Source organism: Lactuca serriola, chromosome 2, assembly GCF_051521515.1.
Source record: "Lactuca serriola cultivar US96UC23 chromosome 2, Lser_US96UC23_V15, whole genome shotgun sequence".
Lineage (NCBI taxonomy): Eukaryota > Viridiplantae > Streptophyta > Magnoliopsida > Asterales > Asteraceae > Lactuca > Lactuca serriola.
This window is the reverse complement of record NC_136409.1, coordinates 64,288,586-64,576,943: the sequence shown is the minus strand read 5'-3', so window position 1 is coordinate 64,576,943 and position 288,358 is coordinate 64,288,586. Positions and strand designations below refer to the sequence as shown.

General features: G+C 39.6%; 2 protein-coding genes and 1 non-coding gene across 3 annotated transcripts; 2 read left to right on the top strand and 1 right to left on the bottom strand.

Annotated features, from left to right (window-relative positions):
- Positions 1 to 195,517: 195,517 nt before the first annotated feature.
- Positions 195,518 to 195,624, bottom strand: LOC145091094 (small nucleolar RNA R71). Its single transcript, XR_013701982.1, has one exon. It is a non-coding gene; the product is annotated as a small nucleolar RNA R71 (small nucleolar RNA).
- Positions 195,625 to 227,697: 32,073 nt separating this feature from the next.
- On the top strand, positions 227,698 to 229,424 carry LOC145086317 (tRNA-splicing endonuclease subunit Sen2-2-like). Its single transcript, XM_079024072.1, has 2 exons — positions 227,698 to 227,956; positions 228,534 to 229,424. The coding sequence occupies exon 2, from the start codon at positions 228,546 to 228,548 to the stop codon at positions 229,326 to 229,328; it is 783 nt and encodes a 260-aa protein (XP_078880198.1). The 5' UTR covers positions 227,698 to 227,956; positions 228,534 to 228,545; the 3' UTR covers positions 229,329 to 229,424.
- Positions 229,425 to 232,238: 2,814 nt separating this feature from the next.
- LOC145089283 (uncharacterized) lies at positions 232,239 to 233,304 on the top strand. The gene is made up of 3 exons (XM_079027738.1): positions 232,239 to 232,563; positions 232,611 to 232,688; positions 232,811 to 233,304. Exons 1-3 carry the CDS (start codon positions 232,239 to 232,241, stop codon positions 233,302 to 233,304), a joined length of 897 nt encoding a protein of 298 aa, XP_078883864.1.
- Positions 233,305 to 288,358: the final 55,054 nt, after the last annotated feature.

Here is a 288,358-nt window from a genome sequence, read left to right as displayed (position 1 = left end):
CCAAGCACCACCGCCGACCACCATGGTGTGGTTGGGTGTGTGTGTGTGTATTAGTTAGTGTGTGTGTGTTAGTGTGTGTGTGGTTATGTTTTGATCAAGCATTGTAATTGTAATTATTTTGGGTTAATAATAAAAATAGTAGTAACCACCACCGTAAAGTGGTGGCCGCCGCCGTGAGCCGCCATGGACCACCACTACCCGAGGTGGTAGTGGGTGGTGTCCCACAAGCAAAACCCTAATGGGCTTAGAGAGTTATTTTGGGCCTATTGGGCCACGTTTGGATGAGGAACCCTAATTAGGGTTTAGAAAGCCCTAATTATGGGTATTGGGCCTTAGACCTATTGGATCCACTGTTGGGCCATTGGGATTGGATTGTGAATTAAGCCCAAACTATTCCATCTCATTTATATAGTAGAGTAAAGGACTTAATGGACTAAGTCCTTAATGGGCTAATTGAGATATACTAATATTTGAGAGATTATCAGCACGCACACGAGAATTATTTAATAAGTGAATATTAAATAATAATCATTGGCAGAAATTAATCTAAGCAATAATGGACTTAATGGATTAAGTCCTTAATGGATTAAGTCCCTAGTGTGTTAAGTCCTTAGCGGGTTAAGTAAGCAACACTTAACCCTAGTTACCATTTGATGTGAAACCCTAATTTCACTTGGGCTTTGTGTTGGGCCATCCGAAAATAATCAAATGGACTAGAGTAATTAGTTGGGCTTTAAGGTAAGGCCCATATGAGGGATTGGGCCCAATTTGGAAAATTGGGCCATAGATGGGCCATAGTTGGGGCCGAGAGGATTGTATGATATTGGGCCCTTAGAATGGGACATGTTGGACTAGACTGGACATTTGGGCCTTAAGGGAAGTCCATGTAGAGGTTTGGGCCCAATTTGGAAAATTGGGCCATATGTTGGGCTTTGATCCCTAGTTGACTTTGGGCCTATGGATTGGGCCTTGGGCTTGGGTAAGCCAAGCTAGGGGTAATGTAGTAATTATCCAAAGCATGTATTTATAGTTATGCGTTAGAACCCAATTATTAATTGGGTGTTATTTGGTGTTGACAGTTCGGGAACCTGTGTAGCTGGGGTGGAGTCTGCGGGACTTCAGCAGTGTGGGATTGTGTCTACAGGACTTCAGCAGTGTGAGGTGAGTTTCCTTCCAGTAGGAACAGGTCTACGGCCACAATGCCGGCCCGTTTAGTTAGCAGTAGTAGTTCCGGACTTCAGTCCGATGCAGTAGTTAGAGTGCTTGATGTCTTTGTGATTCAAGCATGTTTTGTGTTATGTGTTCCGGACTCTGTTCTGATGCAGTATGCAGTATATGTATTCATGCTAGTGATATGTTTATGCTATGTTATGTTCAGTCAGTTCCGGACTTCGGTCCGATGCAGGGGACAAGGTCCCAATTAGTTCCGGACTTCGGTCCGATGCAGTTAGTTCCGGACTTCGGTCCGATGCAGAGGGCAAGGCCCTGGTTAGTTCCGGACTCCGGTCCGATGCAGTTTCCGGACTTCGGTCCGATGCAGAGGGCAAGGCCCTGGTTAGTTCCGGACTCCGGTCCGATGCAGTTTCCGGACTTCGGTTCGATGCAGAGGGCAAGGCCCTGGTTAGTTTCCGGACTTCGGTCCGATGCAGTGGGCAAGGCCCAGTAGATGTTATATATGTTATTGTATGGTATGTGGTAGTTTGGGGGAGCTCACTAAGCTTCGTGCTTACGGTTTTCAATTTTGGTTTCAGGTACTCAGTTTTAAAAGAGGAGCTCGGGAAGATTGCAGTGCACACACCATTTGTTCAGCCTGGGATGTTTATACTCTGATATATTTGACAATTGTTAAGATATTTTGAGATACATTCTTTATGATTCTTATATGACGATTGATGAACATGGTTTTATTACTACTTTAAAACGAAATTTTCAGACTGTATTTTTGGGATGTTACAAGTTGGTATCAGAGCCTTGGTTTGAGGGATTCAGACATACTTAAGAGTGTGTCTGGACTCAAACTAAGGAAGTGGTATAGAGTTTTCAAAAGAAAAACCATGGTTACAAAAGGATTTTGAGAAAAGAAAACAATTTTAGAAATGTATAAAGAAAAGAGTTTTAGAAAAAGAAAAAAAAAAGGTTTTGAAAAGAGAAAAGGGTGTGGTGCATGCAATCAACCGAGCTCAAGTAAATACTCCCAAATCACCCATACAAGTTATGTTATGATTATCAGTTCCAGTTTCAGCTTCAGTTTCAGTAGAACAGCATGCTAGAATAGGACTAAGGATCTAGGATGATGCCTTATGTGCCTGCTTTATGTGTTTCAGCTTGATAAGAATTTCATGCTTGTAATGAGTAGACAGTAGTAGGATAGCCTGTGTAGGTTATGCCTGATAGTATGAGCTTAGCATTGTATGCTAGTACAGTTTCTCGTTATGAGAATAGTTTTGCCTGAGTATGTTTCCTTTATCCAAATGCTGCTTGCTTTGTGCTTTGTGGGACTCTGAGTGATGGGAGTTAGCCATTAGGTGAATACGTCACACCACATGTGATCAGGGTTGAATAATCTCAGAGTGCTGGATTTGGCCCTATTGCGCAGCTCTTGTTTGAGTCCAACCGTTGTAGGGACGAGAATTTTACTCGAAGGATTATCTGAGCCTCATTGCATGTGATGGTATTCAGGTGGTGGCTAATTGGCATTACAAGGAGGCCTTCAGCAGCTGAGGACTGGTTTGGGTGGAGCCAGAAGTTCCCTAGGGAAAGCCTAGGAAGGTAGTAGTAGAGATCAGTAGCAGTAGAGTGACTTGGTGGAGTCGAGGCAGTTCTTAAGGAAAGTACGGATAGATGTGGAAGGTAGTATGGGCCCGTACTACTGAAAGCAGAGGATCCGTACTCGAATCAAGGAAGGCTGAGATGAATCCAGGGAACTTGTAGTGTGTGAGATCCCTCGAGATTGGGTGAGTATTGTGATGTTAGTGATGGCATGTTGCCGAGTATAGTGACGCTACGTGGTAGACCAGATGGTAGTTCTGGTGTCGACAGGGGATCAGGCTCGGACTCTGGAGTCGGGTAGATTGATGATCAGATGAGAAAGTTCATTTCATTTGAGAATTTTGCGCAGTATCACTGACCAGACTCCTGTGATCCTCAGTGTGATCAAGGAGGGCATTATGGAGATTTGTGATGAGAGGCCGAGTGCATTCTGCACTGAGATAGCAGTCATGACAGAGACCCATACGTTGATGTTCGGGAATTCACAGTTTGTGAGGCTTCAGACTGTCAGGGGGTTAGGGACCCCATTGTTAGCGGCAGATGGTTAGCAGATGTTGCCAACACATTTCGTACCAGATGTTGTCTCGAAAGGAGACAAGATCTGACTTACTTCCTATCTCCTGAGGGATAGAGCACGAGATTGATAGGAAGAGGTTGGTAGTGAGTTGAGTGGTGATGTGGTTGATGTTATGTCATGAGATGACTTTCGGACCAGATTATGGGCAGAGTGTGCCCAGGCGATTGAGGCGCAACAGTTGTTAGATCTCCACCAGAAGACTAAGACTGTGACAGAGATCACTGCCAAGTCTCGGGAAAGAGCTTATATGGTACCATAGTATGCAGCAGATGAGGAAATGAAGAAGGTAAGTTATCAGAACATAATGTAGAATTATAGCAGGGAGATTGTGAGTATCTCGGGGTGCAAGACCCTAAATGATATGACTTCCATAGCTCAAGAGCGGGATATGGACTTGGAGCACATTGGTAAGAGGGAACCAGATTAGTTACTCATATTGAAGGGTCTCGAGAGGAGACCCAAGATTTCGGATTAGCTTCCAAGAGACCAGTAGAACCAGATTCGGTGTAGCACTTGCGGGAGTAGGGAGTGCAACATCATCTTGGTTTATTCCAAGACTGAGGAGTAGCACGCGAAGCACCTGAGGGAGGTGCTAGAGAATTTGAGGAGGGAAAGAATTTTCGCAAGGTTCTCTAATTGTGAGTTCTGGTTGCGCGGGGTGCAATTTCTTGGGCACCTTGTCAATCAGAAGGATATTCTAGTTGATCCGGCTAAGTTAGAGGCCTTGATGCAGTGGGAGATTCCGAGGTCTCCAATTGAGATTCGGAGCTTCCTGGGTTTAGCGGGTTATTACCGGAGATTTATTCGAATTTTTAGAGTTGTGTGATCTTTTGGATTAGCTAGTGTTGAAACACTAGCAATGGTAAGTGTGGTTTCTAGAAGATTGATCATGGGTGGTGAGAAGGATTGGAAATTCTTCCAGTTTTGTGTGCTGTAGGGCATTAGCTGAATCAAAGTGGGGGAGAATCACCCAAGGATTCAGAAGCGAGGCAATTTTGAGACTAGGATAAGTTTCGCATCCTTATTGGGAAGGAAGATAGCCCAAGCGGTTGTATGGTTTGAGGATAGTGTGAGATAGAATTTCGGAAAAGCTTGCCAATAAGGAGATCGCGTTCCCGCGATGTTACTAGCAAGCCTTCGGGAATCAGGTTTGGGATTCCAGTCAGGACATGAGTTCAGCTGAGTGCGGTGCAAGCACGTGTTCGATCCAGTATTAGAGTGTTGTAAGTCTGCAGGTGTAGCCATAGCATTCACAAGATTAGCAGATAGTACTAGAGTGATGTGAGTCTGTGGGTGTAGCCGCAGCCTTCACTAGGTTGGTAGATAGCGTGAGTGCGTTGTTAGGACGCGGAAAGATCAGTAGTACCCACCAGTTCGGGTATAGTAGTGAGGAAATGGAAATCCACAGATTGGATTTTGGAATTTCTCAGACGGATTAGACCTGGTTAAGCCAGTGATAAGATTATAGAAGCGCCACTACATAGATGAGAGCAAGGAAGCAGTGGACTGCTTAAGGTCATTTATGACATGAAGCTACCAATGGTCTTGTAGATAATCACTTTTAGCTTTGGGTTCGGTGACGTCAGGATTTGACGTATGGACTCGATCAGTTAGATCAGAAAGTTATTAGAGCCTCAGTGGCATGATAACTAGTGGCAGCAAGTTCTAGAGAAGGAACTTGTTCAGAAGTCGTGTGAGGTGACCAAGTGGGAGTCTTTTGGCTTCGCAGCCAGGCCGGAACCCGGTATTTCAGATGATTGGCGGAAAATTGAGACCAGGTAGGTCTCGGTAGATGTCAGGAAGCAGCCATGTGATAGCATACAGTGTTCAGACAATTCAGTGTTTCGGGCAGTTCAGTGTTCAGGTAGTTCAGTGTTCAGACAGCTCGGTGTTTCAGGCAGTTACAGCTCTTGGGCAATGTTAGTAATTGTGCCCTGATTTGCAAGTACAGACAGGATAATTGGTTTATTAGGAAGTGACGAGTTACTCACAGCGGAAATAGCTGAACATTGGCCAAGTATAAGTGATCTACAGGGATAATTGGATTTGTGAACCTGTTTTGTAGTGGAAAATTTCAATCTAGCAGAAGTTGAGTAGTCAATTGAGAGATAAGCAGGCTGGTTTCATCAATAATAATTTGGTATGAGCGGTCTGTCAGGGAATCAGACCATCTCAAGGCAACAGATATCAGTCGGAATAGATGTGATCTTGTCGCGAGGGTTGGTCACAGTTACCCTAGAAAGGCTAGGGTATGCCCAGGATGGTGACCAGGTTACTAGAGTGGTTTGAAGTGAAAGGAATGATTTCGAGGACGAAATCTAATTTAAGTGGGGGAGAGTTGTAACGCCCCGTTTATTTAAATAACTTAATAAATATAAGTCCCAGAATGATTTGCGAAGAATTTTAGATGTTGAGGGTTAAAAGTGTAAATTACAGATTAGTTTTGTAAGTGTTTATGAAGGCAGGGACTAAATAGAAATTATTGGGACTTCATTGAAGAGATTTTAGAGGCCTAGGGGCTATTTGGTAAATTCCATACCTAAGTTGTAATGGATTCTAATATTCAGGGTTTAAAGTGTAAGTTTTGGATTTCATTTGAAAGGATTTCATGGGGAGGGACCAGAAATGTAATTATGGGAAATGCTTATTTTGGACGAGTATATATATGCGCTACTAAACCCTAACACTATCTGGTAGCACTAGCCGTCATCCCCACCTTATCACCCCTCCTCCAGCCGCCATCACCGACCCTTCCCCTTTGTTTCTCCGATCAATTGCCGACGAGTTGGACCAACGAAGCCAGGAGCCTTGCCCCGCCTTTCTGACCGAGAGTTTTGTTGGAGACCAAGTCAGAGAAAAGGTCCCCAGCCGCCGCACCCATGGGAATGACTTCAATCGCTGCTTCGCCGTGGGTTACCGCCGTCGCAGCCCCGCTGCCGGTAACGACGTGTTCGTCGTGATAGCCGCCAAGACCGACGACCGAGTGGGGTTTTGCTGCTGCAAGAGGCGTGAGTAATCAGAAGATCGATGGTGAACCCATCCGCCGCCATAGGGCCGCTATCCGTTGTTGTTGCTGATCTTTGTTCCAGTCGATCTGCAGCGCCCCTCTCCGCCTCCTTCCACCGCTTTCTGATGTCGATGTGCCATTATTGTTGCTGTTGGAGGTTACTGCTGCTGCCGGACCGCCGTATGCCACCAAGGGGATGTGGCTGAGTTCGTTTTGCAAGCAGAAATTGTATGTGTGTGTGTGTTCATTGCAGTTTAGTGGTGTTTGGGTGTTAGTCTAGCCGGATATAGCAAGGAAGCCGCTACCACCACCATGAGGTGGTGGCTGCCGCCAAGCACCACCGCCGACCACCATGGTGTGGTTGGGTGTGTGTGTGTATTAGTTAGTGTGTGTGTGTTAGTGTGTGTGTGGTTATGTTTTGATCAAGCATTGTAATTGTAATTATTTTGGGTTAATAATAAAAATAGTAGTAACCACCACCGTAAAGTGGTGGCCGCCGCCGTGAGCCGCCATGGACCACCACTACCCGAGGTGGTAGTGGGTGGTGTCCCACAAGCAAAACCCTAATGGGCTTAGAGAGTTATTTTGGGCCTATTGGGCCACGTTTGGATGAGGAACCCTAATTAGGGTTTAGAAAGCCCTAATTATGGGTATTGGGCCTTAGACCTATTGGATCCACTGTTGGGCCATTGGGATTGGATTGTGAATTAAGCCCAAACTATTCCATCTCATTTATATAGTAGAGTAAAGGACTTAATGGACTAAGTCCTTAATGGGCTAATTGAGATATACTAATATTTGAGAGATTATCAGCACGCACACGAGAATTATTTAATAAGTGAATATTAAATAATAATCATTGGCAGAAATTAATCTAAGCAATAATGGACTTAATGGATTAAGTCCTTAATGGATTAAGTCCCTAGTGTGTTAAGTCCTTAGCGGGTTAAGTAAGCAACACTTAACCCTAGTTACCATTTGATGTGAAACCCTAATTTCACTTGGGCTTTGTGTTGGGCCATCCGAAAATAATCAAATGGACTAGAGTAATTAGTTGGGCTTTAAGGTAAGGCCCATATGAGGGATTGGGCCCAATTTGGAAAATTGGGCCATAGATGGGCCATAGTTGGGGCCGAGAGGATTGTATGATATTGGGCCCTTAGAATGGGACATGTTGGACTAGACTGGACATTTGGGCCTTAAGGGAAGTCCATGTAGAGGTTTGGGCCCAATTTGGAAAATTGGGCCATATGTTGGGCTTTGATCCCTAGTTGACTTTGGGCCTATGGATTGGGCCTTGGGCTTGGGTAAGCCAAGCTAGGGGTAATGTAGTAATTATCCAAAGCATGTATTTATAGTTATGCGTTAGAACCCAATTATTAATTGGGTGTTATTTGGTGTTGACAGTTCGGGAACCTGTCAACCAGTAGCTGGGGTGGAGTCTGCGGGACTTCAGCAGTGTGGGATTGTGTCTACAGGACTTCAGCAGTGTGAGGTGAGTTTCCTTCCAGTAGGAACAGGTCTACGGCCACAATGCCGGCCCGTTTAGTTAGCAGTAGTAGTTCCGGACTTCAGTCCGATGCAGTAGTTAGAGTGCTTGATGTCTTTGTGATTCAAGCATGTTTTGTGTTATGTGTTCCGGACTCTGTTCCGATGCAGTATGCAGTATATGTATTCATGCTAGTGATATGTTTATGCTATGTTATGTTCAGTCAGTTCCGGACTTCGGTCCGATGCAGGGGACAAGGTCCCAATTAGTTCCGGACTTCGGTCCGATGCAGTTAGTTCCGGACTTCGGTCCGATGCAGAGGGCAAGGCCCTGGTTAGTTCCGGACTCCGGTCCGATGCAGTTTCCGGACTTCGGTCCGATGCAGAGGGCAAGGCCCTGGTTAGTTCCGGACTCCGGTCCGATGCAGTTTCCGGACTTCGGTTCGATGCAGAGGGAAAGGCCCTGGTTAGTTTCCGGACTTCGGTCCGATGCAGTGGGCAAGGCCCAGTAGATGTTATATATGTTATTGTATGGTATGTGGTAGTTTGGGGGAGCTCACTAAGCTTCGTGCTTACGGTTTTCAATTTTGGTTTCAGGTACTCAGTTTTAAAAGAGGAGCCCGGGAAGATTGCAGTGCACACACCATTTGTTCAGCCTGGGATGTTTATACTCTGATATATTTGACAATTGTTAAGATATTTTGAGATACATTCTTTATGATTCTTATATGACGATTGATGAACAGGGTTTTATTACTACTTTAAAACGAAATTTTCAGACTGTATTTTTGGGATGTTACACAATCTGAATTGGGGTCAAACTTGGAAGATTTATGTTGCTGATTGAGGGTTTACATAGTATTGGTGTTAGTCGGTTCCAGGGATCGATCAACGCAAAGATTTAGAGTGGTGTTGTGCTTCTCCATTTCTACGGTTCAGGTGAGTTTCTCACTATGCCACATATCCCATTGTATACCCTTTGCATCATAGGATATAGGTGTTGTTAAAGTACAAGTATGTTAGTAGCTAGGATAACTCCTTTGTATGTATGTGAAGTTTAGGACACTTGGTGTCTTGGTATGTTAGATTGATAGGGCATTACATGTCGATCATATGGTACTGGTAGGAGTTATGATTGGTTATGGTAACTGGGAGTGACAACCCAAACCTTTTTCTGTTTCCGTTATCCAAATTCCGTTAATAAAATTTAATTTTATTAAGTTTCCGTGAAAACTTCATGGTAGAGAAATTATCTAATTCTATATAATTAAATTTATATAAGTGAGTCGGAACCAAATCACGCAAAAAACCGAAGTCATTGAAAACAAACCCGTTTTTGGCCTAAGCGAGTGTACGGCCGCACACCCGTGTACGACCGCACACCCGTTTACAGTTGGTGTCAGGTGGACCCCACCACCGACCATACCACCAGCCTATAAATACAGGACCCCACCCTCATTTGAACACTTTTTTTCCGAAAACTCTCTCACTGTCTCTCTAGAACTGCTAACCATACACACTAAAACACCTCTTTTCTTTCGAAAAACATCGAAAATCGTCATTTGGAATCGATTGGGAGCATCCGGAACACATTTTCTTCGAAATCAAACGCCTTTGTTCTTGAGTATACGACCGTACACCCTTTAAATCTGCAAAGGACCGTACACCCCTCAAAAAAGAGTTCACGGCCGTACACTGCCTGTTCGGCCGTATACCGCTGTTCATGGTCGTACACGCCTCTTAAGCAATGATAAACTCGTTTTCTCGATTCAATCAAGTGTCGGTAACAATCCTTAACCGAAAACAAGTGTTTTTCTAACACTTTACCTAACAAAATCGCTAATTTAGATGCATATATATGTATTAACTGATATTAGGATTTCGTTAAGTGCCATGTACAACAACCCGAGGATCTTCATTTTCAGTCGACCTTTTCACACAACAACAGTGAGTTCATACCCCTACGCTTTTACGATTTTTAATGTTTTTAGGGGAGGGGGGATACAAGCTAAAACACAAATGATTTTAATAAGTTTTGAACTTATGCAATTGATACAGTCCAACGATTTCCACGTTTTATAAAAGATTTAGATATTTTATCCCTTTTTTATTATGTTGAGCACTGTCACACCCCCGAACCAGACGGCGGAAACGTCCGAGGGCTATTGTGACTCAATTGAATACCATCACAATGAATATACATGAATCATAACATCATTCGTCACCATGCATTGAAATATTTCAACCATCAGTGTTTACATTCAGTACATTGTTTTTACACATTACAATTCCAAAACATAAACCGTTCGATATTAATTAAACAAAAGGTCACACCCAAAAACCAAGAACGGTGGAAACGTTCTGGGGCGGAGGACGTCATGTACAGTATCATAACAATGTAAAGTAGTAAACAAGCAACAACATCTTCCATTGCATTAATAATAGAATTATTGTACAAGTATGTTCTATCAAATTTTGATAAACACTAAAGCATAAATCAAAATGAAAGATGAGTCTTGAACAAGCTCCATCTTTCTTTCTCCTTGCATCGGTACCTGTCTATGATGACCTGAGGATACAAGTAATTTTGAAAGCGAGTATCAGCTTTGACGCTGGTGAGATCATAAGTATTTTAGTGTCTTACTTTGTATGTAAGTATTTGTATGTAAGAATTTGTATATGAACTGTAAGTATGAAAATGTTTGTAAAACAACTGTAAACGTTTGAAAAACTCTAGAAATCCCTATGATTCCTACCATTATATAAGGGTGTCTTCTACCAAGACCTAACTGTTCTTAATGTAGTCTTCTACCAAGACTTAATTGTTCTATATGTTCGTGTCTTGTAAAAGTGTGTAATTTTCCCAAGTGTAACTATCATTATCAAAATATAGTTTTTAAAGTTATAGTTTAAGTGAAAAGATCACTAAATATGAGTACAGGGAAAATTAATGTAGTACTAAATCGTAGCGCTATAAGAACTACTGTTGTACTAATTACCTTAAACCGGATTTATATTAAGGCATCATACGATAAATTGCACCATACTATAGACTGGTAACAACGACAATGTATATTCGAAAATAAGGTATGACGTTTGGCACCCGTAGACCTGCTGGTCCTGCTGTAACTAGCAGCAAGGTGTAGGATAGTCAATCCAGTATAAATCTATATGCAAACTCACACTCTCCCTTCAAGAGACTTTGGCTACAACTCGGGTCATGACAATTAAGGCATGATCCCATACATTGGATCACAATTTTATTAACGTATTCGTGTATATGTACTTATGTAAGCGTAATCATGTAAAAGTATATGAACGTATGCCTTTGCTACCCAAAGGCACTGAACTGACTGAAAGGAACTATTATGTCCATATATGTATACATGATATATAACTAATGTTTAAACGACCTTCGGACGGTACCCGATATCCCACCAGACCACATCCAAATCGAGAAAAAGGAAATAGGGTGGATAGCCTTCCTAAGTCTTTTAAAAATTACTTATATAACTATACAAATATAGGCATGCTTATAACAAAAGCTTTATGTAAACGCAATTATGTAATTGTATAGTAACGTACTATGTGTACTAGTTGTAATGTAAGTTCTCTATATCTAGCAAGTATTGACTCATGAATGAACTGACTCCTTGTGTGATATCGTGTTCTAGTAATAGTTCTAGTATCTTCCTAAACTACCCATATGGTAGCTTACTAGTAATATAACTGGTACGTATGAACATGGGTGTATACCCTTGCTATCCAAGGGCATTGGATGAACTGGAAAGACCTTCTATGACTATATATGTACACATGATATATAACTAATATTTAAACGACCTTCGGACGGTACCCGATATCCCACCAGACCACATCCAAATCGAGAAAAAGGAAATATGGTGGATAGCCTTCCTAAGTCTTTTAAACATTTCTTATATAACCATACATATAGAGGCATGAAATTTATAATATAAAAGCATAAATAAGTTTTGTAAAACATTTGAAACATAATTATTATTTTAAGAAAAGATCGACTTGATGTCAATCTATAAAACAATTTGAAGGCATGGGTTTGATAAAACAGTTTAGTATAAAGAAACATTTGTTTGAAACATAGTTGTAAATAAGTTTGAAATGTAATATACAGAGTAAAATGTACAGTGTAATAAGGAGTTTAAAACATATAAAATGTTTATAAAAATCATTTGAAGGAACTGTTTGGTAAAACGGCTAATGAGTAGCCAAATCATTTGAATGCTGTATATTAATCACATGTGATTGATGTAATAACTAGCATAATTCTACTTATTAATCACATGTGATTGATATAATAAGTAGCATGATTCTACTTGTATCCCCCCATAAAACATTTAAAAATAGTTTAAAACATTAGTTAAGGGGTATGAACTCACCTGCAGTAAGTGACTGGAATTGAACAGACTGTTATCGTAAGGAAGGATCGGACAAGTGCTTGGTGTCAAGTGAAGACTTTAGACACACACAATGATCCTAATTACATATAAAGACATATGTATATAAATAATTAGTGATTAAAACACTAATTATACAAGTATAAACATTTAAACGCGAGGAAAACACTTTTGGTCAAGTGCTAGGAGGCTAATGGGTTGCAACAAAGGAGTGCAATGCCTCTAAGGGAAGTTTCTGGTCAAATGACCATATGTCTTGGAGTTTACGGCCCAGGGGAGTAAACTCCTGGCCGTAAACTCTCAAAAAAGTCTCTAAATGGTGTCTACCAATTATACAACTCATGTGGTGAATTGTTTCAAGGCTATAACAAGTGTTTGGGTGCCATATTATCTCCTTTGGGGAGTTTACGGCCCAGAGACCATATTCCCTTGGAGTTTACGGCCGTAAACTCCCGTGGGAGGGTTTTTATGGTGTTTTCAAGTCTCAAACATTTCTAGGTAATGATCTATGTTGGGTTCTAGGCATAAGGAAGGAGTTAGGGTGTCATTTGACCCCTTTATAGGTGTTTAAGGCCCAAGAACTACTCTTGGCCGTAAACTCCTCAATACTTGTGATTCCTTATGTTTTCTAGGCTTTAAACACTTTAGGGTACATCTCTAAAATCAAGTCTAAGCCTTAGGTAGTGTTTGTGGCATCAAAACACCCCTATTTAGAGTTTTCGGCCCATGAACCAATTGGCCATGTGTTTACGGCCGTGAACACCCCTAGGTGTTCGTATTTTGAGTGTTTTGGGTATCATACACATCAAGGTAATGTGCTAGGCTAGTCTCTTGGCTAAATGAAGGCATTTTGGTCACTTAACATGGAGTTCACGGCCCAAGAAGCTCCTTGGCCGTGAACTCACTTTCATCAATGATTTTAATTGTTTTTGGTGTCCTAAACATACAATGGTGGGTTCTAGTTCGAGTTCTAAAGCTTTGGGGGTCATTGGAACCCTTTAGGACCTTAAAATGGAGTTTACTCCCCAAGTGTTCTTGGGCGGGAAATTCCCAAATCTTGGGTTATTAATCCGATTTTGATGTTTTCTAGTCATATACACACTAGCATACAAGTCTAAGGTAGTTACAATTCACAGGGAAAGGACTAGGTAGCATTTAAGCCACTTATTGGAGTTTACTCCCCAAGAATGTTCTTGGGCGGTAAACTCCCGAGTCTAGTCATTTTGTTATGAAATTGATGTTTCTAAACACAATCTAAGCTATATAACATAACTAGATCGAAGTACTCACAATTTGGGATAAAAACCCGAAGATCCGTGAGAGAGAATTTTGGCTTTTCTCTAATTGGAATTCAACTAATGAACCAATTTGGTTCAGAATTCTATTTATAGTCCTGAGATATTTTTGGCAGAAAATATTTTTATTCCTGGAACGAACTCTAATGTCCTAGAGTATTGGAATAACAGTGTTGCACAAAACCCTAGTGCATCCACTCTCCTAATATCTCCTTAAGTGTAAAATCCTGAAAACTGCCAAACTTATACTCGAAATCTGAGTTTTCACTGTAACTGTTCTACTTCTATTGGCTTCAAATGGTTTGTTCAGAATGCAAATTTCGGGTTGTCACACAAAACATCATGATATCACTGGGTACTTTTTTCCTTCAATTTACCTGTTACCTGAGAATACAAGTATTTTGGAAAAACGTCAACATATGAAATGTTGGTGAGTTCATAAGTAATGTTTGAAAAGTAATGATTTGTATTATTTTGAAAACCACCAGAAAATCCGATATTTTCTGAAAAGATTATTGTAAGTATGAAAAAGTGTGAAGATCCGTAAATATGGTTGTTGACTTCTATAAGCGTGAATAATTGTTAGACTTTGTATGCATCACATAGGTGTAAGTGTTGAAATCCCTAGGAAAACCCGATGTTCTCCTAATACTTTAAATTACGTGTTTTATTTATTGTTATGCCGTTGCGACGTTTGTATTCGATAGTTCCAGGTGACATTGGATTAATTATGGGTTGTGAGTTGTTATAATCACGCATTAATGAAAATGACTAGCTTACAACTATATAAACGATCCCTTAGGCATCGTCCGTACTACTCATTTAATCCAACCACCTTGACTTCTCATAGCCCCACAACCTAGGAGAAAAGAGGGTGCGAAGCCCCCGTTATTTCCATAAGTTGTTCAATGCTATTGTGAATGCGAAAGGCCCTTGGCCCGACTCGCATTTGACTTCTCGACTTTACTAGCAGTACCAAAGGACCCTTGGGGCCCAACAGCACAAAAGCTATTGAAAGTCCTTTTACACGGAATTAGGTGGTATAAGACCCAACAACATGTAAGCGCGTTTCCTTCGGGCCTAAACATCATGTCATTGGGCTAGCTAGGCCCAACAAGCACGATTTGAAACTTTCGGGCCCAAAGATGGTGTATTGACTTCTTGTGAATTTCCGCGTGTGTATTGACTTCCCGTAAATTTCCGCGTGTGTATTGAAGTATCATTGTTTATTGATTTTTGATTCGTTATTGATTCGAGACCGAATCAATTCGTTTGGTAACGATTTTGGTGTTGAGGGTGTATTACGGTTCGCCGGTAGTCGTGGTACTCGTATTTTATCTTAAAGGATTTATTGTTTTAAACATTAGGATTTTTCTTTTTGATGCCCCGTCTTGGATAAAATTTATACTTTTAACCCTTTATATAAAAGAATTTCCATTTTAGTCCTTAAACCATTTTTATTGACACTTTAATATCAAAACTTGTTGAAAAGACATTTTTCAGCCCAAATTTACTTGATAAACAGTTTTATTCCCTCAAAATGAAATTTTCTCGGTTGAAACCTCCATTTTCGCATTTTTTACAATTTTGACCCAAAATGGAAAATTTGTGCATCTTTGGTCCCTTTTAAATTTGAAAAGCATTTTTAACCCTTGAATTGGACTTGGTACACTAGTAGTCCCCTGTTTTACAGAAATGTGCAGTTTCAGCCCCTCCAAATTAAAAATATCGCAATTTGGGGCTTTATTGGGCCGAAAAGTCCATTTTTGGCCCATTATGTTTAAAAATTCACATTTTAACCCTTCAAAAGTGTAAATTTTCAGAAAATACATATTAGAAACTGTTTTGACTCATCTCAACCTTCGGAATTTATATTTTGTCGTTTTGGGCCCTTTAGTTTTGTATTTTTAGCATTTTGAGCCCAAAAATGGGTTTTAAGCCCAAAGATGTTCATATTAACCAACTTGGTTATTTTTCTAGACTAGTTTTGTGTGAAATAATATAAGTTATACTTATTTCATTCAACATATTGTAGATCTCGGTTTCTAAGTTCTTTTTGACTAGTACCAACACCACAATCACATATGATCATATATATAAGCATAGAAATCACACAAGGCATACATATACTCATAGATCTACGCATTTGCTTGTATTATCCCCCACAAAACTGATAAAAACCAAAAAATAGGGGGTATTAAGCTCACCTTGAGTTGGGTTTTGGTTTTGGAAAAGATTGGAAGAAGTTTGATGTTGTTTTCGGCTCTAACAAGTCTTCCCTTGTTGATTTCGAACTTAGGGGGTTTCTAAGAGAGTGATCATGATTTTTGCATGGATTAGAAAGAGATTTTTGATAAAAAAAGAATCTAGATCATAGACCCAAGCATAATCTTACCTTAGATGAAGAATTTGTGGAAATATCCTCTTGAAAAACCTTCTAAAATTCGAGATCTTGATGAAGAGTGGAGGGAGATTCCTTGAGAGATTTGTGAGAGAATTGTGTGTGTGTGTGTGTGTTTGGAATCGGCCGAGAATGAGAGAGAGGGAGAAGAAGTTAGTGCTTGCATGGAAAGATTAGATTGCATGGATGTTTGAAGTGTAAAACATGGATACCCCCATACAAAAGTGAGGTGTCATGCAATAAGTCAACTTCTTCCTTTCCTTTGGGCTTGGGCCGAGAATGGGGAGGGTGAGAGGAGGTTTTTGGGCTTTTTGCCCTTAAGCCCATGTTATAGTTAGGTTGAGTGATTTTTGGACCCAAAAAAATATAAATGTGATTTTTATGCATTATTAGGCTAGATTAGGTTCATTATGGTCCAAAATGGTTCATATAATTAATCTATTTCATTCTAGGCCCAATATGGCCCAAAATATTGAATTAATTGGAAATGGGTCCAATTAGAGCCCATTTAAGAGTTCTAAGCCGAAGATAGTCAAATTGGAAGCTTATTGGTCTATAGGGCCCAATAAGAAAGTCCTAGTCCAAACTGGACCTAAACAAGAACTTCTAGGGTTTCCAATTGCTTATTGACTATTTGTAGTGCTTGTATGGTGTATTTGATTGAAATTTTGTTGTCATAGAGTAAGCATCATACATGCCTTTATGTTTTTGGATTCATAATTTGACTTAAGTGTTGTAGTTACAAGGCACAAAAATTCCTGATTGTGACATCATCCCCCCGTTAGAGGGAATTTCGTCCCGAAATTCTTTTGAAAGCTAGATTTGAGAATGCTAGAATAGGTGAGGGTACTTTTGTTTCGTTTGATCTTCGCGTTCCCACGTGAATTCTGGCCCACGCTTCGCGTTCCACCGTACTTTCACAATCGGGATGCGGCTTTGCTTAGTACGCTTCACCACCTTGTCCATAATTTCGACCAGTTCTTCAATGAACAGGAGATTCTCGTTGATTTCAATCTCGTCAACGGGAATGACGAGTGTTTCATCCGATAGACACTTCTTTAGATTAGAGACATAGAACACGGGGTGTACACTGTTTAGCTCTGCGGGTAGCTGCAGTTTGTACGCCACTGGACCTATTCGGGCAACGATCTCAAAAGGTCCAATGTATCGTGGGTTTAGTTTTCCCCGTTTTCCGAAACGAATGACTCCTTTCCAAGGTGAAACTTTTCACAACACTCGATCCCCGACCAGAAACTCTAAGGGCTTTCGCCGTTTATCGGCGTAGCTCTTTTGTCGGTCGCGTGATGCTTGTAATTGAGCTCTGATTTGAACTATCTTTTCCGTGGTTTAATAAATGATCTCCGGTCCCGTTAGCCCCTTGTCCGATGCTAGTGTCTTTGCTAGCTGGGTGTTGCGCACCTCAGCCCAACACAACGCTGATCTACACTTACGTCCATATAGTGCTTCGAAAGGAGCGACTTTGATGCTCGAATGGTAACTGTTGTTATAAGAGAATTCAACTAAGGGTAAGTGGATGTCCCAAGACTTCCCAAAGTCTATCACACATGCACGAAGCATGTCTTCGAGCGTCTGAATGGTTCGTTTACTTTGACCGTCTGTTTGTGGGTGATAAGCGGTGCTCATGTCGAGATGGGTTCCAAGGGCTTTCTGAAGTGATTGCCAAAAACGTGAAGTGAACCTACTGTCTCTATCCGAGATAATAGACACTGGTACTCCATGGAGTCTCACGATTTCTCGAATGTATAAACGCGTCAGTCTCTCCATCTTGTAGGATTCTTTTATTGGCAGGAATTGGGCGGATTTTGTCAGTCGGTCGACTATTACCCATATGGTGTCTAGTCCATCCGGCGTCTTGGGTAGCTTGGTCACAAAATCCATAGAAATCCCGTCCCATTTCCACTCAGGGATCACCGGTTGCTGTAATAATCCTGAGGGCTTCTGGTACTCCACCTTTACCTTGGAACAAGTAAGGCACTTACCAACATAGGTGGCAATTTCTACCTTCATGTTAGGCCACCAATAGAGTTGTTTAATATCCAAATACATCTTGTCCGATCCGGGATGGATGGAGTATCGCGTTTTGTGAGCTTCCTTCATGACTACCTCCCTAAATCCTCCGAGTTTAGGGACCCAAATACGGTTCATGAAATGGTAAACTCTGTCCTCTCTCACTTCCTTCCTTCGCTTGCCCTATTTTCTGTCTTCATGGCATCTGACTGGGCTACCCCGATCTGAGTGGTTAGGTGAGATTGGATGGTTATTGAGAGAGTTAGTACTCCTTCCGACTCAATGCATCAGCTACCACATTGGCCTTGCCCGGGTGGTACTTGATTTCACACTCGTAATCGTTTAATAATTCAACCCATCTTTGTTGCCTCATATTCAGCTCTTTCTGATTCAAGATATGCTGGAGACTTTTGTGGTCCATGAAGATGATGGTGCACTTTGTACCATAAAGGTAATGCCTCCAAATCTTCAGAGCAAAGACCACCGCTCCTAATTCCAGATCATGGGTTGTATAATTCACTTCGTGTGTCTTTAGTTGGCGGGATGCGTAAGCTATCACCCTTCCACGCTGCATGAGAACGCAACCTAAGCCCTGATTCGACGCGTCACAGTAGACCACGAAATCTTCCGTTCCCTCCGGTAGAGATAGTACCAGGACACTACAGAGGGCTTGCTTCAGGGTTCGGAATGCGACTTCTTGTTTGTCCTTCCATTTGAATGGTACGCCCTTTTGTGTAAGTGAGGTAAGTGGCTTGGCAATCTTAGAGAAGTTTTGAATGAACCTCCTATAGTAGCCTGCTAGGCCTAAGAATTGACAAATTTATGTTGGTGTTGTCGGGACTGCCCATCCTTCTATGGCTTTGACCTTGGAAGGATCCACATGAATTCCTTCTTGACTAACAACATGACCTAGGAAGTTCACACTATGGAGCCAGAACTCACACTTGGAGAGTTTTGCGTATAGCTTTTCTGATCGCATAGTTTCTAGGATTTGTCGGAGATGTTGGCCATGCACTTCCTCGCTTCAGGAATAGACGAGAATGTCGTCAATGAAGACGATGACAAAGTTGTCGAGGAATGGTCAACAGATTCGGTTCATCAGATCCATAAATGCGGCAGGGGCATTTGTTAGACCGAAGGGCATTACGACAAATTCATAATGTCCGTAACGAGTTCGGAAAGCGGTTTTAGGAATATCCTATTCCCGGACTTTGAGTTGATGGTATCTGGACCGTAGATCTATCTTAGAAAAGTAACTAGCTCCTTCGAGCTAGTCAAATAGATCGTCGATTCGTGGGAGTGGATAACGATATTTGACGGTGAGTTTGTTTAATTTTCTGTAATCGATGCACATCCTAAAAGATCCGTCCTTCTTTTTGACAAATAGGACCGGAGCTCCTCATGGCGAGTAGCTGGGTCGGATGAATCCCTTGCCCAGGAGTTTGGGGAGTTGACTGGACAATTCTTGCATTTCAGCAGGAGCTAGCCGGTAGGGCGATTTAGTGAGAGGGGTTGCTCCTGGTATGAGGTCAATTCGGAACTCAACTTGTCTCTCTGGGGGTACTCCAGGAAGATCTTCAGGAAATATGTCTGGGAATTCACGTGCTACGGGGATGTCTTCAATGTTAACCTCTTCCTTGGTTTTATCCACTATGTGAGCCAGAAACGTCAAATCGTTCTTTCGTAGATGCTTTTGTGCCTGGATGCACGAGATAAGACGAAGGTTCGTGCTAGGTTTGTCTCCGTAAATAACTAGGGTTTCGTGATTGGGAAGGTGAAGGCGAACGACCTTCTCGTGACACATAATTTCAGCATGGTGGGGGCTTAACCAGCCCATGCCAATAATCACATCGAAACTCCTAATGGAATCACGCATTAAGTCTATTCGAAAGACATTTTGGTTCAGGGTTAGGGTACATCCGATGTAGATTTCCCCCGTGGATTCGGTTTTCCTATTGGCCATTTCCAGCGTAAAGGTTTCATTGAGCTTCTGGGGTCGTTGTTCTAGATAGTGTTTAAACTTATTGCTCACAAAGCTTCGCTCCGCTCCGGTGTCAAATAAGATGCATGCATAAGTGTGGTTTAGGGGAAACGTACCGGTAACAACAGCGGGATCCTGAATCGCCTCCCCCTGACCCATAGTCAGCACCCTTCCTGTTCCTCCATTTCCGGGATTGTTGTTGTTAGGGCAATCGTGATGAAAATGCCCAGTCCTTCCGCACCCATAGCAGGTGTGGCTAGGTCCGGTATTGTTGCCGCCAGCGTTGATGTTGTGGTTGTTGCGGTTGTTGTTGTTGTTACTTCCCTGTTGTTGATTCTCAGGAGGGTAAGTCCTGCAATACCTTGCCGTGTGCCCCTTCCAATTGCAACTTGTGCACTGCAGCTCCTTGCACTCTCCATTATGATGGAAACCACACTTGTTGCACTTGGGAAGATTACCAGAATAAGGTCTAGGAGCATTCGAAGCAGCTGAGGCTGGAGCATGTGGTGTGGCCGGAACTTGTGCGGTGGCAGCATTTACTGCCACTGTCTGCTGCTTCTTAGAAGTCTCGGGGCCTTAACGCCCCTTCCTCTTGTTGTTCTTCCCCTTCTTGCCATCACCTTCCTTCTTGCCTTCAGCCTCTGCTGGCTTCTCACCCTTCTTGTTGTTGTGGTCATACAGCTTCTTCGCCAGCCTTTTAGCACTGTCGAAAGTTTCGAAATTTGCAGCTATCACGTTTCCTTGGATCGGAGAGCTTAGTCCCCAGATGAATCGCTCAATCTTCTTTCCTTCCGAGGTGATCATGCCCGGACATAACAAAGATAGTTCACTGAATCTTGATATGTAGGCATCGATATCAGCATTCTGTACAATGAGGTTCCACAGTTCTTGCTCCAATTTCTGAATCTCACCACGAGGAAAATATTCAGCCATCAGCATTTCTTTCATTTCTGCCCACGGCATGGAGTTGGCTACAGGGAGTGTCATGGCTTACACGTGTCCGTTCCACTAAGTGAGCCCTTGGTCAACAAAAGTGCATGCTGCAAACTTCACCTTCATCACCTCAGGACAATCGCATATCTCGAATACCGATTCCACCTTCTCGATCCATCGCTTCAGAGTGATCACCCCTCCAGTGCCGTTAAAGGTTCGTGGTTTGGCGTTTGTGAAGTCCTTGTAGGTACATGTTTTGGTAGGTCCTTGATTCATTCCGTTGTTCGAACTCCTAGCCCCTTGCCCGTTGCCTCCTCCGTTGTTCCCTTGGTGAATTTGTGCCATAGCTGCGGTGACCGCAGCAGATACGGCTGCCTGGAATGCAGTGGAGTCAACTTCGGGTGGGGTTGGTCCAGGGTTTCCGCGACTAGGTCGGCGAGGCATCTTTCTGTCATGAAACGGAAAGATGTTGAGTGTTTGTGGGTTCTATGAGGTTGTGATCCTACTGACTGGGTGCATGGTACGAACTTAAGTACTCCTACAAGTTAGCATACAGTCATGGATTCGCAACACATAGCAATTTGTAACGTCATAATAAAACACGTAAAAGTTCACTAATATTATCCGCATTTGTTACATGAAAATTTTGCTCGGGGAGCATACATAAGTGATATTAGTTTGGCAGCATAACGGCTCTATGAGTAGTGTAGTCACTTAAACATAGAGTTGGGGTACATAGCATAGATCCTAATGACCTAGTAAGATAAGTCTATCCCTAACCGCGATGAGTTGTGCCCGGGGGTGGTGCTGAGGATGTGGATGCTCCCTGAAGACGAGCCACCTGTCGTTCTACGTCCTGGAGTCGAGACTCCCACCTCACCTGCCTCATATGGAACTCTCGAAGGACATCACGTGTCTCCTGTTCTGCACGCTCGACCCTAGTCCACAACTGGCGTACCTGGTCGGCAGTGCTCTGAGCAAGGTTGCCAGTGTTCCGTAACCGTATCACCATGATTGGAAGGGCTCGGTCAGCCGGTCCTCCGTCCCCCAGGTCAAAGAAATCGCACGACATGCCGTACGCGGGTCGCTGTCCCAGCTGTCTGCTCCATCTCCAAAGATCAATACCCCAGGGAGGTGTAGGATCAGTGGGGCCCACCTGGTAAGCAGGCACCCTGATCGGGTAAGGGGGGTTGATGACCTCGGACTCTGCATCCGAATCACCCCCTTCACTGTCATTGGATTCCTCCTCGAAGTTTCCTTCATCTTCTTCCTCCTCCTGTTCCTCTTCTGGTTCGGCAGACTCGCCCTCGACTCCTGCCTCCGGTTCCCCGTCAGATTCCTCTTCAGGGTCTTCCTCAGGCTCTTCCTCAGGCTCCTCGTCTAACCATCCGTTATTTCCCTGGTTAGGGAAGTAAGGATCTCCGGGGTGATGGAAACCAGCCATGCTGTCTGCGAGAGTGTGTAAATATGCTAACATTATTCCTAGGATGCTACAACTATTGTACAGACTAAACAGGCGTTCTCTTTTTGGTGCTGAAGGGGTATATTTTTAGGTTCCCTAGCTATCACGATCTCATCAGAACATGTGTTAGTTACACCTTGGAGAGAATGTAGTTGATCAGGCTGCATTCGTTCCTTGATATAACTAAGAACAGTTCTGGATTAACCGAGATACTAGCGTTATCTTGTTTGGTTCGGCGTTATGTTCTTATTCCTAATGCAAGCAAAGGTGTTTTATTGTTGTGTTTTACTAGTTTTGTTCAGAGTTGGGTTAGTCCCTCTTTTGGTTTATAGTTGCATATCAATGTGTGGTTAGATATGCTAGTTCACTATAAACAAAGCTCTGATACCAACCTGTCACACCCCCGAACCAGACGGCGGAAACGTCCGAGGGCTATTGTGACCTAATTGAATACCATCACAATGAATATACATGAATCATAACATCATTCGTCACCATGCATTGAAATATTACAACCATCAGTGTTTACATTCAGTACATTGTTTTTACACATTACAATTCCAAAACATAAACCGTTCGATATTAATTAAACAAAACATCATGATATCACTGGGTACATTTTTCCTTCGATTTACTTGTTACCTGAGAATACAAGTATTTTGGAAAAACGTCAACATATGAAATGTTGGCGAGTTCATAAGTAATGTTTGAAAAGTAATGATTTGTATTATTTTGAAAACCACCAGAAAATCTGATATTTTCTGAAAAGATTATTGTAAGTAAGAAAAAGTGTGAAGATCCATAAATATGCTTGTTGATTTCTATAAGCGTGAATAATTGTTAGACTTTGTATGCATCACATAGGTGTATGTGTTGAAATCCCTATGAAAATCCGATGTTCTCCTAATACTTTAAATTACGTGTTTTATATATTGTTATGCCGTTGCGACGTTTGTATTCGATAATTCCAGGTGACATTGGATTAATTATGGGTTGTGAGTTGTTATAATCACGCATTAATGAAAATGACTAGCTTACAACTATACAAACGATCCCTTAGGCGTCGTCCGTACTACTCACTTAATCCAACCACCCTCACTTCTCATAGGCCCACAACCTAGGAGAAAAGAGGGTGCGAAGCCCCCGTTATTTCCATAAGTCTTTCAAGGCTATCGTAAATGCGAAAGGCCCTTGGCCCGACGCGCATTTGACTTCTCGACTTTACATGCAGTACCAAAGGACCCTTGGGGCCCAATATCACAAAAGCTATTGAAAGTCCTTTTACACGGAATTAGGTCGTATAAGACCCACCAACATGTAAGCGTGTTTCCTTCGGGCCTAAAGATCATGTCATTGGGCTAGCTAGGCCCAAAAAGCACGATTTGAAACTTTCGGGCCCAAAGATGGTGTATTGACTTCTTGTGAATTTCCGCGTGTGTATTGACTTCCCGTAAATTTCCACGTATGTATTGAAGTATCATTGTTTATTGATTTTTGATTCGTTATTGATTCGAGACCGAATCAATTCGTTTGGTAACGATTTTGGTGTTGAGGGTGTATTACGTTTCGTCGGTAGTCGTGGTACTCGTATTTTATATTAAAGGATTTATTGTTTTAAACATTAGGATTTTTCTTTTTGATGCCCCGTCTTGGATAAAATTTATACTTTTAACCCTTTATATAAAAGAATTTCCATTTTAGTCCTTAAACCATTTTTATTGACACTCTAATATCAAAACCTGTTGAAAAGACATTTTTCAGCCCAAATTTACTTGATAAACAGTTTTAGTCCCTCAAAATGAAATTTTCTCGATTGAAACCTCCATTTTCGCAATTTTTACAATTTTGACCCAAAATGGAAAATTTGTGCATCTTTGGCCCTTTTAAATTTGAAAAGCATTTTTAACCCTTGAATTGGACTTGGTACACTAGTAGTCCCCTGTTATATAGAAATGTGCAGTTTCAGCCCCTCCAAATTAAAAATCTCGCAATTTGGGGCTTTATTGGGCCGAAAAGTCCATTTTTGGCCCATTATGTTTAAAAATTCACATTTTAACCCTTCAAAAGTGTAAATTTTCAGAAAATACATATAAGAAACTGTTTTGACTCATCTCAACCTTCAGAATTTATATTTTGTCGTTTTGGGCCCTTTAGTTTTGTATTTTTAGCATTTTGAGCCCAAAAATGGGTTTTAAGCCCAAAGATGTTCATATTAACCAACTTGGTTATTTTTCTAGACTAGTTTTGTGTGAAATAATATATGTTATACTTATTTCATTCAACATATTGTAGATCTCGGTTTCTAAGTTCTTTTTAACTAGTACCAACACCAGAATCACATATGATCATATATATAAGCATAGAAATCACTCAAGGCATACATGTACTCATAGATCTACACATTTGCTTGTATTCTCCCCCACAAAACTTATAAAAATCGAAAAATAGGGGGTATGAAGCTCACCTTGAGTTGGGTTTCGGTTTTGGAGAAGATTGGAAGAAGTTTGATGTTGTTTTCGGCTCTAACAAGTCTTCCCTTGTTGATTTCGAACTTTGGGAGTTTCTAAGAGAGTGATCATGATTTTTGCATGGATTAGAAAGAGATTTTTGATAAAACAAAGAATCTAGATCATAGACCCAAGCATAATCTTACCTTAGATGAAGAATTTGTGGAAATATCTTCTTGAAAAACCTTCTAAAATTCGAGATCTTGATGAAGAGTGGAGGGAGTTTCCTTGAGAGATTTGTGAGAGAATTGTGTGTGTGTATGTGTGTGTGTTTGGAATCGGCCGAGAATGAGAGAGAGGGAGAAGAAGTGAGTGCTTGCGTGGAAAGATGAGATTGCATGGATGTTTGAAGTGTAAAACATGGATATCCCCCATATAAAAGTGAGGTGTCATGCAATAAGTCAACTTCTTCCTTTCCTTTGGGCTTGGGCCGAGAATGGGGAGGGTGAGAGGAGGTTTTTGGGCTTTTTGCCCTTAAGCCCATGTTATAGTTAGGTTGGGTGATTTTTGGACCCAAAAAAATATAAATGTGATTTTTATGCTTTATTAGGCTAGATTAGGTTAATTATGGTCCAAAATGGTTCATATAATTAATCTATTTCATTCTAGGCCCAATATGGCCCAAAATATTGAATTAATTGGAAATGGGTCCAATTAGAGCCCATTTAAGAGTTCTAAGCTGAAGATAGTCAAATTGGAAGCTTATTGGTCCATTGGGCCCAATAAGAAAGTCCTAGTCCAAACTGGACCTAAACAAGAACTTCTAGGGTTTCCAATTGCTTGTTGACTATTTGTAGTGCTTGAATGGTGTATTTGATTGAAATTTTGTTGTCATAGAGTAAGCATTATACATTCCCTTATGTTTTTGGATTCATAATTTGACTTAAGTGTTGTAGTTACAAGGCACAAAAATTCTTGATTGTGACAAGCACAAGGTACGTTGAGCACAAGGGACACTTTTATTTTGGAAACACAATTTAATAGTTTTTCAGAATAATTTACAAACCAAGTACATAACATTTCAAGTAAACCATAATGGGTATAGTTTGGGGAATTCAATACATAGTTTTTACTAGTTCAAATTACATACATGGATAAATATATAAACTATGACATATTTAGTTTACGATATACATTACTACAAGAGTACAACATTTGATAATTATTTAAGTATAATTATTACTTTATACAGTATACAACGGATCCGAACACAAGAGAACACTACAGAATTACATGTAAACTAGATTATATTGGATTGTGAGACTCTACTTCAAAACTGTACCCTTAGGTGAACTTAATTAAATCCTATCATAGTATAACCAGAGTCTCGTGGAGGGAGTGCGTGAGATTTGTGAATAGATCTATTCGGGACTGACAATCCCACACCTGAACTTCTAGCTACAGTTAGGCAGGTATGCATGAGGTGACAAATGTCATGTAACTGACACTTGAAGAACGTTGTAAAGGTCGCTAGCTCATATCAAACATGGTTATATGACTCACAATAGTATAAACTAATCCTTTGTTTACAGGACTTCATTCTTCATTGGTTTTATTTGAAGTAATGAAATTACTTTTACATACTGATATTAGCTAGGGTTTTCGTACAGAACATACTATACAAAGGTTTTGGGTACAAGAATACACACACACTATGGTTGATAGTAACTAGAATACACACTAACATTTTTCTATACTACAACAGAGTATAGTAACAAAAATTCATAGTTAATCCTATAACTGCTTGGTTTAGGCATCAGGGTTACGTGTGGAGCATATTCGATAGACTGTTGAATGTGTGGTTTCCGCCTCATTTCCTGTTCCTTGTTTGGTTGTGGACTTTGGGCAAATCCATATAGCGAACTGTCTATTCAATATTGGTTTATACGTGAGTAGCATGAACTAAGTGGTTATAGATGGAACTGATATTACCTCACTCTCACTAAAGAAAATATTGGATTTTCTTGGAAACATGCGAACATTTTTATAGAGTCATCAACAGGTTTTTATTACAAAAAACATCGCTTATGACCTCACCAGCTTTATGCTAATACTCTTTCAAAACTGGTTGTATTATCAGGGAATCAGTAAACAGGTGCCTCCTGGAGTTTTGAGAAGATGGAGCGTATAGAGTCACGTCTTTCTATTTTGATTATACTTTTGATGTATAAAAACAAGAATTAAACAAATGTAAACTTTTTTCATATATGTATTAAATGTAATGGTTGTGTTTACTATGATTGCTATGATACAATTGTTGTCATACTACACATGACAACATCCACCCCGAAACGTTTCCACCGTTCCAGTTTCAGGGTGTGACAGATTGGTATCAGAGCTATTGTTTATGGTGAACTAAATTTACCGAACCTTACATGGTATACAACTATAAACAGTAAGGGGCTAAGCGCTCTGAACTAAAAGTATAGTTTTAAAATATAAGAATTTTATAAGAAGTATACAAGTATACATACATACCAGAAACAATATCATAAGTAGAATAAAAAAAATGAATTTGGATGGTGCACACTGCGGTTAAACATGGGCAGTTATGTAATCATGTCTAGGGTCAATATAGCCTGATCAACTATATTTATTCGAGACATGATAAACATGTGCTTAGGAGTGACTGTGGTGTTGCAGCAGGCCTAGAACTTACCAAGTATATATACATCAGGTATCAATAGAACAAAACATACAACTTAAAATACTATAGGAGTATTTTAGCCAGAGCCGAATACAGTGTGGAGATTCATTTCAAGTGTTTCTACTAGTTCCTTCTTAGCGATAGTTTACTTTCATTAGTAACTTTTCTCTGTTTATCGCTTAGTAGAGCACTTTATCTATCAGGCTGAGATATATGTTGTTTCATATCTCTTGATTCAAAATCTAGGGGACTTACCATTCTCTTCTTCCTAATTATATTTACAACAAGATGCCTCCGAGGAAAAGAGCCAACAAGAAGAATAACGACCCTATGCTGCCACCACCTCCTCAGTTCGATCCTGCCATGTTCCATGCGGCAGTTTCAGCCGCTGTGAATGCAGTAATGGCACAAGTTAACGCAGGTGGCTCGGGTGGATCAGGAGGTAGACCAGAAGCCCAAAATCGTGGCGGAGGCCAGGGGCACCAGAAGGAGTGTTCATATAAGGACTTCATGAACGCGAAACCCAAATCCTTCGACGGCAATGTAGGTGTAATTTCCTTCACTCGATGGATCGAGAAGATCAAATCGGTCTTCGAGATTTGTGCATGCTCTAAAGAAAACAAAGTAAAGTTTACTGCTTGCACCTTCACAGACAGAGCATTGGCCTGGTGGAATGGTTGAGTCAAAATCATAACCCTGCCGATAGCAAATGCAATGGGTTGGGAAAGTTTAAAGGAACTCATGCTTGCAGAGTACTGCTCGAGGGGCGAAATGCAGAAGTTAGAGTACGAGCTCTAGAACCTGAAGATGAAGGGTTCCGACATTGCTGCATACACAGCTAGATTATGCGATCTGGATCCACTATGTCCGAGAATGGTTACCATGAAGAGCAAGAAGATTGAAAGGTACATTTGGGGATTGACGGCCTTAACTCAAGGGAATGTCTTGGCTGCTAAACCTTCTACATTTGATAGCGCCAAGTGCCTGGTGCAGACTTTGATAGATCACATAGTTGGTCTAGATGAAGTGGCAGCCGCTCCCGAACCACCAAAGGAAAGTGGTGGGAGGAAGAAGAAGTTCTGGAATAAACGCAAGGGGCAATCTTCGCAGGATCCCTCCAAGAAACAACAAACAGTAGCAGTCCACACTACTACTACCCCTGCTGCAGTTCCCACTACTCCAACAGCCCCCAACCGCTATGCTGGAACCCTACCCCTTTACAACAAGTGAAACTTTCATCATCATGGGCAGTGCCGGGAATTGTTGTGCAACAGTTGTGGTAAGAAGGGACACACAGCTCGATTCTGCAAGGCACCAGTCCAACCAACCAATCAGGCTCCTGGAGCGGGCTCCGGTCAAGCCTTTTATGGCTATGGGGAAGTTGGAAATATCAAGAGAAATTGCCCCAAGGCAACAACAGCTAGCAACACTGGGAAGGTGTTGGCGATGGGCCAGGAGGAGGCAGTTGTTGATCCCACAGTTGTTACAGGTATGTTCCTCCTTGAAAACTCTTATGCATGCATTCTTTTTGATTCTGGTGCGGAGAGGAGTTTTGTTAGTCATGCATTCAAACATCTACTCAAATGTAAATCCCAACCTTTAACCGAAACATTTACCGTCGAGATGGCTAACGGAAAGAAAGAGAGCACTAGTGCCATATTCATAGGTTGTACCTTTACCGAAAATGATCATTCCTTCCCCATCGATCTTATGCCAGTTTCTATAAAAAGCTTTGATGTTATCATTGGTATGGATTTGTTGAGCCCCAATCGTGCCGATATCCTTGGTTACGAAAAAGCCATCCGTCTCAATCTACCCTCGGGCGAAGCTCTCATAGTTTATGGTGATAAACTCAGCTCAAACCTTCATATCATTTCCTGCATTCAAGCCCAAAAATATCTTAGAAAGGAATGCTATACATTCCTAGCCCATGTCGTTAACAAAAAATAGGTAGTTAAGGACCTCGAGAGTATCCCCGAGGTCTGCAACTTTCCTGATGTCTTCCTCGAAGATCTGCTAGGAATCCCTCCTGAGCGCCAAGTCGAGTTCCATATCGACTTAATCCACAGAGCTACTCCCGTAGCTAAATCCCCATACCATCTAGTGCCGGCAGAAATGCAAGAGTTGTTCAACCAGCTCAATGAGCTGCTCAACAAGGGATTCATCGGACCAAGTTCCTCACCCTGGGGAGCCCTAATCTTATTTCTGTAAAAGAAAGATGGATCCTTTTGGGTGTGCATTGATTATCGTGAACTGAACAAGATTACCATCAAAAACCGTTATCCCTTACCCTCAATCGACGACCTCTTTGATCAACTTTGGGGAGCCAGTTACTTCTGAAACATAGACCTAAAATCAGGGTACCATCAGTTGCGTATTCATGAGAATGATGTTCCCAAGACTGCATTCCGAACTTGTTATGGACACTACGAGTTTATAGTAATGCCCTTTGGTCTAACCAATGCACCGACGATATTCATGGATCTAATGAATCGGGTGTTCCGTCCATTCATAGACAAGTTTTTAATCGTGTTCATTGATCATATACTTGTCTAGTCTTGGAGCGAGGAAGATTATAGATAGCACTTGATACTAGTGTTAGAAACACTAAGGGCGAAGAAAATCTATGCAAAGTTTTCACAGTGTGAATTCTAGATTAGAAAAGTAATGTAACATCCAAAATTTCAAACAAATATAAACTTTTAAAAACATGTCAAGTTCATCAAAACATTACAACTTTGTTTTCAAAACAATGATTATCAGAGTCTTTCCCAGAAAAATAATATAATAGGAGGAGCTATACGATCACGCCTTGGCCTTGCCGCGATCTCCTGATGTACCTTGAAACAAGAAACTGAAACTGTAAGCCCGAAAGCTTAGTGAGTTACCCCCAAAATACCAATATGCGTATAGTCCACATAGCAATATTAACATTAGCATATCATATCAATCAAAAACACAACAGCCTGCACTGGGTCCATAGCTTTACAAGCTGGACTACCCCTGGGCCCTCAGTATGAGTTTGGAATGCCTACCAAGCCCTCAGCTCGTATCTGGAATGCCATCGAGCCCTTAGTACGAGTCTGGAATGCCTATCGGGCCCTCAACTTGTATCTGGAATGCTCCCGAGTCCTCAGTATGAGTCTGGAATGCCTACTGGGCCCTCAGCTCATATCTGGAATATTCTCGGGTTTGTTGGCTACCGCACGGAGTAGTACAACCTCAACCCACCCCACATAACATGTCGACATGCAACAAATAAATGCACATACAGGTAATCAATCAGTATCACAGGCAGTCCTACAGACCTACCCGACTAGCATATCAATAGGCATACATTACTAACTCAACTCAACATATCAATAACTACTAGGATATCAAATCCGATGGGCCCGCCTTGGTGCCTTAGACCCCTTAGTATAGTGAGGATAACTCACCTGGTAGACGTCAGTTCGGTAAATAATCAAAGTTCTTCGATCACTTTTCAAAGACTCCACCACCTAATACCAGAATACAAACATGCTCATAAGTTTCTGTCCTCACAGAATACTCCATAACCCAACTAGTTAACCCTGATCAAGGTCAAATTCCTCAGTCAAGGTCATCAATCCATGTTGACCTCAACTCGCCGAGTCTACTCGACTACTCGCCGAGTCCCTTGAAGCACATTCCAACTCACCGAGTCATCGGGTGACTCGTCGAGTTCCTTTGAATCTCGATCAAACCTTAAGGCCACCCGTCGAGTTCCCTCCTTGCAACTCGACGGATGTACATGCAAACATATCTTGGCTAAAACCCATCCGACTCGCCGAGTTGTTCTTGTGATCCTTGTAAATGGTACAACGGACCCCATAAAGGTAATGTCTCCATATCTTGAGGGTAAACACCACCCCCTAGCTCCAAATCCTTTGTAGGGTATCGTGCCTCATGCGATTTCAGCTGTCGCGATGCGTAGGCGATCACTCGTCCTCTCTGCATGAGTACCACCCTTAACCCTGTGATGGATGCATCACAGAACACTACAAAATCCTCAACTCCCTCTGGGAGTGTCAGGACTGGCGCCTCATACAGAAGCTGACGGAGGGTCTCGAACGCTCCCTGCTGTTCGGCACCTCACCCAAAATCCACCCCTTTCCTCGTGAGATGAGTGAGGGGTACTACAATCTTGGAGAAATCCCGTATGAATCTCTGGTAGTATCCCGCCAAACCCAAAAAGCTCCTACTATCCGAGGGGGATTTCGGAACCTCCCAGTGCATAACCGCCTCGATCTTGGCCGGATCGACCAAAATCCCTTCTTGGTTAACGAGATGTCCAAGGAACTGGACCTCTCGCAACAAAAACTCACACTTCGAGAATTTGGCGTACAGTCGGTCCTGCCTCAGGACCCCCAATAGCTCTCGCAGATGCTCCTTATGTTGTTCTCGAGTCTTGGAATACACCAAGATATCATCTATAAATACTATAACTGAGCGGTCAAGCATCGGTCTCCAGACCCAATTCATCAGGTCCATAAACACTGCTGGCGTGTTGGTGAGCCTAAACGGCATCACCATGAACTCGTAATGTCCATAGCGAGTTCGGAATGCGGTCTTCTCCACGTTCTCCTCCCTGACCCTGACCTGGTGGTACCCGGACCTCAAATATATCTTGGAAAACCAAGATGCACCCTGCAGCTTATCAAAGAGGTCGTCTATCCTCGAGAGTGGATAAGGGTTCTTCACCGTTAGGTTGTTCAACTCCCGGTAATCAATGCACATCCGGTGTGAACCGTCCTTCTTCTGGACAAAAAGAATCGGCGCTCCCCATGGAGAACTGCTAGGTCGAATGAATTGCTTGCCCAACAGTTCCTACAGCTGCGACGAGAGCTGCTGCATCTCAGGCGGCGCCAATCGGTACGACGCCTTACCTATAGGGGCCACACCAGGCACCAGGTTGATCCTGAACTCGACCTGCCTCTCTGGAGGTATCCCTAGAAACTCCTCCGGAAACACATCTGCAAACTCCCTGACCACTGGTACATCGGAGACCGAATTCTGGTTCCTGACTCGCGTATCTACCACGTACGCTAGATAACTCATACCCCCAGGCTAAATGTACTGCTGAGCCCTGGCAGCTGAACAAAAACCTGAGCCTACTCTGGTGCCCTCACCATATATAACCAGTTCTACCCCACTTGGGGTTCGAACTACCACTCGCTGGCCCTCGCTATCAATCATAGCACCGAACTTACTGATCCAATCCATGCCCACAAGCACGCACGCCTCCACATACGAATCAGAATCAAGTCTATCGGAAAAGACACCCCGAAAATCTACAATTTGCATCCTCGATAAACTGAAGAAGCAGACACCCCTTGTTCGTTGGCGATAGATAATCGCAACAGACACTCCAATTCGCCCACAGGCATACTGAACTCCCTACTAAAAGACTAAGACACGAAGCATCGACTCGCCCACGATTCAAATAAGACCAAAGAAGGCAAGGAGTTTACCAAAAACGTACCTAATCACAGGTACAACAGATAAGCATATAACAGATAAATAAAAATAGATTAGGATAGAAACATACCAGCAACCACATCTGGTGCTGCTCTGGCCTCCTCCGGCGTAAGCTGGAAAGCACGAACTTGAGCCTTCAGAGGCTTTGTCCTGACTGGTCTCCCATCTGTGATCCTCAAAGTAGCTGGTGCTGCAGCCTGCACCGGCTTAGCTGTAAGTAGTGGACTGTTGGCGCTCATGTGGCCGACCTGGTTGTAGTGATAACATAACCTCATACCCTTGACTAGGGCAGTCTGGCGACAATCCTTCGGGTAATGCCCCTCCTTGCTACACTTGTGGCACCCACTACTAGCCCGACATACACCAGAATGTCCCTTGCCACACTTCCCACAAGTGCGGCCCTGTTGACCCCCGGTCCTAGCATCGACGGTCTTAGGCCACTTCGGCGCCGACTGTGACAGTACCGGGGCTGACCGTTGTTCCCTTAGCTTCAGCTCAATCTCTAACTCCCGCCGTCTGGCGGCCTCCTGCAACTCCAGAAGAGTATCACATCGCTGGGTAGATCCAAACTGTCGGATATCAGTCTTGAGCATACTTAGATAATGGGTCATCTGAGACTGATCAGAAGCAAACTCTAGGCAGAACATTGCCCGCTCAGTAAACATACGGGTGATCTCCGTCACCGACTCTCCATCCTGCCTCAAGCTCAAAAACTCATGTGCCAAACATTCCCGCTCAACCCTCGGAATGTAACGAGCGCGTAACATATCCCTGAACTGCTCCCAAGTAACAGCAACTCTCTGATCATCAGTGTAAGTCCCCATCGCAAGTCTCCACCAGTCCTTGGCTCCGGACCTAAGCAGGTTCAGAGCATACCTGACCTTTTGGTCAGTAGGACACGAGCAGGTGAAGAAATACCCCTCCACATCTGAAATCCATCTCATAGCCTTGATGGGATCCTGTGTCCCATCAAAAGTAGGGGCTTTGTGTTGTCGAAGTCCCGGTACTGAAAACCCCTACCTACTCCTCCCCCTACTGTAGATACAACCTATGCAGCTACTGTGGCGGCTGTCTTTGTGAGGGCTACGTAACGCTCATCGAAATTCTCCACCATGGCGGTCTTAATCGACCCAAACATTTCCGGCAATTCGGCCCAGAAAAACACATCAACCTCGTCATGCATGATTGCTCGAATACTATCATCGATCTCATCTAGCCTCATTTGGCCGATCGTTTTGGGTGCTGTCAGCTCCCCCTGCCCGCCCTCTCCTGATCCAGACCTGGATCCAGTCACGGATCCAATCACAAAGCGCCTGGTCATCACCATTCTGAAACACAACAAAAAGTATTAGATAGCTCGCACAACAACTGGGGACCAACCCCCAACAAAACCCAGGAAGTTGTGACTTCCTTGCCACACGTATGGGTCATGTGCTTTCAGTAGTACGGGCCCATACTACCTTCCACACCTACCCATATTTGTTCCAAGTATCACCACAACGCCCTAACAATACATATAATCATATCGAGCACTCAAGCCTCATTCCTAAAGGAAATGCTAAACGCCTCGAAGTCGGCGGACTCATCCCAACAACCTACCCACTCACGAACCTTCCACCAATCCTGCAACACTATTATATGCTAGCCATACATAATGCTAGACCCAATAGACTTTCGAATATTCAATTCTACCCTAAGCTCCTAATCAAACAAGAACAGGACATAAGGATAAATCAAACATTCTCAGGCTATAAGATCTTAATTATGTATAACCGTGATGCATACACTAAATCAGTACAGTAATGATGTCAATTTCATATAAGGGAAACCCTAGGCTAGCAGGCACCACGTAATCAGGCAATTTATCATGTAATTCCTGAAGATACCTAGCCTAGTACTAGCATGGTGTTTTAACATATCACATAATCAAATAACTGTATGGTATTTTGGGGTTTGATTACTGGCTCCGGCTGATCATACACCCTGCATCCTCCTTTATTTATTTTGAAAACCAATTTCCTAAAACATTTTTGAAAACCATTCCTTGATTTGAGACTGGATTCACACGAATGTTCCTCCAATTCAATCAAATCAAGGCTCTGATACCAACTTGTAACATCCAAAATTTCAAACAAATTTAAACTTTTGAAAACATGTCAAGTTCATCAAAACATTATAACTTTCTTTTCAAAACAATGATTATCAAAGTCTTTCCTAGAAACATAACATAATAGGAGGAGCTGTATGATCACGCCTTAGCCTTTCCGCGATCCCCTGACGTAGCTGAAACAAGAAACTGACGCTATAAGCCCGAAAGCTTAGTGAGTTACCCTAAAAATACTGATACACGTACAGTCCACATAGCATTATTAACATTAGCATATCATATCAATCAAAAACAGAACAGCGTGCACTGGGTCCATAGCTTTACAAGCTGGACTACCCCTGGGCCCTTGGTATGACTTTGGAATGCCTACCAGGCCCTCAGTTCGTATCTGGAATGCCATCGAGCCCTTAGTACGAGTCTGGAATGCCTATCGGGACCTCAACTTGTATCTGGAATGCTCCCGAGTCCTCAGTATGAGTCTGGAATGCCTACTGGGCCCTCAACTCATATCTGGAATACTCTCAGGTTTGTTGGCTACCGCACGGAGCAGTACAACCTCAACCCACCTCACATAACATGTCAACATGCAACAAATAAATGCACATACAGGTAATCAATCAGTATCTCAGGCAGTCCTACAGACCTACCTGAGTAGCATATCAACATGCATACATTACTAACTCAACTCAACATATCAATAACTACTAGGATATCAAATCCGATGGGCCGGCCTTGGTGCCTTAGACCCCTTAGTATAGTGAGGATAACTCACCTCATAGACGTCAGTTCGGTAAATAATCAAAGTTCTCCGATCACTTGTCAAAGACTCCACCACCTAATACCACAATACAAACATGCTCATAAGTTTCTGTCCTCACAGAATACTCCATAACCCAACTCGTTAACCCTGATCAAGGTCAATGTCCTCAGTCAAGGTCAATAGTCCTTGTTGACCTTAACTCGCTGAGTCTACTCGGCTACTTGCCGAGTCCCTTGAAGCACATTCCAACTCACCGAGTCATCGGGTGACTCGTCGAGTTCCTTCGAATCTCGATCAAACCTTAAGGCCACCCTTCGAGTTCCCTCCTTGCAACTCGACGGATGTACATGCAAACATATCCTGGTTAAAACTCATCCGACTCGCCGAGTTGTTCTACAACTCGTCGAGTCTTATGGAAATCTTCATCGCACTCGCAGAGTTGTTCTTCCAACTCGTCGAGTTCACGACTATGTTCATACGACTCGCCGAGTATCACCTTGCGACTCGCCGAGTTCCTTCAGTCCCCAAGCCATACAGAACCGTTTTAAGCCATGCAATGACTCAAAACCACAGATCTAAGCTCCTAGGGCATTCCTTTCACGTAAAGTTGCAAACTTTACGTGATTGCATGTAAAAAAAGGTTCTTAATGCCCAAAACTAGGCTCTTAATGGGTTTCATGCACAAGGGAGGCCTCATTTACGTCCAAGACAGGGACTTTATGGATCTAGAACTTGGGAATGGTCCAGATCTGAAGTTACAACTTTAGATCTAGCTTATGTCTTGCAAGATCACCTTATTTATAGTTTAAAAACACTAGATTTCCACTATATGAGATCTAGAAGGGAAAAAGGGTAAAGGTATCGACTTGGTACCTTCTATGAGTGCCAACTGAGGTAGATTTCGGGTTCCACTCCTCCGTTGCTTCTAGCCATTTGCTTCTCCAAGCTCTTCCTTCCACAAATTTCCGCTTCCAAGCTTTCAAGGCACCAATGACACAAAATACACGGTTAGGGTTTTCTTTTGAGTTCTAAACGACTGTATGGAGGCCAACAGGGGCTTTACCTCCTTAAATAGAATGCATGACCCAGGACTTAGGGTTTCTTCAGCCAGGTCCTACTCGTCGAGTCCCATTATGGACGCGGCGAGTAGCTCACTAATTTTGCGATTCCGCGTCGACACTACTCGACGAGTAGGGCATCTTTACTCGTCGAGTAGGGCTTAAACTTTAAGAAATTCTTAATCTAATACCTGGGGAATTGGGGCGTTATAATTAACTTTCCTTGGTCACGTGGTTAGCGAGGAAGGGATACACGTGGACCCCTCCAAGGTCAAAGTGATTGAGAATTAGTCAACATCGAAGACGCCCACAGAAATCCGTCAATTCTTGGGTCTTGCTGGCTATTATTGTAGATTTATCCAGAATTTTTCCAAAATTGCTAATCCTTTAACCACCGTGACACAGAAAGGTGTAACCTTTAGTTGGGGAGAAAAGCAAGACACTGCATTTCAAACATTGAAGCAGGCCCTATGCAGTGCACCTATCCTATCTCTGCCCGAAGGGACGGAGGACTTCGTCGTCTACTGTGATGCATCCAATCAAGGCCTTGGCTGTATGCTTATGCAGCGAGGAAAGGTGATTGCATATGCCTCACGACAGCTGAAAGCACACGAAGTTAATTATACAACTCATGATCTAAAGTTGGGAGCAATGGTCTTTGCGTTAAAGATTTGGAGACATTATCTCTACAGAACCAAGTGCACTGTCTTCACCGACCATAAGAGCCTACAACACATCTTTGATCAGAAAGAGTTAGACATGAGGCAGCGGCGATGGGTAGAGCTACTCAGTGATTATGAGTGTAAAACAGGTTATCATTCCGGCAAGGCCAGTGTAATAGCCGATGCCCTCAGCCGAAAAGAGTATTCAGGTCATAGAGTGAAGGCGCTGACAATGACCATCCATTCCCATTTATCCACTCAAATCAAAGAGGCTCAGCAGGAAGCCTTAAAACTAGAGAACATGATGGACGAAGCCTTGAGATGAATGGAAAAGAACTTAGAGGTCAAAGGTAATGGAGTCTACTATTTCATGAACCGGATCTGGACCTCGAAGTACGGCGGTTACAGGGATATTGTCATGAACGAATCTCACAAGACTAGATACTCCGTTCACCCAGGTTCAGAGAAGATGTATCTGGATCTCAAACAACTTTACTGGTGTCCGAACATGAAAGCAGAGATAGCTACCTTCGTGGGCAAGTGCATGACTTGCGCCAAGGTGAAGGTAGAGTATCAAAAGCCCTCAGGACCACTCTAGCAACTAGAAATACCTAATTGAAAGTGGGAAAGGATTACAATGGATTTCATCACAAGGTTGCCCAAGTCTCCAAGTGGGCACGACGCCATCTGGGTAATTGTCGACCGACTGACTAAATCCGCGCACTTCCTGCCAATCAAGGAAAACTTCAAAATGGAGAGACCTACACGAATCTACAATTGAGAGATAGTCCACCTTCATGGCGTGCTTGTATCCATTATCTCCGATCGAGATAGCTGGTTTACCTTGAGATTTTGGCAGTCACTGCAGAAGGCTCTTGGAACTAAGCTAGATATGAGCATATCTTACCATCCATAGACAGACAGGCAGAGTGAGAGGACCATACAAACATTGGAAGATATGTTGAGAGCCTGCATCATCGACTTTGGCATGTTGTGGGACATCCATCTACCCTTGGTCAAATTTTCCTACAACAACAGCTACCATACCAGCATCAAGGCTGCGCCGTTCGAAGCCCTCTATGGCCGTAAGTGAAGATCCCCTCTGTGCTGGATTGAGGTAGGCAACATGAAGCTATTCAAGGGTCAAGTCCCCAACAGCACTCTCACAGGCCCAGAAATCATCCGAGAGAGTACCAAAAAGATCATACAAATTCAGGAACGACTAAAGGCTTCAAGAGATAAACAAAAAATCTATGCCGATAAGACATGAAAACCCTTGGAGTTCCAGGTTGGTGACCGTGTTCTTTTGAAGGTCTCACCCTAGAAAGGCACGATATGCTTCGGAAAGTGTGGAAAGCTGAATCCAAGATACATTGGACCATTCGAGATCCTCGCTAGGATCGGTCCCGTAGCATACAAACTTTGTTTACCCCATGAACTTAGCAACGTACATCCTGTCTTAATAGTATCGAAACTAAAGAAGTGTCTGTCTGATGAGACACTTGTGATACCCCTCGATGAGATCGAACTAGACGAGAGTTTAAACTTCGTGGAAGAGCCCGTAGAAATCATGGACTTGGAAGTCAAACGAGCGAAACAAAGTCGTATCCCGATAGTGAAGGTTAACTAGAATGCCAAGCGAGGACCTGAATTCACTTGGGAACGCGAGGATTCAACGAAACAGAAGTATCCCCATCTCTTCATGAGCCCATGATTTGTATTCTATGTTTGAATTTCGGGACAAAATTCCCTCTATTGGGGGGATGATGTGACAACCCGAACCTTTTTCTATTTTCGTTATCCAAATTCCATTAATAAAATTTAATTTTATTAAGTTTCCGTCAAAACTTCATGGTTTAGGAAATCATCTAATTCTATATATATAATTAAATTTATATAAGCGATTCGGAATGAAATCACGCGAAAACCCGAAGTCCTTGAAAAACAAACCCGTTTTCGGCCTAAGTGAGTGTATGGCCGCACACTTGTTTATGGTTGGTGTAAGGTGGACCCCACCACCGACCATACCCCCAGCCTATAAATACAGGACCCCCACCCCCATTTGAACACTTTTGGCCGAAAACTCTCTCATTCTCTCTCTAGAACTTCTGACCGTACACACTAAAAACACTTCTTTTCTTCCGAAAAACATCGAAAATCATCATTTGGAATCGATTGGGAGCATCTGGCACACATTTTCTTCGAAATCAAACACCCTTGTTCTAGAGTGTACGACCGTACACCCTTCAAATATGTAAAGGGCCGTACACCCCTCAAAGAAGAGTTCACGGCCGTACACCTTGTTTACGGCCGTACACTGCCTATTCAGCCGTACACCCCTGTTCACGGCCGTACACACCTCTTAAGCAGTGAAAAACTCGTTTTATCGATTCAATCAAGTGCCACTAACATTCCTTAACTGAAAACAAATGTTTTTCTAACACTTTACCTAACGAAATCGCTAATTTAGATGCATATATGTATTAAATGATATTAGGATTCCGTTAAGTGCCACATACAACAACCCAAGGATCTTCATTTTCAGCCGACCATTTCACACAACAATAGTGAGTTCATACCCCTATGCTTTTACGATTTTTAATGTTTTAAGGGGGGGGGGGATGCAAGCTAAAGCACAAATGATTTTAATAAGTTTTGAACTTATGCAATTGATACAGTCATACGATTTCCATGTTTTATAAAAGATTTAGATATTTTATCCCTTTTGTATTATGCTGAGCACAAGGGACACTTTTATTTTGGAAACACAATTTCATAGTTTTAAGAATAATTTACAAACCAAGTACATAACATTTCAAGTAAACTATAATGGGTATAGTTTGGCAAATTCAATACGTAGTTTTTACCAGTTCAGATTACATACACGGGAAAATATATAAACTATGACATATTTAGTTTATGATATATGTTAGTACAAGAGTACATCATTTGATAATTATTTAAGTATAGTTATTACTTTACACAGTATACAACAGATCCAAATACAATTGAACACCATAGAATTACATGTAAACTAGATTATACAGGATTGTGAGACTCTACTTCAAAACTGTACCCTTAGGTGTACTTCTTTAAATCCCATCATAGTATAACCAGACCCTCCTGGAGGAAGAGTGTGAGATTTGTGAATAGATCTATTCGGGACTGACAATCCCACACCTGAACTGCTAGCTACAGCTAGGCAGGCATGCATGAGGTGATAAATGTCATGTAACTGACACTTGAAGAAGGTCGTAAAGGTCGCTAGCTCATATCAAACATGGTTATATGACTCACAATAGTATAAACTAATCATTTGTTTACAGGACTTCATTCTTCATTGGTTTTATTTTAAGTAATGAAACTACTTTTACATACTAATATTAGCCAGGGTTTTCATACAGAACATACTATACAAAGGTTTTGGGTACAAGAATACACACACACTACGGTTGATAGCAACTAGAATACAAACTAACGTTTTTCTATACTACAACAGAGTATAGTAACAAAAATTCCTAGTTAATCCTATAACTCCTTAGTTTAGGCATCAGGGTTACGTGTGGAGCATATTCGATACATTGTTGAATGTGTGGTCGCCTCATTTCCTGTTCCTTGTTTGGTTGTTGACTTTGGGCAAATCCATATAGTAAACTGTCTATTCAATATTGGTTTATACGTGACTAGCATGAACTAAGTGGTTATAGATGGAACTGATATTACCTCACTCTCACTAAAGAAAATATTGGATTTTCTTCGAAACATGCGAACATTTTTATAGACTCATAAACAGGTTTTTATTACAAAAACATCACTTATGACCTCACCAGCTTTATACTAATACTCTTTCAAAACTGTTTGTATTATCAGGGAATCAGTAGACAGGTGTCTCCTTGAGTTTTAAGAAGACGGAGCATATAGAGTCACGTCTATCTATTTTCATTATACTTTTGATGTATAAAAACAAGAATTAAACAGATGTAAACCCTTTTCATATATGTATTAAAAGTAATGGTTGTGTTTACTATGATTGCTATGATACAATTGTTGTGATACTACACATGACAACATCCACCCCCGAACGTTTCCACCGTTCCGGTTTCAGGGTGTGACAGATTGGTATCAGAGAAATTGTTTATAGTGAACTAAGTATACCGAACCTTACATGGTATACAACTATAAACAATAAGGGGCTAAGCGCTCTGAACTAAAAGTATACTTTTAAAATATAAGAATTTTATAAGAAGTATACGAGTATACATACATACCAGAAACAATATCATAAGAAGAATAAAAAAACGAATTTGGATGGTGCACATTGCGGTTAAACCTGGACAGTTATGTAATCATGTCTAGGGTCAATATAGCCTGATCAACTATATTTATTCGAGACAAGACCAACATGTGCTTTGGAGTGACTGTGGTGTTGCAGCAGGCCTAAAACTTACCAAGTATATATACATCAGGTATCGATAGAACAAAACATACAACTTAAAATACTATAGGAGTATTTTAGCTAGAGCCGAATACAGTGTGGAGATTCATTTCAAGTGTTGCTACTAGTTCCTTCTTAGCGATAGTTACTTTCATTAGTAACCGGTCACCATACCGGTTCAACTAAAAAACGGTTTTTAAAACATTGGTCACGATTCTGTTGCTAGTTTGTAAACCTATATAAGGCATATCTTTGATTTAATTAAAGTGACCCCAAGAAAAGCACCTTCAGTGCACATCTTGGGTTTTGAATAGTGTGTTGCTTTTCTGTTGCTAGTTTGTAAGCATATATAAAACATATCATTGATTTAATTAAAATAACCCCAAGAAAAGCACCTTCAGTACAGATCTTGAGTTTTGAGTAATGTGTGTTGTGTGTGTTTTGAGTAGTGTGTGTTGAGTGTGTTTTCAAGGACCCGTACCAATATAAAGACTCCGGTAAAAAAAAAAAATTCAGGCCAAGTGGTGACACTTAAAAAGGCTCCTCGACGACATATATATATATAAATTAATTAACTAAATCTCCTGAAATTATAATTATTTACAAATTACAAAAAGAAAAAAATTATTACCTATTTTCGGTGCACATCTTGAGTTTTGAGTAGTGTGTGATGTGTGTGTTTTCAAGGACTTGTACCAACATAAAGACTCCGGTAAAAAAAAATCAAGCCAAGTGCTGACACTTAAAAAGACTCCTCGATGACGTATTTATATAGATTAATTAACTAAATCTTCTGATTTAATTTTGAAAGAGTTTAATGTTTTATACGAAAAGTAGCAACGTAGTACTATAGTAGTATGAAACAAATAGATAATTATATGATAATATATTAAACTCTAAAAATTGAAATGCATTTTGATGCCCAAAGTAAAGCCAAATAAGTGTTTTCTTTAGTATAATTGGTTTCAAAGAGCCTCATAATTAGGTAAATCAAGATCAAACATTCAGCGAGGGATTAGCTACTGATTGGCTTGTAACAATTTGTTAAAGGGGCTGGTAGCTTCCCTTGTTAATCCATCGTTAATGCTACTTATTACACTAAAAAATTTCGTTGCTAATCGTGATGATATTTTTATCATTGCTTTACGTGATTTAAATCCATAGCCAAAATTCATAGAAAAATCTAATATTAAACTAAAACTAAATTCAAAGTACTAAATTAAATATTAATATTCGACTAGAAAAATAAATATTAATCTTCGATTTCAGTGTATCAAAACCAAATCACAAAAATCAAGTGTCAAAGACCAAATCGATTTCAAAATATCAAAACCACACAAAAATCAAGCGTCAAAATCTAACTAGGTCGACGAGTTACTTCCTTGGATGAGTTTTATAATTAATGTCGTTATACATCATGGCAATTTCTTGTTTTTTTTACCACAACTTCTTCACATTCTCCCTTATTCTATTCATTTATCTCCTTGTGAATATGATCAACAATAGCCTACAAAGTAACAAAAATTAAGTTTACAACTATGTAAACATCAAGCCACGTCATGCAATTAAGAGCGGCATCCTTTCATCTCGAAAAAAAAAGCTATAAATAAATAACATTAGCAATATATTTTTAACATGAAAAAACTAAAAAATATAAAAAGCAACAATCAACATAGAATGATGTATTTAAGATTATAGATTGCATATACCATTAATAGCAATGCAGTCATTCAGTCATGCAATCATTGGTGGATTGTAATTAGTAAAACATTTCATCAACTAAAAATAAGCAATAATGTAAACATATACTTATAGCCCCACCAACCCTCTCCGGCGCTGCATCAAGATAACGAAAGCTATCATCAACAACTGTTGCACTACAAAAAAAGCATATTATATAATAATAAATAATCATTTTTTAAACAAGTTTATTAATTATTAACTAATTAATAACTACTATATTTCAGCTCCAACACTGTAACACCCGTTTCCCAGAATGGATCAGTGAATGACATATACAAGTAAAATACATGTTTTTTTTTAGGAAAACCATATACCACAACGTGACATGAAAGGTGTAATGACATGGCATACAAAAAGAAGAACGCGTATCCGAGATGGTTGTGACGATGTAACGAAAGGAAGGTCACGACGTGACAACAACTACAGCCCAAGCCTATGATTTTTAGGGTTTTCTCCATATTTAAGCACCTTAACGTTATGTTAGGGCATCCTTTTTAGCTTCCAACCTCTCCATTTCGAAAACCCTAGCCCGTTTGAGTGTCCTTGGTATTTTTGGCCATTTAGAGACTCATCTCATATTTTGGTGTGGAGATAGAAGAGCAAGTTTCTTGCAAAGTGTTTTAGTGAAGAGCTCAAGTATAGATCTAGCAAGGGGACTTCATTTCTAGACCATTATGAGTGAAATTCTTCCATATTGACCTTTAGGTTGCTAGGTCTTGTAGTTTGGTCATATATATGTCCCTTTGGATCTTATGAGCATGTGCTTTGGAGTTGAGTGAACTCCAGCACCTCTTGAGCTTATTTATCACCTCATAATCTTGGACTGGGAAAGTTTGCATCTTGATCTTGTTCTTGAATCCATGCATGTTTTGGAAATGTTTTATGCTCTTAAGGACTTAGGGTTATAGATCTAGCTTTGGGATGGAGTCCTAATCGATAAAGATGGAAACTTTATCCATTAAGTTAGTAAAAGAAACTACATCTGAAGTTTTGGGCCCTGATATGAAGGAAATAAGCACTTAATGGTAATTTTAGCATTTTTCCATAAGTCACGATGTGACATAAGGTTTGTCACGATGTGGCAGTGCTCGGAACAACGTCTGTTTTGTCCTTTCTCTCTCACGACGTGACTCATGGTGTGTGACAAAGTGAGGTTGACTTCAGCTAAGTTGAAAATTGACTTTATGGACCTTTAGTTGTTGAGTTTTAACCAATTTGAATTGGGGTCAAACTTGGAAGATTTATGTTGCTGATTGAGGGTTTAAATAGTATTGGTGTTAGTCGGTTCTAGGGATCGATCAAAGCAAAGATTTAGAGTGGTGTTGTGCTTCTCCATTTCTACGGTTCAGGTGAGTTTCTCACTATGCCACATATCCCATTGTATACCCTTTACATCATAGGATATAGGTGTTGTTAAAGCACAAGTATGTTAGTAGCTAGGATAACTCCTTTGTATGTATGTGAAGTTTAGGACAATTGGTGTCTTGGTATGTTAGACTGATAGGGCATTACCTGTCGATCGTATGGTACTGGTAGGAGTTATGATTGGTTATGGTAACTGGGTGTGACAACCCGAACCTTTTTCTGTTCCCGTTATCCAAATTCCATTAATAAAATTTAATTTTATTAAGTTTCCGTCAAAACTTCATGGTAGAGAAATTATCTAATTCTATATAATTAAATTTATATAAGCGAGTCGGAACAAAATCACGCAAAAAACCGAAGTCCTTGAAAGCAAACCCGTTTTTGGCCTAAGCGAGTGTACGGCCGCACACCTATGTACGACCGCACACCCGTGTACGACCGCACACCCGTTTACGGTTGGTGTCAGGTGGACCCCACCACCGACCATACCCCCAGCCTATAAATACAGGACCCCACCCTTATTTGACCACTTTTTTCCGAAAACTCTCTCCCTCTCTCTCTAGAACTGCTAACCGTACACACTAAAACACCTCTTTTCTTGCGAAAAACATCAAAAATCGTCATTTAGAATCGATTGGGAGCATCTGGAACACATTTTCTTCGAAATCAAACACCCTTGTTCTTGAGTATACGACCGTACACCCTTTAAATCTGCAAAGGACCGTACACCCCTCAAAGAAGAGTTCACGGCCGTACACTGTCTGTTCGGCCGTACACCCCTGTTCACGGCCGTACACGCCTCTTAAGCAGTGATAAACTCGTTTTCTCGATTCAATCAAGTGTCGGTAACAATCCTTAACCGAAAACAAGTGTTTTTCTAACACTTTACCTAACAAAATCGCTAATTTAGATGCATATATGTATTAATTGATATTAGGATTTCGTTAAGTGCCATGTACAACAACCTGGGGATCTTCATTTTCAGTTGACCTTTTCACACAACAATAGTAAGTTCATACCCCTCGCATTTAAGATTTTTAATGTTTTTAGGGGGGGGGGATAAAAGCTAAAACACAAATGATTTTAATAAGTTTTGAAGTTATGCAATTGATACAGTCAAACGATTTCCACGTTTTATAAAAGATTTAGATATTTTATCCCTTTTGTATTATGTTGAGCACAAGGTACGTTGAGCACAAGGGACACTTTTATTTTGGAAACACAATTTCATAGTTTTCAAAATAATTTACAAACCAAGTACATAACATTTCAAGTAAACTATAATGGGTATAGTTTGGGGAATTCAATACATAGTTTTTACCCGTTCAGATTACATACATGGATAAATATATAAACTATGACATATTTAGTTTATGATATACATTAATACAAGAGTACACCATTTGATAATTATTTAAGTATAATTACTACTTTATACAGTATACAACGGATCAAAACACAAGAGAACACTACAGAATTACATGTAAACTAGATTATACAGGATTGTGAGACGCTACTTCAAAACTGTACCCTTAGGTGAACTTAATTAAATCCTATCATAGTATAACCAGAGTCTCCTGGAGGGAGTGCGTGAGATTTCTGAATAGATCTATTCGGAACTGACAGTCCCACACCTGAACTGCTAGCTACAGTTAGGCAGACATGCCTGAGGTGACAAATGTCATGTAACCGACACTTGAAGAACGTCGTAAAGGTCCCTAGCTCATATCAAGCATGGTTATATGACTCATAATAGTATAAACTAATCATTTGTTTACAGGACTTCATTCTTCATTGGTTTTATTTTAAGTAATGAAACTACTTTTATATACTGATATTAGCTAGGGTTTTCATACAGAACATACTATACAAAGGTTTTGGGTACAAAAATACACACACACACTCCGGTTGATAGTAACTAGAATAAAAACTAATGTTTTTCTATACTACAATAGAATACAGTAACAAACATTCATAGTTAATACTATAATTCCTTAGTTTACACATCAGGGTTACGTATGGAGCATAGTCGATAGAATGTTGAATGTGTGGTTTCCACCTTATTTCCTGTTCCTAGTTTGGTTGTGGACTTTAGGAAGATCCACATAGTAAACTGTCATTTCAATATTAGTTTATACGTGACTAGCATGAACTAAGTGGTTATAGATGGAACTAATATTACCTCACTCTCACTAAAGAAAATTTTGGATTTTCTTCGAAACATGCGAACATTTTTATAGAGTCATCAACAGGTTTTTATTACAAAAACATCACTTATGACCTCAACAACTTTATGCTAATACTCTTTCAAAACTGCTTGTATTATCAGGGAAACAGTAGACAGGTGCCTCCTGGAGTTTTGAGAAGACGGAGCGTATAGAGTCATGTCTTTCTATTTTGATTATACTTTTTATGTATAAAACCAAGAATTAAACAGATGTAAACCCTTTTCATATATGTATTAAATGTAATGGTTGTCTTTACTATGATTGCCATGATACAATTATTGTGATACTACACATGATGTCATCCACCCCCGAACGTTTCCGTCGTTCCGGTTTGGGGGTGTGACATTGAGGTAGGCCAGTTATCATGATTATGCAAGACTGACCAACGAAGAACTTAATTGATAAGTGGTGAATCGTAGGTAACTAAGGAATGCTAGTTTCTAACGGTATGGGTATGCTAGTATTTGAAGCGTTTTGAGCAAAAGAACATCTTATGTGCACATGCAAAACCCTAAAGATTTGGATCAAGGTTTCTCTATTGTACATGCAAATTATCCAAAGATTCTAAACCCTATTCTAGCATACTATAAAATCAAAATATACATGTAATATAAGGTTATATGATTACCTTTTGATAGTAGGAACAGTCTTCAACAATCTTCAACTTCAAGAGCTTAGTATCATAAATGTAATTCCTCTAATGGCTTATAAACACCAAGGCAAGAAGATGACTGAGAAGAGAAGGAATGGAGGCTTAATTTTGGCTATCGGAACTTTAGGGTTTCTTCTGGTAGCCGAAAACTAAATCCCCAGGGGTCCTTATCTACTTAAGCTGCTAGGGTTTTAGCCTAAACCCTAATTGGATAGCTTAGGCCTTAAGCAGTCGAAGGAACCTTCTGTAATAAGGCTTGGACGATTTCAAGGTGGGATTCCACCCTAATTTCGTCCACCGCTTGATCCATAGGGATTCACAGCCCAAAATCAATTATCTTATAATTGGCAATTCCAGCCAATTTCATTAAGTTAATCTCTTTAGCCACACAATTAATTTCTTAATTAATTCTTGACCAATATTAATTAAATAATATGATTTCTTTTTTAATATACTATTCTTATAATATATTAATAAACCATAATATATTCTCTCTCCATAAATCATCCTGTCCAGTTGCTTTGGTGAAGGCAACCCAAAAGGACCATGCACAACCGGGTCAAGTACATACCAAATATAGTTATGAACTTAGACACTATTCCAACAGTCTCTCATTTGGATAAGTATAATAACTATAAATGCAAGTACGACTTCAGGATCCAATTAGCAATCATAGATCTCAAAAGCCGAACTCTGATCTTATCAGTAACATGTACTTTAGATAAAGGATCATACAATCCTCTGTTCTAGACATCGTATGGACACATACGTGGAACACAGTCGTACTTATTGTCCATTAGTTTGTTTCATGATCTTCGATTTGTCTGACATAGAAATTTATTGAACACATTAATTCTGTCTTGACCGGGCCCGATACATAAGTCAAACCAAATCATTGAGGGGCCTAAATATCGCTTTTACCCTCTTAGAATAAAATGAACAGATAAACTTCGACTTACATGCATTTACTATTCACTCATCGAATCATGCACAACAATGCGTTTTATAACATCAAGTTACTGATGTGTTTACGCATTATCAATGCATAACCAACTTGCAAAAAATAATCCATATATCTAGGTTTAAAGACTATATGATATTATCGTCTTGCGATCACTCGTGATAAATTCCAGGAAGTGATGCCATCAAGTGTTGGTTCAATCCAATGCTCATATGTTATTCATAAGCATTCATGAACGTTGCAGCAAACCTTTGTTATGTCTAATACACTCTCGACAGTCTACAAACCAATTTATGAAAGTCTTCTTTCATACCTACTTCTAAAGTATAAGCAACTGTGGACTGTTCGAATAATCTTACTATTCATGAAGTCAAAACATGCAAAGTGAAACAATAGGTAAATAATTAACACAACACAGTAACTTTACTCATAAATAATAATCCTTTATTTAATCATCAAATGTTAATTACAATTTATCTATTACATATTTTGAAGCTATCTTATCTAAACTAATATCGTCCTTCGGCCTAATGCTCCTAGCGTGCTGCAAGTGCTTAACCCTCTTCACTACGAGGAGTCCCTCTTCCACCCGATGTCTAATAAAGTGATATTTCATGTCGATATGTCGGGATCTGCCATGATCCCTCAGTTCCTTGGTCAATGCAACCGCACCTTCGTTATCATAGAAAATTTCCATAGGCTCCTTTATGGCTGGAACAACTCCAAGGTCTCCGATGAAGTTGTTTAACCATATTGCCTCCTTTGAAGCTTCACTCGCTGCTATTTACTCTGATTCGCATGTTGAATCGGCTACAGTCTCCTGCTTGGAACATTTCCAAGGTACTGCTCCTCCATTTAAGGTAAAAACCCAGCTTGACTGAGATCGGTAATTATCTCGGTCTGTCTAAAAACTAGCATCACTTTACCCTCGCACCCTTAAGTCATCACTCCCACCAAGGACTAGAAACCATTCCTTGGTCCTCCGAAGGCACTTAAGAATATTCTTAATTGCGGTCCAATGTGCTCTACCAGGGTTCCCTTGATATATGCTGACCATGCTCAAAGCAAAGGCCACATTAGGGTAAGTACAATTCATAGCATACATAATCGAGCTAACTACGTAAGTGTAAGGTAGTCGACTCATTTCTGCTATCTCAGCCTCGGTACTCGGACTTTGAGTCTTACTCAACTTGGTATTGCTTTGGATCGGTAACTCCCCCTTCTTGGAATTTTTCATACTAAAGTGCTTTAGTACCTTGTCCAAGTAAGTATTCTTAGTAAGTCCTATTAGTCTTTTACTCCTATTTCTCACTATCCTTATTCCCAGAATATAGGCAGCCTCTCCGAGGTCCTTCATAGCGAAACTCTTCCCAAGCCAGGACTTAACCTCCCGCCGGGTCGGGATGTCGTTTCCTATGAGTAGTATGTCGTCGACATACAATACGAGGAAGCTAACTATACTCCCACTGGCTTTGACATATACACATAGCTCATCCTCGCTTCGCAGGAAGCCAAACTCGTTAACTTTCTCGCCGAAACAAAGATTCCATCTGCGAGATGCTTGTTTCAATCCATAAATGGATTGAAACAAGCTTACACACTCTATTAGGATGCTTTGCATCGAAAAAAACCTCTGGCTAACTCATGTAAACATCCTCAGCCGACTTCCCATTAAGGAAAGCGGTTTTAACATCCATCTTCCGTATCTGATAGTCATGAAATGCAGCAATGGCCAGCATCACCCTAATAGACTTTATCTTCGTAACCGGTGAGAAGGTCTCATCGTATTCAACTCCGAGAGTTTGGTAAAGACCTTCGCAACCAATCTCTCCTTATAAGTATACTATGCCATCCATGTCGGTCTTCTTCTTGAAGATCCAGTTGCACCCGATCGTCTTACGACCTGACATGTTGTCAACCAAATTCTAAACATGGTTGTCATACATGGACTGAATCTCGTTGTCCATAGCCTCTTTCTAGTTTGCAGACTCCGCACCTACCATGGCATCCTTATAGCTATTAGGTTCATCCAAATTTACTAGTGTACTATCACTAATAAACGTATCACCCTCACTTGTTATACGAATACCATATAACACAGGTGGAACACTAACCCTTTCGGAATGTCTAAGAGGTAATGACTCGTCAATCGGTTCAACAAGATTTTCCTCCTCAAGTTTAGCGCCAGTGTCAGAGGTTCCTTCATCGTTCGATTCTTGAAGCTCTTCAAGATTTATTTGCCTCCCATTGTTTCCTTGGCTTGTGAGTTCTCGCTCTTGGAAAACCCCTCTCCTCGCAACGAAGACAACATTGTCACTCAGTCTATAGAAGAGATAACCAAAGGACTTCTGCGGGTAGCCGACGAAAGTACACCACGCACTACGAGGTTAGAGTTTGTCGTGAGTCTCTCGTCTTACGAAAGCCTCGCAACCCCAAACCTTGATATGTGCCAACGAGGGAGCTTTCCATGTCCACATCTCATGAGGTGTTTTGGCAACCTTTTTTGTAGGGACTAAGTTAAGGATATGGATGGCAGTCTCTAAGGCATACCCCCAGAATGAGATAGGTAGCAAAGTACGAATCATCATGGAACGAACCATGTCGAGCAAGGATCAATTACGCCTCTTAGCTACACCATTCAACTACGGTGTCCTAGGTGGCGTCAATTGTGAAACTATTCTGCATTCCTTGAGGTAGTCATGGAATTCAAGACTAAGATACTCTCCACCTCGATCGGATCGAAGCATCTTGATTTTCCTGCCCAACTGATTCTCCACGTCTTTATTAAACTCTTTGAACTTTTTAAAAGTTTCTAACTTGTGCTTGATTAAGTAGATATACACATATCTGCTATAATCATCGGTGAAAGTCACATAGAAGTGGATCGCATCCCTTGTGGTAGATCTATAGGGCCCACACACATCAGTGTGTATGAGATCCAATAAACCCTCACCTCTTTCACAAGTACTAGTGAAGGGTGACTTGGTCATCTTTCCAAGTAAACAAGAATCACACACATCATCGTTCCCAAGGTCGAATGGCTCCAACACTCCATCCTTTTGGAGTTGGGCTATGTGTTTCTTGTTCACATGTACAAGAAGACAATGCCACAAGCATGACTTATCCAAACTATTGGAAGAATAGATACACAACACATCATTTCCTAAATTGTCTACAACCATCACAATTTCATATATTCCATTACAAAGCAATGCTTCAAAATAGAAAACACCATTAAGAAAAGCATTAATAGAACCTTTTTTTATTATCAAACGAAAATCTAAATCCTTGTTTATATAAACCATGAAAAGAAATGATGTTTCTTGCCATTTCTGGAGAATAGCAACAATTATTCAACTCTTGTCCTAACCCACTACTAAGCACAAAAGAGTAAACTCCAATCTTGGTGACAGGCGACGATCTTTTGTTCCCCATGATCAAGTTTATCTTCCCTTGCTCCACATCCATATTTCTTCTTAGGCCCTGCAAATCAGTACAAATGTGAAAACCACATCCTGTATCAAGTACCCAAGAAACACCATGCGATGAGTTGCTAGATTGAATAGTACCTAAGAAATAGCATGCAATGAGTTTGTAGATTGAATAGTGTAAATACCTGCGAAGGACGACTTGATCTTCCCATCCTTGATATCTTGCAAGTACTACGGGCAGCTTCGTTTCCAATTCCCCTTCTCATGGCAGTAGTAGCACTCTGCATCCTTCGGGTTGGAGGTGGGTGCAGCGGGACCAACCTTGGTTCCACTAGAAGAGGATCCATCATGGGACTTTCCCTTATGGTGGCTCTTGGAAGGAGCCTTCCTCTTCTTCCCTTCCCCTGCCCAATAGCCAAGACGGAGGAAGCAGTAGTAGTTGATGCAACAGGTTTATCCTTGAGGTTGCTCTCAGCGGTCCTAAACAAACCTTGAAGCTTGGTCAACGTGACCTCTTCTTTGTTCATGTGGTAGGTTATGCGGAACTGGTTGTAGAACGGGGGTAAGGAGTGAAGAATTATGTCAATTGCCAGCTCCTCATTAAGGCCCACATTTAACTTCTACAGGCGGTCAAAATATCTATTGCATCTTTTGGAGATGAGTAGTGACAGACTCCCCTTCTCTCATCTTGGTCGTGATCATCGAAGTGATGATCTCGTACCTCTCCTGCCTCACGCTTTGATGGTAGCTATCCATCAAATCTTGATGCATCTCATAGGGGTAGAAGTCCACGTAGGACTTTTGGAGTTCTGCTGTCATGGTAGCGAGCATGATGCAATGGAATTTCGTAGCATCTCTCTCGTGGGACTAAAAAGCAGCAATCTCCTCGGGAGTAGCAGTCTTGATGTGCACTTCCTTGAACTCCTTGCCGAGGACATACTCCTTGTGCTCGTAGCGGGTAACCATTCGTATTTTGCGGATCCAATCATTAAAATTGTTTCCATCGAAGATTACCCTCCCACACAAATTCATGAGTGAGAATGAGCCGGAAGAGTTCGAGCCTTGAGTGTTGTTTGAGTTCGGCATCTGAAAAGGAAAAGAGACAAAGCTTGATTAGATAAGAATCCCCAATTAAACACCCAAATGAGAAATTAGGGCTAGGATCCTACAACATTATTTACAACTTAAAATAGGGATGCCGTAATTTAGATTGCAAATATTTTGAAGGTAAGTGAATGATGATTCACTAATTTCCACCATGAAAAAAAAAGTGATTAAGTTTTAAATTTATTGAAACTCCTAGATCCTTTGAGATTCATTGAAATTTTCAATGGCATGTTTAAATCTCGATTTGCCCTTCAAGTTTGTGACTGGGATACCGAGGATCACAAACAAGGTGTGAATAACCATGCGAATGTACTTAGTGCCCTCGATGTTACAATCACCTACTCAATGTTCCGGTTAGCCACACATGCTCCATTGATCTATGACAAACAACGAGTCATCCTTTGCCACATTTTCTTAGAGCCAAATTAGTATGTCGGTTAACCACACACGCTCCACTAACGTCTTAGCAAGGGTACAAAGTGTAATTGCATGGAATAGCATCAAGTTCACATTTTTCCTAAAGTAACTAAGATTGAGAATTCTATAAAAACATTCAGTTACTTTATTAATCATTATACTTTTAATGAGGAATTTAGTTGCCCTATCCTACACATTCGGCTAACGACCTTCCACCAATCAAGGAAGCGGTGGGTGAGAGTGGACACCCATTAAACGACCATTTTATAGGCCATAACCTTATACCCCCTTATAGACCAGCTTCGTGAACGAGGCCTACTAACGGTAAGACTAGACTTTGTGTTATAGATATATAATAATTATTCTCTAAATATTATAATAGTTTAATTTCAAAATTAAACTTTTAATCAATAATTTAAATTCCTAAACTTGAGGGCAAGTTTTGAAACATTTCAAAACTATCTAGATAAAAATTCAAATAAAGAATTAAACAATTAATTTGGTGATTATCTAATTTTGACCTAATTCAATTGCATGCAAGATAACTGATCGAATAATTAAAATAATTAATATCTATCAAATAAGGTAATAATTATCTAATTAAATGATAAAAATCTTTTATTTTGACAAAGATAATCATATAGAATCAATAAAATTCAGATTTTATCAACTAGAAACACTTATGGTAATTATCCCAAGTCAAAATAAGGAAAAAACCCAAAATTCCCTCTGTCTGCCAGCCCGACTCGCCGAGCCTCCTTATGGAACCGTCGAGTTCAACTGACTCGGTGAGTCCTCTTTGGGACTCGTCGAATCTGTCAGACAGAAGGCCAGAAAAACGATTTCAAGCCAAGAACAAACACACACAATGCATCAAATACAATAGTTACCAATCAAGTCTCTGATACCACTAATGGGTTTTGAGCAAAAGAACATCCTATGTGCACATGCAAAATCCTAAAGCTTTGGATCTAGGTTTCTCTATTGTACATGAAAATTATCCAAAGCTTGTAAACCCTATTCTAGAAGGTTCCTTGGACTGCTTAATGCCTATGCTATCAAATTAGGGTTTAGGCTAAAACCGTAGCAGCTCAAGTATATAAGGGCCCCTAGGGCTTCAGTTTTTGCCTACCTGAAAAAACCCTAGAGTTCCTATAGCCGAAATTAAGCCTCCATTCCCTCTCTTGTCAATCATCTTCTTGCCTTGGTGTTTGTAAGCCATTAGAGGTATTACATTTGTGATACTAAGCTCTTGAAGTTGAAGATTGTTGAAGATTCTTGCTACTATCAAAAGGTAATCATCTAACCTTGTATTAGATGTAGATTTCGATTCTATAGTATGCTAGAATAGGGTTTACAAGCTTTGGATAATTTTCATATACAATAGAGTAACCTAGATCCAAAGCTTTAGGGTATTGCATGTGCACGTAGGATGTTCTTTTGCTCAAAACCCATTAGTGGTATCAGAGACTTGATTGGTTTCTATTGTATTTGATGCATTATGTGTTTGTTCATGGCTTTAAATCATTTTTCTGGCCTTCTGTCTGACAGATTTGACGAGTCCCAAAGAGGACTCACCGAGTCAAATGAACTCGACGAGTCCATAAGGAGGCTCGGCGAGCCGGGTAGGTAGACAGAGGGAATTTCGGGATTTTTGCTTATTTTGACTTGGGATAATTACCATAGTGTTTCTAATTGATAAAATCCGAATTTTATTGATTCTATATGATTATCGTTGTCAAAATAATTATTTTTATCATTTAATTAGATAATTAGTACCTTATTTGATAAATATTAATTATATTAATTATTTTATCAATTATCTTGCATGCAATTGAATTAGGTCAAAATTAGATAATCACCAAATTAACTGTTTAATTGTTTATTCTTATAATTAAAATAATTATTTAATTTTGACCTAATTCAATTGCATGGAAGATAATTGATCAAATAATTAAAATAATTAATATTTATCAAATAAGGTAATAATTATCTAATTAAATGATAAAAATCTTCTATTTTGACAAAGATAATCATATAGAATCAATAAAATTCGGATTTTATCAATTAGAAACACTTATGGTAATTATCCCAAGTCAAAATAAGCAAAAATCCTGAAAGTCCCTCTGTTTACTAGCCCGACTCGCCGAGCCTCCTTATGGACTCGTCGAGTTCATCTGACTCGGTGAGTTCTCTTTGGGACTCGTCGAATCTCTCAGAAAGAAGGCCAGAAAAATGATTTCAAGCCATGAACAAACACACAATGCATCAAATACAATAGAAACCAATCAAGTCTCTGATACCACTGATGCGTTTTCAGCAAAAGAATATCATATGTGCACATGCAAAACCCTAAAGCTTTGGATCTAGGTTTCTCTATTGTACATGAAAATTATCCAAAGCTTGTAAACCCTATTCTAGCATACTATAGAATCGAAATCTACATCTAATACAAGGTTAGATGATTACCTTTTGATAGTAGCAAGAATCTTCAACTTCAAGAGCTTAGTATCACAAATGTAATACCTCTAATGGCTTATAAACACCAAGGCAAGAAGATTATTGACAAGAAAGGGAATAGAGGCTTAATTTCGGATATAGGAACTCTTGGGTTTTTTCTTGTAGCCGAAAACTAAAGCCCTAAGGGTCCTTATATACTTGAGCTGCTACAGTTTCAGCCTAAACCCTAATTTGATATCTTAGGCCTTAAGCAGTCCAAGGAACCTTCTGGAATAAGGCTGGGACGATTTCAAGGTGGGCTTCCACCCTAATTTCGTCCAGCCCTTGATCCATAGGGATTCACAGCCCAAAATCAATTATCTTATAACTGGCAATTCCAACCACTTTCATTTAATTAATCTCTTTTAGCCCCAAAATTAATTTCTTAATTAATGCTTGACCATTATTCATTAAATAATATGATTTACTTTTAATATATTATTCTTATAATATATTAATAAACCGTATTATCCCCCCCCCTCTCTCTCTCTCCAGAAATCATCCTATCAAGTTGCTTTGGTGTAGGCAACCCAAAAGGACCATGCATAACAGTGTCAAGTACATACCAAATATAGTTATGGACTTAGAAACTAATCCAATAGTATTTGCTATGTGTTTATGTTACATGATTATGCGATAGTGATAGTGTGGGTACTATATAGTTTATGTTGGAAACCTTGAGAGCTCTTGGTCTAATACCTGATGGTGATTTTCTTGTCTGATTGTTCACTCTCGAGTTGGTCATGTGTTCAAGTGTCTATCTGATCCCTAACTACATATGATTTTATGAATTGTATGAAATATGAGGATCTGGCCCCTGGCAATTTATATGAAAGATTATGGTTAGATCATAACACCGATATTAAAGATTGTGGTGGGATCATAACACCGACATGAAACACGATGATTAGGTCACAACACTGATCAGAAAAATTATGGTCGTATCACACCAATTGTATGTAAGACATTCTTTTTTCCCATAACAATGGATTCGAGATTGGGCCCGTATACTCCCTAGGGCTAGGACCGTCATGTATGTATTGGGCTAGGAGCCATGATTTTTCAAATATAGAGGTGAGGCTTTACTTGGATGTATTGTATGTATGGTGGAATAAGTGGCATATTAGGGAACTCACTAAGCATTATGCTTACAGTTGTGGATAAATTGTTTTTGCAGATTGAACGTGAAAAGAGTTCGTGCATCCTGTTTTGAGAAGATATTATTTCGGGATTATGGAAAACAAATGGATCAAGTGAAGGACGTGGGCATTAAGGAATAGGGTTTAAAATCCATTGGATGTGGATAATATTGGTTGTGTGATCCAAGCTCTTGGATAATATTTTGGAGTTGAAGGGTTAAATGGGAAAATAGATGCTTCAGACTTCTTTCATGAATTAAGAATTTTACTTTGGCATGTTTCAATTCAAAAATAGCTAGATAGGATTGTGGGACTCTTGAATACCTTTCTGTTCATATAAAGAACGCTGGAAATAGAGTTGAAACGAAGAAGTTATCTTTTTTTGAAGTTAAAGTGGAAGTTGTGGATTCATTGATTATGTTGGGCATAATTAGAAGTTACACAGGGTGTAATGGACTTTTAATGATTTACATAGGGCATACTCGACCAGTGTGCAAACCCTAAATTTGGGGTTTTGAGCCCTATTTAAACACCTTAACTTACATTCTCAACCTCCATCCTCCCAAACGAACCTTTGATAACCCTAATCTCACTTTGAGATTTTTTGAGCTATTTGATTGTTTTGCATTCATCCTTGAAGGAAGAAGATCATTGGAGTGCTCTTGGAAAGGTTTAAGCATTGTAGATATGGAATCTACACCTCTCAAGCAACCTCCAAATGGTATAAAGTTCTGAACTTGATGAGTACTTCATTAGATCTTGCTAGTTCCTGAGTTTTGTGCCTTTTTTGTCCCATAATCTTCGTATACATGATTTTGGCTTACTCTAGATGAAATGTGATGTCCTTTCAGTGGATTTGGGTGCTTTGAGTCATAAAAATTCCATCTTGATTCTTTCCTTTTACCCATGGATCAGAGATATGAAGCTTGGAGTTATGTAATAAGTTAGGATTGTGGTTTTGGCCACTTTGTAGCAATCAAAAGTTATAAATTTGGAAACTTTATAATTTAGAATGTCATTTGGATTTATATCTGAGGTTTGGAAGAAAGATATTAAGAGAATAAGTGCTTAATGGTAAATTGGATCTGGCTTAAGTATGTTGGGCATACCTAAATGGTACGCAGCACGTACAAGGTCAAAGTCATGTACGCCATGCATATAGATGGAGTACGCAGGGCGTACTCAGCATAATGAGGACCTTGACTTTCTTTTGAATTTTTGACTTTGACCTTTGACCAAGGTTTTGACCAAGTTTAACCTAAGATCATTTTGGGTAGTTTGACCTATAGAGGCATCATTTGGAGAAGTAATCTATTCAACTATCTTTTAGAATGAGGTGAGTTTTCCTCACTATACTTGTGGTTTGAAGGCACCAATGTCAGCCTACTAGATCAGATATCCTAGTGTATTGGATGATGTTATGCTAGTTATATGTTAAACTAGTAGATTTGTATGATTGCCTACGTGTCACTAGTTATGTGTTAGACAAGTAGATATGTATGATTACTTTTATTTGTAGGTTATTGATTGTTATCATTTATGTCGACATCTTATCGCTTGTTGGGTTGAAGCGGTCCTGCTTTGTGCTGAAGGACAAGATACCTGGGGTGATCTGTATAGAATGTTAGCTTGCTAGGCGGTTTAGTCTAGCTGGAGGCCCATACAGAGGTCCATATATGTTATAGGCATGTGAGTCAGTCCAGTCAGGTTAAAAGCTCATATATGCATGTTGTTATCTATTTGGTTGTGTGTGGTATTTTGGTGGAATTCAATAAGCTTTGGCTTATAGTTTGACTGTTATGGTTTAAGGTACTTTAGAGGTCAGGGACAAGGAAAAGGCTTGATTGGGCACATCATCCTATATTTTATTTGTTTTATGATTTTGTGATACTTTAAATCATGATAGTGACTTTTAGGAACTTGTTTTGTAAAACTTATGGATTTTTGGAATGGTTTTAAAATAAAAAAATTCTTTGATTTTTGGGATGTTACAAGTTGGTATCAAACCCTTAGTTTGAGAGAATTGGATAAGAATCCGTGTGAATCCAAACTCAAACTAAGGATCTGCAAAAGTTTTTAAATTATTTTCAAAAATTGTTTTCAAAAGTAACCAAGGAGGGATGAGATGTGTACGATTAGTCGGAACAAAAAAAAATATTCCCCAAGATACTCGCACTTTTATTTTCTTTTGATGATTATGGTAGCACTACATGCTAGTTTGTAGGCTAGGGATCTTCAGGAATTGCATGATAGAATTGCATGCTTTATGATGTCTGATAGCCTAGGAAAATTTCTTGTTATGCTATATAGAACTGATATTATGTCTATGGTTGCTTAGTGTATACATCATAGTTTTACATAACTAAGATTTTATAGCTTGAGAATGTTTGCTTTAGCCTTGTTTCATGTTCCTCGTCTGGCTGTGGACTTAGGGTAGAATCTAGTATTCGACTATCTATCGAATCCAACGTTATGTATGATTAGCATACACGAGTGGCTACATGGTTAGTGGAAGTTTCATGAGTGAGTTTGGGTATAAGAAAGCCAACAATTAAGGAATCACTAGTTACCCTCAAGAGAGTAGATATAGGGCATATATGTATCATGGGTGCTTGGGCATATTGGCTAGGAATTATGTATGAGGGTATGCATGGTTTTTATGATGTCCTATTGTTAATCGGTTTCATTGCTTGAATGCAGCTTGCCTTGTGGTTTTAGGACTCGTTTTGAAGTGAGTTAACTACTAAATAAATATGTTAAGTTACATGTTATAAAGTTTAAATAATCTTAGAGTGAAAGAATTGGTCCTATTATGTAGCTCTCTTCTGAGTCTAACCGTCGTAGGGTTGAGTCTCTTAGTCAAAGATTATTTAAGTTTTGTTGCATCTGTATTCATAAAGTAGTTAGCTGACATTAATAGGAGTCTTATTTCAGCCGATGGCAGAGTGAGGTGGGGATACTAGGAGAGCCTAGGGAGTACTTTAGAGCATGTAGTATGTTGTTTAGCGGGTATTGGGAGTATTATTGCGAGTTGGTGACATAGAGGACTTGGGATGATTCTTGAGGAAGGTATAGATAGGTGTGGAAGGTAGTATTGGGCTCATACTACTAGAAGCATAGGATCTATACTTAAGTTAAGGAAAATCACGGGGAATATAAGGGTTTAATGAATAGATTACATTAATCGGATAAAGTGTGATGGATTAATGATGACATTTTGGTCTTGCTTTATAGGATATGGGTACCTAGACAGGAAGTAGATTCCTCTAAGATTGATGTGGATAACACCGGGTTACACGATTGGAATACCACTAAGGTTTCTTAGATTTTATTGGAAGAATTGTTTTTTTTATCTTCGGTAGCATCATTGACTGACTGATTGTCAAGTTCGATGAACGAACTACAACCTATCAAACAAGGAAAGAGACTGCTGAGGTGACTGCGGGGAAAGATCTTGACGTGGGAACGCGTCAAGGGAAAACAAATCGGGCACATGGTTCAACATTTACAGTGAGGGGCGAAGGGTTCAATGTTGCTATCCTTGGTAGCAGAGGCCAGAGGCACCAAATCATGCACGTTGAGGATGGAGGAACCCATGAGGCTGTACACCTTATGTTCAAATATGGAAGGTCCATGTTCGCAAAGATTTCACCCTGGAGGTGGAATGATGTCATCGTTGTCATCATTCTTGTGACACTAGGGAAAATTGCCCACATTTGACGATCGGGGTGGCTCAGACTCCATTATTCATGGGTTTCTAGGAAGCGGAGTCATGATCTCAAGACCTTGCATGTATGTATCATATTCAAGTCCTTCTTGCTCTTATTATTTATACTTATGATCAAGAGATTGTGTATGTGAAAGGTTATGTTCGGTTTACCTATGTCTCTACCTGAGAATTGGAGTTCGTTATGATTGTCTGGTTATTTGTATTCAAGGATTATTATATTTCATTTTGCATACCGAGACCCTTTTTAGAGGAGTTTTAGATGGACTAGTTTTGGGCTTCGGCGTGGGGGACATCGGCCAATGAGGAAGTCATCCCCGACCAGTTGAGGATGAAGGGTGTTGCTCGAAGGATCAGCAGCTATATTGACATTGATGTTTCCAGCACAAAGGGTTGGAGGAAGTTGTAGTGTAAGTTCATTAGACACCTAGTATTTGAGATTGTTGAGATCTTTTATAGTGAAGAGTATTGAGGGATTGAACAAAAGTGTGTGCAGGGTGAGTTGTTGTCAGGTTCTCGCTCTCAAGGTTGTACATGTGGTCCTTGTATCGGAATCTTCTAGACAATATCTCGTTTTAGCTGGTTGTCCCTTCTAGGAAAATGAAATAGAGTTAAGAAGAGCGTGTGATGCACAGGTTGGATATCAATTGAAGTATTGTTTGGCTTGTTGAGCCAATCGCTATCATTAGTAAGGGTAGAGCTAGTTTTGATTTATCAAGCTACAACAGGGTGTAATGGAGGCACTTTTGCATGGTTTTGGTTCAGTGGATGAGATTGTTCAAAAATTATCAAGTAGTATCAATTGACAGTACTACGTGTGTATCAATCCTTTATCAAGTGAGGAGCAAGATCTATTTTTGGACCCATGATTAAAGTGTCACAGTAACATTGACCAACTTTCTAGAAGGACTACGAATCTACGGGGAATCCCATTTCGACCGGTGACGTCGGTAAGGTTGGAAAACAGTCAGTCTCATCTTGATTCTGATAGAATTCAGGAAGTGTGGTTTAATTAGTTAAACAATTGTGGGAATTGTTCAATTATTTAAACTGGAAAACTTCTTTGAGAAGGTTTTATGGTTGGAATGTTTATTGATATGGAGGGTGATCAAGATGGAAAAGCTTAGCGCTTGGACACTATGGATTGTGGACGTGTAGTAAAATTATTAAATTCGTTAGGGAGAGGTTGATTCCAAGTGAAGGAGAACCACTTGGGAAGACCATGGGTTGGGCCCATGGTAGCTATGTATATGTTGTAAGACCGTGGGGTAACCGTAGCGTTCACTAGGTTGGTAGACAGGTGTGTAAGTGTGGTAAGTCTTCGATTTGGTCTGTAGCCTTTTATGAGATGATTTAGGTTGTACCATAAATGGTCATGAGACTATGGAAAGACAAAAAACTGATTTATGGTATGGATTCTATGGTTTTTTTAAATTTAAGCGAGACATTGATTAGATTCCCACAGGTCGATGTGATGATGGTTATATGTCTATGTGCACTTTGAACTCTGGTATGCAATCTTCACGGATGAGATTGGGATTTGGAAAGAACGGTGAGGAACCGTGATTTTTCCATCCCAATGGTTGGATGGTGTCATGATGTATCATGAACTAGTAGCGGAATGATTTATATAGGTGACACCCGATCCGAGATGTCTGCTGGACGATGGCGGTGATTTCACCTTTATTGGATATGATCAAGGAGGCACAAGTGAAGGGTTTGAAAAAGGAGAACTGGAAGATTGAGCGAATTTCGGTCAAATCCCGTTGTTTGTTCGTGATAGTTGGGGTTTATTAACTCAGTACGAAAGGGTTTGGGTTCCAACATTTGGGGAGGTGAGACAGAAGATCTTGGAGGAGGCGGTCAAGTCAAATTTTTCTATCTATCCAGGGGCCACAAATATGTATCGATACCTAAGATTGAGTTATTGCTGGCCTTGCATGAAGAGAGAGGTTTCGTGGTATGTCGAACATCAGAGGCCTTATGGCAAGGTGCATCCACTACCTATTCCCATGTGGAATGTGAAGAGATCACCATGAATTTTATCACGAAGCTACCTAAGACGACGCGGGGTGTGGATTCCATTTAGGTTATTGTGGATAGGTTAACCAAAAGTACGCATTTTATTCCGATTTCCAAGAGTATCTCCACCGAGAAATTAGCATAGATCTATGTGCAGGAGTTGGTAGTCAAGCATGGGGTGCCAGTATTTATGGTCTCAGACCGCGATGACCGTTTCACCTCCAGATTCTGGAGGAAGTTTCATGAGGAGTTGGGTACTCAATTGCATTCCAGCACTGCTTACCACCCCCAAACTGATGGTCAGAGTGAGTGGACGATCCAGGCGCTCAAGGATATGCTTCGGCCATGTGTATTGGATTTTAGAGGAAGTTTGGACACTTACCTACCCCTAAGCAGAGTTCTCATATAACAATAGTTATCTTGCAAGTATTAACCGACCCCCGTTTGAGATGATGTATGGTCGGAGGTTTAGGACTCGTATTTTTGGGGCGAGGTTGGACATTGAGTTATGGGAAGCACCAAAGTGGTGCTTAAGACCACTGAGTTGATTCAACAGGTGCGTGATAGACTGCGAGTCGTGCAAAGCCGTCAGAAAAGTTATGTTGACCGGCATCATTCGGATCTTGAGTTTCAGGTGGGAGATTTTGTTTTGCTAAAGGTGTCACCTTCGAATGGTGTCATTCGGATTCGAAAGAGGGGCAAGTTAGGGCCCCGATTCATTGGACTATTTTGGATTTCTGCCCGAGTTGACAGTTGCTTATCAATTGGATCTTGTGGATGAGTAGAGTCAAATCCATTACACCTTCCATGTGTCTCGGCTCCGAAAGTGTGTATCAGATGAGTTTGCAGTTATTTCATTAGATGACATTCAGGTGGATGAGAGTCTGAATTATGTTGAGAAGCCCATTGCAGTTCAGGATAGAAATACTAAGGCTATTTGTAACAAAGAGGTGAAGCTGCAATAGCAGCACCGAAAAGGCCCCGAATGGACCTGGGAGCCAGAGGACGAGATGAGATAGAATTATCCTAATCTTTTCGCATCAGTAGACTTCGAGGACGAAGTCTAGTTCAAGTAGGGGAGAATTGTAATGCTTGAATCTGGTACGAGCTAATTCTTCAAATTGTTTATATTTCCTTTGGGACTCGACGAGTTAGAAGCTTCAACATGGCGTGTCAAGATGACTTTCGCTGCAGAAATTAATGAACCAACACGGTGATTCGAGATGTCTCCAAGTCAACGTGTTGGCGGCTGGGAAGGAAACCCTAATTTTTAGGGTGTTGCACCTTATTTAAAGGCCTTAAGTCCCTTAGATGGCCTCCTTACCAACCTCCTATGCCCATAAACACTAATATTGTGTATCATCTTCCTTTATGAGTGTGTGAGCTGGTGGAGGGCCTTGAGTGTTGATCTTTTTTACTCTTTTGAAGAAGTTTTGAAGTTGAAGGTGTATAACTTGGAGGGAAGACACAAATCCAGAATCTCTCCACTTGTTTGGGTTTGACTCTAATGAGTCTAGGGTTTGGGTTTGACTCATTTTGGTAGTTCCTAAGGATAAAGTTGGAAACTTTACCCTTTTAGAGATCCTTTTGGAGGAGATTTGAGATTTAGAGCTCCTAAATTCGATGGACACAACTTCATCCATTAAGCTGTTGAAATTATGGCTAACTCGGCATGTTACTTATTGAACACGATGGGTTGATAAGGTTTCTCCTGATTTTGCAGCAGATAAAGAAACACGGAATGTTGAAGAACAACACGTCGTGTTTGGTCAACTCGGACCGTTCACCTGGACTTGTGACTTTGACTTTGACCGAGTTTGACCTATACCGGGTTTTGGGGCATGTTGAGTTGTATTTAAGGAACCATTTATGTTTTAGGGGTTGTGTAGAGCTGACATTTGGAGCTAAGACCTAGCCATCTATCGTTCAGTAATCGAGGTGAGTCTTCTCACTACACTCATGGGTAGAAGGCACCAAGGCTGACCCATTAATTGATATGATATGATTAGTAATGGAGTATGTAATGGGTTGCTATTTGATATATGTGTGAACTTATGTGAAGATCATATGAGGAGCTCATGGAACTTGGCATGACCATGGGAGGAGCTCAAGTCTTGGGGATACAAGACCATGGGGGTAGCCTATGGCATTCCAAATGAAGACCATGGAGGGAGTCAATGACAAACATATATGTCTGTGTGCACGACATTATGTGATTATATGTTTTGCGTGTTATGGGAAACTCACAAACCATGTGCTTGTGGTTTTGGTTGATGTTTTAGGTACTTCTAGTTCTAAGGGAAAGGGCCCGGCTTGATGGCATAGTGTGCATTCTCCAGTCTTTTCTTATTTACTTTTAATACATTGATTTTTTAAAACACTATGGTTATGTAATGGGATTTTCTGGAAACAATTGTGGTTGGTATTTAGGATTATAAAAGTTAAAACTTTCTATAAAATTTTGGGCTATTACAATTTTTGGAATTTGGAATTTGGTGAAATTCACGATCAGGATGTTTTGAGTATTCTTTCTGCATGATTGGGTGGTGTTCCTAGTCAGGTAACTGGGGGTAGGTATGACGATTGGATGATCATCAGCCCTAGAGTATGGTTTCTGAAGTTTAGACTGATAGGTTGCTAGTTTTGGGGAATATATTATGAGATTTGGTTTGTCGTTGTTGTTTTGAGGGTTCCAGGTTTGAGTGTTTTTCTCTAGAATTAGGGTCATGTAGTTAGGGAAAGAAAGAAAATTTTGCGGTTGAGAATTTTCAAGTTATTAGGTAGTTGGTTTCCAGTTGTGGGTTCCCGAGTGATCTTTCAAGTTTCTTTATAAGACGCCTCGGTGTCGAGATGGTTAGAGAGAGCTTATGGAATTTGTTAATGTTTCTGCAGAGATCTTAACCAAGACGGATTTTGAGGAAAAATCCAGTTTAAGTGGGGGAGAATTGTAACATCCTATTTGGAGAAGTTATTACATCGTGATAATGGACAATAAATGAATCAAGTGAAGGCGTTGGGCTTCAAGGAATAGGGTTTCGACCCCATTGGATGTAGATAATATTAGTTGTCTGATGCAAACTCTTGTATTTTATGTTGGAGTCGAATGATTAAATGGGAAAATAGATGCTTTGGACTTCTTTCATGAATTAAGAACTTTAGTTAGGTATGTTTCAAGCAAAAACTAATTTTATAGTATATTATGGCTCTTCAATACTTTTCCATGCATATAAAGAAATCCAAAAACAAAGTTGAAACGAAGAAGTTATGGCCATTTGAAGTTGAAGTGGAAGTTGTGGATTATTGGATTACGTTGGGCATAACTTTTCCATGACTTGAAGTTATGTAGGACATAACACGCTTGTAATGGTTTACATTGGGCATAAATAAGAGTACGTTGGGTGTACTCAACCAGTGTGCAAACCCTAAATTCAGGGTTTTGAGCCATATTTAAGCATCTTACCTTCCGTAAACCCTTTCCATTCTCATCTCCCGTCCTCCTAAATGATCCTTTGCTAACCCGAATCTCCATTTGATAGTTTTTGAGCTATTTGATTGTTTTTCTTACTCCCTGAAGGAAAAAAGATCATTTGAGTGCTCTTGGAAAGCTTCAAGCATTGTACATCTAGGATTTTAACCTCTCAAGCAACCTCCAGAAGGTATAAAGTTGTAAACTTTATGAACGCTTCATTATATGTTGCTAGTTCCTGAGTTTTGTGCTTTTTGGTCCCGTAATCTTCGTATAAATGAGTTTGTCTTACTCTAGAACAAATGAGTTGTCCTTTCAGATGTTTTGGGTTCTTTGAGTCCTAAAAATTCTAGCTTGATTCTTTCCTTTTACCCATGCAAGAGATATGAAGCTTGGAATGTGTAATAAGTTAGGATTTTAGTTTTGGGCACTTTCAAGACATTCAAAGTCATAAATTTAGAAACCTTATGATTTAGAATACCATTTGGATTTAGATCTAGGATTTGGAAAAAAGATCTTAAGAGAATAAGTGCTTCATGCGACATTCATTCTAACTTGAGTACGTTGGGCGTACCTAAGTGGTACGCATCATGTACTAGGCTAAAGTCACCTATGCCTTGCATATGGATGGAGTACGCAAGGCATACTCAACATAATGTGGAACTTGACTTTGTTTGACTCTTTGACTTTGACCTTTGACCAAGGTTTTGACCAAGTTTGACCTAAGGTAATTTTCGGTGATTTGAATACTAGTTTGCGATTTAGGTCCCTGTTAATTGTATACTGACCTGTAGAGGCAACATTTGGAGGAGTAATCTGCTCACCTATCTTTTAGACAGTGAGGTGAGCTCTCCTGACTGTACTTGTGGGTCAAAGGCACCAATCTCGGCGTGTTATCCGAGTATATTGGATGATGTTATGTTGGTTATGTGTTAGACTGTTATATATGTATGATTACGTGTGTATCACTGTTTATTTGTTAGACTAGTAGACCAATATGATTACTTGTACTCGTTGGTTATTGTTTCTTATCATTTATGTCGACATGTTATCATTTGTTGGGTTGATGTGGTCCTACTATGTGCTAAATACAAAGATACCCAGGGTGGTCCGGATAGACTGTTGGCCTGCAAGGCGGTCCTGTCAAGCTGAAGGCATAGATAGCGGTCCAGGTAGGCTGTAGACCTACGAGACGGTTTAGTCAGGCTGAAGGCTCATATATACATGCTGTTATCTGTTTGGTTGTGTTTGGTATTTTGGGGGAACTCACTAACCTTTAGTGTATAGTTTTATTGTTATGGTTTTAGGTACATCAGAGGTCATGGCGTAGGCAAAGGTTTTTTCGCGTACCTCATCCTAGATTTTATGTGTTTTACGATTTTGGGATAATCTGATTCATGATAGTGACATTTGAGAACTTGTTTTCTAAAACTTATGGATTTTTGGAATGGTTTTAAAATGACAATTTTCCTTGATTTTTAGGATGTTACAACTCGGAAGGACTCTACACACGTATTGAATATTGGTTTACGTTGTTTTTTAATTCAACTCTATTAACTAGTGGTTTTCAAAAAAAAAATAGAATATCGTTTAATGATTTTAAAATGTAAGTATTTAATTACAACATTGGTTTTAGGGAATTGGGTACACTTGCGGTATGTTTTGACTCAAACTGAGGATTTAGAGATTTTCGAAACAAGCTTTTGAACGAAAATGTTGTTATCCATGGAGAATGATTTTCTAAAAAGGTTTTTGCAATGAATTGAAGTTGCGATTAATGCAGCTGGCCGAAGCTTAGGAAGCAAGTAATTCCCAATATACCCTTATGACCTTGCATTTGTGTTATAAATTGTTATGAAAGCTAGAATATGAGTTGTAGATATGTTCAAGAAATTGCATGATAGAATTGTTTAACTTATGTGATCCCCTGTAGCCTAAATAATTGTTTGCTAAGTGTATTCTCTAGAGTTGTACATGATTAGGATTCAATAGACCTAGAATGATTGATTTAGCCTTATTTCTTGTTTCTTATCTATTTGTAGGCTTAGGGTAGAACCACTTTTTCAATGATCTATATGATCATATATTGTGTATAGCTTGCATGCATGAGGAAACCGACAGTGTTGGTAGAGATTTAAAGAAATTTGCGTTTGCGGAAAGGTAACTGTAACACCAGTGTTGTAGATATTTTCATTTGGGGATCATTTTGTTAAAAAATTGCAAATTTAGACCATACGTTGTACGTACGAGATAGGTACGCCGGACGTAGGCGTTTAAATGATGATCGCAGATCCCTTGCTTACGTTGGTCATATGTATAGGCACGCTGAGCATATTGCTGCAGAGGGCAATCCCTAATTTTTAGGGTTTGGACCCTATTTAAAGAACATTATGGCCATAATCCATTTCTAAACTCCAGCCTCCAACTCTCTTAGCCTCCATTTCGAAACCCTAATTGTGTGTCTAGTTTTTGAAGCATTAGATTTTCACTTTTGTGTTGGTGGTGGTGCAGGAAGACCCTTGGATTTATTGTGTTGCTCTCAATCCTTTGGATCCAACATTTACTTATCCTTGTGCATCTTTTGGAGGTATAAAGCTCCAACCTTAATGTATATTCCTTTACATCTATTTATATAGTAAGATTTGTTCATTATTGGTCCCCCAACCTTAGATCTTATGAGTTTGAGCCACTCCATATCGAATGAGGAGTGTTTCCTATTCTTTAAGAGCATCGTGGTTCATAAAAATGGGATCTTGTTCTTTACCAATCGTGCATGATGGATCTATTAAGCATTTTGGTAATGAATAAGCCTTAGAGTTGGATTTTGGACTCCTTGTAGCCATGGGAAGGCATAAACTTTGAAAATTTATGATTCCAGACATTCATTATATTTGGATATGAAGTTTGGACGTCAAGTCTAAAGGTATTAAGACCTTAATAGAGTTTTGGATGCCTGTTGAGTACCTTGAGCGTAACCCATAGTACATTGGGCGTACATGGATACAATCTTGTAAGTCTTCCGATATTGAGTTGTGCGCTGAGCATAGCAAGGCATACACCGGGTGTATGCTTTGGAAACCTTTTTGGGCCATTTTGGGCCTTGGGTAGTTAAGGATTTTTAGGTTTTGGTTGTGGAGCCATATGTGGAAGGTAAAAATGGTGTTTTTCCCTTGGTAGGTTAAATTACATTTTGGACCATTATTCGTGGGTTAAACCCTTATTATGAATTAGGGTTCTTTTGGGGTTACGTTTAGTGTGAGGAGTCATTTTGGCAACAGCTCGATTGTGGGATTCAGTTATCTTCTGTCAGAGGCGAGTCTTCTCACTGTACTTGTGCGTTAAAGGCACCAATGTCGTCCCACCAAATTGTTATGTGGATTAATAGATGTTATGTGATCCTTATATTCTTGTATAATTGGTTTGAAATAGACCCTCGGGCTGGGCCCATGTGTATATGATGGGTTGGAAAAAAACCCCAGGGCTAGGCCCATATTTGTGTATTGGGTTGGAATTTACCTCAGGGCTAAGCCCAGTTGTATTGTTGGTATGTGGTACTTTGAATAACTGATTAAGCCTTGGCCTTACAGATTTGTTTATGGTTTCAAGTACTTCCGATATAAAAGGGAAGGGCCCGATGTGATGACACAACATCCTCCCCACATGATTTCCACACTTTTTGGATGCTTTTACTCTGTTGCTTTGGATATTATACATAATGATTAACTTGGAATTATTTGACGATTGAAGCTATCGAGTTTTAGAATGAAAAATTTTATTACTTTTATTGGGTTGTCACAAGTTGGTATCAGAGGCTTGGTTTAAGGGATTCGGGCACACTTTCAGGTGTTTGGGAACACAAGCTCTGGAAATGATAATCTTTACAAAAAAAAAAATTTACTAAGTAAAAGGGGTGCGATGCGTTCAATAAGTTGAGCTCAAGTAAGTGGTATTAAAATTACCCATTCCTATGTGTTATGATTAGTGTGCTTCATATGTGAAGTGCATTCAAGATTACGACTAAGGATACCTTCAGGAATCATATGATAGAATTACTTGATTTGTGTGATGTCTTATACCTAAGAGGATTTGGTGCTATGTGTTACATAGGATTGATATCGACTTAGCTATTTGCTAAGTGTATGCTCAAAAAGTTGTATGCGGGTAGGCTAGACTCGATTGCACCTGGTTCGAGACTCTTAACAAACTCACACCACCAATCCTTAGCTCCATCACGTAGAAGACATGTTGAAAATCTTACCTTCTCCTCTTCCATACAATAGGTATGAATGTTACTATCCACATCGGTAATTCATCTCATACTAACAATAGGCTCCCTCATCCCCATGTAATGTGGAGCCCCGCAAGCATCGAAATCCTTGAAGGTAACTCTATGGTGCCACGTTCTGGCCTCTAAGTCATCTCGTAGCATCCGAAGGCTCTTGTCCATCACTGAAACCAATTCATCCCTGACAGGGCTTATCAAACCAGGAAAATCCTCCTTCATGAACCTCGAAATCTCTATAGTTATGATTTCACGAACATCCCTCTTACTCAGACTTTAATCTCGAACACCAAAGGTCACCATTCTAAATTTGAAAGATAACAAGAACACATCAAAAAAATCAATGCACATTGCTAACCCACATTATGCATACCCACCTACAAGTTTCATGGTATTCTTGAAACACTTCTTTGTCCCACATATAGATCTTGTGCTTTTAGTACTACGGGCCCAATACTACCTTCCATACCTATCCATACCCATTCTAATGACTATTCCAAGACTCCCAAGTCACTTCGCATCACTCCACTAAACTCCTCACACGCATGCGTACGTCTAGCAATATGTCTAATACTACTTTTCCTAGACTCTCTTCTAGGATCCTCCCTTCTAATACACCTACAAACCGAACAAGCCTCAACTAAAACAAGAAATTCCTCATGAATGTGTAGTTGTACATATCCAAAATGAAATAGACATTCAAATAGGTGTCTTTACCCGAAAACTAAAACTAGACAAGGAACAAGCATTAAGGCCAAAATAAAAAATTTCAGGCTATTAGATTCCATTTATGTACAACCCTTATAGCGTTCATTTAATAGTTCAAGAAAATCAGAAATAGATTCTGAAACACATACTGCAATTAGCACATACAAGGCATACGAGATGTCTATACAAATCAAGCAGTTCTAGCATACAATTTCTAAACAGACCCTTAATCTACAATCTAACATGAATAGCAATTCATAGAACACATACATAACCATATGAGTATATTGGGAATCACTTACTTCCTGAGCTCCGAATAAATGTACGTATTGCATCCTCCTTTTAGAAATCAATGTTAGATCAAGATACCATGTTCACGATCTCAAGCCAACAATCAGACTAGAACATGGAAAAGACCGAGCTCACATTTTTGGCCCAACTATTTAATTAGGTTTCTTGAATAAGAGCATTCTCTTTCAAAAACTTTCTTTAGAAAACCTCTCAGTCCTCAGTTTGATTTCATGCACACCGCAAGGTGTGCCCGAGTCACTCAAACCAAGGCTCTGATAGCAACTTGTAACATCCCAAAAATTATAGAGAGATTGTTTTCTTTTATAAAATAGATGAACCAATTAAAAACCTAATTTCAAAAACCATTGAGTGATATTTATTTGATTGAAACCATATATTATCAAAGTTAGATTTACAAAAACACAGAAACTGATATCCTCAATGTGTGTGTATATCTCATTGAGCTCTTCTCACGAACGACCTGCAAATCATTTTATCCACAATTATAAAGTGAGTTCCCCAATATACCACATATTCCACCATACATACAGTGCATCCACATAAAATCCTCAACTTTATGCAGAACAACCAAATCTCCTATCCAAATACATACGTCATACATAACAAGCCCAACCCTAACTCTCATTACGGGTCCTATCCAACTCGACTGTCAGGGGCCATATCCTGGTCTGTCATATAGTTGGCATGGTTCCTACCATGGTCTTTCCTTACAATTCCAAGGGCCAAATCCTGGTCTTACATGCATGGGATAACGCTCAAATCCTAGTCTTCCATACAATGCATAAACCATACATTGTCAGGTATTAAATAGACAGTCGGACAGATGATCCAACCAAAATCAATAAATCAAACAAGAACCATGTAGTCATGCGTTAGACCTAGAGTTCTCAGGAAATCCAACTTGACTACATACAACCCTTAGTGTAGTCATTCAACAAACAAACAATACTATCATAACCAATTATAACACCTAGCAATATCATATAATCCTCAGACAATATTCTATCAATCTAGCAAACCATGGTACCAAGTGTCCTACAATCCACAAGCATAACAACGAGTTTTACTAGTCAACTAGCATATCATACTCTAACAACACCACTATCCTAACATACAAAGGAATGTCACATGTGGTACAGTAAGAAGACTCACCTGAATCGAAATATTGAAGAAGGACAACAACACTATCGCTCCTTGCACCAACCGTGAACCGACTAACACCGACTCAGAAAAAATCCTCATACAACAATCCAAATTCTTCAATTTTGACCTAATATCAAACTTGTAACTTCCCATTTTCACAACCAAAATTTTCCATTTTTATGAACGTAAAACTTTCCAATTTATTAATCCATTATTTAAGAAACCATTTATTCCAAATTCGAATTATTAAAAATTAGAGTATCGTAGAAAATGTGGAATCTTCAATGTTGTTTATGAGTATGTACAATCCTGCCTTCGCCTTCCTGAAACCACTGATAATACCTAAAACCATAAGCAACTGTGAATGAATGAAGCTTAGTGAGATTACACAAAAATACCCCATACGATAAACATTCAAGCATGTATAACTACCATTCTTCGACCTTCGGCCTAATTGACCTTCAGTCTATCCATGCAAAAATACAAAGGTTTGTTGGCCTACCACCTCAACCCAAATACTCCTCTGGAGCCTCCGTGCCTATGGCTTACAGCCGGCCTGCATAGGGTATCTTGTCCTACAACACTAAGTAGGACCGCCTCAACCCACCACCACCATATGTCATCATATAAAAAACAAGGATCAAACAGGCACATAATATAAGAAAACAACAATCATACAGCTTACTCCCTCATACTAGTCCTCTCACAGCACACAATCCCACTACTAGCTAACCTCCATGAAATACGTAACCTTAAATAGCCAAAGGTGAGATAGCCACCCGAATAGATGATCCTACTTTAGAGCCACAACAAAACAAGGAACAAGCAAGAAAGCCTAGACCAAGTGTTCTGATGCTATTCTACATAACCAAAGATATTCCCTAGGGCACTCCACAAGATTATAACCAGTAAGTACAGAGAACATACAGATCCATCGGTGCACTAGAGCATAGCAACATCCTACATACCAGGATACCGATCTAACGGATCACTACAACTTAAAAATATAATCGATACAAGAATATAGATCTAGAAGACCACTACAGCATAACAGTATACTCGATATCATAACATAGATCTAACCAATCACCACAACCTATCAACATACTCGATACCAGAATAAAGATATAACCAATTACTACAGCATAACGATATACTTGATAACAGAATACAGATCTAACCGATCACTACAGTATAACAATATACTTGATACCAGTATCCATATCTAGCAGATCACTATAACATAGCAGCATACTAAGTAGCAACAATCTAAGAAATTCCTGACCATATATAATTAGTGGTGCGATAGCCACCCGGACAAATGATCCTACCCTAGAACCACAACCAAACAAGGAACAGGTAAGAGGGCCTAGAACAAGAGTCCTCAGTCTATCCCACATGACTATATATAGTCCCTAAGATATCCCTCTACTAACAAATAACTGAAACTATTAGGCCGGCATTGGTTCCTTCGACCAACAGTACATTAAGGCGAAACTCACCTGAAATGAAGAAACACGAGAATATCGTAATCCGTATAAACTCTTAATCAGCAATCCAAACCCTCAAGTTTGACCTAAAGTCAAACCTGGTCAAAATTCAATAGAGTCAACAAAAGTCATGGTCCAAGGTCAAACTGGTCAAAAATCCATAAGTCAACTTAGTCAACCTAGTCTGGCCAAACCAACCGCGTAAAATAAGCCAAGTTGACACAGTACACGTACGCCGGGTGTACTCCATCATTGACTGCCATCAGGGGCCTTGAGCATGTATGCACTGCATACTCAGATTACGTAAGAAGTACACCCAGATCTTCCAAACTTCATTAAGTGCTTAATGTCATAAGTTCTTTCGTCCAACTTTTAGATCCAAGGCTAAAACACCCTCTAGAATCATAAAGTTTCCAACTTTATGACTTTAAATGTCTATAAAGAGCTTAACTCAACATCTTAATCCATTAAGACCCTCAAGAGTTATGTATAAAGCGGTATTCCAATCTAGGGTATTCCATCGTGAGGATGACCGGACCCTACGATTGAGTGGAACTGACGTGTTTGGTATTCCAACCCGAGGTTTGATTGGACCAAACATGTGCGTGATACGAGGGTATTCCGTCCTAGGGATGACTGGTATTCCAGCCCAAGGCTGCTTGGGCCAGGTATGAGTATTTGTGCTTATGAGCCGATTATTATATGTATAGCAGTGATTTCTCCGCTTGTGAGTCTGATTAGAGACGCCCATGTTGAGGGCATGCATCCGGAGAATTGGAAGCTGGAGAGGATCAAGGTTGAGAACACCCAGTTTCTGCAAGATTGTCGGGGATTATTAACCCGATGCGGTCGGGTTTTAGGGTCCGATGTCTAGTGGGGTCAGATAGATAGTCATGGAGGAGGCTCACAAGTCTCATTTTTCTATTCACCCGGGGGCCACCAAGATGTATAGAGACCTGAGTTTGAGTTACTGGTGGCCATGTATGAAGCGAGAAATCGCTTGGTGCGTCGAGAGGTGCTTGACATGTAGGATGGTCAAGGTCGAGCATCAGAGGCCGCATGGCAGGCTGCAGCCCCTGGAGATTCCCATGTGGAAATGGGAACAGATCATGATGGATTTTGTTATCAGGTTGTCGAGGACAGTGAAGGATTTTGATGCGAAATGGGTCATCGTGGATTGATTGACCAAGAGTGCCTATTTTGTTGGCCATATGGGAGAGTTCATCGGCTGAGAAGTTGGCCGACGTGTATGTCCGCGAGATTGTTGCTCGCCACGGAGTCCCAGTCTCCATTGTCTCCTATTGAGATGCTAGACATACCTGCTACTTCTGGCAGAAGTTCCATGAAGAACTGGGCACGCGGTTGCATTTTAGCACAACATTTCACCTGTAAACCGACGGTCAAAGTGAGCGGACCATTCAGACTTTTGAGGACATGTTGAGGGCGTGTGTTATTGACTTTGGAGGGAGCTGGGATTCCCACCTACCTCTTGAAGAATTCGCTTATAACAATAGCTATCACTCCAGCATTGGCATTCCACTTTTCGAGCTATTCTATGGGCGGAGATGTCGCACCCTGGTTTGTTGGGGTGAGGTCAGACACAGGATGATGGCGCGGACGGAGGTAGTCTTGCAGACTACCAAGAAAATTCAGCAAATTAGGCAGCGGCCGCAGACCGCTCAGAGTCGACAGAAGAATTACGCCAACCGGTGCCGATCCGAGTTAGAGTTTTAGGTAGGTGATATGCTACTCCTGAAGGTCCCTCCTTGGAAGGGTGTGATCCGCTTCAGGAATAGGGGAAAATTGGATCCCCGATATATTGTGCCATTCATGATTGTTTCCAGGATTGGCAAGGTGGCATTCATGCTAGAGCTTCCGGAGGATCTTAGTCAGATTCACATCACTTTCCATGTTTCACAATTGCGAAAGTGTGTTATGGACCAGGTTGCGGGGTATCCTTGGATGACATTTAGTTCGATGAGCGCCTGAAGTGTGTTGAGAGGCCCGTGGCCATACTAGAGAGGAAGGTGAAGATTCTATGGAACTAGGAGACACCTTTGGTGAAGGTACATTGGGCGCATCGGAGGGGATCCGAATGGACGTGGGAGCCGGATGCTGCGATGCGGGAGCACTATCCGGAGTTGTTCATCGCATCAGACTTCGATGGCGAAGTCTAGTTCAAGTGAGGGAGATTTGTAATGCCCCGATTCTCAGGTATTGATAATATAACTTTAAATTTCAATTTTCAAGGTCTACTCGACGAGTGGATGTCCTGAATCGTCGAGTAGGAGCGGGATTGGGCCACGTCTTTAAGTGACCAAGTGGTCGAGTCGGAAGAGCGACTCGACGAGTTGGAGCTGGAGGGTGAACCCTAGTCCCTGGGGTTTTGCACCTTCTTTAAAGGATCCTTTGCCCCCTTAGCCTTCCCTTACAGCCCCTGTGAATCCAAAAACCCTAAATCTCCATTTTCCTTTCCAACTCAATGGTTGACTGGACCCATAGTATGTTGTTTATGATTATATGTATATTGTTGTGGTATGGGTATTTTAGGGGAACTCACTAAGCTTCTGGGCTTACAGTTTCAGTTTATTGTTTCAGGTCCATCAGGGAATCATGGTAAGGTGAAGGCATGATCGTACAGCTCCTCACTTTTTATGACTTTGTTCCTAGGATACTCTGATATGATATATTTTGAACACAAGTTTTGTAATATTTAATGGTTTTGGAAATGTTTTAAAAGTTTTAAGTTGGCTTGAATTTTATGGTTGTTACATTTAGAACTTTACACCTTAAAATGATGCCCAAAGGTTATGAGATTCTAGATTTAAAGAGATTCACTCCTCCAAGATGGTCTCCGCTCCTTTCCTTCTTCTTCAAAGGCACAAAACACCCACACTGATGCTTATAAATGCTTCACAAGATGGATTAGGTTTGCAAGAACGTTCCAAGAGGATGGAGGCTGATGAGGTGAGGGGAAATAAGGCTATAATGGGGTTTAAATATTATTCTAACCCTAAAAATTAGAGATTGCATCACTCGCACGTACGACCTATGTACAGATGTATGCCCAACATACTAGGGCGTGCCCTAGTACACTCAGCATACACACATACGCATGGCGTACTCCCCCAACCCAAAATTATGGAAATGTCACTAGGGCTCTTATTGCTCTCTTTCTTATACTTATGATCTATATTTCAATATAAATAAATAATAGGGTCAAAATTAAATGTATCACATCATAGGGATGTTATAATTCTCCCTCACTTGAGTTAGACTTAGTCCTCAAAGTCTGTTGTAGCAAATAATCTAGATGATGCTCGCTCATCTATTTATTGGCATTCTAAATAGAAAAACCGATGGCTACATTGCGCTCCCTGACCAACTAGCTCTTGCTACGAGACAACTCGCACATTTTCCGAACACAAACACCTAATAGCCACTGACGGTTGGCACTCCTGACCAATCATTGATGGAAAACCCTTCATCCGAGAACAAGGAAGCTCCCTAATACGATCCTTGAAAGGAAAACATTGAAACAATTACATATCATGCTAGCATATTCCATAACTTCCTAATTAACGAATTGAACTGCTAGTGAGAACCGCAAAGCTATAGATTTTCAAAATCACAAAGACCTGGTCAATTTCCATCAATATGTTCCCTAGGGCCGGAAACCCATCAGATCTCGACTTCATAATATAATTTCTAGGATTGATACCCCAATAAACCATTAACCGTCCGACCATGCACTAACTCTGTATGAACCCCTGGCAGAAGGAATAATCAATCGTGTCATCTCAGAAATACCAATCAACCACCATGTAGTTGATTTAAACTCAAATATTTGACAAAATTACAAAAACTAACAATGACCTTGATACGAAACCGAAAAATTCAGCAGTTATGTGGATGCCTTGAACTCATAGAAATCTGACTAGGAATCGAACCTTTCCATAGGTCTTCCTACTACTAAGTTCCACTCTCCCCCACTTGAAATATACTATAACCTGGCAACTTGATCCTAACCACTAGTATCCAAATACATAGAGAATCTGAACCTGCACAACATTCATAAACCCAATACACACATAATCTGATGACAAAGATAATTAATTCATTCACACAAACAATTTAATTAACTAATACCAACTAAGATACTTCCATTTAACTAATCATCCGAGATTACAACTGAACTTAAAACACAACGGAAATTACATATGAATAACAATACCACCCTAATGCAAATCAAGAATGAACTGCTAACTCTGCTTCTAGTCCCTGGTATTTCGGCCGTCCCATGACGACCGTCGCGAACCTGCCAAGCTATTGGTGTAGAATCTGACGCCTTACCTAACACAACAAAAGGATAACTAGCTCTGAAGTGGCCCTCCTGGCTGCAATGGAAACAAACTTGCGCACCCTGCTTGCAATCCCTACCAAAATGGCCCTCCCCGCCACACCTGCGACACACGATAGATCTGTGCCACCTTTCAATCGATCCCGAACTCTGGTTAGTGGGCTTGAACTGCTTCTCCTCTGACTGTGACTGAAACCGGGCCTACCTCTATTCCCTCGCCTAGAGTTCCACCCCAATCCCCCACCACCTAGTAGCCTCCTACAAATTCACTAGTGAACCATAGCATTGAGTAGAGACAAACACTCGAATATCCGAATTGAGCATGCCTAAATATTGGGTCATCTAAGGTTGCTCAGAAGCAGTAAACTCAGGGCAAAACATAGCTCTCTCTGTGAAGATCTTTGTGATCTCTGTCACCAACCCAGTTCCCTCTCATATCCAAATACTCATGAACCAGCCTCTTCCGTTCCACCATGGAATATATCTAAAGTGGAACATCCTAGAGAATTGTTCTCATGATACGGCATCTCGCTGCTCTATGGTGTATCAACTAGTAACCAACCTCCACTAATCCTTCGCTGCAGACCGAAGAAGGTTCAGTGTGCACTTAATTTTCTAGTCAGATGGGCAAGAGTAGGTAAAGAAACATACCTCCACATCTGACAGCCACTTCATGGCAATGATAAGATCCTGACGTCTGTCAAACACCGGGGGCTTTGTATCGTCGAAGTCCCAGTACTGGAAAGCTCTTTATCCTTGATATGTGTAATATATACTTGTTTTAATCCAACTAATCTTGACAAAAATCAACATACGATAGGCAGTGTACCTAGTTGAATAGTAGTTTAGTTTAGCTAAGTAGGGTATCGAACACATGGAACAGTAATGATAATTAAAATTACTACTAATGTTAACGAATTTAAACAAAGATTAAAAAGGGGTTTTTCTCTAGTTTTACAATACTAGAAACTTAAATATTCACTCAAACACTTAGCAAGGAATCAATTAACAACTAATCAAGGAACAAAAGTACGATCTGAAACAAGAATATTAAAGATACTTCTGTTTAGATATGATTCACTTACTCCTATGGTTGATTTCGTGGAAAGAGCAATGGATTAATGTGTCATCAATTACTGATTTCTAATGTGCTTAGATTAATGTTCACTAAGCTAATTCTTTAGCAAACAAGTTAATTCAAATAGCGATCAATTGATTAAACTAACAAGTTTACTAGTATTAATTTCGAATCATGCAAGACTTCTAATGGTGATTAATTCAATTGGTTGATTAAATTAATTTCATATGTGGTTGGTCATCATATATAACTTACACATCAATTTACTTACTTTCTAATTAATCCTAGGTTTTGTTTAAAACACTATTCTTACTATCTTGATGGTCACAAAACTATAAGATTCAAGCAAATCAAAAAAGATAGCCATACAATCTCAGTTAACTCAATAATTAATAGAAAAATAGTTATCATTAACATATAAAGGCTCTTTTAACATGCTAGCATGATAAATAATCAAATCAACACAATCCAAAACAAAAAAATCAACACATAGTTGTAAGATCCTCTAATCTAAATGAAAGTAGGGTTTTTAGCCCATAATTTCATAAAATAAAAGAATAGAAACAAAATTCACTCTTGCAAAGCTAATGAAAACAATGGAATTAAGTAAAATAGAGATAATTTGCCTTAGATCTCTTCAAAATCAAGCTTAGATTCGAATTCTGCACTCCACAGCTCCCAAGGGATGTCTCAGGCTTCCAAAAGTCGATAAACACTTCCAACATAAACTAGGGTTGAGAAGGAAAACGATCTATAAATAGATCATGAAAAACAGCACACCACGGTGTGGTTAATAGCCAACGCGTCGTGGTCTTCATTAAAAACGTGTATCCGACAACGCAAGGATCCATCACGAATCTTCAATCCACCATGTCATGTTTCATATAAACATGTTGTGGCCTTGTGAAATTTCTTCTTCTTTTAAAAATCCAAGATCCTAGCTTCCTTTCACCAATTCTGCTTCTTTTTCTTTCCGAGCATGTCTTGGCTGCTGCAAAATAAATTTTCAATCAATTAAGTACCTTTTGTTCAATAAATGGATCAAATGCAACATAAAATATTAAGATCATGCATGAATTATATGACTAAATATGCATATATCACTCCTCGAACCCCAACGACAACAACAATCGCGGTAGTTGCAGCAACAACAACCTCAGAAAGGGTAGCATATTGGTTATCAAAGTACTCCATCATAACAGCCTTGACAGGCCCAACCAGCTCTGGTATCTGCTCTCGGACAAAAGAAACAACCTCCTCATGAATGATCTTCCTAACCCTATCCTCAGTCAATCCTGACCCATCCTGGCCACGTGCTTCACTCCTGATCTTGAACCTCCAATAGATGCCATACTAAAATATACCAAGAAAAGATCCAACATCACAATACAAATCTCATCACTGTAGAACAATAAATAAGATTGATAGATTCTATATTAAATAACATGAATTGAATGACAACAATAAGATCAAAATAGTGTAGAATGCTTTGATTATAAAAGCATTAGAAGAGTTCTAAGAAAAACTTCTCTGTGAGAGCTAGGTAGGGCGACCAAATTGTTAAACCTACTTGATACATGTATGCATTATAAATAGTCTAACCTTAGCAAAGCACAACCGTGAATAGACAGGCCCAAACTGGTAAATACGACTATACTAGTATGTATACTTGGCACAACACATTTAAAACCCAATAATCTCCCCTTTTGTCAAATAAGAAAGGAGTTCTTCTATAGATATTGTCTTTTCTACACCTTGAATAATTTCGGCATCAAATTCAGAAGGGTGTTTCTGAAAACTATGTACCACTTGATCATATATGAGAAGCATTTTTGATCAGCAACATTGTTTGCTTTACAAGATTTGGTTAATCATATGATGTAGTTCAGAGCAGCAGTTGAGTGTAAGTTTTTGTCTAGTAAGAAAAACATACTCCTTTGAACTTTTTGATTATTTTTCTATTTGTATACCACGCTCCAATTGTCTTTTTGGAGTTTTCCCAGCTTCATCTTATGGATATCCTTCAATTCCTCCTTCGGTTTCAGTATCGGCTTTTGATGTTATTTCTACATCCATCTTTGCGATCTCATGAATGTAACAAATAGGCATCCTCTTCAGATGAGCTACGATCGACTCATACTTTTGTTCATTTTGGACAAAATTAAGAACAAAGAAATCCAATTGTATTGATTCATGCATGGTAAATCAGCAAGTGTAAATTCATCTTCAACGCGACTTGCTCCTGGGAATCCTTTGAACTTAATGTTTATGTAGTTTTCAGTCGGAACAGGTGCATAAACCTTCACAACAACAATCTTATGTAAACTCCATGTTATAAATTTAAGCTTTCCATACTTAAGATAGAAAGATAAGAGCATATGATTAACATCATACTCAGAAATTGGAGCTTTCTCAATCTTCTCGAAGCATCTGAACAGAATATCCCTGGGAGAGATTAGAAAGTCAAGTTGAGAGTCAGCAATATTATCGAGCTCGAACGATACCAAAGACTCCAACCAGTGAGTGCTCAGTTCATCAATAGCTTCCTTCTGAATTATTTCCAATGTCCATTGAGGAAAGAGTGACTTCTGAGTTTTGAGGGTGACTTTTGCAACTTTCGATTCCATTTCTTGATCTTCAAACTTTTTTCGAATTCGTACATAGAGTTTTGTATCACGCTTCTTTTTGACAAGCTTTTCACCTTCAGATAACTCTTCTTTTTCATCTTTATCATCAAGCACTTTCTCTTTTCCTTTAGAACCAGAAGCTTCATTACCCTTCTAATAATTAGGATTCGGTTTTGTTTTTTGCTCAGTTTGACAAGTAGGTTCACCAGTCTTTTGCTTGGGTTTTTCTTTATGTCCCCCCTATTTTGGAATAGCATCACGTTTCAAAACACCTTCAATTCGGTTCAGCATCAAAAAAACTGGTTTGAGTTGGTCTGCAAGATGTTGTCGAACCGAGACTGTAAGAAGGGAATCACGACTCTCTACCAGGCTTCATAGATAATGATTAATCTCCGAAACACAACTCTTAATAACGGTTTTCTCCGATTCCAAGCCATCTAGATGCTTGTTCATGTATTGCAGCTTTAACGAAAGAATCTTAGCATTCTCAGTCTTTTGAGCCAGTTTATCTGTGAGGTTGTTTTCTACAGCAAGGTCTTTCTGAAGTTGTTCGATTTTGGAGACAACAGAGGTGTTGAGCTTGGTATTGTCAAGCTTGATTTCTGATGGAACATGGGAAAGCACCTCTTGCTCAGTTCGCAGAGTGGAACCAAGACCTACAATGACTTTATTAATTGTGTCAGTATTTTCATCAGAAGATTGTCGAAATTCAGCCATGAACTTTGTCACTTCATCATGTAGTTTTTCGACTTTTATGTCGTTGCAGTAATATTTTTCTCAAAAGCTTGAATAGCCTTTGTAGATTCTTCAAGAACTTTCGCATTAGCCTTCGTGAGCATCTCAACCGTTGCTTGGTGGGACTTTAGTATGTACTCATAGTTGGATGAAGATTTAGAAGACTCTAGAATTGAATCCAACTTTTCATTGAGTTGTTTAAATTGTCGTCGAGTCATCGGAGCATCGTCATCATCTCTAGTTTGATGGATGGTGAATGGGATTAAAGAAAAATATTGAAAAGTATCCTGATAATCCCGAAAAATGATGTCTGGATCGTCATCCTGAAATGATGAAGTTGTAGATGTGCCTTGACCCATTGTAACACCAAAATCGACACATGCCCCCGTATCAGATACGTTGATAGTGACTGTAGGTGTACTAACATTGGTTGTTGTAGTAGTGGTTGAATTTGTATAAAATGAATTGGAGAGAGGGATTGTAGTGGTACTCAAAGAGGATGGAGGAGAGTTCATCTGAACGAAATCAGAAAAAGTAGTAAAAGATGTAGGTGGAGCGGATACCTTTTGGAATTGGTTTGGCTTGAGTAGGTTTCGAAGTTGCTGCAGTAACTTCAACTTCTTTCTGAACTAGATCATACTCACGAATATCTAAGTGAGTTTTGGATTCCAAAGCCTACTGAGCAACTGGAGATGGTGACCTTCGTTTTTGAGTTGTATTCTTGACCTTCTTCGGAGTTTTCAAGACTTCAGAAGGGGCAGCCTTGACTTTTCTTTTTCCTCCACTTTTCAGTTTACTTGCCTCATCGAGAGCCTTTCGTAATTCATCTGACATAGGGCGAACACCAGAAGTGGGCAGCTTGTGATACTCGTTCACAATGGTATTTTTAGAAGGAACTTTTTCCAACGTTGCTGCAGGAATAAAACCAACGAAGCTGAACTTACTTGGGTTAAAGATCATGAAATTTGACATTTGTAGAAACGGAATAGCAACTATAACAGAATCATCTGGAAACTGAACCTTGAAGTGGGTTAGGGCTCGTTTAACAATAACATACCATAAACGACCATAGGAGATCTCTGAATGGAGAGAAGTGGAGATTGGGCTATGAATAAGTTGTGCCCTGAGAATAGAACTGTAAAACTGTAATCCAAGTTAACGTCGGTGTAGAGGCTATGGATTAATGTACAAAAAACTTACTTGAGTTGTAAAATTCGGCAAACCTTTCAGAAAGGCTCTTGAACAAGAGTGTGAATAGCCCATTCTATATTGGAGGAAGATTAGTCTTCCTGAACTTTGACAAAAGTGGAATATCCCTAGTATAACCCATCTGATAAAACTTCTCTATGAGAGCAGTAGAGAAAATTGAGATATTGTCTACGAGTCCTTCAGTTGAAACAAACCCTAAAAGTCCAAAAACGGGCTTTAGAGATTGAAGATTTGTGAGAAGCGACCTCAAAGTGTATAACTCCATCCTGCTGACAGTAGATGGCAAAAGAATATGCCTTAGAAAGATGAACCAAAGGAATAGATTCTACCATGGTAAAAGTTTGAGCTGGTGGCGAGAACCTTAAACATTCAATCATCGGTCGTAGGTCTTCATTATAGCGAGATAAGTTGAGATCTAGAGTGAGACTCTGGCTTGGCTTTACAATCAACATCATGAAGGAAGACGATTGATCAGCAAAAGAAGTAGTTTCAGATAAGCCAACCATTAAAACAGCAACGAAGCAGATGAACAGTATGAGAGAAAGGGGTTTTTGCCTTGAGAGTTTTGAAAACCTTGTGAGCGGTGAATGAATATAAACAGTTGAAAACCCTTTTAAACTTCAATGATGTGCGATGAGAGAAACCTACCGCTTGATGTTCCCATATCCCGTAAAAGTAGCCCGGGATTGCATGAAATGTCAGGTGTCGTATAACATACATCCATGATGTCAGGGATTTGAAAAGATATGCCTAATTTGAACTTACACCCTAAGAAAGCGTTGTTTTAGTTTTTATCCATTCAAAATAATCAGCCAACAAACCATAACTTATTTTCTGAATAACAATAACCAACATGGATTGGAACCATACTTTGAAAAATCATAAAGATTTTTGTGCAAGAGTGTGCCAAAGAAAATGAAATAAAGTAAATTAAATTTTTGGGATTTTGTGATGTCAAATAAAATTGAAATGAAAATCAGATGGATCCCAGGCAACGATTTCTTCCTTCTGAGTCAAGAGAGACTCGGAAGTGCTTGTGTGGTTTCCCATTGAATTACGGTCATCTATTTATTAAGAAATAGTGAAAGGCTTCTCTTTAAGTAGGATGCAAGGGTGGCTTAAGCTTCAACCAAATTCCAAAACTCAACATAAGTCCGAAGATCTGGAAGAAGTACTTGGTTAACCAGTGTAGCCATAATAACAAGGTTTGGATATAATATAAGTAACTAGATATGATGAAAATCTCAGGAAAAATAAAAATTGGATCTTCTTGAGAAGAAAAAGTCTTAGGTCTAGAACATTTCATTAAGATCACTCTGAAAGAAAAATGAGATTTCATACTTGTAGTAGTACAAACCAAAAAGTTTGTACACGTCAATACATTTGTGAAAATTCTTGAACATTTAATTGTAAACCGTCAATTCAGAAAAGGGTGTTGGATTTTGGGTTTCACTCAAAATCATGGTGACAATGTTTTTTAATATCAAGAAAACAGATTGGTGTAACCAAAAACTTCAGTGGTAATTTCTGAGAGTCTTAAAGGTTACGATTATGAAAACGATAGTTGATGGAGAAGATGTAGATTGGTTCCAAAGAAAAAGTGTACCTCTATTATGAATACATGACAAAACAGTCAACTCTAAACTCAATGTGAGAAGAGTAAGGTAGCTCGATGACTTATGTGAATAGATAGCCTAATTGGGAAGAAACGATCGGAATGAAAGTTTCATTAAGGCTTCCAACATAGAGTCTAAGAGGCTTGAGTCAATATGCAACATCATGCATCTAGGGACACTTAGCTAGGACATAGACTCGGAATCACACCTGCCCCTTCGTTCTGAATAGAGGTAACAAGAACTTGTACCTGAGAAAATAACCCATTCTGAAGATAACACACGAAAAATAAAAATAAAGAAAAATATTTTTCTTGTTTTTGGTTTTCTGAAAAAGATAAAAAAGAAGTGAACATTAAGAATAGGAAATATATGAGTTTTATCAACCCAAAATATTTTTGTTTGAAAGCATGATTCTTCCGTTTTTTTTTATTCTGAAAACTTCCACTTCGGCATCACAAACATTCATTTCAACAGAAGTGGATTTTCGTTGAACATTTTCTTTGATTTTCGGAATAGTTCGTTTTGAAAATGCCTTTTGCTCTTTTTTCACATTTGCTTCATGTTTCTCGAGAGAAATTTCTGGTTCCGAAACAACCTTACTTTTGCCTTTAACATCCTTTGGTAGGATGTTAGCTTTTGAAAACTGTGTTTTAAAAGAAAACTTAGAGTTTTTCTTTTCACTCTGTTTTGAAGCATGTGATTTTGAAACTTGTGGAGTTGAAAGCATTGGTTTTGAAAAGGAATTTTGTTTCGGAATTGGAGAAGAATTCTTATTTTGATTTGAAATTTTTTCTGAATTAACAGAACTTTGAGTTGAATTCTTATTTTTCCAAAAATGTTTTCTTTCTTGCAAATTTATCCTATATATAGCATTCATCGGTCTTTTCTTTTCAATCAATTCAGCAACAGATTTGTAAATGTTAGACTTTGGTTTCTCCTTTCAGATTGTCGTATAGGTCTGTTTGGAAGATGTTTCATTGGAAATGTCTTTTGTGCCACTTGGTCCAGCCTGATCGTAACGAAGGTCAACACGGTTTCGTGGTTCTGAAACGTATTTTCCTTTCATTTTCCATGACGTCATTTCGGAAAAACCTCTTGTTTCATATGTGTTGTCAATTGGTCCAGACCAGCAGAATTCATCACATCCCTTAATATTATAATTTTTAACTAGGGAATTTAGTTTTGTAGTATCATTTTTATCCAGTCCATTTTCTACAAAAACTTGATTCGGAACAGTTTGTACTTTTGGAAAAACTATGGCTTTTTCATTTAAAACATTTGAACCTTTATTTTCTACAACACAAACGAATTCAATGTAATTTTCAGAAATCAACTTTTTCTTTGGTTCAGGATTCTTTTGTACAAACTCTGAGCAATCAACTTCATCCTCTACAGAAACCTCACTCATTTCGCTTTTGTCAAATTCAGAAAAATTCTCATGATCATGAGCATTTTCCGAACTCAATTTTTTGCACAATGAGTCATACTTTTGCATAGAATCTTGTTTGATTTCTTCTTTGTCCTTATCGTTTAAAACTTGTTTCAACATATTTTTGTGTTCTTTGGACTTAGTGTATTCTTCTATTTTCTCGAGTCCAATTCTATATGAATCTGAAACATCATTAGAAGAAATGATAGATTCGCACTTATAACAATTTGCATTGATTTCATCCTCTTTCAATTCAAGGAAGGGCAAAATTATTTTGTGCAATCCTTTTCCTATTTCACAATCAAGATGCAATTGAGTAATGTTGAAATATAAATGCTTGTCAATTAAACAAAATATGTTCCTTTGTTTTAAAAAAGCAAAACTAAATCTTTTAAGATAAATAATGTCATCTCTTGATTTAGTGAGCTCTATTTCCAGCTTCTCTATCCTTAACCTTCTCTCCTCTCTTTTAAATGATACCCTGATTAGTTGATCATTTGGATTAGCATTACTTAGACGAGTTCTTTTAAAACTATCACTAAAATTAGAAACAATTTATTTTAAATCATCTAGTTCTAAATCATAATGAGACTCAAGTACGTTAAGAGATTTAAGTATAGAGTGTACCTTATCGATGACCCCTTCACATTCTGACACCTGCTCTGAAACAACATTTGCACCAAAATAGCTTTTGGATGCTTGATTTCCGTCAGTAGCATACTATGTTGATTCTGACACGTTGTTCTGAACCATTAAGCTTCTCCCATTAACACTCTGCATTTCTGAATTCACAACAAAACACCCCCCACGAGTTGGCTTTCTGAATTCATCATCTTCCGATTCCGTTGACCATACCTCGACTCCCCCATCTTCATCACTTCCCTCCTGCACGATCAATACCAGCTTCACATTTGAAACAATTCTCTTCTAAATATCCTTAATCTTTTGAAGATTATAAATTTCATCCTTCTCGGATTGCTTCTTCTAATTCATCCTCCTAAGCATGCATTCCTTGGCAAAGTGGTTCTTGTCGTGACAATAATTGCATTCATATCCTAAATCACCCAGAAGCTTTTTCTCCTTTTTCTCCTCATCATTTTGAGAGTTCTTGAAACTCTCATCTCTAGTCTTTTCGAAACTAGAGTCACCACCCTACCGGTATTTATTCCGAAAACGAGAGAAATATCTTGTGTAGAACTTCTTAGGGTTTGAAACCAACAAAGCCTTGTCTTCATTGGTGATTTCACTATCCAAAAGATCTGATTCCGAATCATCTAACCTTATTTCCCTTTGCCACCAATGCCATGGATCCCATACCAGAAACAAGCTTTACCTCCTTGTTTACTTCATCTTCGTGATACCTAAGAATGCCCACGATCTTAGCCAAGGAATAACTCTTGAATTGTTCATGTGCCTTCACAGTGGACACAATCACTTTCCATTTTAATCTAGCGCCATTCATAAATGCCACTTTCTGTTCAATGACCCATCACTCAAGATTATATTTGAGCATTCTACTCAGCAAGTGGTTGAAGTGATTGAATGTTTGATCAAGCTTCTCATTAGGTTTCTGAACAAATGAACCAAACTCAGACAGAATAGTTTGTTAGGGTACAAAGTCATTGTTGGGTGTTAGAAATGGTATCGACCAAGTCCTCGCACGATGGCCTGGAGTGCCGCAATAGAATGTCTGGTCCTGGAGGGTTGAATACGCTATATGGTTAAGGTTGCACCCTTTCGAGCACCAATTCGTTTTATATCAACCGGTAGCGCTGATGCTCAACAAGTGGTACTAGAGCCACTAGCAAGGGTTCTATTCTCTCAGGGAGCAATTTCTGAGGAGGGGGGGGGGTTGTTGGGGGTCAGAAATGGCATCGACCAAGTCCTCGCACGATGGCCTGGAGTGCTCAATAGAATGCCTGGTCCTGGACTGCTGAACGCGCTATATAGGTAAGGTTGCGCCCTTGTATGTGTAAATGGGTTGAGTCTTTCCTATAATTAGGAAGTGAGTGTGACAACCCGAAATATTTTTTCTTTAAAAGCTCAGTCAGTCAACTCAACTGAGTGTCACACTCATTAGTAAAGAGTTCTAGCCTTGTTAAAGGTTATTCTAAGGAGTTTTAGCCTAGTACACTTAAGGAATAAATGTTGGGAAGTACCTGCTAATGTCATTGAGCATCATCAAAGCCTAAGCACCACCAAAGAGGAGTTCACGGCCAAGGCACAAGAGTTTACGGCCGTAAACTCAAGGCTGGCCGTAAACTCCTCCATAAAGACTTATATCCTTCAACTTTCTTCATTCTTTCACTTTCAAACTCAAGAAATTCCATTTCTCTCTCAAGGATCATTGAGTTCATCATCATAGATCATCAAAAACGTAAGTGTTATTCCTTTGATTTGTTCATACATCTCTTTATCTAGTAACACACTCATGATTCATTCATAAAAACATCCATTTTAACTAGATCTTCAAATCTTCAACTTTCACCAAGAACACACACTAGTGTTCTTGGAGCTTATTCACCATTTCAAGCCTATATATCGTAAGTACTCTCTCCTCAGCTTATTATCTAGTTGAAACAACTGATTAGAGCCTTGAAACCATCAAGAATGCAAGAACGAAAGGAGTTTACGGCCAAGCAATCTCCCTTGGCCGTCAACCCCTATAAGTGTGCCATTTTGGCCGCAAACCCTTCCTATGTCCAAGCCTTTGACCTTGAACCTTAAATGGATGTTGTAAGACCTTAAACCACACTCTTTGGCATGTTTGACAATGAGTTTATGGCTGTAAACTCCATGTTGTTGCATCTTTGGACCTTTAACTCTTCTAATAACCAAGCCTTAGACCTTGAACCCTTAATGGATGTTGTAGGATCTTAAAACACACACATATGCATGTTTAACCATGAGTTTATGGTCGTAAACTCCCTTGGTCGTAAACCCATGGCCGTAAACTCATGGTAATGCCATTCCAATTTCCTTTGATGAATCACATGTGATTCCAACTCTTGGTCAAGTGTTTCCTAGTCCGTAAAGGTGTTTCCTAGCATGTTAGTTTTTCTAAACACTATATTTATGTCAATATATGCCATTATATGTCATTTAGGACTCGTTAAGTATCGGGACTTCATTTGTGGAACTTCTGATCCACACACACACATTCGTTTGAATCGCCCACATCAGGTGAGTTTATATCCCGTAATGAATCTTTTAACTGTTTTAAATGCTTTTAAGGGGGCGGGGGATACAAGTTCAACACAATGATAATTGTGTAAATGTTTGTTATAAACTTCTTTCAAAAGATTTCTTATGTCTTTAATAACTGATCAAAACATTTCAAAAACTCTTTCAACGTTATGTTACTTCATAGCTTAACAAAACTCCATTTTTAAAGTACAAGCATAACTTAGTAGTAAAATGAGTCTTTTCAATAAACAAATCAATTGAAATACTAGTAAACTATAAGGGATATATTTTAGGGGTTCGGTTCATGCAAAGATACTATAACAGAAAGAACATATTAAGATACTAATACAGAACGAACTTACTAAGATGCTATAGCATGGAAAAATTACTGGATCTAATTATACTAATGAATCACTAACTTATTATTCTAAATAAAAGGTGATAGTTAAATTGGGTATACATGATCACATAACTTTAATGTGGGTTACACGGCCTAGCAACTGGTATGCGGAAGTCGCGTTTGGTTCCCATAATCTCTTGACAGGGAGAGCGTATATTATGGGTACTAGCCTTCACATTATGACCTCAATTAAACAAACATGTTTTAAGGTAATCATTACATCAAGATGTCAATTTAAAAGACAACTGAGTACTTTCATTTTCCCATTTCTTTCTTAAAAGTGACAGTTCCACTTGAAAGTTAATGCAAATTATTTTCGAGTCAACATAGCTATAAACTAGGGAAAACTTACATTTTACAAATGATAATCAAAACAGTCGAGTCTAGTACATTCAGTAGAAAGGGACCATAATGCTATCCTTATGATTTCTTAATGTATACATAAAGGGATATGTACTAATAGGATCCTACAGGTAATAGGATGTGTGCTTTCCGCTTCATTTCCTGTTCCTTATGTGGTATTGGGCTTAGAGCAGATTCACCCAACCTACTATCTATCCGATCTTAGTTTCATACGTATTCCGTATAAACCAAGTAATCATAAGGGGTACCAGGTATGGGTCGGGTCATAGAACACTAATTCAATGCACGGTTTTCTGGTACAAAACATGCTATACGAATCAGAACTTTTGGTTAACAAAACTAGAAACTTACCAATAAACGGTTTAATCCATTTTATTAAGCCAAGTATAAACTTAAAAGACCTTAGGTGATTAACTCTATAATACCTTAGTTTATACATCAGGGTTATATATAATTAATACCTGATAGGTAGTTGGATGTGTACTTTCCGCCTCATTCCCTGTTCCTTGTTTGGTTGTGGGCTTAAGGCAGGTCCACACAATTAACTATCTGTTTGATATTAGATTATATATAGCTAGTATAAACTAAGTGATTATAGAAGGAGCCACTGTGGTTACTATTTTATTATAAGAATTAAGGGCTTTCTTAAAGAATCTTTTCATCAAATATAAATGAACAATTATAGTTAACTCCATGAGTACCAAGGGAATACACCAGGGTTATATACAACAAGGATCTAACAACCAATGGGATGTGTGCCATCCGCCTCATTTAATGTTCGTTCTTTGGTTGTGGTTTTAGGGAAGATACACATAAGAGATTGTTTGTTTACTCTGAGTTTTATATAACTTGTATCCATTTAGTACTCATAGAAAGGATTGTAGAGTCCTTTTTACTTATCTTTCATCAAGGTAGGAAATATAGAATTTTCTAGAGGAACAGGCAAACTTTTCTAAACGAAACTTACAACATACTACAACTTACTAAACTTTCTTACAACTTGCTTACATCAATAAAATCTTATGAACTCACCAGCTTAATTGCTGATAAACTCTTTCAAAATAACTTGTATTCTCAGGAAACAGACAGGTACTCGCGTTGGGAATTCAGAAGATGGACTAGTATAGCTTCATGCCTTGTTTTGCTATTTGCATATGTATTCTATGTTTTGTGAACAGTTACTTTGTAAACACTTTCTTTCTAATGAAATGGTTGCTTACTACTTTGATTACTATGATGCATGTCTTGTGATACTAATCATGACGTCCTCCACCCCCGAACGTTTTCGTCGCTCTGGTTTTCGGGTGTGACAGATTGGTATCAGAGCATTTTTTATAGTGAACTAAGTATATCAACCGAAAAAAGATATACAATTATAAATACAATGGGGCGTAAGTGCTCTGGATAATAATATATTTTAAGAAAATAATGAGAAGTTATAAAAATATACCTACTTGCTTAAACATGTATACATACTAGAAAAAGTATCACAAGAAGAATAGAAAAGAATTATTTAAAGGTTGAATACTGCGGTCAAACCTAGGCAGTTATGTAATCGTATATGGGATCAATATAGCCTGATCAACTATATTCATTTGAGATGCGACCGACATGTGTTTGAGAGTGATGTGGTGTTGCAACGGTGCTAAAACTTACCCAACTCTGTACAAGAGATTTCTAGATCAGAACATGAAAGTTAGAATACTATAGGAGTATTCTATGATACTATTACACAATAAACATTTTGAAACATACTAAGTACATTGCATTAAAATACTATAGGAGTATTCTAGGCACTATATAAATAACTTATGTGATAACTTAAAAGACCCTTACAGATAGGTCTATAATCTTGCAATGTATACTTCCAAAGTTATATATAATTGAGATTTTATAGAGTTAGAATTTGTGATCTACGCTTTACTACATGTTCCTTGTTTGGTTGTGGTATAACATACATGTGTGATGTCAGGGATTTGAAAAGTTATGCCTAATTTGAACTTAAACCCTAAGAAAGCGTCGTTTTAGTTTTTATCCATTCAAAATAATCAGCCAATAAACCATAACTTATTTTCTGAATAACAATAACCAACATGGATTGGAACCATACTTTGAAAAATCATAAAGAGTTTTGGGAAAGAGTGTTCCAAAGAAAAAGAAATAAAGAAAATTAAATTTTTGGGATTTTCTGATGTCAAATAAAATTGACATGAAAATCAGATGGATCCCAGGCAACGATTTCATCCTTCTGAGTGAAGAGAGACTCGGAAGTGCTTGTGTGGTTTCCCATTAAATTACGATCATGTATTTATTAAGAAATAGTAAAAGGCTTCTTTTTAAGTTGGATGCAAGGGTGGCTTAAGCTTCAACCAAATTCCAAAACTCAACATAAGTTCGAAGATCTGGAAGAAGTACTTGTTTAACCAGTGTAGCCATAATAACAAGTAAGGTTTGGATATAATATAAGTAACTAGATATGATGAAAATCTCAGGAAAAATAAAAATTGGATCTTGTTGAGAAGAAAAAGTCTTAGGTCTAGAACATTTCATTAAGATCACTCTGAAAGAAAAATGAGATTTCATGCTTGTAGTAGTACAAACCAAAAAGTTTCTAAACGTCAATACATTGGTGAAAATTCTTGAACATTTAATTGTAAACCATCAATTTACAAAAGGGTGTAGGATTTTGGGTTTCACTCAAAATCATTGTGACAATGTATTTTAAAATCAAGAAAACAGATGTGGTGTAACTATAAACTTCAGTGGTGATTTCTAAGAGTCTTAAAGGTTACGATTATGAAACCGAAAGTTGATGGAGAAGATGTAGATTGGTTCCAAAGAAAAAGTGTACCTCTGTTATGAATACATGACAAAACAGTCAACTCTAAACTCAATGTGAGAAGAGTAAGGTATCTCGATGAATTATGTGAATAGATAGCCTAATTGGGAAGAAACGATCGGAATGAAAGTTTCACTAAGGCTTCTAACATAGAGTCCAAGAGGCTTGAGTCAACGTGCAACATCATACTTCTAGGGACACTTAGCTAGGACTTAGACTCGGAATTATACCTGCCCCTTCATTCTGAATTGAGTTAACAAGAACTTATACCTGGGAAAATAACCCATTCTGAAGATAAAACACAAAAAATAAAAATAAAGAAAAATATTTTTCTTGTTTTTGCTTTTCTGAAAAAGATAAAAAAAGAAATGAACATTGAGAATAGGAAATATATGTTTCAAAGCATAATTCTTCCCCTTTTTGATTCTGAAAACTTCCACGTCGGCATCACAAACATTCATTTCAACAGAAGTGGATTTTCGTTGAACATTTTCTTTGATTTTCGGAATAGTTCATTTTGAAAATGCCTTTTGCTCTTTTTTCACATTTGCTTCATGTTTTTCAAGAGAAATTTCTGGTTCCGAAACAACCTTACTTTTGCCTTGAACAACCTTTGGTGGGATGTTAGCTTTTGAAAACTATGTTTTCCAAGAAAACTTAGAGTTTTTCTTTTCACTCGGTTTTGAAGCATGTGATTTTGAAACTTGTGGAGTTGAAGGCTGTGGTTTTGAAAAGGAATTTTGTTTCGGAATTGGAGAAGAATTCTTATTTTTGATTTGAAATTCTTTCTAAATTAACAGAACTTTGAGTTGAATTCTTATTTTTCCAAAAATGTTTTCTTTCTTGCAAATTTATCCTATATATAGCATTCATCGGTCTTTTCTTTTCAATCAATTCAGCAACAGATTTGTAAATGTTAGACTTTGGTTTCTCCTTTCAGATTGTCGTATAGGTCTGTTTGGAAGATGTTTCATTGGAAACGTCTTTTGTGCCACTTGGTCCAGCCTGATCGTAACGAAGGTCAACACGGTTTCGTGGTTCTGAAACGTATTTTCCTTTCGTTTTCCATGACGTCATTTCGGAAAAACCTCTTGTTTCATATGTGTTGTCAATTGGTCCAGACCAGCAGAATTCATCACATCCCTTAATATTATAATTTTTAACTAGGGAATTTAGTTTTGTAGTATCATTTTTGTCCAGTCCATTTTCTACAAAAACTTGATTCGGAACAGTTTGTACTTTTGGAAAAACTATGGCTTTTTCATTTAAAACATTTGAACCTTTATTTTCTACAACACAAACGAATTCAATGTAATTTTCAGAAATCAACTTTTTCTTTGGTTCAGGATTCTTTTGTACAAACTCTGAACAATCAACTCCATCCTCTACAAAAATCTCACTCATTTCGCTTTCGTCAAATTTAGAAAAATTCTCATGATCATCAGCATTTTCCGAACTCAATTTATTGCACAATGAGTCATACTTCTGCATAGAATCTTGTTTGATTTCTTCTTTGTCCTTATCATTTAAAACTTGTTTCAACATATTTTTGTGTTCTTTGGACTTAATGTATTCTTCTATTTTCTCGAGTCCAATTCTATATGTAACATCCCAAAAATACGGGCCAAAAATTTCGTTTTTAATTAAACGATTTGAAAAACATTTGTAACAAAACGTCATACGGTCATAATATTTAATAGAACATGTCTCGTGGCCATAGACCAAAACATAAAACATAATATTTAATAGAACATGTGTCGCTACCGTGCCAGCTCCTTCCCCTTGACAGAAGAGGTACCTGAAATAACAGCTGAAAACCGTAAGCACGAAGCTTAATGAGTTCGCCCACTATACCACATACCATATAATCACATAGTATACATACTGCCAGGCAATTTTGGGGTGCCCGACCTACCCGGTACAGCCATTATGGGGTGCCGACCTACCCATGCGGCCATTCTGGGGTGTCGTCCTGCCCGTGTTAAGCCATTCTGGGGTGTTGACTACCCTTCGGTCCTGACGACCGAATCTCGGGGACTGCTCCCCTCCTACTACCTCTAACACATATAACATATCATACTGGCATATAAACATATCATCACATACTGTCAGACATAGATGGGGTGTCTGACATACCCTTCGGTCCTAACGACCGAACTTTATTACTATCACATAACATGCCATCATATAACGTAACAGGTAGTAGCAAACCTAGATGATATCACAAAGACAATCATCTAACATACATCTACTACTGGTGGGCCGGCATTGTGGTCGTAGACCCACCACTACTGGAAGGTAACTCACCTCGAAGTAGCTGCTGATTTAAGCGGGAACTGGCTGTCTACTGCAGCTGCTGTTCCGGAAGTCCTCCGGCTATAATTCCCACAAAACGTTCAGTCAAACACTGCTAGATGTACATAGGGTAAAATGACCCTTTTACCCTTGACCAAGTCAAAGTCCAACTCAAAGTCAACTTCCAGTTAACCCGACTCGCGGAGTTGGCTCGCCAACTCGTCGAGTCCCTATCCATTCGATTAACCATAACCCCGTCTCTACTCGTCGAGTTAGGCATTGACCCGATGAGTTTTCCTTCTAAACCGATGTCCAATAGTCCTTCATCCTACTCGCCATGTTGTATGAACAACTCGTCGAGTTCATCTTCATCCGAAGAACATTCTATGCTGAGACTCCCTGAGTTGTATGAACAACTCGCCGAGTCTGTTCTTGAGGCAAGAAGATTGCCTTGAACTCGCCGAGTCAGGGCATTGACTCGCCGAGTTCCTTCATGAGTGAGTCTGACTTCTGACCCACTGAGTCACACCCCGTGACTCACTACTCCACCCAACAAACACGAAAAGGGGGAAAACTCAGGGACTCGTGACTCGACTCGCTGAGCGACTCGCCGAGTCTTTCACATGCAAATACTATATACTCGATTTTGCTTGAATCCAGCTCATGCCATACATAGATCTGGGTGCTTAGGGCTTGATTAACACGTAAAGTTTCCAACTTTACGTGTAAATAAACACCAATGAAGGTTTTAGGGCTCAAAATGCACTAAAAGAGTAGATCTAGGGCTTTCATGCAATATGGCTCCATAAAGGCAGTAGATCCGAGCTCCTGGAGCTCAATCATGCCTAGATCTAAAGGTTAATCAACTTATTACAAACCCTAGTTCATAATCAAGCTTTTAAATGGCTCAAGAAGGACTTTAATGGAGCTATAAGGGACTATAAGCATGAAAACAGAGGGAAACTGAGTTATACCTCAAGGAAATCACTGAAATAACACCAAGATGTCTGGCCTCCTTCTTCTCTTCTTGATCTACTCTCCTTTTCTCTCAAAATCTTCAAGAAAACACACCAAAGCACTTCAATCTCACAAGGAACAAGGTTTGGACGATATAGGGAGCTTTGAGGGTGAAGGGGGCAAGCTTGGGGGCGCATAAGATGATTTAAATAGGGTGCAAACCCTTGAAGTTAGGGTTTCATCAGACAGCGGGGACTCGCCGAGTCTAGAATATGGACTCGCCGAGTCGCCAACTTAAACGCGTTCCATGTCCCGTCTCTACTCGGCGAGTCGGGCCTACAACTCGCCAAGTCCAAGGCTAAAAATGCAAAACACTTAGATAAATTTTACATACCAGGAACCAGGTGCTATAAATCTCCCCCACTTATTTTAGACTTCGTCCTCGAAGTCTGCTGCTCGGTCCTAATGCTCCATCATTTCTTCCACCAGCTCCCAAGTCCACTCTGAACCCTTTCGGTGCTGCCATTGCACCTTCACTAATTCCACCCTCTTGTTCCTCAGATCCTTTGACTTCCGGTCGAGGATTGCGACTGGGCGCTCAATGTAATTCAGGTTGTCATCAACCTGAATATCTTCTAACGGCACCACCGCTGAGTCATCCACCAGGCGCTTCCGTAACTGGAAGACATGGAAGGTGTTGTGGATCTAACAGAGTTCGGTTGGCAGATCCAGCCTATACACCACCTTGCCCACCCGGGCTACAACCTTGAACGGTCCAATGCATCTCGGGCCCAACTTGCCCCGCTTCCTGAATCGGATGACGCCCTTCCAAGGACACTTTTAAGAGAACCATATCCCCGACTTGGATTTTCAAGTCAGAACGACGCTTGTCGGCATAACTTTTCTGCCGACTTTGTGCAGTCTGAAGCCTGCTTTGAACCTGTTAGATCCTCTCAGTAGTCTTGAGCACCACTTCGGTGTTCCCCATGACCCTCTGGCCCACTTCACCCCAACATATCGGGGTCCTGCACCTCCGTCCGTACAACATCTTGAATGGAGGGCGGTCAATACTTGTGTGGTAGCTGTTGTTGTACGAGAACTCAGCCAAGGGAAGATAGGTATCCCAACTACCACCGAAGTCTAGCACGCACGCTCGCAACATATCCTCCAGAGTCTGGATGGTGCGCTCGCTGTGACCGTCCATCTGCGGATGAAAGACTGTGCTAAAATGCAGACGAGTGCCCAACTTATCATGAAACTTCTTCCAAAACCTGGAAGCGAACCACACATCTCTGTCAGATATCACGGATACCAACACCCTGTGCCGCTCCACAATCTCCCTGATATAGATATCGGCCAACTTTTCGGCTGAGATACTCTCCTGGATCGGAATAAAATGGGCGCTCTTGGTCAATCGATCCACGATGCCCCAAATCAAATCTACTCCCCATACGGTCCTGGGAAGCTTTGTGAGAAAATCCATCGTAATAATCAACGGTTGCATCTTCCCGTGAGGTCTCTGATGTTCGGCCTTGACCTTCCTGCAGGTCAAGCACCGCTCAATGTACCAAGCCACATCTCGCTTCATGCAAGGCCACCAATAGTCTAGACGAGGATCCCTATACGTCTTCGTTGCCCCTGGATGAATAGAAAATCGGGATTTGTGCGCCTCCTCCATCAAGATCTGACGCACGCCTTCGTGATATGGCACCTACACCCTACGGTGTAGTGTCAATAATCATCGGCTATCATAATCGAAGGAGGTGACTGAACCCACTATCCGATCGATTTTCTGATGCTCCTCCTTCATAGCCTCCTGCTGAGCTTCCCGAATATGCTCTAACAGTGGAGTCACCACCGTCACCCTCGTACACACATCCCCGATCGGTGCCGCCTTACGGCTAAGCGCATCGGCCACCACATTGGCCTTCCCCGAGTGATAAAGGATCTCGCAATCACAATCCTTCACCACGTCCAACCACCGACGCTGGATCATGTTCAGATTCGGCTGATCCATGAGGTACCTCAAACTCTTGTGGTCCGTGTAAATGGTAAATCGAACCCCGTAGATGTAATGCCGCCAAATCTTTCGGGCGAAGACCACCGCCCCCGGCTCTAAATCATGCGTCGGGTAGTTCGCCTTGTCAGGCTTCAGCTGCCTCGAGGCATAAGCAATGACATGCCCCCTCTACATCAGTACCGCGCCCAACCCCGAAATGGACGCGTCACAGTATACCACAAAATATTCTACGCCCTCGGGCAGGGCTAAGATTGGTGCCTCGCACAATCTCTGTCTGAGAGTCTCGAACGCTGCCTGCTGCTCAGGCCCCCACCGAAAGACCACGACTTTCTTAGTCAATCGCATCAGGGGTACAACTATCTTGGATGAATCTTTGATAGTAGCCCGCTAATCCTAGGAAACTTCGAATCTCGGATGGAGACTTCGGAACCTCCCATCTCATCACGGCCTCGATCTTGGCCGGGTCGACCAATATACCCTTCTGGTTGACAAGGTGCCCAAGGAATTGCACCTCGCGTAACCAGAACTCGCACTTGGAGAACTTAGCGTACAAGCTCTCCTTCCTCAGGATCTCCAAAACCCACCTCAAATGCTCCTCGTGCTCCTCCTGTGTTTTGGAATAAACCAAGATGTCCTCAATGAAAACTATCACAGACCGATCTAGCATCGGTCTGCACACGCGGTTCATGAGGTCCTTGAACGCCACAGGAGCATTGGTTAGCCCAAACGGCGTCACCACGAACTCATAATGGCCATAACACGTCCGGAACGCGGTCTTATGCACATCCTCCTCTCTGACCCTCATCTGATGGTATCCTGAACGCAAATCGATCTTGGAGAACCAAGATGCTCCCTGTAACTGATCAAAGAGGTCATCAATCCTCGGGAGTGGGTAACGGTTTCTTCACCGTTACCTTGTTCAGCTCCCGGTAATCTATACACATCCGATGCGACCTGTCCTTCTTCTTCACAAACAGGATCGGGGCTCCCCAGGGTGAACTACTCGGTCTAATGAATCCCTTGTCTAACAGCTCCTGTAGTTGTGTAGACAACTCCTGCATCTCAGGAGGAGCCAACCGATACGGTGCCTTGGCTATCGGAGCCACACCAGGAACTAGGTCGTTCATGAGCTCTACCTGTCGCTCCGGAGGTATTCTAGGAAGCTCCTCCGGGAACACATCAGTGTAGTCTCGCACCACCGGAACTTCGTTCACCGCTGCCTTACCCGCCTTCCGGGTATCCATAACATACGTGACATATCCCGCGCAACCCTGCTAAAGGTAGCGCCTAGCCCTCGCTGCTGAACATACTGCGGGTCCACGTTGTGGCCTCTCGCCGTGGATCACCAACTCTCCCCCACTTGGGGTCCTGATCTGCACTAGCTACTGTGCGCAATCTATCACCTCCCTATTAAGGCTCAACGAATCCATGCCTATAATCACCATGTTCCCACGCAACGGAATGGGAACCAAATCCACCAAGTAGCACTCCTCGAATAACCTTAGAACACAATCTCTGAATACCGATGATGCATGAACCGATTGATCATCGGCGATCTCTACCTCTAAAGGGCAATCCATCATGCCCGAAGACTCAGTGAACTTCTTGCTAAGCGCAAGAGAAACAAATGATCGGGTGGCACCCGAGTCAAACAACACCTGAACAGGGATACCGTTCACATGGAACGATCCTAACGCACATATATACCAAGAACATATCAATATCATAACATCATATAAATAAAATAGAGCGAAAGAATCATACCCGTCACCACATCGGGTGCGGCGCGTGCCTCCTGGGTAGTCAGCTGAAATGCCCGACTCCTCACCACTGGAGCCTCTGCCTTGCCCTGCCGGCCATTAGTGATCTGCAGGGTCGCTGGAGTTGGCGCCTTCACTGGCGCGGTTGTTGTCAACTGGGGGCAATTGGCCTTCTTGTGGACCCTCTGGTTGCAGTGGAAACACAGCAACTCAGACGTTTGTATCACAGGTGTAGGGGCGTTATAATCCCTGCTAAAATGTCCCATCTTGCCGCACTTATAGCAACCCGACGATCCCAGTCTACATGCCCCCTCATGAGGCCTGCCGCATTTCCTGCAGCGGCTCGGTCCTGACTGGCCTTTCGGCCTACCATCTGATCCCTTGGGCTTCTTCCCCGAAGCTCCTCCTGTCTGTCCCTCCTCTGACTTTCTCTTTCGTATGTGATTCAAATCTATCTCCCTCTCCCTCGCCCTGGCAACCATAGAATCCAGGGTAGGGCAAGCCAAAAAACTAACATGCTCCCGAATATCAGCTCGTAGCGTGTCATGGTAGCGGGTCCTCCTCATGTCTTTATCACCCGCATACTGGGGAAACAACAATGCCCTCTCCCGGAACTTGGCGGTGATCTCCGCCACAGTCTCCGTCATCTGCCTCATATCCAAGAACTCCCTGGCCAGCTACTGAAGCTCGACAGTCAGCGCAAACTCTGCCCTGAACCTGGTCGCGAAGTCCGACTAGGTCATAGCCTCGACAGCCGAGGCTCCCAACGAGTCACCCAGGGACTCCCACCAATCCCTAGCTCGATCTCGTAAACACCCTGCTGCAAAGCTCACCCGAAGATAATGGGGGTCGACTCCAGGATGCCTCTGGTGATCTCTGACGCGATGAACTCGCGTAGTCCCTCATCTACTGGCTTGGAACCTGATCTCGAACCTGACCCCTCTCCTGAACTGCCAACTATCGGCCTCGATCGTAGTACCACCATTCTGCATAAATAACATTCATTAGTGATACTGATACTTCTCAAGGGATCACATCTACTACAAGTTCCTTGGTCTTATCTTGGCCTTCCTTGGTTCAGGTACGGATACTCTGCTTTCAGTAGTACGGCCCATACTACCTTCCACATTTATCTGTGCCTTCTTCAAGGACTGCCTCGACTCCACCAGATCCCTTTCACTACTGTTGACCACTGTTATACTCATCCTAGGCTTGCCCTAGGGAAATCGCTGACTCCACCCTTCCAGGTCCTCAGCTGCTGAAGGCCTCCTAGTAATGCCAATTAGCCATTACCTGAATACCATCACATGTGATGAGGCTCAGATAATCCTTCGAGTAACAGACTCGTCCCTACAATGGTTAGACTCAAACAAGAGTTGCGCAATAGGGCCAAATCCAACACTCTAAGATTATTCAACCCTGGTCACATGTGACGTGACGTATTCACCTAATGGCTAACTCCTATCGCTCAGAGTCCCACGGAGCACAAAGCACGCAACATTCAGAGAAAGGAAACAATCTCAAGCAACTCTGCTCTCATAGAGAGAAATTGAACTAGCATACAGTGCTAAACTCATACTATCAGGCATAACCTAAACAGGCTACCCTACTACTGTCTACTCAATTCTAGCATGCAGTTTTCATACATTGAAGCACATAAAGTAGGCACATAAGGCATCACTCCTAGATCCTTAGTCCTATTCTAGCATGTTGTTCCATTGAAACTGATAAACATAACATAAGCTTGTATGGGTACTTTGGAGAATACTTACTTGAGCTCGGCCGGTCTCACACATCACACACTTTGTTCCTTGTTAAAACTCTTTACTTAACCTTTTAGAAAACATTTTCTCTTTCAAAATCTTTAATCCCTTGATTTGAGTTCAGACACCCCCGAAGGCGTGTCCGAATCCCTCAAACCAGGGCTATGATACCAACTTGTAACATCCCAAAAATACGGGCCAAAAATTTCGTATTTAATTAAACAATTTGAAAAGCATTTGTAACAAAACGTCATACGCTCATAATATTTAATTAAACATGTCTCGTGCCCATAGATCGAAACATAAAACATTAAATATTCAGAGTACAAAATCCCAAAATGTCTCTTGGTGCGGAAATTAAAAGAGTGTGTGTGATGCGCCGCTATCGTGCCAGCTCCTTCGCCTTGACAGAAGAGGTTCATGAAATAACAACTGAAAACCGTAAGCACGAAGCTTAGTGAGTTCCCCCACTGTACCATATACCATATAATCACATAGCATACATACTTCCAGGCAATTCTGGGGTGCCCGACCTACTCGGTACGGCCATTCTGGGGTGCCGTCCTGCCCGTGTCAAGCCATTCTGGGGTGCTGACTACCCTTCGGTCCTGACGACCGAATCTCGGGGACTGCTCCCCTCCTACTACCTCTAACACATATAACATTGTTGGATTAATGTCTAAGTCCATAACTATATTTGGTAAGACTTGACCCGACCCGGCATGGTCCATTTGGGTTGCATACCATCATGCACTTGGATGAGAGAAATAAGACACTTATGGTTATTAATATATTATAAGTTCTAGTATATTAATAATAAGAATGATAAGATTATTTAATTAGTATTGATCAAGAATTAATCTAGGATTAATTAAGTGATCAAAAGAAGACTAATTAAATATATGGGTTGATTGTGTAAATCATCCATACTTGTATAGTGGGCTAATGCTCCATGGATACTCAAGTTGGGCTAAAACCCATAGGATGGTCCATGGATACTCCATGGTGTATTTGTAACCATGGATCCAAGGAAATGGAAAGTCATGACAATTAGGGTTTACCCTAATTGTAACACTATATAAAGATCTTATTCTTGACAAAATTGGTGACTAGTAGGATTCTAGAGAGGGCTAGCCGATTTTGATAAGTGTAGAATTCTCTCAAGTCATTCCAAGTGTTTTGATGATTGTGATTCCATTTGAGGTGTCACACTTGGGGCACTAGGCACTCAAGCTTCATGAAGACTTTCTACATCAAAGAGGTATGTATTCTATCTTGCTATAGTTATTGTTTTGTATGCTAGATTAGGACAATACCTTGGAAGTTCTTATTTGCATGTATAATAGAGAAAACATAGATCCAAGGTATTTAGGGTTGCATGTACACTTAGGAGTGTTAGAATGCTCAAAACGCAACAGTGGTATCAGAGCCTAGGCTTGCTTTCTCTTATACATGTAATTAAAAGTTGGAAAAAGTCGAAAACTTGCTGTCTGGCGAATGGACTCGGCGAGTTCATGTGTATCTTCAACCTACTCGGCGAGTAGGTTCATGCAACTCGGCGAGTAGGGTCGACAGAGTGCAGATTTTCGACTTTAGTTGCTGGAAATGGATTGGAAACATTACCCTAAACTGTTTTGGTACTTGAAAACTTGTTTTAGCTGGTGTAATGTTTTTGCTAATTCATTTACAACAACTAGTTATCAAAATTACAAAGTTTAATGTGATTTTGATTCTTGAAAGTGTTCATGTTCATGTTCTTGTTCATATGAAGTTTAGATGATCATAGGAATTATTTGTAACCTATATGGTAGTTTAATTCTTGATCATAATGTGTTTTAATGGAGTCCATAACTTGTCCTCAAGTTATGGAAAAACCAAAAGTCTCTTGGATTAAAAATAAAAAAAAACCATTAAAAGAACACAAGAGTTAGAAAAATGAAAAGTCCTCATTTTATTACTCTATTAAACTCATAAGTTACAAGAAATGAAAAGTTTTGAATAGTTTCAAAACTTGCCCTCAAGTTTTGGAATTTGAAAAGTTTTCACTTATGAATACTTTAATTCCAAGTTAGCCCTTAGAATTTTAAAAGTTAAAATTCAACCCTTATACTTTATAATATTATAAGTTAATAATATATATATGTATAAGAGTAAAGTCAGTCTTACCGCTAGTACGCCTCATTCACGAAGCCGGTCTATAAGGTGGGTATAAGGTTGTTGCCTATAAAATGGCAACTTAATGGGTGTCCACTCTCACCCACCGCTTGCTTGACTGGTGGAGGGTCGTTAGCCGAACGGGTTTGACAGGACTAGAATTCTCCCTTCATTAAAAGTATTAATGATAATACTAAGTAACTAAACTCTTAATAATACCCAATCTTAGTTACTTAGGAAAAATGTGAATAAGGTGCTAATCCATGAAATTACACTTTACACTTTGTCAAAGTCGTTAGTGGAGCGTGTGTGGTTAACCGGCACACTAACTTGGACTTAACAAGGTAGGTAAAGGGTGACTTAATATTTATCATAGTATCGATGGAGCGTGTGTGGTTAACCGGCACATCGATTGAGGGGTAATTTATTAAGGGTACCAAGTGATTTGCATGGTTACTTCACACCTTGTTTTGTGATCCTCGGCATCCCAGTCACAAAACCTGAAGGGCACACTCGAGATTGAAACATGCCATTGAACAGTTCAATGAATCTCAAAGATCTAGGAGTTTCAAAACCAATTAAAACCTAATAATACATTTCGTTTATCTTGGTGGAAATTGGTGAATCGTCATTCACCTACCTTCAAATATTTTATAGCTTGGATTAAGGCATACCTCTTCTAAGTTATAAAATAGTTTGTTGGGTCCTAGCCTTAATATTTCATATTGGGTGTCATATTAAGGACTTAAGATCAACTATCTTGAATATCTCCCAAAAGATGTCTGGTTTAGACATTTATGATCTTCCCAAATCTCTTGAAACAAGCTTTCCTAATGAAGATGATGTCCCATGGATATCATACTTCTTCACCTCTTCCAATTATTCTCCCTAACCCACAAGTTCTTGGAAAAGTTTAAGGTCACTCAAGCCCTATTGGCAAGGCAAGGTCTAGGTGTGGTCACGTCTTGGAGATGTAGTCACATATTGACAAGCCGGGAGAGTTGGGTGTCAAAGTCTTGAGAAAGTTGGTGGTTCAATCACTTTCTAAGTCACATAGTGAGTTCCTTTGGGACACCTATGTAACAGACTATGACAAGACCCTTAATGATCTTATCTGTTTGCTAAGATCAACTTCCTAAAAACTTTATGGACATTGACAATAGTGACACAGGAAATCCAGAAAAGCATTCTCTTCCCGATGGAAAGGGATCGGCCATAGTCAACTCGGTTGACCAAATGGTAAAGAGAAAAGCTAAGTCTGTGATATTCTCGTGTACCATTATCAAAGGGTCCATATGTTTATATTGCCAAAGAAAGGGGCATTGGTTGCGAAGCTGCCAAATTTACCTAAGGAGGTTAAAGTCAATAAGTTTGACTCTACTTCAGGTAAAGTCCACTATCTAACTCTGCTAAGTTTCTATTCTGAGATTCCTGATACATGATGTGACTGGGTCACATGGTGATGTTTTAAGAATCAAAGAAAAGTGAAGAAACTTAAAGAAAGAATATGCTGAATCTGATGGCGTAGATGGATTTCTATCGCATAGTTTGAAGATCGGATTCTTGAGCTACTTCTTAAGAGTTATGAGATATTGCTTAGGAATAGATAACAACAAGTTTTCATATGGATTGTAAGGATAAGTTTTTTTCGCAAAGTTTTAAAATAAAAGAAAAAATTTTGATTTTATTTATTTTAAAAATATCCTTACAATGGCATTTGAGGAAAAATTGTTGCTTATATGATTCCATTAAAAGCAAGAGTGGAAATATGAAATTGATTCTTTCATTTGTGGTAATGTCTAAATTTACCAAATAAGGAAAGATTCTCATCACCCAAGTTTCAAGTGGACCGGAACTTGGAATCATGCAAGTTGTATAGCATGATGAATGAGAACTTTCAAGCATTGGAAAATTAAGACTAATTACTTATTCACATGGATGTGTGAGTCAAGTAATGGACTAAGGGATCGAGTACATAGTCTTGTGCACTGATTTAGTCCACCACAAAAGTTTGATAAGACTATTCGTCATGATTTACTTAATTTCAGTAAATATGATTATACTTACAAGCTTAAGTGTAACTCTGAGACATTGGAAAAAGTTTCAATGTATGGCAGAGCGAATAAGAAGAATCAAATTAGGCAGAAGGATAAAAGTTTCTCAAATCTGAAAAGATGGGAGAGTACTTTAGTATCAACTTTTGTGATCATCTTAATGATTAAGAAACCATAGCACAATTAGTTCTCTAAGGAAATCTTAGTGCATTCTTATGACTAAGAAGAGGGATCTTGAATTGTTGAAATGGTTAAATCAAGAAGATGAGTCATACTTCGTTCCAATACAAGTCTTAGAGTCATACTCCAAGATTGTAACTTGAGTGACATGTCTCAAAAGAAGGTTTAAAACACTTGTCAAATGTAAGAGTAAAAGTTTTCTACTCTTGTACATTTGAAATTGGTAAGTTGTGATGTTTTGGATAAAACAAAGACCAACTTAGGCCAATTGTGTGAAGTGTTTGTCTTGATTAGAATCTACACTATCTCTTGGATATTTGACAAGGGAGTCTTATAGGTCAAGAGGACAGTGGGAGTCTTAAAGGTCTTGAAAGCCTCAAGAACTAATCAAGAATAAAACCTGAAGTTCTTCACTAGCACACGACTTGAGGTTTATAACCTATCGTGTTGACATATTCTGTGCCCATTCCAGTTAAAGTTGACTCTGCATATGGGTTCTTAGAGTTCTCAATGTGTTGCATAACAACTTGGAAGCAATGGCAGGCCCTTGAGCTGCCAAGTGGCAAAAAGTTAAGATTGAGTTCAATCCATATGAGTTTGGATTTGTCATTATCCTTGTCTTGTGACTATGATTTTGACAATTCACATGGATAAGAACACATACACCAGTAAATCTAAGTGTCATAAGGTTTCTCTCCGATTCATGAAAAATGATGGTGAGGAAACACTTTCACTAAGTAGATTTTATCTAGATAGCAATTGTGATATTTGCATTCTCAAAGTCGTTAGTGGAGCGTGTGTGGTTAACCGGCACACTAACCTGGACTTGTGAGAAGTGGCAAAAAGGTCTAACTATTATGATTACGGCATCCCTCTTCGTAATTATTTAGACACACAAGTGTGCTATCTAAGGGAAGGTGTATGATTTTGATAAAGTTTTATCAAAACAATCTAGCATCAGAAATCTGAACTTTGGTAAGAAAGTCAATGAAGTATTGATTTCTAGAAGTCCAGCTGATTTCTGAGTACATGTCAAAGCTAGTGGGAGCATAAGTGATATGCTAATAATCATCATGTTAGTGGGAGCATGATAATTATGATAAGTATTGCAAGTTAGCAATGTTAATTATAGAAAACAAAAGGTCTCAATTGGGAAAAGTTGTTTTGCTATAATTAAGGGAGAGGAAATTATACTTCATCTCAAATCTATAAGCTTATATCGTGAGGTTTTAATCATTTAGTCAAGGAAATATATATGAATTTCATGTTGGAATGGCTCAACATAAGGAAATTCTGTATATGGGTCCATTATTTGCGTTCTAAAATTCGATTATGATTACGGCATCCCTTTTCATAATCTGAATTATGAGAACCTGGCAAATTGAAATGGAAATGTTATAGCAAAAGACTGGTTTAGTCTTTATGTGAGACATCATGAATCGTGTCCCATATGCTTCGGATATAGGATCGATTACATGTGCTATAATCATCCGTTCTAAAATTTTCCAAATGCCTGGGGCATTAAGAAGGGAAAAGGTTTAGAACTGGATATGACTAAAATAATTAAACAATTGTCGAGGACAATCTAAGGTTTACCAAAGATTGCTTGCTCAAGGACAGTTGGAAGTATAGTGATAATTCTGGAAGGACCATATTGACATAATCTGTAAGGAGGCAACTCTTGTTCAGAAGTGATAGTCAAAATGGAATCTGGAAATGTTTCAAAGTTAGAATTTTCAATCTGTGTAAGATTAAGGAAACTTAATGCAAGAAGGATGTTTCCAAGGAGTTGATCTCCTTTGGAATACTCTGTAATGATTGTTGCCAAGTCTTTATGACTTTGTGCATAATCATTACAAGAGGATCAATGCATATAAGTTTAGAATCTGACAGATTTCAGTAAATGGCATGAATTTGGAATTCTTGCATTTGCAGTAAGGATTTGGGAGTGTGAAAAGAGAATCATTGAAGTTATGTTCAATTGATCTAGTTCACAAAGTAAAGATCATAGACAAACATAGTATGCATACTTGGTGTATGGCATGACTAGTGTTTGAGAAAAACATAGTGTACATGCTTGGAGCATGGGACAACTATTGTTTTAAATTCAAGATTAAAGTTGATAGCTGAAACAGTATACAATGAATAATGTGTAATCATATGGTGATAAATAAAAGTTGTTTTATTTATATTCATAAGTTCTGAGACCATATTGGATTCAATTATTATTGTGTTTCACTTTGCATGTTTTGACTTCCCGAATAAACTGGGTTATTCTTCTGGAATGACTAAGTTATTCAAACTATCCACAGTCGGTCATATGTTGGAAGTAGATATGAATTAAGACTGTCATGATGGGTTGTAGAGGTCTAAGGTGTTGGACAAGGCTACAACAATCATGAGTGCTCATAAGTTCTGAGTATTGGATTCAACCCGCGCTCATTGGAATCACTTCATGGGTTTTATCACGAGTGATCATGAGACGATAATATCTTATATTCTTCAAACCTAGAGATATGAGTTGTTACTATGAGTTGATAGTACATTGATTGCACGAAACCGCATTTGGTAACTCGGTGCTATAAAACGTGTTTTTGTGTATGATTCAACAAGTAGTAGAACAAGCCATATGAGTCGAAGTTTATCCGTTCCTTTTACCTTCGGGATAAAAGCGATATCTGTGGGCCCCTCGATGATTTGATGATGACAAATGGAAGTGCTCGGCCGGGCCAGGACTGATTTGATTTGTTCAATTAGTCAGTCGTCATAAATCGGAAATCGGGAAACAACAAATGGACAGAGAGAATGATTATAATCCATGTCTCAGTCCATATGATATCTAGAATGGAGGAATATATGATCCCTTATCTAATGGACAAGTCCATAACTATATTTGGTAAGACTTGACCCGACCCGACATGGTCCATTTGGGTTACATACCATCATGCACTTGGATGAGAGAAATAAGACACTTATGGTTATTAATATATTATAAGTTCTAGTATATTAATAATAAGAATGATAAGATTATTTAATTAGTATTGATCAAGAATTAATCTAAGATTAATTAAGTGATCAAAAGAAGACTAATTAAATATATGGGTTGATTGTGTAAATCATCCATACTTGTATAGTGGGCTAATGCTCCATGGATAATCAAGTTGGGCTAAAACCCATAGGATGGTCCATGGATACTCCATGGTGTATTTGTAACCATGGATCCAAGGAAATGGAAAGTCATGACAATTAGGGTTTACCCTAATTGTAACACTATATAAAGATCTTATTCTTGACAAAATTGGTGACTAGTAGGATTCTAGAGAGGGCTAGCCGATTTTGATAAGTGTAGAATTCTCTCAAGTCATTCCAAGTGTTTTGATGATTGTGATTCCATTTGAGGTGTCACACTTGGGGCACTAGGCACTCAAGCTTCATGAAGACTTTCTACATCAAAGAGGTATGTATTCTATCTTGCTATAGTTATTGTTTTGTATGCTAGATTAGGACAATACCTTGGAAGTTCTTATTTGCATGTATAATAGAGAAAACATAGATCCAAGGTATTTAGGGTTGCATGTACACTTAGGAGTGTTAGAATGCTCAAAACCCAACAAACATATCATACTGGCATATAAATATATTATCACATACTGTCAGACATAGCTGGGGTGTCTGACATACTCATCGGTCCTAACGACCGAACTCTATTACTATCACATAACATGCCATCATATAACGTAACAGGTAGTAGCAAACCTAGATGATATCACAAAGGAAATCATCTAAGATACATCTGCTACTGGTGGCCGACATTGTGGTCGTAGACCCACTACTACTGGAAGGTAACTCACCTCGAAGTAGCTGCTGATTTGAGCGGGAACTGGCTGTCTACTGCTGCTGCTGTTCCGGAAGTCCTCCGGCTATAATTCCCACAAAACGTTCAGTCAAACACTGCTAGATGTACATAGGGTAAAATGACCCTTTTACCCTTGACCAGGTCAAAGTCCAAGTCAAAGTCAACTTCCAGTTGACCCGACTCGCGGAGTTGGCTCGCCAACTCGTCGAGTCCCTATCCATTCGATTGACCATAACCCCGTCTCTACTCGTCGAGTTAGGCATTGACCCGTTGAGTTTTCCTTCTAAAACGATGTCCAATAGTCCTTCATCCTACTCGCCATGTTGTATGAACAACTCGTCAAGTCTGTTCTTGAGGCATGACGATTGTCTTGAACTCGCCGAGTCAGGGCATTGACTCACCGAGTTCCTTCATGAGTGAGTCTGGCTTCTGACCCACTGAGTCACACCCCGTGACTCACAACTCCACCCAACAAACACGAAAAGGGGGAAAACTTGGGGACTCGCGACTCGACTCACCGAGTCCGATGAACGACTCGCCGAGTCTTTCAGATGCAAATACTATATACTCGATTTTTCTTGAATCCAGCTCATGCCATACATAGATCTGGGTGCTTAGGGCTTGATTAACACGTAAAGTTTCCAACTTTACGTGTAAATAAACACCAATGAAGGTTTTAGGGCTCAAAATGCACTAAAAGAGTAGATCTAGGGCTTTCATGCAATATGGCTCCATAAATGCAGTAGATACGAGCTCCTGGAACTCAATCATGCCTAGATCTAAAGGTTAATCAACTAATTACAAACCCTAGTTCATAATCAAGCTTGGAAATGGCTCAAGAAGGACTTTAATGGAGCTATAAGGGACTATAAGCATGAAAACAGAGGGAAACTGAGTTATACCTCAAGGAAATCACTGAAATAACACCAAGATGTCTGGCCTCCTTCTTCTCTTCATGATCTACTCTCCTTTTCTCTCAAAATCTTCAATAAAACACACCAAAGCACTTCAATCTCACAAGGAACAAGGTTTAGACGATATAAGGAGCTCTGAGGGTGAAGGGGGCGAGCTTGGGGGCGCATAAGATGATTTAAATAGGGTGCAAACCCTTGAAGTTAGGGTTTCATCAGACAGCGGGGACTCGTCGAGTCTAGAATATGGACTCGCCGAGTCGCCAACTTAAACGTGTTCCATGTCCCATCTCTACTCGGCGAGTCGGGCCTACAACTCACCGAGTCCAAGACTAAAAATGCAAAACACGTAGATAAATTTTACATACCAGGAACCATGTGCTACACTATATGAATCTGAAACATCATTAGAAGAAATGAAAGATTCGCACTTATAACAATCTGCATTGATTTTATCCTCTACCAATTCAAGGAAGGGCAAAATCATTTTGTGCAATCCTTTTTCTGTTTCACAATCAAGATGCAATTGAGTAATGTTGAAATATAAACGCTTCTCAATTAAACAAAAAATGTTCCTTTGTTTTCAAAAAGCAAAACTGACTCTTTTAAGATAAATAGTGTCATCTCTCGATTTAGTGAGCTTTATTTCCAGCTTCTCTATCCTTAACCTTCTCTCCTCTCTTTTGAATGTTACCCTGATTAGTTGATCATTTGGATTAGCATTACTTAGACGAGTTCTTTGAAAACTATCACTAAAATTAGAAACAATTTATTTTAAATCGTCTAGTTCTAAATCATAACGAGACTAAAGTACGTTAAGAGATTTAAGTATAGAGTGTACCTTATCGATGAACCCTTCACATTCTTACACCTGCTCTGAAACAATCGTTTTCGGATGCTTGATTTCCGTCAGTAGCATACTATGTTGATTCTGACACGTTGTTCTGAACCATTAAGCATCTCCCTTTCACACTCTGTATACTCTGTGTTGGGTTGAAGATTCGTTCAAGGATTGCGTCATTGGGCTCGGCTGATAGACCATTTATTTTGTACTCCGGTTTGGGCCTATCCAACCGAGAGCCTGTTAGGTTAATTATATAAGTATATGCTTGCATGCATATTAGGTTAACGATCGAGATAACGCTTTAGAGAATAACGATAGCTTTGCAGATTTCTTTATCGTTCTTGTAAACCTTTTAACCCTCTACAGTTGATGTTCTTGATCGAGCTCTTCTGAGGGTTTAAGTTTAATCATTCGACTCGTTTGATTCATTCTTGACTTGTTCTTTATTTTCGTGTTCTTGCTGTTTAATCATTATTTTACCTGTTTAAGATCTAATCGATCTTCAAGATTAAGTATTAATCTCATCAATTGGTATCAGAGCAGGAGGCTGTGTAATCGATACACATCTTTTCTGTGAAAAGGTTTCAATTAGGGTTTTTCCGCAATTACTGATATTTATTGAGCCGTCATCTCATTATTGACGTATCTTGATATTTATTGTTTTGCCCTAATCTGATTTATTACAAGCCTGATCTTTGAACAGGTTTTTCGATCATAATGGACGAGTCACAATCAAATCCCATCAATATTTCCAACAGCATCGGTTCAACCACGAAGATTCCAATCCTATATACCCATGATTATGAATTCTGGGCGCATCACTTCGAAGACTACGTTATAGGATCTGAGGATAATGGATACCTCATATGGGAAGCAATCATTAATGGACCTTTTTCTTATTCTGCGACGTCAAGGATTATTAAAACTCAAAAGGAGTGTAATGATCTGCTGAAGGATGTCAAAGATATTGCGCAAGATGAAAAGGATAAATTCCAGTGTAATATCAAGGAGTTAAGATTGATAAGATTCGCCCTTCAGTCTGACACCTTCAGGTTGGTCAGCTCATGCACGACGGCAAAGGAAGTTTGGGATAGACTTCGCGAACTGTACTCTACAGACGAGGATCTTGAACATTCTATCCAAACCTTGCTCTTATTTGAGTTTGGAGAATTCAGGCAAGGAACCGAAGAAACTGTGACCCAGACGTTCGATCGCTTCAATCATCTTCTCAGCAGGATGATTAAACATGACATCGAAAGGAAGCTTATTGAGCAGAAGGTTACGTTCTTAAATGGTCTAAGGTAAGAATGGAGAGCAGTGGTGTCAACAGTTAAAGCCCATGAGCAGTTTAAATCATACTCTTTGGCAAAACTGGTGGGTATTCTAAAGTCCCAGGAAAAGATTGTGCTGTAGGAAAAGAACGTTGTTTCAAGCCTAGGTTCACTGGCCCTCCTGTCAAAAAGTAAAGCTGTGATGGAGGATGAAGACCTCAACTTGGAGGAGTATGACCTCACGTCTGAGGATTATGCTATGATGGTTTCTAACCCCAAGAGGTTCATTAAGAAGAGATTCCCCAGCAACAAAAACCGAAACTGGCAGGGGAGTTATAGTTCAGAAAAGGTTAACAATGAACCGAAGGTTGAAGAGCCCAAGAAGGAACCGACGGCAGATGGTGATTCTGGAGTAAGCTGTTACTACTGTGGTGGGAAAAACCACTATGCTAAAGATTGTGTCCTCAAAAAGATGGCTGAAAAAGATGAGGAAAAGGATGAGGAAGCTGTGCTGCAGAAAAGGCTTGATGAGATGAGAAAGAAGAAATCTACCGCTAACCCTTCCATGAATGCTCTAATTGTGCAGGGTTCGGTTGCTGATGACGAGTTCGGTAGCGTGAAAGTTTGGTCAACCGACTCCGAAGACGATGAAGTGAGGAAGGCTTCGCATGGAAAGGCTTGTGTGGCTAAAGAGGAGAGCAGTGGAGGCAGGTGCTTCATGGTGTCCGATGTATCTCAGATGAGGGGATACAACACTGATGGTGGAAGAAATGAACCGAAGGAGCAACAGGATATGTGCTTTACGGCCAAACCACTCAGTGTGCAGTTCAATGAACTCGATGAACTGATCAAAAAGGTACAATCGGTTTTCGTTTCATTTAAAGTACCACAATCCTCATATGAGAAAGAACTAAAAAATGTTAATACAAGAATTTCTCATCTAGATAGTAGTTTAACTCAAACTCGAGTCACCAATTCTAACCTAACTGATCAATTAAGCAGGGTGTCTTCGAAGAGTGAGGAGCGGCGCATGTGGATCGAGTTGAAGGAGTCTGAATTAGTTAAAATAAAAGACGAAAATATTTATTTACAAAGAGACAATTTAAAGTTGTTAAAACAGCGGAATGTTTTTTGTTTAATTGCAAAACGTCTTTATTCTAATATTACTCAGCTTCACTTGGACTGTGAAATAGGCCAAAAGATCCATCGCATGATTTTGCCCTTCCTTGAGTTTAAGGAGGATGAAATCGATGCTGAAGCTTATAATTGTGAGAGTGTGATATCATCTGATGACGTCAATCCGACCTATATGTATGGACTGGACAAAATTGAATCTTTCATTAAATCCAAGGACCACAAGGACATGCTCAAAAACCTTTTGAATGAAAATGATAGAGTTAAACTGAGAACCGAAACCATACAAAAATTTGACTCTTTAAACGCCAACTTGAGCTCAGAAAACAAAATTGATGTTGAGAATGCATCTGAGCATAATGAGGACGACAACATGAGTGAAATTTCTGTAGAGGACACGGTTGACTGCTCAGAATTTGTAAAAAACGAGCCTGAAAACCACAAGAATCTAATTTCTGAAAATTCAGTGGAGTTCGCTCGATTGTCCCAACAAAAGTCCCCGATCTTAGCAGAGAAAGCGGTTGTATATCAAAAGGTCAGGACCACTCCAAATCAAGTGTACAAGGTCACTGGAGTAACTGAACATCAGACCGCTGAACTCACAGCTATTGTAAACGAAGACAATGTTGATGCCTGCGATGAGTACTTCTGGTCAGCTCCAATAGATAATGCAAACGAAACAGTAGGCTTATCAGAAAGAACCTCATGGATGAGTAAAGGTAGATACATACCAGAACCCTTGAATAAGCCAGATATTTTCGATGAGCCAAGTACTAGTGGTACGAAAGACATTCCTCAAGAGAATGGAAGTTCGGCAAAAGAAGACATTCCCTCTAGTTCCTCAGTTCAATGTGAAACTCCTACAGTTCAAAGTGAACCAGCCAAGGAGAAACCGAAAATAAAAGCCAATATTCATCATCAACCGAAGCAGATGAGGAATAAGAAACATGAAAGGAACCAGAGATACAGGAAAAATCTCTCTGAAAGGAAGCAATTCTGGCAATCCCAAAATGCATATTTCTCTCATCAAGACAAGAATCTGAAGTTTCAGAACAATCCTATCAAAAAGTATGAAAGCCACAACAACCGAAAGCCAAGGTTCGGTTCAGAAGAGAATACCAACCGAAAGCAAAGGCTCGGTTCTGAGAATGACTCCAACCGAAAGCATAGGTTCGGTTCAGAGAACTGTTCCAACCGAAAGCAAAGGTTCGTTTCAGAAGTCAAAAGAGATCAAAACTCCAAGGTCAGTCCCTCCAATGATCAAAAGCAAAAGGGTCACCTAGAGTCTCCAGCCAAGAAGTCATCTCAATCTAAGCCCACTCCTTCTCATTCATCTAATTCTTCTAATTCTTCCAATTCATCTCCATCTTGCTCTAAAGCTCATTCTGTTCGTTCTCAAAAATCTCATTCGTCAGCTGAACAAAAAGGCAAACAGAAGGTTAATGCATCCAAACCAGAGTCTAAACCGAACGCACCTGATCCTAATAAAATCAAAGTCTTTACCATTAAAAAGAAAGATGAAACAACACTTATAAAACGAACATATCTTGTTGACATCTCTCTTACTATTCCTGTTCCTATGAAAAGCTCACGTGGACCCAAGAAACTTTGGGTTCCTAAATCTGCTTAATTTTTGCAGGTTATAAGTGACGAGCAGTTTGACGAAGAACGGTACATCGATAGTGGCTGCTCGCGTCACATGACAGGGAGGAAAGAAGAGCTCAAGGAATACAGATCTCTTTCAAATGGTGGCAACGTCAAGTTTGGAAACAACTCTTTCGGCATCATAAAGGGATACGGAATGATAACTAATGGTGATTTTACTATAAGGAAGGTGGCTTATGTGGAAGGACTCCAACACAACCTCATCAGTGTATCTCAGCTTGTTGGAGGTACAGGTCTCAAAGTCTCATTTGACGATGAAGGTTCTGAAATTATTGAGAAGAAGACGAAGAAAGTAATTCTCAAATCGGAGCATAAGGGTGAAATGTTTCCTCTAAACCTTAAACCTATCAAAGGAAACCCAGCTATATGCTTGTTATCAAAAGCTCAATCTGACGAAAGCTGGTTGTGGCACCGAAGACTCTCTCATCTCAACTTTAAAGATATCAACAAACTTGTCACTGGAGGTCATGTTCGAGGCCTTCCATTGCTCAAGTTCGACAGAGATCATTTGTGTGCTGCATGCGAAATGGGGAAGCAGAGTCGTCAAAGTCATCCATCTATAATTAACAAAAAAGTTGTTGAACCACTCGAATTACTTCATATTGATTTGTGTGGTCCATCATCTATCGAAAGCATCGGTGGTGGCAAGTATATTCTTGTTATTGTTGATGACTTTTCACGATTTACATGGGTGTTCTTTCTAAAACTCAAATCTGAAGCGACTCATAAACTGAAAGTGTTCATCAAGCAGATTGAAGTACAGCTCAAGAAGGTCGTTCGCAACATCAGAAGCGACAATGGTCTGGAATTCAAGAACAGGGAATTTGAAGAATTTCTAGCAGAAAAGGGAATAAGTCACAACTTCTCAGCTCCCTACACACCTCAACAGAATGGAATTGTCGAAAGACGAAACCGATCTTTGTGTGAAGCTGCCCGAACCATGCTAAGTTTCGCTTCCTTACCTCTTTACTTTTGGGCTGATGCAATCTTTGCTGCTTGTTTTACACAGAACAGGTCTTATCTCAACAAACGATTCACGCTCACACCATACGAGATTCTCAACAACAGAAAGCCCAACGTGAAATTTTTCCATGTGTTCGGCTCACGGTGTTTCATCTTTAACTCTAAAGAACACCGCAAGAAGTTCGATGTCAAAGCCGACGAGGGAATCTTTCTGGGTTACTCTCTCACTTCCAAAGCATACAGAGTCCTAAACAAGCGTTCGAGAAAAATCAAAGAGACCTATTACGTGACTTTTGACGATAGCTATGTCAAAAAGCTACAGGCCAAAGAAGACACAGCTGGGGAAATCTTTTCTCAAACTGGCCAAGTCACAGTCTCGATCGCTAATCTATACGAGAAGTTTCTGGAGCTATTTGACGAACCAGAGAAAGCTATTCTCTCAGAAGCAGGCGCAACAGACAACAAGGTAGACCACATGAAGCAAATTGTCGAAGAAGCTGCCAGGAGAATGAACGAAAGAGGATCCAATTCTGATGAACCTCCATCTAACGATGCTTCAGTCGAGGGGGAGCCAAGCTCACATGTTGAGGGGAAGCCAAGCTCTACACCTGCTACCGAAAGTCCAACTCCAACCGAAAGTGCTTCTCCAACCGAAGGTGCATCAACGCCTGAAAGTGCAGCACCACAAGAAACCTCTGAACCTCAAGTTTCTCATAGCTCATCAATCGAGGGGGAGCATGGTGATATGTCACTCGACTACGAAATCCAATCCGAGCCAGAAGAAATGATCAATGCTGAACTAGACCCAACCTTTGATCCAAACTATCCTCCTCTCACCAAATGGACCAGAGATCATCCTATCTCTCAAGTGGTTGGTGATGTCTCTGAAAAGGTTCTGACCCGATCACAACTGAAGGCAAAACAGACATCCTTATTTTCAAAGGTTGAGTTTTGTATGTTTAACTCATTCGTATCAAAAGTTGAACCGAAGACAGTTAATACTTCTCTCGATCACTCCGATTGGGTTCAAGCAATGCAAGGCGAACTGAACGAATTTGAAAGGAACAAAGTCTGGCGCCTCATTCCAACTCCTCCAGATGTCTCAGTTGTTGGTCTCAAATGGGTCTTTAGGAATAAAATGGACAAGGAAGGGAATGTTATAAGGAACAAAGCTCGTCTGGTAGTAAAGGGATATTGTCAGGAGGAAGGGATTGATTATGAAAAGACTTTCGCTCCTGTAGCTAGGCTGGAATCTGTAAGAATATTTCTTGTTTATGCTGCCCACAAAAACTTTGAAGTTTTCCAAATGGACGTCAAGTGTGCATTTCTTAATGGAGAACTCGAAGAAACCGTGTATGTGGAGCAACCTCCCGGGTTTGTAAACGAAAAATATCCAAATCATTGCTACATTCTGGATAAAGTTGTGTATGGCCTCAAACAAGCTCCGAGGGCCTGGTATGAAACGCTATCTAAATTCTTAAAGATGTCTGAATTCAAACAAGGTTCGGTTGACCCAACCTTCTTTCGCAAAAAGGAAGGTAACCACCTTATGATTGTTCAAATTTATGTCGATGACATCATCTTTGGCTCTACGAATCCCAGCCTAACAGCTGAATTCAGAAAGCTGATGGAGACTAAATTTGAAATGATGGGACCCGAAGGCATCTTTATCAATCAGGAAGCTTACACGAAGACTCTCCTAGCAAAGTTTGGTATGATGGGAGACTCCAAAGTCAAAGTCCCAATGGCATTCGGCACCAAGCTAACTCCATCTGTAGACAAACCGGCTGTTGATATCACGCTCTATCGTCAAATGATAGGCTCACTAATGTATCTTACTGCTAGCAGGCCTGACATCATGTTTTCTGTGTGTTATTGTGCTCGATTTCAGGCAAACCCACGCAAACCTCACATGCTTGCAGTGAAGAACATTTTACGCTATCTCAAGCGAACCACCTCCTTAGGTCTATGGTATCCTTCCAACTCAGGCTTCTTCGTTCAAGCCTATTCAGATGCTGACCTTGGAGGATGTGGACTCGACAGAAAAAGCACCACTGGTGGCTGTCAATTCCTTGACGGGAAGTTGGTTAGCTGGCAATCCAAGAAACAAACGTGTGTGTCGTTGTCTACTGCCGAAGCGGAATACATAGCCGCTGCGTCCTGCACCTCTCAAGTGATTTGGATCCAGAGTCAACTTCGAGACTATGGACTCAATATGAAGAAGATCCCATTATATTGTGACTCTGAAAGTGCAATTAGGATCTGTCATAACCCAGTGCAACACTCTAAAACCAAACACATAGCACTGAGGTATCACTTCATCAAAGATCACGTGGAAGATGGAAACGTCGAAGTACACTTTGTTCGAACCACTGATCAACTGGCTGACGTCTTTACCAAAGCTCTTCCTGAAGCATCATTCAACAGAATTTTGCAAGGGCTAGGTATGATGGAATCAGAGTCAGTACCTCAAACTACCTCTCAACCTCAAACGTAAGAAGCGAAATTGACTGAACGTTCAGGTTCGGTTAAATAATCTGACTCGCTCATCACCACAAAGGTAGTTTTCTTGGTTGTATATTTCTTGTATAAAGTTGTTTATCTTCTTGTCAAAAGTATTTTCTGATTGCATGTCTCAATTCATTGGTTTTCTAAAATTGTCCAAAACCGAAACCTACCGAAGGTTCGGGTTCGGTTTCTCAAAATTTTTCAAAACCGAAACCTACCGAAGTTTCGGATTCGGTTTCTCAAAATTTTCCAAAACCGAAACCTACCGAAGGTTCGGATTCGGTTTCTCAAAATTTTCCAAAACCGAAGCCTACCGAGGGTTCGGGTTCGGTTTTTCAAAATTTTCATGAACCGAAACCAACCGAACGCTCGGGTTCGGTTTTTCAAAATTTTCATGAACCGAAACCAACCGAACGCTCGGGTTCGGTTTTTCAAAATTTTCTTGAACCGAAACCAACCGAACGCTCGGGTTCGGTTTTTCAAAATTTTCTTGAACCGAAACCAACCGAACGCTCGGGTTCGGTTTTTCAAATTTTTCCCAACCGAAGCCAACCGAACGTTCGGGTTCGGTTTTTCAAAAATTTTTTTCCAAAGTTTTTTTTTTACTTACTCTTTCTAATTTTTTTTTTCTTCTTGCTTATTTTTTTATTATTTTATTATAATTTTTTATTTTCTTTTATTTTTTTACTATTTCTTTAATATATCTCAAAAACTCCAAAAATATTTTTCTCTTTTAATTTTGTTTGTGTGTTCGTTCGTTTATGGGGGAATAATTGTTGGATTACTTAAGTGTCCCTAGAAGCATGCTGCTGTATGTGCCCCAAGCCTCATAAGATTTTGAATAAAAGCCTTCATGACCTGGTATAAACAAACCTTGTCTTCCCAATAAGGCTGCCACATTTATTCTAATCGTGAGCTACCTCACTCTCTTCTCACATGAGTTAAGAGTTTTCTGCTTGGTCCTTATTTTCACAGCAGAGGTACTTTATTTTCTTACACCATCTCCATTACATTTCTCCATTACATTCGTTTCATCAACGTAACCCTTGAGACTCTCAGAAATTACCACTGAGGTTTATGGTTACACAACAGCTGTGTTTATGATCTTAGTTTCGTGCCACTACGAGCTGAGTGAAACCCTAAATTCAACACCAAATCTGAATTGACGGTGAACAATTAATTTGCTCAAGTTTTCACCAAAGAATTGACGGATGTACCTTCATGAAATCTCAAATTCTATTTTGTATGATTCCTATGAAATTGTTAAACACCATAACATTTCTTCCCTTGGGATCCAGTTTTTATTTTTTTTGAGATTTTATATTTTCCAAGCCAATTTAATATTAATTACTACCTACTTGTTCAGCAGACTACACCGGTCTCACAAGTACTTTATTCACTTTCTTTCTTATTTCAAGATTAGAATTGTTGAATCAAAGCGAAAGCCACCCTTAAGTAACCTAATTAAAAGAAGCCTTTCAACATTTATTAATAAGTGTATGATCGTAATTCAACGTGAATCCACATTAACACTTTAAGGTCTCTCTTGACCTTAAAGGAAGAGATGCGTGCCCGGGATCATTTGCTTCGTGTCAATATTGACATCACAGTCATTCCTAAAAAGAGTTGCTTTATTTCTTTTCTTTTTACACTCTTCGCACGAAAATCTTTGATTTTCCAAAATTCCGTTACTAATACTTACAGGTTGTCTTATTACTTTGGTGGTTAATTATCAGTTGTGGTCAAAAATCATCCACGTGGGCAATTTATTCAAAAGATGCGATTCAAAAGATAAGACGAAGGGTTGCTGACTCAGGCGGGAGTTAAAAGGATTGAATTTCAAACGACGGTAAAAAGGGGCGCGTGTGAATTTGAAACGCCCACTCTTTTACTGACATATTGGACGCGTGTGCGAATTTCAAGCGATTCCTCTCTGGCACTTAAAGGCGCGTGAGGATTTGAAACGGTTTGTTCTGAAACGGCGCTTGTTGGGCGGCGTGTTCCTAGGAATCTGACACTCTCTCTCCTACGTGATCATCACATGCCTTAACTGTCACGCATCTGTCATTCCGGGAAAACCTTTTCGTATTTCCACAGAAGATTTGAACAGATTTTTCTCTCTCCTTACAATCACTATAAAAGGCAGTCTCCACTCTCATTTACCTCTTTACTACATCCGGAATTTCCAAGAAAGCAAACACTCCCAAAAGCTTCACTGTTCATCTTCTTCTTCTACCTTCAACAATGGCAGAATCATCTTCCGTCCATGCTACCTCACATATACTACTCATTCGCCCTCACCAATGCTTAGTGATCGATCTGAACCCTCTGGCGTACGACTCTTACATGTCGCCGATCATCGAGTGGCTGAAGTACTCCCAAATCGCTCCTGCTCTCTCCAGGATTGAGTCTGTGCCCATGGAGATTCTCTCGCAGGTGTATGCGACTGCCTATTACGACAAAGCAGTTGAGCGCTTCTTCTTCGAGGTTGCTGATCACAAGACCTCCATTTCTCGACAACGATTTGGTACTTTGCTAGGTTTGGCTGCTGACCCATCGAGAATTAATCCGGAGACGATTCCGGTTGGGCATCTTTACAACATGTTCTATAACATGGGGTACACGGAGGCGCTCATCTCCGTCGCAAAATTTAAGAAATCCTGCTTGCCGCCGCAGTGGAACGGCATGTTCACAGTCCTCTTTAAAGGCTTATCTGAACGGAGCTCAGGATCCGATGGTTCAAGTCGACTGTTCCTGTCGATTATGTATGCAATTTACAACGGAGTCAACCTAGACTTTGGGTTGGTCCTATGGCAACAGCTCATCCAGAGCCTTTCTTCTTCTTCACGACATTCTGAGGTGTCGTTTGCCCGGTTCTGGATTCTTATCACCAAATGGGCGATGGATAAGTTGGATATTCCCACTGCTGATGGTGCATCGATGTCTTCGGTTGGTACTTTTCATACCACGAAGATCATCATTTCTGATGCATCAAAATTCTCTTTCATTGGCTCTATTCCGGAGACAATGTATGGCGATGTCCCATCTAACAGTAGGATCATCCGAACGATTAAAGAGTTCAAGGCGTCTGGTCCTAGGGAACTTACACCGGAAATGCTAAAGTCCATCCATGATGCTGACAAACCGGTTAACAGGGGCAAAAAGGCGGAAAAAGGGAAGCAAGTGACCAAAGCTGCTAAAGGTCCTTCTCCCAGGAAGAGGAAACAAACAAAATTTGCACAGTCCCCACAGCCGAAGAGGAGGAAGACTCAACCGAAGCGCAAGCTTGTCATCCCTTCCTCTTCGAGTGACTCAGAAGGCGAGAGTTCGGATTCGGACGGCTCTCAACGAGGCGAAACCCCTCCAAGAGGCAACACCCCACCCCGATCTCCTACCCCAGACATGGAAATCCATAACTCACCCATTCCTTCACCCACTCAAACAATCCCTACTTCCATTCCCACCATAAACCCCATTACCACTATTCCTCCAACCTCTTTCCCTATACCACCACCCATTTTCACAACTGCAACCGAAACACCACCTGTAACCGACACCCCACCCGTAACCGAACCACCACAAACCGAAACCCAGCATACAACTGAACCTACCCACACTCAACCACCACCCGAAACTACCCCTACCAACACTCAACCTGAACCTACAAAAACCACCACACCCCCAGCTTCATCACCCCCACCATCTCCAGATCATGCCTCTGATGGAGATAACCCGTTTCTTGGCGGTGAAAACATGACCTTCGATTCGGTCTACTTTAGTCCGTTTCAGGTTCAAAGTGATGAAGAGGATGATGCTCTAGTGACAAAGAAGCATCTTAAGGAGCTAAACGAGAAGGTTGACTTACTTCTTGCTTCTTCTTCCAACAACCAGTCATCTCTCTCTGAAGCCGCTCTTCAGAAGATTGTTGATGCCTTCTCCAGGGCTCAGCATGATTCGGTAGCTTCAACCACAGCCGCCATAGACGCCTCTACAAAAGCCTGTGATGCTGCGACCGCAAAAGTCGATAAACTATTCTCAGACGCCTCTACCCTGTTGAAGTCCTTACAGGAGAGCGCTGATGCCACCAAGACAACGTTGGAACCAATCGTTTAACAATTGGCCACGTTCGTCTCAACGGAGTTGACAACTCGGCCCTTCGTGCCTCCATTGATGAGCGCCTCGCTAAGCTTCAAGAGGATCTCGCAGCTGAAAACTCATTGATGGACATTCTGGCAAGCAAAACCACCGCCCTCAAGGTCAAGAGCACTCAGCTTTCAAACTCACAACAACAGCTTGAAGCTCTTCGATCCGAAAGGGAGGTCATAAAAACATGTGTTTCGGATGTACACGCTGCCCTATCTAACATCCTGGAAGCACACGATCCGATTCTCAACCATTCGGTGAGGCAAACCCTTGCTGAAAAACTTGCTCCTGCCCTGGACCTTCTCAGCAAAATTGAGGGCATACCTAGTTTCGTGTCCGATCCGAAACAAGGGGGAGAAGGGAAGAAGTCTGGATCGAAACCACCTCCTTCCTCCAAAGCTACTCACACAACCGAACCACCTCCGACTGGTCAAACTTCGGGTTCGGGTGTGAAGGATAAAGGGAAGAACATAGCTGAGGAAGAAGATGAAGATGAAGATAAAGAAACCATTGCGGACATGTTGAAACGTAAAAACAGTCGAAATGCTGATGATGATATCAATCGTGTGGCGCGAGAGGCTGAAGAAGCCGAACGCAAGAAGAAAGAAGCCCACGATCTCCTTGAGAGCAGGAAGACTCTCTTCCCTGCCTGGACTCGGGAGCGAATGATTAAGGAGGCCATACATACTCCTAGCATCCTATGGCTCGAGCCGGTGATCTCCTTCGACTGCTATAATTCTGTCGATTCGCAGTTCGACATGTCGTTGACTCGAAAGGCGTTTATCTTCCACGCCTTCTCCAATATTTTTGAAGTTCCTCATCCGAACCCTGAGGTTGATAGGGAGCTGATCGATTTCTATCTGAAGGCTGCTCGTCCTCAGTATCTAACATGGAGCGCCCAGAAGATAGTGAATGTTCGGGTATTGAAGCCTTATACCGAAGGAAGATTCATCAGTGTTCGGTTCAAGGTGATTCGAGGGTCTGCAAGAACTGAACATCTTATATCCCTGGCAGATCTACCGAACCTAAATCCTCATGATTGGATCGTCTTGCATAACATCCTCTTGACGAATGAAGTTGAATATGGTCCGATTATAGACCATCTCAAAAGGATGTTAGTCTGTTACATCATGAAGATAGCTCCTGTGCGATCAGCCAGTGATCTCAATCAAATGAAAATGGGCAAGATCGACCCGAGACGCAATTTGGTCATGTTCACTAGAGCAGAAGGACAGAAATGTCTCTTTGCTTTAGTTGACAAACATCTTTACACCACTGCTTGTCTAGAGCACGTGTTGTCGATCATCCAAAGGTGTAAAGAGAATGCAGCGGATGATGTTAAATACTTCAACGATATGATCCAATGGTACATCAGGTTTAGACAGACGATATTGGCTCTTATCTCGCGTTTGTTTAATACTGTGAAGAAGAAAGTACCTGCCACCGCTGCTGGCCCAAGTAACAAGTGAAGATCTCGCTCCAATTGACGCAAAGGGGGAGATTTTTGGGTTGAAGATTCGTTCAAGGATTGCGTCATTGGGCTCGGCTGATAGACCATTTATTTTGTACTCCGGTTTGGGCCTGTCCAACCGAGAGCCTGTTAGGCTAATTATATAAGTATATGCTTGCATGCATATTAGGTTAACGATCGAGATAACGCTTTAGAGAATAACGATAGCTTTGCAGATTTCTTTATCGTTCTTGTAAACCTTTTAATCCTCTACAGTTGATGTTCTTGATCGAGCTCTTCTGAGGGTTTAAGTTTGATTCATTCTTGACTTGTTCTTTATTTTCGTGTTCTTGCTGTTTAATCATTATTTTACCTGTTTAAGATCTAATCGATCTTCAAGATTAAGTATTAATCTCATCACTCTACATTTCTGAATTCACAACAAAGCACCCTCCACGAGTTGGCTTTCTGACTTCATCATCTTCTGATTCCGTTGACCATACCTCAACTCGCCCGTGTTCATCACTTCCCTCCTGCACGATCAATGCCAGCTTCGCATTTGAAGCATATCTCCTCTAAAGCTCCTTCATCTTCTAAAGATAGTAAATTTCATCCTTCTCAGATTGTTTCTTCTCATTCATCCTCCTAAGCATGCATTCCTTGGCAAAGTGGTTCTTGTCGTGACAGTAATTGCATTCATATCCTAAATCACCCAGAAGCTTTTTCTCCTTTTTATCCTCATCATTTTGAGAGTTCTTGAAACTCTCATCTCTAGTCTTTTCGAAACTAGAGTCACCACCCTTCCTGTATTTATTTCGAAAACAAGAGAAATTTTTTGTGTAGAACTTCTTAGGGTTTGAAACCAACAAAGCCTTGTCTTCATTGGCGATTTCACTATCCGAAAGATCAGATTCCAAATCATCTTCAGTAGCCTTATTTCCCTTTGCCACCAAAGCCAAGGATCCCATACCAGAAACAAGCTTTACTTCCTTGTTTACTTCTTCTTCGTGATACCTAAGAATGCCCACGATCTTAGCCAAGGAATAACTCTTGACTTGTTCATGTGCCTTCACAGTGGACACAATCGCTTTCCATTTTAATCTAACTTCATTCATAAATGCCACTTTCTGTTCATTGACCCGTCACTCAAGATTATATTTGAGCATTCTACTTAGCAAGTGGTTGAAGTGATTGAATGTTTGATCAAGCTTCTCATCAGGTTTCTGAACAAATGAACCAAACTCAAACAGCATAGTTTATTAGGGTACAAAGTCATTGTTGGGGGTCAGAAAACGCATCGACCAAGTCCTCGCACGATGGCCTGGAGTGCCGCAATAGAATGTCTGGTCCTGGAGGGCTGAATGCGCTATAAGGGTAAGGTTGTGCCCTTTCGAACACCAATTGGTTTTAGATCAACCGGTAGAGCTGATGCTCAACAAGTGGTATCAGAGCTAGTGGCGAGGGTTCTATTCTCTCATGGAGCAATTTCTGAGGGGGGGGGGGGTTGTTCGGGGTCATAAATGGCATCGACCATGTCCTCGCACGATGACCAGGATTGCCGCTATAGAATGCCTGGTCCTGGAAGGCTGAACGCGCTATATGGGTAAGGTAGCGCCCTTTCTAACACCAATTGGCTTGAGATCAACTGGTAGCAATGATGCTCAACGGTCATGTTTGGATGTGGAGTCTTAGGTTTTACCTTCTTGTATGTGTAAATGGGTTGAGTCTTTCCTATTACTCGGAAGTGAGTGTGACAACCCGATTTTTTTCTTTAAAAGCTCAGTCAGTCAACTTAACTGAGTGTCATACTCATTAGTAATGAGTTCTAGCCATGTTAAAGGTCATTTTAAGGAGTTTTAGCCAAGTACACTTAAGGAATAATTGTTGGGAAGTACCTGCTAATGTCATTGAGCATCATCAAAGCCTAAGCACCACCAAAAAGGAGTTCACGGCCAAGGCACAAGATTTTACGACGTTAACTCCTCCATAAAGACTCATATCCTTCAACTTTCTTCATTCTTTCACTTTCAAACTCAAGAACTTCTATTTCTCTCTCAAGTATCATCGATTTCATCATCATATATCATCAAAAACATAATTGTTATTCCTTTGATTTGTTGATACATCTCTTTATCTAGTAACACCCTCACGATTCATCCATAAAAACATACATTTTAACTAGATCTTCAAATCTTCAACTTTCACCAAGAACACCAAGAACATACACTAGTGTTCCTGGACCTTAATCACCATTTCAAGACTCTATATCGTAAGTACTCTCTGCTTATCTTGTTATCTACTTGAAACACCTGATTAGAGCCTTGAAACCATCAATAATGCAAGAACAAAAGGAGTTTATGGCCAACCAATCTCCCATCGTCGTAAACCCCTATAAGTGTGCCATTTTGGACACAAACCCTTCCTATTTCCAATCCTCTGACCTTGAACCTTAAATGGATGTTGTAGGACCTTAAACCACACACTTTGGCATGTTTGACCATGAGTTTACGGCCGTAAACTCCATGTTTTTGCATGTTTGGACCTTAAACTCTTCTAATAACCAAGCCTTAGACCTTGAACCCTTAATGGATGTTGTAGGATCTTAAAACACACACATATACATGTTTAACCATGAGTTTACGGCCGTAAACTCCCTTGGCCGTAAACCCATGGCCTTAATCTCATGGTAGTGCCATTACACTTTCCTTTGATGAATCACATGTGATTCCAACACTTGGTCAAGTGTTTCCTAGTCCCTAAAGGTGTTTCCTAGCATGTTAGTTGTTATAAACACTATATTTATGTCAATATATGCCATTATATGTCATTTAGGACTCGTTAAGTCTCGGGACTTCATTCGTGGAACTTTTCATCCTTACACACACATTCGTTTGAATCACCCACATCAGGTGAGTTCATACCCTATAATGAATCTTTTAACTGTTTTAAATGCTTTTAAGGGGGGAAATACAAGTTGAACACAATGATAATTGTGTAAATGTTAGTTATAGACATCTTTCAAAAGATTGCTTATGTCTTTTGTAAGTGATCAAAACATTTGAAAAACTCTTTCAAAGTTATGTTACTTCATAGTTTAACAAAACTCCATTTTTAAAGTACAAGCATAACTTAGTAGTAAAATAAGTCTTTTCAATAAACAGTTCAAGCAAAATACTCGTAAACTATAAGGGGTATAGTGTAGGGGTTCGGTTCATGCAAAGATACTATAACAAAAAGGACATACTAAGATACTAATACAGAACGAACTTACTAAGAAGCTATACCATAGAAAAATTACAGGATCTAATTATACCAATCAATCACTAACTCATTGTTCTAAACAAAAGGTGATAGTTATATTGGGTATACATGATCACATAACTTTAATGTGGGCTACACGGCCTAGCAACTGGTTTGTGGAAGTCGTGTTTGTTTTCCAAAATCTGTTGACAGGGAGAGAGTATAGTATAGGTACTAGCCTTCACATTATCACCTCAATAAAACAAACATGTTTTATTGTAATTAGTACGTCAGGATGTCAATTTAAAAGACAACTGAGTACTTTCATTTTCCCATTTCTTTCATAAAAGTGACAGTTCCAATTGAAAGTTAATGCAACTTATTTTCGAGTCAAGATAGTTATAAACTAGGGAAAACTTACATTTTACAAACGACAACCAAAACAGTCGAGTCTAGTACATTCAGTAGAAAGGGACCATAATGCTAACCTTATGATTTCTTAATGTATACATCAAGGGATATATACTAATAGGATCCGACAGGTAATAGGATGTGTGCTTTCCGCTTCATTTCCTATTCCTTGTTTGGTTGTGGGCTTAGAGCAGATTCACCCAACCTACTATCTATCCGATCTTAGCTACATATATATTCCATATACACCAAGTAATCATAAGGGGTACCAAGTCTGGGTCAGTTCATAGAACACTAATTTAATGCATGGTTTTCTAGAACAAAACATACTATACAAATCAGAACTTTTGGTTTACAAAACTAGAAACTTACCAGTAAAGGGTTTAATCCATTTTATTAAACCAAGTATAAACTTAAAAGACCTTAGGTGATTAACTCTATAATACCATAGTTTATACATCGGGGTTATATATAATTAATACCCGATAGGTAGTTGGATGTGTGTTTTCCGCCTCATTCCCTGTTCCTTGTTTGGTTGTGGGCTTAAGGTAGATCCACACAATTAACTATATGTTCGATATTAGATTATATATAGCTAGTATAAACTAAGTGATTATAGAAGGAACCACTGTCGTTACTATTTTATTATAAGAAATAAGGGTTTTCTTATTGAATCTTTTCATCAAATATAAATGAACAATTATAGTTAACTCCATGAGTACCAAAGGAATACACCAGGGTTATATACAACTGCTGGAATAGTGTCTAAGGCTGCAACTATATTAGGCAAGTATTTGACTTGGTTGTGCATGGTCATTTTGGGTTGCCTTCACCATAGCAACTTGATAGGATGATTTATTAAGAGAGAGTAAATATTATTAATATATTATGAGAATAATATAATGAATAATATATTTGTTATTTGATTAATATAAGTCATAGAATTAATTAGAATTAATTTGGTGACTTAAAGAGGTTAATTAAATAAAGGGGTATAAACTGTCAATTGTTTGATAGTTAAGCTTTAGACTGTAAATCCATTTGGATATGCTATGGACGAATTCTATGAGATATAGGATAGCTAAAATCGTCCAAGGCTTATCTAAGGAATGGATTTGGATAGCCTTAAGAGAAGATTATCCAATTAGGGTTAGGTTGTAACCCTTAAGGAGTCTACAAGTATAAATAGACCCCATGGCATAGGGAATTCGGCACCTCTCTAAAAAAGCAAGAGAACCCTGGCCGAATTCCTCCCCTCTCCTCTCTCCTAAATCATCTTCCTTGCTATTGGTGTTTGTAAGCCATTAGAGGAGTGACATTTGTGACTCTAGAAACTCCAAGAACTCAAGATCAACAAGGAACTCAAAGGTATGATTCTAGATCTGTTTCAATGTTGTTATTTAACCAAATTAGTTATTAGAAGACTTGGATTCAAAGCATGTTTATTAGAAAGCCTAGATCCGAGCATTAGGGTTTTGCATGCGCACATAGGAAAGTTCTTATGGCTAAAACCCATCAGTGGTATCAGAGCCTAGCTTGGTTTTCTTTAAATTGTTGCTTGATTAACTGAAACAAACCTGCAAAAAAATTTGTTTTTTAGGTTTCTGAGTCACTGACTCGGCGAGTCCCAAGGTGGACTCGGCGAGTAGGCCTGACTCGGCGAGTCCCCTTGTGCACTCGACGAGTCCAGGCGTCAGGAATGGCCAGATTCGGGATTTTTTCATAATTATCTTATCGAAACTTACCTTAATCATAATAGATCAATCTAAATCCGATTTTTTGATATATATGACTATTATCTTGATCTAGTTAAAGGTATTTATCAACTAATAAAATATTTAATTTCCTTATATGATAATTAATTAATTATTTTAATTATTTTGGTAATTATCTTTCAAAGAAATCTTGAATAAAATCAAATATAGATAATTAGGATATTAATTGTTAATTGGAATTATTTGTTATTTGATCCTCCATGTTTTAAATGTTTAAAACCTACCCTCAAGTTTTGAAATTTATTTTTGTGATTAAAAGTTTTAATTTAGACAACTTAAATTTCAAACCCTAGATTTTAAAAGTTTTAAAATACAACCCTATACTAATATGATATTACTAGAATAATATATATATATATATATATATATATATATATATATGTATAACTAAATGCTAGTCTTACCGTTAGTAGGCCTCATTCACGAAGTCGATCTATAAGGTGGGTATAAGGTTGCGGCCTATACAATGGCGCTTAATGGGTGTACACTCACACCTACCGCTTGCTTGATTGGTGGAGGGTCGTTAGCCGAACGGGTAGGATAGGGCAACCTCATCCTCTCATTAAAAGTATAATAAGAAATATAAAGTAACTACACATATTTTTAAAATTTCCCAATCCTAGTTACTTTAGGAAAAGTGAATTGATGCAATCCCATGAAATTACACTTTGCACCTTGCTAAGAAGTTAGTGGAGCGTGTGTGGTTTACCGGCACACTAATTGGTTCTAAGCGAAGGTGGCAAAGGGTGATTCATTGTTTATCATAGTTCAATGGAGCGTGTGTGGTTTACCGGCACATCGAATAGGTGATCGTTACAATGAAAGCACCATGTGAATTTGCATGGTAATTCACACCCGCTTTGTGATCCTCGGCATCCCAGTCACAAACAAGAGGGGCATATCGAGATTTAAACATGCCATTGAATAGTTTCAATGAATCTCATCTGAACCTAGGAATTCTCAAAAACACTTAGGCCTAATAGTTTAAGTTTTGTGATGGAGAATTAGTGAATCGTCATTCACTTACCTTCAATTTATTTGCATGTTAGATTACGGCATCCCTTTTCTAGTATGTAAATGTTATTGTTGGATCCTAGCCCTAATTTTTTCTTATTGGGTGATAATTAGGGATTCTTATTCTAATCTATCTTTGTCCTTTCTAATTGTAGATGTCGAACGCAAACAACGCTGCTGCTAGTTCTTTCACGTTGATGAGCCTTTGCCAAAAGGTCACCTTCGATGGAACGAACTTTAGCGAATGGATAAGATACATTCGCACCATTGCTCACTATGAGGATAAGGAGTATGTCCTCGATGAAAAGCTCGAGAAAATCAACCCCGAAGTTGCTACTCCCGCCGAAATCACCGCTTTTGAAACTCATGAGCGAGATGCAACGAAGGTACATTGCATCATGATCGCTACCTTGAACTCCGAATTCCAAAAGTCCTACGAGGACATGTACCCGTACGAGATGCACCAAGACTTATTGGAGAGATACCATCAAAACGCGAGACAAGAGCATTATGAGATTTTCACCAACATGATTTCCGCTAAGATGGGTCATGGAGAATCTCTTACCGTGCACCTGCAAAAGATGCAAAGGTATGTCGACCGCCTTCGCAAGTTAAATGTTGACTTTGGTGAAGACTTGGCGATCGATATGGTGCTTCACTCTTTGCCTCCGATGTACAACCAATTTAGGATGACCTACCACATGAACAAAGAAGAGGTCACCTTAAGCAAATTCCAAGGTCTCTTGAGGGTCGTTGAGAGCAACTTCAAGGACAAGTCTGTTGCACCTACTCCCAATCCGCCCGCTGCTCCTGTCTTGGCTATTAGTCAAGGAAAGGGAAAGAAGAGGAAAGCTTCATCGAAGAACTATTGCAAGGTGAAAGCCCGAGATGGTGCCTCTTCTAGTGGGACCAAAGTTGATCCCGCTAAGCCCTACTCTAACCCGCAGGAGGCAGAGTGTCACCACTGCCACAAGATAGGACATTGGAAGAGAAGCTGCCCGGATTACCTGCAAGCAATCAAAGAGGGAAAGATCAAGCCATCTTTCGCAGGTATATACACAATCAAATCTAATGATTCTAATCATGCTATTTCTTGGGTTCTTGATACCGGTTGTGGTTATCACATTTGTTCTAATGTGCAGGGACTAAGAAGAAGTAGGGATGTGGAGCAAGGAAGGATCAATCTAATCATGGGGAACAGAAGATCGTCGCCTGTGACCAAGATTGGAGTGTATTCTTTAGTGCTTAGGAATAGTTTGGTTTTAGATTTGAACAATTGTTGCTATTCGCCAGAAATGGCTAGAAACATCATTTCATTTCATGGTTTATATAGACAAGGATTTAGATTTTCCTTTAATAATGAGAATGGTTCTATTTTGGCTTATCTAAATGGTGTCTTTTACTTTGAAGCTATACCATGTAATGGAATATATGAAACCGTTATGATTGTTGATAACTTAGGAAATGATGTTTTGAATATTGATTCTTCCACTAGTATGGATAAAGCATCCTTATGGCATTATCGTCTTGGACATGTCAACAAGAAAAGCATAGCCCAACTCCAAAAGGATGGAGTGTTGGAGTCATTCGACCTTAGGGAAGATGACACACGCGAGTCTTGTTTACATGGAAAGATGACTAAGTCACCCTTCACGAGTACATGTGAAAGGGGCGAGGGTCTATTGGACCTAATACATACCGATGTATGTGGACCGTTTAGATCAACCACGAAGGATAGGAACCGCTTCTATGTGACTTTTACCGATGACTATAGTAGATATGGGTATATCTACTTAATCAAGCAAAAGTCAGACACCTTTGAAAAGTTCAAAGAGTTCAAGAATGAAGTGGAGAATCAATTGGGCAGGAAAATCAAGATGCTTCGATCCGATCGAGGAGGAGAGTACCTAAGTCTTGAATTCCACGATTATCTCAAGGAGTGTGGAATAGTTTCACAATTGACGCCTCCTAGGACACCGCAGTTGAATGGTGTGGCAGAAAGGCATAATCAAACCTTATTAGATATGATTCGATCTATGATGAGTCGTGCTTCACTACCTATCTCTTTTTGGGGGTATGCCTTAGAGACTACCGCCCATATCCTTAACCGAGTCCCTACTAAGAAGGTTGCCAAAACACCTCACAAGATGTGGACAGGGAAAGCTCCCTCGTTGGCACATATCAAGGTTTGGGGTTGCGAGGCTTTCGTAAGACGAGATACTGACGACAAGCTTGAACCTCGGAGTGAGCGATGTATTTTCATCGGCTACCCGCAGACATCCTTTGGATATCTCTTCTATAGACCGAAGGACAATGTTGTCTTCGTTGCGAGGAGAGGAGTTTTCCGAGAGCGAGAACTCATAAGCCAAGGAGACAGTGGGAGGCAAATCGAACTTGAAGAGATTCAAGAGTCGATAGATGAAGGAACCTCTACCGCTGGCATTCAACCCGAGGAAGAAACTCCGGTTGAACCGATTGACGAATCCTTACCTCTTAGACGTTCCGATAGAGTTAGAGTTCATCCCTAGTTTTATGGCCTTCGTATTACTACCGAAGGGGACACGTATATTAGTGATGGTACACTAGTAAACCTTGATGAACCTAATAGCTATAAGGAAGCCATGGCAGGCCCGGAGTCTGTAAAGTGGAAAGAGGCAATGGATAGTGAGATCCAATCCATGTATGATAACCAAGTTTGGAATTTGGGTGATTACGTGCCCGGACGTATGACCGTTGGGTGCAAATGGATCTTCAAGAAGAAGACCGACGTGGATGGGAACGTACACACATATAAAGCACGATTGGTCGCGAAGGGCTTTACTCAAACTCCCGGAGTTGACTATGATGAGACCTTCTCACCAGTTGTGAAGATTAAATCTATTAGAGTGATGCTAGCAATTGCCGCATTTCATGATTATGAGATTTGGCAAATGGATGTCAAGACCGCTTTCCTTAACGGAAATTTGGCTGAGGATGTTTACATGGCTCAGCCAGAGGGGTTTGTGGATCCGAAGCATCCGGATAGAGAGTGTAAGCTTGAGAAGTCCATTTATGGACTTAAGCAAGCGTCTCGCAGATGGAATCTTTGCTTCGATGAGAAAGTCAAAGATTTTGGATTTGTACGAAGCGAAGACGAATCTTGTGTATATGTCAAAGCCAGTGGGAGTATAGTAAGCTTCCTCGTTCTATATGTCGATGACATATTACTCATAGGAAACGACATCCCGACTCTGCAGGAGGTTAAGTCCTGGCTCGGGAAGTGCTTCGCTATGAAGGACCTCGGAGAGGCTTCTTACATTTTGGGAATAAGGATAGTAAGAGAAAGAAGTAAGAGACTAATTGGACTTAGTCAGAATACTTACTTAGAGAAGGTACTAAAATGTTTTAGTATGGAAAACTCAAAGAAGGGAGAACTACCGATACAAAGTAATGCCAAATTGAGTAAGACTCAAAGTCCGAGTACCAAAGCTGAGATAGCGGAAATGAGCCGAGTACCATACGCTTCCGCAGTTGGCTCAATCATGTACGCTATGACTTGTACACGCCCTGATGTAGCCTTCGCTTTGAGCATGGTTAGCAGATATCAAGGGAATCCTGGCAAAGCACATTGGATTGCGGTGAAAAACATCCTTAAGTACCTTCGAAGGACGAAGGAATGGTTCTTAGTCCTCGGAGGGAGTGATGACTTGAAGGTGCGAGGGTATAGTGACGCCAGCTTTCAGACCGACAGGGACAACTACCGTTCGCAGTCGGGCTGGGTCTTTAACCTAAATGGAGGAGCAGTGACATGGAAGAGTTCCAAACAGGAAACCGTAGCTGATTCAACGTGCGAATCAGAGTACATTGCAGCGAGCGAAGCGTCGAAGGAGGCAATATGGCTAAAGAACTTCATCGGTGATCTTGGAGTTGTACCTGCCATAAAGGAGCCAATGGAGATTTTCTGTGATAACGAAGGCGCGGTTGCCTTGACCAAGGAACCGAGGGATCATGGTAGATCAAGACATATCGACAGAAAGTATCACTTCATTAGACATCGTGTAGAAGAAGGACAACTCGTAGTGAAGAGGATATCATCAGAAGATAACCCAGCAGATCCGCTTACGAAGGGACTGAGTAGGGTTAAGCACTTGCAGCATGCTAGGAGTATTGGGCTGAAGGATGATATTAGCATAGATTAGATAGTATTAGAAACGTGTAATAGATAAATGTAATTGACATTTGATGATTAAATAAAGGAGTTTTATTTATGAGTAATGTTACTATCTTATGTTAATTGTTTAGCTATTGTTTCACTTTGCATGTTTTGACTTCCAGAATAATTGAGTTTATTAGGAATAATCGAATTGTTCAAATGGTCCACAATCGTTCATATCTTGGGAGTAGATATGAATGAAGATTGTCATGAATTGGTGTGTAGAATGTCTAAATGGTGTTAGACATAGCAAAGGATTGCTACAATGTTCATGAGTGCTTATGAACTAGTTTTGAGCATTGGAATAAACCCGCGCTTGCTGGAATCACCTTATGGAATACGATATAAAAGGTGATCGCAAGACGATAATATCATATAGTCTTAAAACCTAGATATATGATTTGTTATTTGTTATTTAATTGTACATTGATAATACGAAAACGCATCAGTAACTTGGTGTTATAAAACGTATTGTTGTGTATAGTTGGTTAATGAATAAGTAAATGTATATAAGTCGAAGTTTATCTGTAACTTTTATCTAAGAAGGTAAAAGCGATATCTCAGCCGCTCGATGATTTGATTTGACTTATGTGCCGGGCCCGGTCAGAACTGAATTGATATGTTCGATTAAGTTCTATGTCAAATAAATCAGAGATCGAGAAACCTAAATGCTTGACTAACCATTCCATAGGATTGTCAGCATGATATCTAACAGAGGATTGTACGTTCCCTTATCTAAAGGACAAGATTGATTAGATCAGAGTTGACAGCGTCTTTGAGAGCTACGATTGCAAACGAAATTGTACTTGTGAATATAGTTACTAGACTTATCCAAGTGGGAGACTGTTGGAATAGTGTCTAAGGCTGCAACTATATTAGGCAAGTATTTGACTTGGTTGTGCATGGTCCTTTTGGGTTGCCTTCACCATAGCAACTTGATAGGATGATTTATTAAGAGAGAGTAAATATTATTAATATATTATGAGAATAATATAATGAATAATATATTTGTTATTTGATTAATATAAGTCATAGAATTAATTAGAATTAATTTGGTGACTTAAAGAGGTTAATTAAATAAAGGGGTATAAACTGTCAATTGTTTGATAGTTAAGCTTTAGACTGTAAATCCATTTGGATATGCTATGGACGAATTCTATGAGATATAGGATAGCTAAAATCGTCCAAGGATTATCTAAGGAATGGATTTGGATAGCCTTAAGAGAAGATTATCCAATTAGGGTTAGGTTGTAACCCTTAAGGAGTCTACAAGTATAAATAGACCCCATGGCATAGGGAATTCGGCACCTCTCTAAAAAAGCAAGAGAACCCTGGCCGAATTCCTCCCCTCTCCTCTCTCCTAAATCATCTTCCTTGCTATTGGTGTTTGTAAGCCAATAGAGGAGTGACATTTGTGACTCTAGAAGCTCCAAGACCTCAATATCAACAAGGAACTCAAAGGTATGATTCTAGATCTGTTTCAATGTTGTTATTTAACCTAATTAGTTATTAGAAGACTTGGATTCAAAGCATGTTTATTAGAAAGCCTAGATCCGAGCATTAGGGTTTTGCATGCGCATATAGGAAAGTTCTTATGGCTAAAACCCATCAACAACAAGGATCTAACAACCAATGGGATGTGTTCCATCCGCCCCATTTCATGTTCCTTGTTTGGTTGTGGGCTTAGGGCAGATACACATAAGCGATTGTTTGTTTACTCTGAGTTTTATATAACTTGTATCCATCTAGTACTCATAGAAAGGATTGTAGAGTCCTTTTTGCTTATCTTTCATCAAGGTAGGAAATATAGGATTTTCTGGAGGAACAGGCGAACTTTTCTAAACGAAACTTACAACATATTACAACTTACTAAACTTTCTTACAACTTACTTACATCACTAAAATCTTATGAACTCTCCAGCTTAATTACTAATAGACTCTCTCAAAATATCTTGTATTCTTGGGAAACTAGTAGACAGGTACTCCCGCTGGGAATTCAGAAGATGGAGCAGTATAGCTTCAAGTCTTGTTTAGTTATTTGCTTATGTATTCTATGTTTTGTGAGAACATACTTTGTAAACACTTTCTTTCTAATGAAATAGTTGTTTATTACTTTGATTACTATGATGCATGTCTTGTGATACTAAGCATGACGTCCTCCACTACCAAACGTTTCCGTCGTTCCGGTTTTGGGGTGTGACAGTGAGTAATTCCCATTATGAAAGCATAATTTTGGAGCGTTTTGTATATCTTTTCTAGATCTAATATGAGTTTACAAAGATTTATTTACTGCTTGTGTTCTTGATTTTAAATGATGATTCACTAGATCTTTTCTAATTCCTCACAGGCCATCATAATCAACACCACTATCGAGTTGTTTTTAAAGAGTGTTCTAGATCTGCATCTCCAGAATACAAATCCTTCAATCTATCTTATATTTCTTAGCAGTAGTACATGCACTTACGAGACGAAAGGTATCAGGTGGAAGACCAAACCATATAATTCTCATCGCCTTTATGTAGCTTAACAGCTTATCCTTTTCATCCTGAGTAACATTAGTGTTTTCAACAAGAAGTACATTGTAATCAGCCTGAGTCTTGATAACCTTCCTGGTTGCAGTGTACGAAAAAGCCTCTTGAGTCACCGTCTCCCATATGGTTGAACCATGTTCTTCAATACCAAGAACATACTCTTCAAAGTGCAACCCACATATGTCATAATATTGCGGAAAGAGGATTGGAATCCTTGTCGTGGATCCAATATTGCTCGAGAGATTAAACGATAGAGTATGAGGATCTTCGTTATGCTTGATGTCTAGAATTCACCAAAACAGATATACAATCGGATGTGTAAAACGAAAAACGAGTTTAGGTTAGAAAAACAAGATTTAGATTTGACGTCTACAATTGATGGAAACAATCAAGACGTCGAGAACATATCCAAGAAAAACACAAAACCTTAATCGAACACAACAGAAGAGTTGTGACTGAGTTACACTATCTCCCGCTCTGATACCAATTATAGAACAATAATAAAGTCGACAGATTCTATATTAAATAACATTAATTGAATGATAAGAACAAAGATCAAAATAGTGTCAAATGCTTTGATTATAAAAGCTCTAGAAGATTTCAAAGAACTTCTCTTTCAGAGCTAGGTAGGGTGACCAAAACATTAACCCTAATTGATACATGCATGCACTATAAATTTTCCAACCCTAGCACAGCACAACCGTGAATGGACATGCCCAAATCGGTAAATAAGACTATACTAATACATATATTTGACACAATTCATTTAAAACCCAACAAGCATGTCAGGCCCTACTCCTATCAGTCACATAGTAGCCTAGAAATTCCTCCTGAATCTCATATGGATCCTGTGATTCCACTAGTACAGACCCATACTACTTTCCACACCTATCTGTAGTCGATTAAAAATTCCTCCCAAGGTTCTAAGTCACTTCACTAGACCACTTCTAGATATGCTAATACTACTTCTCCTATGAGCTACAACTGACTTCCTAGGCATTCTTCCTAGGATTACCCATGCTCTCGCACCACCGGTTGCATTTGTGCATGCTTGTTGCACACAACATGAGATCAGATAGATTGTCGAATAATCGACCCTACCGTAAGTCCACAACCAAACCAGGAACAGGAAGAAATGGAAACTCGACCATTCTAAGGCTATTCAATTCAGCCATATAGAACTAATCAACATACACACAATGATCACAAATCAACTAATATACATCAAAAAGCAACTACCTATATCACAAGGCATCACAGAAATCAGGCATTTCTATATAGCAGTTTCTAAAAGAACCTTATCCACTAGCATGCTTTTCTAACAATTCATATATCAGCAAAATCAAAGCTTAGCAAACATCAACAGTATGGGTATTTTGGGAACCACTATCCTTTTCAGGATCTGGTTGACTGTACACACCACATCCTCCCCAAAAAGTTAATGTTAAGCCAAGACCAACGTTCCCGATCCCAAGCCAACAATCAAACAAGAAAATGACAAGAGACCGAGCCGATGTCCTCAACCCAACACTTTTATTACAAATTATTTTTTTCAAGAACATTTTTTAAAAAATTATTGGATCCTAGTTTGTGAAAAGATTCACACGAGTGTTCCTCCGATTCACTCAAACCAGGGCTCTGATACCAACTTTTAATGTCCCATTTTGAAAACCAAAATTTTCCATTTTTATTAAGGTAAAACTTTCCAATTTATTAATCTATTATTTAAGAAACCATTTATTCTAAATTACATTTATTAAAAATCAGAGTTTCATAGAAAATGCGGCATCTTCAATGTTGCTGATGAGTATGTAGAATCCTGCCTTCACCTTCCCACAACCACTAATAACACTTGAAACCATAAACAACTAGGTTAGCATGCATAATTGCCACTCTTCGGCCTTCGGCCTGATTGGACTGCCTACCGCCTCAACCCAACCGCTCCTCCCGAGCCACAGTGCCTTCGACTTACAGCCGACTGGCATAAGGTGTCTTGGCCAACAGAACAAAGTAGGACCGCCTCAATCCACCACCACCATATGTCGAAATATTAACAACAAAGGATCAAGCAAGCACATAAAATAGGAAAACAACAATCATACAACTCACTACCGCCTACTATTCCTTTCACAACACACATTCCCACTACCAGCTAACCTCCATGAAATGTGTAACTATAAGTAGCCAAAGGTGATATAGGCACCCGAATAAATGATCCTACTCTAGAGCCACAACCAAACAAGGAGCAGGCAAGAAAGCCAAGACCAAGAGTTCTTAGGCTATCCTACAAAACCATAGACAGTCCCTAGGGCGCTCCACAAGATGATAACCAGTAAGTATATATAACATAAAGATCCAACAGTGCACTATAGCATAGCAATATCCTATATAGCAGGATACTGATCTAACGGATCACTACAGCAAAACAATATACTCGATACCAGAATACAGAACTAGAAGATCACTATAGCATCGCAGCATACTCGATACCAGAATACAGATCTAACTGATCACCACAGCCTATTAGCATACTCGATACCATAATACAGATCTAACCGATCACTACTGCATAACAATATACTCAATACCAGATTACAAATCTAACTCATCACTAGAACATAATAATATAATCAATACCAAAATACAGATCTAGTAGATAACTATAGCATAGCAGCATACTAAGTAGCAACAATCTATGAAATGCCTCACGGTATATAATCAGTGGCGAGATAGCCACCGAGACAGATGATCTTACCCTAGAATCAAAAGAAAACAACGAACATGTAAGAGGGCCTAGATCAAGAGTACCAAGTCTATCCTACGTGACTATATACAGTCCCTAAGACATCCCTCTACTAACAGATAACCAAAACTAGTGAGCAAGCATTGTGCCTTCGACCCACAGTACAATGAGGCGAAAGCCACCTTAAATGAAGAAACCCGAAAATATCGCGATCCGTTCCCTGCAACACTGCTTGTTCCCGCGGATCTAGTAACATCATAACCATATAAAATATTCATCACCAATCCAAACCCTCAAGTTTGACATAAATTCAAACTTGGTAAAAAAAAGTCAACGGAGTTAACAAAGGTCAAGGTCCGATGTCAAACTGGTCAAAAATCCATAAGTCAACTAAGTCAGCCCAGCCGGACCAACCCAGCCGAGTCAACTCATCCATGTTTACACAGTGCACATACGCGGTGCGTATTCCAGATGTACGCAGGACATACTCTATTATTGAACGCCATGAAGGGCCTTGACCACATACGCACTGCGTACTCAGATTACACATGGGCATACGCCCAGATCTTCCAAACTTCATTAAGTGCTTAATGCCATAAGTCCCATCGTCCAACTCTTATATCCAAGGCTAAAATACCCTCTAGAGTCATAAAGTTTCCAACTTTATGACTTTACGTGTCCATTAAGAGCTTAACTCAGCATCTTAATCCATTAAGACCCTCTACGTGATGCATGGAGCAAAACCAACCACTTAGATCCCATTTTTATGACTTAAGACTCCTCCTAAGGTCTGAAAGGACATCCTAATGGGTCAAGAACATGCTATGCTCATCAATCACCACATTTGGGACAAAAAGGAACCAATAACCAACCCAACATAAGATCTATTCTCGTAGATGAAATCTTTGCTTTGACGAGAAAGCCAAGAAGTTTGGCTTCTCCAGAAGTGAAAATGAGTCATGTGTATATGTCAAAGCTAGTGAGAGTATAGTAGCATTCTTGGTATTGTATGTTTATGACATACTTCTTATAGGAAACGACATTCCAACTTTGCAAGAGATTAAGTCCTTGCTTTGAAAGTGTTTTGCTCTAGGAAAGGCTGCTAACATTCTAGGGATAAAAAATTTAAGAGACAAGAGTAAAAGACTAATTAGACTTAGTCAGAGTACATATCTCGAAAATGTGATAAAACGTTTTAGTATGGAAAATTCCAAGAAAAGAGAACTACTTATACAAAGTAATACCAAATTTAGTAACACTTAGAACCCGAGTATAGATACAGAGATAGCAGAAATGAGTAGAGTTCCATAATCTTTCGCCGTTGGATCTATCATGTATGTTATGACATGTACTCGCCCTAATGTGTCCTTTTCTGAGCATGGTTATTCGTTATCAGGGAAATCCACGTCAATCTCATTGGATAGTAGTTAAGAATATTCTCAATTGTCTGCGTAAGACTAGGGACTAGGTCTTAGTACTTGGTGGTAGTGATACATTGAGAGTAACCGGGTATAGTGACGCCAACTTTCAAACAGATAGAGACAACTTTCGTTCTCAATATGGTTAGTTGTTTACATTAAACTGAGGAGCAGTTACTTGGAAAAGTTCCAAGCAGGAGATAGTGCTTGATTCTACCTACGAATCAAAGTACATAGCGGCGAGCGAAGCATCAAAGGAGGAAATTCGGTTGAATAACTTCATCATAGACCTTGGACTTTTTCCAGCCATCATGGAGCCAATGGAAATTTTCTGTGATAACAAAGGAGTGGTTGCCTTGACAAAGGAACCAAGAGATCATGGTAGATCAAGACATATCGACAGAAAGTACCATTTCATCAGACATAGATTAGAAAAAGGCCACCTCATAGTGAAGAGGGTAACATCATAAGAGAATCCTATAAATCCCCTCATAAAGGATCTGAGTAGGGTCAAACACATTTAGTATGCTAGGAGAATTGGTTTGAGAGATGATATTAGTTTTAGTAGTTAGATATTTAGGTGGAACTTGTAACAAAGTAAATGTAATTGACTTTTGGTTATTAAACAATAGAAAATTATTTATGAGATTGTTTACTACCTTTTGTCAACGTTTTATTATTTTTTTTTCGTTTTGCATGTTTTACTTCCCAAATAATTTGTTTGTTCAAATTCCACACTCGTTCGTATTTTCAGAAGTAAGTAGCGAATTAAGACTGTCGTGAATTGAATTGTAAATTGTCTAAAGAGTTTTAGACATAGAAAAGTTATTTCTACAATGTTCATGAGTACTTTGAAATGGAGATTTAAGTATTAGATTAACCCACGCTCAGAGAATTGCTTCATGGAATTCATCACGAGTAATTTTGGGACAATAATATCTTATGATCTTTAAACGGACATATATAAGTTAGGGTTTACAAGTTAGTTATGCACTGATGATACGTAAACACATCAGTAACTTGACGTTCTAAAATGTGTTGTTATGCACGATTTGATGAGTAAATAGTGCAAACATATGAGTCAAATTTTATTCGTTCCGTTTTCCCAACGGGAAAAGCGATATCTTTGGGCCACTTGGTTATTTGGTATTGACATAATATCGGGCCCAACCAGGACTAAATTGATGTGTTCGATTAGAAGTTCTATGTCATTACAAATCAGAAATCGAGAAACAAAGTATTTGGAAATGAGATTGATTTTGTTCCATGTCTCATTTCCGAAGGATATCTTGTAGAACGGAGGACTATATGATCACTTATCTTAGTATAGGAAACTGACTGGGTCAGAGTTCAACAACGGCTTTTGGAAGCTACAATTTTCTGATCATTTTAGAAGTTATACTGGCAATTATAGTTACACACTTATCCAAGTGGGAGTCTGTTGGATTAAGTGTCTAAACTCATAACTATAACTGGTATAAACTTGAATTGATAGTAAAACAGTCTTTTGGGTTTCCCTCAAACCTAGCAATTGGACATGATATTTTTTTGAGAGAGATGTTGATTTATTATTTGATTAATATATTGAAATAAATAATTTATTAATGTATTATGAAAATAATATATTAATTAGAAATAGAAATATTTAATCAGAAATTAATTGGAATTAATTTTTGGATTAAAAGAATTAATTAAGAGTGTAGGGTCTAAAGTATAATTGTTCAATTGTTGAACAAAAGGCTCCAGATGCTTCCTGGTGAAGGCATGGACGGTTTCAAGGGATATTCTAGGGTTTCCAGAATATCTCATGTGGATAATAAGGAAGTAGATACTTACCAGATTTAAATTAATATTATTTAATTCAAGTTAGAGTTATCTAGGGTTCCTTGTACCACTATATAAATGACCCTAAGGATCCCATTTTCGGCCATCTCTTCTTTTGCTAAGGCTTGCACAAAATTCTTCTCCTCTCTCCTTTCTCCATAATCTCCTTCTTTTGTGTGTTGGGTGTGAACCATTAGAGGCACGACGATTGTGGTGCTTGCTTCCAAAAGATCAACAAGAGGATTATAACATCTAAAAATATGGTACCAAAGTTTTTTTTTTATAACAGATAAAATAGTATTTTCAAATATCAATCACACTTCTCAACAAAACCAATGTATCAAATGTTATCAAAATTAGAGTGAATATTAAATGCGGAATCCCGATGGTGTGTGCGATGCAGTAACCTCAAGCTCTTCCCCTTGGAACCGAAAGTACCTGAAACATAAAATAAAAACCGTAAGCACAAAGCTTAGTGAGTTCCCCAAACTACCTCATACCATACATACAATAATCAGATAATGGGCCTCGCCTTGTCATCGGGCCTCACCCGGCATCGGACCCTGTCCCGCATTAGGCCCTGCCCACCATACATATAACATTTATCAAATAATCACATATACATGCAAGAATCACATAGATACGTAGCATAATATAGTCATCAAGCCCCACCCAACAAGCATATAAACACATACACATGAAAGAGTCACGAAGATAGCTAGAATAATAGCATAGCATAAGCATGGGTCCGCATTGGTGCCTTCGACTTGAAAAACCTAGTGAGGAAACTCACCTCGAAAAGCTGAATGAAACAAAAGCTGCTCGACTACCAGACCAATATCTCACTCAGAAGAAAATACAGATAACCCTAGTTAGAATTATGGCACAACCTAGACATGGGCCCAAGAACATAAGTACAAGCCCCTTCATAATGGCCCAAAGGCCTCTCATTAACTAATGGGCCTAACATTAAAATCCAATTTGATATCGGGCAAGACGGCCCAAAAGGCCCTACATCTCATTTTAAGGCCCTCCATTAAAGCCCAAACGTCTATCCTACATTAACGGCCCTAAGATTAAAGTCCAAACTATCATGGGCTACATGGCCTAATAAGGCCCAACTTAGGCACCAATGCCCTAAACTAGAAAAAAAAAGATGGCCCAAGGAAGGCCCACTGATGGATCGAACGTTGGGCGTTCCCTTGTGGATTGTTGGGCATTTGTCACTGGCCAACAGATCGTGAACCTTAGCTTGAACGTTGGGCATTCCTTGACCCAACGTTGGACGTTTGCATGCTGACTCCCAAAAATTATTTTTAAGCATATAATTCTTAAATCCACACGACCAAAACATAGGTCCAAGTCCTAAAGATCATGTAGAACCATAAAGTCACTGACTTTTTGGTTTGCATGCCCCAAAAGCTACTAAATTCAAGATATAGCATTCAACTTCTATAAAAAAAAGGGCTTAATCTCATGCATGGGGCTTATACAACTCTAAAGATGCAAATTTTATGAATCTAGAACCTCAGAAACACCAAGAGGAGCATCTCAAAGTTTCTGGAGTGATCACAAACTACAAGATCTCAACTATGGGACCAAAAAGGGACTAAAATCAATAAAGACTTAGATCTAATATTCTAATGAGCAAGGTTAGAGCTTTATACCTCAAACGAGCTAGAAATGAAACAGAGAACCAAGATCTATAAGCTCCTACTTGAACCACCACCTTGCACCAAGCTTCTCTTCCTTGAATAAGCTTCAAACACACACCACAACACACACAATGAGCTCACAACACCCTTGGAGGCTCTAGGATTTTGAGATTAGGGTTTGGGGTTGTGGAGACTGAAAATGAGGCCAACACCTGGGACTTAAGGTGATTAAATATGTTGCAAACCCTAAAAATTAGGGTTTGAGCTCTACGTGTAAACGCCTTGTGTTCCCCAAGGGAATGCCCTGTGTTCAAACTCCACCTCCAAAAGTCCAAACCTGGCAGAAATGGTCCCTCATCCCCGTCAAACTTGCAAAACAAGGCCTAAAAACAATAACTATATATATATATATATATATATATATATATATATATAAGGGACCAAACATGAATAATATCTTGATCGAGCATTAGAATTCTCCCCCACTTGAATTAGACTTCATCCTCGAAGTCTCCCGCAGTAAACAACTTAGGGTAATGCATCTGTATCTCTGCCTCAGGCTCCAATGTCCACTCTGAACCCTTACAGTGTAGCCATTGTACCTTTACCATCTCCGCAACCTGGTTTTAAGGTTTTCGTCTTCCGATCTAAAATTGCCACACTACAAGAAAAAGACCTTTTTACGACACGCAAAACACGACACTCGTTGATTTATGTTATGCAAAAGAGAGTGACATTAAAAAAGTGACATCTATTCAAAAACTTTAAGGATTTAGGTCATGCATTATTGCGTTCCCTTAAATTAGTGTCTCATGTAAAAAAATTAAAAACACAGAGGACACTTTATCTAAAATGTGTGTCCTCTGTAAATGTTGTTTTATATTTTTTTAAGAAACGCGTGTCTCTCTTCTCAGAGGGAAAATGAAATCCCCAAAAATTTTAAACCTCGCTTTCTTCTCCTACATTTTTTTCGATCTTCTCTCTAACATCTCCTCTCCTTCATCTTCGCCCCTCACCCACCTCCACTATCTCCAACCAACACCGATTCTTCAAGCCTGCATGACGACAATGTACAAGCCTTATTGACCAACACTTCATCCACCATCACCATATGTAACTCTCTCACCCCATCCTCAAGGAAACCGACTCGCTAACCCTCACGAAAACGGAAGCGAAAATGACCTATGATTAGGATATTATTCGATCTGTGCAACTCCCAAAGGAGAGTTTCTACTTCTGTCAGCAATGGCGTCCTCCAAACCCTCTCTCCTCTTCACCACTCCCTCTGTCGCCACTCAGATCCCATATACCGTTGCACCTGACCTGCACCTTCAAAACGAAAGCAACGGTCGATGATTCTTCCTTTGCCAATTGTCCCACCTCCGAATCACCCGAGACTGAAATTTTCGAGCACCGACTCTCACAGGTACGTCTGCCTTATCGAAGTGGTACTGGGAAGAAAGTCGATGCACGGAAGAGCAAGAAGTCCGGGAATAAATCTGGTGGGAGTTTAGCATTTAGGTCAAACATGTACCTCTCACCGGTGCCTTTGAAAGAGCCGATTTCAGGCTGAGTTTGGAGTGCGTCTAATGAAATCTGATCATCGACGATGCAATAACGATTCTCTCTCACAATCGAACTCTAGCTCTCGCTTCCTACCCTCCTTCGTCTCTATTCTCTTTGTCTGACCACCACACCATGCATGAGCACCGCCAATCGACGACGTCATAATGCCTGCAATTCGACTCCTCTCAAATTGACAGTGTCATGACTTCATTTGACATAGTAGCAGGGAATCAATGTCAAGGAGGGAATGAGGGCATCATCAGTATGTGAACTTATTATATGTAGCGACTGTTTCTCCTTATTGTATCATTGGTGTATCATCTGATCGAATATGAAGTCCCACCCTCCTCCTCACAAGGTAGTAATGATTTAGTCAAGGTTTAATTTGTTTTTACTTCTCATTTGTGTGTTTAATTTGTTTAGTTTTTGTCTTTGCTTCGGTTTCAAAGAAACCTTTATCAATTTCATCTTCATAGTTAAGCATAGTAATCTTGATACTTGATTTTGGCATTTTTTTGCAGTCTTATTTATCAATTGGGGCTTGCAAATATTGCAAATCTTGTTGTGTAAACTTTCTTATACATGTATTTGTTACATATCTATCTCTACGTGCAAAGAATATGATTTCTCATGGTCTAAATTACTACGACTTTTATTTTCAAACAAAATTGAATGTTGAACAAGCAACAAAATGGGGTCCTTCTTGCTGATAAGATACCACTATTCAAGCAAGATGGCTTGGCCAAAAGGAACCACCCTTCTAGAGCAATACACAATAGAACTAACTCAGAGTAGAGATTTTCTAGTAAAGTTCTAGATCCAATCTACTCATTACAAGGGGCATATATGGTCCAATCTTATACTTGGCTTTGAAGAGGTAAAAAAAATAGATGTGTTATTTGAAATTACATTTTTAGGCGAACAAATATGAAATATTTGTTTTAATCAATTCATTTGGTATCTTGTAGCAGCTATACAAAGAGCTTTTATATAAATCTTTTCTAAAAATCCAGCATTAATCTTTTTTTTTGCAATTATTATAGTTGATGATTATTGTTTGTTGGGTGTGCAAGGGTAAAATGGTCATTATGTAACACCGAAATTTTCAAAACAAATTTTTCATTTAAAATCGTTTATCTCTTTAACACTTTTCATAAAAATCTCCTTTTTGTTTGAATTACAATACATGACTCTTTTGTTTAATCAATTAATAAACCATGATCCTCAAAACAAACGCTTCCTCTAGTGTGTACAATCGAGCCGATGCCGTCCCGTGATCCTGTGATAACCTGAAACATATAACACAAAACACTGTAAGCACGAAGCTTAGTGAGTTCCCCAAAATACCACTCTAACACATATTAGCCACTCAAGGCTATAATCTATGTTGTCCCTCCAGTCAGTATGTCTTAATGGGACCCTCCAGTCCCAACTCTATGTGGGCCCTCTGGCCCTAACTCTATGGACCCAAAGGTCCTAACTCTGATAACTCTGAATCATACATATCACATATCACAATAAATCTCATCACATAAATAGCATACAAATACACTGGCACATAATTCTAAAAATACCACAGATAGCACATATTGGCCACTCGGGGCTAAAACTCTATGGACCCTTGGGCCCTAACTCTGTGGACCCTCTAATCCTAGCTCTGTGGACCTTCTGATCCTAACTCTGATATACACACAGCATAAATCACATAGAAATAATGCAGTGCCACACATCACATAGATAGCATACAATAACTCTGTCAACTAACTCTGTTACCACTCTAGGTACAGTATAGTGAGAAGACCCACCTCAGATGTGTCGGTAAATCTCTGACTCGGTAAAAATACGATCTAGCCTCCGCCTAATCACATAAAGTAAATACTCTCATAAATATAACTCTCATGACTAGACTCAACCCTCTCTTGGCACCCTCAGAAGGGTGAAAGACCATTTTACCCCTCTCTTGGCTCAAAGACCCTATTATTGACTAAACCCTAAAAGTCAACGAAAGTCAACGGTCAAACTTTGACCCGACTCGTCGAGTGCACTTGGGCGACTTGGCGAGTCTATACGTGTCCACTATCTCTCTAGTCTCGCTTGGCACGTCGAGTCTTTCCCCTTGCTCGACGAGTTACACCTGGCATGAATCGCGGGGCCACCCCAACTCAACTCGCCGAGTCTCAGGATCAACTGGGCGAGTTCCGCCTTGAACTCCAGTCCTCTAATCCCCCTCTGAATCACTGAGTCATTCCCCCAACTCGGCAAGTCTACTCACTGAGTGATTTACGGGAAACCCTAACCCTACTCGCCAAGTCTGCCCTTGGACTCGGTGAGTTCATGCCATGCACAAACTTAATTGACCTCCTGAAGTCAGATCTGTTCCTTTGATCCATAAATCTGACCTTCCCAAGCCTGATAAACATGTAAAGCTCGAATCTTGACACTCATGGGACGTCTAGGAGGTTTCACTTGGTGATTTAGCCCCAAAAATAACATCCTAAGCTCATTGCCTCCATAGCTCAACATAAAGCAAGCTGGAATAATCTCTTTAGATCACTATGGTTCAAGATCTGAAGTCCCAATGTGAATAGGGGCCATATTCTCACCATTCCTTCCGAAAAAGGACATAAAAACTCTACATCTATGGATTCCTTCAACAAAACAGATAAAGGGGCGATATAATACCTCAAAGATGAAGTCTTTTGCTCGAAATCCACAGATGCACAACCTCCTTGGTCTCCTCTAAGCTGGAATCACCTCCTTCTTGCAAGAATCAACCACAAAGATCAAGAAATGGCTCCTTTCCTCTCACAAACGCTCTAGCTCTTTTAGGGTTTCTTTCTGGGGTTTGGTAGCCGCAAATGACGGCCCTAAGGGCCTTTAAATAGGTCCCAAACCCGGGAAATTAGGGTTTCATTGAACAGTGTGGACTCGCCGAGTCCAGTCATGAACCCGGATAAGAATCCGCGACCCTACTCGGCGAGTCTAAGCACCAACTCGCCGAGTGCCTCAACAAACTCCAAAATAAATGAATAAAATAATATACCTGGGAATCTGGATGTTACACATTATTTTTTCGTATTCTAGGTGATTGGGGCAGTTTTGAATTCCTTTGGAGTAGGGGTCAAAGTCAAACCCCCATTGGTGTATCACAACCAAATATGCAGGTGACGCTTGTTCTTTCATTTTTTGTTTCATTGTGTGATACACCTCTTGTATTTCTGTTTTTTTTAGTTTGAATAAAAATCTTTCTTAATGATTTTGTCTACTTATTTATAGTTTAGCATTCCTTGTTAATTATTTCCATGATATATTTGATATTTTACAGGGCGTCACCCATGACATGGCAAAATAGAGCAACTTTTACTGTGTTTGGTCTTCATTGGACTAAGACAGAAACTTTGACCAGGAGTTGTTTTCAATCTCTTGTATGTGAAAATGACGTAAATACCCCTAGAAAGTTTGTTAAGAAAAATAAAACGGAAGCAAGAATACCAGATCAACATCAAGATCTGAGGAACGCGCCATGACATTAACTTCAGTTGCTTTAGCAGTTTTTATAGAAGTTTCTAAGACTCACGACTCAAGTACAACTGGCACCCTACTATATTATCTATAGAAATCGTAGGGGTTACGCCCTATATATATATATATATATATATATATATATATATATAATAACAAAATAACATATTTCTCTTTCACCATATTATTATTAACTAACATTAATTCAACAAAACTAATACATAGTATACATTACCTGGCATTGCACCTCAATACTGCTACAGTTAAGTCTCAAAAGCAGCAACCACATCATGTTTTCCAAATTTAACACTTAGTCATCAAACATACACAAATTTACATAATAATTAAAAATAATCATAAATTTTTACTAACTGTGAAGACAACTCCCATTTTTGTGTATTTATTAATAATGATGTTGTTAACTTTTCCTGAATGCAGTAAACAAGGTCAACGAGAATACCAATTGGGCTTACCATTGAGACTAGCTACCATAGAACTTTCCAGGGGACAGTTGATTACATCTGGTGACTCATCATCTCCCTTTCATATTTTTTTTAATTATAAAAAAAAGCAAGGAGCCAACAAGGTTTGACCCGTATTTGTTTACATGATGGCGATCTGTCTCCAGACTGTGAGGATCCTTACTCCTATACCAAATCATGCAATGCAGTGGACTCCTGGATTTCCTACAAAGGTATCTTTTACTTGTATTTATTCTTATGAGAATATGTTATTTTTATATATATCAACATAAATTTATGTGGGCAGAAACTGGGAAGTGATCGTGTTGCATTGGTTGTTGAGCTGGCATTCAATAAAGACGTGAATGATGAAACATCACATATGTATGTATCTTAACTTCATGGAAATCTTTTCACTTTTGGGAAATAAATAGGGAAATCTTCAGAAAAGTCCTAAAAATTTACCCTAATTTACGAAAAAGTCCCAAACTAAATTTTGTTTACGAAAAAACATGAATTACCTATAAAAATGACGATTTGAACCCTTTTTTCCGGTTTACCGGTTTTATTACTTACATGTTTCACTAAAGTCTCATTATTTTACCCTAATTTACGAATAAGTCCCGAAATAAAATTTACTGATGATTTGGCCCTTTGCTCTATTTAACATACATTTTACCTGTTTCATTGATGACCTGGACGCCTAATCATTAAATAAGATGATGAGACAGATATGTGGAGTTGTATAATGTTATGTTTAGCATAAAACTTGATATCCTAATGTATTGTATATCTTTTTGGAACATAAAATGCATCCAACAAAGACTACAATAATTACATAAACTAACAACCACTGCATTATTTTTTACGTTTATAACAAATATCAAACTGTCTATCTAATCTTATGTAATCCAATATATCCATCTCATCAGACATCAACTCATTTTCTGCCCTTTTTTTCTTGGAAAAACATATTTTATTGGTTTCACTGCTGACATAGATACATAGTTACAAATGAGCCGATGAGATGGATATCAAATTTTACAGTAAATGTGACATTATATAACCTATCGTATTCATTTTATCAAATAATTTAATGACTAGGTGTCTAAGTCAGCAATGAAACCGATAAAATGTATGTTACAAGAAGAAAAGGGCCAAATCATCAGTAAATTTTATTTTGGGACTTATTCGCAAATTAGAATAAAATAATGGGACTTTAGTGAAACATGTAATTAATAAAACCGGTAAACCGGAAAAAATGGGTCAAATCGTCATTTTTCCCAGTAATTCATGCTTTTTCGTAAACAAATCTTAGTTTGAGACTTTTTCGTAAATTAGGGTAAAATTTTAGGACTTTTCTGGAGATTTCCCAAATAAATATTGCAAGAAAATGCAGGAATCATCGAAAAGAATATTGCCTTTATGCAAGAGTTATTTGATTATCAATCCTTTTATATTGTTTACTTAACTACCACTGATTGTTTATATCAATCTAAAGGTTCTTTTACAGTATAGATTTTGATTGTTTTTATCCTTTTTTAATGTATAGGTAATATCATCAGTTACACAATACTGTTGGTTTGTTAATGGAGTATCTTCAAGATGCCAAGGTATAGTTATATTATTAATTAATTAACTTAATACATTTAATAAATTTTTTTTAATCTAGAACATATTTCTTTGATGTATTCAACATTCATAATTGAAATATTTTTCAGGATCATGGACAACATAAAGGGAATGATCTTCTTGCTTCTGGGAGAATAGTTGGGAGGTATTTTATATTTAGTGATATTTAAATTTAATTAACCTTTTCCTCCCATTTGTCTGATTTAAATTTTATAAAATATTTTTGTTGTAGTTACCTTTTATAAAACATTTTTGTTGCAGTTACCTTGCAGAGACTCCACGTGCATGCAATGAGGAAGTGAGGGAGCTTTTAGGGTATATGGTTTTAGTTGAAGGTGAAGATGAACAAAGGTTTGTCTCTTTTTATTTCACATTTATTAGTAAGTTTAGAAAAGAAATGGAGACTAAATAAATGTCATATTTTTTGTTTATATCTCCTTCTCTTCAGTTTGCTTCTTACTTCCAATGTTATGCCAGATAACAATGAAGATTGATGGATGTCGGTTAATAGCCTCTTATTGAGCATATAAAGCTGTAAGTTATTAATATTTTTTAAATAAATAAATTTTCCTCAATTTGCAAAATGAAAGGGAATAAAAGTAAATAAATGTCGATATTTTTAATTTAAAGGTGGTGGAGTGTCTAAAAGTAAATAATGGTCCCATTTTCTTGGCATGTGATACCATTTTAAAACTTCTTTTAAAGGTATGCTATTTTTGCTATTTATTACCCTTATTTGTGATATTCTAATTTCTTTTATTCTTGTTTTTCTTTGTGGTATTAGAGAGAGGAGATTAGGTTCCACATGGATGATTCTTGTTTTATCAAGATGTTGGAGGTGATGTCATCATGAGCTAGTATAAATATAATGTAACATCTATCTATTTATTAGTTAATTTATTTATTTATTTTGGGAATTTTGATGTTATTTTAAATTTTTGCATTTTGTCATAGGATGATGTTGACTGGCCTAGTACTATGATGGCTACAAGCATCTTCTCTCTGATATTGGATTCAACATTCGAAATGGTTCTCGAATGTCATCCACATTTTACCCGTAAGAGTCTAACAAGTGTATGCCACCTCATCAGGAGCAATATGACATCATATGGTAAAGTACGTTATCAAAATGCTCATTGAAGATTATTCTTTATTTTACTAAGGTACATTAACAAGTTGAGCTAATATTTAACTTACTTAATTTGTGATTGGTATTTGTATATTCTTTCAGGATAGCAAAGCCGATGCAGATCTTGTTCAAAGAGTTATCTTGGGTATGTATGTCAGTTTGTTATTTTAATGTTATGTGGATCTTGTTCAAAATCATCACAAAAATGTATGTGTTGAAAAATCATCACAAAAATGTTTTTCTCATTAAACATGCTTGTCCGTGTAGTTCTATTGAATAAGAAACCTGATGAGGTTCCCATGGTAAGTGTAATTTGGTGTTCTGCAAGTCACCATAACAACTGATTTCTCATGTTTGCTATGATACAATTCTGCTTGTGCAGCTTGTAGAATCTGTTCTAAGTAACGTCATGGAAGAGTTTGAGAATCGGATCACTAGTCAAGTTGAACTGGTAAAGCTTCTGAGCTATGTTGTTTCCTAATTCCTTGCTTGGTGTTTCAAGTACAAATATAATTACTGCAAAGTTGTCTTATAATCAATCATACTTGCTTGACATTTTGTATATTCTTGATCACCAGCAACTTGTAGTTGCTAAAGATACCTTTAGTGGAAACATGACTTATTGGTAGATCATTTTCATTCCACTAACATGATTATTATGTAGGATTTTCGTATTTTTTTTTATCAAGAGTTAGGATTGATATTGAAGCTAAGACACATGATGATTGGTTGGATACATGAAGGGTTTCAGAGCTTCTTTAGATAGCTTAATGATAATGTTGGGTTGAAGATTCGTTTAAGGATTGCGTCATTGGGCTCGGCTCTTAGTCCAATTGTTTTGTGCTCCGGTTTGGGCCTGTCCAACCGTGAGCCGGTTAGGTTTACTATATAAGTATATGCTTGCATGCATATTAGGTTAACGATAGAGAAGTAACGATTGAGCATACATTAGAGAGAATTACGATAGCGTTGTTTTTCTTCATCGTTCCTGTAAACCTCTAACTCTCTACAGTTGATGTTCTTGATCGAGCTCTTCTGAGGGTTATTTTATAATCATTCGACACGTTTGATTCATTCTTGAGTTGTTCATTATTTTCGTGTTCTTACTGTTTAATCTTTATTTACCTGTTTAAGATCTAATCGATCTTCAAGATTAAGTTTTAATCTCATCAATTGGTATCAGAGCAGGAGGCTGTGTAGTCGATACACTTCTTTTCTGTGAAAAGGTTTCAATTAGGGTTTTTCCGCAATTACTGATATTTATTGAGCCGTCATCTCATTATTGACGTATCTTGATATTTATTGTTTTGCCCGAATCTGATTTATTACAAGTCTGATCTTTGAACAGGTTATTCGGTCATAATGGACGAGTCGCAATCGAATCCCATCAATATTTCCAACAGCATTGGATCAACCACGGAGATTCCCATCCTGTACACCCATGATTATGAAGTCTGGGTGCATCACTTTGAAGACTATGTTATAGGATCTGAGGATAATGGATACCTCATATGGGAAGCAATTATTAATGGACCGTTTTCTCACTCTGCAACGTCAAGGATTATTAAAACTCAAAAGGAGTATAATGATCTACTGAAGGATGTTAAAGATATTGCGCAAGATGAAAAGGATAAATTCCAGTGCAATATCAAGGCGTTAAGATTAATCAGATTCGCCCTTCAGTCCGACACTTTCAGATTGGTAAGTTCATGCACGACGGCAAAGGAAGTTTGGGATAGGCTTCGTGAATTGTACTCTACAGACGAGGATCTTGAACACTCTATCCAAACCTTACTCTTGTCTGAGTTTGGAGAATTCAGGCAAGGAGCCGAAGAAACTGTGACCCAAACGTTCGATCGCTTCAATCATCTTCTCAGCAAGATGATCAAACATGACATCAAAAGGAAGCTTATCGAGCAGAAGGTTATGTTTTTAAATGGTCTAAGATCAGAGTGGAGAGCAGTGGTGTCTACAGTTAAAGCCCATGAGCAGTTTAAATCATATTCTTTGGTGAAACTGGTGGGTATTCTCAAGTCTCAGGAGAAGATTGTGCTGCAGGAAAAGAATGTTGTCTCAAGCCTAGGTTCGCTGGCCCTCCTGTCAAAAAGTAAAGCTGTGATGGAGGACGAAGACTTCAACTTGGAGCAGTATGACCTCACGTCTGAGGATTATGTTATGATGGTGTCTAACCCCAAGAGGTTCATTAAGAAGAGATTCCCCAGCAACAAAAACCGAAACTGGCAGGGGAGTTATAGTTCAGAAAAGATTAACAATGAACCGAAGGTTGAAGAGTCTAAGAAGGAACCGAAGGCAGAAGGTGATTCTGGAGTTAGCTGTTACTACTGTGGAGGGAAAAACCACTATGCTATGGATTGTGTCCTCAAAAAGATGGCTGAAAAGGATGAGGAAGCTTTGCTGCAGAAAAAGCTTGATGAGATGAGGAAGAAGAAATCTACCGCTAACCCTTCCATGAATGCTCTAATTGTGCAGGGTTCGGTTGCTGATGCCGAGTTCGGTGGCGTGGAAGTTTGGTCAACCGACTCTGAAGACGATGAAGTGAGGAAGCCTTCTCATGGTAAGGCTTGTGTGGCAAAAGAGGAGAGCAGTGGAGGAAGGTGCTTGATGGTGTCTGAAGTATCTCAGATGTGGGGATACAACACTGATGGTGGAAGCAATGAACCGAAGGAGCAGCAGGATATGTGCTTTACGGCCAAACCGCTCAGCGTGAAGTTCAACGAGCTCGATGAACTGATCAAGAAGGTACAATCGGTTTTTGTTTCATTTAAAGTACCACAAAGCTCATATGAAAAAGAACTAAAAAGTGTTAATTCACGAATCTCTCATCTAGATAGTAGTTTAACTCAAACTCGAGTCACCAATTCTAACCTAACTGATCAATTAAGCAGGGTGTCTTCGAAGAGTGAGGAACGGCACATGTGGATCGAGTTGAAGGAGTCAGAATTAGTTAAAATAAAAGACGAAAACATTTATTTACAGAGAGACAATTTAAAGCAGTTAAAACAGCGAAATGTTTTTTGTTTAACTGCAAAACGTCTTTAAACTAATATTACTCAGCTTCACTTGGACTGTGAAATAGGACAAAAGATTCATCGCATGATTTTGCCATTCCTTGAGTTTAAGGAGGATGAAATTGATGCTGAAGCTTATAATTGTGAGAGTGTGATATCATCTGACGACGTCAATCCGACCTATATGTATGGACTGGACAAAATAGAATCTTTCATTAAATCCAAGGACCATAAGGACATGCTTAAAAACCTTTTGGATGAAAATGATAGACTTAAACTGAGAACCGAAACCATACAAAAATTTGACTCTTTAAACGCCAACTTGAGTTCAGAAAACAAAATTGATGTTGAAAATGCATCTGAGCTTAATGAGGATGACAATATGAGTGAAATTTCTGTAGAGGACACGATTGACTGCTCAGAATTTGTGAAAAGCGAACCTGAAAACCACAAGAATTTAATTTCAGAAAATTCAGTGGAGTTCGCTCGATTGTCCCAACAAAAGTCCCCGATCTTAGCAGAGAAAGCCGTTGTATATCAAAAGGTTAGGACCACTCCAAATCAAGTGTACAAGGTCACAGGAGTAACCGAACATCAGACTGCTGAACTCACAGCTATTGTAAACGAAGACAATGCTGATGGCTGCGATGAGTTCTTCTGGTCAGCTCCAATCGATAATGCAAATGAAACGGTAGGCTTATCAGAAAGGACCTCATGGATAAGTAAAGGTAGATACATACCAGAACCCTTGAACAAGCCAGATAATTTCGATGTGCCAAGTACCAGTGGTACGAAAGACATTCCTCAAGAAAATGGAAGTTCGGAAAAAGAAGACATTCCCTCTAGTTCCTCAGTTCAAAGTGAAACTTCCACAGCTCAAAGTGAACCAGCGAAAGAGAAACCAAAAATGAAAGCCAATATCCATCATCAACCGAAACAGATGAGGAATCAGAAACGTCAAAGGAACCAGAGATACAGGAAGAATCTCTCTGAAAGGAAACAATTCTGGCAATCCCAGAATGCATATTTCTCACATCAAGACAAGAATCTGAAGTTTGAGAATAATCCTGTCAAAAAGCATGAGAGCCACAACAACCAAAAGTCAAGGTTCGGTTCGGAAAAGAATACCAACCGAAAGCAAAGGTTCGGTTCACAGAACGACTCCAACCGAAAGCAAAGGTTCGGTTCTGAAATCAAAAGAGATCAAAACTCTAAGGTCAGTCCCACCAATGATCAAAAGCAAAAGGGTCACCTAGAGTCTCCAGCCACAAAGTCATCTCAATCTAAGCCCTCTCCTTCTCACTCATCTAATTCTTCTAATTCTTCCAATTCCTCTCCACCTCGCTCTAAAGTTCACTCAGTTCATTCTCAAAAATCTCATTCGTCAGCTGAACAAAAGAGCAAACAGAAGGTTTCTGCATCCAAACCAGAGTCTAAACCGAACGCACCTAATCCTAATAAAATCAAAGTTTTTACCATTAAAAGGAAAGATGAAACAACACTAATAAAACAAACATATCTTGTTGACATCTCTCTTACTATTCCTGTACCTGTGAAAGGCTCACGAGGACCCAAGAAACTTTGGGTTCCTAAATCTGCTTATTTTTTGCAGGTAATACGTGACGAGCAGTTTGACGAAGAATGGTACATCGATAGTGGCTGCTCGCGTCACATGACAGGGAGGAAAGAAGAGCTCAGGGAATACAGGTCTCTTCCAAATGGTGGCAACATAAAGTTTGGAAATAACTCCTTCGGCACCATAAAGGGATACGGAATGATTACTAATGGTGATTTCACTATAAGGAAGGTGGCATACGTGGAAGGACCACAACACAACCTCATCAGTGTATCTCAGCTTGTTGGAGGTACCGGTCTCAAAGTCTCATTCGACGATGAAGGTTCTGAAATTATTGAGAAGAAGACGAAGAAAGTAATTCTCAAATCAGAGCGTAAGGGTGAAATGTTTCCTCTAAACCTCAAACCCATCAAAGGAAACCCATCTATATGCTTGTTATCAAAAGCACAATCTGACGAAAGCTGGTTGTGGCACCGGAGACTCTCTCATCTCAACTTTAAAGATACCAACAAACTTGTCACTGGAGGTCATGTTCGTGGTCTTCCATTGCTCAAGTTCGATAGAGATCATTTGTGTGCTGCATGCGAAATGGGGAAGTAGAGTCGTCAAAGTCATCCATCTATAATTAACACTAAAGTTGTTGAACCACTCGAATTACTTCATATTGATTTGTGTGGTCCATCATCTATCGAAAGCATCGGTGGTAGCAAGTATATTCTTGTTATTGTTGATGACTTTTCGCGATTTACATGGGTGTTCTTTCTAAAGCTCAAATCTGAAGCGACTCATAAGCTGAAAATGTTCATCAAGCAGATTGAAGTACAGCTCAAGAAGGTCGTTCGCATCATCAGGAGCGACAATGGTCTGGAATTCAAAAACAGAGAATTTGAAGAATTTCTGGCAGAAAAGGGAATAAGTCACAACTTCTCAGCTCCCTACACACCTCAACAGAACGGAATTGTCGAAAGACGAAACCGATCTTTGTGTGAAGTTGCCCGAACCATGCTAAGTTTCGCTTCCTTACCTCTTTATTTTTGGGCTGGTGCTATTTCTGCTGCTTGTTTTACACAGAACAGGTCATATCTCAACAAGCGATTCACGCTCACACCTTATGAGATTCTCAACAACAGGAAGCCCAATATGAAATTTTTTCATGTGTTCGGCTCACGGTGTTTCATCTTTAACTCTAAAGAACACCGCAACAAGTTTGATGTCAAAGCCGACGAGGGAATCTTTCTGGGCTACTCTCTCACTTCCAAGGCATACAGAGTTCTAAACAAGCGTTCGAGAAAAATCGAAGAGACATATTACGTGACTTTTGACGATAGCTATGTCAAAAAGCTACAGGCCAAAGAAGACACAGCTGGGGAAATCTTTCCTCAAACTGGCCAAGTCATAGTCTCGATCGCTAATCTATTCGAGAAGTTTATGGAGCTATTTGACGAACCAGAGAAAGCTACTCTCTCAGAAGCAGGCGCAGCAGACAACAAGGTAGACCATATGAAGCAAATTGTCGAAGAAGCTGCCAGGAGAATGAACGAAGGAGGATCGAATTCTGACGAATCTCCATCAAACGATGCTTCAGTCGAGGGGGAGGATCAACCGTCGTCAACTCAGCCGACCTCACATGTTGAGGGGGAGCCAAGCTCTTCAACTGCTACCGAAAGTACTTCTCCAACCGAAGGTACTCCTCAAACCGAAAGTGCTTCACCATCCGAAGGTGCATCAACGCCTGAAAGCCCAGCACCACAAGAAACCTCTGATCCTCAAGTTTCTCAAAGCATTCCAGAAAGCTCATCTATCGAGGGGGAGCAAGCTGCTATGTCATTCGACTACAAAAGCCAATCCGATCCAGAAGAAATGATCAATGCTGAACTGGACCCAACCTTTGATCCACACTACCCTCCTCTTACCAAATGGACCAGAGATCATCCTGTCTCTCAAGTGGTTGGTGATGTCTCCGAAAAGGTTCTGACCCGATCACAACTGAAGGCAAAACAGACATCCTTATTTTCCAAAGTTGAGTTTTGTATGTTTAACTCATTCGTATCAAAAGTTGAACCGAAGACAGTTAACACTGCTCTCGATCACTCCGATTGGGTTCAAGCGATGCAAGACGAACTGAACGAATTTGAAAGGAACAAAGTCTGGCGCCTCATTCCAACTCCTGCAGATGCCTCGGTTGTTGTTCTCAAATGGGTCTTTAGGAATAAAATGGACAACGAAGGGAACGTTATAAGGAATAAAGCTCGTCTAGTAGTAAAAGGATATTGTAAGGAGGAAGGGATTGATTATGAAGAGACTTTCGCTCCTGTAGCTACGCTGGAATCTGTAAGAATATTTCTTGCTTATGTTGCCCACAAAAACTTTGAAGTTTTCCAAATGGACGTCAAGTGTTCCTTTCTTAATGGAGAACTCGAAGAAACAGTGTATGTGGAGCAACCTCTTGGGTTCGTGAACGAAAAATATCCAAATCATTTCTACATTCTGGATAAAGCTGTGTATGGACTCAAACAAGCTCCGAGAGCCTGGTATGAAACGCAAACTAAATTCTTAAAGATGTCCAAATTCAAACAAGGTTCGGTTGACCCAACCTTCTTTCGCAAAAAGGAAGGTAACCACCTTATGATCGTTCAAATTTACGTCGATGATATCATCTTTGGCTCAACGAATCCCAACCTAACAGTTGAATTCAGAAAGCTGATGGAGACTAAATTTGAAATGAGCTCAATGGGTCCTATTAACTTTTTCCTTGGTTTAAATATTAGACAGGGACCCGAAGGCATCTTTATCAATCAGGAAGCTTACACGAAGACTCTCCTAGCAAAGTTTGCTATGATGGGAGATTCCAAGTCAAAGTCCCAATGGCATTTGGCACCAAGCTAACTCCATCCCTAGACAAATCGGCTGTTGATATCACGCTCTATCGTCAAATGATAGGCTCACTAATGTATCTTACTGCTAGCAGGCCTGACATCATGTTTTCTGTGTGTTACTGTGCTAGATTTCAGGCAAACCCACGCGAACCTCACATGCTTGCAGTGAAGAACATTTTACGCTATCTCAAGCGAACTGCCTCCTTAGGTCTATGGTATCCTTCCAACTCAGGCTTCTTCGTTCAAGCCTACTCAGATGCAGACCTTGGAGGATGTGGTCTCGACAGAAAAAGCACTACTGGCGGCTGTCAATTCCTTGACGGGAAGTTGGTTAGCTGGCAATCAAAGAAACAAACGTGCGTGTCGCTGTCTACTGCCGAAGCTGAATACATAGCCGCTGCATCCTGCACCTCCCAAGTGATTTGGATCCAGAGTCAACTTCAAGACTATGGACTCAATATGAAGAAGATCCCACTATATTGTGACTCTGAAAGTGCAATTAGGATCTGTCATAACCCAGTGCAACACTCTAAAACCAAACACATAGCACTGAGGTATCACTTCATCAAAGATCATGTGGAAGATGGAAACGTTGAAGTACACTTTGTTCGAACCACTGATCAACTAGCTGACGTCTTTACCAAAGCTCTTTCTGAAGCATCATTCAACAGAATTTTACAGGGGCTAGGTATGATGGAATCAGAGTCAGTACCTCAAACTACCTCTCAACCTCCAACGTAAGAAGCGAAATTGACTGAACGTTCAGGTTCAGTTAAATCATCTGACTCGCTCATCACTGTAAAGGTAGATTTCTTGGTTGTAAATTTCTTGTACAAAGTTGTTTATCTTATTGTCAAAAGTATTGTCTAATTGCATGCCTAAATTCCTTGGTTTTCTAAAATTTTCCAAAACCGAAACCTACCGAAGGTTCGGGTTCGTTTTCTCAAAATTTTCTTAAACCGAAACCAACCGAATGCTCGGGTTCGGTTTTTCAAAATTTTCTTAAACCGAAACCAACCGAACGCTCGGGTTCGGTTTTTCAATTTTTTCTCAACCGAAACCAACCGAACGTTCGGGTGCGGTTTTTCAAATTTTTCCAAAGTTTTTTTTACTTTTTCCAAGTCTTATTTTTTTTTCTTTGCTTATTTTTTTTTTATTATTTTTTTTATTTTCTTTTATTTTTTTATATATATCAAAAACTCCAAAAGTATTTTTCTCTTTTAATTTTGTTTGTGTGTTCGTTCGTTTATGGGGATATAATTGTTGGATTACTTAAGTGTCCCTAGAAGCATGCTGATGTATGTGTCCCAAGCCTCATAAGATTCTGAATAATCGCCTTAATGACTTGGTATAAACAAACCTTGTCTTCCCAATTAGGCTGTCACATTTATTCTAATCGTGAGCTACCTCACTCTCTTCTCACATGAGATAAGAGTTTTCTGCTTGGTCCTTATTTTCGCAGCAGAGGTACTTTAATTTCTTACACCATCTCCATTACATTTCTCCATTACATTCGTTTCATCAACGTAACCTTTGAGACTCTCAGAAATTACCACTGAGGTTTATGGTTACACCACAACTGTGTTTATGATCTCAGTTTCGTGCCACTACGAGCTGAGTGAAACCCAAAATTCAACACCAAATCTGAATTGACGGTGAACAATAAATTTTCTCAAGTTTTCACCAAAGAATTGACGGATGTATCTTACTGAAATCTCAAATTTTTATTTTTGTGTGATTCCTATGAAATTGTTAAACACCATAACATTTCTTCCCTTGGGATCCAATTTTTAATTTTTTTTTTCTGAGATTTTATATTTTCCAAGCTAATTTAAAATTAATTCCTACCTACTTGTTCAACAGACTACACCGGTCTCACAAGTACTTTGATCACTTTCTTTCTTATTTCAAGATTAGAATTGTTGCATCAAAGCGAAAGCCACCCTTACGTAGCCTAATTAAAAGAAGCCTTTCAACATTTATTAATAAGTGTTTGATCGTCATTCAACGGGAAACCACATAAACACTTTAAGGTCTCTCTTGATCTTGAAGGAAGAGATTCGTGCCCGGGATCCTTTTGTTTCGTGTCATTATTGACATCACATTTATTCCTAAAAAGAGTTGCTTTATTTCTTTTCTTTTTACACTCTTAGCACGAAAATCTTTGATTTTCCAGAATTCCGGTACTAATAATTACAGGCTGTATTATTGCTTTGGTGGTTAATTATCAAGTTGTGGTCAAAAATCATCCACGTGGGAATTTAATTCAAAAGATGCCATTTCAAAGATAAGATGAAGGGTTGCTGACTCAAGCCGGGAGATCAAAGGATTAAATTTCAAACGGCGGTTAACAAGGGACGCGTACGAATTTGAAACGCCCATTCTTTTACTGACATAATGGACGCGTGTGCGAATTTCAAGCGGTTCCTCTCTGGCACTTAAAGGCGCGTGTGGATTTGAAACGGTTTGTTCTGAAACGGCGCTTGTTGGGCGGCGTGTTCCTAGAAATCTGACACTCTCTCTCCTACGTGATCATCGCATGCCTTAACTGTCACGCATCTATCATTCCAGAAAACCTTTTCGTATTTCCATAGAAGATTTGAACCGATTTTTCTCTCTCCTTTCACCCACTATAAAAGGCAGTCTACACTCCCATTTACCTCTTTACTGCATCCGAATTTCCAAGAGAGCAAAAACTCCCAAAAGCTTTCCTGTTCATCTTCTTCTTCCTACCTTCAACAATGGCAGAATGATCCTCAGTCCATGCCACCTCACACATCCTTCCCATTCGCCCTCAACAATGCTTGATGATTGACCGAACACCTCTGTCGTACGATTCCTATATGACTCCGATCATCAAGTGCCTGAAGTACTCACAAATCGCTCCTGCACTTTCTAGGGTTGAGTCTGTGCCCATGGAGATCCTATCGCAGGTGTATGAGACTGCACATTACGACAAAGCAGTCGAAAGGGTGTTCTTCGAAGTTGCTGATCACAAGACCTCCATTTCTCGACAACGATTTAGCACACTTCTAGGGTTGGCTGCTGACCCATCAAGAATTAATCCGGAGACGATTCCGATTGGGCATCTTTACAACATGTTTTATAATATGGGGTACACGGAGGCGCTCACCTCCATCGCGAAGTTCAAAAAATCCTGCTTGCCGCCACAGTGGAACGGCATGTTTACAGTCCTCTTCAAGGGCTTATCTGAACGGAGCTCAGGATCCGATGGTTCTAGTCGACTGTTCTTGTCGATTATGTATGGCGTCTACAATGGAGTCAATCTTGACTATGGGTTGGTTCTCTGGCAACAACTCATCCAGAGCCTTTCTTCTTCTTCACGACACTCTGAGGTGTCGTATGCCCGCTTCTGGACTCTCATCACAAAATGGGCGATGGACAAATTTGATGTCCCCACTGCTGCTGGTGCATCGATGTCTTTGATCGGTACTTTTCATACCACGAAGATCATCGTCTCTGATGCATCCAAGTTTTCTTTCATTGGCTCCATTCCGGAGATAATGTACGGCGATGTTCCATCCGACAGCAGGATCATCCGGACCATTAAGGAGTTCAAGGCGTCTGGTCCTAGGGTACTAACACAGGAAATGCTCAAGTCCATCCATGATGCTGATAAACCTGTTAATAGGGGCAAAAAGGCGGATAAAGGGAAGCAAGTGACCAAAGCTCCTAAGGGTCCTTCTCCCAGGAAGAGGAAACCAACCAAAGCTCCACAATCCCCACAGCCGAAGAGAAGGAAGACTCAACCGAAGCGAAAGCTTATCATCGCTTGCTCTTCGAGTGACTCAGAAGGCGAGAGTTCGCGTTCGAACGGCTCTCAAAGAGGCGAAACCCCTCCCAGAGGCAACACCCCACCCCGATCACCTACCCCAGACATGGAAATTCATGTCTCACCCATTCCCTCTCCTACTCAAACAATCCCTACGTCCATTCCCACCATAAACCCCACTACCACCATCCCTAAAACCTCTTTCCCTATACCACCACCCATTTTCACAGATACCAATACAACAACTGCAAAGGTTACAACCAACGTATCTGATACGGGGGTTCATACCGACGCAACCGAAACACCACCTGTAACCGAACCACCTCAAACCGAAACCCAACATACAACCGTACCGACCCACACTCAACCACCACCCGAAACTACCCCCACCAACACTCAACCTGAACCTACACAAACCACCACACCCCCAGCTTCCCCACCCCCAACATCTCCAGATCATGCCTCCGATGGACATAACCCTTTCCTTGGAGGGGAAAATATGACCTTCGATTCGGTCTACTTTAGTCCGTTTCAGGTTCAAAGCGACGATAAGGACGATGCTCCAGTAACAAAGAAGCATCTAAAGGAGCTAAACGAGAAGGTTGACTTACTTCTTGCTTCATCCTCTAACACTCAGTCCTCTCTCTCTGAAGCCGCTCTTCAGAAGATTGTTGATGCCTTCTCCAGGGCTCAGCATGATTTTGTCGCTTCAGCCACTGCCGCCATTGACGCCTCCACAAAAGCTTGTGAGGCAGCGGCCGCAAAAGTCGATAAACTATTCTCTGAAGCCTCTTCCCTGTTGAAGTCCTTACAGGAGAGCGCTAACGCCACAAAGACAACGTTGGAACCAATCGTTCAACAATTGGCCACGTTCGTCTCAACGGGGTTGCAATCGTTCGCTACCCTTCGCCAATCCATCAGCGACGACAACTCGGCCCTTCGTGCCTCCATTGACGAGCGCCTCGCTAAGCTTCAAGAGGATCTCGCTGCCGAAAACTCGTTAATGGACGTGCTGGCAAGTAAAACCACCGCCCTTAAGGTTAAGAGCACTCAGCTTTCAAACTATCAGCAACAGATTGAAGCTCTTCGATCCGAACGAGAGGTTATCAAAACTTGTGTTTCGGATGTACACGCTGCCCTATCCAACATCCTGGAAGCACACGATCCGATTCTCAATCATTCGGTGAGCGAACCCTTGCTGAAAAACTTACTCCTGCCATGGACCTTCTCAGCAAAATTGAAGGCTTACCTAGTTTCGTGTCCAATCCGAAACAAGGGGGAGAAGTGAAGTCCGGATCGAAACCACCTCCTTCCTCAAAAGCTGCTCACACAACCGAACCACCTCCGACTGGTCAAACTTCGGGTTCGGGTGTGAAGGATAAAGGAAAGAACATAGCTGAGGAAGAAGATGAAGATGATAAAGAAACCATTGTTGCCTTGCTTAAACGCAAAAACAGTCGCAATCTTGAAAACGATAATGTTCGTGTGGCGCGAGAAGCTGAAGAAGCCGAATGCAAGAAGAAAGAAGCCCACGATCTCCTCGAGAGCAGGAAGACTCTTTTCCCTGCTTGGACTCGGGAGAGAATGATTAAGGAGGCCATAGATACTCCTAGCATCTTATGGCTCAAACCGGTGATCTCCTTCGACTGCTATAATTCTGTCGATTCGCAGTTTGATATGTCGTTGACTCGAAAGGCGTTTATCTTCCACGCCTTCTCCAACATTTTTGAAGTCCCTCATCCTAATCCTGAGGTTGATCGGGAGCTAATCGAATTCTATCTGAAGGCCGCTCAACCACAGTACCTAACATGGAGCGCTCAGAAGATCATTAATGTTCGGGTTTTGAAGCCTTATACCGAAGGGAGATTCATCAACGTTCGGTTCAGGGTGATCAGAGGGTCTGCAAGAACCGAACATCTTATATCCTTGGCAGACCTACTGAACCTCAACCCTCATGATTGGATCGTTTTGCATAACATCCTTTTGACGAATGAAGCTTAATATGGTCCAATTATAGACCATCTCAAAAGGATGATAGTCTGTTACATCATGGAGGTCGCCTTAATGGATCAAGAGATAGCCACTATCTTCAAGAAGAAACCGAAGATAGCTCCTGTGGGATCGGCCAGTGATCTCAATCAAATGAAGATGGGCAAGATTGACCCGAAGCGTAATTCGGTCATGTTCACTAGAGCAGAAGGACAGAAATGTCTCTTTGCTTTGGTGGATAAACATCTTTACACCAATGCTTGTCTTGAGCATGTACTGTCGATCATCCGTCGGTGTAAAGAGAATGCAGCAGACGATGTCAAATACTTCAACGAAATGATCCAATGGTACATCAGATTCAGACAGACGATACTTGCTCTTATCTTTCGTCTGTTTCAGACTGTGAAGAAGAAGGTTCCTGCCGCTGCTGCTGGCCCAAGTAACAAGTGAAGATCTCGCTCCAATTGACGCAAAGGGGGAGACTGTTAGGTTGAAGATTCGTTTAAGGATTGCGTCATTGGGCTCGGCTCTTAGTCCAATTGTTTTGTGCTCCGGTTTGGGCCTGTCCAACCGTGAGCCTGTTAGGTTTACTATATAAGTATATGCTTGCATGCATATTAGGTTAACAATAGAGAAGTAACGATTGAGCATACATTAGAGAGAATTACGATAGCGTTGTTTTTCTTCATCGTTCCTGTAAACCTCTAACTCTCTACAGTTGATGTTCTTGATCGAGCTCTTCTGAGGGTTATTTTATAATCATTCGACACGTTTGATTCATTCTTGAGTTGTGCATTATTTTCGTGTTCTTACTGTTAAATCTTTATTTACCTGTTTAAGATCTAATCGATCTTCAAGATTAAGTTTTAATCTCATCAGATAAGTTACGGAAACAAGAAGGTGCCCCTTTATAGCAATGTAGCATTAGGATATATAGTTAGGGAAAACCTCTTAAGGTAGGAGGGAGTCGTTCCCTCCCAACCCACTGAACCCAATGAACCCACTGCTACATCAACTTTTCTCTTTGATTTTTTTTTCATCTTTCCCAACCCACAACACACGGAAATCCTATCTTTGTCAACCCACTCAATCAAAAAAAAATACAAAATAATCAAGGTAAAATATTTATTAGCAATAGAGTTATCGCTGGTATCACTCCCTCTTTAGCAGGTTGTTTAATTGGCTTCGCGAACCTACTTCATCCTCTCTCTCTCTCATTTTCTCTTGTACCGTGTGTTTTAAAATTTGTACTTTAGTTGTTTAGTATCTTTTTTAATAGAGTGGGTTGAGAAAGATAGGATTTCCGTATGTTGTGGGTTGGGAAAGATGAAGAAAAATGAAAGAGAAAAGCTGATGTTATTGGATCAAATTGATTGTTTTGGTATATATTTTTTCCTATATTTTTGTATTATGCGTAAAAGATTATCGTAAAGGCACGTGGTATATGCATATTGTAAATGGTTGGTGAAGTTTATGACACACAAATGTGTGTCATCTTCATTAGGGGCTATAATGATACGCAATGTGTGTCCTAAATGCGCGTCGTAAGGTTACGACACGTAAATGTGTGTCGTCTTCCTTTATGACAGGGTCATCCTTGATACGCATTACATGTCGTAAATGAGCATCATAAATGTGTGTCGTAACTGCGCATCGTCTATAGACGACACGCAAAAGTGTGTCATCTCTTGTTATGACAGGGCCTTCCTTGACACATAATTTGCGCGTCGTCTGAGCGTTTTACAACACGCATTGTGTGTCGTAAAAGGCTGTTTTTCTAGTAGTGCCACCGGTCTCGATGTAATTCATGCGGTCGTCCACCTGAATATCCTCTAATAGCACAACCGCGGACTCATCAACTAAACACTTCCGCAGCTGAGAGACATGAAATATGTTGTGGATCAAACTGAGCCTAGATGGAAGATCTAGACGATAAGTAACCCGACCCACCTGAGCCAAAACCGTGGAGAACCATATCCCCCACCTATAACTATACCGTGGCCCAGCTTGCCCTGCTTCCTGAATTGGATGAAACCTTTCCAAGGTGACACCTTCAGGAGAACCATATCCCCCACCTATAACTCCATGTCTAACTGTTGCTGTCACACCCCGCAAACCGAAGGCGGAAACATTTTCGGGGTTGACTCCACGTTGAGTATCAAATCCAATGCACATAGTAAGTAAAGTTGAACAACCATTACATTATATATATAAAAGTTTTACATTTGTTTCAAAAGTAAAGTTATACAGTTGTGATACATAGTATATAATAACAAAACGAACTGGTCTTCTGCGCACTCCAACCTGTAATTCCAATGGTTTCCGACGGTTATCAGCGTAACTCTTTTGACAATCCCGTGAAGCTTTCAGTCGTTCTCAGATTTGAATGATCTTCTCGGTGGTTTCACGGATGATTTCAGGACCAGTGAGAGCACTGTCTGGGACTCGACTCTTGGCTAACTGTGTATCCCCCACCTCGGCCCAGCACAGAGGGGATCTGCACTTGCGACCGTAAATGGCTTCGAACGGGGCAGCCCTGATGCTGGTGTGGTAACTATTGTTGTACGAGAACTCGATCAAGGGTAGATGTGTGTCCCACAACTTTCCAAAGTCAATGACACATGCCCTAAGCATGTCCTCCAGGGTTTGGATTGTTCTCTCACTTTTTCCATCGGTCTGAGGATGATACGCCGTGCTCATATCTAGTTTGGTTCCAAGAGCTTTCTGGAGGGACTGCCAAAATCGGGAGGTAAACCTGCAATCTAGATCAGAGATAATGGACACAGGTACACCGTGCAGCCGGACTACCTCTTGGATGTAAATCCGCGCGAGTCTTTCCATCTTGTATGATTCTTTGATCGGAATGAAGTGAGCGGACTTTGTTAAACGATCGACAATTACCCAAATGGTATCGTACCCACTTGGACACTTGGGTAGTTTGGTGATGAAATCCATGGTAATCATCTCCCATTTCCATTCGGGTATCTCGGGCTGCTAGAGTAGACCCGAGGGTTTCTGGTGCTCAACTTTAACCGTGGCGCAAGTCAGACACTTGCCCACGAACGTAGCTATCTCAGCTTTCATGTTTGGCCACTAGTATTGTTTCTTGAGATCCAGTTACATCTTGTCCGAACCCGTGTGAACAGAGTATTTGGTCTTGTGTGCTTCCTCCATAACAATCTCCCTGAATCCTCTAGACTTTGGAATCCAGATCCAATCCATGAAGCAGTAGACTCTGTCACCTCTGATCTCAAGTTTCTTTTCCATTCCTCTTAAGTCTTCGATCGACACGTTCTCGGGTTTGAGGGCTTCTAACTGGGCTTCTCATATTTGTATGCGTAAGTTGGAATGGATGGTCATCGTCTGGTTCTTCACTTTGCGGCCTGCACTCTCCTTTCGGCTAAGGGCATCTGCTACCACATTGGCCTTGCCGGGATGGTAACGGATTTCACACTCATAATCACTGAGTAGTTCTACCAATCGTCGTTGTCTCATGTTCAAGTCTTTCTGGTCAAAGATGTGTTGCAGGCTCTTGTGATCAGTGAAAATCGTGCATTTGGTTCCGTATAGGTAATGTCTCCAAATCTTCAACGCAAAGACCACGGCTCCTAGCTCCAAGTCGTGTGTGGTATAGTTGACCTCGTGTGTTTTCAACTGTCTAGAGGCATAAGCAATCACCTTTCCTCTTTGCATAAGCACATAGCCTAAGCCTTGGGTAGACGCATCGCAGTAGACAACGAAGTCGTATGTCCCTTCGGGTAGGGACAGAACAGGCGCACTGGACAAGGCTTTCTTCAGCGTCTGGAATGCAGTTTCTTGTTTATCACTCCAACAAAAGGGTACACCTATCTGTGTTAGAGTGGTTAGAGGTTTGGCGATTCTGGAAAGTTCTGGATGAATCTTCGATAATAGCCAGCGAGACCCAAGAATTGCCGGATTTCTGTGAATGTCTTCGGTGCTGACCAATTCTCTATCGCCTTTATCTTGGAAGGATCTACATGAATACCCTCCTCGCTTACCACGTGACCGAGGAAACTTACCATCCGAATCCAGAACTCACATTTGGAAAATTTCGTGTACAATTTCTCGGATCAAAGGGTTTCCAACACTAGCCTCAAATGTTGTTTGTGGTCTTCTTCGCTTCGTGAATAGACGAGTATGTCATCAATAAACACGATGATAAACTTGTCCAGATAAGGACGACACACCCGGTTCATCAGGTCCATGAACACCACCGGTGCGTTGGTTAGACCAAAGGGCATCACTACGAACTCGTAGTGTCCATATCGAGTCCTGAAAGCTGTTTTGGAAACATCACTCTCATGAACTCGTAGTTGATGGTACCTTGATCGAAGGTCTATCTTGGAGAAGTATCTAGCTCCCTAGAGTTGATCGAAGAGGTCATCTATTCGCGGAAGAGGATATCGGTTTTTGACAGTCAACTTGTTCAGCTCGTGATAATCGATACACATTCGAAAGGACCCATCTTTCTTCTTGACAAACAATACCGGAGCTCCCCAGGGTGAGGAACTCGGTCTAATGAATCCTTTACTGAGCAACTCATTGAGTTGACTGGATAACTCCTGCATTTCTGCTGGAGCTAAGCTATACGGAGACTTCGCTACGGGAGTAACTCCAGGAATTAGGTCAATACGGAACTCGACCTGACGCTCGGGAGGAATTCCTGGAAGCTCTTCGGGAAACACATCAGGAAAGTTACAGACTTCGGGGATGCTCGCGAGGTCTTTAACTTCCTGCTTCTCATTGATTACATGGGCCAAGAATGCAATGCACTCCTTTCGCAGGAGCTTTTGAGCTTTGATGCAGGAAATGATACGAAGGTTGGAACTGAGTTTATCGCCATAGATTACTAGAGTTTGACCCGAAGGAAGGTTGAGACGGATGGCTTTTTAGAAACAAAGGATATCCGCATGATTGGGACTCAACCAATCCATGCAAATGATGACATCAAAGCTCTTTATGGAAACCGGCATGAGATCAATAGGAAATGAATGGTCGTTCAGGGTAAGGGTACAACCTACGAATATCTCGTTAGCACTTTCCTTCTCACCGTTCGCCATCTCGACGGTAAACGTTTCGGTTAAAGGTTGGGAATTATGTTTTAGGTTATGTTTGAATGCATGACTAATAAAGCTCCTCTCAGCACCCGAATCGAAAAGAATATTAGCATATGAGTTGTCAAGAAGGAACGTACCCGAGACAACAGTGGGATCGGCGACCGCTTCCTCCCGTCCCATGGTGAGGACCCTTCCGGTGTTGTCAGATGTAGACTTCTTAGGACATTTTCTTCTAAAGTGCCCGACCTCACCACAGTTGTAGCAGGCTTGACCAACGCCTGCTCCCGAAGATTGATTGGCCGATTGGGTCGGAGCTTTGTAGAATCGGACTGTGTGCCCCTTCTTACCATAATTTGTACAGGAAAGTTCTCGACAGGGGCCGGGGTTGTGGTGATACTTGCACTTGTCACAGAGAGGGAGATTACCAGCATACCGGCTGGTAGGAGTTGGAGCTGTGGATCCCATAACAGAGGCAGCAGCAACGGGGGTAGTAGCAGCATGAACTGCTATTGTTTGCTGTCTTTTGGAGGATCCTTGGGAAGATTGACCCTTCTTTTTCTTCCAGAATTTTCTTTTCTCACCACTCCTTTTGGTCGATTCAGGAGCGGTAGTGGTTTCCTCGACATCATCACTGTAGTCAATTATGGCTTGGGCTAAAGTCTTAGCACTATCATATGTATCCGGGCGAGCAGCTAAGACATGACCCTTTGTTGGATTGGTTAACCCCCAAATAAACCTCTCGATCTTTTTGCTTTCAGGAGTGACCAGACCAGGACAGAGAAGGGCAAGATCATCGAATCGGGAAGTGTATGCAACAATGTCGGAACCTTTCATCTTCAGGTTCCAGAGCTCGTGCTCTAGCTTCTACATTTCACCACGGGGACAGTATTCGGCAAGGAGGAGTTCTTTCATGGCGTCCCAGCTCATGGCATTGGCTACGGGTAGGGTCAAGGATTTGACTCGGCCATTCCACCAAGTCAAGGCTTTATCACTGAAGGTACAGGCTGCAAATTTAACCTTGTCGGACTCAGCACAGGAACAGATTTCGAAGATGCATTCGATTTTCTCGAACCATCGGGATAAGGAAATGACACCTCCAGTGCCATCGAAGGATGTTGGTTTTGCACACATGAAATCCTTATAGGAACCCTCCTTTCGGTATCCCTGATCACTTTCTTGGTCCTGAGTTTGAGTACCACCTCCTGAACCACCGGAACCACGGGTGTTTAATTGGGACATAGCAGCTGCCACCGCGGTGGTAACAGCTGCCTGAAATACCACGGGGTCAATTTCAGGAGGGAGTGGTGGCAGAGGGTTTTCGGTCTTTAAGCTGGGTCTCTTTCTGGGAGGCATCTTGATCTAATAAGATCAAGAAGGAAAGGATGATAAGTCCTCTGAATTGGATCGAGAGATATGACAGATATTTATTCCAAATAATCGATAAAGCAGGAAAGAGTTATCAAAGCAGGTAAACTATCGCTAATGGATTGATCAAGGATCTATACGTGAATGAGGATTCTTATGAAGAATTGGCTTGAGAAATACTCCCATAGTATTTCATGATTCCTTACTACACTGGCACGATGTTTGTGGTATTAGGGTAAGTTTTAGGCATGCCGCATACCGCAGTCACTCCCAAGCACATGTTGGCCGTGTCTCGAATGAATATAGTTGGCCAGACTATATTGATCCTAGACACGACTACATAACTGCCCAGGTTTAATCGCAGTACACAACACCTATTTACTTATGTTTTGCTCTACTTGTAGTTACGGATCTCGACGGCTCGGTATACTTATATACTTTTTGAAAATACTTATAGTTTGAAGATACTTTTATTTCAGAGCACTTAGGCCCTTTAGTGTTTATAGTTTTATACCATGTAAGGTTTGGTATACTTTATTCACTATAAACAAGGGCTCTGATACCAATCTATCACACCCCGCAAACCGAAGGCGGAAACATTTCTGGGGTTGACTCCACGTTGAGTATCAAATCCAATGCACATAGTAAGTAAAGTAGAACAACCATTACATTACATATAGAAAAGTTTTACATTTGTTTCAAAAGTAAAATTATACAGTTGTGATACATAGTATATAATAACAAAACGAACTGGTCTTCTGCGCACTCCAACTTGGAACAAAATGATCTTCGGGTACCTGTTCTAACGTTGACCTTAGAACACAAGCGGTTTGAAAATCAGCATAACGCTGGTGAGTTCATAAGCAGTTTTTGTTTTGTGAAAATGTTCAAGTTTCCTTTCTGTTTCTGAAAATGTTACACACACCAAGAAAATCCCACATTTTCTTAAAAGGTTGATTATTGTTCCTCAACATGTAAAGTAAAGTAAAGTTGTACACTGAAAAACACGTTTATCCAATGTGAAAATGTACAACTAGGTTATTTGGTTCATTATACTGTTTTGGTTATGTACCAATGTATTCCCAGGAAAGTCACATACTTTCCTGATTGTGTGTTACCAATTGTAAAAGATGTAAAGTTATCCGATTTGTTACACTTTTCTAGTTATGTTCAATGTTCCCCAGGAAAGCCCCATGCTTTCCTGAATGTTGGTTTCCATTGTGAAAGATGTATTCTGTTAGACCCGGTTATGTACAAGGTTTCCCAGGAAAGTCCAATACTTTCCTGAATAGTTGGTTATCAATGTAAAAGATGTATTATATTGAACATTATTACTATTAAGTAAATCTCTGTTATCCTAATTGCGAGTTCCATAACCATACGATAGACTAATTGTGGCAATAAGTAGTCTACATCACCTTATGACTTTCGTCACCCTTGAACCATTTCGGTTCGGCTGTAGCTAGCAACCAGGTGTGGGGTAGTCAGCCCCGTATAGATCTATACACTCAAGTCACAGTCTCTAATCCCAGAGATTCTGGTTACGAGTGCAGTCCTCCACTCGCGTATCTCTGTGGAGTGTTCGCCGAGGACGTGTCTCCAATCATACAGGACTAACAAATTTATTAGTAATAATATGATAATCCTCCACTCGCGTATCTATGTGGAGTGTTACCAAGGACAAAACATTGTATAAGTTTTATGTTCATATGTTCTAATGTCATGCTTTTAACTGATAAAATGTGGAAAACCATTTGTGAAATATATAAAACATAACAGTTTATAAACCCATTTCACAAATAAATGTTTACGCGATCTGCATGTTCAAACGGTTAACAGTTGTATCAATCAGTGTTAAAATCATATAAGATATTAAACACACACATGAAAACAAGTTTTGAGTACAAGAAATCCCTTGTACTTTGCTTGTGTTCCCCCCTGAAAACAGTGAAAAAGGGTAGGGGTATGAACTCACCAGACTCGGGAATGCGACGGTTTCGGACACTAGACGTTGGTTCGGGGCTTGATTACTCGTGATGTCCCTATGTAAAATGAAATAATGTCCATATATATTTAATTAGATTTACAATCACTAATTTTATGTAACATTACACTCCAACGAGGTTAAACACCTCAAAACGAGCATTTGGAGTGACCCGGGTGACATCTACGGACGTGTAATGGTACTAAGGACTCGGGATTTGAGTTTACTCCCCAAGAGTAAACATTTAAGTGAGTTTACGGCCATATAACACACACATACATGAGTTCACGGCCGTGAACTCATGTGGGTGTGATTTTGAGTGTTTAATCGCTTGTTTGGACTTGGGGATTGTTGGAATGAATTACTAAAATGCCTTGGAATAGATTAAATGGATTTATACCATTTAAAAGGGAGTTCACGGCTGTAAACTTGGATTTTATGGCCGTAAACTCCCCTATGGTCAAGAGAAATTGATTTGAGGCACTTAGAGCAATCACATGTGATTCTAGTAATTTTTCCAAGCCTTGGGCTGATTTAAGGGCATCATCTAACATACTTTTATGAGTTTACGGCCTAAGAGTATGTGACAAGGCCGTAAACTCCTATATGTGGCATTTTGATATGTTAAAAACCCCCAAACTATTTTTAGATGGTTCTAGGATTTACCTCAAAGCTTTTGGTTGAGTTTCAAGGCAATCTAACATGTAAAAAGGTGTTTACTCCCCATGTTTGAGGAGTTTACGGCCCAAGCACGTGCCTTGGCCGTAAACTCTATTTTATCATTCAAAATTCATGTTTAAGGTGTTCCAAGTCCAAGATTGAAAGCCTCAAAGTCGTATCTAAGTCCCAACAATGATTTGGAAGGGTTAATTGGCTCAAAAACCCCATTTTTAAGTGTTTACGGCCCAAGCTTGATCCTTGGCCGTAAACACATGTTCCATGTCCTAAATCCTTGTTTAAACATCAATTTGAAGGCTAAAGAGGTTAGATAACAAGTTAGGGATGTTACCTCTTTGATTTGGAGCTTTAAATCTTTGTTTTTGGACCTTTGATTATGGATGAGGAGAGAGGTTGGAGAGTGATTAAGGAAAGATGGCCAAAAGCTTCAAATGGAAGCTTTGAATCATTTATATAGTGTTCGGGAATTGGACACGGCGGAATTCTATCCGATACCGATGTTAGGCGGGGCTTTTGGTCGCACCCGACCAAATTGCCGTAACCCGATATGGTCGATTCTAGAATTATTCTGATAACTATTATGGGGTGTTAGAATGATTTCTGTTGGGTAGCAGATTAGTTTTTGGATTGCGTCATTGTCTCGGTTAATAGTCCAATATTTTGATCTCCGGTTTGGGCCTGTCCAACCGTGAGCTGTAGGGTTTAGTATATAATAATATGCTTGCATGCATATTAGGTTAACGATCTAGAAGACGATAGCATAACGATAGATCACAGAATACTTTCTTTCATCGTTCTTGTAAACCCTTTAATCCTCTACAGTTGATGTTCTTTATCGAGCTCTTCTGATGATTGTTTTATAATCATTCGACACGTTTGATTCATTCGAGTGTTCTTGCTGTTTACTTATTTATTTCTTTACCTGTTTCATAGATCTAATCGATCTTCAAGTTCAGTTTTAAACTTATCAATTGGTATCAGAGCAGGAGGCTGTGTAATCGATACACTTCTTTTCTGTGAAAAAGGTTTCGATTAGGGTTATTCCGCAATTATTGATATTTATTGAGCCGTCATCTCATTATTGACGTATCTCGATATTTATTGTTTTGCCCTAATTTGATTTATTACAAGTCTGATCTTTGAACAGGTTATTCGATCATAATGGACGAGTCGCAATCAAATCCCATCAATATTTCGAACAGCATTGGATCAACCACGAAGATTCCCATCCTATACACCCATGATTATGAAGTTTGGGCGCATCACTTTGAAGATTATGTTATAGGATCTGAGGATAATGGATACCTCGTCTGGGAAGCAATTGTTTCTAGACCGTTTTCTCATTCTGCAACTTCAAGGATTATTAAAACTCAAAAGGAGTACAATGATCTTCTGAAAGATGTTAAAGATATTGTGCAAGATGAAAAAGATAAATTTCAGTGCAATATCAAGGCATTAAGATTGATCAGATTTGCCCTTCAGTCCGATACTTTCAGGCTGGTGAGTTCACGCATGACGGCAAAAGAGATTTGGGACAGGCTACGTGAATTGTACTCTACAGACAAAGACCTTGAACACTCAATTCAAACCTTACTCTTGTCCGAGTTTGGTGAATTCAAGCAAGGAGCCGAAGAAACTGTGACCCAAACGTTCGATCGCTTCAATCATCTTCTCAGCAAGATGATCAAACATGACATCGAAAGGAAGCTTATTGAGCAGAAGGTTACATTCTTAAATGGTCTCAGATCAGAGTGGAGAGCAGTTGTGTCCACTGTTAAAGCCCACGAGCAATTTAAATCATATTCATTGGCGAAACTGGTGGGCATTCTCAAATCTCAGGAGAAGATCGTGTTGCAGGAGAAGAATATGGTTTCAAGCCTTGGTTCGTTGGCCCTCCTATCCAAAAGTAAAGCTGTGATGGAGGATGAAGACCTCAATTTGGAGGACTATGACCTCACTTCTGAGGACTTTGCTGTGATGGTGTCGAACCCCAAGAGGTTCATCAAAAAGAGATTCCCCACTAACAAAAACCGAAACTGGCAGGGGAGTTATAGTTCTGAAAAAGTTAAAGATGAATCGAAGGTTGAAGAGTCTAAGAAGGAACCGGAGGCAGAAGGTGATTCTGGAGTAAGCTGCTACTATTGTGGAGGAAAGAACCACTACGCAAAGGATTGTGTCCTCAAAAAGATGGCTGAAAAGGATGAGGAAAAGGATGAAGATGCTTTGCTGCAGAAAAAGCTTGATGAGATCAGGAAGAAGAAATCTACCGCTAACCCTTCTATGAATGCTCTAATTGTGCAGGGTTCGGTTGCTGATGACGAGTTCGGTGGCGTGGAGGTTTGGTCAACCAACTCTGAAGATGATGAAGTGAGGAAGCCTTCTCATGGAAAGGCTTGTGTGGCAAAAGAAGAAAGCAGTGGAGGAAGGTGCTTGATGGTGTCTGACGTATCTCAGATGAGGGGATACAACACTGATGGTGGGAGTAATGAACCGAAGGAGCAACAGGATATGTGCTTTACAGCCAAACCGCTCAGCGTGCAGTTCAACGAGCTCGATGAACTGATTAAGAAGGTACAATCGGTTTTTATCTCATTTAAAGTCCCACAATGCTCATATGAAAAAGAACTAAAAAGTGTTAATTCAAGAATCTCTCATCTAGATAGTAGTTTAACTCAAACTCGAGTCACCAATTCTAACCTAACTGATCAATTAAGCAGGGTGTCTTCGAAGAGTGAGGGACGGCGCATGTGGATCGAACTGAAGGAGTCGGAATTAATCAAAATAAAAGATGAAAACATTTATTTACAAAGAGACAATTTAAAGCTTTTGAAACAGCGAAATGTGTTTTGTCTGATTGCTAAACGTCTTTACTCTAATATTACTCAGCTTCATTTGGATTGTGAAATAGGACAAAAGATCGATCGCATGATTTTGCCCTTCCTTGAGTTTAAGGAGGATAAAATTGATGCCGAAGCGTATAATTGTGAGAGTGTGATATCATCTGAGGACGTTAATCCGACCTATATGTATGGACAGGACAAAATAGAACCTTTCATTAAATCCAAGGACCATAAGGACATGCTTAAAAACCTTTTGGATGAAAATGATAGACTGAAACTGAGAACCGAAACCATACAAAAATTTGACTCCTTAAACTCCAACTTGAGCTCAGAAAACAAAATTGATGTTGAAAATGCATCTGAGCTTAATGAGGATGACAATATGAGTGAAATTTATGTAGAGGACACGGTTGACTGCTCAGAATTTATGAAAAGCGAACCTGAAAACCACAAGAATCTAATTTCAGAAAATTCAGTGGAGTTCGCTCGATTGTCCCAACAAAAGTCCCCGATTCTTGCAGAGAAGGCCGTAGTATATCAAAAGGTTAGAACTACTCCAAATCAGGTATACAAGGTCACAGGCGTAACCGAACATCAGACTGCTGAACTCACAGCTATTGTAAACGAAGACAATGCTGATGGATGCAATGAGTTCTTCTGGTCAGCTCCAATCAATAATGCTGATGAAACAGTAGGTTTGTCTGAAAGGACCTCATGGAAAAGCAAAGGCAGATACGTGCCAGAACCCTTGAATAAGCCTGATAACTTTGATGTGCCAAGTACTAGTGGTACAAAAGACATTCCTCAAGAAAAAGGAATTCCAGCAAAAGAAGTCATGTCTTCAAGTGAAACTTCCTCAGTTCAGGATGAACCAGCCAAAGAAAAACCGAAACCAAAAGCTAACATCCATCATCAACCGAAGCAGATGAGAAATCAAAAACGTCAAAGGAATCAGAGATATAGGAAGAATCTCTGTGAAAGAAAACAGTTCTGGCAATCCCAGAATGATTATTTCTCACATCAAGACAAGAACCTAAAGTCTGAGAAAAATCCTGTTGAATCGCAAAAGAATTGCAACAATCGAAAGCAGAGGTTCGGTTCGGAGAAAAACATCAACCAAAAGCAAAGGTTCGGTTCAGAAAATGATTTCAACCGAAAGCAAAGGTTCGGTTCAGAAAATGACTCTAACCGAAAGCAGAAGTTCGGTTCAGAGAACGAAACCAACCGAAATCAAAGGTTCGGTTCTGAAATCAAAAGAGATCAAAACTCTAAGGTTGGTCCCACGAATGATCAAAAGCAAAAGGGTCACCTAGAGTCTCCAGCCAAGAAGCCGTCTCAATCTAAGCCCTCTCATTCTCACTCTTCTAATTCTTCCAATTCCTCTCCACCTCGTTCTAAATTCCATTCTGTTCCTTCTCAAAAATCTCAATCTTCAGCTGAACAAAAAGGGAAACAGAAGGTTTCGGTGTCTAAACCTGAGTCAAAACCGAAAGCACCAAACCCTAATAAAATTAAAGTTTTTACCATCAAAAAGAAAGATGAAACAACACTAATAAAAATAACAAATTTAGTTGACATCTCTCTTACTATTACTGTACCTGTGAAAGGCTCACGTGGACCCAAGAAACTTTGGATTCCTAAATCTGCTTAATTTTTGCAGGTTATCAGTGACGAGCAGTTTGACGAAGAATGGTACATTGATAGTGGCTGCTCGCGTCACATGACAGGGAGGAAAGAAGAGCTGAGGGAATACAGGTCTCTTTCAAATGGTGGAAACGTCAAGTTTGGAAACAACTCCTTCGGCACCATAAAAGTCTATGGAATGATTACTAACGGTGATTTCACGATAAGGAAGGTTGCATATGTGGAAGGGCTACAACACAACCTCATCAGTGTATCTCAGCTTGTTGGAGGTACCGGTATCAAAGTCTCATTCGACGATGAGGGTTCTGAAATTATTGAGAAGAAGACGAAAAGAGTTATTCTCAAATCTGAACATAAAGGTGAAATGTTTCCTCTAAACCTCAAACCCATCAAAGGAAACCCAGCTATCTGCTTGTTATCAAAAGCACAATCTGACGAAAGTTGGTTGTGGCATCGAAGGCTCTCACATCTCAACTTTAAAGATATCAACAAACTTGTCACTGGAGGTCATGTTCGAGGTCTTCCACTGCTCAAGTTCGATAGAGATCATTTGTGTGCTGCATGCGAAATGGGGAAGCAGAGTCGTCAAAGTCATCCATCTATAATAAACACTAAAGTTGTTGAACCACTAGAATTACTTCATATTGATTTATGTGGTCCATCATCTATCGAAAGCATCGGTGGTAGCAAGTATATTCTTGTTATTGTTGATGACTTTTCGCGTTTTACATGGGTGTTCTTTCTGAAGCTTAAATCTGAAGCGACTCAAAAGCTAAAAGTGTTCATCAAGCAGATTGAAGTACAGCTGAATAAGGTCGTTCGCAACATCAGGAGCGACAATGGTCTGGAATTCAAAAATAGAGAATTCGAAGGATTCCTGGCAGAAAAGGGAATAAGTCACAACTTCTCAGCTCCCTACACACCTCAACAGAACGGAATTGTCGAAAGACGAAACCGGTCTTTGTGTGAAGCTGCCCGAACCATGCTAAGTTTCGCTTCCTTACCTCTTTATTTTTGGGCTATTGCTATTTCTGCTGCTTGTTTTACACAGAACAGGTCTTATCTCAACAAGCGATTCACGCTCACACCTTATGAGATTCTGAACAACAGGAAGCCCAATGTGAAATTTTTCCATGTGTTCGGTTCACGGTGTTTCATCTTTATCTCTAAGGAACACCGCAACAAGTTCGATGTCAAAGCCGACGAGGGAATTTTTCTGGGCTATTCTCTCACTTCTAAAGCATACAGAGTGTTAAACAAGCGTTCGAGGAAAATCAAAGAGACTTACTACGTGACTTTTGATGATAGCTATGTCAAAAATCTAAAGGCCAATGAAAACACAGCTGGGGAAATCTTTCCTCAAACTGGCCAAGTCACGGTCTCGATCGCTAATCTATTCGAGAAGTTTATGGAACTATTTGACGAACCAGAGAAAGCCACTCTCTCAGAAGCAGGTGCAGCAGACAATAAGGTAGATCACATGAAACAAATTGTTGAAGATACTGCAAGGAGAATGAATGAAGGAGGATCAAGTTCTGACGAACCTCCATCAAACAATGCTTCAGTCGAGGGGGAGGATCAACCATCGTCATCTCAGCCAACCTCACATGTTGAGGGGGAACCAAGGTCTCCAACTGCTCCCGAAAGCACTTTGCCAACCGAAAGTGCCTCGCCTTCCGAAGGTGCATCAACGCCCGTAAGCTCAGCACCACAAGAAACCTCTGAAGGTCAAGATTCGCAAAGCATTCCAGAAAGCTCATCTATCGAGGGGGAGCAAGCTGATATGTCTTACGACTATGAAAGCCAGTCCGAACCAGAAGAAATGATAAATGCTGAATTGGATCCAACCTTTGATCGAAATTACCCACCTCTCACCAAATGGACCAGAGATCATCCTGTCTCTCAGGTTGTTGGTGATGTCTCTGAAAAGGTTCTGACCCGATCACAACTCAAGGCAAAACAGTCCTCCTTATTTTCCAAAGTTGAATTCTTTTTCAACTCATTCGTATCAAAAGTTGAACCGAAGACAGTTAATACTGCTTTTGATCACTCCGAGTGGGTTCAAGCCATGCAAGACGAACTGAACGAATTCGAGAGGAACAAAGTCTGGCGCCTTATTCCAACTCCTCCAGATGCCTCGGTTGTTGGTCTTAAATGGGTCTTTAGGAACAAAATGGACAAGGAAGGAAACGTAATTCAAAACAAAGCTCGTTTGGTCGTGAAAGGATACTGTCAGGAGGAAGGGATTGATTATGAAGAGACTTTCGCTCCTATAGCTAGGCTGGAATCTGTAAGAATATTTCTAGCTTATGCTGCCCACAAAAACTTTGAGGTTTTCCAAATGGACGTCAAGTGTGCATTTCTCAATGGAGAACTCGAAGAAACTGTGTATGTGGAGCAACCTCCTGGATTCGTGAACGAAAAGTATCCAAATCATTGCTACATTCTGGATAAAGCCGTATATGGACTGAAACAAGCTCCGAGAGCCTGGTATGAAACGCTGACTAAATTTCTAAAGATGTCCAAATTCAAACAAGGTTCGGTTGACCCAACCTTCTTTCGTAAGAAGGAAGGTAACCACCTCATGATCGTTCAAATTTATGTCGATGATATCATCTTTGGCTCAACGAATCCTAGCCTAACAGCTGAATTCAGAAAGCTGATGGAGACTAAATTTGAAATGAGCTCAATGGGTCCTATTAACTTTTTCCTTGCTTTAAATATTAGACAGGGACCCGAAGGCATCTTTATTAATCAGGAAGCTTACACAAAGACTCTCCTAGCAAAATCTGGCATGATGGGAGATTCTAAAGTCAAAGTTCCAATGGTGTTCGGCACCAAGCTCACCCCATCCCTGGACAAACCGGTTGTTGATATCACGCTTTATCGTCAAATGATAGGCTCTCTGATGTATCTCACTGCTAGCAGGCCTGACATTATGTTTTCTGTGTGTTACTGTGCTAGATTTCAGGCAAACCCACGCGAACCTCACATGCTTGCAGTGAAGAACATTCTACGATATCTCAAGCGAACTGCCTCTTGAGGTCTATGGTATCCTTCCAACTCAGGCTTCTTCGTTCAAGCCTACTCAGATGCAAACCTTGGAGGATGTGGACTACACAGAAAAAGCACCACTGGTGGCTGCCAATTCCTTGACGGGAAGTTGGTTAGCTGGCAATCAAAGAAACAAACGTGTGTGTCTTTGTCTACTGCCGAAGCTGAATACATAGCAGCTGCATCCTGCACCTCTCAAGTGATTTGGATCCAGAGTCAACTTCGAGACTATGGACTCAATATGAAAAAGATACCACTATATTGTGACTCTGAAAGTGCAATTAGGATCTGTCATAACCCAGTGCAACACTCCAAAACCAAACACATAGCACTGAGGTATCACTTCATCAAAGATCATCTGGAAGATGGAAACGTCGAAGTACACTTTGTTAGAACCACTGATCAACTGGCTGATGTCTTTACCAAAGCTCTTCCTGAAGCGTCATTCAACAGAATTTTACAAGGGCTAGGTATGATGGAATCAGAGTCAGTACCACAAACTACCTCTCAACCTCAAACGTAAGAAGCGAAATTGACCGAACGTTCGGGTTCGGTTGAATCATCTGCACTCGCTCATCACTTCAAAGGTAGTTTTCTTGGTTGTAAATGTCATGTACAAAGTTGTTTATCTTATTGTTCAAAGTATTTTCTTTTTGCAAGCCTAAATTCCTTGGTTTTTCAAAAAATTTCAAAACCGAAACCAACCGAACGCTCGGGTTCAGTTTTTGAAAATTTTTCAAAACCGAAACCTACCGAATGTTCGGGTTTGGTTTTCCAAAATTTTCCAAAACCAAAACCAACCGAACGCTCGGTTTCGGTTTTACAAAATTTTTCAAAACCGAAACCAACCGAATGCTCGGGTTCGGTTTTTCAAAATTTTTCAAAATCGTAACCAACCGAACGCTCGGGTTCGGTTTTCCAAAATTTTTCAAAACCGAAACCAACCGAATGCTCGGGTTCGGTTTTTCAAAATTTTTCTCAACCGAAACCAACCGAACGTTCAGGTTCGGTTCCAAAAATTTTCCAATGTTTTTTTTTATGTTTTTCTTTTCTTTTCCAAAGTTTTTTTTTACTCCTTTTATTTTTTTTAAGTCTTATTTTTTTTTTACTTTCTTATTTTTATTTTTCTATATATCAAAAGCTCCAAAAATATTTTTTTCCATCTTTAATTTTATTTGTGTGTTCGTTCGTTTATGGGATATAATTGTTGGATTAGTTAAGTGTCCCTAGAAGCATGCTGTTGTATGTGTCTCAAGCCTCATAAGATTATGAATAATAGCCTTAATGACTTGGTATAAACAAACCTTGTCTTCCCAATTAGGCTACCATATTTATTCTAATCGTGAGCTACCTAACTCTCTTCTCACATGAGATAAGAGTTTTCTGCTTGGTCCTTATTTTTACAGCAGAGGTACTTTGCTTTCTTACATCATCTCCATTACATTTCTCCATTAAATTCGTTTCACCAACGTAACCCTTGAGACTCTCAGAAATTACCACTGAGGTTTATGGCTACACAACAACTATGTTTATGATCTCAGTTTCGTGCCACTACGAGCTGAGTGAAACCCAAAATTCAAAACCAAATCTGAATTGACGGTGAACAATTAATTTGATCAAGTTTTCACCAAAGAATTGACGGATGTATCTGCATGAAATCTCAAATTTTTATTTTGTGTGATTCCTATGAAATTGTTAAACACCATAACATTTCTTCCCTTGGGATCCAGTTTTTAATTTTTTGTTGAGATTTTATATTTTCTAAGCCACTTTAAATTAATTCCTACCTACTTGTTCAACAGACTACACTGGTCTCACAAGTACTTTGTTCACTTTCTATCTTATTTCAAGATTAGAACTGTTGAATCAAAGATAAAGCCACCCTAAGGAGCCTAATTAAAAGAAGTCTTTCAACACTTATTAATAAGTGTTTGATCGTTATTCAACGGGAAACCACACTAACACTTTAAAGTCTCTCTTGACTTTGAAGGAAGAGATTCGTGCCTGGGATCATTTGTTTCGTGTCATTATTGACATCACATTTATTCCTAAAAATATTTGCTTTATTTATTTTCTTTTTACACTCTTAGCACGAAAATCTTTGATTTTCCAAAATTCTGGTACTAATAATTACAGGATGTTTTACTGAATTGGTGGTTACTTATAAGATGTGGTCAAAAATCATCCACGTGGGAGTATTATTCAAGAGATGTCATTACAGGGATAAGATGAAGGGTTGCTGACTCAGGCGGGAGTCTAATGGATTGAATTTCAAACGGCGGTAAAAAGGGACGCATGCGAATTTGAAACGTCCATTCTTTAACTGACGTCGTGGACGCTTGTGCGAATTTGAAACGGTTCCTCTCTGGCACAGAAAGGCGCGTGTGAATTTGAAACGGTTTCTTCAGAAACGGCGCTTGATGGGAGGCGTGTTCCAAGGAATCTGACACTCTCTCTCATGCGTGATCATCGCATACCTTAACTGTCACGCCTCAGTCATGCCGGAAAACCCTTGGTATTTCGATAGAAGATTTGTGCAGATTTTTCTCTCTCCTAAAACCTACTATAAAAAGAGACGTCTTCTCCCATTTACCTCTTTACTGCATCTAAATTCCCAAGAGAGCAAAATTCCCTGAAACCCTTACTGTTCATCATCTTCTTCCCAACTTCAACAATGGCAGATTCTTCATCCGTTCATGCTACCTCTCACATCCTTCCCATTCGCCCTCAACAGTGTTTGGTGATCGATTTAACCCCTTAGGCATACGACTCCTACATGTTTCCGATCATCGAGTGCCTGAAATACTCGCCCGTCGCTCCTGCACTTTCTAGGGTGGAATCTGTGCCCATGGAGCTCTTATCGCAGATCTATGCGACTGCACATTATGATAAAGCAGTCGATAGGATCTTCTTCGAGGTTTCTGATCACAAAGCCTCGATTTCCAAGCAACGTTTTCGCTCATTGCTAGGGTTTGCTGCTCACCCTTCAAGGGTTAATCCGGAGACGATTCCGATTGGGCACCTCTACAGTATGTTTTACAATATGGGGTACACGGAGGCGCTCTCCTCTGTCGCAAAGTTTAAAAAGTCATGTTTGCCGCCACAGTGGAACGTCATGTTCACTGTCCTTTTCAAGGGTTTATCAGAAAGGAGCTCAGGATCAGACGGCTCCAGTCGACTCTTCTTGTCGATCATGTACGGCGTCTACAACAGAATCAACGTCGACTATGGGTTGGTTCTCTGGCAACAACTCATCCAAAGCCTCTCTTCTTCTTCACGACATTCTGAGGTGTCGTATGCAAGGTTTTGGACCCTCATCACTAAGTGGGCGATGAATAAGTTCGATGTCCCCATTGTTGCCGGTGCATCGATGTCTTCGATCGGTACTTTCCATACCACGAAGATTATCGTCTCAGATGCATCAAAATTCCCCTTTATTGGTTCTATTCCGGAGACCATGTATGATGATGTCCCAGCAGACAGCAGAATCATCCGGACTATCAAGGAGTTCAAGCAGTCTGGACCGAGGGATCTCACGCCGGAGATGCTCAAGTCCATTCATGATGTCGATAAGCCTGTTTCAAGAGGCAAAAAGGCTGATAAAGGCAAGCAGGTGGCCAAAGGGGCTGAAGGTCCTTCTCCCAGGAAGAGGAAATCCATGAAAGCTGCTCAGTCCCCGCAGCAGAAGAGGCGAAAGACTATGCCAAAGCGAAAGCTCATTATCGCTTCCTCTTCGAGTGAATCAGATGGTGAGAGTTCGGATTCGGACGGCTCTCAAAGAGGTGAAACCCCTCCAAGAGGCAACACCCCACCCCGATCACCTACCCCTGATATGGAAATCCATATCTCACCAATTCCCTCTCCCACTCAAACAATTCCCACTTCCATTCCCACCATAAACCCCTCTACCACCATTCCTAAAACCTCTTTCCCTATACCACCACCCATTTTCACCGATACAACAACAACAACAACAACAACAACTGCAAAGGTTACAACCAACGTATCTGATACGGGGGTTCATACCGATGCAACCGAACCACCACCTGTAACCGAACCACTACATACAATCGAAACCCAACCACCACCTGAACCTACCCACACTCAACAACCACCCCAAACTACCCCCACTCACACTCAACCTGAACCTACTCATACCATAACACCCCCAGCTTCACCACCCCCAACATTTCCAGTTCATGCCTCTGATGGAGATAACCCTTTCCTTGGAGGGGAAAATATGACCTTCGATTCGGTCTACTACAGTCCGGTTCAGGTCCAAAGCGACGATGACGAGGAAGCTCCAGTAACAAAGAAGCACCTAAAGGAGTTGCATGAGAAGGTTGATTTGCTTATAGCTTCATCCTCCAATTCTCAATCCTCTCTCTTTGAAGCTGCTCTTCAGAAGATTGTTGATGCCTTCTCCAGGGCTCAACATGATTTCGTCGCTTCTGCCACTGCTGCAATAGACGCCTCGACGAAAGCTTGTGAGGCTGCGACCGAAAAAGTCGATAAGCTATTTTCCGACGCCTCTGCCCTATTACAATCTTTACAGGAGAGTGCTGCTGCAACTAAGACAACGTTGGAACCGATTGTTCAACAATTGGCCACGTTCGTCTCCACAGAGTTGAAGTCGTTCGCCACCCTTCGTCAAACTTTGACAGACGACAACTCTGCCCTTCAGACCTCTATCGACGAGCGCCTCTCTAAACTCCAAGAGGATCTTGCCTTTGATAACTCGTTGATGGATGCTCTAGCAAGGAAGACCACTGCCCTCAAGGTCAAGAGTGCTCAACTTTCAAGTTCTCAACAACAACTTGACGCTCTTCGATCCGAAAGGGAGGTAATAAGGACGTGTGTTTCGGATGTACACTCAGCAATATCATACATCCTGGAAGCGCACGATCCCATTCTGAACCACTCTGTGAGGCGAACCCTTCCAGAAAAACTCGCCCCTGCCCTGGATCTACTCAGCAAAATCGAAGGGCTACCTAGTTTCGTGTCCACTCCGAAACAAGGGGGAGATAAGGAGTCCGGATCGCAACCTCCTTCCTCAAAAGCTGCTCACACAACCGAACCTCCTCCTATAGGTCAAACTTCTGGTTCGGGTGTGAAGGATAAAGGAAAGAAGATAGCTGAGGAAGAAGAGGAAGATGATTAAGAAACCATTGCCGACTTGCTGAAACGCAAAAATAGTCGCAATGTTGATAATGACAACATTCGTGTGGCGCGAGAAGCTGAAGAAGCTGAACGCAAAAAGAAAGAAGCCCACGATCTCCTCGAGGGCAGGAAGACTCTTTTCCCTGCTTGGACTCGAGAGAGAATGATAAAAGAGGCAATCGATACTCCGAGCATCTTATGGCTCCAATCGGTGATCTCCTTCGAATGCTACAATTCTGTCGACTCGCAGTTCAACATGCCCTTAACCCGAAAGGCATTTATCTTCCACGCCTTCGCCAATGTTGCCGAAGTCCCTCATCCTCATCCGGAGGTTGATCGGGAATTGATCGAGTTCTATCTGAAGGCTGCTCAACCCCAGTACCAAACTTGGAGCGCTCAGAAGATCGTCAACGTTCGGGTGCTAAAGCCATACACTGAAGGGAGATTTATCAACGTTCGGTTCAGGGTAATCAGAGGGTCTGCAAAAACCGAACATCTCATCTCTCTAGCAGATCTACCGAACCTCAACCCCCATGACTAGATCGTTCTGCACAACATCCTCTTGACGAATGAAGCTGAATATGGTCCGATCATAGACCATCTCAAAAGGATGTTGGTGTGCTATATCATGGAGGTCGCCTTGATGGATTAGGAGATTGCCAATGTCTTCAAGAAGAAACCGAAGATCTCTCCTGTTGGCTTAGCCAATGATCTCAACCAGATGAAGATGGGAAAGATTGACCCAAGGCGAAACTCGGTCATGTTCACTAGGGCTGAAGGACAGAAATATCTCTTTGCCTTAGCGGATAAACATCTTTATACCACTGCTTGTCTTGAGCATGTGCTGGGGATCATCCATAGGTGTAAAGAGAATACAGCGGATGATATCAAATACTTCGATGATATGATACAGTGGTACATCCGATTCAGACAGACGATACTTGCCCTTATCTCGCGTCTGTTTCAGACTGTAAAGAAGAAGGTTCCTGCTGCTGCTGGCCCAAGCAAGAAGTAATGATCTCGCTCCAATTGACGCAAAGGGGGAGATTGTTGGGTAGCAGATTAGTTTTTGGATTGCGTCATTGGGCTCGGTTAATAGTCCAATATTTTGATCTCCGGTTTGGGCCTGTCCAACCGTGAGCTGTAGGGTTTAGTATATAATAATATGCTTGCATGCATATTAGGTTAACGATCTAGAAGACGATAGCATAACGATAGATCACAGAATACTTTCTTTCATCGTTCTTGTAAACCCTTTAATCCTCTACAGTTGATGTTCTTTATCGAGCTCTTCTGAGGATTGTTTTATAATCATTCGACACGTTTGATTCATTCGAGTGTTCTTGCTGTTTACTTATTTATTTCTTTACCTGTTTCATAGATCTAATCGATCTTCAAGTTCAGTTTTAAACTTATCAATTTCAAATGGCATTAAGACACCCATTAAGTCATTTTAGATCAATACAAGTTAATGACTTAATTTAACGGCGAAATCGTAAACGGATTTGGAAACGGCGTTTGGTTGTTCGAATTGGATTACAATTTGAGTTACAAGAAGTGATATGGAATTTCGGGTTGTTACAGTTGCATGTCAGCATAGCTCTTCTGTCGACTCTGAGCTGTCTGGAGCCTGCTCCGAACCTGCTGAATCATCTTAGTGGTCTTGAGCACCACTTCGGTACTCCCCATGACTCTCTGGCCGACCTCGCTCCAAGAAATTGGGGTCCTGCACTTACTCCCGTAGAGAATGTGAAAAGGAGGTCAATCGATGATGGAGTGATAATTGTTGTTATACGAAAATTCCGCCAACGGAAGATACGTATCCTAACTCCCACCAAAATCCAACACGCACACTCCCAGCATGTCCTCAAGAGTCTGAATAGTCCACTCACTATGCCCATCAGTATGCGGATGAAATGTCGTATTGAAATGGAGTCGAGTGCCCATCTCGTCATGAAACCACTTCCAGAATCTAAAAGTAAAGCGGATATCCCTGTCTGAAACCATTGATACCGGCACCCCATGATGTGCCACCACCTCCCAAACATAAATCACGGCTAACTTCTCTGCAAAGATACGCTCCTGGATCGGGATGAAATGTACACTGTTGTTCAATCGGTCTATAATTACCCAAATAGAATCCACTACGCACGCAGTCTTGGGAAGCTTCGTGATAAAATCCATGGGGATGTCTTCCCATTTCCATACGGGAATCTCCAACGGCTGCATCTTGCCATGAGGTCACTAATGTTCGGCCTTGACTTTCCTACAAGTCAATCACCACTCCACGTACCATGCAACATCCCGCTTCATGTTGGACCACCGATAGTAAGGATGAAGATCCCGATACATCTTCGTCTCCTCAGGATGAATGGAGAACCTCGACTGATGAGTCTCTTGCATGAAAACTTGGCGCACCCTTCCCCAATAGGGAACCCAGACTCTCCGATGCAGAGTCAACAATCCGCGGCTCTCATAATCGAAGGAAGCCACCTGACCCACAATCCGCTCACTCTTCCGGTGCTTGATATTGCCATATTTATACCTATTTTTAGGCAATATTTAAGTACATTTTTATTAATAAGTTGGTAATTTGTTTAGAATAATGGTACTTATGAGCTTAAATGTTATTTGCAGTAAAAAAGAAGACATTTTGAAGAAAAGGGACTAAAAGCGTTAAAGAAAGAAACTTTGGGAATTAAAAGATTAAAAGAGAAGAAAATATGGAAAAAGCGTTCTAACGTCGTGGGAACTTGAAGATTCACGACGTGAGAGTTGGTTCTAGAAGATATGTACGCGGGTGAAGGAATCCTTGACGGGCACGGTTATCTGAAACTCACGACGTGAATATCTTATTGTTCACGACGTGAATTTGTGAAAATCAGCAACTATATAAACGCTTGACCATTACGAATAGAGGGGACTTTTGGCTAGAGAGAGGAGTTCCAGAAGGCGATTTTGAGCAGAGAAAAACTCTGGGAAGAGGCTTTCAACACCAAAAAGAGTGAAGGTCCATAATTTAGTTTATTTTTGTTAACTAGAACATGTTTTATTACACTTTGATTTGTGTTAGTGTGTTAGTTGCTATGATGAGCAGCTGAATCTAGCTACTCTTGTTTAGCTAGATGAAGCTTCTAACTTATGAATAGCTCAATTTTTATGGATTTATTTAGTTGGTAAAATTGATTGTGTTTGATTTGTATTACCTAGCATGCTTGTGTTTATTTCTCTAATTGCTTGATTGCATGTTCTGTGTAGCTTAGTGACCATTAACTTCATGAACTTGTTTACCTAATGATTTAGTGAACATTGAATTGTTAGAGCTAGGATTGACCAATCTTAGTTAGTAATTAGAGTAAATAAACTTAGCTGTGCTAGAGAACGTGTATTTTGACTATAATTGCGTTTATATAATAAATCTTACATAGCATATTTACATTCATAATTAGTTCTGTGTTAAATTGTGTGTGAACATACATAGTTTGACATGAATTAGTTAATAATTGGTAAAGTTACAACTAAATTACTAATACAATTAAAACCAACTCGATAATCCATAATCATTAGCTAGCCATAAGGAAGAAGTGGATTCAAACTAGACAAGAGTGTGTTTTTACTTATTGAATTTGATTTAAGTTCGTCTGATCTTGTAAAATCAGATAAAACCCCCTTTTTAAACTTGTTAATAATTAGGTTAATTTAATAGTAAATAGATTAATTAGTAACACCGTTCCCTGTGATCGACACCCAACTTACCCAAGCTATATTGTAACCCGACTGGGTACACTGCCTTTAAGTGCATAGTTAGTTTAAGTTTGTTAGGTTATAAATATTAAAATTAGTGGGTACTTTTGTGCACATCAAATTTTTGGCGCCGTTTCCGGGGAACGACACGTTTATTAGTTTATTTAGTTGCATTAGATTAATTGACCCTCTTTGTGGAATAAAATATGCAAAAAAGGTTAATTGGTTATTTATTTTTGTTTATTAGCTTAGCTTAGTTGATTAGCATATAACAAAAAAGAATAAAATAAAATTTTGTTTTCTGTCTCTGTCACAGAATTCACGACGTGAGTTTTATAAACTCACGACGTGAAAGCTGCAATTTCAGTTTTTAGTATTTTTCTTATTTTAGTTCAGTTTTACATTTTTAGTTTAGCGAGTTGCAGGAGTTCATGACCAGAGGCTCAAACACACCCTTGGTGCCACCACTTGAAGATCCCGAGTCTGCAATTCACAAGAAAAAGACGCCCTTACAATAATTAAAGTCAGCTTTCTCAAGGAAGTCGGGAAAGAAGATCTGGAGAGTCAAGTTCATCCTCAAAGCACAAGAGCAATTTTGAGCACTTGGATCAAATACCCGTCCAAACCGAATCCGAATACGACACTGAGCCAGAATTTGAAGAACATACGAGCGAACCCGAGAACGAGCCAAGGAACGAGATGGCAGCAATTGAAGAGATGTCCATGGGAGCTTACAAGAAGCGGATCCGAGAATATGTGGGTCCCGGTTTAGTCCAATCCGCAATACCTGCCACTGCCACATTCGAGTTGAAGGGGCAAATCTTGACTGCACTGAAGGATATCCTATTTTTTGGGAAAGATCATGAGGATGCTTTTAAGCATCTAGATGAAGTCAACGACATTGCGGATTACTTCAATGTCCCAAATGTCAATAGAAACACCGTCTTGCTTAGGATGCTTCCCATCACTTTCAAAGGAGCTGCTAAGGAGTGGTTAAAATCACTTCCACCGGGTACAATTACCACTTGGGCTCAAATGCATGTGCAATTCCTCGACCAGTTTTTCCCGCCATCTAAGATAGCCAAACTCAAGAAGGCAATAGCCAACTTTGAGCAACAGCCAGGGGAGTCATTATACGAAGCATGAGAGCGGTACAAGGGCTTGCTCAGAAATTGCCCTCAACATGATCTAAATGTGCAACAAGAGATGTCAATCTTCTGTGATGGGGTCAACGTTATGACGAGACAACTCCTTGACTCTCAAGGACATTTGACAAAGAAAAATCCAATGGAGGTCAAGGAGCTGATTGAAGAATTCACGAAGCACTCTCGTGAATACCACAACCCTAGGAAAGATGGAATCAAAGGCGGTGGAGGGACCCAAACTGAAGAAATAGCAGCTGTAATGGCTATGCTGAATAATTTGGATCGAAGGATAACACAAATGGACCAGTCAATACATGCCATAAGAGTGGGTTGCGAGAGATGTAGTGGTCCACACTTGACCAAGGACTGCAATTTAGATGAGTTTGGGAACAGAAAAGCTCAAGTGTGCTACTCGAGTGGCGATAATTTTGATGAGGACTGGAGGAAACCGAAGAAGGAGTGGCTGCCATATGAAGAGTATAAGAAGCAAAAAGAAGAAAAGTATAGGCAGACAGGTCGAGACTTCTATCAAAAGGAGCAGCCACCAGCCGAGAAGAAACCCGATCTAGAGACTATGTTGATGAAGTTTATGGAAGCTTTAGAAAAGAGACACGATGCCACTGATTCTGCTATTATGGAACAGCAAACTTTAATAAAGAATCACCAAGCCTCCATCCATAACCTTGAAGTACATGTTGGTCAACTAGCCACTCTATTTCATGAGAAGTTATCCCCGAAAAATACCGAAACAAAGACCCAATCTCATGTAATGGCCATAGACACTGAAGAAAAAGCCATCTCTGAGTTCCTGGAGGCATTGGAAGAAGAACCACAGCAGCCCGATCCAAAGCTGAAGAAGACCAAGCTCGAAAATAATGAAGCTATTGAATTCCAGAATTCACGACGTGAACCATATAAGTTCACGATGGGGGCCCGTCATGAACAGAAAAATTATGTAGTTGGTTCGGTTTATCAGCTGCCTTTGCTTTTTCCTTCCCAAGCTACCCTTATTCCACTTGAAATAGAGCATAGAGAGTTTGTCAAGCATGTGAAGGGGATCCCGATTAATACTCCATTTGTCGAGTCCTTATCCAAAATTCCCGAGCATCAGAAATTACTGCAAGATTTGATAGACCCTCGCAAGAAATTAAAGAAGCATTCTAAGGTGGTTCTAAGTGAACAAAGCTCAAAAGCTGTGTTGGGAGAGACACTAAAGAAGATGGGAGATCCTGGACGCCTTACTCTTCCATGTGAATTTGGCAACAAAATGAAGGTTAATGCTTTAGCCGATTCTGGGGCTAGCATTAATTTGATGCCTTATTCATTTTATCAGAAGTTAGAAATTCAGAAGATGAAGGCTACAAAAATGACTATTCACATGGCGAACCGTTCAGTGACACAACCCTGGGGCATCGTGGAGGATATTTTGGTGAAAATTGGAAAATTTGTTTTTCCAATAGATTTTGTAGTTTTGGATATGAAGGAAGATCCCGATGTTCCAATTATCCTTGGTCGTCCATTGCTTAACACTGCTGGAGCTTTGGTTGATATTCGCGAGTCTAAGCTCACCTTGAGGGTTGGTGATGAAAAATAAGTTTTTGGAATAGAAGATGGCTTCCCAAAGGAACATGTTCAAGAAGAGGTGTTCACAATCAATGAAGATAATGAACTAGAAGAACTGGAAAAGCTTATGGAAGAAGAGATCAAGGCAGTTCATCAAGTCAAAAGAACAAAACCAAGAGCATTTGTTCCATTTTTGGTTGAAGTCATAGCTTACAAGAGTCCACTTTCTTGGGTAAGCAAAGAAGATGATGAGATGACAAGTGATGAAGAGGAGATCACTTCAAGGGTGACAAGGCCGGTGGTGAAATAGGAGGAGGATGCTAAGGAGTGCAAGGAAGAAACTAAAGGGACCAAACGCAAGCTTGAAGAAGAGGTCAAAGCTAAAAAAGAGAATTCAAAGAAGGCATACATAAGGCGAGTTCAAGCTTACAAAAGGCGATTCAAGGAACAAAAGATCCTAGTGGTGGATTCTTCCGAGGACTCAACGTAGGAGGCACGGAGTCCAGCTCAAGACTCCAAGAAAAAGAAGCGCTTCTCGGGAGGCAACCCGAGTTTGGTTTGCAAATTTTTTCTTTTTCTTTTTTCATTTTAGTTTTAAAAACTTAGATCATGTCATCCAACTCTATTAGAACATAATTAAGCACTGAATGTAGGGACCTTAAAATGGAAGTAGTAATAATTGAGAATTTAGTTTAAAGTCAAAATTGATTTTTCCTTCCAGACCATATTCACGACGTGAAGTTTAGAAATTCACGACATGAATCGTGAATGGACCAGATAAATACTCCATGATATAGTTTAGCCCATTAGACTAACAAGCCCAAGATCAGTCTGTGAGTACATGGCCCAATTTTAGCCTAGATGCAATTCACGACGTGAATCATTCAGAATTCACGACGTGAATTTTTGAAAACACGGGACCATAGAATAAAGCCCTAGAAACCAGTAAACCCTCATTTTCTTTATTCTTCATGAAGTGGAAGCGGAAGTTTGGTCCCCCTTGGTCCCTATTGCTGCGATTTTAGCCGACAACTCTACTAATCTTCCTTGTGCTTACGTAATACTTCCAACAAAGGTAATAAATATTGATTATTAAGTTTAGTTTTTGCTCTAGTAGATGAACTTGGGGTTAGGGTTTGTTAATTGAGTGAAATGACGAAATTAATTCTTCAAATTTCGTAATAACCTTTGAATGTTCATGTTATGTGTTTGGAAGTGGTATAGGAGTAAAACCCATTGATATTTTGAATGGATTTACCCCCCATTTTTGCAATTTTGCTTGCTGAGAATGCAAATTCATGACGTGAATCTTAAAGGATTCACGACGTGAATCCTGGGGCTGAACAAAATTCTTTTTCCTTTATGTCTAAATTGTGGATTGTTGTTTTGGCTGTGGTTTTTCCTTGTTTTTGCAGAAATGGCACCGAGAAGAGACGTACCTCTTGGAATTGCAAGCTTACACCCGTTTTATGAGTTTCCAACCACTACCCCCCGTGAAATTTACACGCGATGGAATACCCAGTTGGGATGGCTCTACAATCGAGAATTTGTTGTTGCTGCCACTATTCAGTGGGTGAGGTTGAGGGAGGTCGGCTTGGTTGATAGGATGTCCCAATATCTCACGAAAATCATTTTGGGGGACGGATTCCAATTCGTATGCAAAGGGTGGTTCAACCTTTTTAACATCCAGGAGCGTTTGTACAAGGAGCTATGTGTGGAGTTCTTTTCCACGGTCACATTTCATGACAATGTCAGAGATCCTACTTTTCCTCGTGCTTTGGTGTTTCGGTTAGGCGGTGAGTATCGGAAGTGCAGTCTAGTGGAGTTTTCTCAACGAATAGGACTCTATGAAGCTCATGAGACCATCACTCATGAGTTTATTTTGTTTTTGAGGGATGCCACGCGGGTCTATGCTGATGGAGTTTCGGGGCCAAAATTTTGGAGTAACATTGCCACTGGAGTTTTTAATTCCGGTGTATCGCCCGAGAGTAGTATAAAAAGCCCGATACACCGCCTCATCCATCGTTTAATCACTTTCTCCATCCATCACAAATTCCACGGTGATAAAGTTACTAAAAGGAAGGGGAGACCGCGGGCAGCCAATACACCCACCTGCTTCCATGGTTGGTACGCCTTTTGGGAGTGATATGGCTGGTTACTTTGACCAGTTAACGTTGAGTGTCAATTGGATAGGTGGCACTATGGAGAATGTTGTCTGACATCTTGGGGTGGAGCAGCCGCCTCATATAGGGGATCATTACCCGATTTGCCCACGATGGTCGGAGTTTGGCGAACGCGGAGGTGATGGAGCTGGAACCAGTGGAGCACATGATGATGAGGAGGAGGATTGATTGTTATTTATTTTTTTATTTTGTTTGGTTTGTTTTTAGTTTGTTTTTATTTTTATGGGATTGTAAGAACTATTTTGAATATTATGTTACTTTTATTCTTCGTTGTTGGCTGTTTCTCAAAAATTGTTAGGAGCGCCTAGAAAGGATAGTGAGGTAAGTGTTTAAAGCCGAGAGTCGAGACCCATATTTTCAAAATAAGTGTGGGGTGAGTCAAGAGAGTGGAAAGTCAGCGAAAGAGTCAAAAACTAATGAATTTAGAAGAGTCTTAATACATTAAGACATTGGATTAAATTAAGACATTAGAAGAAGATTTGGCAATATTTTCTACTTGCCCAGTTTTCACGACATGAACTTTTTCTTATTCACTTCGTGATTCAATTATCAGGAGGTTCTCAGAATACGCGTAATTACGATTTCACGTCGTGAATTGTCTCAAACTCACGTCGTGAATATGAGATTTTTACAAGTTCAAGGCCCTTGACATATTAGTCTTCCACGGGTTGATACTATTCTTCTTGTCATTATTCTGGAGATTATTTTGGCTCATTTTTACTACCATACAATGTGTCTTATGCTTTCCCACATTGTTCGTTCTATTTTGGAGATTTACACCATATTTGAAGACGATTGAAGGCTCGATTTCATGTTTTGCCGGTACATTCCTTATTTCGCGAGTTCCGGATCCAAGTTTCTATTTTCGGAGTCCATATTCAAAATGCCCGTTTTCCACACTTTTGAAGATGTTTACGCCACTATCCCAGGGGATTCTATTCCTTTTTCCCCTTTTCTTTAATTTTGATTTATTTTATGCATATAATGAGGGCATTGTATGAAATAAGTGTGGGGTAGGGGTAGAAAAAGTAAATTGCTAGATAATGATAGAATTTGATAGTAAAAATTTAAAATTTGAAAATTGAAATAATTAAATCTAGTAATAATAATTTGAACTATAGTTGCTAGTGTTATGTGGGATGATTCGATATAAGTTCAAATGTTTAGTTGAGCCAATATACGTTATAGTGCATTTGTGGCCTCCCTTATTTTAGTGAAATCATGGAACAAAAACATAACCCCGCTTGGTTTGAGGGATGCAATATGTTTAGCAGCCTAAACCTGAAATGTATCCAGGAAAATTATTATCATTAACCAATAAAGGATGAGGTTGAGCGCCTCTGCTTAAGCATGTAGGGATTTGAGTGAAAAAAAAAAGTGAGGTACATGTAATAAAAAAAAGAAAAAAAAAAGAGAGAATTGCAAGAAAAGTTTGAAGAATTTTGGAGCAATTAAAGTGAAGATCAAAAGATCAAAATTCCAAGAAATTCAAAAAGTTGAAGATACCAGAAATCAAATCAAACAAGGTGGTGAATTCAAAGAAATCAAAGATCAAATTATCAAAGAAGTGAAGAATTCCAAAAGAGTTCCATAGTGGTATCATAGATTGTAATTCTAGATTATGTATGCTTAGGTTGCTCAACTAAAAATACCTTGAGGATAGGAGGTTTTCTGCGGATGGATTCGGAGGGTTGCATAAAATGAGCATTGTTCGGAAAAAGTGGGCGAGTGTTTATGAAGATTGTGAGTATTTAAAGTATGGGGGGTACTTTAGAAAAATTTTAGACACAAATGCATACGTTGAGGTCTTGGCATAATGGCTGAGCCGGAGTCGGATTGTTCTATGTGATGTTAGTAATCAAGGGTTAAGTTTAAATTTGCTTGAGGGCAAGCAAACTCTAAGTGTGGGGTATTTTGATATTTCCATATTTATACCTATTTTTAGGCTATATTTAAGTACATTTTTATTAATAAGTTGGTAATTTGTTTAGAATAATGGTACTTATGAGCTTAAATGTTATGTGTAGTAAAAAAGAAGACATTTTGAAGAAAAGGGACTAAAAGCGTTAAAGAAAGAAACTTTGGGAATTAAAAGATTAAAAGAGAAGAAAATCTGGAAAAAGCGTTCTTACGTCGTGGGAACTTGAAGATTCACAACGTGAGAGTTGGTTCTAGAAGATATGTACGCGGGTGAAGGAATCCTTGATGGGCACGGTTATCTGAAAATCACGACGTGAATATCTTATTGTTCACGACGTGAATTTGTGAAAATCAGCAACTATATAAACCCTTGACCATTATAAATAGAGGGGACTTTTGGCTAGAGAGAGAAGTTCTAGAAGGCGATTTTGAGCAGAGAAAAATTCTGGGAAGAGGCTTTCAACACCAAAAAGAGTGAAGGTCCATAATTTAGTTTATTTTTGTTAACTAGAACATGTTTTATTACACTTTGATTTGTGTTAGTGTGTTAGTTGCTATGATGAGCAGCTGAATCTAGCTACTCTTGTTTAGCTAGATGAAGCTTCTAACTTATGAATAGCTCAATTTTTATGGATTTATTTAGTTGGTAAAATTGATTGTGTTTGATTTGTATTACCTAGCATGCTTGTGTTTATTTCTCTAATTGCTTGATTGCATGTTCTATGTAGCTTAGTGACCATTAATTGCATGAACTTGTTTACCTAATGATTTAGTGAACATTGAATTGTTAGAGCTAGGATTGACCAATCTTAGTTAGTAATTAGAGTAAATAAACTTAGCTGTGCTAGAGAACATGTATTGTGATTATAATTGAGTTTATATAATAAATCTTACATAGCATATTTACATTCATAATTAGTTTTGTGTTTAATTGTGTGTGAACATACATAGTTTGACATGAATTAGTTAATTATTGGTAAAGTTAGAACTAAATTACTAATACAATTAAAACCAACTCGATAATCCATAATCATTAGCTAGCCATCAGGAAGAAGTGGATTCAAACTAGACAAGAGTGTGTTTTTACTTATTGAAGTTGATTTAAGTTCGTCTGATCTTGTAAAATCAGATAAAACCCCCTTTTAAATTTGTTAATAATTAGGTTAATTTAATAGTACATAGATTAACTAGTAACACCGTTCCCTGTGATCGACACCCGACTTACCCAAGCTATATTGTAATCCAATTAGGTACACTGCCTATAAGTGCATAGTTAGTTTAAGTTTGTTAGGTTATAAATATTAAAATTAGTGGGTACTTTTGTGCACATCAATGCTCTTCCTTCATAGCCTCTACCTGAGCCTCACGAATCTGCTCCAATAATGGAGTGATCACAGTCATCCTCAAGCATATATCCCTGATCGAAGCCACGACCGCCTTGCGGCTGAGAGAATTGACCACCACATTAGCCATCCCGAGATGATAAAGGATCTCGTAATCATAATCCTTCACCACATCCAGCCAAAAACATTGCCTCATTTTTAGGTTCCTCTGATCTATCAAAGACCTCAGGCTCTTGTGCTCAGTGTATATAGTACAACTAAACTCATAGAGGTAATGCCGCCAAATCTTGAGGGAAAAAACAGCGGCCCCCAACTCTAAATCGTTTGTTGGATATTTCACCTCATGAGGCTTCAGCTGCCTCGAAACGTAAGTGATCATGCGACCCCGCTTCATCAACACTGCACCCAAACCCATTATCGAGGCATCACAATAAACCACAAAATCATCAAACACCCTCTGGCAGGGTCAGAATCGAGGCCTCACACAACCGCTATCGAAGAGCCTCAAAAGATTCCTGGTACTCAGGCCCCCAACAAAATGGCACTGACATCCTGGTCAGTCGAGTCAATGGAACAGCGATCTTGGAGAAATCCTGGATGAATCTCTGATAGTAACCCGCCAGACCAAGATAACCCAACCTTGGAACCTCCCACTACATCACGACCTCAACCTTGGCCTGATTGACTAGAATACCCTTCTGGTTGACAACGTGCCCCATAAACTGCACCTCATGAATCCAAAACTCACATTTTGAGAACTTTGCAAAACGTCTCTCCCTCCTTAATGTCTCCAGCACTTCCATCAAGTGCTCCTCGTGTTGCTCCTGGGTCTTGGAATAGGCCAGGAAATCATCAATAAAGACTATCACAGACTGATCCAACATCATTCTGCACACGCGGTTCATGAGATCCATGAACACGGCAGGAGCATTGGTGATCCCAAATGGCATCACCACAAACTCATAATGACCATATCGGGTCTGGAAAGTTGTCTTCTGCACATCCTCATCTCTGACCCGCATCTGATGATAACCCAATCACAAATCAATCTTGGAGAACCAATATGTATCCTGAAGCTCGTTAAAAAGATCATCAATCCTCGGGAGGGGATAATGGTTTTTCACCGTTACCTTATTCAACTCCCGAAAGTCGAAACACATCCGATGAGACCCTTCCTTCTTCTTCACAAACAGAATCGGGGCTCCCCAAGGCTAATTATTCGGCTTGATAAATCCCTTGTCTAACAACTCCTACAACTGTATAGACAACTCCTGCATCTCGGGAAGAGCCAACCGATACGGTGCTTTGGCTATCGGAGCCGCACCCAAAATCAAATCAATCCTGAACTCCACCTGCCTCTCTGGAGTTACCCTAGAAAATCCTCCATGAACACATCTGGGTACTCCTTCACAATCGGTACATCATCCACAGTAGTCTTACCCTTATCCCGAGTATCCATGACATAGGCGACAAAACCCGAATTACCCTAATGAAGATAGCGTCTGACCCTTGCTTCAGGGCACATAATCATCTCACGTTGCGGTCTCTCTCCCTGAATCACCAGCTCTCCCCCACTTAGGGTTCAAATCCGAACTAACTGCTTCTCACAGTCGATCGCTGCCCCATTAGGGATCAACCAATCCATGCCTACAATTTGTTCCCACGCAGAGGAATGGGAACCAAATCAACCGGGTACCGGTCGTTGAACAACTAGAGATTACAATCCTGGTGAACTCTCGCAACCCTAACCGTCTTATCGTCAGCAATCTCCACATCAAGAGGGCGATCCAGCTCCCCTGGAGCCCCAACAAACCTCTTGCTAAGCGCAAGTGATACAAAAGATCTGGTAGCCCCCGAATCAAACAATACCAGAGCAGAGATACCATTCACAAGGAACGATCCTAAAATAAAACACATAAACATGAGCAAGAAATTCAATATAAATAAAAGATAAGTAGAAGATACATACTTTTAACTACATCAAGAGCTACATGTGCCTCCTCTACCATAAGCTGGAAAGCCCTGCTCTTCGCCGCAGGCGCATCTCGCCGGCCCTAGTGGCCTTCAGTAATCTGAAGAGTTGAAGGAACGGGTTTTATCATCGGTCCTGCTATAGCCAAACTTGGAAAATGGGCCTTCTTGTAGCCCCTCTGATTGCATTGAAATCAAATTAACTTCGATACTTGAGGTGTGGTGATGGCAGCAGTTCAATTCCTGCAGATATGACCAGTCCGGCCGCACTTGAAGCAGCCAGAACCACCCACTTTGCACGTACCCTTGTGCATCTTGCCGCACTTGCCACAGCGGCTACGGCTATTCTGGCCTCACGATTTAGAATCCGATACCTTGGGCCTCTTTCCCGAACCCTCAACACTTTTCGCAGAATCTGGCTTCCTCTTCTTCTCCATCTCCAAATCAATCCCCCTCTATCTTGCCCTCGCTATCATGTCCACCAGCGTCTTTGTCACACCCCCAAACCTGAACGGCGGAAACGTTCGGGGGCGGATGACTTCATGTGGTAACGTAACAAATGAATACATAGTAAAGAAAGCAATACAACCATCATATATATAATTGAAAGTTTACATTTGTCAAAAGTTACATGTTCAAAACCCAATTACAATATGATGTCAAAATACGAGATTAAACTGGCGCCGCAACATCCCTTCAACAAAAGCGAAATGAATACCTGAAATTACTGATTTCCTGGGACATACAAGTAATTTTGAAAGAGTAGATCAACATTTAAGCTGGTGAATTTCATAAGTATTTAAGTGACAATGTTTGAATGAAATGAAATGTTTTATCTTTGTTTGTTTGTGTTTAGAAAATCCTATATTTTCTACTAGTATAAAAGTAGCCTTCACTCAAGACCAAATGTTTGTTTCCAAAATGTACGTAAATGTAAAATAACCAATGAGTTTGAAAACCTTGTAAATCAATGCATTTTTAATACCCCTTGTGAGTTTTATAACCATACTATTGACTCTGAATGCCTATACACAACATTCTTCAGGCGTTGGAATGTTATGATGTTTGTCACCCCAAACGGTGGACTGCAGCTAACAATCAGGGTGCGGGTTGTCAAGCCCGTATAGATCTATACACAAACACCATGCTCCCCCTCCAAGGGATTCTGGTATATAATACAGGACTTGAAATGTGTACTCGAACGTACATGAAGTTAGTGTCTCACAAAACCGTGGTATAAAAATAGATCTACTTGTTAAAATGTTACGTTTGTTCTTGTATACGAAAGTAAACTTCTTGAAATATATGTTTCTAGTACATAAGAGTTAGAAATCTGTTCGTAAACTATACCTATTATAGTTTTCAAAAAGTGTGTCTTGTTTGTTTAGAAATACCTAGAAAAAGAATCACTTGTTTATGAAAGCATAGATTTTTGGTGTAGAGTCTAAGATAGAAAAGAATAATCTAAGAACAGTTTAGTTTTATACAGGCATTACAACAACTTTATATTTTTAAAAGATCGAATGCTATTGTAACATATGTTATATATATATATATATATATATATATATATATATATATATATATATATATATATATATATATATATATAAAAGTTCCTTAAAGGTTTATAAATCGCATGTGATTTGAATATATAACAGTATATAAAAGAGTTTCTTTATGTAACACACGATAATACTCGTGTGTTTTACTTGTAATCCCCCCCTTGAAAGCATATAAAAGTATTTAGAATAATTAAAACGGTTGATTAAGGGGTATGAAACTCACTTGAAAGTTTTGGAGATAGCGAGATGGAAAACCGGGCAGAGTTTCGTCTCGGGAAACGGATTTTCCTCGGGATTCTCGGGAATCTCGGGAGTAAAATCGACCTTCGGGACTTGAGCCAAAAAGACCAGAGCTTCGGGTTTGAACGGACACGGAAAACGAGGCAAAGTTGAGAGAGAGAGAAGAGAGAAATGAACCCTTTCTTTGGAAACCCTCGCATCCTATTTATAGTAAGGCTGGTCTGCCTCGGTACGCGGGGCGTACGCTCGTACGCAGCGCGTACGCGTACGTCATGCATGACCGAAGCCTCGACTGCCTCGGTTCGGATGGGACGGGTTGCTGGGTACGCGGGTCGGATGGGACGCCGGGTCGGATGGGACGTCGGGTCGGACGGGTCGGGGCTTCGGACGGGTCGGATGGGTCGGTTTCTTCGGATAGCGCGACGTGGACGATCAGAGGCCAATCCTCTCAGTTACGCGGGGTGTACAGGGGTACGCAGTGTGTACCTCGGAGGAGGATGCTGACTCCCCTTCGGATAATATCCGAATTTTGAATTAAATAAATAATTAATTTATTTAATAAACTTCAAAATTTCATATCTTCTTCATACGAACTCCGTTTTCGATGGTCTTTATATCCTCGCGTAGGTGAGACTACGCTCTACAACTTTCGTTTAGACTCCGTCGGCAAATTCCGAAATTATTTTTTTTTATTTATTAAAAACCCATCGTGTTTAAGGAATTTCTTTGAAAATTCATAACTTCTTTATCTGATGTCGGTGTTTGCCAGACTCTTTACCGCTGGAATACCATTGTCGAGACCTTCGATTCTCGTTTAGGTCATTCCGGCCAAAAGTCGCTCGATCTCCGATTCGAGTTTTTAGCTGTCTATTGCTAAGCCGAACTTGGAAAAATCATAACTTCGCTATATGAAGTCGGATTTGGGCGTTCTTTTCACGTACGATCATGGTTCAAAGACATTTAATCATAGAAGGAAATTAAATAGAACTTATTTGTACATTTTATTATGAAAGTAAATTTTTATTATTCATAAGTGGTTACAATACTTGACCCATTTTGGTCGTTACAAAGAGTTGAAATATCGGGTTGTCACATCATCCCCCCGTTAGAGAGAATTTCGTCCCGAAATTTAAAGTAGTAAAGATACTAGTGAACATGAAAGAGATGAGGGTACTTTTGTTTCATCTGATCTTCGCGTTCCCATGTGAATTCAGGTCCCCGCTTGGCGTTCCAGCGAACCTTCACGATGGGTATGCGACTTTGTTTTGTTTGTTTGACCTCTCGGTCCATGATTTCTACTGGTTCTTCCACAAAGTTGAGGCTCTCGTTGATCTCGATCTCGTCGAGTGGAATAACAAGAGTCTCGTCGGACAGGCACTTTTTCAAGTTTGAGACGTGGAAGGTTGGATGGATGTTACTAAGTTCGCGCGGTAGGTTAAGCTTGTAAGCCACAGGGCCGATTCTGGCAAGAATCTCGAAAGGCCCTATGTATCTTGGATTTAGTTTCCCACGCTTTCCAAATCGTATTAAACCCTTCCACGGTGAGACCTTTAATAAGACGTGGTCTCCTACCTGGAATTCCAAAGGTTTCCTCCTTTGGTCAGCGTAGCTTTTCTGTCGGTCTCTTGAGGCTTTCAATCGTTCACGAATCTGAACGATCTTCTCTGTTGTTTCACGTATGATCTCCGGACCTGTGAGAGTGCTTTCAGGAACTCTTCCTCTAGCTAACTGGATATCGCCAACTTCAGTCCAGCACAGAGGGGATCTGCACTTTCGACCATAGAGGACTTCAAACGGAGCAGCCTTTATGCTTGTATGATAACTATTGTTGTATGAAAATTCGACAAGGGGTAAATGAATATCCCATGCCTTTCCAAAGTCAATCACGTAGGCTCTCAGCATGTCTTCTAAAGTTTGTATTGTTCTCTCACTTTGTCCGTCTGTCTGTGGGTGGTAGGCTGTACTCATGTCTAGCCTAGTTCCCAGGGAACTTTGTAGTGACTGCCAGAATCTTGAAGTGAATCTACTATCTCGATCGGAGATAATGGATATCGGAACACCATGCAGTCGCACTACTTCCCTTAAGTAAGTTCTTGTAAGCTTCTCCATTTTGTCAGTCTCCTTGATGGGTAGGAAATGTGCGGATTTGGTCAATCTGTCGACAATCACCCATATGGTATCGAGTCCACTTGTCGTCTTGGGTAACTTGGTTATGAAGTCCATAGTAATCCGCTCCCATTTCCATTCCGGTATCTCTGGTTGTTCTAGTAGTCCTGACGGTTTCTGATACTCGACCTTAACCTTAGCGCAAGTAAGACATTTACTCATGAAGGTAGCAATTTCTGCTTTCATGTTAGGCCACCAGTACAGTTTCTTAAGATCCAGATACATTTTATCTGAACCCGGGTGAACGGAATATCTTGAGTTGTGAGCCTCGGTCATGACTACGTTTCTGAAACCACCATGATTTGGGGTCCAGATTCGGTCCATGAGATAGTAGGCTCCGCCACCCTTGACTTCTAAATTCTTCTCCATTCCTCGCAAGGATTCACCCGCCACATTTTTAGGTTGCAAAGCTTCCATTTGTGCTTCCTTAATTTGTGTGGATAAGTGGGAATGGATAGTCATGGTCAGAGATTTGACCCTCCGACCAGTGTATTCCTTTCGATGAGGGCGTCGGCTACTATGTTGGCCTTGCCAGGATGATAACGAATTTCGCATTCGTAGTCATTTAGTAACTCAACCCATCGTCGTTGTCGCATGTTGAGTTCCTTCTGATCGAAAATGTGTTGAAGGCTCTTGTGATCGGTGAATATAGTACTCTTTGTTCCGTATAAGTAGTGCCTCCAGATCTTCAGAGCAAATACCACTGCTCCTAACTCGAGGTCGTGTGTCGTATAGTTCACTTCGTGTGTCTTAAGCTGTCGGGAGGCATAAGCGATAACCTTCCCTCTCTGCATAAGAACACAACCAAGTCCTTGATTTGAAGCATCGCAATACACTACGAAGTCTTCTATCCCTTCGGGGAGGGATAGTATCGGTGCGGTGCACAAGGCCTGCTTTAGTGTCTGGAATGCCTTCTCTTGTTTCGCTTCCCAGTCAAAGGCCACACCTTTCTGGGTTAATGAAGTAAGAGGTTTCGCAATGCTCGAAAAGTTCTTTATGAATCTACGATAGTAGCCAGCTAGACCTAGAAATTGACGAATTTCTGTAGGTGTCTTTGGTGCCGACCAGTTCTCAATAGCCTTAATTTTGGAGGGGTCCACGTGTATACCTTCCTCGCTAACAACGTGACCTAAAAATTCGACTCTTCGAATCCAAAATTCGCATTTAGAGAACTTCGCATAGAGTTTCTCCGTTCGCAGTGTTTCTAGGACTTTTCGTAGGTGTTGACTATGCTCTTCCTCACTTCGAGAGTAGATAAGTATATCATCGATAAAGACGATAACGAACTGATCCAAGTAAGGGCAGCATACCCTATTCATTAGGTCCATAAATACTGCTGGTGCATTGGTTAATCCGAACGGCATCACCACGAATTCATAGTGTCCATAACGAGTTCGGAAGGCTGTCTTTGGAATGTCCCCCTCTAGAACTCGTAATTGGTGATATCCGGATCGCAGGTCTATTTTGGAGAAGTAGTTCGCCCCTTGAAGTTGATCGAATAGGTCGTCGATACGGGGTAGAGGATAGCGGTTCTTGACAGTAAGTTTGTTCAGCTGTCTGTAGTCGATGCACATACGGAACGATCCGTCTTTCTTCTTTACAAACAAGACCGGTGCTCCCCAAGGTGAGAAACTTGGTCTTATGAATCCTTTGTGAAGGAGTTCATTAAGTTGACTGGAAAGTTCATGCATCTCTGTTGGTGCAAGACGATAAGGCGACTTCGTTACTGGGGTAGCTCCTGGAATTAAGTCGATTCTAAACTCGACTTGGCGTTGCGGTGGTAATCCTGGTAGTTCTTCTGGAAAGATATCGGGAAAGTCGCGTACTACCGAGATGCTCTTGATGTCCTTTAGTTCTTGACTTGTATCGACGATGTGCGCTAGGAATGCTCGACAATCCTTCCGCAAGCACTTTCGAGCTTGGATGCACGAAATGATGCGAAGGTTTGCACTAGATTTGTCGCCGTAGATAACTAATGTTTCGTTGTTTGGGAGGTTAAGACGGACTGCTTTCTCAAAGCACATGATGTCGGCGCGAAGAAGACTCAACCAATCCATGCCGACTATGACGTCGAAACTTTTAATTTGAACCGGCATGAGATTGATTGGGAAAGAATGGCTGTCTAATGTTAACGTACAGCCCATGTATATGCAATTTGTGTTTTCGGTTTTTCCATTGGCCATCTCTACAGTGAATGAATTTTCTAACTTGCTAGGTTTAGGTTTAAGTAAATGAATAAAGTTTTGACTCACGAAGCTTCTCTCCGCTCCACTATCGAATAATATGCATGCGTATGAATTATCGAGAAGGAACGTACCAGCAACTATAGTTGGGTCAGCTACAGCTTCGTCGTGGCCTATTGCCAAAACTCGTCCCACACCTCCGGTGCCTGCTGCCTTAGGACAGTTTCTCTTGTAGTGGCCCACCTAGGCACAACCGTAGCAAGCCTGCCCTACACCCGCACCGGGAACTTGAGTGATCGGCTTTGCGGGTTCCTTGCAGAAACGGGCTGTGTGTCCTTTCCTGCTGCAGTTGGCGCACTGCATATCTCGACAAGGTCCATGGTGGTGGTAATTGCATTTGGTGCATTTTGGAAGGTTGCCTATATAGGGCTTTGTTGGGTAGGTATTTGTAGGGGTTGTAGCAGGTACAATGGCAGCATTTACTGACACCAGTTGTTTCTTTGCGGATTCTTGGGAAGACCCACCCTTCCCTTTAATCCACACTCTCTTCCTGCCATTGTTGGTGTTGTTGTTGTTGTTGTTGTTGTAGTTGTTGTTGTTGTTGTTGTTTCCTTTCTGTGGTGCTGGTGCAGAAGTGGTTGAGTTCTGATGACCTCCGTAGTCGATCAGAGATTGTGCCAGTTCCTTAGCACTTTCAAAGGTGTCAGGTTTAGAAGCTAACACGCTTGATCGCATTTGGGGCGTCAGTCCCCAGATGTACCTTTCTATCTTCTTGCTCTCGGGAGCAATCATATCTGGACAAAGGATTGCCAGTTCGCAGAATCTGTTGGTATAAGTAGCGATGTCGGTACCCACCATTCCGAGAGTCCATAGCTCGTGTTCAAGCTTTTGAATTTCTCCCCGTGGGCAGTATTCTCTCATCATCATGGCCTTCAAGCTCTCCGAGCTTATGGAGTTCGCCACGATTAGGGTAAGTACTTTAACGTGTCCATTCCACCAAGTTAAAGCTTTATCGAGAAGGGTGGAAGTTGCAAATTTGACCTTGCTGTGCTCGGGGCAGGAGCAGATTTCAAAGACTGCCTCCGTCCTTTCAATCCACTGCCTCAGGGCCATCACACCACTAGTACCATAAAACATCCGGGGCTTGGCATTAGTGAAGTCCTTATAGGTGCATTCTCGAGGTGGTCCATGACTCTCGCCATGGTTGGATGGGTGTGTGCCAGATCCCGAGCCATTAGCACTTGAGTTATTGATCTGTGACATGGCAGTTGCCACTGCTGCGGTGACTGCTGCTTGAAACATTACAACATCAAATTGGGGTGGTGGAGGTGGTGGTGGTATAGGTGCTTCCTCACCGTTGTTTCGCCTTGGATTCCTACGCGGAGGCATCCTTCAACTATAGATTGAAAAGACAAGGATAAGAATTTCATAGAATGGAAAATGTATGTGTCTCATGAACTAAATCGCTATAGTTCAACAACAGATGATAGTATGAGTCTTAAAATAGAAGAATGAAAGTTATTTGTAAGACTGAAGGTATGAAACAAGTATTTGGGTTCACAACGACCATTCAAGGTTCGAACGAAATACTCAACATAGTAGTAATAGTGCCACTTATATTAATATAAAAGTTGTTACAATGATCATGAAAATTTGACCCCTATAAGGGTCTCCGATTACAAAGTTCGAGAAATTTAAAGACTTTTAGCCGAGGTCCTAAGCTATAACAAAATTTGAGTCCTTGACAAGCACTACTTGCGTCGAAGGTTGCGCTTGGAGCTTGACTCCGTATCTGATTGCTTTGACTCCATTAGACGCCTATCGAAAGCGGCTTGTTGCTCCCTTAGTTCGGCGAGGGCTGCAATCATTTGCGCTTGAAACGCTTCGGTTTGGAATTGAGCGTTGTCTTGCATCTTGTCCAGCCTACGGATGTCAGAAGTGTGAACCTGCACTTCTACGTTGATATCCCGGAGTCGACTAGCTTGTACTCCAGACTGATAAGACTGATTGGCTAACTTACCCACCATTACCGGGAGTGCTCGATCAGCCGAACCTCCGCCGCGGACATCATAGAAGTCCCGGAACATGCCGTAGGGAGGGCGTAGGTTTTGCTGTTGGCTCCAATGGTGGAGGTGACTTCCCCAGATGGGAGTCGGTCCTTGAAAGTTCCTTACGAAGACGGGAGGCTGAATGGGTGGTGGATCGATAACTTCCGGCTCTGAGTCGGTACCGGAGTCATCACCCACTTTTATGGGTTCCTCGTCCTCTTCGGGATCATCTTCGATCCATCCTCCGTTGCCTTGGTTGGGAAAGTTGGGGTCACCAGGGTGGTGAAATCCAGCCATTTGACTATACGAGAAATGGGGTTATAAGAATTGAATAAAGTCGGAACATGTAAAACATGTAAGTTTAACTAGTTTAGATAGCAAATACTCCTATAGTATTTAAGTTCTTGTGTTTGATTCTTGTAATGGTTTGGTAAGTTTTGACTTGTTGCTTACTACGATCATTCCTCGATATACGTTGGTCCAATCTTGGGCAAATATAGTTGATCACGCTATATTTGTCCAAAATCTGATTACATATATCGAGTCTCAATCGTAGTGTCAACTTGTCTAAATATTCGTATAGTTGTATACATGAAAAATAGTTTGTGGTATGCATGTAATTGTACTTAAATGAATTATCAAATTAAGTTGAACGAAATGCTGCTTAAGTGTAAAAAGAAAATTTGTTTTGTCAGAGAGTATTAGTCCCTTAAGCATTTATAGTTTGTATATCTTATGTGGTTCGATATACTTAGTTCACTATAAACATTGCTCTGATACCAATCTGTCACACCCCCAAACCTGAACGGCGGAAACGTTCGGGGGCGGATGACTTCATGTGGTAACGTAACAAATGAATACATAGTAAAGAAAGCAATACAACCATCATATATATAATTGAAAGTTTACATTTGTCAAAAGTTACATGTTCAAAACCCAATTACAATATGATATCAAAATACGAGATTAAACTGGCGCCGCAGCATCCCTTCAATAAAAGCGAAATGAATACCTGAAATTACTGATTTCCTGGGACATACAAGTAATTTTGAAAGAGTAGATCAGCATTTAAGCTGGTGAATTTCATAAGTATTTAAGTGACAATGTTTGAATGAAATGAAATGTTTTATCTTTGTTTGTTTGTGTTTAGAAAATCCTATATTTTCTACTAGTATAAAAGTAGCCTTCACTCAAGACCAAATGTTTGTTTCCAAAATGTATGTAAATGTAAAATAACCAATGAGTTTGAAAACCTTGTAAATCAATGCATTTTTAATACCCCTTGTGAGTTTTATAACCATACTATTGACTCTGAATGCCTATACACAACGTTCTTCAGGCGTTGGAATGTTATGATGTTTGTCACCCCAAACGGTGGACTGCAGCTAATAGTCAGGGCGCGGGTTGTCAAGCCCGTATAGATCTATACACAAACACCATGCTCCCCCTCCAAGGGATTCTGGTATATAATACAGGACTTGAAATGTGTACTCGAACGTACATGAAGTTAGTGTCTCACAAAACCGTGGTATAAAAACAGATCTACTTGTTAAAATGTTACGTTTGTTCTTGTATACGAAAGTAAACTTCTTGAAATATATGTTTCTAGTACATAAGAGTTAGAAATCTGTTCGTAAACTATACCTATTATAGTTTTCAAAAAGTGTGTCTTGTTTGTTTAGAAATACCTAGAAAAAGAATCACTTGTTTATGAAAGCATAGATTTTTGGTGTAGAGTCTAAGATAGAAAAGAATAATCTAAGAACAGTTTAGTTTTATACAGGCATTACAACAACTTTATATTTTTAAAAGATCGAATGCTATTGTAACATATGTTATATATATATATATATATATATATATATATATATATATATATATATATATATATATATATATATAAAGTTCCTTAAAGGTTTATAAATCGCATGTGATTTGAATATATAACAGTATATAAAAGAGTTTCTTTATGTAACACACGATAATACTCGTGTGTTTTACTTGTAATCCCCCCCTTGAAAGCATATAAAAGTATTTAGAATAATTAAAACGGTTGATTAAGGGGTATGAAACTCACTTGAAAGTTTTGGAGATAGTGAGATGGAAAACCGGGCAGAGTTTCGTCTCGGGAAACGGATTTTCCTCGGGATTCTCGGGAATCTCGGGAGTAAAATCGACCTTCGGGACTTGAGCCAAAAAGACCAGAGCTTCGGGTTTGAACGGACACAGAAAACGAGGCAAAGTTGAGAGAGAGAGAAGAGAAATGAACCCTTTCTTTGGAAACCCTCGCATCCTATTTATAGTAAGGCTGGTCTGCCTCGGTACGCGAGGCGTACGCTCGTACGCAGCGCGTACGCGTACGTCATGCATGACCGAAGCCTCGACTGCCTCGGTTCGGATGGGACGGGTTGCTGGGTATGCGGGTCGGATGGGACGCCGGGTCGGATGGGACGTCGGGTCGGACGGGTCGGATGGGTCGGTTTCTTCGGATAGCGCGACGTGGACGATCAGAGGCCAATCCTCTCAGTTACGCGGGGGGTACAGGGGTACGCAGCGCGTACCTCGGAGGAGGATGCTGACTCCCCTTCGGATAATATCCGAATTTTGAATTAAATAAATAATTAATTTATTTAATAAACTTCAAAATTTCATATCTTCTTCATACGAACTCCATTTTCGATGGTCTTTATATCCTCGCGTAGGTGAGACTACGCTCTACAACTTTCGTTTAGACTCCGTCGGCAAATTCCGAAATTATTTTTTTTTATTTATTAAAAACCCATCGTGTTTAAGGAATTTCTTTGAAAATTCATAACTTCTTTATCTGATGTCGGTTTTTGCCAGACTCTTTACCGCTGGAATACCATTGTCGAGACCTTCGATTCTCGTTTAGGTCATTCCGGCCAAAAGTCGCTCGATCTCCGATTCGAGTTTTTAGCTGTCTGTTGCTAAGCCGAACTTGGAAAAATCATAACTTCGCTATATGAAGTCGGATTTGGGCGTTCTTTTCACGTACGATCATGGTTCAAAGACATTTAATCATAGAAGGAAATTAAATAGAACTTATTTGTACATTTTATTATGAAAGTAAATTTTTATTATTCAGAAGTGGTTACAATACTTGACCCATTTTGGTCGTTACAAAGAGTTGAAATATCGGGTTGTCACAGTCTTATAGCTGGATCGGCTAACAAACTTTAGGATATCACTCCTCCACATCTCATGGTATCGGGCCTTCTTGATCTCGTCGTCTACCACATACTGCAGAACTAGATGTTCCCTCTCCCTGAACGTAGCGATGAGCCCAGCCATCATCTAAGTAGTCTAATGGAGATCCTAGAACTCTTGTGCCAGTTGTTGCACCTTAATCACCAGTGCAAACTCGGCTTGGAACCTGGTCGAGAAATCACTCCAGGTCATCGAATCAATAGCACCATCATCTCCTATAGCATCCCACACCTCCTCCTACCAATCACGTGCCCTATCCTTCAAGAGATAGGAAGCTAGTCTGACCTTGTTTCCCTTGGGACATCGGATGGTATGGAAGGAGTTAGCAACATCTACTAACCACCTGTTGCTCACAATGGGGTCCCTCGCCCCATGATAACTTGGCGCTCTACATGTCTAAAACACCCTGAAAGTAATAGAGGGCGTCCCGACCAAAGCTACAATCTCAACGTGAAAGGCGCTCAATATCTCATCAAGAATCTCCAGAATACTATCCTTGACCATGCCAAAGATCACATGAGTCTGCTCAAGGATACTGTGCGTAATCTCAGACAAGATGAACTCCCTCGTCTAGTCATCAAGCTACCTGGGACCAAAAGTCGAGCCTAAGCCCTCACCGACTCTGGAACTGCCAACATGTCTGCCTCTCAATGTCACCATACTGAAAATAGACCACATAAACCATCATAATGTGCATATATATATATATATATATATACACACACACATTAGGAAATTACAACTCTATAAGCTCCCTGGCTTCATCGTGGCCCTCCTTGCATCACGTATGGATCCCCTGCTTCCAGCAGTAAGGGTCCATACTACCTTTTACATCTATCTGTACTTTCCTCAAGAAGCTCCTCAACTCAGCCAGGTTACTTCTAACAACTCCTCATAGGCAAGGCTCCCAACACTAAATCTCATCCTAGGTTTTCCTAGGACAAACTCCACACCACTCTCCGCCAACAGCTACAGAAGGAACTCCCGCTAACTTCCTCTGACTAGCCTACGAATACAATTACATATTACAAAAACTAGATAATTTTTCAAATGAGAGGTTTCACAGTACAACGGTTGGACTCAAACAAGAACTGCGCAATAGAGTTAAAACCTAACCTTCTACAATTTTTTAGTTCCCATAGTATGTAACCTAGCATATTCGTTTAGTAGTTAGCTGAAGCTAGCTAGAACTCCTAAAAGCACCACAAGCAGCATTCGAGCATCGAGTACCATAACCAAGCATAACCTAATCAGGCCATCCTATCATTGACTGATTAGCACTAGCATGCAAGTATATAAGCTCATACAACAAGCATACAAAAGGTATCTCTCCTAGATTCTTAGCCCTAATCTAGCATGCAATTCATAGATACACAATTCAAAACATATCATAAACATGTATGAGTATTTTGGGAAACTTACTTGAGCTCGACTGATTGCATCCACCACATCCTTCCTTATTTTAGAAAACTCTTTTCTTAAAAAATGTTTTTTTTTAACTTTACCAAGTCCTCATTTTGAGTTCAGACACACCCGAGAGCATGCCAGAATCCCTCAAACCAAGGCTCTGATACCAACTTGTAACATCCAAAAATATGGTCCCAAAAATTTCGTTTTTATAACAGATAAAATAGTATTTTCAAATATTAATAATACATCTCAACAAAACCAATGTATCAAATGTTATCAAAATCAGAGTGAATATCAAATACGGAATCCTGATGGTGTGTACGATGCAGTCAACTCGATCTCTTCCCCTTAGAACTGGAAGTACATGAAACATAAACTAAAAACCGTAAACACAAAGCTTAGTGAGTTTCCCAAAATACCTCATACCATACGTATAATAATTAGATAATGGGCACCGCCCTGTCATCGGACCCTCTCCCGCATTTGGCCCGACCCACCATACATATAAGATATATCAAATAATCACATACATATGCAAGAATCACATTGATACATAACATACAAATAGTCATCGAGCCCCACCCGACAAGCATATAAACACATACACAGGCAAGAGTCATGAAGATAACTAGCATAATAACATAGCATAAGCATGGGCCGACATTAGTGCCTTCGACCCACTAAACCCGGTGAGGAAAATCACCTCGAAAAGCTGAATGAAACGAACGATGCTCGACTACCAGACCAATATTTTACTTTGAACAAAATACAGATAGCTCTAGTTAGAATTATGGCATAACCTAGACATGGGCCCAAGAACATAAGTCCAAGCCCCTTGATAATGGCCCAAAGGCCTTTCATTAACTAATGGGCCTAACATTAAAATCCAATTCGATATCGGTCCATCAAGCCCAAAAGGCCCAACATATCATTCTAAGGCCCTCCATTAAGGCCCAAATGTTTATCCTACATTAATGGGCCTTAGATGGAAATCCAAACTATAATGGGCTACATGGCCTAATGAGGCCCAACCAGGGAACCAATGCCCCAAACTAGAACAAAGTCCAAAAGATGGCCCAAGGAAAGCCCACTGATGGATCGAACGTTGAGCGTTCCCATGTGGAACGTTGTGCGTTCGTCACCGGCTAACAGATGGTGAGCCTTAGCCAGAACGTTGGGCGTTCCTTGACCCAACGCTATGCGTTCGCACGCTGACTCCCAAAAATGATTATTAAGAAATTAATACTTAAAGCCACACAACCAAAACATAGGTCCAAGTCCTAAAGAACTTCTAGAACCATAAAGTCACTGACTTTGTGGGTTTGCATGCAAGAAAAGGTCCCAACTTCAAGATATAGCATTCAACTACCGTAAAAAGGGCTTAATTTCATGCATGGGGCTTATACAACTCTAAAGATGCAAACTTTGTGAATCTAAAACCTCATAAACACCAAGAGGAGGAACTCAAAGCTTCTGGAGTGATCACAAACTACAAGATCTCAACTATGGGATCAAAAAGGGACTAAAATCAATAAAGACTTAGATCTAAGCTTCTAATGAGCAAGATTAGAGCTTTATACCTCAAATGAGTTGGAAATAAAACAGAGAACCAAGATCTATAAGCTCCTACCTGAACCATCACCTTACACCAAACTTCTATTCCTTGAATGAGCTTCAAACACACACCAAAATACACACAACGAGCACAACACTCTTGGAGGCTCTAGGGTTTCAAGATTAGGGTTTGGGGCTACGGAGGCTAAAAATGAGGCCAGCACCTGGGACTTAAGGTATTTAAATAGGTCTCAAATCCTAAATGTCAGGGTTTGATCTCCACGCATAAATGCCCTATGTTCCCCAAGGGAACGCCCCGCATTCGAGCCCCGCCTTCAAAAGTCCAAACTTGGCAGAAATGGTCCCTCTTCCCCCTCAAACTTGAAAAACAAGGGCAAAAGGCAATAACATAATATATAAGGGACCAAAAATGAATAAAACATGGATCGAGCGTTACAAGGATTTTTCTAGTTGTTTACTATAACAAATAAAAGGTAAGTAACCATAATCTCTATTAATAGTAACTTTGAAACTATTCTAGGGTTATGGTTTCTTTTGATATTCATATTCATAGGTTCAATAGTGAAAACATAGATCTTGTTTTAGGTTGCATGCGCGCTTAAGAGTTTAATTTTGTTTTGTAATGTCTATAACCCATCAAAAAATGCTCCCTATGGTATGGATTTTTTTCAGAAAAAATGTCCGAACCCTTAAAAAATTAGCTTGCTAGTCCTTGGCATATTTGTATATGGATATGGTCCCTTCCAAAATTGAAATGACTATGATACCCTTTCATTTTTATTTTTACATTTTAAATATTTATTTTTATATTTTAATAATTAAAAAATAAGATAGGCCCGCTACCTCCCCACTCACCCTTATCCTACCCACCCACATCTCTTTCTCTCTTTCTCTCTCTCTCTCTCTCTCTCTCTCCGCCTACCACTACCCCCAACTTCTCCTCATTATATCTCTCTCTTCAAGCACACACACACACACAACTATACATTCTCAATAACACACACTTTTGAAGATTTCAAATGTAAAAAAAGCCATGATTCAAAATCCACCATCCTCTTTACGGTCGGAGTTCCATCCACACCTTCAGTTAAATGAACTGACGACTCCTATAAAATTAAATTTGATTTCTATTCAAACCAGAAAAAATGTGAAATGATTTCCATTCTAGGGAAGAAACCAGATGGTTTTGATAAGCCATTGAAAGAGATCAATAAACCATTAGGATCATTTCAAGGGAAGAAGAAGTCATATGTCGTGAACTTTGTCAAACTGGACACTTCCATGGAATGAAACCATATGGTTTTGATAATCCATTGAAAGAGCCTACCTTCAAACATCATTTGTTTGAATGAGATAGGATATTTCTTCCAGATGAGGGTTTTTTTGGCAATAAGGAACAGACAAGTGATTCTGATTCACGTCAAAAAGATGGTTGTGGTGATTATGATCGCAGTAAAGGCACTAGAAAAGAGTTGTGTAATATGAGAATTTATAGTAGGGACACACAAATGGGTAGAGTAGGTTGAAATCGGTTCCAAATTTAGCTCCTCGAACTCTTTCCGGTGGTAGACTCTCCTGTTATAGAAGTAGATTAAATGTGATGGGGTGTTTGTTGTTGAGACAGGAGAACAACGAAATTGAGAGGGGCGGTTGTTAGAGACGAGAGAATCTGAGTAGAGAGCGAGAGAGAAAAAAAAGATATATATATATATATATATATATATATAGAGAGAGAGAGAGAGAGAGAAAGAGAAAGAGACGAAGTATCATTGTCTTTACCATCCCTTCTTGTTTTTCCTCCCCTGAATTCGAAGGTTCCTCAATCTGGATGATTATTACCATATTCAAGTTAGTGTAGTAATTTTAGGTATTTGAGTTTGGGGAAGAAAGAGGGAGAGAAAGATGTATAGAATGAGGGTAAAAAAATCTAAGAGAGATATTATTCACGTTCGTTGGGATTTTGGGTGGATATATATATATATATATATATATATATATATATATATATATATATATATATATAGAGAGAGAGAGAGAGAGAGAGAGAGAAAGAAAGAAAGAAAAAAAGAAAGAAAGAAAGAAAGAAAAAGAGAGAAAAAGAGGGTGGTGGGTAGGATATGGATAGAGTGGGGATTTTGTGAGCCTCTCTTATTTTTTTAATTATTAAAATATAAAAATAAATATTAAAAAAATATAAAAATAAAAATAAAATGGTATAATAGTCATTTTGATTTTGGAAGGGATCATATCCACATATATGTCCAAAAAGACAACCAATCCAACTTTTTAAAAATTTACACCTTTTTCTGAAAAAAAAAATACATACCACATTGACCATTTTTGCAGTTTTGTCAAAAGACTAAGATATGTAATAATAATAATAATATTTATTAGAATATAATGTATGAAATAACTAATTAAATATAAAAAATTATACCAAAGAGCCTTTGACCTAACAGTTTCGCGAGTTGACATATACGCGTAGGGGTGTTCAAAACCGGATATCCGAAAATTCGGATATCCGAATTTCGGATATCCGAAAATTCGGATAGTTGATTTTTGATATCTGAATCCGTATCCGAAAATTCGGATATCCGAATTTCGGATATCCGAAATTTCGGATACGGATTCGGATATTAAACCGGATATCCGAATTTCATTACTTTTAAACCACATCCGAACATCCGATCCGTAAAATCACCGGAACTCTTAAAATTAATAATAGCAACTATGTTAAATCTTGCGACATAGATGGATATCGATAGCAACAAATAAATATATGTAGCATTTACTAAATAGTTTTTGATTATAAGCCAACGAACCTGGATTATAACAAACAAATATATAACGATTGTAAAAGGAAATGTTTGCAATAAAAGTTTGGAAAGAATGGTCACGAAAAAGTTAAAAATGGTGGGGAACATTAGTCCATTAAGCATGTCAATGTTTCTAATTTTTCATTTTAAAATATTTAAAAATAAAGGAAAAATATTTTTTTTCGGATATCGGATATCCGAAATATCAGAAACTTTATAAATTCACTATCCGTATCCGAATCCGAAAAACCGGATATCCGAAATTCGGATATCCGGATATCCGAAATTTCGGATAATTTCAGATCGGATTTTCGGATTTTCGGATCGGATATTTCGGATGCGGATATTCTTGAACACCCCTATATACGCGTCCCTAAACCAAAGGTTGATGTTTCAAATCTCATTCAAGAAAAAATGTGTAGAATAGAAATAGTATATTGGGTGCGTGTCTAGAAAAAAAATTATAACTCCCCTAATCTAATAAATAAGAGCATTTCTGCCAGGTGACAATCTCTTAGACCCTCTCAATTGATTTTTCCCGCTCATATCATATGACTGAATTCTTTATTCTCAACCAAATATTCTCAGCAAATATGTTAGTCAAATCATGTCTCCCCTAATCACGCCTCCATCGGCTCCAAGTTCGTCTTCTTCATTTTGGAAACCAGATGCCTATTCAAATTTAAAATAAACCTTCTATTCCTCCATCAATTTTTCTCCCGAAATCAAAGATTACATAAAATATGAATGCTGCCAAGATTTTAAACCATTTCAAGATTTCATCGTTTCATATGCAACAATCAAACATAGCTACATAAGATTAATCAGACTCTCCCTCTTTCTCTTTCTCTACTACAAAATCGTGGTTTTTACTCTTTTTAGTTATTGCTTTTCCTTCACTGATGTCCCCAAATATCACTAAAACTAGGGTCTCGCAGTTCTAAATTAGATTTCAATGGGTTCTATTGTGAAATCAGAGGAGGAATGGCGTGCAGTTCTATTTTGAATGGGAAGCTTCATATCATTACACCAAGGAAGATTCGGACAAAATCGGAAAAGGTCGGAAAGAAAAATCATAATACACTTAAATCTTGATGGGCAAAATCAAAGTAGATGAACATTGAATCATAAATCTGGTTATGATTCTCTTGTTAAGATTATAAATGTGTGAAAACAGTTGCGAAAGGTAACGAGGAAACCCTTCCTCTCTCTCTCTCTCTCACTCTCTTCTGATTGCACAGTTCACAACGGTTTTCAGAGCGATTTCTGTTTGCGAGGTTTTACAGTGATTTCTTAGTTGGTCGAATATGTTAGAGTCTGGGATTGTGATAATCAAATAACTTGGTTACTGATAGGATTTGATAGACACTTCCCTTAAACTACATTTTCACACTATATGCCTGAGTTGCACGAAATTGTTTTAGGATAATGCATACAAATCAATTAACTTCAAGTTTAGGCACAAAACTTGAAGTCCTTGCTATATTTGTGTAAATGTATGTATAAACTTAGTATTTACAATAATAATTTTGCAATGGTTGATCTCATATCCTAGCATGTTTGACATTGTCTAACAACTCTTTCAGTCTTCCCAACAGTAAGAATCTGTCAGATTGCTTGGTATGCTTTCTTTTATCCCCTGAACTTCTTAACATGTGGCTATGGTTATGAATCACAAGGATATTATTGAGAAGACGATTGCTTAGGGATATTACTATCACGAACTTGATCGATTTGCCACCAAGTCACAAAATTTAAGCTGGATAGGTCCTGGGAATGATTCTCCTATGCCATACACTTCTGTCTTTCCAAAAGAGAAGATGGAGAATCAGAGTGTTTATAGGAGGCCAATTGCAAATGGCATTACATAAATTCTTTCGTTTTACAAATCTTCCATTTTGCATATGGAGCAGAAGTTACTATCAGATCATCTACCCATCTTAGCAACTGCTAATGTGTTGTTCCAGGATATGTTGCCAGAATATACTCCAATACATATGGCAGAATCCATTCTATTTGCTGGAAAAGCAATTAGGGTTCTTCGTAATACAATTTCTGCATTCCGTTCGGTAGATGCAACACATACAAAATTGATGGGCGATGAAGTTCTGACATAGTCTGAAGCTGATAAGATCGAATCTATGCTTCAAAATCTGAAGGTCCATATAGTGTTATAAACATTATACTGTCAATTTCAATGCGGATTATGGTGTCTTTTTTCCACCTTAAGTTTTTTTTTTGGCAGGAATCATCCAAGTTTCACAAAAGATCATTTGAGGATGATGTTGATTCGATCAGGGCTATTGCAGCAAGTCATCTTTGGTAGGTAGAAATGTTTACTGATTTTTTTACTCCTTATTCTCTATATTCTGATTAATATCATGCAACTTTAATAAATATGTGCAGCTTGTGGTTGTACGTGATGATCTAAATGGGCATTTGAAGGCCATCAAAGATTACTTCCTGCTTGCAAAAGGTGATATCTTCCAGGTAATGGAATGAATGACTAGTTTTGTCTCTTTATCTGTATTTTGCTAATCTTTAACCAATTTCTTTTGTATTTCTTTTATTTTATAAATATGACCTATGCTTTATCAGATCATTTCACATTGTAGTTTGGACGTGAGTTTGGTTTTTTTATTGAGTTTATTAAGAGAAATAAAACCATGGATTTTTTAAACTTTGTGATTATGTCTATCAAACATTTACATTCATTGAATTCAACTTGAAATTAAATTTCACACGCTTAAAGCAACTTTTTATAGTTCCCTAATTGATAGATTTAGGAATAAGTTTTAATTTTTTGACGTCTTAGAGCAACTTTGTTATAGTTCCTAAAACAAAAAGTTTTATGCTCTGAAATATTAATTGATTTCTCTAATTTTGTTTACCTTTATTGTGTGAGATTGCAATTTTGTAGGATTCAACAAAATGTGTGTTGTAGTTTTGAGATAGGATCCGGGATTTAATCGGGTAACTGTTGAGTGAAAGACCGAGGTTTGAAAACCCAAGTTTCTTTCAATTTACTTTTGTGCTCTTTTAATTCATTTATTTGATTTATACACTATAAAATGGAGTACTTTATTTCCTCTTGGAATATTTTTCTATTTTTTTATTTAATTTTATGAGAAGAGATGGTGTATTGTTTACAAAGAAGCTATTAATTATAATGAAGGTAATGTACTTATGCTAATGTGGTTGTTGGTTAAATAACATATTTCATCCATATCGTCAATTTAATGTATAGCTATGATCCAGTTTTCTATTTTAAACATTCAAGTCCATTGATAAAAACTTATTTGGTCCAAATGGAAGAAATTACATTTTACTTTTATTTCTAATGTAAAAAAGGGCATGGTACTTTCATTTCTAAGTTGAAAATAGCATGTTACTTTCATTTGTTAGGCAAAAGTAACATTCTACTTTTATTTTTTAACCAAAAATAGCATGCTACTTTCATTGTGGTGCAAAAATAGCATGCTAATCTGATTTTTAAACGAAAAGTAGCATGACACTTTTTTAAAGAAAATATAACATGTTATATTTATTTTTAAACCAACAATAGTTGTTACTTTCATTTTTAATTCATCAATAACATGCTAGATTGATTATTAAACCAAAATAACAAAAAAGTTTTATGTGATGGCATTTGTTGGTGGAACTTCAAATGAGTTTTTTTTCTTGACGTTTATGATTTTTGACTTGATTGTATATGACATATACAAAATTCTAATGTTATATGTTATAACTTCAAGCTCATAATATCAATGCACATTCTAATATAATAAAAAAACTACACATTAATATAAATAAAATAGTTATTTAATTATATATATATATATATATATATATATATATATATATATATATATATATATTAAAGTTGGACAATCCTTAGAAATAGTGTGGTGATGCTAATTTGTGCAGGTTTTTTTTTTTCACAAATGGTCCTTGGTTTTTTGTATTGTATTCAATATAAGTGTTTGCTTTGCGCAAGTTTTATTTTTCACAAATGGTCCTTCGTTTTTAATTGAATGTATTTTCGGCTTTTTGTACCACACTAATTTGCGCAGGTTTTTTTTTTCACAAATGGTCCTTGGTTTTTTGTATTGTATTCAATATAAGTGTTTCATTTTGGGTTGCTTTGCCTAGGTTTTATTTTTCACAAATGGTCCTTCGTTTTTTGTATCGAATATATTTTGGGCTTTTTGTATTGAATATATTTTGGGTGAAATATATTTTGGATGCTGTTTGACAGTTTATTTAAACTTTTTTTCCGTTTGTCCCACGTGTTTCATTTTGGATTGCTTTGCTGTTTCGCTATCCAATTACGCTTTTACCTGTGGTTTTTTTAATTGATTTTTTTCCCTTTATTGTTTCGTATCTCTGTTTTTGTTTTAATTGATTTTTTTCCCTTTATTGTTTCTTATCCCTGTTTTTGTTCTCCGTTTTTTACCTGCTCTTTCTTCTCTTCTGTTTCTTTCTGTGAGGTCGAGGTAAGATTTCCTGTTTCTCTTCTACGTTTCGTTCTTTTGGATTTACCCTTTTTTTGTGTCTTTCTTTTGTATTGTATATATTTTTTCTTTATGTATGATAAACGTTAATTGGGGTATGGTGTTGTTGGGTCGTCCTCTTCTGGAGCTACACTTGCTTCTTTAGCTCTTGCTGTTGCACCGGTTTTTCGGCGGCCTAGATTCTCTTCATGGATGCGATCAGCCGGTGTTCTTCCAAATTATGTTGATTTTGGTGATTGTGATTGCGTCTGTGAATATTGTGGAGCGTATTTTTGGTTTGTCGAAAGGAGTCTAAAGCTGTCAACAGCTCATCATCCTAGATATGGTCATTGTTGCAAGTCTGGTGATGTTATTCTCCCTTATCCTTCTTCTTTTCCGGCTGAAGATGTTGCACTTTTTCATAGCGATCGTTTTTTGAGGGATATTAGGGCTTATAATAGTATGTTTGCTATGACGTCTTTTGGGGCTAATGTTGATGAGGAAATAAATGGTGGTCGTGGTCCGTATGTGTTTAAGGTTTCGGGATAGATTAGTCATAAAATTGGTTCGTTCTGTTCCGATCCTACTAAGGGGCCTAGGTTTCTTCAGTTGTATCTCTTTGATGCCGATAATGAAGTGACCAACAGGTTGACTGCTTTTCTGAATCGTACAAGAAATCATTTGGGTGCCAGTATAGTTACGTTTCTGATCACGTTTTGAACGACAATAACGAATATGTGCATACATTTAAGAGTGCTAAAGACTTAGCTGATCAAATGAATATACCATCGTATTCTGTTCGTTTGTTTAATGATGTCTCTGACCGTAGGTATGCTTTGCCTTTACCTGGGTCTTTGGGTTGTATTGTTACCGGTGATAATACAAATTATGTGCGGTATGATATTGTTGTTCACTCTAATTCGGGTTGTCCCGATTGAGCCTATTTAGCCGAGCGGAACCCTTTTCAAATAATACATATATATATATATATATATATATATATATATATATATATATATATATATAATAAGCTAAGGGGGTTGGGAATCGCAAGAATTGAAAAGTCCTCCATTGAATGGGATGAGAAAGACAGGTTCGGAATTCACATGCTATTTCATTGTTCATCCGGAAAATCTTCTTGCCATAAAGCACGAACCAAGATCCGTGAGACGAAAACCAAAATAATACGTAATGTTCAATTTCCATATGTTACTAAACATGTTCAACGGTAAATTAGTGTTTAATGTAATGTTTAATGTTTCATACGTTAAACATATGTACAACAGTAAATTAATGTTTAATATTTCATATGTTTCAATTAGGTAGTTTTTCACATTTTTCTAATTACATTACAGTTGCTTCAAATATTAAAACAAACCTGCGAATTGGGGTGACTCAACTGGTTAAATATTAAAGTTATTAGAATCTATTAAAAAGCAACCATGAATAGTAAACAAGACGCCGCCTTTGTTCTTCACAGTTAAACCGAACAGTACTCTCACCACCGCCGCCCTATTATACGTCGTCGCTCACCACCACCAACCTGTACGCCGCAGCTCGCCACCACTACCCTGCTCTTCCTTCTCTGTTAACTACCGTCGCATACCTGCTTTGCCTTCTCCGTTCACCTTCGAAGTGTACACACTCAACTTCCGGAGGGTATCTCACATCAAGTAAGCTGTGTTATCTATAATTTTTATTCAATTTTGATTATCGGTTGGGGAAAACTTTGGAACTATCCCCGATGAACTTCCAGCCATTGTTTTGGGTTTTGATGCTTCCCTGAAGGAACCATGTTCATTCATGGTTTTCGCATAATTTGAATTAGGTTTCTGTTCGGTGGTATAGATAATCTCTTTCTTTTATTGATCTTCTCTTTAAGCATTTGGGTTATTCGGTTTTCTATATCAGATTACCCTTTATTTCTTTCTCCGATTCTAAACAATGGCAAAGAGATCAGAATCTGTCAATATTTATAAGACCCTACACAAACCCCAAGAATTTTCCTAAACAAGCCTTCATTTTCCCTAAGTTTGTAATTGAACAGAGAAAACAACAACATAATGTTCCTTGGCTGAATCAATCTGTGTTTAAAATCATCTTCAGATCATTATGTGATTTTGTTCATGTTTGAATCTGTTCCAATCTCTGCTACCAAATTAAATTAGGCATACATCATACACATACACACACACAGATGTAAATTTCTTTACATATAATTATATATACATATTCATCATCTTCTTGAAGGTTTTACTTTTAATGGGGCCAAGATGGAAAGGAAAAGGGTCAGAAGCAAAAGCCCTTGAAAATCCCATGTCAAAGACGATTTCAGATCTTCAATCTTCTCTAATCAAATCCAATTCTTCAGGAATTCTATCAGGCTATAGTGTACTTCTTGCAAGTAATCCTGACCAAATTGACCTTCTAAATCAATCCTGTTTTGGTAAACCAATTACAACAATCGATAAAGATAAACATTGGTTTCAGTTGACTTTAGAAGAAGCCTTTTATCTATCTTTTTCTCTAAATTGTATAAAGATTGTAACCGGTGATAATATTATAAAAACAAATAACGAGTTATGGGATTACATGATCTCCAAAAGGGAATCTTTCCCTGATTTCTTCAAAGCTTATTCTCATTTAAGAGCCAAAAATTGGGTTGTGAGATCTGGGTGTCAGTATGGTGTTGATTTTGTGGCATATCGTCATCATCCTTCACTTGTTCACTCTGAATACGGTGTGTTGGTGTTCTCTGACGGGAACCGGAATGGAATTGGAGATTTGAATCGGAATGGGAATGATAGATTGAGGGTTTGGTCTGATTTTCAATGCACGCTTCGGCTTTCTGGTAGTGTTGCAAAGACATTGTTGATTCTTTATGTGAAGAACAAAAATGGTGAAAATGGGATTGTGAAAGATTCACTTTGTTGTTTAGAGAATTATAGTGTTGAAGAGAGAACAATTACAAGATGGAATCCAGAGAGGTGTAGAGAGGATCAAGGGAATGTGGAAAATGGGAACAAGGAAGTTAATTTAATCTAAATGCAAGAAATGACAATGTACTTTCATTAATATTTTTTTTATTATAGCATTGTACTCTCATTTATGTGTTTATTATAACATCCTATTTTTCATTTCTTTTTATTATAACATTGAATTTTTAATATTTTTCTTATTGAGGCATAGTATTCTGAAAAATCAACCTCAAAAAAAATCTATCCATTTATAGCAATGAAAATTGCTTTGTATTCTGATGACATTGCTATCATTAGGCATATTTTTCAAAGTATAATGTTATAGTAGGAAGAAATGGAAATTGGATGCTATAATAAACAAATAAATGAAACTATATTGCTAATTCTTGCATTTAACCCTCTGATATATGCCTAAAAAAGTGTTAAATGATTATATTTTTGTAGTCAAAATGGTTTTATGATTATTTTTTAAGAATCTTATTTTGGATTCACATGCATTTTTTTTGTTTGTTTTGAATTTGATTAGATTAAAGAAATCAATAAGGTAATAACACATTACATGTTATTCTTGTTATATCGGTACAATTAGTTTATGGATAACCACATGGTTCAAGAATTTCTTGGGCTTGATTGGTGTATTTTTAAATCAAGATTGTGTATGTGTTGTAGACGAAAATTATTTTGAGACACGATGATATGTTTCCGTATCGTTTAAATGTAATTTTGGGAATTTTTATACGAGCATGAGTAAAGTATAGTTATTCATACGCAAAATTAAACTTAGTTTAAATTGTTCTTTATTTAGAATTTAGATATATTGTTTTTAAAGATTAATGCTTTACAAAATAGATCGGTATATTGTTAGTCGCTTATTTGTTAATGTTTTGTTTAGTATGGGGTCAAATCAGGTTCGGGTTAGAATAGTAAAAAAGTGGTATGGATTAATTTGGTTGATGTGAAAGATTTTTGTATTTTTTTTATTTATAAATAATTTATATGTTAAATATGTCGGATATTAAGGGGTGCACTTGGTGTATCTACACAAGGCCCGTAATTTGATGGGGCCCCAAATTTTTGTAATCCTTTAATACTAATTAGCCCAAACAAGAGAAAATAATAGGGAATTCCAAAACTGCTGACACAATCAAGGAGCGGGAAAAAACAGAGGCAATCAATTGTCAATCGATCTTTAATATCTCCTCTATTCTCTTTGTATTAGCAAAAATCAATGAAGCCGTTTCGTATCCTGCAACGCAAGGGTCTCAAAATCCAACCCGATTGAGTCCAATAATTACGGTTCTTCACTCTCTGATTTCTTCTGGTTTTCGTTCTCCATTTTGTGATATCTCTCCTCTCTGATTCTCTATTTCTCTCACAATCTCGCTTCTACTTAGCACTAGCAGTTAATCAGAATTCGATCGCAAGGAGTCCGATAATTAGAAATCGTTTTTAGAATCTACACTAGGTGGCTTCAAAAGTCAAAATCAAAATCGTTGAATCGGTCTTTTCAAAAATCAATTCAAAATCAAAGAAAGGTACTTTAAAATCAGAATAGTTTTTTAGAATATGTTACATAAACTTGAGTTCTTGACAGTTGAAAACTTTGGTTTTGATTCTCTCGACAAGCCTTGACTCGGGAACAGTAGAACAATGAATAGTGATAACTCTTTGGTTTTTAGGAAATCCTGAAATTCTCGGTTTTTCACCTTTTCAGAAATCTGAAAATCAATTTGAAGGTTTACCACTTTATCCTCTTTATGGTTTTCTCTATTCTACATTGATAATGGGTTTTAGTTTTTACCTCTTTGGCTTTTAGTAATTTTTTCATATTTATTTATATTTTTACAGATGCAGTGTATTTGATTTGCTGAGAACTGAAAACTAAGAACTGAGAAGGAAATCAACAAATTTAAAGATTTGTAATATCACAAACGAAGAAGATATCTAAAAATCAGGTGTTTCCTTTCCTTTTTCACCCTTTACTATTTTAGACTTTAGTATGCCTCATTGAATAAGGAAATATGAATCTAGATATGAAAAACGTAAAAAGAAACAAAAAATTGAAGAATCTACTAAAGCTCAAGAAGGATCTATGGATAAGTTTATAATAAAACAAGCAAAAGAAAAACAAACTATTAATATTGATGTTAATATTGATAATGTTACTGTTAATGGAACTAATAGTGATGATGTTAATGTTAATGATGCTAATATGGATGATACTAATGTTGATGATAATAATTTTGATGATGCTAATAACTTTTATACATTTGATATTTTTGATCCAACAAATTGGGAAACTCTAGATTCTAATATGATAAATATTTTAGCATTAGAAGGTCTTAAAAGAGATTTATCTATTCAAAAAATCCTAAAGATAAATATCAAAGAAGATTTTCTGCTTTATATTATACTAGAGTTTTACCAAATGGGAAAAAATATAATAGAGATTGGCTTGTTTATTCTAAACAACTTGATAAAATATTTTGTTTTTGTTGTAAAATATTCAGAAAAGGGTGTTGAAAAAATCAATTAGCAAATGAGGGTTTTGGGGATTAAATACATCTTAGCAATTAAAGAGCATGAAACAAGTATTGAACATGCGAAAAATATAACTATTTGGTATGATTTGCATTTGGTATGATACCATCATTTGATGTGGTTCATGAGCATGTTCAATGTATAACAAATGATGGTATCCATAATCATTATCTTAGGCATAGGATACAAAATGAATTAATATTTTTTGCTTTCTCATGAAATAAAATATATGATTATTAAAGAAATAAAAAAAGAAAAATATTTTTCTATAATACTTGATTGTACACCTGCCATAAGTTACCAAGATCAAATGACCTTGATTTTAAGATGTGTAGATGTATCATCGGGTTCTGTTTGCATCAAAGAATCCTTTTTAGGGTTTTTGGATGTAAATGATACAACCGTCCAAGGACTTTTTGATGTTTTACAAAATTAAATGAATTTGCTTGATCTTGACATTAATAATGTGCGTGGACAAGGTTATGACAATGGGTCAAATATGAAAGGAAAACATCAAGAAGTGCAAAAAAAACTTTCGGATATAAATTCAAGAGCTTTTTACATTTCTTGTGGTTCTCATAGTTTGAATTTAACTTTGTGTGATATGGCTAATACTTGTAGTAAAGCTAAATGTTTCTTTGGAACCATACAACGTGTTTATACAATCTTTGCAAATTCGACTAAAAGATGGCAAGTTTTAAAAGATAATGTGAAAGGATTAACTCATAAATCTTTGCCATCCACTCGTTGGGAGAGTCGTGGTGATAGTGTAAAAGCAATAAGATTTCAAATTTTAGATATTAAAAAGCTTTACTTCAAATTGCTAAAAATGATAATGATCCAAAAATAAAAAGTGAAGCTAAATCCTTAGCAAAAAATGAACTTGGTAACTTTGAGTTTATAATTGCTCTAGTAATTTGGTATGAAATGTTAAATACTATTAATTTAGTTAGCAAACAATTGCAATCAAAAGATATGCTTATTGATGTTGCTATGGAAAAAATAAAGGGGCTTATTTCTTTTTTAAAGAATATAGAGAAGTTGGTTTTTTAAATGCTTTACAAATTGCAAAAGAAATTGCCTTGGAAATGATCATTAAACCAATGTTTCCTCAAAACCATGAAGTTAAAGTAAAAAAAAAACATTTTGATGAGACTTCAAATGATACATCTTCAAGTGTTTCAAAATCCCCACAAAATTCTTTTAGAGTAAAATATTTTCTATACATTGTTGATCAAGCAATTTCTTCTCTAACTACAAGGTTTGAACAACATCAACAATATGATAATAATTTTGGGTTTTTATTTAATTCTGAAAATTTACTTTCATTAGATGATATGAGCTTAAAGTCAACTTGTAAGACTCTTGAAATTTCACTTAAACAAGATGAACAATCAGGTGTTGATGGAAATGATTTATATGTTGAATTAAAATTACTTCTACATCTTTTACCTAAAGAAAAAATTACAACAATAGATATTCTAAAGCAAAAGAGGAAGTAGAAATTGAGAAAGCTGACAATGAAACGATCAAGGAAATGATAGGGGCTAACGAGAGGTTGAGCCACCCACTACCATCAAGCAACTAACTCCAGTGGTAGAACAACCACACGAGTCAAAAACAATAAATCTGTCAGACCCTTCAAAGGATATGTATCCCGAGAAAGAAGACGCCCAACTAGTCACCTACTCAACCACCATGTCAAAGAGGGAAGAGTCGGTCACCATGCTAAACAAGTACAAGAAGGAATGTGGTTGGATGATTGCTATTATCAAAGGTCTAAGTCGGGTATGGTTCTCCCGTAAAAAGAAAGTCACATACAAGAAAATAGTCCCAATTGATGTGTGGAAATTAAAAAATGTCAACACGGGGCAAATTTGCAAGGTTAATGGACACCGATTGAAGCCGTTCTATGAAAGTTTTGATTCAAATATCCACGATGCCATCCACTTGGACGCCCCGAAATGTTAAAGTGAAGTTTGGAGGCATCTCACCAAAGACGTTAAAAAAGGGAATTTTGGAAAGCATTGGGCTTTCGTGTTTTTAAATTCGAATAAAAAAGTTTGAAGATGTTTTTAGGGATCCTTAAGGAGTTGTCTTTGAAGGAATTAAGTTTTTCCATATGTTCAGGGCCTTCCAATACAAGAAAATGCGAAGAAATGAAAGAAAATAAAGGAAAAAAGACGATCAGGAACTACAGCCTGCACGGGCAGGTTGCACGGACGCGTGCTGCTGCGCAGGTGGACTTGATTGAGTGAAACTTCTCGAAATCAAAAAATTATGATGAGTTATTAATCAACTCTTTGATCGATTAGATCTTTGTAACAGGTATGCGATGAACGTAAAAACAGTAAACAAAACACAGGTATGAATCAAGATGTGTCGAATGATTAGATTACTCGATCCTCAGCAGAGCTCGACTAAGAACTTCCACTGTAGAGGATTCTAGGGTTACAAAACAAGAACGATAAATTTGCTGAACAATAAATCTCTAATCGTTTCTTATCATTCTCTTGTTCTAGGATGTATGTAAGCATCTATTTATATTAAACCCTACAAAACTCACGGATGGACAGACCCATACCGGAGACACATATTGGACTAGCTAACGAGCCCAATAGACGCAACACAAAATACGACCCAACAATCTCCCCATTTGCGTCAAATTGGAGCGAGACTACTTCTTCTTGCTTGGGCCAGCAGCGGGAGCCTTCTTTACTGTATCAAACAGACGTGTGATAAGAGCAAGGATAGTCTGTCTGAACCGTATGTACCATTGAATCATATCATCAAAGTACTTTACATCATCCGCTGTGTTCTGCTTGCATCGATGGATGATCCCTAAAACGTGTTCCAAACATGCAGTGGTGTAGAGATGTTTGTCTGCCAAGGCGAAAAGACATTTCTGTCCTTCGTTCTTGGTAAACATGACAGAGTTTCTCTTTGGGTCAATCTTCCCCGTCTGCATCATGTTGAGATCACTGGCAGAGCCAACAGGAGATATGGTAGGCTTCTTCTTGAATACGCTCGCAATCTCCTGATCCATCAGAGCAACTTCCATGATATAGCATACAAGCATCCTCTTAAAGTGGTCGATGATCGGACCATATTCAGCTTCGTTTGTAAGAAGGATGTTGTGCAAGATAATCCAATCATGGGGATTAAGGTTGGGAAGATCTGCAAGTGAGATGGCATGTTTGGCTTTGGCAGATCCCCTTAGTACCTTGAACTGAACGTTAGTAAAGTTGCCTTCCCTGTACGGCTTCAGGACCCGAACATTGATGATTTTCTAAGCGCTCCAAGTTTGGTATTGAGGTTGAGCTGCCCTCAGATAAAATTCGACTAAGTTCGATCAACCTGTGAATGAGGATGGGGGAACTCAACAATGTTGTCAAAGGCGTGAAAAAAAAACGCCTTTCGGGTCAGTGGCATATCGAACTGAGAGTCGACAGTGTTAGAACAATCTAAAGAGATCACAGGTTCTAGCCACAAGATACTTGGTGTTTCGATGGCTTCTTTAATCAGCCTCTCAAGAGTCCACGGAGGAAAAAGAGTTTTCCTGCTCTCGAGAAGGTCGTGGGCTTCTTTTTGTCTTCTTTCGGCTTCTTCAGCCTCTCTAGCCACACGAGCACTGATGTCAGCCTCTTTATCTCGACCTTGACGCTTCAGAAGGTCAGCAATTGTCTCTTTATCATCGTCGTCACTCTCCTCAGCAATATTTTTGTCTTTGTCTTTCACACCGGAACCTGAGGCTTGGCCTACTGGAGGAGGTTCGGTTGTGTGAGTTGCTGTTGATGTAGGAGGTGGTTGAGATCCTTGTTCTTTTTCTCCCCCTTGTTTCGGAATCGACACGAAATCAAGGAGCCCTTCAAGTTTGCTCAATAGAGAAAGGGCAGGAGCAAGCTTCTCTGCAAGGGTACGACATACTGAATAATTGATGATTGGGTCATGTGCTTCAAGGATGTTTGAGATAGCAGAATGGACATCCGAAACACACGATTTAACCACCTCTCTTTCAAATCGAAGAGAGTCAATCTCCTGTTGACAGTTGGAGAGTTGAGTACTCTTGACCTTCAGAGCGGTAGTCTTCCTTGCGAGAGCATCCATTAGAGTGTTCTCGGCAGCTAAGTCTTCTTGAAGCTTGGAGAGACGTTCCTCAATGGTTGTTCTGAAAGCTGAGTTGTCATCAGAAATAGATTGTCTAAGTGAAGCGAACGACTTCAGCTCAGAAGCGACTGATGTAGCCAACTGGTTGATAATGGGTTCCAGCGTAGTCTTGGTGGCTTCAACACTTTCCTGTAAAGATGTCAACAAGAAAGAAGCATCAGTGAATAGTTTATCGACTTTTTCGGTCGCTGCCTCACAAGCTTTGGTTGAGGCATCTATAGCTACAGTGGCGGAATCGATAGAAACTTGATGAGATTTGGAGAAAGCCTCAACAATTTTCTGAATGGCGGCTTCAGATATGGAGGACTGAGATGTGGAAGACAAAGCGATGAGCGAATTGATTTTTTCATGTAGCTCCTTGAGATGCCTCTTTGTGACAGGAGCATTGTCATCGTCGTCACTTTGAACTTGAAATGGACTGTAATAGACCGAATCAAAAGTCATATTCTCTCCGCCAAGGAGAGGTTCTTCTTCCTCTGAAGCATGAGCAGGAGAAGATGGTGGTGGTGAAACTGGAGGCTCGGTAGCAGTAGTAGTAGGTTCGGGTTGGGTGGTGTGTTCGGTTGTTGGTGTGGGTTCGGGTGCTGAGGTGGATTTTGGTGCGTCAGTATGAACCCCCGTATCAGATACGTTGGTTCTAACATCTGCAGTGGTGGTGGTTGTCGCTTCGGTGAAGATTGGTGGTGGTATTGGGATGGAAGTAGGTGGTATTTGAGTGGTGGAGGTTATGGGGGAATAGAAAAAGGAATTGTAACGGGTGGAGAAGAGATAGGAGAAGTAGAAATATGTATCTCTGGGGTAGGCGAACGTGGTGGAGTGTTGCCACATTGAGATCCATCCGAATCAGAACCCTCGTCCTCAGATTCACTTGAGGATGAAGCGATAATCAGCTTTCATCTCGGTTGGGTTTTTCTCCTCTTCTGTGGTGGAGACTGAGCAACCTTAGTGGTTTTCCTTTTCTTGGGAGATGGGCCTTTTGCTCCCTTTGCCACCTGTTTTCCCTTATCAGCCTTCTTGCCTCTAGTAGCAGGCATGTCAGCGTCATGAATTGATTTCAGCATCTCTGGAGTAAGATCCCTCGGACCAGAACGTCTGAACTCCTTGTAAGTTTGAATGATCCGGCTGTCAGCAGGAACGTCACCATACATCGTTTCCGGGATAGACCCGTTGAAGGGAAATTTCGAAGCATCCAACACAATGATCTTCGTGGTATGGTGTCACACCCCGAAAACCGAAGGCGAAAACATTTCCGGGGTTGACTCCACGTTGAGTATCAAATCCAATGTACATAGTAAGTAAAGTAAATCAACCATTACATTACTTATATGAAAGTTATACATTTGTTTCAAAAGCAAAAGTTATACATGTGATACAAAGTATATATGAACAACACAAAACGAGTCTTCTGAGAACTCCGTCTTCGCACAAAAGGATCTTCGGGTACCTGTCTAACACGGACCTGAGAATACAAGCGGTTTGAAAATCAACATAAAGCTGGTGATTTCATAAGTGGTTAGTTTTACTAAAAATGTACGAGTTCCTTTGGTTTCCTGAAAAAGTGGTTATCCAAGAAAATCCCATATTTTCTTATGTAAAGCTAGTTTCCAAATCCGAAAGTAAAGTAAACGATGTACAATGAAAATATGATTGTTCTTGTGAATTGTAGTTCAGTTAATTAACTTGTTACACTTTTCTGGTTACATACTACTGTTACTCAGGAAAATCCTATATTTTCCTACATGTGTGTGTGACCTATCACTGATTCTGTTTGTACAAACTGTTACCGGTTCCGATTATGTTCAATGTTGTCCCCAGAAAAACCCCATGTTTTCCTGACTGTGTGTGTATCTTTACCGATTCTGGTTATGTTCAGTGTTCTCCCAGGAAAACCCCATGTTTTCCTGAATTTGTGTGTATGTGTGTGCCTGTCATCCTTGAACGTACATTAGCTTTACTACGCACATAAAGCTAGTAAATGAGTCTAAAGCGTTAAAAATCTAGATTGCGAGTCCTTAACCATACTCAGACTAGATATGACTCGAGTCGTGGTCAATATCCTTTTTATGACTTTCTTCACCCTTGAACCTTTCGATTCGGCTGTAGCTAGCAGCCAGGTGTGGGATTGTCAGTCCCGTATAGATCTATACACTCAAGCCACGCTCTCCTACGTTCGGAGATTCTGGTTACAGGGTTAGTCCTCCACTGTCTCGTGCCATGGAAGTGTTACGAGGACGTGTCTCCAATCTTTAAGATTCCTCTTTACTTTTCGACTACGAAAGTAGTATTTACGACTAGCTATATTCTACGTACATGTCCTTTACACTCGGGCCTAGGTGTTTTATTAAGGACATTACACTTGAGCCTAGGTGTTATCTAATGATGACTGTCCTTTACACTCATTCCTAGATGTATTATTAAGGACGTTACATATGATATATATGTGTTATCTTATGGTGATTGTCCTTTACACTCGATCCTAGGTGTATTATTAAGGACATTACAATTGATTTGTGTGTCATGATGGTATTTATCTTTCACACTCGAGCCTAGGTGTATTGTTAAGGACATACAAATGTTTTATGTTTTCTGATGGTGTCTGTCTTTTACACTCGAACCTAAGTGTTCTATTACAGACATTACAATATTTTATGTGTTCTATCAATATAAGTGTGAACAATCATATGTAAAGTATACAATATAACAGTGTATGATAAGAATTGAAAATCGGGTTAAAACAAACAACTCTGCAAGTTAAAACAGTTTGTTAAAAGGTTTTCAATTCTTAAAAATGTACAATTATGTAACCGTTTAACTGAAATCATGTGATTGAGTACAAGATATTCTTGTACTTTTGCTTGTATTCCCCCCTGAAAACATTGAAAAACCATTGAAAAAGGGTAGGGGTATGAACTTACCGGACGCGGAAATGTGTCGGTTTCAGATGCTAAACGTTGAATCAAGGCCTGATAACGCGCGATGTTCCTATGTAAAATGAAATGGCATACAAATATATCTAATTAGATTCATAAAATCTAATTAGATATGAAGTTACACTCCAACGAACGAAAACACCTCAAAACGGGTGTTTGGAGTGACCCGGGTGACATCTATGGACGGGAATTGAAGCGACGGACTTAGGATTTGAGTTTACTCCCCAAGAGTAAACTTCCTAATGAGTTTACGGCCTAAACACTACCCACACATGAGTTCACGGCCGTGAACTCATGTTGGCAAGGGTTATGGAGCTTAATGGGTCACAAATGGCTAATATTACTTGGAAATGCTTGGAATAATTTTTCCTAAGGCTTGGAATTAATTTAAAACATCAAATAACACACTTAAGGGAGTTTACGGCCTTGGCATGGGGCCTATGGCCGTAAACTGTCATACTCCTTTGAATATGTGTTTTTAAGGTCACAAAGTTAATCACATGTGATTCTAAAAATTCCTACAAGCCTTGAAATGATTTTTGGGCACAATTTGACATCCTTTATGGAGTTTACAGCCTTGGAGCACATTCTATGGCCGTAAACTCTCAAATGAAGAGTTTTGTTGTGTTTAAAGCCCTTAAACTATTTTTGGTTGGTTCTATGACTTATTCCAAGGCTTTTGGTGGTGTTGGATGGCTTTCTAACAACTTAGAAATGAGTATACTCTCATTATTGAGGGGTTTACGGCCCAAGAACATACCTTGGCCATAAACTCATATAAATCCCTCAAAATCCATGTTTAAAGTGCTCTAAGTCCATTACCAATATTCTAAAAGTCATATCTAGGTCTAGTTTGAGTCATGGAAGGGTTTAAGGGCTTAAAACTCCTTTAAATATGGGTTTACGGCCTAAGCACCTTCCTGGGCCGTAAACTCATATACAAGCCTCTAATTCATGAATTAATCTCGAATTTGAAGGCCCAATATGATGCAAAATGAGTATAGGAAGGTACCTTGAAGATTTGAGACCTTAAACTCAAGATTTGGACCCTTAAATCTAGTTTGAGGAGAGAGGTTGGAGTGATAGTTGTAAAATGAAGCAAAAGCTTCAAAATGAAGACTTGGATCACTTTAAATAGTGTCCAAGTTCGGGACACGGTAGAATTCTACCCGCTACCGGCGTTAGACGGGGCTTTTGGTCGCACTCGGCCAATTTGCCATAACCCGATATGGTTGATTCTAGAAATGTTCCGATCATTAATATGAGATGTTAGAATGAGTTCTAAGGGTATTAAGACACTTATTAAGTCATAAAATAAAACCCACATCAACGACTTAATAAAAGGTCGGAAACGGAAACGACGATTGGATGATCGGAACGAGTCGCGAGAAGGGTTACATTTAGGGATATGAATTTCGGGTTGTTACATTATCCCCCCGTTAGAGGGAATTTCGTCCCGAAATTCAGAGATTCGAACACAGATCACGAAGTGAAAAGAGATATGAGGATGAATTTACTGCTTCGGGTCTTCAAGCTCCTAAGTGGAATCGGGTCTCCGCTTGACATTCCAGCGAACTCTTACTGTCAGGATGTGGCTTTGTTACGCATGGTTAACCTCTCAATCCACGATCTCAATTGATTCATCCATGAAGGTTCGGATTTTTATCGGTTTTGACCTCGTGAAAGGGATTACTAGGGTTTCGTCAGGTCGGCAAGCCTTACGAATAAATATGCGGAATATTAGATGGTTGCTAATGAGTCCTGAAGATAGCTCGGAGAGGGCTATGGAATCGATTCCTAACGAGGATCTCGAAGAGTCTAAGGTTCCACAAGTTAAGTTTTCCGCACTTCCCAAGGCGTACTATGTCTTTCCAGGGTAAAACATCCAACAAGTGGGTACACTTTCACATGGCAGAGTAACTAAGGGTCCGATGGTTCTAAGGGAAACTTCTACATGAGTCTACGATTATAGTCGGCGGAACCCAAGAATCGACAGGTTTCCATGGGTGTTCCCGGTGTCGACTAATTCTTTATTGCCTTAGCTTTTGGAAAGGTTTACGAGTATGACTGCTTTGCTTATCTATATGACCAAGAAAATGGTTCGACCGAAGGGTGCCACTACTACCTCGTAGTGATAGTATCATGCCCTGATTGCTGACTTGCACGCATCGTGCTTACTGAGGTTTGGCTACGAGTAAATTCCCGGGATTAGGTCGATGCGAGACTGGACTATGCGTTCAGAAAGAATTCTCATGAATTCTTCAGAAACAGCATCGGGAAAGGATTGTAGACTTCTCGTTTCTTGGTGATCACTCGGACGAGGGATACATGGGAAGACTTTTTAAGCTTTGATGTACGAAGATCATGAGAGTCGGGTCGGAGGGAAGTTAGAACGAATGGCTTTCTCGAATCCAGGAATGACAACATGAATGAGGCTCGGTCATTACATGCTAAGGGTGACATCAAAGTATTTCATAAAAATTTTGCCAATAGGTCGAATGGAAAAAGAATGATCGCTTGGATTGAGAATACAATCTATGGATACGACACGAGCGTTCTCGTTCTCACGTGATAATCATCTCGAAGTTATACATTTTCGGTTACTCGCAAACGACGGGGTTAGAAAATGTTCAAATGGATGGTTAACGAATTTCTTTCAATGCTAGAATCGAAAAGAATCACAGGTATATAAATTTATCAAGGGGAAATATACCTGTGGCAACGGTGGGATCGGTGGCTGTCTCCTCTTGTCCTATCGCTAGAACTCTTCCGGTGTTGCCAGGTGTTACAGCCTTGGGAGAATTTCGCTTAAGATGCCCAACTTCTCCACAACCATAGCAGGCCCGTCCAATGTCCGCTCCGGAAGTTTGACTCAATGATTGGGTTGGTGTCTTACAGTTTTTCGCCATGTGACTCTTTATGCCACATTTGTTGCAAATTATCTCGATACATGGACCAGAAGGAAGATGATGATAGTTGCACTTGCCACAACTAGGAAGGGTTCCAGTATACCTATTAGCAGGTTTTCGGGTTGAGGATCCATCAACAGAAACAGTTGCAGGGGAAGTGACAGCGTGAACTGCCACCGTTTGTTGTTTCTTCGAAGACTCGTGCGATGCCTGACTTTTCTCTTTCTTCCCAAGTTTTCTTTTCTCACCACTCCTCACTGTCGGCTCAGGAATGGTAGCTGCCTCCTCAAGGTCTTCGCTATGATCGATTAGGATCTGTGCTAAGCGTTTGGCGCTGTCGTATGTATCCGGCCTCGCGGCTATGATGTTTCCTTTCGTTGGCTGGGTCAGCCCCCAGATGAATCTCTCTATCTTCTTACTCTCCGGGGTAACCATTCCCGGGCAGAGTAATGCCAAGTCGTCGAACCTAGAAGTATAAGCAGTGATGTCGGAACCTTTCATCTTCAAGTTCCAAAGTTCATGTTCTAATTTCTGCATTTCGCCTCGATGGCAGTACTCAGCCAGCAGAAGTTCGTTCATGGCTTCCCAACCCATGGTGTTGGCTACAGGTAAGGTTAAGGATTTGACTCGGCCGTTCCACCAAGTCAAGGCTTTGTTGATAAAGGTGCAGGCGGCAAACTTCACCTTGTCTGAATCTGAACAGGCGCAAATTTCAAAGATGGATTCGATCTTCTCAAACCATCGAGTGAGGTGTTAGGTCAAAATATGGTTTATACTTTACTTTTCTGGGCAATTATATTTTTGTGTAATATTTTATGAATTTTTGGTCTAGTTTACGGCTGAGTTTACGGCCGTAAACTCATTTACGGCCCATTTGTTTTGCCCGGCCCATATTCAAGTATAAATAGAGGTGTTAGGGTGAGGAGTAGAGATTGATGAAATAGATGAACACGAAGTAGTTTACGGCCAGAGAGAGAAATTGTGTGTGTGAATCTTTTGTATCCGGATCATAATTCTAATCAATTCATACATAGATTCATCATATTCTTCTTCTTCTTCTTCTCTTCTATTTTATCTGACATCATCCGTTTGATTGGGATTCCGCACCATCAAACGGATTTGACTGATACACAGGCAGATTAGGGACTTACATGAGGGAAATGACACCTCCAGTGCCATCAAAGGACGTGGGTTTGGCGTTCATGAAATCCTTATAGGAACCCTCTTTCCGGCGTCCCTGACTGTTTTCTTGGTTTTGGGTTTGGGTACCACCTCCCGAACCACCGGAACCGTCGGAGTTCCGTTGAGACATGGCAGCTGCTACCGCGGCTGTAACAGCTGCCTGGAATACTACTGGATCAATTTGGGGAGGCGGTGGTGGCGGAGGGTTGTTGGTCTTGGAGTTGGGTCTCTTTCTTGGAGGCATCTTGATCTAATAAGATCAAGGGAGAGAGGATGATAAGTCCTCTGAATTTAATCAAGAGATATGACAGATATATGCTGAATAAGCGATAAAGAAGGATAGAGTTATCAAGACAAGAAAATTATCGCTAAGAGAATGATCAAAGAACAATGCATGAACGAGGATTTCTACCAAGGATTGGCTCGAGAAATAATCCCATAGTATTTCATGATTCGTTACGACGCTGGTTCGTTATTTGTGGTATTAGGGTAAGTTTTAGGCATGCCGCTTACCACAGTCACTCCCAAGCACATGTTGGCCGTGTCTCGAATGAATATAGTTTGCTAGGCTATATTGATCCTAGACACGAGTACATAACTGCCCAGGTTTAACCACAGCATACAACACCCACTTACTTATGTTCTGTTCTACTTGTAGTTACGGATCTCGACGGGTCGGTATACTTATATACTTTTGAAAATACTTATATTTTTGAAGGATACTTTTAGTTCAGAGCACTTAGGCCCCTTAATGTTTACAGTTATATACCATTTAAGGTTTGGTATACTTCATTCACTATAAACAAGGGCTCTGATACCAATCTGTCACACCCCGAAAACCAAAGGCGGAAACATTTCCGGGGTTGACTCCACGTTGAGTATCAAATCCAATGTACATAGTAAGTAAAGTAAATCAACCATTACATTACTTATATGAAAGTTATACATTTGTTTCAAAAGCAAAAGTTATACATGTGATACATAGTATATATGAACAACACAAAACGAGTCTTCTGAGAACTCCGTCTTCGCACAAAAGGATCTTCGGGTACCTGTCTAACACGGACCTGAGAATACAAGCGGTTTGAAAATAAGCATAAAGCTGGTGAGTTCATAAGCGGTTAGTTTTACTAAAAATGTACGAGTTCCATTGGTTTCTTGAAAAAGTGGTTATCCAAGAAAATCCCATATTTTCTTATGTAAAGCTAGTTTCCAAATCCGAAAGTAAAGTAAACGATGTACAATGAAAATATGATTGTTCTTGTGAATTGTAGTTCAGTTAATTAACTTGTTACACTTTTCTGGTTACATACTACTGTTACTCAGGAAAATCCTATATTTTCCTACATGTGTGTGTGACCTATTACTGATTCTGTTTGTACAAACTGTTACCGGTTCCGATTATGTTCAATGTTGTCCCCAGAAAAACCCCATGTTTTCCTGAATGTGTGTGTGTATCTTTACCGATTCTGGTTATGTTCAGTGTTCTCCCAGGAAAACCCCATGTTTTCCTGAATTTGTGTGTATGTGTGTGCCTGTCATCCTTGAACGTACATTAGCTTTACTACGCACATAAAGCTAGTAAATGAGTCTAAAGCCTTAACAATCTAGATTGCGAGTCCTTAACCATACTCAGACTAGATATGACTCGAGTCGTGGTCAATATCCTTTTTATGACTTTCTTCACCCTTGAACCTTTCGATTCGGCTGTAGCTAGCAACCAGGTGTGGGATTGTCAGTCCCGTATAGATCTATACACTCAAGCCACACTCTCCTACGTTCGGAGATTCTGGTTACAGGGTTAGTCCTCCACTATCTCGTGCCATGGAAGTGTTACGAGGACGTGTCTCCAATCTTTAAGATTCCTCTTTACTTTTCGACTAGGAAAGTAGTATTTACGACTAGCTATATTCTACGTACATGTCCTTTACACTCGGGCCTAGGTGTTTTATTAAGGACATTACACTCGAGCCTAGGTGTTATCTAATGATGACTGTCCTTTACACTCGATCCTAGGTGTATTATTAAGGACGTTACAAATGATATATATGTGTTATCTTATGGTGATTGTCCTTTACACTCGATCCTAGGTGTATTATTAAGGACATTACAATTGATTTGTGTGTCATGATGGTATTTATCTTTCACACTCGAGCCTAGGTGTATTGTTAAGGACATACAGATGTTTTATGTTTTCTGATGGTGTCTGTCTTTTACACTCAAACCTAAATGTTTTATTACAGACATTACAATATTTTATGTGTTCTATCAAGTGTGAGCAATCATATGTAAAGTATACAATATAACAGTGTATGATAAGAATTGAAAATCGGGTTAAAACAAACAACTCTGCAAGTTAAAACAGTTTGTTAAAAGGTTTTCAATTCTTAAAGATGTACAATTATGTAACCATTTAACTTAAATCATGTGATTGAGTACAAGATATTCTTGTACTTTTGCTTGTATTCCCCCCCTGAAAACATTGAAAAACCATTGAAAAAGGGTTGGGGTATGAACTCACCGGACGCGGAAATGTGTCGGTTTCGGATGCTAAACGTCGAATCGAGGCCTGATAACACGCGAGGTTCCTATGTAAAATGAAATGGCATACAAATATATCAAATTAGATTCATAAAATCTAATTAGATATGAAGTTACACTCCTACGAACGAAAACACCTCGAAACGGGTGTTTGGAGTGACCCGGGTGACATCTATGGATGGGAATTGAAGCGAGGGACTTGGGATTTGAGTTTACTCCCCAAGAGTAAACTTCCTAATGATTTTACTGCCTAAACACTACCCACACATGAGTTCACGGCCGTGAACTCATGTTGGCAAGGGTTATGGAGCTTAATGGGTCACAAATGGCTAATATTTACTTGGAAATGCTTGGAATAATTTTTCCTAAGGCTTGGAATTAATTTAAAACATCAAATAACACACTTAAGGGAGTTTACGGCCTTGGCATGGGGCCTATGGCCGTAAACTCTCATTCTCCTTTGAGTATGTGTTTTTAAGGTCCCAAAGTTAATCATATGTGATTCTAAAAATTCCTACAAGCCTTGAAATGATTTTTGGGCACAATTTGACATCCTTTATGGAGTTTACGGCCTTGGAGCACATTATATGGCCGTAAAATCTCAAATGAAGAGTTTTGTTGTGTTTAAAGCCCTTAAACTATTTTTGGTTGGTTCTATGACTTATTCCAAGGCTTTTGGTGGTGTTGGATGACTTTCTAACACCTTAGAAATGAGTTTACTCTCATTATTGAGGGGTTTATGGCCCAAGAACATACATTGGCCGTAAACTCATATAAATCCCTCAAAATCCATTTTTAAAGTGTTCTAAGTCCATTACCAATATTCTAAAAGTCATATCTAGGTCTAGTTTGAGTCATGGATGGGTTTAAGGGCTTAAAACCCCTTTAAATATGGGTTTACGGCCTAAGCACCTTCCTGGGCCGTAAACTCATATACAAGCCTCTAATTCATGAATTAATCTCGAATTTGAAGGCCCAATATGATGCAAAATGAGTATAGGAAGGTACCTTGAAGATTTGAGACCTTAAACTCAAGATTTGGACCCTTAAATCTAGTTTAAGGAGAGAGGTTGGAGTGATAGTTGTAAAATGAAGCAAAAGCTTCAAAATGAAGACTTGGATCACTTTAAATAGTGTCCAAGTTCGGGACATGGTAGAATTCTACCCGATACCGGCGTTAGACGAGGCTTTTGGTCGCACCCAGCCAATTTGCCGTAACCCGATATGGTTGATTCTAGAAATGTTCTGATCACTAATATGAGACGTTAGAATGAGTTCTAAGGGTATTAAGACACTTATTAAGTCATAAAATAAAACCCACATAAACGACTTAATAAAAGGTCGGAAACGGAAACGAAATTGGAAACGGCGATTGGATGATCGGAACGAGTCGCGAGAAGGGTTACATTTAGGGATATGAATTTTAGGTTGTTACATATGGAAAGTACCAATCGAAGACATTGGAGCTCCAGCAACAATGGGGACGTGGTACTTGTCCATCACCCATTTCGTGACAGTAGTCCAGAACCGGGCATAAGAAATCTATGAGTGTCGAGAAGTAGAAGAGAGACTCTGAATGAGTTGTTGCCATAGGACCGACCCGTAGTCCATATTGATGCCATTGTAGATCCCGAACATGATGGAGAGAAATAAATGACTTGCCCCATCGGATCCAGCACTTCGTTCAGATAAGCCCTTGAAAAGAACAGTGAACATCCCATTCCACTGAGGGGGCAGGCACGACTTCTTGAATTTCATGACAGTAGTGAGCACCTCAGTGTACCCCATGTTGTAGAACATGTTGAACAGATGACCCATTGGAATGGTTTCCGGATTAACCCTCGAAGAATCAGGTTCAAACCCTAACAGCGTACAAAACCTTTGCTTAGAAATCGACGCCTTGTGCTCAAAGACATCGAAGAAAATTCTGTCAACGACCTTGTCGTAGTGAGCCGTGGCAAAGATTTGTGACAGGAACTCCATGGGAACAGCTTCAGCCCTGGTGAGAGCAGGAGTGATTGGCGAGAACTTCTGGCATTCGATGATGGGAAACATGAAAGCGTCGTACGCCTGAGGAGTGAGATCAATGATCAAACTCTGCTGGGGACGAATGGGCAAGATGTGAGAGGTCGCGTGAACAGATGAAGAATCCGCCATTGTTGAGATGAAAGTGGGAGAGATGATGAACAGTAGAGGTTTAGAGGATTTTCTTGCTCTCTGGGAATATAGGTGCAGTAAAGAGGTAAATGGTGGATCACATTGCCTTTTATACTGTGGGTAAAGGAGAGAGAAAAATCTTTCCCAAATCTTCGATTGAAAAACGAAGGGTTTTTCGGAGGTGACTGATGCGTGACAGTTGGGTGTGCCGATGATCACGCAGGAGAGAGAGTGTCAGTCCCTAATCACACGCCTTCCCATCAGGCGCCGTTTGGAGATGAAATGGTTCCTATTCGCACGCTCGCCGTTTGAAATCAAATCGATTGGACTCCCGCCTGAGTCATCATTTCGTCATTTTATCCCTTTAGAGATTAACGACATCTTTAAAGTAAAATCCCCACGTGGATCAATATTAACCACAACCTTTTATAACAACCAATCCAATTAAAATTCCTTAGAATTAATGAAACCAAAATTTTGGAAAATCAAAAAGATTTTCGTGCTGAGTGTGTAAAAAAAAAGAAATAAAGCAACACTTTTGAGGGATTATGTGATGTCAATAAAGACACAAAACAATGGATCCCGGGCACGAATCTCTTCCTTCAAAGTCAAGAGAGACTTTAAAGTGTTTGGGTGGTTTCCCGTTGAATAACGATCAGACACTTATTAAGAAGTGTTGAAAGGCTTCTTTTAATTAGGCTTATGGGGTGGCTTTCGCTTCGATTCATAATTCCTGATCTTGATATAAGATAGAAATCGAACGAATTACTTGTGAGACTAGTGTAGTCTGTTGAACAAGTTGGTTGGAGATAATTTAAGTAGCAAGTTAAACTAATATATGTGAAATCTCAAAAAAAAAAAAAAAAAAAACTGGATCCCAAGGGAAGAAATGTTATTGGATATAACAATTTCATAGGAATCACTCAAAAGAAAAATAGAGATTTCATGTTGTACCCCCATGGATAAGTTCGTCAATTCATTAGTGAAAGCTAGAGCAAGTTGATTGTTCACCGTCAATGCATAGTAGGTATTGAATTTTGGGTTTCACTAAGCACGTAGTGACACGAAGCTAAGATCATGAACACAGAAATTGTGTAACCATAAACCTCAGTGGTAATGTCTGAGAGTCTCAAGGGTTACGTTTGTGAAGCAAATGTGATGGAGAAAAGTAATGTATGTGGTGTAAAGAAATCAAAGTACCTATGCTATAAAAATAAGGACTAAGCAGAAAACTCTTATCTTATGTAAGAAGAGAGTTAGGTAGCTCATGATTAGAATAAATATGAGAGCCTAATTGGGAAGACAATGTTTGTTTATACCAAGTCAATAAGGCTATTATTCAGAATCAGGTGAGGCTTTGGACACATACAGCAGCATGCTTCTAGGGACACTTAGCTAGTGAAATGATTTAACCACAAAGAGATATACAAAATAATAAGAGCCAAAATTAAAATAAAAAAAATATTTTTGGAGTTTTTGAATTTAAAAAAAATAATAATAAAAAAATAATAAAAAATATTTTTGGAATTTTTGATCGAAATAAATAAGACATAAAAAAATTTATACAAAACAAAAAAAATGTTGGAACTGAACCCGAGCGTTCGGTTTATTTCGGTTGAGAAATTTTTTGAACCGAACCCGAGTGTTCGGTCTATTTCGGGTGAGAAAATATTTTGGAACCGAACCCGAACGTTCGGTCTATTTCGGTTGCCAAAAAAAATTAAGATTGAAAAAGAAAAGAATTTTGACAAAGAAAAATGAATTTGGAAAAATAATACAAAAGATTTACAACCAAAGAGACTACCTTTGAGTGATAAGCGAAGATCAGATGATACAACTGAACCCGAGCGTTCCTAGCCCTTGTAGAATTTTGTTGAAAGAAGCTTCAGGAAGAGCTTTGGTGAAGATGTCGGCCAGTTGATTAGTGGTTCGAACAAAATGAATTTCGACGTTCCCATCTTCCGCATGATCCTTAATGAAGTGATACCTCAGTGTTATGTGATTAGTCTTGGAGTGTTGCACTGGGTTATGACAGATCCTAATTGCACTTTCAGAGTCTCAATATAGTGGGATCTTTTTCATATTGAGCCCATAGTCCCGGAGTTGGCTTTGGATCCAAATCACTTGAGATGTACAGGAGGCAGCGGCGATGTATTCAGCTTCAGCTGTAGACAGAGATACACAAGTCTGTTTCTTTGATTGCCAGCTAACCAACTTCCCGTCAAGAAATTGGCAACCTCCTGTGGTGCTTTTCCTGTCTAGTCCACAACCTCCAAGGTCTGCATCTGAGTAGGCTTGAACGAAGAAACCTGAGTTTGATGGATACCATAAGCCGAGAGAGGTAGTTCGTTTTAGATACCGGAGTATGTTCTTCACTGCAAGCATATGAAGTTCACGAGGATTCGCCTGAAATCTAGCACAGTAACAAACAGAAAACATTATATCAGGCCTGCTAGCAGTAAGGTACATTAAAGAACCGATGATCTGGCGATATAGCGTAATATCGACTGCTGGTTTATCCAAAGATGGAGTGAGCTTGGTGCCGAACGCCATTGGAACTTTAACCTTTGAGTCTCCCATCATGCCGAATTTAGCAAGGAGAGTCTTGGTGTAGGCTTCTTGGTTAATAAAGATGCCTTCGGGTCCCTGTCTAATATTTAAGCCAAGGAAAAAGTTAATAGGACCCATTGAGCTCATTTCAAATTTAGTCTCCATCAGCTTTCTGAATTCAGCCGTTAAGCTAGGATTCGTTGAGCCAAAGATGATATCATCGACATAGATTTGAACAATCATAAGGTGGTTACCTTCCTTCTTACGAAAGAAGGTTGGGTCAACCGAACCTTGTTTGAATTTGGACATCTTTAAAAACTTAGTTAGCGTTTCATACCAGGCTCTAGGTGCTTGTTTCAGTCCGTATACCGCTTTGTCCAGAATATAACAGTGATTGGGGTATTTTTCATTCATGAATTCCAGAGGTTGCTCCACGTACACCGTTTCTTCAAGGTCTCCATTTAGAAATGCGCACTTTACGTCCATTTGGTAGACCTCAAAGTTCTTGTGTGCAGCATAGGCAAGAAATATTCGAACAGATTCCAGCCTAGCTACAGGAGCAAAAGTTTCTTCATAATCGATTCCTTCCTCCTGGCAGTATCCTTTCACAACTAGACAAGCTTTGTTTCTTATTACATTGCCTTCCTTGTCCATTTTATTTCTAAAGACCCATTTGAGACCAACAACCGAGGCGTCTTGAGGAGTTGGAATGAGGTGCCAAACTTTATTTCTTTCGAACTCATTAAGTTCGTCTTGCATAGCTTGAACCCAATCAGAGTGATCAAGAGCAGTGTTTACTGTCTTTGGTTCAACTTTTGAGACGAAAGAGTTAAACATACAAAACTCTACTTTTGAAAATAAAGAGGTTTGCTTTGCCTTCAGTTGAGATCGGGTCAACACCTTTTCGGAGACATTACCCACTACCTGTGAAACCGGATGATCTCTAGTCCATTTGACAAGAGGAGCGTAATTTGGATTATAGGATGGATCCAATTCAGCATTTACCATCTCTTCTTATTCAGATTGACTGTCATCGTCATAAAACATATCGGCATTCTCCCCCTCGACTGATGAGCCTTCAGGTGTGTCTTGACTTTCCGGTGCTACAGGAGTTTCAGGTGTATTTGAGCTTTCGGGAGCTGCAGTACCTTCGGGTGCAGTAGAGCTTTCAGGAGCTACATTACCTTCGGGTGCAGTAGAGCTTCCGGGAGCTACGGTACCTTCGGGTGCAGTAGAGCTTTCGGGTGTAGCTGGAGAAGAGTTCTCCCCCTCAACTTGTGAACTCGGCAGTTTTGAAGAAGATGGATTCTCCCCCTCAACTGAAGCACCGTGCTGAGAAGGTTCATTTGGGACTGATTCTCCTTCACCCAGTCGTTTGGCAGCGTCATCGACGTTTTGCTTCAGATGGTCAACTTTGTTGTCTGCTGCATTGGCTTCTGAGAGAGTAGCCTTCTCCGGTTCATCGAATAACTCCACAAATTGCTCAAACAAATTTGCAATCGAGGCTGTGACTTGGCCTGTTTGAGAGAAAATTTCTCCAACTGTTTCTTCCGTGGCCTTCAGCTTCTTGACGTAGCAGTCGTCGAAAGTCACATAATACGTTTCTTCAATCTTCCTCGAACGCTTGTTTAAAACCCTGTATGCTTTCGAAGTAAGAGAGTATCCCAGAAAAATCCCTTCATCGGCTTTAACGTCGAACTTGTTACAATGTTCTTTAGAATTGAAGATAAAGCATCGTGAGCCGAATACGTGGAAGAATTTGACGTTTGGCTTTCTGTTGTTGATGATCTCATAAGGAGTAACTGTGAAACGCTTATTGAGATAGGACCTATTCTGCGTAAAACAAGTTGCAGCAATAGCATCAGCTCAGAAATATAGAGGTAGAGAAGCGAAACTTAGCATGGTTCGGGCCGCCTCACACAAAGATCGGTTTCGTCTTTCGACAATCCCGTTTTGTTGAGGGGTGTAGGGAGCTGAGAAGTTGTGACTGGTTCCTTTTTCTGCTAAAAAGTCTTCAAATTCTTTATTCTTGAACTCCAGCCCATTGTCGCTTCTGATGTTGCGAACGACTTTCCTCAGTTGCACTTCAACCTGCTTAATAAACATCTTTAGCTTGTGAGTAGCCTCAGATTTGTGCTTCAGAAAGAACACCCATGTAAAACATGAAAAGTCATCAACAATAACAAGAATATACTTGCTACCGCCAATTCTTTCGATAGAGGATGGACCACATAAGTCAATGTGAATTAACTCAAGTGGTTCAACGACTTTAGTGTTTATTATGGATGGGTGACTTTGACGACTCTGCTTCCCCATTTCACATGCAGCACACAAATGTTCTCGATCAAACTTGAGCAATGGAAGACCCTGAACATGACCTCCTGTGACAAGTTTGTTGATATCCTTGAAGTTGAGATGGGAGAGCCTTCGGTGCCACAACCAGCTTTCGTCAGAATGTGCTTTGGATAATAGACAGATAGCTGGATTTCCTTTGATGGGTTTGAGATTGAGAGGAAACATTTCGCCTTTGCGCTCCGATTTGAGAATTACTCTTTTTGTTTTCTTCTCTATTATTTCCGAACCCTCATCATCAAATGAAACTTTAAGACCGGTACCTCCAACAAGCTGAGATACACTGATGAGGTTATGCTGTAGTCCTTCAACGTATGCAACTTTTCTAATCGTGAAGTCTCCATTTGTTATCATCCTATAACCTTTAATCGTGCCATATGAGTTGTTCCCGAACTTGACATTCCCACCGTTTGGAAGAGATCGGAATTCCCTTAGCTCTTCCTTCCTTCCTGTCATGTGACGTGATCAGCCACTGTCAATATACCATTCTTCGTCGAACTGCTCGTCACTGATAACCTGCAAAAATCAAGCAGATTTAGGAACCCAAAGTTTCTTGGGTCCTCGTGAGCCTTTCACAGGAACAGGAATAGTAAGAGAAATGTCAACAAGATATGTTCTTTTTATTAAAGTTGTTTCATCTTTCTTCTTAATAGTGAAAACTTTAATTTTGTTGGGATTTGTTACAGTCGGTTTGGATTCAGCTTCAGGCGTTTGGGCCTTGGAATGCTTTTGATCATTCTTGACTGAGGAAACCTTCGATTTTCCTTTCAAATCTGTTGAAGATTTTGGATTTTGAGTTTGAACAGAATTGGATTTAGAATGGGATTGAGAAGAATTAGAATGGGAGAATTTAGACTGAGAAGTTTTCTTGACTTGAGGTTCTAAGTGACCCTTTTGTTTTTGGTCATTAATGGAACCGAACCTTGAACCTTGGTTGCTTTTGCTCTCGGAACCGAACCTATGCTTTCCGTAGCTGGTGTTCTCTGAACCGAACCTTTCCCTTCGGTTGTTATTACTTTCTTGCGGCCTGACAGTACTTTTCTCTGACTTTCTGTCATGATCAGAAAAATGGGCGTTTTGAGATCACCAGAACTGTTTTCGCTCTGAGAGATTCTTTTTGTATCTCAGATTCCTTTGCTGCTTTTGATCCTTTACTTCCTTCGGCTGTCGGTGGATGTTGGCCTTTTGCTTTTGCTTTTTGTCAGCCGGTTCACTTTGAACTGATGATGTTTCGCTTGAAGGAGTGACTTCTTCTACAGGAACTTCTTTTGCACCGCTGGTACTTGGCACATCGAAGTTGTCAGGCTTGTTTAGTGGCTCTGGCACATATTTGCCTTTGGTTTTCCAGGACGTCCGCTCTGACAGACCAACAGTTTCGTCAGCATTATCTATAGGAGCAGACCAGAAAAACTCATCACAACCATCTGCATTATCTTCGTTTACTATGGCGGTGAGTTCGGCTGTCTGATGTTCGGTTACTCCTGTGACCTTATACACCTGATTTGGTGTAGTTCTCACCTTTTGGTACACCACGACCTTTTCTTCAAGAACCGGGGACTTATTTTGGGATAAACGAGCGAACTCCACAGAATTTTCGGAAATAAGATTTTTGTGGTTTTCAGGTTCGCTCTTGACAAACTCAGAACAGTCGACTTCATCCTTTACAGAAATTTCACTCATATCATCATCCTCATTGAGCTCAGACGCATTTTCAACATCAATTTTATTTTCTGAGCTCAAGTTGGCATTCAATGAGTCAAACTTTTGCATGGTTTCAGTCCTTAGTTTCAGTTTATCGTTTTCATCCAAAAGATTTTTCAACATGTCCTTATGGTCCTTGGACTTTATAAAAGATTCAATTTTATCCAGACCATACATATAAGTCGGATTCACATCATCAGACGAAACTACACTTTCACAATTATATGCTTCAGCGTCGATTTCATCTTCCTTAAATTCAAGGAAGGGCAAAATCATGCGATGAATTTTCTGCCCTATTTCACAGTTCAGATGAAGTTGAGTGATGTTAGCATAAAGACATTTAGCAATTAAACAAAAGACATTTCTTTGTTTCAAAAGTTTTAAATTGTTTCTTTGCAAATAAATGTTTTCATCTTTGGATTTAATCAGCTCCGACTCCTTCAGCTCTATCCACATCCTCCGTTCCTCACTCTTGGAAGACACCCTACTTATTTGGTCAGTTAGGTTAGAATTGGTGACCCGTGTTTGAGTTAAACTGCTATCTAGATTTGAGATTCTCGTATTTAAGCTTTTTAATTCTTTTTCATACGAATTTTGTGGGACTTTGAATGAAACAAAAACGGATTGTACCTTCTTGATCAAGTCATCTAGTTCATTGATCTGCACGCTGAGAGGTTTTGTTGTGAAGCATAGGTCCTCTCGCTCCTTGGAGTCTTCATTCCTACCATCCGTATTGTATCCCCTCATTTGAGATACATCTGTCACCATCAAACACTTCCCATCGCTTTCTTCACCTCTTGCAACGTATGTCTTTCCATGAGATGGCTTCCTGACCTCATCATCCTCTGAGTCGGTTGACCAAACCTGCACGCCACCGAACTCATCATCCGCTGCCGAACCCTGCACAATTAAAGCATTCATTGAAGGGTTAGCAGTAGCTTTCTTTCTCTTGATCTCTTCCAGCTTTTTCATCAACAAGGCCTCTTCATCTTTTTCCTCATTCTTCTCTGCCATTTTCTTTAGAACGCAGTCTTTGGCATAGTGGTTCTTTCCTCCACAATAGTAGCAGTTCACACCTGAATCTCCTTTAACTTTCGCCTCTTTCTTTGGTTCCTCCCTAACCTTTTCAGAACTGTAGCTTCCCTGCTAATTTTGGTTCTTATTGGTAGGGAACCTTTTCTTAATGAACCTCTTTGGATTCGACACCATCATTGCATAGTCTTCAGATGTAAGATCATAATCTTCTAAGTTGAGATCTTCATCTTCTACCACACTTTTGCTTTTGGACAAGAGGGCCAAGGACCCTAAACTGGAGACCACATTTTTCTCTTGCAAAACAATCTTTTCTTGGGATTTCAAAATCCCCACCAGCTTTGCCAACGAATAAGATTTAAATTGCTCATGAGCTTTAACAGTGGACACAACCGCTCTCCACTCGGATCTAAGGCCATTCAAAAAGGTTACTTTTTGTTCAATCAGCTTCCTTTCTGTATCGTGTTTGATCATCTTGCTAAGAAGATGATTGAAGCGATCGAATGTCTGAGTAACAGTTTCATCAGAATTCTGCTTAAATTCACCAAACTCAGACAACAGTAAGGTCTGAATAGAATGCTCCAAATCTTCATCTGTAGAATATAACTCTCGCAGCCTATCTCATATTTCTTTAGCAGTGCTGCATGAACTCACTAGCCTGAATGTATCTGATTGCAGAGCGAATCGAACCAGTCTCAACGCTTTAATGTTGCATTGAAACTTTTCCTTTTCGTCTTGAGCAACATCCTTTACGTCCTTTAACAGATCATTGTACTCTTTCTGAGTTTTAATGATTTTTGACGTTCCAGAGTGAGCAAATGGTCCAGAAACGATTGCTTCCCAAATAAGGTATCCATTGTCTTCCGATCCGATGACATAATCTTCAAAGTGATGTGCCCAGACTTCGTAATCCTGGGTGTAAAGAATAGGAATCTTCGTCGTCGATCCAATGCTGTTAGAGATGTTGATGGGATTAGATTGTGACTCGTCCATGCTTGATCGTTTTTAACCTGTTTGAAAGATCAGACTTGTAATATTTAATATTAGGGCAAACAAATAAATGCTGAGTTACGTCAATAATGGAATGACGGCTCAATAAATATTAGTTAATGCGGAATAACCCTAATCGCAAACTCTTTCACAGAAAAGATGTGTATGAATTACATAGCCTCCTGATCTGATACCAATTGATGAGTTATTAATCAACTCTTTGATCGATTAGATCTTTGTAACAGGTATGCGATGAACGTAAAAATAGTAAACAAAACACAGGTATGAATCAAGATGTGTCGAATGATTAGATTACTCGATCCTCAGCAGAACTCGACTAAGAACTTCCACTGTAGAGGATTCTAGGGTTACAAAACAAGAACGATAAATTTACTGAACAGTAAATCTCTAATCGTTTCTTATCATTCTCTTGTTCTAGGATGCATGCAAGCATATATTTATACTAAACCCTACAAAACTCACGGATGGACAGGCCCATACCGGAGACACATATTGGACTAGCTAACGAGCCCAATAGACGCAACACAAAATACGACCCAACAAATTAACTACATGGTCTACGTTTTAACGACCCAAAGTTTCAAATAAAATTTTCATTTTTAATTAGCCAAACATTCTCATAAAATATGAAGTAACATTGACCATTGTTTTCAAAATTCATAACATTAACATTTTATTCCAAACATCAGAGTGTCCCATCAAATCAAATGTTGGAGAGTACATGCCGCGTCATCAAGCCTTGACCTTGCTCTTAGGCTCAGAAGTACCTGAAACAAATCAACAAACTGTAAGCTAACGCTTAGTAAGTTCCCCAGAGCATAGCCCACACAAACCACATAATCACATAATTCATACTAGCTATAAAAGCCACACAAACCGTATAAGACATGCATACAAGCATATAAGGATGTCATGGGCTCCTCCCAGGGTCTTACTCCAGGATGTCATGGGCTCCCCCACATGGTCTTACACCTAAGTGTCATGGGCTCCCCTATGGTCTTTAGCTAGGAAGCCATGGGCTTTGCCACACAGTCTTACATCCAAGTGACATGGGCTCCCCTCATGGTATTTACTTGAAAAGCCATGGGCTCCCCCACATGGTCTTACATCCAAGTGCCATGGGTTCCCCCATGGTCTTCCCTACAAGTATCACATATATAACTAGCATATCACTTAGCATATAACTAACTATCATACAACATATCACTACATCAACTAGTGTACCACATATCACGAAATGGGCCGACCTTGGTGCCTTCGACCTATTGGTATGGTGAGGAGACTCACCTCACAAGAATGTTATACCGATAAGATTGCATCAGATAAGTCCCAACGCGCGGCTCCAACTCAACTGCCTATAATCATCATGTGATTAACTTGTCAAAATCCCGAAATACCATAAAAACCCTCAAAGTCAAACTTGGTTAACCCTAGTCAAAGTCCAAGTCAACAGTCCATATTGACCCCAACTCCTCGAGTTCACCTACCAACTTGTTGATTTCCTTCAGAGTTCAAAAAACCGGGACAAACCCTAGCCAACTCGTCGAGTTGTCTCATGAACTCGACGAGTTCACTCAATATCTAGTAGACGGGGAAACCCGATCCATCTCGTCCAATTGCTAGGGCAACTCGTCGATTTTTCCCTTTGTTTGCTTATTCGGATGATACGTCGATTGTAAGGACTCTAGGGCTTAGATCTGAAACCTAAAGGTGTCTAGAAGGATAAAGTTTCCAACTTTATCGTCTAGAACCATTCAGAATGCTCTAAAGCCCTTAACAAAGGTTGGAAAGCTCAGAAGCTTCGCCATATGGTTCAAGACTCTAGGGATCTAGAATCCCTCCTTTCCAAAAGAAGTTCTAATCCTCAAAACGTTCCAAAGATGGAGGCTTTATGGACATGGATGTCTAATGCATGTCGTGAAGCCAAAATGGCCAAAAAGGGAAAATATACTCTAAAATCCATGCATGGCATCCATGCTTGACCAAAAGCTAGACCTAGCCCACCATGGGACCAGTTTTCCCTATAGATTCATAAAGTTGCAAACTTTATGAACCTCATGCATGCAATCGACAAGAATGATGGGAAATGAAGAGTAAACTCAAGATCTAGTCATATTCTAAGATAAAAGTCAAATCTTGAATGCTTACAATATTCCAAAAGATGGTCAAGCTCAAGAGTTAAGGCTTTGTTTCCTGGATGTCCTCCTTCTTCTCACTATCTTCTTCTTCTTAAGCTCCAAAAGTCACTCTAGCTCACAATATGAGAGAAAATGGGGATTAGGATTTAGCACTGATGTTCTTAGGTTTTGGAGGCTGATGGATGGTCATCCTCAAGGTTTTAAGGAGATTATATAGGGTGCAAACCCTAAAATTTAGGGTTTTCCTCTACAGCGCCCAAGGTTCTAAATAACGTAAGGCGTGACTTGGCGGCAATGTCAAGCCTCAAGCTTTTCTGAGCCTTGGCGAGTCATGGCGTTTGTAATGCGTAACTTAAGGCGGCAATTTTTTTTTATAATTAATATTTTTATATGTATTTTCAACTATTATTCATTTTTATACACATATATGAGTTAAGGCGGCGTTTTGGCAAAGCTTGGCGGCAGGTGCAAGCCTTGGAGTCGTGGCGCACCATGGCGGAGCCATGACGAGCTTTTTAGAACCTTGACAACGCCTACTCGTCGAGTTGGGGCTTCCAACTCGTCGAGTAGGTCCTAAATCCCGTGTCCCACAATGATCTCTACTCGACGGGTTACAACTCGTCGAGTTCCAGTCTAAAACCTTAAAATTATGAAAAGAAAAGATACTTGAAATGAGTGTTACAAATTTCCCCTACTTGAACTAGACTTCGTCCTCAAAGTTTGCTGATGCGAACAAATCCGGGTAGTGCTCTTGCATCTTATCCTTCGGCCCCCGTGTCCATCTCATCCTTCGGCTCTCATCCACCTGAATTTCGTCCAGCGAAACAATTGCAGCCTCGTCTGTGACACACTTCTGAAGTTGGGACACATGGAAGGTGTTGTGTATCTAGCTAAGCTCGTCCGGCTCATCCAAGCGATAGGCCATCTTGCCCACCTGGGCAATAATCCTAAACGGACTTGTATATCGGGGCCCTATCTTGCCCCTCTTCCAGAACCTAATGACACCCTTCCATGGTGACACTTTCATCAAAACAAAATCCCCCACCTGAAACTCAAGATACGATCGGCGCCGGTCAACATAGCTTTTCTCACGGCTTTGTGCGACTCGTAGCCTGTCATGCACCTGCTGAATCAACTCAGTCATCTTGGGCACCACCTCGGTGCTCCCCATGACTCGATGCCCTACCTCACCCCAAAAAACAGGGGTCCTACACCTCCGACCATACAACATCTCAAATGGTGGTCGGTCGATACTAGCATGATAGCTATTGTTGTATGAACAATCTGCTAGTGGGAGGTGTGTGTCCCAACTCCCTCCAAAGTCCAAAACGCATGCCCGAAACATATCCTCAAGTGTTTGGATCATCCTCTCACCCCATCTGTCTGTCTGAGGGTGGTACGTTGTGCTGAAATGTAACTGAGTGTCCAGCTCCTCGTGGAACTTCTTCTAGAATCTAGATGTAAATCGGACGTCCCGGTTAGAGACTACTGACACTGGCACCCCGTGCCTAGCCACCACCTCTTGCACGTAAATATCTGCTAATTTCTCAGCGGAGTTGCTCTCGAAGATTGGAATAAACTAGGCACTCTTCATCAGCCTATCCACAATAACCCATATGGCGTCCACACCCCTCGCTGTCCTCGGTAACTTCGTGATGAAGTCCATAATGATTTCCTACCACTTCCACATAGGAATGGGTAGCGTCTGAACCTTGCCATGCGACCACTGATGTTCGGCCTTGACCTTCCTGTAGGTCAAGCACCGCTCCACGAACCAAGCAATCTCCCACTTCATGCAGGGCCACCAATAGATCAGTCTCAAATCTATATACATTTTTGTAGCTCCCAGATATATATAGAACTTGGACTTGTGTGCCTCCTCCAATATCTTCTGTCCCACTCCCCCGGTCGCTGATACCCACACCCGGCCACACTTTGTCAAGAGCTCCCGACGATCCCATAAAAATAAAGGGAAATTGCCCTCGAATCCGCTCTATCTTCCAGTTCTCTTTTTTCAAACCCTCCACTTGAGCCTTCTTGATCATATCTGGTAGTGGAGAGACCACCACCATCATCAGACAAACATTACCGATCGGAGAACCTACCCTCTTGCGGCTCAAAGCATCAGCCACCACGTTGGCCTTCCCTGGATGGTATAAGATCTCGCAGTCATAATCTTTCAGCACATCCAACCACTTCCTATGTTGCATGTTGAGGTTCTTCTGATCCATCAAATACTTCAAACTCTTATGATCAGTATAAATATTGCACCATACTCCATACAAGTAGTGTCTCCAAATCTTGAGGGCAAACACCATTGCCCCCAATTCCAGGTCGTGAGTGGGGTAATTCGCCTCATGAAGCATCAGTACCGCCCCTAACCCTGAAATCGATGCATCATAATAAACTACCAAATCATCCAGCCCCTCCGGTAGCACTAGAATTGCGGCCTCACATAACTTCTTCCTCAAGGTCTCGAAAGTCAACTGCTGGCCTGGTCCGGGCCCCACTGGAAGGTCACATTCTTCTTGGTCAAACGGGTCAATGGTACGACGATCTTGGAGAAATCCTGGATGAACCTCCGACAATACCCCGCTAGACCCAAGAAGCTCCGAACCTCTAATGCATTCTTCGGTACTTCCCACCACATCACTGCCTCAACCTTGGCTGGATCAACCGAAATACCCTCCTGGTTGATGATGTGCCCCCAAAAACTACACCCCTCTCAACCAGAAATCACACTTTGAGAACTTCGCATAAAGCCTTTCTGTTCTCAGTGTCTCCAATACCTCACTCAGATACTGATCGTGCTGCTCCTTGGTCTTAGAATAGACCAAAATATCATCGATAAACACGATCACCGACCGATCCAACAACGGTCTACACACCCTGTTCATGAGATCCATGAACGTTGCTGGGGCATTGGTGAGACCGAATGACATCACCACAAACTCATAGTGCTCGTACCAAGTACTTAAAGTTGTCTTCGGTATATCCTCTTCTCGAATCCTCATTTGATGGTACCCCGACCAAAGATCAATATTGGAAAACCAAGACACACCCTACAGCTGATCGAACAAATCGTTGATCATTGGAAAGCAGATATCGGTTTTTCACCGTTAGTTTGTTCAGCTCTCAATAATCAATACACATCCAGTGTGACCCATCCTTCTTTTTCATGAACATGATCGGTGCTCCCTATGGGGAACTGCTCGGACGGAGTTGATTGGACTCAAACTGGGCCAGTGGACTAAGTTGTGGAGGCCCAAAACTCAAACAAGCCCACATCAGGCACCATCGGCGCATAGACGTGCAGGGGAATTTTCAAAATTCCATATTGAGAGCTATTTGAGGAAGGTTGGTGTGCATCTTTTGCACACTTCTACACATCCAAAATTTAAAGGTTTCTCTAGAGATTTTAGAGCATTTGGAAGGCCAAGAACACATCAAAAACATCAGCTTTTTGCTCTTGATTCTTGCTAGATGTTTAGTATAATCTACTCTTACTTTGTTTTCTTGAGTTTATCCATGTTAGGCTAAACTAATATTGGTTGACTTTGGTGAAATCACTTGAATGTTGGTTGAATGTTGAAGAAATCCATGAACTTGTCTTTGAATCTTAATGATAATGGTTTATGTTTTAACATTTTCTTGGTACTTGTATGTTTTTATGCATGAGTTTAAATGTATTTGTAGTGATTAGTTGGCTAATTTCTTGATTAAGTAATGGATCTTCAAATTAGCAAGCAACAAGTGGTTCTTGTGTTAGTTTTCACTTCACACTGTCACAAAAACATTTTCTCCAACATGGTAGTGAAAACATTTGACTCCTCTTGGATTTGGTGACTTTTTGGTTCTTAATGCTAGTTAATTTTCACTAATTACATGCATAATGGAAATTGTGACTTTAACTAAGAAAATATGTTATGAGCTTCTCTAGCTATTTTAATAACTAAGAAAAGTCTAGGCAATTTTAATCTTCTTAGATTGCTATAGCCAAATTAGAGATTTAAAACAAGAGTTACACATTAGGTTCTAATGATATGTTTACCAAATGTTCAAGTGAGGAAACCTTAAGTCAACCATCGTTCTATAATTAATCTTACATCAAATTCTTTCTTTTGTTAAATTGTTTCTTTAAATCTTAGTTTAACTCTACTTTTCTTCTAAATAATTCAAAAGACCAAACCCCCCTTCCCCCCCCCCCCCAATTTTATTTATTTTAGTTTTACAAGTATTTGTACCACAAGATTTTCAAAGAAGTAACAAATTGAACCAATCTCCATGGATATGATCCCTTTACCACTATACACTATTTTAGTGTGTAATATTTAGGGTATTTATTTTTTTGGCCTCAACAACCACCATAGATCTCTTGGAAATATGTCCGGGTAGTCGTACACTTGCAGAATATCTTTGATATCCTTACCCTTGCCCTATATATCCACCACATGGGCCATGAAAGCGAAGCATCTTTTTTGCAAACACTTTCTCGCCTTCTTGCAAGAGTTGATTCTTAGGTTCTTTCCTGATTTCTCTATGTATATTACGAGGGCTTCGTTATTGGGTAAAGGTAGTCGAACGGCCTTTTTGTAACATAGAATCTCCGCTCGATGAATTGATAAGCAATCCATTCTGATGATCATATCGAAACTTCCAATGGTCATAGGCATTAAGTCATCATGGAAGACGTGGTTTATTCAGGGTGAAAAGGCAATTGGTGAGTATCAATAAAATGATTTCTTTGTGACTATTTACTACTTCTACCGTGTAAGCTTCATAAAGTTTGCATGATTTATGATTTATCATTCTTCTAAACTTATGGGAAATAAAGATTATATTGGCACCAGTGTCAAATAATACGGAAGCATAAATATTGTTGATAGGAAACGTACCAGTAACCATAGTTGGTTCCTGGCATGCATCTCCTGCACCTATCATGAATGCTCTTCCTTTACCACCTTGGTTCTTCATTTTAGTGTAGTCTTTCTTGAAATGACCTAGTTGGTTGCATTCAAAGCAGTTTTGGCTTCCTCCTACAACAATGGTTGAGGTTGTGTTTGTTGGGTTTTGAGCATTCTAACACTCCTAAGTGTACATGCAACCCTAAATACCTTGGATCTATGTTTTCTCTATTATACATGCAAATAAGAACTTCCAAGGTATTATCCTAATCTAGCATATAAAACAATGAATATAACAAGATAGAATACTTACCTCTTTCATGTAGAAAGTCTTCATGAAGCTTGAGTGCCTAGTGCCCCAAGTGTGACACCTCAAATGGAATCACAATCATCAAAACACTTAGAATAGCTTGAGAGAATTCTACAACTCATGAAATCGGCTAGCCCTCTCTAGAATACTACTAGTCACCGATTTGGTCAAGAATAAGATGCTTATATAGTTAGGGTTACACCATGTAAACCCTAATTGACATGGCCTTTCATTTCCATGATCCATGGGTACAAATACACCATGGAGCATCCATGGAGCATCATATGGGTTTTGGCCCAACTTGATTATCCATGGAGCATTAGCCCACTATACAAGTATGGATGATTTACACAATCAACCCATATATTTAATTAGTCTTCTTTTGATCACTTAATTAATCCTAGATTAATTCTTGATCAATACTAATTAAATAATCTTATTATTCTTATTATTAATATACTAGAACTTATAATATATCAATAACCATAAGTGTCTTATTTCTCTCATTATAGTCTATCCAAGTGCATAATGTTATGCAACCCAAATGGACCATGCCGGGTCGGGTCAAGTCTTACCAATTATAGTTATGGACTTAGACATTAATCCAACAGTCTCCCACTTGGATAAGTCTAAAACTATTATTGCGTATGACTTCAGGAACCAACCGACAATCGTAGCTCTCAAAAGCTTCCGTCGAACTCTGACCTTGTAGATGAACTCTGACCTTTGTCAATGACTTGTCCATTAGATAAGGGATCATATATTCCTCCATTCTAGATATCATATGGACTGAGACATGGATTATAATCATTCTCTCTGTCCATTTGTTGTTTCCCGATTTGCGATTTATGACGACTGACTAATTGAACAAACCAAATCAGTCCTGGCCCGGCCGAGCACTTCCATTTGTCATCATCAAATCATCGAGGGGCACACAGATATCGCTTTTATCCCGAAGGTAAAAGGAATGGATAAACTTCGACTCATATGGCTTGTTCTACTACTTGTTGAATCATACACAAAGGCACGTTTTATAGCACAGAGTTACCAAATGCGGTTTCGTGCAATCAATGTACTATCAACTCATAGTAACAACTCATATCTCTAGGTTTGAAGAATATAAGATATTATCGTCTCATGATCACTCGTGATAAAATCCATGAAGTGATTCCAATGAGTGCGGGTTGAATCCAATACTCAGAACTTATGAGCACTCATGAGTGTTGTAGCCCTTTGTCCAACACCTTAGACCTCTACAAGCCAACCCATGACAGTCTTAATTCATATCTACTTCCAACATATGACCGACTGTGGATGGTTTCAATAACTTAGTCATTCCGGAAGAATAACCTAGTTTATTCGGGAAGTCAAAACATGCAAAATGAAACACAATAATAATTGAATCCAATATGGTATCAAAACCTATGAATATAAATAAAACACCTTTTATTTATCACCATATGATTACACATTATTCATTGTATACTGTTTCAGCTATCAACTTTATTCTTGAATTTAACACAATAGTTGTCCCATGCTCCAAGCATGTACACTATGTTTTTTAAACACTAGTCATGCCATACACCAAGTATGCATACTATGTTTGTCTATGATCTTTACTTTGTGAACTAGATCAATTGAACATAACTTCAATGATTCTCTTTTCACACTCCCAAATCCTTACTGCAAATGCAAGAATTCCAAATTCATGCAATTTACTGAAATCTGTTAGATTCTAAACTTATATGCATTGATCCTCTTGTAATGATTATGCACAAAGTCATAAAGACTTGACAACAAACATTACAGATCATTCCAAAGGAGATCAACTCCTTGGAACCATCCTTCTTGCATTAAGTTTCCTTAATCTTACACAGATTAAAAAATCTTAATTTTGAAACATTTCCAGATTCCATTCTGACTTATCACTTCTGAACAAGAGTTGCCTCCTTACAGATTATGTCAATATGGTCCTTCCAGAATTATCACTATACTTCCAACTGTCCTTGAGCAACCAATCTTTGGTAAACCTTAGATTATCCTCGACAATTGTTTAATCCTTTTAGTCATATCCAGTTCTAAACCTTTTCCCTTCTTAATGCCCCAGGCATTTGGAAAATTTTAGAACGGATGAATATAGCACATGTAATCGATCCTATATCCGAAGCATATGGGACACGAATCATGATGTCTTACATAAAGACTAAACCAATCTTTTGCTATAATATTTCCATTTCAATTTGCTAAGTTCTCATAATTCAGATTATGAAAAGGGATGCCGTAATCATAATCGAATTTAAGAATGCAAATAATGGACTCATATACAAAATTTCCTTATGTTGAGCCATTCCAACATGAAATTCATATATATCCTTGACTAAATGATTAAAACCTCACGATCTAAGCTTATAGATTTGAGATGAAGTATAATTTCCTCTCCCTTAATTATAGCAAAACAACTTTTTCCCAATTGAAACTTTTGTTTTCTATAATTAACATTGCTAACTTGCAATACTTATCATAATTATCATGCTCCCACTAACATGATGATTATTAGCATAACACTTATGCTCCCACTAAAGAAAACATAGATCCAAGGTATTTAGGGTTGCATGTACACTTAGGAGTGTTAGAATGCTCAAAACCCAACAGTGGTATCAGAGCCTAGGCTTGCTTTCTCTTATACTTGATGCAAATTGCTGAAAAATGTTGAAAAACTCGATTTTCTGGCTTTCTGGGCACTGGACTCGCCGAGTTCACTGATGAACTCGCCGAGTCCATGAGTAAAATCATCCTACTCACCGAGTAGGTTCATGCACTCGCCGAGTAGGAGCCCCAGACAACATATATTCGACGTTTTTGGCTAGAAATGGACTAGGAACATTACCCTAAGTTGTTTTTGAGCTTATAAACTTGTTTTTGATGTGGTAATGTTCACTCTAATCCATTTTCAAAGATAATTGTCAATAGATTCATGTTTTGTATTAGTTTAAGGTTTAGACTAATTACATGAAAAAGTTTGATTTGAATTATCTTGTTCTTACGAGTTGCTTAGATTAATAGAAATGTTGAGTGAAATAGTTGTTTTCAATCCAAATTAATCTAAGAGTTGATTCTAAAATGTGTTTGTGTAACTTGTCCTCAAGTTATATGAAAAGTCACATTTAAGTTTCATAAAATTCATAAGAGTTGGCAATGGTTACAAAATGAAGAGTCTTGTGTCATTGAATAATTTTTATGACTCCATAACTTGTCCTCAAGTTATGAAAGTTCAAGAGTCACTTCATTAAAAGAAAAAAATATGTAACCATAATTAAATCCATAAGTTATAAAATAAAGAAAAAGTTAGTTCTTTTATTAGTTTAAAGTCTTCCATAACTTGTCCTCAAGTTATGGAACTTGAAGAGTTTTTGGATTAAAACTACTTTAAACACATAAGTTATGGAATTAATTAGTTTTGAATAGTTTCAAAACTTGCCCTCAAGTTTTGGAATTTGAAAAGTTTTCCTTATGAATACTTTAATTCCAAGTTAGCCCTTAGAATTTTAAAAGTTAAAATTCAATCCTTATACTTTATAATATTATAAGTTAATAATATATATATATATATATATATATATATATATATATATGTATAAGAATAAAGTCAGTCTTACCGCTAGTACGCCTCATTCACGAAGCCGGTCTATAAGGTGGGTATAAGGTTGTTGCCTATAAAATGGCAACTTAATGGGTGTCCACTCTCACCCACCGCTTGCTTTACTGGTGGAGGGTCGTTAGCCGAACGGGTTTGACAGGACTAGAATTCTCCCTTCATTAAAAGTATTAATGATAATACTAAGTAACTGAACTCTTAATAATACCCAATCTTAGTTACTTAGGAAAAATGTGAATAAGGTGCTAATCCATGAAACTACACTTTGCACTTTGTTTAACTCGGTTAGTGGAGCATGTGTGGTTAACCGGCACACTAACACGTATTTAACAAGGTAGGCAAACGGTAACTTAATGTTTATCATAGTATCGACGGAGCGTGTGTGGTTAACCGGCACATCGATTGAGGGGTAAACACTTAAGGGTACCAAGTAATTTGCATGGTTACTTCACACCTTGTTTTGTGATCCTCGACATCCCAGTCACAAAACCTGAAGGGCACACTCGAGATTGAAACATGCCTTTGAAAAGTTCAATGAATCTCAAAGATCTAGGAGTTTCAAATCCAATTAAAACCTAATTATATATTTCGTTTATCTTGGTGGAAATTGGTGAATCGTCATTCACCTACCTTCAAATATTTTATAGCTTGGATTACGGCATACCTCTTCTAAGTTATAAAATAGTTTGTTGGGTCCTAGCCTTAATATTTCATATTGGGTGTCATATTAAGGACTTTAAATCAACTATCTTGAATATCTCCCAAAAAAAAAAAAAAAAAAATTGTCTGGTTTAGACATTTATGATCTTCCCAAATCTCTTGAAACAAGCTTTCCTAAATGAAGATGATATCCCATGGAAATCATACTTCATTCACCTCCTCCAATTATTCTCCCTAACCCACAACTTCTTGAAAAGTTTAAGGTCACTCAGGCCCTGTTGGCAAGGCAAGGTCTAGGTGTGGTCACGTCTTGGAGATGTAGTCACATATTGACAAGCCGGGAGAGTTGGGTGTCAAAGTCTTGAGAAAGTTGGTGGTTCAATCACTTTCTAAGTCACATAGTGAGTTCCTTTGGGACACCTATGAAACAGACTATGACAAGACCCTTAATGATCTTATCTATTTGCTAAGATCAACTTCCTAAAACTTTATGGACATTGACAATGATGACATTGGACATCTAGTAAAGCTCTCTCTTCCTAATGGAAAGGGATCGGCCATAGTCAATTCGGTTGACCAAATGGTAAAGAGAAAAGCTAAGTCTATGATAGTCCCGTGTACCATTATCAAAGGCTCCATATGTTTAGATTGCCAAAGGAAGGGGCATTGGTTGCGAAGCTGCCAAATTTACCTAAGGATGTTAAAGTCAATAAGTTTGACTCTACTTCAGGTAAATTCCACTATCTAACTCTGTTAAGTTTCTTTTCTGAGATTCTTGTTACATGATGTGACTGGGTCACATGGTGATGTTTTAAGAATCAAAGAAAAAGTGGAGAAACTTAAAGAAAGAATATGCTGAATCTGATCGCATAGATGAATTTCTATCACATAGTTTGAAGATCGGATTCTTGAGCTACTTCTTAGGAGTTATGAGATATTGCTTAAGGAATAGATAACAACAAGTTTTCATATGGATTGTAAGGATAAGTTTTTCCGCAAAGTTTTTAAAATAAAAGGAAAATTTTGATTTTATTTATTTTAAAATATCCTTACAATGCCATTTGAGGAAAAATTGTTGCTTATATGATTCCATTAATAGCAAGAGTGGAGATATGAAATTGATTCTTTCATTTGTGGTAATGTCTAAATTTACCAAATAAGGAAAGATTCTCATCACCCAAGTTTCAATTGGACCGAAACTTGGAATCATGCAAGTTGTATAGCATGATGAATGAGAACTTTCAAGTTTTGGAAAAATTAAGACTAATTACTTGTTCACATGGATGTGTGAGTCAAGTAAAAGGACTAAGGGATCGAGTACACAGTCTTGTGCACTGATTAAGTCCACCACAAAAGATTGATAAGACTATTCTTCATAGTTTACTAAAGCTCAGTAAATATGATTATACTTACAAGCTTAAGTGTAACTCTGAGACATTGGAAAAGGTTCCAATGTATGGCAGAGCGAATAAGAAGAATCAAATTAGGCAGAAGGATAAAAGTTTCTCAAATCTGAAAAGATGGGAGAGTACTTTAGTATCAGTTTTGGGATCATCTTAATGATTAAGAAACCATAGCACAATTAGTTCTCTAAGGAAATCTTAGTGCATTCTTATGACTAAGAAGAGGAACTTGAATTGTTGAAGTGGTTAAATCAAGAAGATGAGTCATACTTCGTTCCAATACAAATCTTAGAGTCATACTCCAAGATTGTAACTTGAGTGACATGTCTTAAAGAAGGTTTAAAACACTTGTCAAATGTAAGAGTAAAAGTTTTCTACTCTTGTACATTTGAAATTGGTAAGTTGTGATGTTTTGGATAAAACAAAGACCAACTTAGGCCAATTGTGTGAAGTGTTTGTCTTGATTAGAATCTGCACTATCTCTTGGATGTTTGACAAGGGAGTCTTATAGGTCAAGAGGACAGTGGGAGTCTTAAAGGTCTTGAAAGTCTCAAGAACTAATCAAGAATAGAACCTGAAGTTCTTCACTAGCACACGACTTGAGGTTTATAACCTATCGTGTTGAAATATCTGTGCCCATTCCAGTTAAAGTTGGCTTTGCATATGAGTTCTTAGAGTTCTCAATTTGTTTCACAACAACTTGGAAGCAATGGCAGGCCCTTGAGCTGCTAGGTGGCAAGAGATTAGATTGAGTTCAATCCATATGAGTTTGGGTTTGTCATTATCCTTGTCTTGTGACTATGATTTTGACAATTCACATGGATAAGAACACATACACCATTAAATCTAAGTGTCATAAGGTTTCTCTCCGATTCATGAAAATGATGGTGAGGAAACACTTTCACTAAGTAAATTTTATCTAGATAGCAATTGTGATATTTGCATTCTCAAAGTCGTTAGTGGAGCGCGTGTGGTTAACCGGCACACTAATATGGACTTGTGAGAAGTGGCAAAAAGGTCGAACCATTATGATTACGGCATACCTCTTCATAACTGTTTAGACACACAAGTGTGCTATCTAAGGGAAGGTGTATGTTTTTGATAAGGTCTTATCAAAACAATCTAGTATCAGAAATCTGAACTTTGGAAGAAAGTTAGCTGATTTCTGAATACATGTCAGAGCTAGTGGGAGCATAAGTGTTATGCTAATAATCATCATGTTAGTGGGAGCATGATAATTATGATAAGTATTGCAAGTTAGCAATGTTAATTATAGAAAACAAAAGTTTCAATTAGGAAAGAGTTGTTTTGCTATAATTAAGGGAGAGGAAATTATACTTCATCTCAAATCTATAAGCTTAGATTGTGAGGTTTTAATCATTTAGGTAAGGATATATATATGAATTTCATGTTGGAATGGCTCAACATAAGGAAATTCTGTATATGAGTCCATTATTTGCGTTCTAAAATTCGACTATGATTACGACATCCCTTTTCATAATCTGAATTATGAGAACTTGGCAAATTGAAATGGACATATTATAGCAAAAGACTGGTTTAGTCTTTATGTGAGACATCATGAATCGTGTCCCATATGCTTCGGATATAGGATCGATTACATGTGCTATAATCATCCTATATCCGAAGCATATGGGACACGATTCATGATGTCTCACATAAAGACTAAACCAGTCTTTTGCTATAATATGTCCATTTCAATTTGCCAAGTTCTCATAATTTAGATTATGAAAAGGGATGCCGTAATCATAGTCGAAGTTAAGAACGCAAATAATGGACTCATATACAAAATTTCCTTATGTTGAGCCATTCCAACATGAAATTCATATATATCCTTGACTAAATGATTAAAACCTCACGATCTAAGCTTATAGATTTGAGATGAAGTATAATTTCCTCTCCCTTAATTATAGCAAAACAACTTTTTCCCAATTGAAACTTTTGTTTTCTATAATTAACATTGCTAACTTGCAATACTTATCATAATTATCATGCTCCCACTAACATGATGATTATTAGCATAACACTTATGCTCCCACTAGCTTTGACATGTACCCAGAAATCAGCTGGACTTCTAGAAATCAATACTTCATTGACTTTCTTACCAAAGTTCAGATTTCTGATACTAGATTGTTTTGATAAGACTTTATCAAAAATCATACACCTTCCCTTAGATAGCACACTTGTGTGTCTAAACAGTTATGAAGTGGTATGCCGTAATCATAATGGTTAGACCTTTTTGTCACTTCTCACAAGTCCATATTAGTGTGCCGGTTAACCACACGCGCTCCACTAATGACTTTGAGAATGCAAATATCACAATTGCTATCTAGCTAAAATCTACTTAGTGAAAGTGTTTCCTCACCATCATTTTCATGAATCGGAGAGAAACCTTATGACACTTAGATTTATATGGTGTATGAGTTCCTACCCATATGAATTTGTCAAAACCATTATCACAAGACAAAGATAATGACAAATCCAAAACCATATGGATTGAACTCAATCTTAATTTCTTGCCACCTGGCAGCTCAAGGGCCTGCCATTGCTTCTAAGTTGTTGTGCAACAAATTGAGAACTCTAAGAACTCATGTGCAAAGCCAACTTTAACTGGAATGGGCACAGAATATGTCAACACGATAGGTTATAAACCTCAAGTCGTGTGCTAGTGAAGAACTTCTGGTTTTACTCTTGATTAGTTCTTGAGACTTTCAAGACCTTTAAGACTCCCACTGTCCTCTTGACATATAAGACTCCCTTGTCAAATATCCAAGAGATAGTGTGGATTCTAATCAAGACAAACACTTCACACAATTGGCCTAAGTTGGTCTTTGTTTTATCCAAAACATCACAACTTACCAATTTCAAATGTACAAGAGTAGAAAACTTTTACTCTTACATTTGACAAGTGTTTTAACCTTCTTTTGAGACATGTCACTCAAGTTACAATCTTGGAGTATGACTCTAAGACTTGTATTGGAACGAAGTACGACTCATCTTCTTGATTTAACCACTTCAACAATTCAAGTTCCTCTTCTTAGTCATAAGAATGCACTAATATTTCCTTAGAGAACTAATTGTGCTATGGTTTCTTAATCATTAAGATGATCACAAAACTGATACTAAAGTAATCTCCCATCTTTTCAGATTTGAGAAACTTTTATCCTTCTGCCTAATTTGATTCTTCTTATTCGCTCTGCCACACAGTGGAACCTTTTCCAATGTCCCAGAGTTACACTTAAGCTTGTAAGTATAATCATATTTACTGAGCTTTAGTAAACTATGACGAATAGTCTTATCAAACTTTTGTGGTGGACTTAATCAGTGCACAAGAATGTGTACTCGATCCCTTAGTCCTTTACTTGACTAACACATCCATGTGAACAAGTAATTAGTCTTAATTTTTCAAAACTTGAAAGTTCTCATTCATCATGCTATACAACTTGCATGATTCCAAGTTCCGGTCCACTTGAAACTTGGGTGATGAGAATCTTTCCTTATTTGGTAAATTTAGACATTACCACAAATGAAAGAATCAATTTTATATTTCCACTCTTGCTCTTAATGGAATTATATAAGCAACAATTTTTCCTCAAATGCCATTGTAAGGATATTTTAAAATAAATAAAATCAAAAATTTTTCTTTTATTTTAAAACTTTGCGGAAAAACTTATCCTTACAATCCATATGAAAACTTGTTGTTATCTATTCCTTAAGCAATATCTCATAACTCCTAAGAAGTAGCTCAAGAATCCGATCTTCAAACTATGCGATAGAAATCCATCTACGCCATCAGATTCAGCATATTCTTTCTTTAAGTTTCTTCACTTTTCTTTGATTCTTAAAACATCACCATGTGACCCAGTCACATCATGTATCAAGAATCTCAGAATAGAAACTTAGCAGAGTTAGATAGTGGAATTTACCTGAAGTAGAGTCAAACTTATTGACTTTAACATCCTTAGGTAAATTTGGCAGCTTCGCAACCATTGCCCCTTCCTTTAGCAATATAAACATATGGAGCCTTTGATAATGGTACATGGGACTATCACAGACTTAGCTTTTCTCTTTACCATTTGGTCAACCGAATTGACTATGGCCGATCCCTTTCCACTGGGAAGAGAGAGCTTTACTAGATATCCAATGACATCATTGTCAATGTCCATAAAGTTTTAGGAAGTTGATCTTAGCAAATAGATAAGATCATTAAGGGTCTTGTCATAGTCTGTTTCATAGGTGTTCCAAAAGAACTCACTATGTGACTTAGAAAGTAGTTGAACCACCAACTTTCTCAAGACTTTGACACCCAACTCTCCCGGCTTGTCAATATGTGACTACATCTCCAAGATGTGATCACACCTAGACCTTGCCTTGCCAATAGGGCTTGAGTGACCTTAAACTTTTCAAGAACTTGTGGGTTAGGGAGAATAATTGGAGGAGGAGAAAGAAGTATGATATCCATGGGACATCATCCTCATTAGGAAACCTTATTTCAAGAGATTTGGGAAGATCATAGGTGTCTAAACCAGACATCTTTTGGGAGATATTCAAGATAGTTGATTTAAAGTCCTTAATATGACACCCAATATGAAATATTAAGGCTAGGACCCAACAAACTATTTTATAACTTAGAAGAGGTATGCCGTAATCCAAGCTATAAAATATTTGAAGGTAGGTGAATGACGATTCACCAATTTCCACCAAGATAAACGAAATGTATTATTAGGTTTTAATTGGTTTTGAAACTCCTAGATCTTTGAGATTCATTGAACTGTTCAAAGGCATGTTTCAATCTCGAGTGTGCCCTTCAGGTTTTGTGACTGGGATGCCGAGGATCACAAAACAAGGTGTGAAGTAACCATGCAAATCACTTGGTACCCTTAATAAATTACCCCTCAATCGATGTGCCGGTTAACCACACACGCTCCGTCGATACTATGATAAATATTAAGTCACCCTTTACCTACCTTGTTAAGTCCAAGTTAGTGTGCCGGTTAACCACACACGCTCCACTAACGACTTAGACAAAGTGTAAAGTGTAATTTCATGGGTTAGCACCTTATTCACATTTTTCTAAGTAACTAAGATTGGGTATTATTAAGAGTTTAGTTACTTAGTATTTATCATTAATACTTTTAATGAAGGGAGAATTATAGTCCTGTCAAACCCGTTCGGCTAACGACCCTCCACCAGTCAAGCAAGCGGTGGGTGAGAGTGGACACCCATTAAGTTGCCATTTTATAGGCAACAACCTTATACCCACCTTATAGACCGGCTTCGTGAATGAGGCGTACTAGCGGTAAGACTGACTTTATTCTTATACATATATATATTATTAACTTATAATATTATAAAGTATAAGGGTTGAATTTTAACTTTTAAAATTCTAAGGGCTAACTTGGAATTAAAGTGTTCATACTTGAAAAATTTTCAAATTCCAAAACTTGAGGGCAAGTTTTGAAACTATTCAAAACTAATTAATTCCATAACTTATGTGTTTAAAGTAGTTTTAATCCAAAAACTCTTCAAGTTCCATAACTTGAGGACAAGTTATGGAAGACTTTAAACTAATAAAAGAACTAACTTTCTCTTTATTTTATAACTTATGGATTTAAGTATGGTTACATATTTTTCTTTAATGAAGTGACTCTTGAACTTCCATAAATTGAGGACAAGTTATGGAGTCATAAAAAATTATTCAATGACACAAGACTCTTCATTTTTGTAACCATTGCCAACTTTTATGAGTTTTATGAGTCTTTAATGTGACTCTTCATGTAACTTGAGGACAAGTTACACAAACACATTTTATACTCAACTCTTAGATTAAAATGGATTGAAAACAACTATTTCAATTAACTTTTCAATTAATCTAAGCAACTCATAAGAACAAGATAATTCAAATCAAACTTTTTCATGTAATTAGTCTAAACCTTAAACTAATACAAAACATGAATCTATTGACAATTATCTTTGAAAATGGATTAGCATGAACATTACCACATCAAAAACAAGTTTATAAGTTCAAAAACAACTTAGGGTAATGTTCCTAGTCCATTTCTAGCCAAAAACGTCGAATATATGTTGTCTGGGGCTCCTACTCGTCGAGTGCATGAACCTACTCGGCGAGTAGGATGATTTTACTCATGGAATCGGCGAGTTCATCAGTGGACTCGGCGAGTCCAATGCCCAGAAAGCCAGAAAATCGAGTTTTTCAGCATTTTTCAGCAATTTGCATCAAGTATAAGAGAAAGCAAGCCTAGGCTCTGATACCACTGTTGGGTTTTGAGCATTCTAACACTCCTAAGTGTACATGAAACCCTAAATACCTTGGATCTATGTTTTCTCTATTATACATGCAAATAAGAACTTCCAAGGTATTATCCTAATCTAGCATATAAAACAATGAATATAACAAGATAGAATACATACCTCTTTCATGTAGAAAGTCTTCATGAAGCTTGAGTGCCTAGTGCCCCAAGTGTGACACCTCAAATGGAATCACAATCATCAAAACACTTAGAATAGCTTGAGAGAATTCTACAACTCATGAAATCGGCTAGCCCTCTCTAGAATACTACTAGTCACCGATTTGGTCAAGAATAAGATGCTTATATAGTTAGGGTTACACCATGTAAACCCTAATTGACATGGCCTTTCGTTTCCATGATCCATGGGTACAAATACACCATGGAGCATCATATGGGTTTTGGCCCAACTTGATTATCCATGGAGCATTAGCCCACTATACAAGTATGGATGATTTACACAATCAACCCATATATTTAATTAGTCTTCTTTTGATCACTTAATTAATCCTAGATTAATTCTTGATCAATACTAATTAAATAATCTTATTATTCTTATTATTAATATACTAGAACTTATAATATATCAATAACCATAAGTGTCTTATTTCTCTCATTATAGTCTATCCAAGTGCATGATGGTATGCAACCCAAATGGACCATGCCGGGTTGGGTCAAGTCTTACCAATTATAGTTATGGACTTAGACATTAATCCAACAGTGTTGTGCGGGGCCTTTTTGAAAAACTTAAAGGTGTGACCCCTCAAATTGTAGATGATGCAGATCAAGAAATTTCTAACATGGTGGAAGTTACACTTAGTATAGTGGGGTAGGATTCCAAAATAGGGCTTTGCTGGAGTAGGAGTGTTTGTGATCGCATCATACATAGCCACAGGTTCTGGATTAGGCGTGCGATTCTTCAAGTTCCCTTTCGACTTCCCATGGAACTTCCTATTCGTACTACCAGTTTGGTTCTTCTCTTTTGGCAGGATCATAGTACTCTGACGGATACATTGCTCAATCAACTGATAGGCAAATTGCTTGACACTATTGAAAATGGAGGGTCTGGATGCAGTAACAAGACCTTGGACTAGTGAAGCTAGTCCCCAAATGTATCTTTCTATCTTTTTGTCTTCCAAGGTCACCATTCATGGGCAAAGGTTCGTATGGTCATTGAATCGGGAGGTGTAGGTAGCCACATCTGATCCTTTCGTGATAAGGTTCTAGAGCTCCTGCTCTAGAGCCTTGACTTCTTGTCGTGGGCAGTATTCCTTGATCATTATCTGCTTCAGAGGTTACCAACCCATGTCATAGGCTTCATTGATACCTATAGACTTAGCATGGTTATTCCACCAATTCAAGGCGAAATCCATTAGTGTACAGGTAGCATATTTCACTCGACAATCCTTAGTGCAAGAACTGATGCGAAATGTTTCCTTCATCTTTTCTATCCAATGGGATAAACCAATGGCTCCTTCTATGTCATAGAAGGATCGGGGTTTGCAGCCCATGAAATCCTTGTATGAATAAGGCCTGGAATTTTTTTGGTTTACAGCTGGAGTGCCACCACCATTTTTGTTGTTCCTGATATTTTCATTTCGGACAGCGTCATATGCAACTAAGGTTGTAGCAATCCCTTGTGCAAGCAGGGTTGGCATTAGAGTATGATCCATTTGAAATCATGGGTTTGAGGCATTGATAACTGGTGGGGTTTCAGTGTTTCCGACTGGAGTTGCTCCAAAATTTGGAGTTTCTCCAGATGTTTGAGTTACTATTGTTGCTCTTTTTCAAGTGACTTAGGGAGTTGGTGGTGGACGAACCTGTGGACTCTTTCGTGGGGCCATCATCCTAATATGTTTAGATGGAAATGTTAGGTTGTTTTACATTAACAAGTATGCATTTCATGTTAGTGTATTGGTGTAACTTGTTCTTGAAATCTTATAGATTTCCAAATCATAGAATAATATTTTTAACCAATGTTTTTAACTGGACAATGATAGTATGTTACAAGCAATACATATAATAAGTTTCAGAATTTCACAAATACTAAAAATAGTTTCATATATCAGAATTACTTGTTTTTTATTACAAGGTACCAACCATGTAAGCTTAGAAATGGAAAAGCTTTACAAAATAGCGTTTGTAAATCAGGCAGTGATAAACACTTGTAAAAAAAAGCTATTCCTCAAAAGTTCTAACCCTACCCTAGGGCACAAGCCACCCTAGGTGAAACTTCTATCACCCAAAACATGAAATCAGATAGAGGACAAGTTCAGCAAACTACTCCTGGAGATGAAGTTTCTCTTCTTTGGCAACAAATACTCGGTGCTTAGCTGTATCCAACCAACTCTTAGCGATATGGGTCCTGTATGCTAGCGCTCTACAAGGAGCACATCGTTCTCCTTGGTGCGGTTAGCACCCACGTGACGATAAAGTATCTGGATGGCCTCAGAGTCCTCCTTCTCTTCCTCCTTGAGTCTTACGAATCGGTGCTCTAGTGAAGTAAAGCCTGGACCTTTGATGAGACCCTCCATGTAGCACCCTGACTCCTAGGTATAAAATTTAAAAGCTTCAAGTCATATTCTTATACCTACTCGACGAGAGGTTGCCCCCAACTCGTTATGTATAAGCGGATTAGGCTGCATGATTTATGAGGTCTACTCGACGAGTTGGAGGACCCCGAATCGATGAGTAGGAGCTGGAAAATGAAACACTAACTTTAGGGTTTGCACCCTATATAAAGGGCTGAATCTGCCTCTTGTGGTCTCCTTTACCACTTCATTACCCAGAGAAGAAACCCTAGCTAGCATTTGTTGCTCCTTTGTGCTTGTGAGACTGAAAGAGTGCTTTTGGTGCATTTTGTTGAAGGAGTTGAAGGTTGAGAAGCTTGGAACAAAAAAGAGCTCGTAGATCGAGCATCTACAATGTTTGGGCATCCCTTTGAAGGTCACAATATGTTACCTTGATCATTCTAGCATTAGATCCCCTTTTTTCTTGGGTTTAGGGCTATCTTTATTGTAATTGTGGAGCATTTCAGGTGTTGGGTAATATCTGGAGTTGAAACTTTAGACCTGGACTCCTCTAAGTCCCTATAGTCATAAAGTTATCAAATTTAGCAAGCTTTGGTCTCTCTCTTTGGTTTAAACCTTTCCTTAGCTTGGTTTTGGCATTTAGGACCATGCATGTACGTAAAGTTTGCACCTTTACATGGAAACCATGCCCTAGGAGGTTAGATCTACAATTTGGAGCTTTGGGGTAGCTTAAAAATGTCTGAATGAGAAATGGAATGAAGGGACTCGACGAGTTGCATGGTCAACTCGACGAGTCAGATGAAGATTGGCCGATATGGGTTTCTACATGGATTCGACGAGTGAGTGAGACGACTCAACGAGTTAGTTAGGGTTTTCCCGACATTTGGACACGCATGGACTCGACAAGTTGTCTGGAATCTCAGTGAGTCAACTAGGGTTTTCACGATTTCTCGAGTTCTGGAAGGACTCGAGGAGTCAGTGACCTGCACTCGACGAGTTGGGTCAACATGGACTGCTGAGCTTGACCGTTGACTTTGAATTTGACCAACGGTTGACCAGTTTTAATTATGGGGGTATTTTAGTAAATTGGGAATTTATGGAAGTGGTCCTATGGTGAATATAGGTGGTGGAATTCATGGCTGTGATTTGAGAGGTTGATCTTATCACTACAGTTCGACAGTTGTGAGGTGAGTTTTCGTCACTATACTCAAGGGTCTAAGGCACAACGCCAGCCCTTTTGGATTGTTATCCTGATATGTTATGCTAGTATGATCTGTTAGATCAGTATCCTGGTAGATAGGATGGTATTATGTTGTTATGATCTGTTAGATCAGTATCCTGGTAGACAGGATGATGTTATGCTAGTATGGTATGTTAGATCGGTATCCTGGTAGATAGGATGTCATTATGATGTTATGATCTGTTAGATCGGTTGTCTATCTATAGACTGTTATGTGAATATCTGATATGTGTGCACATGTTTGATTGGTGGTTGAGGCTCATCTGCTTTGTGCGTGATCCAACAGACCTGGGCATTCCAACCCGATGGTTGTGGGTCATGAGTATTCCATCCCGATGATGATTGGACTCATAGTATGTAGGCATTCCAACCCGATGGTTGTTGGTCGAGGGTATCCCATCACGAGGATGACTGGACCCATAGTATGTTGTCATTCCAACCCAATGGTTGAGGACCTGGGGTATTCTTACCCGATGGTTGATTGGACCCATAGTATGCTGTTTGTGATTATGTATATTGTTGTGTGTATGGTTATTTTGGGGGAACTCACTAAGCTTCGGGCTTACAGTTACACTTTTGGTTTCAGGTACTTCGGATAATCGCGGGAAGATGAAGGCGTGATCTTACAACTCCTCATATTTTATGATTTTGATTTCTGGGATACTCTGACATGAAACTAGTTTGAAAACATTTTGTAATAATTAATTGTTTTAATTGTTTATTTTTTTAAATTGGCTTGGATTGTATGGATGTTACACTCCAGGGATTGGACTCTATTAGATAGTTGGTCGCCCTGAGTCATAAGGCGAGGGATCAGATCGTTCTCTGGGTTGTTCCTGAGTGGTGCATGTGGCGGAGCCTAAGAAGACTCGCCAATCTCGAACCATGGAGGAAGGTCAGTAATCCTTCGCTTGTGAAGGAAGTCAGTGAGCCAAGTTGGCTTATAGGGAAATGTCTATTTCCCCAACTGACCACAAGTGGGTTGGAAAACATGAGTAGATGGGTCCAAATGGTATACAGGATGAATGCTCAACCTCGGGGTCCTCATCAGAGAAAATACCCTTTTGATTATGGCGATAGGGCTGATAGGATGGTCTGGGAGGAGAGGATGGTGCTGTCATCATCTATCTCTTGGGCATTCTGAAGTATGCCCTCATTGTCAAATTCCTCAACCTCTTTTGGATCATCATCCTCCTCATCCTCAAAAGGGTCCTCCTCATCTGGCACGTCAGCTAGTACTAGTGGAGTATCCTGGGGGAAATATGGATCTCATGCCAACTATATCGAGACTTCATGGAGCTCATCAGGGTCAGCAATATCCATCCAAGTTGGATGGTTGTCGGGTAAATCCGTCATCTACATAAAAGGGTTTTAAGTATGTCAGTGATAAGTTTTTAAATTTAAGAGTGTTTTAAAACTGTATTAGTGTTTTAAGATCGACATAAAGATTCTAAGGTACTAGGTATCTATAATGAATCTTAAGAACATTCTTCAATCTCTAAAACTCTCAACCGTTGTAGTCTTTCAAAATCCTTGCTCAAGGTTGGTTGTGCACTAGCCCAACCAAAAATAACATAGGCATGCATTCCAGGTTTATTTGTGGTATGGCTTATCTACAGTACTAACCTTAGTCGAGGTGTTTTACCTAAAATGTTCAGTTGGTAGTTTTAGTCGAAGGGATGTTTAGAATTTTATTAAGTGTTCTTATCATAGGCCAGAATTGATGGGTTTTAGGTAAAACAAATAAACCAGAAAACAATTCCTAAGTTCACATGCAACGTACTTTGGATCTATGTTTTAACTATTAAACATATAACTTTGAATTGCAAAACAAGAACCCTAAGGGGAGAGGCTATTTTTGAAATTAATCAATTAGGGTTTAAGAGTTACATACCTTTCAATTGTTATAGCAAACAATTGATGTTCCTTTTGATCTTGATCTTCTTGGAAGCTTAGCACCACAAATGCAATGCCTCTAATGGAGTCACACCCAAAAACTAGCAAGAAGTAAAATTGAAGGAGAGAGGTTAGGGTATGCAAAAATCAGCTCTAGGGTTTCTTGAAAGAAGGAGTGACCAATTTTGAGAGCCAGGAGGCTCCTTATGTAGCTGAGGGATCTAGGGTTTAGGGAAAACCCTAATATTCCTTTGCTTGGGGCCTAAGCTTATCCAAAGGCCTTATCCAAGCCCCTTGGACGAAATCATTAGGGTTTCCACTATAGATTTCGTCCACCCCCTCCCAAGGAGGTTCTGGAACCTTCCACTCAACTATTAGATAATTGCAAACTAGTCCATGCACTTTATAATTAATATAGTTAACCCCAAAATTAATTCTAATTAATTTTTGGCTAACTATTAATTAAACAATATGATTTCTAATCAATATATTAATCTTTGAACATGTTAATAAATCATTTATATTAATTTATTAATCTTATAATAAATCAATATCTCTCCTTTCATAATTTCCTTGTTCGGTTGCTAGGTTTGAGGGCAACCCAAAAGGACTGTGCTGCTATCAATTCAACTACATACCAATTATAGTTATGGGCTTAGACACCTAATCCAATATTCTCCCACTTGGATAAGTCTGTAACTATAATTGCTAGTATGACTTCTAAATTTGACCAGCAAATTGTAGCTTCCAAAAGCTGTTGCCGAACTCTGACCCAGTCTGTTACATGTCCTAAGATAAGTGATCACATGACCCTTCGTTCTACTAGATATCCCTAGACATAAGACATGGAATATAATCAATCTCTTTTTCCAGGATCTATCTTTCCCGATTTCTTATTTGCGATGACATAGGACTTCTAATTGAACACGTCAATTTAGTCCTGGCTGGGCCCAACATAAAAGTCAACACCAAATCATCGAGGGGCCTACAGATATCGCTTTTCCAGTTAGGGAAAAAGGAACGAATAAACATTGACTCATATGCTTGTATCTTTTACTCATCAAACCATACATGACGATACGTTTTATAACACCAAGTTACTGATGCGTTTTCGTATCACCAATGTATAGCCGACTTGCAAATTACAACTCATATATCTCTGTTTCAAGATCATAGATATTATCGTCTCAGCATTACTCGTGATGAATTCCATGAAGTAATACTTTGAGCGTGGGTTTATCCAATACTCAAATCTCACTCTCTAGGTACTCATGAACATTGCAGCAATTCTATTGCTATGTCTATCCTTAGACAATCTGCAATCCAATTCATGACAGTCTTAATTCACTACTAACTTCCAAAAGTACGAGCAACTGTGGAGTTTGAACAATCATATTATTCGGGAAGTTAAACATGCAAAATATGAAACACAATAATAAACAACTGACAAAAGGCAGTACTCAAACTCATAAATAATACTTTATTATTTATTCACCAAAACTCAATTACATTTACTTTGTAATAAGTTTCTGAACCAGACTAATCTAACCACTAAAACTAATATCATCTTTCAGCCCTATGCTTCGAGCATGCTGAATATGCTTAGCCCTACTCAGACCCTTTGTGAGGGGGTCTGCTGGGTTATCTTCAGATGACACCCTCTTTACAACAAGATGGCCTTCTTCTACTCTATGGTTGATGAAATAGTACTTTGTGTCAATATGTCTGGTCTTACCATGGTCTATGGGTTCCTTAGTTAAGGCAGCCGCTCCCTCATTATTGCAGAACAGTTCCATGGGCTCCTGGATGGTCGGAACAACTCTGAGATCCTCGATGAAGTTCCTTAACCAAGCTGCTTCTTTAGACGCTTCACTCGCTGCTGTGTACTCTGATTCACAAGTAGAATCAGCCACCGTATCTTGCTTGGAACTTTTTCAAGTAACTGCTCCTCCATTCAGTAGAAATACCCAGCCAGATTGAGAACGGAAGTTATCTCTATCCGTTTGAAAGTTGGCATCACTGTAACCATCTACTCTCAAAGTATCATTCCCACCAAGTACAAGGACCCAGTCCTTCATTCTTCGCAAATACTTGAGTATATTCTTTACTACTATCCAATGAGCTCTACCTGGTTTTCCCTGATAGCGACTGACCATGCTCAAAACAAAGGCCACATCAGGGCGAGTACATGTCATAGCGTACACGATCGATCCGACAGCGGAAGCATAAGGTACACGACTCATGTCAGCTATTTCCTCATCTATACTAGGGCATTGAGTCTTACTTAATTTTGTGTTGCTCTTGATAGGTAGCTCTCCCTTCTTGGAATTTTCCATACTAAACCTCTTTAGTACCTTATCCAAGTATGTGCTCTGACTAATTCCAATTAGTCTCTTCTTTCTATCTCTCAATATCCTAATCCCAAGAATATAGGCGGCTTCTCCAAGGTCTTTCATGGCAAAACACTTTCCAAGCCAAAACTTAATTTCGTTCAAGGTTGGAATGTCGTTACCAATGAGTAATATTGTAATACTTAAATTTTCAAAACCAAATTTTCATTTAAATTCGCTTATCTCTTTAACACTTTTCATAAAAATCTCATTTTTATTTAAATTACAATACATGACTCTTTTGTTTAATCAATTGATAAACCAAGATCCTCAAAACAAACGCTTCCTCTGGTGTGTACAATCAAGCCGATGCCGTCCCATGATCCTGAGGAAACCTGAAACACATAACACAAAACACTATAAGCACGAAGCTTAGTGAGCTCCCCAAATACCACTCTAGCACATATTAGCCACTCAAGGTTATAACTCTGTTAACCTTCTGGTCAGTGTGTGTCAGTGGGACCCTCCAGTCCCAACTCTTTGTGGACCCTCTGGCCCTAACTCTGTGGACCCAAAGGTCCTAATTCTGATAACTCTGAATCATGCATATCACATATCACAAAAAAATCTCATAACATAAATAGCATACAAATACACTAGCACATAACTCTAATCCTAACTCTGTGGACCCTTTGGTCCTAGCTCTATGGACCTTCCGGTCCTAACTCTCATATACACACAACATAAATCACATAGAAGTAATGCAGTGCCACACATCACATAGATATCATACAATAACTCTGTCACTTAACTTTGTTACCACTCTAGGTAAAGTATAGTGAGAAGACTCACTTCGGATGTCTCTGGTAATCACGCACGCGGATACACTGATCTAGCCTCTGCCTAAACACATAAACAATTATCTCAATCAATAACGGCTCCTCAGGCTAGACTAATCCCTTCCATGTCCTCTAAGAAGGATAAAAGACCATTTTACCCTTCAAATGGTCCACATGACCAATTGTTGACCAAACCCTAAAAGTCAACAAAAGTCAACTGAAGTCAACGATCAACTCTGACCAGACTCGTCGAGTACACAAGGGTGACTCAGCAAGTCCATGCCTGTCTTCTGACTCTTCCACGGCCTCACTCGACTCGTCGAGTGAACCTTCCACTCGACGGGTTTCCACTGGATTCGAACCACAGGCAACCCGACTCGACTCGTCGAGTCTCCCCATGGACTCGGCGAGTTGCTCCCATATCAACACTCATTTGACCTTCTGAGGTCAGATCTGTTCCTCTAATCCATAGATTTGGCTTCACTACGACCAATAACCATGTAAAGGTCGAGGCTTGACATACATGCAAATCTCACAAGGCTTTCCTTGGAGAAATAGCTTCAAGAATGGCATCAAAGTCTCATTCTCTCAATGAATCAACATAAAGCATACAAAATAAGGCCCTATGGACCTCTATGGGTCCAGATCTAGGATCTCTCACACAAAGGGACCCTATACTCATCACTACAAGCCATAGGAAGGTGTAAAAACCTTAAAATCACCAATCTCACCCAAAACAAAAAAAGGAAATCAATTTGATACCTCTACAATGAAGATACGAGCTCAGGAACTCAGAATCAACAACTCCCTTGACCTCCCTTTGCTGGAAATGACTTGTCCTTTGCAAAATCACATCAAGAATGCTTAAAATGGCTTTATCTCTCTCACTCTTCGTTCCAACTCTCTAGGGTACCTCTCTTTGGACTGGTAGCCGCACAAGAGGGCTATAAGGTCCTTTAAATAGGTCTCAAACCCGGACAATTAGGGTTTTCCTTAACAGCACTGACTCGGCGAGTCCAGATACCCGACTCGTCGAGTCCCTCCATTAAACACATCACCAAGACGCGATCCTACTCGACGAGTTGAGGCATCAACTCGCCGAGTCTCTTCATATCCCATAATATCATACTCAAATTTCCATGCCTGGATATCCGGATGTTACAAATATGTCATCGACATATAACACCAGAAAAGTCACTATACTCCCACTAGCCTTGATATACACACAGAACTCATCTTCACTCCTAGAGAAGCCAAACTCTTTGACTTTCTCATGGAAGCAAAGATTCCAACTGAGAGATGTTTGTTTCAATCCATAAATGGATTTCTTAAGCTTACACACTCTATTGGGAAACTTTGCATCAACAAAACCCCTCTGGTTGATTCATGTAAACATCCTCAGCCAGCTTCCCATTGAGGAAATCAGTCTTAACATCCATCTGCCATATTTCATAGTCATGAAAGACAGTTATGGCGAGCAATATCCTGATAGATTTAATCTTGGCTACTGGCGAGAAGGTTTCATCATAGTCAACCCTTGGGGTTTGTGTGAAACCTTTCGCAACCAGTATAGCCTTGAATGTGTGTATATTCCTATCCATGTCTATCTTCTTCTTGAAGATCCATTTGCACCCAACTGTCTTACGACCCGGTGCATTATCAACCAAATTCCAAACTTGGTTGTCATACATGGACTTTATCTCGCTGTCCATTGCCTCTTTCCACTTTGAAGCCTCTGGGCCTGCCATTGCTTCCTTGTAAGAGACTGGTTCATCTAAATTCAAAAGTGTCCTATCACTGATGAATGTGTCACCGTCGGAAGTAATATGAAAACCATACAACTAAGGTGGCACACTCACCCTAGTGGATCTTCGAAGAGGTAATGATTTGTCAACTGGTTCAACAAGAACTATTTCCTATGGTTGAGTGCTAGTGTCATCTAAGGTTCCTTTAGTAGTTGGCTCTTGAATCTCTTCAAGGTCAATGGTACTCCCACTGTCCTCTTTGAATATGAGTTCTCTTTCTAGAAAGATTCCTCTTCGTGCTATAAAAACCACGTTCTTACTAAGCCTGTAGAACACATATCCAAAAGACTGTTTTGGGTAACCAATGAAAACACATTTTTCACTTCTTGCTGCTAGCTTGTCGTGAGTCTCTCGTCTTACGAAAGCTTCACAACCCCAACCTTTAATATGTGCTAACAAGGGAAATTTCCATGTCCACATTTCGTGAGGTGTTTTGGCAACCTTCTTTATCTAGACAAGATTGAGGATGTGGGCGGCTGCCTCTAAGGCATAGCCCCAGAAATGAATTAGAAGTGAGGCACGACTCATCATAGAACGAACCATGTCTAACAAGGTTCGATTACACCTCTCAGCTACACCATTTAACTGTGGTGTCCTAGGAGGAGTCAATTGTGAGACTATCCCACATTCCTTTAGATAGTCGTTGAACTCAATACTAAGATACTCTCCACCTCTATCGGATCTAAGTATCTTTATTTTCCTGCCTAATTGATTTTCGACCTCATGTTCAAACTCTTTGAACTTTTCAAAGGTTTCTAACTTATGTTTGATTAAGTATATATAACCATATCTACTATAATCATCAGTGAAAGTCACATAAAATCGATTAGCATCTCTTGTGGTTGATCTGAAGGGTCCACACACGTTTGTATGTATGAGGTCCAACAAACTTTCACCTCTTTCACAAAACCTTGTGAATGGTGATTTTTGCATCTTTCCCAAAAGACAAGATTCATACCTATCATCTGATTTTAGGTCAAATGATTCCAACATACCATCCTTTTGAAGTTGGGATATGCGTTTCTTGTTAATGTGTCCAAGACGACAATGCCACAAGCATGCCTTGTCTACACTATTAGACAAGTCAATATTAAACACACTATTTCCTAAGCTATCAACACAAGTCACTGTTTCATACACACCATCACAAGGTAAAGCTTCAAACACGAAACACCATTCTTATAAATAGAAATTGAACCATTCAAATCATTAAAAGAATATTTGAACCCTTGTCTGAACAACACATAAAATGAAATAATGTTTTTCGTCATCTCAGACGAATAGCAATAATTCAATAAATATAATCTAACATCATTACTAAGAAAAAGTTGATAAACTCCGATCTTGGTCACCGGTGAATACTTCTTGTTTCCCATGATCAAGTTTATCCTTCCTCGCTCTATCTCCTCACTTTCCTTTAGCCCCTGCAGATCAGAACAGATGTGAAAACCACATCTTGTATCAAGGACCCATGAACGAGAAGATAATGAGTTATTATCTTGTAGGCAGCATACTCTTCGGAGTGGCTTTAGATTCATAAAGTTCTTTGAGCTCCTTTTTAAGGACATATTCTTTGTCCTCAAATCGAAGCGCCATTTTGATGTTACGCATCCAATCGTTATAGTTAGAGCCATCCATAACGACTTTGGAGCAAATGTTGAGTAAAGAGAAGTTGTGGCTGGAGGTTGATGAATCAGAAGTGTTTCCAGGAGTAGACATCTGAAAGAAAGATAGTTTTAGTTAGATTTCAAGATACCTTAATATAGTAACCCAAAAGTACAATATCAAGGTTAGGATCCAACTATGATGATTCACAACTTAGAAATGGGATGCCGAGATCCAAGTGTAAATTTCATAAATGTAGGTGAATGACGATTCACCAATTCCACCATTAGACAAAATAAACGAAGTGAAATTCCTAATTCCTTTTGAGATACATTGAAACTATTCAATGGCATGTTTTAATCTCGGATTATGCTCTTCTATT

Coding starts and splice junctions, on each gene's coding strand:
- LOC145086317 (XM_079024072.1), top strand. CDS start 228,546: ATGGGGCCAAGATGGAAAGGAAAAGGGTCAGAAGCAAAAGCCCTTGAA.
- LOC145089283 (XM_079027738.1), top strand. CDS start 232,239: ATGAATTTGCTTGATCTTGACATTAATAATGTGCGTGGACAAGGTTAT. Junction 232,564..232,610: donor CACTCGTTGGGAGAGTCGTG/GTGATAGTGTAA, acceptor GATATTAAAAAG/CTTTACTTCAAATTGCTAAA. Junction 232,689..232,810: donor CTTAGCAAAAAATGAACTTG/GTAACTTTGAGT, acceptor GAAAAAATAAAG/GGGCTTATTTCTTTTTTAAA.